Raw genomic sequence first — 248,525 nt, forward strand, 5'->3', positions numbered from 1 at the left:
GATTGTGTGCATGTGATGTCGGCGAAGTTCTCTGAATGTCTGGTTTGGAGTTTCACCATAACATACATATTTCGTCGCAACTCCTCCTGAGGACAGTATTATGTATACGTATATGAATAAGTTGCGGATCAATTCGATATCCGTTCGGCGACTGCACTTTGGTGCATTCTATGCGATTTAGAAGCGTATCGTGTGGAAGTTATAACTCGTTTTGCATATCATAAAGCTCTTTGGCTTTAGCTCTACTGGAAACTTTTTATGCCTACTAAATTTATTTTGGTTTAGCGTGTTAATATTAAATATAGTCGTTTATTTCTCTTTGCCTTATTGAGTTCGCTTATAGCCTTTGGAACTATCAGTTAACGCAAACAGACTCAACTGTTGATCTTGGTATACTGTTTAGGAGTGACTCATATTTCACATATGTGCTGTAGGGTTACCAAAATGCTTGGATTTGTTTTGCGCAATTCTCACTACTTCCAAGATCCAAGTATAATGGTGGCACTTTATTGTTCGCTTGTCCGGAGCATATTGGAGTTTGGGTCTGTAAAAAAAATCTTAGATCCCTTTATATGAAGAAATATAAATATTACCCCTATTTATTTCCCACTGCCTTTTTACAAGGTATGCTAGGCTTTGACTCACTATCTTCGAGAAGAATTATTGCCATTTCCAAATATTTCTTTGGAGTATTAAAGGGAAGAATCGACAACCCCTAGATTTTATTGGAATATAAATTTTCGGCGCCTGAATGCTGTAGAGCTTTGCGTCATCATTTACTTTTCCAACCTATTCCTGCGAAAACGTCTGCTTTCATTAACTCGTCTCTTGTAAAGGCTATCCGGTTCCTTAATGTGATTGATGAAAATTAGGAACTGTTCAATTGTCATGTTGAGCTGGTTAGTTTCTTGAGATTCAACACGAGACTATTTGAATGAGATGAATGATTGTAATTTTTATTGTTTTTACTTTTTTTTTATTTTCTTTCTTTTTTTGTAAGACTGGTTTTACGCTTTGGGGCAACCTCTCGGATCACACTGGTTATTTTATTTTGTATTATTATTATAAAATAATAAATTAAATTAAATAAATATAGTAATGTCATAATCGACTGTTTACATCTACATATGGGCAGAACCGTACCAAGGAATTTGCAAGGGGACATTGCCCAACGGTGGGAAAATCTGAAGGGCGTCCAAATAAAATAAAAACATTGCAAACTAAAGATCCGAGCACTATTTATCATATGAATATTTCGAGTGTTCTAAGCGAGTGAGGTTTACGAGAATCTTATTCAAGTACATATTTCTGACAATGCCAGCAACGATACCCAAGGCCGAAAGAAGTTTCAGAAAATTAAGAATAATCAAAAATTATTTAAGATCTGTAAGATGTCAAAATTGCCCTTCTGATTTAAGTATTTTGTCAATAGAACATAAATTAGTGAGTGATTTAAAATTTGACGGGAGATTTTAAGCGAGAAAAATTAAACCTATACATGCGTTTTTTTATTTAAGTATGAATAAGTAGTTAAATTAGTGCCACGAATAAATATAATCGTTTTGAAAAAGCTTAATTTTGTTTATCGTAATTTTAATACAATAAATAATTATCATAAAAAAATTATTTTTTAATTATGTTTTTGCCATTTAGCTCTTAAAAACGAAACCAGCAGCGTGGACTAGTGGTTAGCATAATATGCTTTTGAACGTAGTGGTCAATGTTTGATTCCCACTAGTAGCTGTTGGCCAGACCTTGGTTTGTGATGAATTTTTCTAAATTTCATTTAAACAGTTCCTGTAAATTGGCATCTTCTTTCCAATTTCTCTTGCAAATCTCAGGTTATTCAGCATCTTGAGGTTCGGCAATTTCCATAGAAAAATGCTGCAAATATTTCTCCATAGATGTCGATGTGGATGATTTTTATTGTATGGATTCGCATTGTATAAAAATGCTTGAATTAATTGTATTATTGTATTGTATCTGTATTAGTACACTCGTCGCTTTGGAGCGATCTGTAAGAGCGAGTGTAGATTTTAGATTGAAATAAATAATATAAAATAAAATATTATATAAAGGGACACTTATTTGATATTTCCCAAGGGCGTCAGAATCATTGGTATACATAAACATACAAACATAGGTACATACAATAAAATATGTATCAAAAAGTATTTTAAATAAGAAAAGCACGTCTAAATATAATTATAAAGCATACGTAATAATATATAATACTAACGAAACAATCCAGCTCTACTTAGGCTTAAATTATAACATAGAACAAATGTATACTTAACTTAACTCATAATTTATCAGTTTATGAGGCAATTTATTTTTTCACACAATAGGATAAGCTTTTACATTTAAACACAATATGAAGATATCTTTCCACCGAACAATATCCTCCCAATTGTATTATTTTCAATGGAATTCGCATTTGTATTAAAATATGCCGTTTAAATATTAGCATAACTGTTCACTTTCGGCATATGCAGTTTCATTCGGTGAACGCCATACGAGTAGCACGTATCAGTCGTTTCTATCCACTTTCGATTTTTATTTTCTTTTTCCGTTTTCGGTTTTGAAAATAGCTGCACGAACCGGAAAGGGTAGTACGATTTTTTCATGCAAAACTTTCGGATATACGAAACGTACAAACGTCATCAATTTCTACCGCATTTTATTTTTGCAAACTACATATGTAGTTCTGCCAGTGTTCGAACACTGTATTTGGATTATTCCGGATATAGATTCAAAGTTTACAGTCAGTATAGTTTCGTACTAAAGTTATGAACGTTCTATGAACTACGTAACTATGGACATATTGTAAACTCCAAATATGTACATATGTATACAGTTTGTGTATTCTTAGAAATGTAAACATTGTCCAGGTATTTCCAGATAAGTTGATAAATCAAGCGGAAAATGTTACACAATCCGATTTCAATCAAATAACTTGATTGAATTGGATTTCTCCCATGCAAAAGCTTTTAGCCAGTATTGAAAGATTTTGAAGGTCTCTTATACTAAAAGACAAATATGAAAGTTGTTATAAACAAATATTCTTCCGGCAACCTAGAAATATGTAAAGTTAATAACATAGAAGATGTTGACTTAATCTGAACCAGTTCTATGAATAAAAACACTTTTTAAATAAAATAATAAAATTCATTTACAGTCTTTCGCCATTCACTTCTGGATGAAAGCCTCTCCAACATGCTGCCTTTCGTATCTGTTTTGGGCAACTCTCATCTATCTCATCCCATACATTTTTCTAATTTCATCCAGCAATTTTTCCTTCCACCCTTTTAAATTCAATCGAGTACCATTCTAGGACATTTTTCGTCCATTTACCGTTCGTTCTTCTAGAAAACTGTTAAAAAATTTAAATTACTGAAAGTAGTAAAACCCTATCAACTCTAAGATAAATATACCGTCAGCAGTTTAGAAATTCAAACTTTGATTTATTTTTCTCATTGATATAACATTGATGCAAGGATCATACTGGAATTTTCTTATAAAAATGAAACATATTAAAAGGGTTGAAAAAAATACTACAAGAAAAAACGATAGGAATATCCGTGCATATTACATATGTATGTATAAGAACACTGTATACTGAGAGAATTCTGTATTCTTATTTTTGAATTTTGAGAATTCTGTAGTCAAGAATTCTGTATTTTAAATTCTGAGAATTGCGAAAATTCTGCTTTGTGTTATCTCCAGTTAAAATTCTAATGTCAAATGCAATTTTCGAATGATATCAAATTGAAATTATTTTAATTAGTGTAATCATAGAGTACATCACTAAATAATATTTCAAGTCCTTGAAAAACAATGATGCACAGATTACATCGTATAGTAAACAAAACCTTTATCTGTTGGCAGAAATGTTGTCGACCTCAGAAAAACCACAAAAGTTACGAGACACCAAAGTTGCGGTCTTTTAAGTTCCATCACACTTGAATTGCTTTCATTGTAAATTATGAACGTTAAAACCACTAAAAAGCCGAGTCTGTGAATTTTCTTAAATTACGGCAAAGTTTCAGAGTGCTAAAGTTGCATGGCACTAAAATTGCACAACATTAAATAACACCCACGAAAGGTTCCTGCACAAAGTTCTGAACCATTCTGTTCCATAAATTGTACACATCGTAAAAACCCCCAGCTATGTTCTTACAATACATATGTACATATAATTTAGCGAAAATCCCAATCGACACAAAGAGACATGCGGAAAATGAAATGGTGGAAAATTCCTCTCGCACCTTCGCTTCGTTATAAATGTGTCGTAATAAGTTTTCGCACTCACTTTGCAAAGCGAACGTATAAAATATTCCTGGATCTTTCCCAAAAGTGCCATTGTACTAGACGGTCATAAATATCGAGCTCTATATCTATATTATTGATATATGTATGTATAAATATATTTTCACGTTCGATCGTCGCCGATAAAAGCCTCTCTTGAAAAATTTCCTTTGTCTTTTTTAAACGTACATATATGAAGCTTTTCAAAGACACCCACGTGGAGGAAGCTTTCATCCGTCGCTGCTTTTTGCCTTTTATTTATAAATTCACTTTCGAATGAATTCGATCCGAATATTACTATTTATATCAAAGTGTATAATATATTGATACGTTTTTTAAGAAAGTATTTTCATTTCCTTAATGCGAAAAAGAAAAGTCGCAGTTTTAAATCGTTACTCTTTAGCTTGCTTTTTTTTTTGTTGTTTTGTTCTCACGGTTATACTTCTGGCGATTTTATCCCTCGGTTATTTTAAACTTTTGCGCAAAGTTTAATTTTGAAAGTTTGCTCTATATACGTATTTGTTCAGCTTAAATTCAATTTAAGTCGTAGTCAAGTTTCTTATCCTTTTATAGTACAAACGTATGAAAAATTGTAGTGAATCTCAAATAAAGCTGCAAATTAAAGTGTAAGCTCAAGTCGTAAGCTTTTATATATGTGCATATGTTTTTTGTGAAACTCTCGTTATTAATTCTGAAATAAACGGTATTTATGACATATAACCAGCATCGTAGACTAGTGGCTAGTATATTATGTTTTTGAGTGGTCAGACCTTGGTTTGTGACTCCAGCTCGATCGTTTCCTTTCAGAGTTTGGCAATTTTTCTTATTTTCATTGAAACAGTTCCTGGAAATTTCCTTTCCAATCTCTCTTGCAAACCTCAAGTTATTCGGCGTCTTGAGGTTAACCAATTTATATTATTATATACTACAAATATATTTTAGAACTTAATTTAGAAATTCACATGTTTATAAAACAATCCCTCACTATTCTTATTCTGTCAAAACTTTTTATTGATTTATAATTTAGAATCTTCAAGAAAAATTACACTATTTTATTGAAAACCGCATTCAAATCCGTTCATCCAACTTTGAATATATGCAAGTCTTCTTAAACACAAGCAACCATTAATATTTTTTAGATAGAAACGTAAAATTGACATCAGAACAATAATCAAAGCCCATTTTTGTCACCTTTTTCCACGCCATTGAATAAATTCAACGATGGTATAAAACTTAAAGCTTGTTTATTATTAAACCAAATGCTCCAAAATATATTTTAATAATAGTATTCAAATTTATTCAACATGAAATTAATTCATATTCTGACTAACTTTTCATTATTATTCCATTAAATATTATATAACAAGAACGTCTAGTTGATTCCACAAATTATGGACGTAATCTTCCAGAGTTGTAATCCTGCAAAGTTATGTACTTATTATGAATATTAATTTAATAAATTATTTTATACACACATTTAACGGTGACTAGAATGTAAACCGGAAAAATTTAATTTTGCCCCGTTTACATAATATTTTTAATAAAAATATTTAAGACACGTCTTTAACACGATCACTCTCGGATATTAAACACTATATTTAATAAATTTCTGAATGCATAGTGAATTTTTGCATAGAGCGCCTTGATTTTGCATACAAATTGCAAGTCGGTCGCGATTCCATTCGAGAGAGAGAGAAAGGCTCCATCAAGGCTTCGTCGAAAATTAATTAATGGACTTAAAACGACTTAATTTCGAATAATTACCCGAGAGAGCGGTGTGGGACCGGCCGCTATCAAATATTTGCGGAAATTTAATAAGTTTTCCGATGCTGCCCTGTATTGTCGTCCAAAATGAGATGTGATCCCGAGAGAACCCGTGGGAACCGCGACTGCTGTCCTCCCCAATTTCTCCCCTTTTGTTCACGACCAAACGAGACGCCAAAACGTCCGGAAAACCGGCAAAATTAATAGAAGTTCCCCCCCCCCCTTCCCTCTCTTCCACCCCAATCCTCCTCCCATTCTTCTCTTCTTCGTAGTCGTCTCCTAAGAATTCCGAGATTTTTTCATCGTCCGTCTGTGAATATTTATTTATTCAGGCATTAAAAGCTCCTTTGGATGGGGAAAATGCGGAACCGGATGTGAAAAACGCGGAAAATCTAGATATGTATGTCGACGAATTTTAAATGCACAAATTGCGCATCGCTTAAATTAATTTATGTACTTATGTATACGTATGGCAAAATATTAAACGATTAGTATTCAAAAACTGGATACAATATAATTCAATTTACGTTACAAGTCTAAACTGTTTATACGATGTTAAAAGTTTAATAAAAAGAAAAATAACTCAGAAAGAGCACTAATTCATTTCAAAACTCGTCTGCAGTCTAGTATAATTAATTCGATGGACTTCTTTTTATTACATAGATACATATGTTTGTTTTTTGTTTTTTTTTTTTCGATGATTAATTTTAATGAAAATTTACGATTGTGATTATGAATTTTTATTTTGATGTATTTATTTTGTCTTTTTGTTTTTTGTTATATATTATATTTTTTTTATTATTTCATAATTTTTATCATATTATTATTCTTATTATTTTGATATTTTTATTATACTGTTATTTCTATTTTTTTTCTTTTTTTGTTTTCTTTAACTATCTTACTCTATTATCATTTTTGTTTCTTATTTTAAATGTTTGAGCTTTTCTTTTTTTTTCCTATATGTGAAAATTATTAATGGTTTACTTAACATAATTATATTTTTTTTACTATCAATCTATGTAACTTAATAAACTGTAAATTTTCCGAATAAATAAATAAATAAATAAATAAATGTATATACCAGGAAGGTTGGTGCTTCATACTTTGGCGCTTTATACATTGGCGCTTCATACTTTGAACCACAATGGCGCTTTATACTTTTGCGTCCGTAAAATCGTAATTACGAATATTATTATTAAGAGGTTTTTTCTCATTTTTTTTCACAGTAAGCTTCCCGGACATGCATACAACAAATCCTGAAAGTTTCATCGTAATCTGTTGAGTGGTTTAGGAGACTATACGAGACAGACAGACAGACAAACAGACTTTAAATTTTATATTTTTATTTATTTTGTTTTATTTTTACATAGATATATACCAGGAAGGTTATACAGGAAGACCCCTATGCATAATCCTGGACAATTGATTACAAACAATGCAGCATTTTTATTATTACATAAATCACTGTATTTCCAGAAGCTGAAGAACACGAAATAACAATTAATTACAGAATTAATCCATTGAGACATCTATGGATTTAGATTTTGTACATAATGTTTACAAATTATACACACAATAAATACAGACGATTTGTGACAACAGGTGATTTTTTTTTGCCAATTTTAAGGAGCCGTTTCAACAATGATCGATTTGGTGTCACAAGTACCCCCAAATCTAACCAGCAGTATGGCGGATCGAACTCACTGATCACTTGGTGCTAAACATACACGCTACCATTAAGCCATACTGCTAGCTTAATGGTAATTATGTATGAATGTTAGTTCAAAACTGGACTAGTCAGACACATATTATATGGACTATAAAAGAGACTAACGAGAATATGCTGTCGCATTCGTGCAATGTGTTGTTACATTGTGAAGACGTAAAATTTTTTTTTTTTTCAATTATTTCTTATTTACCTATATAATATTATTATGATATAATTTATTGCAAGGTCTTTAATAATATTTCTGTAAGTTTTGCTGTCCATAACACGACATTGAAAATTTCCATTTATATAATATATATAAATAAACGTATTCCATAAATAAATTAATAATATCAACAACTTACTTTTATATATTAAAATTCTCTTAATGTAAATATTTCAAAATACGAAAAACGAACTCAAAACTAACAAAAAATATAAGTCAAATTCTACCGACCGCTATACACATGCATAATGTTGTATTTCTTGACCAAAATTAAATGCGAAACTGAAACGAAATGTAATTGGCCATCGTGGGTCGAGTGCGGGGGGGGGGGAGTGAATGCGATAGGATGTACATACATAACATACATACATTCATTTTACGTAAGTCTCGTGTTATATTGGTTTCACTGTAGTTAGATAGAATTACCAGGCATTGTTCAAGTTGTTTAAAGTCGAAAAAAAAGTCTAAGGTCCTATTTACATAGAATACCAAGAGACAGTATGACAAATTTTATGGTTCAAAATTAAAGACTGTAGATTTGTAGACTGTATAGTGGACATACACACAAGCAGAATTCATAATTATATTTTGTTTGTAGAAAAAATATTTTAAAACATATTAATTAAATGTACAATTTATTAATTTTCTTTTTTTTAAATTCGCCTTTTTATATTACAACAGTACCGTTTGTTATAATGAGGTGATTAAATAAGGATTTTCCTTTGCTTTCTGCGAAGTATTATAGGAAAATGTAAAATAAAATTTACTCGAAAAGATTACTTCAAACATCAATGAGCAATTTAAAAATTAAAGACTGTAGATTTTTAGACTGTATAGTAGACACACATACAAGCAACATTCATAATTATATATTGTTTGTAGAAAAAATATTTTAAAACATATTAATTAAATGTACTTTGAATAATTTTCTTTTTCTAAAATTCGCCTTTTTATATTATAAAAGTACCGTTTATTATATATAATGAGGCGATTAAATAAGGATTTTCCTTTGCTTTCTGCGAAGTATTATAGTAAAATGTAAAATTAAATTTATTAAAAAAGATTATTTCAAACATCAATGAGCAATTTCGTTTGATGTCTGAAACTAGGACTTTTTTCGGACACTTTTGGGTTGTATTTATATACCTACATATATATACACATATATTACAGTCACTTCGATTGGTTCATGAACTTACTAGTTTGTTCATACACAAACTATTGGTTTTAAAGAGTTGAAGTGCTAGTCAAAAGCAATAGTCAAATACTCACCAAGGCGCATAAAACTTACAGCTGACAAAATCTTTCAGATATCAAAACGCCAAGTATAGAGGAATTCATACTACATACAACTTTAACTTTGTTAAAAATACTGCAAGCCAGAGTAAGCATACATATGTACATATACATTTATGTACATAGAGGATGGGACAAACGATTGAGAATACTTAAACTTATGCCTGGTAGTTTGCGCATGAACAAACTAGTGCATTTGTCAATTTGTTCTTTTGTGTACACTATAAATACTTTAGACTCAAAATATTTTCAAACAATAGATCATTTATTCCGTTCAATTATATTTATTTATTTATTTACAAATTAGCCACAGTGACATTACAGAATAATCTAATGCGTCACCGTGACAAGACATATAATCAAAATACAAATACTATATATAAGAAAATAATCGAGATATCCATGCTACAGATAATACTTTTTTTTAAATAATATTCAAATCGTGGTGACTTAGTCAGAAGGATGGTTTTTGCCAATTTGATGAGGACCGGCTTCAACAATGAAATCAGAATAATTTGCCAAACTCTGATAGGAAACGATCGACTTGGAGTCATAAATATCCAAGTCTGACCAGCAGCATTAAAGATTATACTCAGAATAAATTATTTTCAATCGCGGTCAGCTCACGGGATCAAACCTGGCGAGCTCTCGGTGCTTAGTATTAACGCAACCACCGAGCCACGCTGCTAGCTAGTAGATGTAAATGGTAGGTACCAAACAAAGCTAAGCGATTAGGCAGTCACCTCTACAACAGACAAATTACTTTATCTGTATGCTCAATAGTAAAAAATACCTCGAATGCTTATACAATTGGTAATTATATATTGAAAAATAAGGGATTCTCCGTCTATATAATATTTATTCATTTTTTTTTTTTTTTTTCAATTAATCATGCACACTTGCTAACAGATTTCTCCAAAGGGGCGAGTGTGCTAAACAGATTAAGACTCGAGAAATTATATATTACATATTTTAAAAACATAATTATTACATACATACACACGTAAATCGAAACAATACCTGACATCTATGGTCATACAAACGATTGACCTCGACAAACCAAGGTCTGGCCAACAACGAGACTCTAGTGGGAATCAAACCCGTGACATTAAGCACGAAATAATTCAATACTCACCACTAAACCACGCTGCTGGTTAACGGATAACTCATATTCTAAGAGCTATCCGACTTCTTAATGTAACCGTTGATATTGTTGCGTAGGGGTGAGTGGAGGATCCTAGTAGCAGTGATCCGTCCAGAATGCCTTGATATGGTCTAAGTATATCCTTATAAAGGACAGGTCATTCAGGGCATCTTCGACGTCCGGTTACTTCCCCATTGTATAGTCACGTACTCGGATGTGCAGTCCCACGCTTTGGCGTTGACAGTTCTAAGAACTCCACGGGAATGCAACCGAGTACCGATATCGCTGCTAAGTGCATTCAGGGGTCTCATTGTTTGCCGACTTGCACTTAAGCCTGGAGATAATCCTCGAAACCAATTATAGCGGCGGCTCCTTTTAGCATACGCTACAATATTCTCCAAATCAGTGAGCTTGAAATCTGAAAAAAAAAACGATCGACCTGGAGTCACAAACCAAGGTCTGGCCAACAGCTACTAGTGGGAATCGAACCCGAGACACCTTGCACGAAAGAATACAACACTCATCACTAGACCACGCTGCTGGTTATGATATATATATTTTTTCCTAGAATACACAAACTTTTATATACAGATATTTATTTATTTATTTATTTATTTAATATACTTGGGGGAGGCGGCAAAGCCGATAGGCCCAAGGGGTTTGAATAAACATATTTTACAAATTATACATATATGCAATAAAAAAATGAGACAAATTAAAATACATTAAAAAAAACAATATTAAAATAAAATAAGAGAAGAAAAAATATATAAAATATATAAACAAAAAAGATAAAAATACAGAAATATGATTATGGGAAAGAAGAATCACAAAAATCCTTTGGTTTTAAAAAAAGTATCAAGTTTATTCTTAAAAATATTAATATTAATAGAGCTTACTAAATCGTTGGGAAGACTATTCCAAACTGATATATTTACATATAAAACACAGACGAGGGAAATCGATTTATTATTTCATAATATTCACACACCATTACATCTTTGTACCTTTTTGATCTTTCCTTTTATAACATCTTTCCGACGTATACATACATTACATAAAGAAACATCCCATATTCGACGCATGTCTACCTTTTCTCATTACGATTTTATTTTACAATACGACCGAAAAAAGTCGTTATATACGTAAACTACTCTCTCGACACGTTTCAAGTTTACACACAGGATGGGTTCTATCTACCATAGTAAATATTGACGTTTCGCTATCACCATGCGAGAGACTCTCTCTCTCTATTGACATTTTTTTCCTCCAACCAACCACCTCTCGTGACCTCTTCACTATCCTTTGAATATGCTTTCGCCAAAAAAATATATATTATATATATATAATACACACGACCATTACTTATATGGGAATTTTTTATTCATGCGCGCGTGCGTTGTATAGTTGTGTGTCGTATTTTCGTATCGCCTTTACCAAAGTAAAATTTATACCCTTTGATCGACCCGTATCGAGGTTTGCCAATAAATTCCGTTCCGATATTTCTCGTGCTCGGTGCCAAAATTAAAAAATAAAACGAATGAAAAAAAAAAAGAGAGAGGTCGCCCCATTTCGATCCCGAGTGGAACCGTACGTACGTATTTTCGAAAATATTCGATTAATTCGACTAATGACGGTTTTGTTTTCGGGTATTGATGGCGAGGGGTGGGAGGTATGGGGTAGGGGTCGTTTTTCGATGCAAATTGCTACGATTGAAATTGCTACTCAAAGGGAAGGGGACGCGAAACGGTGAAAAACAATTCGGTAATTTATTTGACAAATATTTGCTTTGATTTGAATCCGCGAATTCGTTAGTTGAAACGGAATGTCGCCGTGTGAATTATTCATCGAGGGTTTTTTTTTTTTTGTTTTTTCCTTTTTTGTATTTTGAACGGTCGAATATCATTTACTTGATCGTATCGTGTGATATTACTGCTCGTTTGTGATATTAATCTCTTTTACTGCTGTGTTTTAAAAATCAATTTATTGGAGCTTACCGCCTTTATTCAATTTGAAGCGCTACGTTTTGATTACTCAATGTTCAAATTGAAATTGTACACACTTTTGTGGCCTTTTGTCAATATTTAAAAGTATATTGAAAAGCTTCAATACTCATACAATACATATTTACATACATATATAAATATTATGTACTAGTGTTTTTACCCGACTTAGATCGGTATTTGTAATATAAACCGCTTAATCATAGCCAATATAATAGTAAACATTTTATTAAATTTATTTGAATAGTTTTATTTTATTTAAATTTATTTGAATTTTGATTTGTTTTTTTATTAAATTGAACGTCACGGAATCTACGACCCAAACAACAATGCATACATACATACAAAGTCTCTTTCGAAATTATATATTAGATTATACATATACGTTAGAACCCTTACATGAACATGTACATATATTACAAAGAATCTGCTCGGACAACAAACGATCGACCTAGAGTCACAAGGTTTGAACAGCAAAATCCATCGGGATTTGAACCCGTGACCACTTTGTTCAAAGTACTATATGCTAACCACTAACATGACTTGTAGTAAACTCGATAAATTAATAAATAATCGGCGCCGGGATCGATCCCATGAGCTGACCTCGATTGAAAAGAATTTTTCTGAGTATATCTGCAGTGCTGCTAGTCAGACTTCGATATTTGTGACTCCAGGTCAATCGTTTCCTATCAGAGTTTGCCAATTTTTCTAATTTCATTGTTGAAAAGGTTCCCGATTAAAATTGGCTAAAAACGTTCCTACCTACTATGTCACCACTATTTGAGTATGATTAATGTACAATTTATAGATGTCTCGTTAAGTTGCGAGTTTTCATTGTCTCGTAATTCAACGATTTGTGTAATAAAAATGCTGCATTGTTTGTAATTGGCCAGGAAGGCGCATTGGGGTTTACCTGTAAGGCCTTCCTGGTACATATGTAAATAAATAAAAATCTATATATATATATACATATATATATATATATGAAATTGAATTACTGTGTGTGTCTCGAATAGGCTCCTAAACCACTAGACCGATTACGATGGAACTTTCAGGATTTGTTGTATGCATGTCCGGAAAGAAAAAAAATCGCCGTAAAACGGGAACGGAAACGAGAAAAGCGGGAATGAGTGTCATTGCAACGCTATAACGTGTTCGCTGCCTGCGTTTTTCCGACAAATGAGAACGGGAACGAGAACGGGAACGGGAACGAGAACCGGAACGGGAACGGGAATTGCATGCGTTATTGTGGCGTTGCAACGCATGCCGGGTTCATCTAGTAAATAAATATACATTTTAACAAATTAACCAAAAAAACTTTCCCCCGTATGGATTTGGTGCAAACGATCAAAAAGCGCCAGACAGATTGAACCACAGATTAACTGGATGGCTGCTTTAAACGCAATTCTCGACTTCACAAATGAAAAGTTGCACATCAGATGACGAGTAACCTTTCGATGTGCACAGATGCAATTATTAAAATGGTAATTATTAAAATTGAGTTGGATCTTTCTGGCGAGTTTTTAATAATTTAATAAGGAAAAATTCGGAACTAAAGTATCAGAAGCACAGAACGTATACAGGGTAGGTATGTCAGGACTTCGGGTAGATTTCGCTTAGTGTAAGTGCGAGCAGTGCGCACGCATAAGGTACACGTGTCGTTAATCTGTGGTTCAGTCTGTCTGGCGCTTTTCGATCGTTTGCACCGCATCGCCCCTTATACATCAACGCGTATGATAGGTTCCATTTTTTGCATTCCCATGACCCAAAAATCAAATTTAAATTTAACCCACACACCACAATAGAATAGACCTACTTTCATGATAAACTAGAACAGGGGGAGGGGTGGTTTTAGTATAAAAAAAAAGTTCAACCGAAATCATTCACCGCGCATTATCTTTATATATGGCTCGCGTTAGCATAACAAGAATGACACACTATCTCCTATTTATACAGAAAAGGGTTTCACGCTCGGCGTAGAAAAAGGGGATAAAAACACACCGGGCCGAAAAGCACAACCTACGCCTTCAAAGGGCTCGGATAGGACCCACTTTGATCCCGAGACCCACACCAACAATGGGTTCGTTACCCGTAAAAACACACGAGCCCCACCGTGTTAAAAATCATCCGATGCCACGCTCCATCGGCCGCCCATAAAACCCCAAAACTGGGGCCTCGCGAGACCCCTTTTATCCGCCCACGTTTGTTCCCGAATCTGCGGAGAAAAATGGAGCCGGGGGGGGGGTGGGTTTGAGTGTCGATTATTCCGATTTTATTACCTCGTATTGAGGGGTCGTTATCGCACCTCGCCATCAACAAATTGGAACGCGGTCCAAATACCCGGTCTCTGGTTTGACGAATCATAAATATTTATTGGCACGTCGGAAGATGCCATGGCGCTGAGTAAAAACCCATAACTATACGTATGTATGTATATATCATGAGTAATATTTCACGTGTGAAAAATAAACTCGGTTTTGTGAGTCGTTACGGGCAAGTGCCGAGGCGAGTCAATATAGGACGCGTAAAATGTGAATGTTATGTATGTTGTTAGTGTCGATTTTTAGTCAGTGTAATTGGGTCGCCGATAAAGTTGCTAGTCACTAAAAAGCATGGAAAAACACTAAAAATTTCTCTTTTTAACGAAGACAGTCTTGATTGGATGGGAAACGAAACGCTTTCACCTAGTAAGCCAAATTTGCGATTTGCGTCTGTCGGTTGTTTTCAAAGGCTCAACATGTTCCAATTACTTGTCAATTATTTAAGCAAATGTCTCTGAAATGACGCTAGAAGAATTCAGACACCAACACTTATCTTACTGTCCTAAAAAAAACCACCAGCCACTGTGCTAGACAACAAGCATCTAGCTATAAATGTGTGTTGTAAATTAAAATAATACAAAATCTACGAGATTAATTATTTTAATCTATATATCTATCTATATACCTTTATAAAAATTAATGTTTGTCTTTGTGTCTCGAATAGGCTCCTAAACCACTGAACCGAATACTATGGAACTTTCAGGATTTTTTTTATGTATGTCCGGAAAGCTTACTGTGAAAAAAAATCCCCCAAAAACGGGAACGGAAACTGGAAAAACGGGAATGAGTGGCGTTGCATGGCAAATAATTTCAAATCAGTTCGCAACCTACATACGTTGTTAGGGTAAAATAAACAAACAATTTAATAATTGAAAAAGTGTTCTATTGTTTTTTTTAGTCAAGTCAAGGCAAGTTTGCCGCCTGCATTTTTCCGATAAATGGGAACGGGAATGGGAACGGGAACGGGAACGGGAACGGGAATTTGAACGAGAACGCATGCCGGGTTCAGCTAGTCAGCTATAAAACATTTTATCATATTTTATACGTTGATTAATATAAAATAAGTGCAAGAAATGAAAGAAATAATGGCTGAAACAGAGCCGTCATCCTAAGGCGGATATCATTTTCACATTGACCGCTGAGCGCGGTGCGTACTGAATTCCCCCTCTATCTCCCCGCCACGTGGACTAGTAGTTAGCATATTAAGCTTTCAAGCAGATTGGTCACGGGTTCGAGTTCCACTAGAGTCCCGCTGCTGGCCAGATCTTGGTTTATGACTCCAGGTCGATCGTTTCTTTTCAGAGTTTGCCAATTTTTTGTGATTTTCATTGAAACGATTCCCATCTCTCCTTTCCTATATCTCTTGCCAATCTCAAGTTATTCAGCGTCTTGAGGTTCGCCATTTTGATTATAAAACGCTGCTGAAATTTCTCCATAGATGTCACTGTTTGTCAATGTTTGCATGAAAATACTCACTACATAAAACACTCCAAACACTCAAAACACTCGGCTTTTAAAAAAGGCACACACGGTAGACTGGACAGTCTGAAGTGAGCAGCAGATCCATGTGGACCTTCTCAGTCGTAGAATAAATGCTATAAACTGACTTTGGTCCACCATTTGGATCCCTGAAACCTACGAAATAGTAATTTTGTACCTAATACGGTGGAAATTTCACTATTTTGCTATTCTTTATAGCAGACTTTGTCTATAATGCGATAATAAGTATACATATTAGACCATGTCAATAGAAATAGACAAACTTCGTCTAAACATACATACTAGACCCGAATGTACATATGTAATATTATTTCTATGTACATATATGAAAATTTTATGAAGCTCACAATAAAATTAGTATTAAGATTATATTATAATAGTTGTTTTACCCGGCTTCGCTCAGTATTTGTAATATAAACAGCTTAAACATGGCGAATCTAATAGTAAATATTCATTTGTTTTTTTATTAAATTTATTTGAATTGAAAAAAAAAATTACTTGTTTTCGACTTCTAACCAACTATAACTACAAACTTACAAAGTCTCTTTCGAAATTATATATGAGATGTATTATATATTATACCAGAATCCACAGCTCCCTCGGGGGCATTCGCCCCCGGCGCCCTCCGTCCCCCATACTCATGTCGTCATGGAAATTTTGACTTGTTTTCGAAGATCCCAACCATTTTCCAACAAACAATACTTACATACAAAGTCTCTTTTAATTTCTATTATTTTATTGAGTCCTCGAATACAGGGACTTTTACAACTAGGATCACTCGACTGATTTTATTCCGAACTAAAGCTTTAAATGTTATCGAACAAGTTATTGATCTGTGAGAGATTGCTACACATAAATTGCTATAGGTTTGTCTAGTATAATGGCCAGTTATAGGTATTTACAAATTATAATACAGTTGAAAATTATTGCATCAGACAAATTCCCTGTATTCAATACAGGGACTTTTACAACTAGGATCACTCGACTGATTTTATTCCGAAACAAAAAGCTTTAAAGGTTATCAAACAAGTTATTGATCTGTGAGAAAGTGCTACATAAATTGCTATAGGTTTGTCTAGTATATTGTCCAGCTATAGGTATTTACAAATTATAATACAGTTGAAGATTATTGCATCAGACAAATTCCCTGTATTCAATACAGGGACTTTTACAACTAGGATCACTCGACTGATTTTATTCCGAAACAAAAAGCTTTAAAGGTTATCAAACAAGTTATTGATCTGTGAGAAAGTGCTACATAAATTGCTATAGGTTTGTCTAGTATATTGGCCAGCTATAGGTATTTACAAATTATAATACAGTTGAAGATTATTGCATCAGACAAATTCCCTGTATTCAATACAGGGACTTTTACAACTAGGATCACTCAACTGATTTTATTCCGAACTAAATCTTTAAATGTTATCAAACAAGTTATTGATCTGTGAGAAAGTGCTACATATAAATTGCTATAGGTTTGTCTACGTATATATATATGGCCAGCTATATGTGTGTACAAGTTATAATACAGTTTAAGATTATTGCATCAGACAAATTCACATTGTCGTCAAAGTGAAATTGGATAAAATTGAAGAATTTCCTGGGTTGTGTGCAAGTGTGAGGCCTTTTTACGGTTGAATGTTAAACAAGCGATAAAGGGTCGAATGGTGGTGGGTGGGTGGGGCGGGTGGGGTGATCCACTTTCTTTGCAACCAAAAACCCGCTCGAGAAAGTAAAAACTCAAACTTTCCAACAACCCTTTTATGAAGGTTTCAATAAGCAGCCGGAGCACCCAACCCGCCAGGGACGTGAGGATTATCAAAGAAAGTGGAAAACGATCAAAAGTAAGAGAGAAAAGGGCTGTATCGTGTGCACAAGGCACTAATCCCCTCCCGGATAAGTATGTAGATAGTTCAGGCTAGGTGCCCCAAAGTCCCACATTACTTTTTGCGAATGAATTTTCAAGTTTCTATAATCCTCTACAATCCTATGCATTATATAATATTATATAATACACACACACACATATTATACATACATTCATACGTGTCACATGTTCCAAAATGCAGTTTATATATTTTTAAATTACTTGGTTAACAAACCAAGATTTCTTTATTATCATAAAAACGTTAGATTTATGTTATCGGTAGATATATTCGAAAACTACAGATTTAATTGTGGAAATATGATGTATTTAAAATGAGATACGTAGAACTTTGTTTGACTAATTAACTTTGGTTCACTTTGTTCTGCTGCTGTGCTGACTGTCACTTGCGGGGTTGATTTTTAGGACTACCACTCTCGGAGTCTCGATGATGATGACTGACTTATGTGATCGAATCGTGATATATATAAATGATTTTTATCTTTTGGGTTGGGCAAAGTCCGGCACTCCTATCTTATCTGACTATACCTTTACAGGAATTTTAGTGGACTTGTTACTCACGTATATGAATGTGAGAAAGTGAATTTGATTATTGTGGGAACTACATTGATAAGCGAGGTAGATAACAGTGTATTGAAAATAATTTTCTCAATTGAACCAATTTAATATTAACACCCAGCAGCGTGGACTAGTGGTTAGCATATTATGCTTTCAAGTGGAGTGATTACGGTTTGATTCCCACTAGTAGCTGTTGGCCAGACCTTGGTTTGTGACTCCAGGTCGATTGTTTCCGTTCAGAATTTGCCAATTTTTCTGATTTTCATTGAAACGGTTCCTGTAAATTGGCATTTCCTTTACAATCTCTCTTGCAAATCTCAAGTTATTCAGCATCTTGAAGTTCGCTAATTTTTATAATAAAATGCTGCAAAAATTTCTCCATAGATGTCACTGTGGATGATGTTTGTATGAATTCGCATTGTATAACAATGCGTGTATTAATTGTATTATTGTATTGTTTCTGTATTAGTAGTCTCGTCTCTTTGGAGCGATCTGTAAAAGCGAGTGTACATATTCGATTAAAATAAAATAAAATAATAATAGGAATATATTATAACAAACTACATATATGTATCTTTTACGAAATTTTTAAACATTATTTTTAATATTGTACAAAAAATATTTACATATAGTATTCAACTATAAAAACCGTTTAATCTAAAATGAAATTAATTTGGTTTTGGTTTGGTTATGCAAAACTTTATCAATGTTATCTTATCCCATCGTTATATATATGTACATATGTAGGTACCTAAAACCTACATACAAATGTATGTGTCAGATACATATGTGTATCGTCTACATAGTAAATATTTTCATATAAGCCTAAGTTCTTAGCCTGATTTAATTTAGGGGGTTCGCTGATGAATTATTTTTAAAATATAATTTTTTTATAACTTTTCATTTAAACTGAAACTAAAATGGAAGTCTTAAAATCATTCATTATCAATATGGAAGAAAAAAGTTGATGTCAGCACTCTTGCGAATATCTCAATGCTAGATAGAATGCTTGATCAATATTAAGTATGTACATATACAATAAATGCTGCTAATTTTTTTAAAAATAGATATCTGCGACCACCTTGAAACATTACACAGCTCTTTTAAATATTGTTTATACATATTTTGATAAGATAGAAATTGAACCCTGGATTCGCAACCCTTATCTTTCCGACATAAACTGTATCGAAGATCCTGATCTAACTCAAGATAAACTCATTGATTTAAGAGGCTAAAGATTTTAACTCAAAAAGTCTTTGAGAATTCTGATGTACTTTGATAATATCCTACCCTTGTCTAATAAACCGAGCTATACATTTTCAAATTGAGATTTTCAACCCTTGTATGTATATGTATATAAAAACAAAATATCGAAATCGATTAAATGTCCAACATAAGATGCGTATTACTTTGTGAAATATTACATCACAATTTAATGTATTAACTCATGACTAACAAGTGCCATACTATATTTGCTGTTACTTTTATTTTAAATGCATTTAAAAAATAGCATTTTGAGATGGGATCGGTGGCTTTCATCTGACTAGCGAAGAAGTCTATAGAGTAAAAAAAGTCGAGACTAAAGTTTAGTAAAAACATACCTCTTCATAAACATACCTATAATTTGTATATAAAATTATTATTTTGAATAAAAACACCAATAATTTTTTTTACTATCGCCATCTATGTTTAAAACTAACAAACAAACGTCAACCGTAAACGTCAAATAGAATGTCGGTGGGCAAATTACAAACGCGTCTTACACGATATATTTGCACCATCGTAATGGCGGAGGTTCCATTTACTTATATTGATGACCAAAATGAGCAATATGGCAAAGTATGAAAATGATCGGATAAGAGATAAAAATGACCACTAACACGAAAGCCATGTGAAACGTAAAGGAGGTATGTAAAAATGGTACTAACTGCATATAAAATAATCTTATTTCGGTCATACTCCATATATGTATGTACATACATACATACATATGTCAAGATCGTCTTCTGATTCTCTTGAGATAAATATGGTAATTGATTATCTAGTAATTTTCCTACCTACAAATTAAATAAAATAATTCAAGTTACATTACAATATAAATTTATTATTTATTTAAATCAAATTCAAATTCAAGAAAAATTTATTTGAAAACAAATGATTTTTTTTTCACTTCACAACGAAAAACAAATTATAACGTAAGCAAATTATTCCGATATTTTTCTACGTACTTAGATTTAAAACACTAATTTAAGATCATTGTTTATACGTTCGCTCGATGTCAAGATACCATACTCTGAGATGAAGTTATGAGTACCAGAAGCATTATCGCTTTCAAACGGGTAACTCCCCCAATCTTGTTTCCTAAGGTTATGCATATCCAATTAAAATCAATGTATTCATGGCACATACTTTTAGTTTTATTATACAAAATATTATAAACTTCCATAAAAAATCAAGCCTTTTCAGCAAACTCATAACCAGCAGCGTATACTGGTGGTTGGCATATTATGCCTTCGAGCAGAATGGTCACGAGCTCGAACCCTACTAGAGTCCCTTTGCTGGCCAGACCTAGGTTTGTGACTCCAGCTCGATCATTTCTTATCAGAGTTTGCAAATTTTTCTGATTTTCATTGAAGCGATTCCTTTCAAATTGGCATCTCCAAACTGGCATCATCATATTCCAGCAGCATAGCTCGGTCGTTAAACTTCTGCCTATCACCGAGAGGCGCCGGGTTCGATCCCATGAGCTGACCTCGATTGAAAAGAATTGATGATTAGATCGCAAGGAGCAACCTAAGCAATCTTCAATTTACGGAACATACCTTTAGAACATGTACATATATTACAAAGAATCTGCTCGGACGACAAACGATCGACCTAGAGTCACAAGGTTTGAACAGCAAAAACCATTGGGATTTGAACCCGTGACCACCCGTACTATATGCTAACCACTAACATGACTTGTAGTAAACTCGATAAATTAATAAATAATCGGCGCCGGGTTCGATTCCATGAGCTGACCTCGATTGAAAATAATTTTTCTGAGTATATCTGTAGTGCTGCTGGTCAGACTTGGATATTTGTGACTCCAGGTCGATCGTTTCCTATCAGAGTTTGCCAATTTTACTGATTTCATTGTTGAAACGGTTCTCGATTAAAATTGGCTAAAAAACCTTCCTACCTACTATGTCACTATTTGAGTATGATTAATGTACAATAAAATGTATGTACAATTCATAGATGTCTCGTTTATTTGCGAGTTTTCATTGTCTCGTAATTCAACGATTTGTGTAATAAAAGTGCTGCAGTGTTTGTAATTGGCCAGGAAGGCGCATTGGGGTTTACCTGTTAGGCCTTCCTGGTATATATGTAAAAAAATCTCATTTCCTATATTTCTAACTAATCTCAAGTCATTCAGCGTCTTGAGGTTCGCTAATTTGATTATAAAATGCTGCAAAATTCCTCAATAAATATCACTGTGGATGTTTGTATGAATTCGCATTGTATAAAAATGCTTATGTACATATATTGATTGTATTTTATCTGTATAAGTACATTCGTCGCTTTGGAGCAATCTGTAAAGGCGTGTTCGTGTTCGTTCATAAAATAATATTTACGTATACAATATTTCTCCTGCATGACAAGTTTAATGAAAATCTGCAATGTCATGCCTATTGGTATTTTTAAAAAGAGAAACAGCAACTATGTAGGTCATGAGTTTGATGACTTTCTTTACAACAAGTCCTTGTAAAAAAATTCTCATACAATTTAACTCCAATGACTGACGGCTCCTATTCAAGACAGAATAGTCTATACACGCTTTCATTTATACCGGAAGTTTTTCATTTGCCTATTTTCTTTATTATATTATATAATATAACTCACCCGCGAATTTTATGTTTTAAGTGCTACGGCAACCGCTTAGTATACATCTTAATAATAGCTCCCTCGAGCGATGTAAAGATTATACATACGTTATTTACCGTTCTTCGTATACATAAATGTACATGTGTATATGCACGTATGTACATATGTGCACTTCATTCATAAATTTTCATAGCAATATTTAACGCGTTGTAGCGACAGGAGTTTATTCTCATCGTACGAGCCCTCTCGAGCATATAAATTCTCATTGTCGTTAGTGTTGTGCAATCGTAAAATAAATAAAAAGTTATTTTTATGGTTTTCAGTTGCCTTGATTGCCGGAGAACTCCAGGGTCCGATTTTCCTGGTCGAGCCCATACACCGCGTGGACTTTTCCAACACTACTGGAGCCAGGATCGACTGCGCTGGACATGGACATCCGTCTCCCGATGTAAGTCATTATCACAATCATCATCTGTTTAAAAGTTATAAATAAAATCGATCCATGTGTACATATGTATTATGAAAGTGAAAATTATATATGTACACCAGGTAAGAAAGGGATTGAACTTTTTAGGTGGAAAATATGACCTTGCCCCATATCACCCCACTCAATGTTTTTTCGTGCAACGTTTCAAATCAAAGCAATTTCTTCCGTTCGTAAAGAAGTTTAAGTGGTTAAGATATGGGATATACATATATGGGATATATTTTATTTATTTATTTTTAATACACAATTATACCACGGTTCGGTGATTACTGGTCACGAAGTACTCGTCACAAAGTCACTAAAATTTCTATAACGGAACATCTGGCAGCCGAATGGTCCATCATACTAAAGATAACTATCATACTAACGAGAACTTTAGTGCCGAATATTGTGTATTCGCGATTTTCATGTCTTTGTGACCACCGTGATGTGACGCATTGTCCAATTACCGTATACCACAGTGCCTTCACAGGGGGTCTACGTGACAAGCCAGAATGTTAAATTACCGAAAACACAAATATCGGAAGGCAAAGATCGAAAATCGAAAGATCTTAAGTCGAAAGATCAAAAAAAAAGGGTGCATGGTAAACGGTACATACTCACTTAATTTGCGCGAGCAGAGTACAACAGGAACAAGAGGAACAGGCTTTTCCTACCGTTTACCATGCACCCTTTTTTTTTGATCTTTCGACTTAAGATCTTTCGATTTTCGATCTTTGCCTTCCGATATTTGTGTTTTCTGTAATTTAACATTCTGGCTCGTCATGGAGACCGCTTCACAGGTTACCCCAATATGACACATAAGGAAAAAAAATTATAATAATAATAAAAAACCAATAAAAATGAAACATTAAAAAAAATGTACATAAAAATAGAAAATTAAAAATGAAAAAAATTGAACAATTGAGAATTAAAAATTGAAAAATTATAAATTGAAAATAATAAAAAAAATATATAGTTTAAATTGAATTAAAAGTAAAAAACAATAAAAATACGAGTAGATTATCCGGTGAAATATTAAAAATATCGATGTTATTCCTGACCAAATTCAAGCAACGTAAGACTCGAGCAATTGGTGAAAAGGCAAGAACATTAGTTCTTGCTTTAATTGTTTGTAACAATGTTTGGAAATGAAAATAATTGGTATGAGTTACCGTTTTATATAGATTCATCAAGTAACTATTCTATTTTTTAAGTCTTTTTTATGTAATATTTTGACACTTATTATAATAGTTTTTAATTAATTTTACTTTTCTTTCACTTTATAGTTTTGATTAATTTTTACTTTATCTATGTACGTAGTAACAATAGATAAAATTTATATAATATAAGTTTATATATATATGTAAATAACCCAAAAGCACATACATATGCTATATACTTATATGTATGCATATGTATATAGCATATTAAATAAAATATTTGGAACTGTCATTCAACAGCTCGTGATATAATGCTTGGGTACTCAGTATAATATGGTATAAGCTATATTTTAGGTTTGCCTTGTATAGAAGCTTATCGTGAATTTCATATAAACGACTTGATGTTTTACAACAATATCTTTAAACATATACAGAAAAAGTAAATAATGAGGTGCATGTCTTAATTCGCTGCCTCGGCTAATATTCCATTCAGAAAAATGTTTCTTCTCTCAGCGAGTGTGCGTTTAATTTATTAGGTCAAGTCATAAAGATAAGAGGTATACGCCGTTTACGGGGAAGCTAGAACCCATTAACCGAGTTCATTTGCTTTAGATTTCCCAGAGCTTGTTTATATCAAGCGAGACCCTCGGATGAGATGAAGTAAGAGGCAGTTATTTAATATAATGTATGGAAACGTGCGCGGCCACCGTAATGAAAACGAAGTTGGGGTTGAATGAAAAAAAAAAAAGACGACGACGACCGACGGAGAAGGAAAATGGGGTGAGATAGGGCGGAGGGGGATGATGTGGGTGGGAAAACTACGATTGTATGGGGAATTTAGAGCATAGGGAAGCGCCTGTATGCCTTATCGCATTATGGCGAGAGGGAGCCTGTAATTTTCTTACGAAGCGTTTTTCCACTCTCGAGTGGGGAGCTCTTGCCGCCAAGAAAAACAAGCGGTCGTCGTCGTCGTCGTAGTCGGGAAAATTTACATTTTCCGACCGGACGGGAAAAACTGCTCTAAGATAAACGGTCACATTCAACCGGTGAGACGAAATTTCTATCAAAACCATTAGGGCACCGTGTCTCTGTTATTTTTTCAAATTGCGAAAGACGACGTCGAGACACTTTCGTTTAAATGAAATGAAAATTTATTTAAAATACTAAAGAACATATTCACTGCTCGCTAGTAAAACTTTAGAAAGGCCAATTAAATTTTAATTTAAATTGTCGAGCTTTTCCCCAATGGAATTGAGCTATATTTTACGTTTGCAATTGTCTTTCATTCTTTTTCATACACTATAAAGGAAGATTGTAAGAAAAAGCAGTATCATTAAGCCACTGTTGTTTGCCGTCATTTTAATGAATTTGCTTTTATATTGTACGAAAAAGTTGAGAATTTTCCATAGAGTATATACTACTACATAGCGTGATATTTATGTATGTGATACCCAACCTCGTGCACGAACTTTTGGCCTAATAGACTTTTGGCCGACGGACCTTAGGCCGATAGATTTTTGGCCGAACAGAAATTTGGTTGACAGACTTTTGGCCGAACTTTTGACAGACTTTTGGTTGACAGAATTGGGCAGATTGAAATTTTTGATTGCTTTAATTAATTCATCAGTAGATGGAAAATGTCTATAAATGATGCTTATGATGACAAATAAGACATAAATAAAATTAAAAGAAAATATTGTTGAAGATTTTTATTTTAATTATAACGTAATTACTTTATTAAAATAGTAGTAGTAGAAGTATTTAAAAGTATTTTGTATAAAAATAAAATTCAATAATGACGCTCCCATATGTATGTACATACTTTTGTTAGGTGCCGCCAGCCCATTAGTCTTTTAGCATTGTTTAATCTTGCCTTCTATATAAATAATTTTGTATTTTGATCGATTTTGAAAAACAAGCAAATTTTCATATAAAAAAAAATTACATAAAATAATTTTATATCGAGATTATTCAAAAGTCACTAAAACAGATACATTTTTCAGAAATCACTTCGACGTATCATAAAAATGATTTTCGATAAATTTAAACAGTTGAAAATTTCATTCGACCAAATTTCCGTCGACCTAGTGTGTGTTTGGCCAAGTGTCCGTTTGGCCAAACGTCCATCGGTCAAGTGTCCATTCCAGTCCATCAGTCAAGTGGCAAAAAGACCTTCAAGCCCCAACGTAAATAATAATTTTTCATAATTATAATCCAGTTAACTGTCTTTCAATTTAAAATACCGTTATCTAATAGTTTGCCTGATGAAAATTCATGGTATGATTTCGAAAAGGAATGGATACTACATATTTAAATATAAAACGTATAATATAACTACTTTATATTGTATGTACTTTTAAATGAATGGAGATGTCATTTTGAAAAGCTACCAACATGTTTAATAATAATAAAGCTAAAGTAACGATCAAAGTCATGATTTATCATCATGTCTTTAGTCGTGGTACGCTTTTAAATTTAAAGTTTACAACAAAAAAAATACTTTTATCCGAAAGTTTCATTCTATCAATTTCTATCCGTACTTCTATTGATATTTAAACGAGAATGTGATCGACAAGCTGATTGAACGACTTGTTATTGAAATGTAATATTTCAATTTTACTATCCATATTTCTCAGAAATGTTTGTTGTATCTTTTGGCTATCGTGTATCACTGCTGTGTAAACAACACGAATACACGTCATATTTATTAATGTTTTCGAAATCCAAAATAAGCTCAGATAAAATATCATATGAATATTATATATCAAAGAGTGAGGCGAGACATTACATATATTGTTAATCAAATGTACATATATTTAATGGTAAACCTAAGACGCTCTGATTTACACATTTCAGCCGCTTCAGACGCTTCTGTTTACCATATTAACGGCAATCATAAACTTAATTGAATCCAATTATAATATTTTCCACAATTTTACAATTGAGTACAACCTGCGCGTACATATGCACATAATACGACCATACCGTAAAGCACCGATGACATTCTTTAAACTTTGTTTAATGTTTCAATACGGTGAAGTTTCTGTTCGGTATGGAACTTTTGTTCGTGTCGAGCAAATAACCGCAGAGCATTCGGCTGCATTTGCCGAGGCATTAATGAATATTAAATAAACGCCACGGCGTTTGTAATGATGTGCGCTTTTAGATCTCAACCAGCCCCCCCCCCCCTCCACTCCACCCTCCTCTGTGGAAATGTTTGTGCAAACAATTCAATACAACTTTGAGTATGCTTGAAGCGTTTCTGAAATTACTACCTGTCAGTAATCGGCTTATTGCGTGTGTGTGTGTGTGTGTATGTTAGTATATTTTTAAGGGTTTCTCGGAATCACTATCGTTTGATACGCGACGAGGTGTATCGAGGATTCTCGGAATTATTATCCGAAGGCAAAATAAAGGCTTTACTCGAAACTCAAGTACTTATGTATGTAGCAGTTAGACTTATGAAGGTACCAATCAATAATGCATTTTTCTACATTTTCCACATAAGAGGTTTATCTCTTCCATTTGGGCCTCATAGGAATGTTTTGTATTTGCAGTTGGTTCTGATTTATTGGAACTGGCAGTAGATGCAAGACATTCCTTATGTTATATTTTATATTTGATATTTTTACGTTATGTGTTATTATTTAATGCTATTGTTTTTTATGTTTATGTATGGATGTATTTATGTTGATATATAAATGTGTTTATGTTTATGTTTAAATGTATTTTTTATGTATAATTGATTAGTATATTATTTTCGTTATGTATTAATTGTTATTTTGATTTTTTTTTTTTGACCATTAGGAATTAGGAATTCCTGTAATGCCACAATGGTCTGAACTTCAAAATAAATAAAATCTCTCTTCGAGGAAAATAGTATCCTTCTAATAGAAAATAGTATATAATAGTTTCCACTCGTTCATTTTTGTTTACATATGTAGTGTACGAACAATCAAACTTTTGCTGTCAATAATTTGCAATGCCATGTTTAAAATTTTTGATGATGAAAATTTAAGCACGAATGATTCCGTCTTTGTTAATACACACTAGTGGTTTTATCCGGTTTCACTTGGTATTTGTTATACATACATATATAAACTAATAGTAAAATTTTTATTAAATTTAAATTTATTTAATTATTTATTTATTTTTTAATTAAAAACGTAAATACATATGTACATACACAGTCTCTTTCGAAATTATATATTAGATGTATTTGTTAAAGAAATCTCAAAGTTGTTGAAATGTTTAAATGAGATTAAACTGCATCTACATACATATGTATGTAGATGCAGTATTTATGTATTTATGGTAGAATATTTAAAGTATTTACCTGAAATGAAATGCAAAACGCCCGTCTTAATTAAAATTTAATTACGAGTGTGCCTTTTCATTATATTTTATTTTTCACGCTAAAACGGGACGCTTCGATAATTTTCCCGGTAAGCGCTTTTCCATTATTGCGCGCGCTTTTCCTTATTTACGTTCAATTTTTATCGTCACAGCAATTTTTTGCCATTACCCGAGCAAAATTTTCGTAATGCAATTATATGCGAAGCGCACAGACCAGGCCAGACCAGACGTTTTCAACTTTTACTCCATTTTGCATTCTCGAATGTATATGTATGGAGGTACATATATATGTATAGTACACGGTATGTACTCTACGCGAGTGTAAATCCTTTTAGTGTAGCAATTTTCACTTGTATATACGTTGAAATTTATAAAACAATTATTCTCAAAGGGAAACTCGCCTTAAAGTACACATTTATGTAATGAAATATTTATTTTACATTCGCTCGAATTTTCCCCTTTTTTTCGCAAATTTTATTCATGACGCAAATATAACCGAACGAGTCCAACGAAAACAATAAAAGCGCAACAAACAATGTGATATAAAATATATATTTTAAATACGTTTCATTTTTTTTATATATATTTTCACCGTATGAATGTGAATTTGAAAAAATATTTTCAAACACCTTACAATGTGTTTAAAATTTACAAAATAATAATAAAGATGTGATATTTTATTCATAGTTCATAAATAAGAAATAAACAAATATTAATCAAAATAACAAAAATATAGAAGTCAAGACGGGTTTGTTTAATTCTAAGCTCATTTAAAATCATAATTTTTCCCACGATGTCATTACATTGCCTCTGAGTGATATATGTACATATATGGTATTAAACTTGTACATATATAAATTAGTAGATCAAATAGTGGAGACAAATAGTAGGTAGGATGTTTTTGTCAATTTGATGAGGAAACGTTTCGACAATTAAATCAGATAAAATAAAACTCTGATAGGAAATGGTCACAAATATCCATGCCTGACTAGCAACACTACACATAATACTCGGAATAAATTATTTCCATTCGAGGTCAACCCACGGGATCGAACAATTAACATAAGCATTAACGCAATTACCGAAATTTGCTGCTGGCAATATAGATATATTTATATTTATTTATTTATTCAGTTAACGCAATCACCGAGATATTCTGCTGGCTATTTACATTTTTATTTATTTTTCAACATGTAGAATTTGAATAAATTATATTATATACATATTTCAATTCCTTTCCAAAATCACACATTGATAGATAAACAAGAACAATACTAATTTTATGATGAATCCATTAATGCACGAACATTTAAAAATATACATTATTGATTTGTATAAACTATCTCTTTTTTGTTTTCATTTAGTTTGTAAAAAAATAATAGTGATAGTTCTTTTTTTATCATCGGTACAAACAAATTAAGTGAATAATCTAAAACTTGCGCTATTTATTTACATTCGAAGGTAGAATCATTCAAATTAGGACGAATCCAATTTTCTCTGCAACTCTTCGAAGCGAATTGAGTCATCTACAGCCTAAACGTCACGCCAAGATCCGTCTATTTTCCTCGAGCCTCGAATTTTCTTCGCCGAAAGTTTCCCTCGCATAATACACATTGAACGACGAAACTTTCCGGATGTTTGTCTTGTCAGACCGAAGGATCCCACTTTCGCCACTCGACGACACATTTTCCCATATATTTCTCTCTCGCAACATACATACATACATGTGTATTTATGTATGTTTGTACATAGTATATTCGTTTATAAATGTTCAATTCAAGTCCATTTTAAATAGTTTACTGTCTATCACGACGCGTTGACTGATTGACGTTTCAGCATTAGTCAGAAGTCAACTGCTGTCCTCCCTCGTTTCCCTGGCTGTCACTTTGACAAAACGAAGGAATGGTATAATTAAATTAAATTGTGGACACTCTCGTGCTAATCCTTTGTAAAACCCACCTTGAAAACGTGATGCTATCGTTGCTCTTGAGCCCCTTAAAAGTATAAACGACGCATTGACTCCTGTTGTATGCTTGTTTCGGGGTGAAAGCGTTGCCGTGTTTCAGGCGTTGCCTTGTGTTGGAAATTACGATGTTCAATGTGAGTGGAAAAACCATTGATATGTGTGCTTTTGAATTGTGAAATGAGGTTGGAATTGCAACACGTGGTTCTCATGTGTGATATACATAGTTGGTAATAGATGCAGTTGGTAGAACAAGAAGGATGTATTGAATGGTTGCAAAGAGAGTGTAGAAGTTCAATGAAGATAGAATGGGTGTTAGGTCAATGAATTGAATAAATTTCAAGAAATGTAAGAAGTTTGTTGAGCATCCGTCCAGCTGGGCTAGATATACATGTATGTATATACGTATGTACATATATATTTTTCTTATGTGTATCTTCAATAAATGGTTTGTGAAACTCCATTGATGGATGTACTTTTGTAGTAACAAAAAGCTATCTAAAGAATACCTTATATGGTATGTGTCACATGTGCGTACTGTTTTGTACCTCGCATATCAATGTAGTTCCCACAATAATCAAATTCACTTTCTCACATTCATATACGCGAGTAACAAGTCCACTAAAATTCCTGTAAAGAGATAGTCAGATAAGACAGGAGTGCCGGACTTTGCCCAACCCAGGAATTTCCAACACAAAAGATAAAAAATCATTTATATAGATTACGATTTGATCCATTAAGTCGATCACCATCGACACTCCGAGAGTGATAGTCATCACCATCGAGATTCCAAGAGTGATAGTCATTAATATTGATCCCGCAAGTGACGGTCAGCACAGCAGCAGAACAAAATGAACCATAGTTAATTAGTGAAACAAAGTTCTACGTATGTCATTTTAAATTCATCATCGCTCCATCATTAAATCTTTAGTTATCGAATATATCTCCCAATAACATAAATGTAACGTTTTTATTTTAATAAAGAAATCTTTGTCTGTTAACCAAGTAATTTAAAAAAATATATAAACTGCGTTTTGTAACACGACAGTACATATTATGTAAATGGTTTTTGGGATGGAACGAAGCTTAGAGTCAAAGGCCCCCTTACTAATTTTTCTAAAAAACGTTCCGTTTTATACATTTTTCCAACTTTTGGCTAGTGGCTTTTAAAAATTCCAGATTGTGATACTTTTGCACAACACTTCCATATTTATATGACACTTAGAATACATGAGAACGCGGTTTCCGCAAACCGAATAATCCGCTTCGGCTATGGTCTCCGACGAATGCCCCCTTTCGCGTCGTATCGAGACTGATTTTTTTAACAGCCTCCATAATGACGCGTAACACTCGCCATAAACCGGAGGATGATATTGATTTAGTTGCGGTTTAACTGCGAATTCCGGCTATATCATCACCTATAAACCCGCCGTAAACGACCGCCGAAAAAACGTTACAACGCGACGTAACGTTACCCACGCATATCTGACGTTCGCTTTGATGTTTCGCATACGTGTAATACACTCGTTCTGTATATTTGCTTGACCACACTTATAATAAAGGTTAACCCCCCGCCGAATGAAAGAATATAGTGAAAATATATGGCCGGCTACATGGGTCGTACAGCCTCGGCAAGTCGCCATTGAATCATTCAAATGGCTCCTTTGTTGCTCTTTCGGTGTGAGATATGAGTTATAAATTTCAGAGTGTTCCGACAAATCCGCGCGGGACAAGATCACGGGGATAAAATCGCAGTGACAAAATCGCGCAAACCAAAATAACAAAAGAGCGCAAACCAAATGACAGTAATGGAGTCTCGGCGTTTGGCCATAAGATGAATATCGAATTATAATATAAAAATTTTAACATTCATTATATAACCTATTAGTGAAGTAAAAATATATATGAGAGATAATGAGAGCCTATAATACAAATTTTATAAGATATGGTGCGAAAAAAATCAAGTTATAGGCGTTTAAACAATTAAAATCTGACAAAAAGATAGGGTGGCGGAAAGTCTATAAGGTTATTGACCACTAAACTTCAAGATGTCCAAAATGTTTGCATTTTTAAACGTGTCTATTGGGATTGTTTTTCACCGTCGAACCATCAGAATGGATTTAAATTTCCATCGTTGACCAAACCGCACGAAATAGCAAGGTTTCAAAACGATCGGAATAGAAACTGAACCTTTAGCGAAGTGAAACATAGAAACGTGTGGTAAAAATGGGTCTAACTTTAAGAAATATCCGATAGAACACAGTGATGATAAAATAAGAATCGTTTATTTATTTTGAAAGTGCAATTTTAAATTTATTCACACTTTATTGAAATTTGAATAACATGAATAGACATAGATTGATTTTTAACCAATCATATTTATTTATTTTAAGTTTAGATCATATGAAAGTTTCGATCTTAATTGAAACAACCATCTGATGACATATACATATTTCGATTTGGTTGCTCCGTGTTGCCAGTGTACATATTTATCAACTTGAAACAGCCTCGTTTAATACTGAAAATAATCAAAATTTCACGAAACTAACAACCTAATCCACTATACGCCATTTGCATCAATTTTTAATGTAATATTATAAAGTTATATACCTTTATATGCACTTAATTCGAGACAATATTGTTTCCGGTAATTACCAGAATTTACCGGTATTTTCCGATGGCGAAATTCTGATGATTTACCAGTATGTATGTATATCGGTGATGCAATCCCTATACCAGCATTAGCCCGGATAATCGAGAGTACACTGTATATAGTTCTGTAACTTTGTTATCTATTCATCGAATTTGCTCATATTTTTTATTCCACGTATTGAAAGCTTTTATTTGCAATTATTTATGAAAATATTGCAATTCTTCTCAAAAACCACGCCGAAATATCAACACGGACACAGCACTTATCAATAATCTACTATACATAGATGAATATTTATTTGTTTGTTTGCTTTGTATTTTTTCCCACTTTGACAAGCCAAGTAATTGCGGGCAATTCATTGTCTAGTTTAATTATTTTTTTGCTCCGTGTAAGTTGTTGAAATTTGTTCCAGTATGTCTCAAAAAATTCTTCCTACACTATTTGCATTCAAGTTCGTGGTAAAATTTCTGTTTCTGACTAGCCGGTTGACCACCGCTGCGAGGACTATTAATTAATCGGACTCAATGAGTTTCTGGCATAACGATCGTTAAACCAAAACATACATTACGCGAATCCCACAGGGTTAAGCAATCCACTATCTTAATGTTATAGGCGGGCCTAGGAAGAAAATCGTTAAGCGATGAAACACACGAGAGGGCATCTGGGTCCCTCAAGTAATCATTTAGCCATCAGCATCCACTCACACTTCTGTGCCCCTTCCTCGACTAATGATGGATGAACTGAAAAATTGACTAGACTAATCCATCTGCTGGTACCATATCGAGGCTCGAAGACCTTGTTAAAATAGATTTATGTGAGATCGTAATGATATTTTGTCGATCATTCGACGTGTATTTATTATTATTATTAACACATACATATGTACATATGTACGTAGTTTCTGGGGCAATTTGCATCACTCATGCGAATGCATCTTCTGGCTGGTTGACAAATTGTATGCAATCGATACGCATCTGGAGTAATTGCTTATTCAAGGTGAGAAACTGAGCTTTGATTGAAATTTAGGCGATGGTTCAATGATTGTTTAGTTTGTTTATATATATTTTGTTTTGTCTATATATGTATTATACAATTGTTTTTATTTTATATACATATTTATAACTTGGTTATTGTTTAGTATTTTTCATCGGTTTTTAGCTTATTAAACGAAAATATACATCCCATTCATCAAAATCTTTACCTTTTCTTTCATGTCGACTTTTTTCTTTTAGAAACATGACACAGTATAAAAGCTTTTAATGTCAATTTTACATGACACGAGAGTAAATGAGAGTTAAAATGTAACTGTTTAACTGTTTAGCTTGTGAGTTTTGAAAGGGTGGCAGAAAGACGTGTTTGGATCGCTTCAATCTGACACAAGATTCGATGTATTTTTAATGAGTTAATTAATGATTAAACTTCTCTAGTTTGATGTCGAAGATATTAGCTTACTTCAATGTTAGCTAGCTCCCATATTTCGGTAGCCTGAAGACCTGAAGAGTAGAAATACCTAAAGAGTAGACTCACCGACTCCAAAATTTTCTAATTTTTATACATTTTAATTACGATTATATTTCACTATCGACATAGCGGACACAATTGAAATTTCTATCGGTGGCCAAATCTCGCAAAATAGCAAAGTTTCAAAGCGAGCCAAAAAAGTTAAGAAAGTTTTATCATACTAACGGACGAAGTGAAACTAGTAAAAACCTTGGAAAAAGTAAGATCATTCTCATTTTCGGAAAAACAATGAAATCGGGTCACATTTTACCTATTCCTTTTCTATGACCAAAGATTATTACCATATGATTATTAATTGAAATATGAGTAATTGAATAATTTGAAACGGAACTAATGAGTCGACCTATCAAATGATGAATGGTACACGTTCCATCAATTAATCATCGGTCATATGATTTTCGAACTATGTACACATACGAACCACCTACAGGTCACGGGTTCGTGCTCTAATTTGACCTCAATTTAAAATAACTTATTACGAGCATTTCTTGAGCAAGTTTTGCTGGTTAGACTTGAATATGTATGACTCCAAGTCGATCGTTTCCTATCCAGAGTTTGACAATTTAATTATTTGATTTCATAACTGAAGCAGTTCCTCACCAAATTGGCATCCAACCTACCTACTATTTTTTACCACTATTTGAATATATATTTTTCACCACTATTTGAATATACATATGTAGTTTCAAAATTTAAATATGTACAAACTTGAAAATCATTGGTTTCGCTTTGGGGCAACCTGTCATTGCACCATAAGAAAAATATAATATACATAAACTGAGCTATAATATAATATGAGCGTGTGTATGTTTGTATTTATATGCAATCCGGTATGTTATTGTACATATGTAACAGTGAAATTATATGTTAAGTGAAAATATATTTCAACTGACGTTTGAGTGAAATCATAACCAGTTACATTTTCACGGTTGGTTTTATTCATTTAAGATTAGATTGTTAGGGTTAGTATTGTTTAAGGGTTAGGATAGGTTAAGTTAAGTAAGGGTTTTCCCTATTCATTTAAAATTGGGAGTTAAACGTTGTAAATTCATTGTTTGATACATTTTGCTTGAATTGGAGAAAATATATTTTCACTTGAAATATGCTTTTACTGTAATATAAACATGTAATATCATCATCGTGTATATGTAATATCATTGTCTTTATTCACTCAAAGACTAATAAATAAAGTCAACCAAATCTAGCCTATAGTTAATTGCTATTTTCGAAATCGAATCATGGGATAGATTCAACTTATTCGACTCGATGAATACGAGTCATTAAACAAACTGCGGTACATTTCCCACACACACACAAAGCCTATAATCACACTATCAACATCGTCATCGACCGGGTGGGGGGAGGGGGTATCAATCATCGATGAGCTCCATTCGCCGTGGGTGAAACCGCGGAAAATCTCCATGCTTTTCCGAGAGCACTCGGCACACGTGCGATGCCTACATATGTACATACGTACATTATGTACTTGTATAAAAGCCGTCGTATACGTTCGATTTTAATGAACGTCACGGTGTTGCTAATTCGTTAAATGGTGTGGAATGGCGCATAACATACGCCGCTCGCGGATTGATGACGTTTCATTAAACGGCATTTGCATGTATAGCGACTACGCGTCAATCTAAATTCGATCCTACCATTGTGTCAGTCAGATTATGCTTATTGGGTAAGGGTTGACGCACGTGTCATCGTTATAAAATATACATTTTTTATAACGAATATTCAAATATGAATATTTTATAACGATGACACGTGCTATTTACATATATACATATATCGTACATAATATATGTACGTATTGTAGCGTGGACGTATAGAAGAGTTTTCGTGATCACAGTGAAAAACGCAGCAATACAGTTTTTACACTTGGATTTGAAAAAATGTAAATTCTTAAACATTCATATTTAAATTACAACATACGTATGTACATAAATACATACAAAGGGTGTGCTTATCATTTTCTAATATATATATATATATATATCACCGATAACAGACGGGCTGTGAAAGAGATGGCTGCATACGTAATGGCATAGTAAACGAGATCTTGGTGAACAGACGGGGTGAGAAAGAGATGGCCGTATACGTAATGCCTGGAGCGCATCCTCGGTTTACGGAAAATCTGTGAACGAGTTGTCAGGTAACCATTGCAGTTCACCCATGTGACACCTATGGTTTTAAACTTGTACAAAAATATATACATATATGTTCATATGTACATACATATAAAAATGAATGTCTGTTTGTCTGTCTGTCTCCCATAGGCTCCTAAATCACTCAACCGATTACGATGGAACTTTCAGGTGTTGTTGTATGCATGTCCGGGAAGCTTACTGTGGAATAAAATTGCCCAAAAACGGGAATGAGTGGCATTGCAACGCAATTATTTCAAATGTTTTCGCGTCGCGACCTGCGTTGTTAGGGTAAAATAAACAAACAATTGAATAATTTCAAATGTGTTCGCTGCCTGCGTTTTTCCGACAAATGGGAACGGGAACGAGAATGGGAACAGGAACGGGAACGGGAACGTGAATTGGAACAGGAACGGGAACGAGAACGGGAATGGGAACGGGGATTGCATGCGTTCTTGTGGTATTGCAATGCATACCGGGTTCAGCTAGTATGTATATAAATTTTAAATTATATTTAAATAGTGATGACTAATACGTAGTAGGTAGGTTGGTTTACCAATTGTGAACCGTCGCAACAACGAAATAAGATAAATTGTCAAACTCTGATAGGAAACGATTGACTTGGTGTCACAAATATCCAAGTCTCACCAGCAGCACTGAAGAATTACTCGGAATTAATAATTTCCAATCGAGGCCAAACCAGGTTTTGAACTCGAAACTTCTCAGGGGTTGGCATTAACGCAACCACCGAGATATTTGTACTGCTGGCTATATGATAATTGAAGATGAAAACTGCGAATTGTGCCTATATCAGATCACTAACTGGCAGTTTTATTCTAAATTGATTCAGATTTCCATATAAGTGTAAGATCTGGTTTTTAGGAGACAGCTAGGGTGGTAGGGTGAAATGAGACTCGTTCAGTGGTTTACCACATTGTTTTCTATTCAAAGAGCCGCAATGAACTGTCCATCATACGTCATATATACAGGATGAACTTGAACATTCTTATGCAAACTCATACATGCCTATTTTATCATTCATACATGCATTATTCTAGGTTAGAAAACTAAATCTCACATTACTATAATCTAAAATTAGATTTTTTGGTAACTGAGTCATTATTGTATTTCATTTCCGAATATTTTCTTTTATTAGTGATGCTCGCACATTTTCACATTTCAACACTTGAAGCTATCAATTCTGTATCAACTATTATAAATGGGCTAATTGTTTACGTAGACAGCAAAATGTGTATCATTGAACATTTTTACAAATTATTGTATTATTAATCATAGCATTTAGGTCCAATTAGTAGCAGGTAATCGTTTATCATCAACGACACGTTTAGCTCACAAAGTGTCTTCTTCGGCATTGTAGCCGTGTGAGCGACGACAAAGGTCCAATTTATTTAATGTAGACAGTCTCGTTAAAGGTGCGGTCTCAAGTTCTTGTTTGTACCGTCCAATTTATCGTCCCGTGTTCCGGTCTAGATTATGCGGGATTAATTTTGATAGTGTCGACTTCAAGGGCCACGTCCTACGTGTCGATGGCCCTCTCGCTAATTATTATTTCGGTATCGAACTCAACGACACCCTCTCCTTCCAGCCGTCCAATTAAAGTCGAGTGGATTCTGTGTGTGTGTGTGTCGTTTTTTGAACGCGTCGAAAGATAAAATGGCCGTCGGTTACGCAAAATGGCGTCTCTTCTTCGGTGAGTAATTGGCGAAAGTTGTCAACGGTGGCGGCTACAGGACAACGCTCTTTGCGCGCGTTATTTATTTATGTATATGGGCGAGTCGACTGAAAAGTTTCACGGGTCAAATGTAAAAGTTTGTTTCGCGCCATTACCGACCCCGTCTGTTTCCATTTGGCGCGATTAAAAAGTTTGCGAAATGAAAATAATATAAAATAAAACAAATTCCCGGGCCGGTCGGGAAGGGAGCGCGAAGGGCCGGACCCTTCGGTTCGCTTGTGTTTTAAATCCATTCGATGCGTTTCGACTGAGTGCTCGTTCGTTTAATTTAGCAATACGCTTCGATTAGTTTTGTAGGGTTGAATATTTAAAAAAATATATACACAATGTACATAATTAATTTTACTATTTAATTTTTCAATCACTTTTCCAACTAGCTTAGACGGTGCTTTTTTGGAATTTTGAAAGACACGGTTTTTAAAACGAGATCACAGTGTGCTCCTCCTTATTTTTCCCGTTTTGTGATCGATTTTTTATAGAACCACTCCACTATATCCTTTAAGGGGGCTGTACCTTAATTTTGCTACCGTTCCTTTCTTCGATATATATATTGAGTGTTTGTATATATTGAGTGAATGCAACAGTTGCGCTTCGACCGGATAAAACTTATTTTAAATTGACAAAATCGAGGTTTCGTATTCTCCTATTTTCTCCTCCAATACTGGACCAATTTTAAAAAAATTTTATCATCGGTATGAGAAAGATACTTTCTGTGCATCTATCGGCGTATTTTTTTTAAAATCGGCCGTTAAATAAGCACGCTGGACTCGTTTCGTGGGTGTAAAAAAGAGGCGATTTTATAGATGCTTGGCGGCTCCTAGCTCCTATAAAAAATAATTAATCAAAAAAAATAAAACGATAGATGCACCCCAATGGTGAATATCCATAGCATATTTAAAAATAATTTATCTAGTGCCATAATTGAGGAAGGGAGAAGTATAGTACGTTTGTATGGACAAGGCGCTGCTGTCCAGCCCTCTCAAATGTCATTTGAAGAGCAAATCACGATAATTTACATTTATTTATTCATTTTTTTTACAATTTCGCCATAGTGACATTACAGATTAGCTCCAGGTCGTCACTATGGTTAATTTATTACAAGACATTGAAAACTCATAATTAACGAGACATTTAATTACATTATTATTACATACATACACATGTAAATCGAAACAATACCTGACATCTATGGTCAGATATTACAAACATGTATAAATACGATTTTCATGTAACAATAGGATTTTTTACATTCAATAAACAACCACAGATACATCTGTAAGAATTATGGCGAAACCTGAGATATAACAATAACTCAAGGTTTGCAACAGAAAATTGGGAAGGAAAAGCCAATTTTACAGGAACCGTTTCAATGAAAATCAGAAAAATCGGCAAATTCTGATAAGAAACTATCGACCTCGACAAACAAAGGTGTGGCCAATAACTAGACTCTTAGTGGGAATCGAGCCCGTGATATCAAGCACGAAAGAATTCAATACTCACCACTAGACCACGCTGCTGGTTAAATTGTTTTATATAATCTATTGTCAAAAATTTATTGCTTAAATTGTTTTCTATCCTGACCCTTGGAACTATATTGAAATGATCTATGCGTTATTATTTTCATTCGTTTTCTGTGTTTTTGGCATTATTCAATCAAAGAAGATGGACTTCATTAAAAAAAAGAAAAGAAAACATAAACGGAAACGATAAAACAACGTGACTAAATCACTTCTCTCGAAACACTGATTTGTCTAAAATGGACGATATTTTATATTTTTAAATTATAAAGAACCCAAAAGGAAATAAGGGTTAAACAATTGAAAGATTCCTAGTATGATGCGATGCTGGTGACTTTTTCAACTACCCCAGTATTTTCGGTCAAAGTCATTTTTTATAAATGGCCTAATACATTTGTCCACGGCTGTATATGTATGTATGAATGTACATATATAAAAACCCAATTCTGTCTTTTGGTTTATTTGTTTGTGGTAACGATACATAATAAGATACGTACATATATATGTACATACATATATATGTACATATGTATGTACTTAGTTTAAAGCCGATTTCCAAATCCGTGATTACTTAACGGTTAAGAGTTTCGAGACCCACCTAGGGTCATGTTTTTTTGTTTAAAATTTCATATCATATGATTTGATATCACTTGAAATATGATTCCCAATCAATTTGAAAAAAAAGTTCTATTTAAAATTTTTCCTTGGATAATTTATAAAACGTGCCGAGTTTCAAATTGCTTATTTTTCAAATTTCAATCCAAATTTTGAGATGAAATGTGTGGCCTTTAGTTAGATTATAATGTGATGTATATTTAAAAAAAACAACAATGATTAATAAAAATTTTCAATATATTTTCTGTATAATAATATATTTTATTTCTAGTAAATTGGAATTACGAGTTTTAAAAGTTGTTATTTTTAATTCATGTTGTATGTAGAATGATAATTGATGTTGTAGATAATATAATTATATTTTATTTCATGATGAAATATAAATCTGTGAATTTGTATCGCCAAAAGATATATGTATGTATATACTACTTTTCCCTGCTGCAGTTAATTTTAGTGTTTTAAATAGTCAGTCAATTTATATGTATAAATTCAAATGAGAAGGTATAAGAATTCGTCGTCACAGTTCCCAGTTTATTCGCCTAATTGTAATTTCAAATGCACTTTTCCAAGATTTGCATTCTTTCTAAATGGACTTTAAGCTCAAATAAAACATTTATTTTTCGGCTCTACGATTCGTCTACTTTTTACAAACCTCCTTTACGTTTCATTCCAGTTTATTTCTTTTCGCTATTAAGAGAATTTATAAAAGTGGACTTTGCCGTTAACTACATAAATGTATGTATGTATGTATGAATTTTTCGCAAATTGTCAAGCGGGTGCTCTTGGGATTATTTAATTTTGAATTCCAAAAATTTATGATACGAATGCAAATGTAATGCAACTTTTCGGTAAACTTTCCGTATTTTAATGCACGCGACGTCGAGTGCTTAGAAAAATTGAATTTACTCTAGCGAAAGCGGCGAACTTTCGTCGGGAACTTTAAACCGAAAACTAACTTCTAATTGCTTCCTTCCGCGGCCATTTGCATACTGAACGTCTTCTAGAACTTCTCTATTTCACGACTTTAATTTTGTAATTTCTTCCGATGATGAATTCGTCGACAATTGCCCCGTTAAAGTTTACTAACTGAGCACGCAACTGACAACCGTACATTATTCACAATTAATAAACACAACTTCATACATACAAATTACATTATATTATAGCAAAGAGTGAGCCAGAAATAAGCGACTGTATTCTAGCTATTATAGTTTTATCTATTTGTAAAAAATAAGTAATGAAATTTAGAAAAATACCAAGAATAAGTGGAATTCACTCGCAATACTTAAGCCCAGAGTTACAACATATGCATGTATGTAGTACATTTTCTTTGTGAACGTGATCAATAATTTGTTTGTGACCATTTACATGACTTACTAATATATGTATACATGACTTTGAGGCAATTTTGCGGACTGACTTTAAATCAGAAGGCCAACAAGTTGATATTGCTACAAAGATTCAATGATACTCGTATAATCTTAAATTCATAGTATTTTTAAAAGCGAATTATTTTCATGTTACAACTATTGTATATATATATATATATATATATATATATATATATATATATATATATATATATATATATATATATATATATATATATATATATATATATATATATATATATATATATATATATATATATATATATATATATATATATATATATATATATATATATATATATGTATATCCTTACAAATAGATGAAGTTTCACAGTAAAAGTAATTAATAAAATAATGATTTCAGAATGTCAGTGCATTTCTAATACAATTGACAAGATTTGTATCGTTACTAACTTTTGAACTGTTCCAATTACTGTAAAACTTTTATAATTATAAATAATAGGTATTTTCAAGATTCATAAAATTGTATTTTTATTTTTCAATCGCCTTAAAACTATTAAGTTAGCTTATTTTTAATAGCGTGTGCTTGTATGTACTTAAATATATACATATATTTGCTATTTTACTGTATAATAGAACCATTATTTTTAATTAAATTAGCTAAAGGAAAAGGGAAAATAATTCTGTCTGATACTTACGAATCCACTCTGTATTATCCGAAACACTAAAGCGATACAATTCATCCTATTGTTCATTAAAATACTCTTGTATTGCTCAATATTAATTATCCTTCACGTTTTCGCACTCCCTTGGCAACTCTAAATTCGCTAGGTGTAATTTTTAGCCTTTTTTACGCGCCTTTGTGATTAATGACCGAAACTTGAGTTGAATGAAATTAACACGTCAATTAGCGTTAGAACAAAATCCAGCAAAAAAAATAAACACGTCTCGACGGTAAAATATGCGAGAGCAATTACAATTAGACGATGAGTCAATTAGACGATGAATTATCCCATGAAAATAATAATTTTTCAATTATACTTTCACAGGTCGAATGGTTGGGATCGGACGGCTCCACGGCCACCGAAGTGGAAGGACTTCGGATGATGATGACCAACGGATCATTGGTTTTCCCGCCATTTCCGGGTGAGATGCTCCGAAGAGACGTTCACACGGCCACTTATAGATGTCGTCTCAAAAATCAAGTAGGAGCGATACTCTCGAGAGAAGTTCACGTGAGAGCAGGTAAATCTTGGTATATATGTATGTGTGAATATACTCAGTGGTGTAGTGCTAAATAAAAAAGAACCAGGTTGGTGTTTAATTTTTACATCCCCCCCCCCACGCTTTTTTCTTTTCTAAAAAAAAGTTTTAGTAATTGGTAGTCCAAAAATCAAATAATAATAAACAAATATTCTTATTTGTTGAAATAAGAATATTTGTATAATTATAAAAACTTCCATAATGCATCCTCTTCAACATCTTTAATTTTGCAAAACCCGTGTTTGTGTGTCAACAGCAACATTTGCTTTTAGCAATGCTAAAATCATGTACATATGTATGTGAAAAAACTATCAAATTTTAGCATGTGAATAAATTTAGAGATGACTATTCAGTTAGGCTGAGTTTCTTTATTGTATCTATCCTCAAGTGCGTATGGTCAATAGCTCAAATACTGTTTTCTTTCGAAGTTTTGGGTGGTTTCAGATAAAAAAGCCAATAAATTTCATTAAACTTCCTTTGAGTTTTGAATGTGCTCAGATTACTATTTGATTGTGATCATCGAGTGTGACATAGAACGAGAGTCTGCTCACAATATTTGGAATACAAAATTTTAGTAAAAATATTTTTTAATTTTACTCGAAAAACAATGTTTATATCAATCAAAGTGCCAGGGCGGCGACCTGGCTCGACTACACCACTGAATATACTACTTACTAGTGACATGGTGCACATATAATATTTATGCACTTGATGTGTATGCGCATTGTCTCTATGAAGTAAGGGCGTACGCTTAGCATTTAATATATATTTAAATGTGAAATGTGACTTAAAATTACAATTGTGACTAAACTTGCTTGAATAATTTCAGTCGTGAGGCAGAATTACGACGTGAAGGTGTACGACGAGTACATCATCAGTGGCAACACGGCACTTCTGAGGTGTCAAATACCCAATTATGCCACAGATTTTATCGTGGTGTCGTCGTGGGTTCAAGATGGAAACGTCAACATCTATCCGAATGGAAATATAGGTGAATATTGTTAAAAATAGTCTTTAAAAGTTCAATGTTTCATATATTGAATACATCATACCGACATACATATTTACACGAGTAGTGAATGTTGATTTATTGATATGGCAACCAAGTAAATAGAATACATAATATTTTTCAATATGGCTTCATCAAATTTAAATCACCAGCATTGATCAATGATTAGCATGTAATGCTTTCAATTGTGTGGTAACGGGTTCCATCCCGTATGCTGCTGGCTAAATCTTGGATATATGTTACTCCTAGGTCGATCGTTTCCTATTTAGGGTTAGCCAATTTATCTGATTTATCATTGAAACGGTTCCAACTAATTGGCAACGCTGTCTTATCCCTTTCACGAAAATTAGAGTTGTTCATCTTCAGCATCTTGATTTTTACCACTTTTTTTTTAAATGCTGAAAAAATTGTCCATAGATGTCTCTGTGACTGTTAATCATTTGACTATAGATATCGGTGTACACTTGTTTAAATATTTAATTAATAATTCTTAACCACGTTGGAGCAATGTGTTAGACGAATGTACATGATTGATTGAATAAATAAAATAATAACAGTATATGTATCATCAACTGAGGGACCATGGGCTCAAACCCTGGCCCGGTGTCGCTGGCCAGACCTTGGATGTATGTATGTGACTCCAGGTCGATCGTTTCCTATCAGAGTTTGCCAATTTATCTTATTTCATTGTTTATATTTATGTTCATAGAACATGAAAACTCACATTTACAGATCGCTCCAAAGCAACGAGTGCACTTAAACGGATACAATACAATCAATCAATATACATATATAAGCATATACGTACCTAAACAGTCAATATACAAAAGCATTCTTATACAATGCGAATTCATACTCTTTTTTGCAGCATTTTATAATCAAATTAGCGAACCTCAAGACGCAGAGTAACTTGAGATTTGCGTGAGAAATGAAAGGAAGTGCCAATTTTATAGGAACCGTTTCAATGAAAATCAGAAAAATGGGCAAAATCTGATAAGAAACGATCGACCTGGAGTCACAAACAAGGTATGACAGGCAGTGGGACTCTAGTGGGACTCGAACCCGTGACCACTCTGCTCGAAAGCATAATATGCTAACCACTAGTGCACGCCGCTGGTTCGTTGAAACGGTTCCTAATGAATTGATAACCTATCCTCATTTGTCAACATTATTTGAATATAATATCTAATTTATCGTAATAATGTTTTAAATTTATATAAAAATACAAAAAAAAATTGGCCATCGATGTAGAGCAAAACCCGTTATTTGACCATGGTAAATATATAGCCAGCAGCATAGCTCGGACGTTAAGCTTCTGCTTACCGTCAAGAAGGTGCCGGGTTCTATCCCTGAATGAAAATTAATTTTTCAGAGTATGCTGTTGGTCAGACCTGGATTTGTGACTCCAGGTTGATCGTTTCCTATCAGAGTTTGCCAATTTTCTCTGATTTCATTGTTGAAACGGTTCCCGGAAAAAAAAATTGGCTAAAAATCCTTCCTACCTACTATGTCACCACTATTTCAAAAATTTGATTGATGTACAATAAAAATGTATGTACAATTCATAGATGTCTCGTTAATTTGCGAGTTTTTTCAGTGTCTCGCAATTCAACGACTTATAATAAAAATGCTGTATTTGTATTTGTAATTGGCCAGGAAGGCGCATTGGGATTTACCTGTAAGGCCTTCCTGGTATATACATATGTAAAAAAAAAATATATATATATATATATATATATATATATATATATATATAGGTATATAAATGAAAATAATAATAATAATAATGATTTTAATTAAAAATTTAAAAATTCCTGAAATAATAATTTGATATTGTGGTTTGATAATGAGGCATGATAGATACACACATGTGTAATTTCATACCTATGTTTGAATAGCAATATATAAAATACAAAATATTCGTAGTTTGCATTCTGCAGTATTTATTTTTCGCTTACTAGGTGTCGTCTACATACTTATACATATATGTATGTACATATATATGTAGATAAAGATACGTGTATATCGATTGAATCCGAACATCCGCGAAAGCTTCGAAAATCCTTGTGCCGGTAGTTCCTTATTGAGGATTCACAGCGTACGTACGTTTGTTTGCAAAACGCGTCCAAATCATTTATGCCGCGCCAGCAGCCAGGGGTGGCACGTGCCATTTCTCTCACCCTCGGAAAACACACGTGGTCGAGCAAACATCATGTTTGATCAGCATTCGTCATGACATACGTGACAAATTCGCGTTTTTGTCGCACGTACGACCGCCGGTTTTGTACCGAAATGCAAAATCTCGCTTTTTTTATTCTAATATAATATTGTACTATATTTGCGCAGATAGATGCATAGATGAATCCAGTGTAAAATTGCTACGGTGAAAAGGTTGCCTCGCTCGGTTCGTGGACTGAATATTGTAGAGGCGTTATGTACATACATACATGTATATATATTTATTTTTTTTGGAATCTGTGGTATTTTTTAATATGAATTTTTGTGTTTGGTAACATCGAACGCAATATATATGTATTGAACGCTGGAGCTAGTACGAAAGCGAATTGGAAATTTTGCTTTTAGGTTTCACTTTAATTAAACTCCTATATGTACATATATGTATAAAAATTTAAATGATTTATTTTTTTCATGAAACGACTTTTTTATTTTTTGTTAAAAGAATAATATTCGTATTCTGCAAATTTTATCATTTATTTTTCCATACTCACATGCGGTGACCGGAAAAATGCGCTCGAGATAATTGAACTCTCGAGATATCCAAACTTTCAAAGATACTCAAGGAGAACTAACGCAATATAATTCCACAAAAAAATATTAATATAAGGGTTATTTTTATGTTATCCGAGGGTTCTGACCTTTTTTTGTAAAATTCTATTGCGTAGGTTCTTTTTGAGCGCGTTTGAAAATTAGGACTTCTCGAAACTGCGCTACTATTCATTGCAATTTAATGCTTCTTTCCGGGAACCCTCACATATATACATATATGGATGTCCATTAATTAGACCAGAGCGCAAAACAGGAATTTTAAATTTTTCTGAACGGACCTAATGGAAAACTTTCGTTTAGTCGGGAACGTTCAATAAAATCATTGATTTTAAACAATGTCCTGTGCCTCCAATCGATTTATCTCGAGAAAAATTTATCTCTTTTTCATGAATAGTCCATTGATGAAATTCGTGTTGTTCGCGAAAATATATGTATGTATGAACAAGCTCATATTTGAAATATTATAAAAACTAGCCTTCGAAATATTTGACCTCATTGTGTTGAAAATTTCATAGAAAAATGTCAACCTTTTCGTAAAAAGAGTTAAATATCGGAATTCTTAGTTATATATTTTATTGAAGACTATACATATATAGTTGTGTAAAGCTTATAAATTCCAAAAGAATAAAAATGTTATACAAAATATTTTGTGTAATATGTGAACCTAATATGTACCTATGTATATAAAGCTACATATATAACAGTACATATACATACATACATAATATTGTATATCCAAATAGGTCAGTTTACTCCCAAATGAAAACTTAATAAACAATATTTCGTATTACTATGTAAATACATAATATTATTTACCTTTCTATAGATCATAAGACTTCACACGAAATGTATATATAATTCATTTTCAGTAAGATCGAGTTATACGACCTCTAAGCTCTCAGACATAATAGAATATTATATTTTAGTACATTCTATGAAGGATATACATACATATATTTATAATTTATGTATGTCTATATTGGTAACTACATATGTATGTACATATTTGATAAGCTTTATTAAAGCCCAAGTGTGATAAGTCTTCAATCTACATATGTAGTTAAATTCGGTTATCAGTATACGTTGTCCTTGTTTAACGCAATACTAACTTTTCAAAATAATGTACCATTTTTTGTAAATGAAAGTTATGAGTTTTAACTTTAAATATACGATGTATTATCAATTTCTTTTCAAAGCCATGCATTGATGTTTTATTTTTATTCATATTTCATTAGGTAGTAGTATACTGATGTATGGTATGTTTCTATGTATGAAGTTAAAATTGAAAGATAATGAACTGATGGTGAAAAATTGTGATGTTTATATTCAATCCCAAATATTTAATGAAATATTTAAACGCCCTAAGAATTCAGAATTCGGGTATTACATTTTGCACTCTAATGTCAAGATATTTGTATTTCTAACCAGCAGCGTGGACTAGTGTTTAGCATATTATGCTTTGTGCAGAGTGGTCACGGGTTTGAGTCCCACTAGTGACTGCTGACCAGACGTTGGCTTGTGACTCGATCGTTTCCTATCAGAGTTTGACAATTTTTCTTATTTTAATTGAAACGGTTCCTTTAAAATGGCCATCTCCATTCCGATCTCTCTTGCAAATCTCAAGCTATTCAGCGTCTTGAGGTTCGCCGATACGTATAATAAAAACGCTGCAAAATTTCTCCATAGATGTCTCTGTGGATTATCGTACAAAAATATTTGCTTTATGTTTAATTTGGTGTGTTTCTTGATTTGTATAGTATACTCCTCGATTTGGAGTGATCTTTTAGACGAGTATACATGATTAATTGAATAAATAAATAAACATAATGTAAAAAAATATAGTCATAATTATGTATTTATATATATATAACTAGCTGTATTACCCGGCTTCGCTCGGTATTTGTAATATAAACCGCTTAAACATGACTTATCTAATAGTAAACATTTTATTAAATTTATTTGAATAGTTTTATTTTATATAAAATAAAATATTTTTTTTTATTAAATTGACTATCACGTACAAACAAACATATTATATAGTAAGTCTCTTATAAAAAATTATATGTATACGAAATTATATGTACATCAGAATCCGGCGCCTGCTCCCCCTAGGGCTTCGCTCCTGGCGTCTGCGCCCCCTAGGGGGCGGAGCCCTAGGGCTTCACTCTCGGCGCCTTTCCCCTGGGGATTTTGAATCCTTTGAATCTAAAAAATCGAATCATTTGTTCGATGACGTCACGGATTTCTACAACCCAACGAACGAAGGTTGTAACCTTACATACAAAGTCTCTTTCCAAATTATATATTAGATTTAGTGTTTCTTGGTCTTTATTGGTACACTCGTCGCTTCGGAGCGATCTGTAAAGGCGAGTACACATGTTCCATTTTATAAATAAAATATATAATACTAGTGGTTTTAACCGATTTGATTTTGATTTTTAAATGCTTTTTATTATTACGAAATTATTTTCACAATACATCTTATATCTATTTTAATAGCTACTGATCTACTGATCATTTTCTATTTTATAAACCGATTAAACATGTTTATAATCTTATAATAAAAATTAATTTGTTTTTTATTAAATTTATCAAATTAAAGAATCGAAAAATAATAATATTTAATGACAGCCAATCAGAAATGAATGGTTTTTTTATATATAAGTAAACCGAAACTGAAAAAATAATATATAATATGTAACATATAATATTCGGATATATGGATGGAGTATGAGTCCCTTCTAACTTATGATTGGTATTTTATGTAGCACACACATGTATGTATGTAGGTACATATGTATGTATGTATAAATCTTAAAATCCTCTTATCGACTATTTTATTATATACAACATAATATAACCTAATATAATCCATCAATCCATCCTCCAAACTTCAACCGAAAAAAAGAGGAGAAAAAAAACTACATACAAGCACCTAAACAAACTCCACGGCCTCGTTTTGAAAACGCTAACCCATGGAAACGTCGACGGCCAAAACTTACGTAAAATCGACCGACGAGCTTTTGCAGTTAATAAATTTACCGACGAACAAACCGACCTATTAATCACCGGTCGGTGAACAAAACCCACCGACGATTGTATCTATAAATTCACCTGCCGGTAAACCGAAATCCCAGTCACACACTCAACACAGATTTAAAAATATGTACATATATCTATATATGTAAATACGTGCCTATCTAATTCACTTTTTCCTTCCGCAAGACAGTATTTAATTTCAAAAAAAATCTGAAAAATCCCTTGGCCCTTTCAGGTGGCAAATACACGGTGCTGAGCAACGGGGACCTCTACATCAGCGACGCTAATCCTGGAGATGGGTTCAAATCCTATACGTGTCGCACGCTCAACAAACTCACGGGTGACGTGCATGTCAGTGCTTACCCAGGTATATATAGTCTTATTTATTTAAATAGTATATGTATGTATGTGTTAAACATAGATCAGTGGTTATCGTGTAATGCTTTCGGTTATTTTGCTTATTAACGGGTTCTAATCCTGGCTTTGTTGCCGACTAGACGTTGGATATGTGACTCCAAGGTCGATTGTTTCCTATCAGAGTTTACCAATTTATCTGGAAACCGTTTCAACAAATTGCCAATCCTGTCCCTGTTTCCATAATTTGTTGGTATTTAAAAATGATTAAAAAAAATTTTCTACATATAACTAAAGACTCTCTAAAATCGACAATTTAAAGCAGATTGTGTTTATCACAACGGCCATCTGTATGCCTGAAGCGGTTATTTCAGAAAAATGTTAATTTTTTGAAGTTATTGGCTTTAATTTTTAATATAAACGTTGTCGAGAGCTTCCTTGGGTATCTGTTGGGTATTTTATATACAAAAAAATACTTAAAATACATGTGAATTTTATAAAATATTAAGCAGAAAAAATAACATATTTTTATGTTCATGGGAATCCATAATTTGCAATTTTACATAATTTTTTTTCTGTACCCGCAAGTTCTTCCGGTAAAAATCAGTGGCATTTACCAGACATATAATATAAAATTTTACATAATTTTAGAACACTTTCTACTAATTATAAGGATATGCTTAAAGTCTGAACTATCATTCGGGGTTTGGTGCAAACGATCGAAAAGCGCCAGACAGATTGAACCACCGATTAACTGGATGGCTGCTTTAAACGCAATTCTCGACTTCACGAATGAAAAATTACACATCAGATGACGAGTAACCTTTCGATGTGCACAGATGCAATTATTAAAATGGTAATTATTAAAATTGAGTTGGATCTTTCTGGCGAGTTTTTAATAATTTAATAAGGAAAATTTTGGAACTAAAGTATCAGAAGCACAGAACGTATACAGGGTAGGTATGTCGGGACTTCGAGTAGATTTCGCTTAGTGTAAGTGCGAGCAGTGTGCACGCATAAGGTACAGTTAATCTGTGGTTCAGTCTGTCAAGCGCTTTTCGATCGTTTGCACCGCATCTATCATTCGCACTGTTAATCGATGTAATTTTTAATTATATTTTCTACGGAACTGATTTTTCTTCGGAAACTGAAAGTAATAGGGTCTGTGAATTTAAATTTAAAAAAGGAAGAGTGGTTCTATTTGGGGCAATGTTTTTATATACATCTGTATTCTAAATAATATTAGACTTTTTCTCAAAACCCATTCCCATTCAAATAGTTAAATTTTGGAAACAAAGACAAACATACATATGTATATGTGAAATTAGTCATTGTTTATTGCGTACATACATATCTTATTTTATTTACATAATTTTTATAAAAAATTACTTACATGAATGTATAATGGTTTCTCATACATATCTAATGATTCTTAATGACCATTTCACACGCGAAAACTTGCAGATTTGTTTTTATTTTGTGGGGAGCAGTGTCCCCAGACAGCATAATGGGCAATCTGTTGACCCTTAGGTGTGTGTTTTGGTTTTTCTTTCTCCGAGAATAACATCATATTTTACGTGACACACAGGACACATAATCATCACGGAGCCCAAAGGCAACGTTCAACCACGTGTGACGGTGGAGAAGCACAGTGCGAGACACGTGGCCCTCGGGGAGACAGTCACGCTGGCTTGCGTGGCTCAGGGGTGGCCTGTACCAACATACAAGTAAGTCTATTTTTAAGCATTGAGGCTTTCCTTTATACGAATATCGATTTGAGTGTATTTTTAATGTTCGTTTTAGCACGTGTCGCGTCTTTAGAGCACGTGTCGCGTCTTGTTACACCATTTGGCCAAAATTATTTACCTATGTACATATGTTTTTTTGATTTTTAAATGCGTCTTATTATTACTAAATTATGTTTATAATACATCTTATGTCTATTTCAATAGCTACTGATCTACTGATCATTTTCTATTTTACGATTTTAATTTAATTTTGTTAGTTATCATAGTATTATATTATTCTAATGTTAATGTACAGCATAATAGGCAAAAGAGCTCAAAAACCTATTTACAATCCTTATAAATGTTCATAATACATCTAATACATAATATTAATTAAATTCTCTCTAAATTCGATGACCTAAAGCAGATTGTGTTTAGGTAATCTGTGCATATACCTGGAGGGTATAGACATTTTGTTGTAATCACCGAGACTCCTCACAAGTGTGTTAGTATGGTTACCTACATATGTACATATGTGTGTAATGTAGTTTTGTTCCAGTTTTGGTGGTGACTGTTCAAAACTACGACAAGGCTTTTTTTTTATGAATTTGGCGTTTTAGTCAGTTTTAGAATTAATGTTTCGGTTGGGGTAAAAAAAGCAATCTGACTACAAGAAAATTAATGAAAATTCAATTTTTGAAAAAAAATTACTACGCAATTACAGTTTTCCGGCTACGTTTAAATTAAATGTATATATGTGTGTAGTGTACATATATCACATACATATATAATAGCGCTATGTTGTAATATAATACGAATATAATACGAACTTATGTAATAACAGATCAACAACGAGTGCAGAATAAGATTTAAAAACAGCCCAACAACAACCCATTGAAAAAGTTATAGACACTTTGAATGATTTTCTTTGACAAAACTTTCAGAACTGTATATTAAATGACACTTTGACAACATTTTCAGAACTGTATATTATATTGCAAAAAATAATAAGTCTTACTCAAACCATTTTGATTGACTTTTCAAATTAATTAGCATTTGATTTTTTTATAAATATTTGTACTGCCAATATTAAGGATACATATATTGTAAGTAACGAAAAAAGCGGGGGGGGGGATCGTAAAAATAAAACACTGCCCTGATACTTTTTTATTTAGCACTACACCACTGAATATATCCATATGTATGTAAATACATATGTGCATATACATAGGTATATGTACATAATATCCAAAATACAATATTCTTCACAAGAGTCTTATAAAATATTTCAGCTATTTTTATCGGCCCCTCGTCCTCAGTGGATTGACGAAAATAGCTTGGTTTTTTTAAGATCTGAAAGAAAAATGTAAGGCTTAGAATGAACAATAAAACCAAATCTTTGATCGATGAATTTGTACAAATTCAATCATTTTTTACATTTTGCTTCACTTACGATTACAATTCAGGAAAAAATTTGCCTCTTATCCGATCGTTTTCATACTTTGCCATATTGCTCATTTTGGTCATCAATATAAATAAATAGATCCTCCGCCATTACGATAGAGATAAAATATCGTTTAAGACGCGTTTGAAGTTTGCAAATTTTAAATCTGGGTGACGTCTATGTAGTCTTTAGTTTAATACATAGATGGCGGTAGTAGAATAAAATTATTTAACTAATCATTATAATGCGATTTGAATGCTATCGTTGATCATTATGTGTTACACTTATGTAAGCTCGATAAAATAAATTCAGCAATGATAAGTTGGAAAATCTGTCGATGGAAAATATAAACGCTTCTCCCTCCCTCCCCCCCCCCCAACCCCCACACCTCCCTGCCGCTTTCCTTTACAGAACATTCAATGCGAAAAATCCCGGCTGACTTTTATCAAACTCGGTGAGCTTTAAATCTCGTATCGCGATCGAGGACACTCCTGGCTCTCGAGATTGCATCACGCTCGGCAAGATGCTGCGAGATAAAAAGGCGATAAATCCGCGTGGGGCATCCTCCCCTCCCCCTCTCGAGTGGAGGACTTCTGGCCCTCCTCTCCTGGGGATCGTAAAATCCGTTTATAGTTTCTTTCTGACCGTTCGGTCCCCCTTGCAGGGCAGTTTCTTTGATCCCGCAACGTTTTAATAACCACCCACCTACACAAAATGGTCGCGTTTATCGCCGGGTCATCGAGCTTTTTGCATTCACGGCTTTTAAATCAGTGTCCAGGTCGTTTTAATGATGGTCGTGGAGTCCGCTGCTTTGTAATTTGTATTTTTGATTGTAAGTGTGAGACCTTTTCCAGGCTGGGTGTATTTTATTATTCGTTATCTCGGTTCTATTCACAGTCTTGCACAATCGAAGTCAATTTTGAAATACATATGTAGAACTGAAAAACGTACTCACTTTCTTTGTATGGATTGTTTATTATATTTATTTACATTATCTATGTACGTAGTAACAATAGATGAAGTTTTATGATCATGCGAAAATTCGAACTCGAGATTTTGACTGATTCGAACTCGGAATCGAGCACTGATCACATTTTCATTATCTAGAAAAATGTGTTTGTCTGTGTGTCTGTGTCAGTCCTATCGAACTGAAACTTAGTATTGGTTACAAAAATTCTTATCGATACGACGTATATTTTTTTTAAATTCTTAAGTTGACCCAAAATGGTACCTCCCCTTATAGGTGTCCTCTTTTTTTAAGTTTTTGAATTCAGTTATCTCCCAAACCACTAACTGAATTTTTTTACATGTAATAGAAATTATAATCTTTATAACTTTATATGTTGTAAATATTTTTATCTGAACCGGAAGTAGTACTTTTATTCTAGATAATCGAGGTTTTTTATGTTTTTCTCAGAAACCTTTTGGTTTATTGAACTGAAATTTCATATATACAAGTTTAAGCTTAGCACCAAGTTACGTATAAAATTTGGTAAGCATCCGTCAGTTTACTCTTGTTCGATTTTTCTTCCACTATTTTTTTATTTTAGTTATTTATTTATTTATATATATTTTAGCTATCAAGCTAATTTAAAAATACATCTTAATTATTATACTTAACTCTAAAATTTATAATTAACTTATATGTACTGTCCCTCACAGAGGTGTCTCTTCGCACCTCGCAGGAATGCATCCATGTTTTTAGCAGACCTGATGCACTCAGGGAGGGCATTATACATGAGCACACCCCTGTGAAAAACACCCCCAGCCGTCTTATTCTTACTCTACTTACAACTAGTTTGTCCTTATTTCTAGTATAAAAATGTTTATCTCTATTCCTTATTATATAATCATCAAAATACTTAGGTAATAACTTATGATCTAACTTATAAACAAAAGACAATGTACTAATATTTAGACTAATTCTAATACTCATCCATCCTAATTCATCTAACATACTTCCAATACTCTTAAATCTACTCACATTCAAAATACCTCTCATAGCTTTTTTTAGTGGTAGTAAAAAATAATTAATTTTTCACAAATAATAGCCAAATTTTATATTTGCTGTTTGTTTTAGTTTCTCGTTTATTGCGCTGACGTGAGACACGTATTCGCATTTATTTTCAAAAATATTGTAATAAATACAATATTTCAACATCGTCCGTAAGAGCTTTCAAACTTTTTCATCCTCGAAACCTTCTTTTAGATAAAATTTCAAGCGAAACTTTAAGACGTGCCTAATTGAAGTATCCAAAGATCAAAAATGTTTATATTCTTAGTATCAAATTTTGCTTTCGATGTTTAAATTTATTGAAATCGATCATAATTTAATACTGCAATACGTGAATATATTGTATGTCATATATGTACATATGTATGTGCATAGAAGTTCACACGTTTTAGACAGTGCAAAAATCTACCACTAATTTGAGAATTTCGCAGAGGCGTTAATTGCATTAATGAGTGCGTTCGATATCCGATATTGTTGATAAAACTGTGTAGATACATATAATAATGATTTTGGTGTTGAAATTGAATACGCCACCGTTCCACATTCAAAATCTATCGAACTCGCCAAATTGCCAACACGCTCCAATTACATACACGAGTACAATTTGTATGTAGCAAAATTACATATACCTATACATATATACGTAGATAACACTCGATGACAAATTAGGCGTAAATTCAACGACACGAATTATTAATTTTCCAGTTGTTCGTTCGTTCGTTCGGGCCAATTGTCCCACTTTAATGTGCGTATATCTTTATTAATTATGAAATCGCTCGTAAATCTAATTACTGCGGGATCGTAATCGTTACGGATTCGAAGCTTTCCTTTTAATCTGCCATATTAGTTCGGTGTATAATATAATATATATGTATTTGTGTGTATTATATAGTACGTATTAAAGGCGGAAAATTAATCCAAACCGACGGTTTATCGGATAGAATTATTAATGCCGTCGTTACTTTATGTTTTAATGAACCAAACGGTTCGCAGAAGGGAAAGCAATGTTCCGTGATGAAATCTTCAATGAACTGTATGTACATATGTATGTATGTATGTATGTATGCCGTGAAATATGTCAACTAATCGGTCAGAAAGTGTCAGATTTAATTGTGGACATGTGTGTTAGGAGTGTGGAGTCAAAGTCAGAATCGACGTTAGACTTGGATTACTTTTAATCATAAGTATAGTACGATAAATTATTACATTCGTGTAAATTTTTGTCTGTTTTGTATCAAATACTGATTCCTGATTACGTTTTTATTGTTTTTGATTTTTAAATGCTTTATATTGTTAGTAAATGTTCACAAATACATCTTATATTCATTTTTATAGCTACTGATCTACTGATCATTTTCTATTTCACAATTTTATTTTTTTGTTAGTAACCGAGCCGCTATATTTGAAAGTGGTGAAAGTGGTCCAATTTTCAGATCCAAAAACAATATTTCTGATAAACAAAAATTTTCGAATTAATTCTATTGATAACTAACTGGCTTACCTTGATAAAATAAACGAATTTTTGTTATTAATCCACAAGAATAGTCGAAATATGATTTTGTGGAATTTTATTTAATGCTCATATAAAGATAATTTAATATATTATTCCTATTAATTAAATTCAGATTCATGTAAATACGAGTAAATACTAGTACGAGCTTTATGCTCGCAATTTTACAGATTTAAAGTTCAGCACACTTCCAATTAACCCTTTTAAACGAAAACAAAAAATAGTCTGGTCAGAAGAATATTTCAATAAACATGTTTCAATAGAAAAAACTCAATATAAAATAGTATTAACAGTGGAAAAAAATCCCAAGTGAAAATACGTACTTTTGACTTTTGATTTGAACTGGACGACTACTTAGAGAGATTTGAAAGCTGAAAAGTACTACAAATAAAAGATAACCAGCAGTGTGGTCTAGTGGTGAATGTAGAATTATTTCGTACTTGATGTTACGAGTTCGATTCCCCACGAGTCTCGTTGTTGGCCAGACCTTGATTTGTCTAGGTCGATCGTTTCTTATCAGAATCTGCCAATTTTTCTGATTTTCATTGAAACGATTACTGTAAAATTGGCGTTTCCTTCCCAATTTTCTGTTGCGAACCTTTAGTTTTTGTTATATCTTAGGTTTCGTCATATTGCTCACCATAGATGTCTCTGTGGTTGTTTATCGAATATAAAATTCGTATTATTACATGAAATTTATTTATCGTTATTTATCGTATTAATACGATGTTTGTAATATATGTATACTGACCATAGATGTCAGATATTTAGATTTACATGTATCTATGTAATAATTATGTGGACCAGGAAGGCGCATTTGGGGTTTACCTGTTAAGCCTTCCTGGTATATTTGTATATATGTATGTAAAAAATATATGTATGTAAATAAAAAATAAAATAAAATACCCGAATGTAGATTCCAATATTCATTTTGAACAGAAAATTGACAGATTTTGACACATAGACCGAAAAACACCAAGATATAGAAAAATCGCGCGATTTAAAAAATACATATATCTCCGAATCTCGAGCCAATCAACATTTTTTATTACCAGATTCGTGTTAACTGGGCATAGATCTATAAGAAAAATCATATATTGTCTCTTAACCATTTTTCGTGTCGAACAGTGTAATTCTATGAAAGTGAAATTTTAATCGACCGTAAAATGACACCTCCCTCTCGAAAGTGTCGTTTGTTTAATTTCGGTGATTATATTGAGCATCGGTGTATTTTAAATTTGATAAAATAAAATGTAATAAAACAACATTTTGAGTAAAATGTATTGAGCATTCACGTCAGTTATATTGATGTTTTGATTAGGTTTCGCTCGTAATCATCATTAAATTTGATCACAGCATAAATCTACTTGATTATATCAAACCACGGTCAAATTATGATGCATTAAAAGCAAGCCATACTATTATATAATATAATGGGTTTCATCAAGTTCGTTGGCGAATAACTAATACGCGTTAAAATTTTGATCACATTAAAGTTGATGCTGGTTTGTTGCAGTAATAAATGTTAAAATTTCGTCGGTTTTAAGCGTTTAATTTTTTATGCCGTTTTAAAAATATTATGCATAAATGTCAAAGAATCAGAAAATTTCACACGTGAGCGTTTTTCAAGGGTCGAAAAGGCTCCCGAGATAAATCCAGGGATTTAGATGTATTCCTGATAAAGAGTAGTTACGGTCAAGCTTTCGGCTCGTTCGCAATACTTTATCCACTTAAACCGGTCGGACGGATAAAGTAAAATGTTGCGAGTCAAAAATTAATCCAATTAGTCGAATTAAATTTAAATTTTGCTACGGTTGGTATTAGTATATCTCTCTCTCTCTCTATCTCCGTGGATTTCAGGCCCTTACGCTAATGAGAGGACCGATAATCTGGCACTCGAGATTAACGTCCGTCCCTCATCCTCTCTCTACCTCTCCCTTTCTCTCCTTTTCAGCTAGATTTCCTCAGAGATTCGTTTAAAATTCGAAACTTTGAAAAATCTTGACCCTAACAAGTCAATTAGGGCTTATAGGTTCCCGTATCTGGGATGAGTGTTGCCTGGGAAGATTCTTGAAGCCTTGATAAAAATTCCCGTGGTCAAAGTGGATTCGTTAACTGTGTTTAAGCTTAATACTTGATTTAAAGACAGTATCAGAACTACCATTTTTGAATAATTTATTTATTTCATCGTTTTACTATATTGTAGCATATATTAAAAGGAGCCGCCGCTATAATTGGTTTTCGAGGATTATCTCCAGGTTTAAGTGCTGTCGGCTAACAATGGAGATCCCCCAATGGACTAAGCGCTCGGTAACGGCACCCAGCCACTTCCCACTAGAGTTCTCAGAACTGACAGCGCTAAAGTGTGGGACTGCATATCTAGTACGTGACTATAGCAATAGGTAAACAAATGCGTTGAGGAAGATGCAGTGAGCGACCTGCCTTTTATAAGCAGGTACTTAGGCCATATGAAGGCATTCTGAACGGAGCACTGGCAGTGCGTGGATCTCTTTTATCACCCAATTAATGCTGTGAAGCGACTTTGGCTTTTTATTTGGATCCTCCACCCAACCCTACGCAACAATATGTATATTTTCTATATAAGCATAATCGTAAATAGTAATAGTTTCTAGTTACTATCTTTTACAGAACTCACAAATAATTAATATACCTATACATACTTCTGCATCAAAAAATATAAAATTAAGCGGTCTAAAGATTTTAGAAAGTTTATTTCCAACAGATTTGTAACGTTAATGGCTTTTGAATTTAGACCTTACTCAGGTTACTGTATTTAAAGTACTTTTTTTAATTTTCGGGTTTTTTTACATCCTTGAAAAAACGAGACGAAATGACTTTCAGAAAACTAAATCGGAACTATTGCTAATTTTGTATGATAACCGGCGACATAGCTCAGTGGTTAGCGTGTAATGCTTTCAATTTAGGGGTCACGGATTCAATACCTGGCCTGGTGTTGCTAGCCTTACGTTGCACATATGTTTAGATGGCCAGATCTAGGATCGTTTCGTATCAGAGTTTGTCAATTGATCTGATTTAATAGTTAAAACAGTTCCACCAGAATTGGCAACCTATCCCCATTTCTCGCGAATTTGAGTTTCTGTTTGAAAAAAGTTTGTGTGTTAAATTTGTACAAAAAATATAATTGAATTTGTAAAATGTTTGGAATTGTTTACTTAACAACGATAAATCGTTGTTTTGAAATCGGCGAAGATTGCTACGACGATCGTTGTTGTCGTCATTAATTGTCGTATTTCAATACTTTCTTTGCCAGCGCATCAGTGGCACGAAACATTTTTTTTATATACGTATTTATATTTATTTTTCAATCAAGCTTTATAAATATTTATCAATTTTTTAAAAGCCCTTCAATTTCGGGTTCATCATCAAAGTAAATTTCGGGTTCGTTGTCAAAGTCATATAAGGAGTTATTACTTGGGAATTGATTATTGTCGATAAATTCATTTTCAGAATCAGTAGAGCTGCTGATTGGTCGAGTTTCTCGGCGAGGAGCTATTATTTCGCTTTCGTCACTTTCACTGTCCGATATCATTTTGCAGAGTTAAAATAAATGGCAAAAAACAATAGAAATCCGCTTTCAATTATATAGATCACGAGACGTCACGAATTCGTGCAATCAATCAAATGCAACTGAAATGCATACAAAATGTTTATGATACATGTTGAAAAATTATTTGATTATTAGAAACTTCTCATCCTTGTGTGTCTCGCTCACACGTACACAATTAAAACCAAGAAAGAAAGAGAGAAAGACCGCTACCTGTTTCAAATGTATCGCATGTTTTAACAACGACAAATACATCGATGTCTAAAAATAGATTATTGAAAAAAATAATGCGTCGGAAACAATCGTCAAAACTTATTTAGTGTATATACATATGTAGGTATCTCTTTCTCACGCACGCATGTAAAAGCAAGACAGAAAGAGAGAGCGCGAGTCCACAACTGCTTCTTAAAAATGTATATAAAGTATTAAAAAAATTACGCGTGTTCGGCGAAGTAAGTATGTAAAAAAATATATTATATTTATTTTTTTATAAAGTAATTACAAATGTTAGCATTTTTCGCTTGGACATTGAAAAACCTCGTAGCAGCCAAAGGGTTAAAAAAACGGTTTCATAATTCAGAGTTCTTTAATAAAATAAATTAATAAAATAAATAAAATAAATTCATAATTCAGAGTTCTTGCTAACAGTCTTTCGATTTTTCGGTAATGTCAATACACGAAATATCAATACATGATTTGTTATTGAAGATTTACATATTTTATTGCAACCAAAATATAGAACGTTATTTTAAAGAGTTGAAAATGTTAATTACTTAATTCAGCCGAATTTCTACCTATCACCTTTGCGCTCCAAGGATGCGATATGTATGTATGTATGTACATTTGTAGGTATGTTTTTTAATATATAGAAATATATACATATACATATGTATGTATATATATATATATATATATATATATATATATATATATATATATATATATATATATATATATATATATATATATATATATATATTTCAGTCATAAAATAACATGAGTTCACATACATACGTATGCTCACAAATACATACATACATGGAAAATATTCCAACTTTCCTTTACAGTAAATTTTTAAACGTATTGAAACAAAATTTTCACACACACACACACACACACTCATATTAAACATTTCTCGAGTATTTAAAAAAAAAATTTAAAATTTTCGCAAAAGCTTACATATGTACATTGAAAGTCAATCACATCAGAATGTTACGAATAAGTCGAGAAGCTTAAGATTTACTCAGTTTTCCGACAGGAGCTTTTCCACTTTTTTTTTACGTCCATATATATTTTTTTTAACTTTATTTTATCTCGGTCCAATCTCTTCGACTCGGGACGGGCAACTGGGTCCCCAGGCATATGTTTTTTGCCCTCTTTCGAGCCGTGAACGTAAATTATGTCGAAACTGCTGGGGAGCATGGGAGCCCGTCTCATGCCTATCAATGGGGACCCAACCCACCCCCTCGCCCAGTTCCCACAGCCTCCCAATCTGCAACAGCCAAGTGCTGAGGCATTCCAGCCACGTCCAGAAGACTCCATAGAAAGTGAATACAGTGGCCGGCCGGATGATAATGTCTCGTTTACAACCAAATCGTGACAGCAATGACCCGACCTCGTGATGAATTTCACATTCCGACAGACGACGATTCAATCACACGTTTCTCTCTACGTTATCAGTGGACTGACCGATCGATATTGATTGAATTGAACGCTTAAGGTCAATAATTACTAGTTTATAGGGCTATTTATTTATTATATAATCGGCTTAATCTGTCTGTGTATGTTTTTTTTATTTCTTTAATTATACAGGTAAAAACCCATTTAAGTAAATTACATAATAAAAACATAATGAAATCTTATAATATAAAATTAACAATAAAAGAAAATCTAAATATGTCAATGTCCGTCTGATCAGCTAAATGGTTAAAAAGCTCTATGGATGTGCATATAGGAGTGTTGCGTAGGGGTGGGTGGAGGATCGAAGTAAACGGCCAAAGTCGTTTCACAGCATTTATTGGTGATTAAGAAGATACACGTACTGGCAGTGCTCAGTCCAGAATGTCTTGTTATCGCCTAAGTATCGTCTGATAAGGGATAGGTCTCTCAGGACATCTTTGACTTCCGATTTGTTTACCTATTGTTTTGTCTAAAGCCCGGACCCAGAGGGTGCCGCGTATTGTTCAGATGTTGTAAATGCATTGTTAAAGGTTTGCCGAACCTTTTTTACAAAGGATTTACAACAATGGAACAATGAGCGGCACCTTAGCTATCCTACCTCTAATTATGTCACGTACTCGGATATGTATTCCCACGACACTCAGACCCACGGTATGGGTCACTTCTGAGAAACTCCATGGGAATGCGACAGTGCACCGCTATCGCCGCATTCATTGTTTAGCCGACAGGACTTAGTTTGCCGATAATCCCCGAAACCAATTATAACGATCACACAGTCTCTGGGATGCTACTCGGGCTAATCCGTTTGCAACTACTCGGCCGCTCTTTTTAGTATACGTAACAGGAGTATTTAAAAGAATGTTAGTTTTCGCTATAATTATTGGCAAAAACAGAACACGTTTGCGTAGTTGTGTGTATTTCAAAGCATTGTGCAACTTTTAACGATACACTTCCCCATCTTGCGAGTAATATGTACAAACAGAAAAATTCTTATCCGACATATGCACAACTAACACCAAACATCAAACACGACTATGGCGGAAATTAATTACGTCGGTGGACTTCTATTATTATAACACTAGTGTTTTGCCCGTTGATTTCAACAGGTGGCTTCGGAAAGGAATTGATACACGAATTAAAATAAATTTATATATGTATATATATATATATATATATATATATATATATATATATATATATATATATATATATATATATATATATATGTATGTGTAAAAATTTGAGGGCTTATTAAAAGCCCGCCATTAGCCCGCGTCGAAATTATGAATGAATGTGTGTGTGTGTGTATTTATACTTTCCCGCGCAGCGCATCTGACGCTGACTCCACCTGTTCCAACTTACTCGATATCAGGAGCACATGTCAGATGCTCCACACCCCCCCACTTTCCCGCTACGTCGCGTTTCTTTGTCATGATCGGTCGTCACGCCAAATCCCTTTACATAACGTATACTCCTGGTATTCTAAAATTTGTTTTTTTTTAAACCTCCATACTTATCCACGCATCTCCCGCATACCCACACACATACATACATACATCGCGTCCATTTTTATTATAATAACATTTCTCTGCGTTTTCCCCGATCGCGTCTGATCCCTACTACTATCCTTAGGTAAAGTAGGTAAATATTAGGGGGACTGAAGAGTTATCAAAAATATATTCGAAAATTCCCTGGTTGTGCAATTTTCCTATGCGACGGAGATGAACCTGAACTATAGACCATGGACAGCCAATCTTCACCGATAATTCCTTGATGGTTTGACAAGGATTTGATGCCACCATTGACGTCAGGATATCATCATCTAATTTTTGAGCTCTTCTAAGCGAGTTTTTTGTATATTTTTACAATGTCGAATTCTTTGATTTCGGTGATGGTTAGGTTAGGTTGGGTTTGGTTTGGTGAGATAAGCGAGTTTTTTGTATATTTTTGCAATGTCGAATTCTTTGATTTCGGTGATGGTTAGGTAAGGTTGGGTTAGGTTAAGTGAGGGTAGCGAGTTCTTTGTATATTTTTGCAATGTCGAATTCTTTGATTTCGGTAATGGTTAGGTTTGGTTGGGTAAGGTTTGGTGAGGTTTGCAGGTTTTGTGTATTTATTTGCAATGTCGAATTCTTTGATTTCGGTTATAGTTAGTTTAGGTTGGGTTAGATTTGGTGAGGTAACCACCTTTTGTGTATATTTTTGCAGTGTCGAAATCTTTGATTTCTGTGATTGTGAGGTTAGGTCGGGTTAAGTTTGGTGAGATTAGCGAGTTTTTTGTATATTTTTGCAATGTCGAATTCTTTGATTTCGGTGAGGGTTAGGTTAGGTAAAGTTTGGTTTGGTGAGATAAGCGAGTTCTTTGTATATTTTTGCAATGTCGAATTCTTTGATTTCGGTGATGGTTAGGTTAGGTTGGGTAAGGTTTGGTAAGGTTAGCGAGTTTTTTGTATATTTTTGAAATGTCGAATTCTTTGATTTCGGTGATAGTTAGTTTAGGTTGGGTTAGGTTTGGTGAGGTAACCACCTTTTGTGTATATTTTTGCAGTGTCGAAATCTTTGATTTCGGTGATTGTTAGGTTAGGTTGGGTTAAGTTTGGTGAGATTAGCGAGTATTTTGTATATTTTTGCAATGTCGAATTCTTTGATTTCGGTGATGGTTAGGTTAGGTTGGGTTAGGTTTGGTGCGGTGAGCACGTTTAGTGAATAACTTACAATCTCGAATTCTTTGATTTCGGAGATGGTTAGGTTAGGTTGGGTTAGGTTTAGTGAGTTAAGCGAGTTTTTTGTATATTTTTGCAATGTCGAATTCTTTGATTTCGGTGATGGTAAGGTTAGGTTGGGTTAGGTTTGTTGCGGTTATCACGTTTAGTGAATAACTTATAATCTCGAATTCCTTGATTTCGGTGATAGTTAGGTTATGTTGGGTTAGGTTTGGTGAGTTTAGCACCTTTTGTGTATATTTTTGCAATGTAGAATTCTTTGATTTCGGAGATGGTTAGGTTAGGTTGGGTTAGGTTTGGTGAGGTTAGCGAGTTTTTTGTATATTTTTGCAATGTCGAATTTTTTGATTTCGGTGATGGTTAGGTTTGGTTGGGTTAGGTTGGGTGAGGCTTGCGAGTTTTGTATAAATCTTACAAACAGGAATTTTTTGATTCCGGTGTTGGTTAGGTTAGGTTGGGTTAGGTTTGGTGAGGTTTGCAGGTTTTGTGTATATATTTGCAATGTCGAATTCTTTAAATTAGGTGATGGTTAGGTTTGGCTGGGTTTGGTTTGGTGAGATTAGCGAGTTTTTTGTATATTTTTGCAATGTCGAATTCTTTGATTTCGGTGATGGTTTGGTTAGGTTGGGTTTGGTTTGGTGAGATTAGCGAGTTTTTTGTATTTTTTTGCAATGTCGAATTCTTTGATATCGGTGATGGTTAGGTTAGATTGGGTTAGGTTTGGTGCGGTTAGCATGTTTAGTGAATAACTTACAATCTCGAATTCTTTGATTTCGGTGATAGTTAGGTTAGGTTGGGTTAGGTTTGGTGAGATTAGCGAGTTTTTTGTATATTTTTGCAATGTCGAATTCTTTGATTTCGGAGATGGTTAGGTTTGGTGCGGTTAGCATGTTTAGTGAATAACTTACAATCTCGAATTCTTTGATTTCGGTGATAGTTAGGTTAGGTTGGGTTAGGTTTAATGAGATAAGCGAGTTTTTTGTATATTTTTGCAAAGTCGAATTCTTTGATTTCGGTGATGGTTAGGACTAGTTGGGTTAGGTTGGGTGAGATAAGCGACTTTTTTGTATATTTTTGCAATGTCGAATTTTTTGATTTCGGTGATGGTTAGGTTTAGTTGGGTTAGGTTCGGTGAGATAAGCGAGTTTTTTGTATATTTTTGCAATGTCGAATTCTTTGATTTCGGTGATGGTTTGGTTAGGTTGGGTTTGGTTTGGTGAGATTAGCAAAATTTTTGTATATTTTTGCAATGTCGAATTTTTTGATTTCGGTGATGGTTAGGTTTGGTTGGGTAAGGTTGGGTGAGGCTTGCGAGTTTTGTGTAAATCTTACAAACAGGAATTCTTTGATTCCGGTGTTGGTTAGGTTAGGTTGGGTTAGGTTTGGTGAGGTTTGCAGGTTTTGTGTATATATTTGCAATGTCGAATTCTTTAAATTCGGTGATGGTTAGGTTAGGCTGGGTTTGGTTTGGTGAGATTAGCGAGTTTTTTGTATATCTTTGCAATGTCGAACTTTTTGATTTCGGTGATGGTTAGGTTTAGTTGCGTTAGGTTGGGTGAGATAAGCGAGTTTTTTGTATATTTTTGCAATGTCGAATTCTTTGATTTCGGTGATGGTTCGGTTAGGTTGGGTTAGGTTTGGGGCGGTTAGCATGTTTAGTGAATAACTTACAATCTCGAATTCTTTGATTTCGGTGATAGTTAGGTTAGATTGGGTTAGGTTTGGTGTGGTTAGCGAGTTTTTTGTATATTTTTGCAATGTCGAATTCTTTGATATCGGTGATGGTTCGGTTAGGTTGGGTTAGGATTGGTGCGGTTAGCATGTTTAGTGAATAACTTACAATCTCGAATTCTTTGATTTCGGTGATAGTTAGGTTAGGTTGGGTTAGGTTTGGTGTGGTTAGCGAGTTTTTTGTATATTTTTGCAATGTCGAATTCTTTGATTTCGGTGATGGTTAGGTTAGGTTGGGTTAGGTTTGTTGCGGTTAGCACGTTTAGTGAATAACTTATAATCTCGAATTCTTTGATTTCGGTGATAGTTAGGTTATGTTGGGTTAGGTTTGTTGAGTTTAGCACCTTTTGTGTATATTTTTGCAATGTAGAATTCTTTGATTTCGGAGATGGTTAGGTTAGGTTGGGTTAGGTTTGGTGCGGTTAGCATGTTTAGTGAATAACTTACAATCTCGAATTCTTTGATTTCGGTGATAGTTAGGTTAGGTTGGGTTAAGTTTGGTGAGATTAGCGAGTTTTTTGTATATTTTTGCAATGTCGAATTCTTTGATTTCGGTGATGGTAAGGTCTAGTTGGGTTAAGTTGGGTGAGATAAGCGAGTTTTTTGTATATTTTTGCAATGTCGAATTTTTTGATTTCGGTGATGGTTAGGTTTGGTTGGGTTAGGTTGGGTGAGGCTTGCGAGTTTTGTGTAAATCTTACAAACAGGAATTCTTTGATTCCGGTGTTGGTTAGGTTAGGTTGGGTTAGGTTTGGTGAGGTTTGCAGGTTTTGTGTATATATTTGCAATGTCGAATTCTTTAAATTAGGTGATGGTTAGGTTTGGCTGGGTTTGGTTTGGTGAGATTAGCGAGTTTTTTGTATATTTTTGCAATGTCGAATTTTTTGATTTCGGTGATGGTTAGGTTTAGTTGGGTTAGGTTGGGTGAGATAAGCGAGTTTTTTGTATATTTTTGCAATGTCGAATTCTTTGATTTCGGTGATGGTTTGGTTAGGTTGGGTTTGGTTTGGTGAGATAAGCGAGTTTTTTGTATTTTTTTGCAATGTCGAATTCTTTGATTTCGGTGATGGTTAGGTTAGGTTGGGTTAGGTTTGGTGCGGTGAGCACGTTTAGTGAATAACTTACAATCTCGAATTCTTTGATTTCGGAGATGGTTAGGTTAGGTTGGGTTAGGTTTAGTGAGTTAAGCGAGTTTTTTGTATATTTTTGCAATGTCGAATTCTTTGATTTCGGTGATGGTAAGGTTAGGTTGGGTTAGGTTTGTTGCGGTTATCACGTTTAGTGAATAACTTATAATCTCGAATTCCTTGATTTCGGTGATAGTTAGGTTATGTTGGGTTAGGTTCGGTGAGATAAGCGAGTTTTTTGTATATTTTTGCAATGTCGAATTCTTTGATATCGGTGATGGTTCGGTTAGGTTGGGTTAGGATTGGTGCGGTTAGCATGTTTAGTGAATAACTTACAATCTCGAATTCTTTGATTTCGGTGATAGTTAGGTTAGGTTGGGTTAGGTTTGGTGTGGTTAGCGAGTTTTTTGTATATTTTTGCAATGTCGAATTCTTTGATTTCGGTGATGGTTAGGTTAGGTTGGGTTAGGTTTGTTGCAGTTAGCACGTTTAGTGAATAACTTATAATCTCGAATTCTTTGATTTCGGTGATAGTTAGGTTATGTTGGGTTAGGTTTGGTGAGTTTAGCACCTTTTGTGTATATTTTTGCAATGTAGAATTCTTTGATTTCGGAGATGGTTAGGTTAGGTTGGGTTAGGTTTGGTGCGGTTAGCATGTTTAGTGAATAACTTACAATCTCGAATTCTTTGATTTCGGTGATAGTTAGGTTAGGTTGGGTTAAGTTTGGTGAGATTAGCGAGTTTTTTGTATATTTTTGCAATGTCGAATTCTTTGATTTCGGTGATGGTAAGGTCTAGTTGGGTTAAGTTGGGTGAGATAAGCGAGTTTTTTGTATATTTTTGCAATGTCGAATTTTTTGATTTCGGTGATGGTTAGGTTTGGTTGGGTTAGGTTGGGTGAGGCTTGCGAGTTTTGTGTAAATCTTACAAACAGGAATTCTTTGATTCCGGTGTTGGTTAGGTTAGGTTGGGTTAGGTTTGGTGAGGTTTGCAGGTTTTGTGTATATATTTGCAATGTCGAATTCTTTAAATTAGGTGATGGTTAGGTTTGGCTGGGTTTGGTTTGGTGAGATTAGCGAGTTTTTTGTATATTTTTGCAATGTCGAATTTTTTGATTTCGGTGATGGTTAGGTTTAGTTGGGTTAGGTTGGGTGAGATAAGCGAGTTTTTTGTATATTTTTGCAATGTCGAATTCTTTGATTTCGGTGATGGTTTGGTTAGGTTGGGTTTGGTTTGGTGAGATAAGCGAGTTTTTTGTATTTTTTTGCAATGTCGAATTCTTTGATATCGGTGATGGTTAGGTTAGGTTGGGTTAGGTTTGGTGCGGTTACCATGTTTAGTGAATAACTTACAATCTCGAATTCTTTGATTTCGGTGATAGTAAGGTTAGGTTGGGTTAGGTTTGGTGAGATTAGCGAGTTTTTTGTATATTTTTGCAATGTCGAATTCTTTGATTTCGGAGATGGTTAGGTTAGGTTGGGTTAGGTTTGGTGCGGTTAGCATTTGTAGTGAATAACTTACAATCTCGAATTCTTTGATTTCGGTGATAGTTAGGTTAGATTGGGTTAGGTTTGGTGTGGTTAGCGAGTTTTTTGTATATTTTTGCAATGTCGAATTCTTTGATATCGGTGATGGTTCGGTTAGGTTGGGTTAGGATTGGTGCGGTTAGCATGTTTAGTGAATAACTTACAATCTCGAATTCTTTGATTTCGGTGATAGTTAGGTTAGGTTGGGTTAGGTTTGGTGTGGTTAGCGAGTTTTTTGTATATTTTTGCAATGTCGAATTCTTTGATTTCGGTGATGGTTAGGTTAGGTTGGGTTAGGTTTGTTGCGGTTAGCACGTTTAGTGAATAACTTATAATCTCGAATTCTTTGATTTCGGTGATAGTTAGGTTATGTTGGGTTAGGTTTGGTGAGTTTAGCACCTTTTGTGTATATTTTTGCAATGTAGAATTCTTTGATTTCGGAGATGGTTAGGTTAGGTTGGGTTAGGTTTGGTGCGGTTAGCATGTTTAGTGAATAACTTACAATCTCGAATTCTTTGATTTCGGTGATAGTTAGGTTAGGTTGGGTTAGGTTTGGTGAGATAAGCGAGTTTTTTGTATATTTTTGCAATGTCGAATTCTTTGATTTCGGTGATGGTAAGGTCTAGTTGGGTTAGGTTGGGTGAGATAAGCGAGTTTTTTGTATATTTTTGCAATGTCGAATTTTTTGATTTCGGTGATGGTTAGGTTTGGTTGGGTTAGGTTGGGTGAGGCTTGCGAGTTTTGTGTAAATCTTACAAACAGGAATTCTTTGATTCCGGTGTTGGTTAGGTTAGGTTGGGTTAGGTTTGGTGAGGTTTGCAGGTTTTGTGTATATATTTGCAATGTCGAATTCTTTAAATTCGGTAATGGTTAGGTTAGGCTGGGTTTGGTTTGGTGAGATTAGCGAGTTTTTTGTATATTTTTGCAATGTCGAATTCTTTGATTTCGGTGATAGTAAGTTTAGGTTGGGTTAGGTTTGGTGAGGTAACCACCTTTTGTGTATATTTTTGCAGTGTCGAAATCTTTGATTTCGGTGATTGTTAGGTTAGGCTGGGTTTGGTATGGTGAGATTAGCGAGTTTTTTGTATATTTTTGCAATGTCGAATTTTTTGATTTCGGTGATGGTTAGGTTTAGATAGGTTAGGTTGGGTGAGATAAGCGAGTTTTTTGTATATTTTTGCAATGTCGAATTTTTTGATTTCAGTGATTGTTAGGTTTGGTTGGGTTAGGTTGGGTGAGGCTTGCGAGTTTTGTATAAATCTTACAAACAGGAATTCTTTGATTCCGGTGTTGGTTAGGTTAGGTTGGGTTAGGTTTGGTGAGGTTTGCAGGTTTTGTGTATATATTTGCAATGTCGAATTCTTTAAATTCGGTGATGGTTAGGTTAGGCTGGGTTTGGTTTGGTGAGATTAGCGAGTTTTTTGTATATTTTTGCAATGTCGAATTTTTTGAATTCGGTGATGGTTAGGTTTAGTTGGGTTAGGTTAGGTGAGATAAGCGAGTTTTTTTGTATATTTTTGCAATGTCGAATTCTTTGATTTCGGTGATGGTTTGGTTAGGTTGGGTTTGGTTTGGTGAGATTAGCAAAATTTTTGTATATTTTTGCAATGTCGAATTTTTTGATTTCGGTGATGGTTAGGTTTGGTTGGGTAAGGTTGGGTGAGGCTTGCGAGTTTTGTGTAAATCTTACAAACAGGAATTCTTTGATTCCGGTGTTGGTTAGGTTAGGTTGGGTTAGGTTTGGTGAGGTTTGCAGGTTTTGTGTATATATTTGCAATGTCGAATTCTTTAAATTCGGTGATGGTTAGGTTAGGCTGGGTTTGGTTTGGTGAGATTAGCGAGTTTTTTGTATATCTTTGCAATGTCGAACTTTTTGATTTCGGTGATGGTTAGGTTTAGTTGCGTTAGGTTGGGTGAGATAAGCGAGTTTTTTGTATATTTTTGCAATGTCGAATTCTTTGATTTCGGTGATGGTTCGGTTAGGTTGGGTTAGGTTTGGGGCGGTTAGCATGTTTAGTGAATAACTTACAATCTCGAATTCTTTGATTTCGGTGATAGTTAGGTTAGATTGGGTTAGGTTTGGTGTGGTTAGCGAGTTTTTTGTATATTTTTGCAATGTCGAATTCTTTGATATCGGTGATGGTTCGGTTAGGTTGGGTTAGGATTGGTGCGGTTAGCATGTTTAGTGAATAACTTACAATCTCGAATTCTTTGATTTCGGTGATAGTTAGGTTAGGTTGGGTTAGGTTTGGTGTGGTTAGCGAGTTTTTTGTATATTTTTGCAATGTCGAATTCTTTGATTTCGGTGATGGTTAGGTTAGGTTGGGTTAGGTTTGTTGCGGTTAGCACGTTTAGTGAATAACTTATAATCTCGAATTCTTTGATTTCGGTGATAGTTAGGTTATGTTGGGTTAGGTTTGTTGAGTTTAGCACCTTTTGTGTATATTTTTGCAATGTAGAATTCTTTGATTTCGGAGATGGTTAGGTTAGGTTGGGTTAGGTTTGGTGCGGTTAGCATGTTTAGTGAATAACTTACAATCTCGAATTCTTTGATTTCGGTGATAGTTAGGTTAGGTTGGGTTAAGTTTGGTGAGATTAGCGAGTTTTTTGTATATTTTTGCAATGTCGAATTCTTTGATTTCGGTGATGGTAAGGTCTAGTTGGGTTAAGTTGGGTGAGATAAGCGAGTTTTTTGTATATTTTTGCAATGTCGAATTTTTTGATTTCGGTGATGGTTAGGTTTGGTTGGGTTAGGTTGGGTGAGGCTTGCGAGTTTTGTGTAAATCTTACAAACAGGAATTCTTTGATTCCGGTGTTGGTTAGGTTAGGTTGGGTTAGGTTTGGTGAGGTTTGCAGGTTTTGTGTATATATTTGCAATGTCGAATTCTTTAAATTAGGTGATGGTTAGGTTTGGCTGGGTTTGGTTTGGTGAGATTAGCGAGTTTTTTGTATATTTTTGCAATGTCGAATTTTTTGATTTCGGTGATGGTTAGGTTTAGTTGGGTTAGGTTGGGTGAGATAAGCGAGTTTTTTGTATATTTTTGCAATGTCGAATTCTTTGATTTCGGTGATGGTTTGGTTAGGTTGGGTTTGGTTTGGTGAGATAAGCGAGTTTTTTGTATTTTTTTGCAATGTCGAATTCTTTGATTTCGGTGATGGTTAGGTTAGGTTGGGTTAGGTTTGGTGCGGTGAGCACGTTTAGTGAATAACTTACAATCTCGAATTCTTTGATTTCGGAGATGGTTAGGTTAGGTTGGGTTAGGTTTAGTGAGTTAAGCGAGTTTTTTGTATATTTTTGCAATGTCGAATTCTTTGATTTCGGTGATGGTAAGGTTAGGTTGGGTTAGGTTTGTTGCGGTTATCACGTTTAGTGAATAACTTATAATCTCGAATTCCTTGATTTCGGTGATAGTTAGGTTATGTTGGGTTAGGTTCGGTGAGATAAGCGAGTTTTTTGTATATTTTTGCAATGTCGAATTCTTTGATATCGGTGATGGTTCGGTTAGGTTGGGTTAGGATTGGTGCGGTTAGCATGTTTAGTGAATAACTTACAATCTCGAATTCTTTGATTTCGGTGATAGTTAGGTTAGGTTGGGTTAGGTTTGGTGTGGTTAGCGAGTTTTTTGTATATTTTTGCAATGTCGAATTCTTTGATTTCGGTGATGGTTAGGTTAGGTTGGGTTAGGTTTGTTGCAGTTAGCACGTTTAGTGAATAACTTATAATCTCGAATTCTTTGATTTCGGTGATAGTTAGGTTATGTTGGGTTAGGTTTGGTGAGTTTAGCACCTTTTGTGTATATTTTTGCAATGTAGAATTCTTTGATTTCGGAGATGGTTAGGTTAGGTTGGGTTAGGTTTGGTGCGGTTAGCATGTTTAGTGAATAACTTACAATCTCGAATTCTTTGATTTCGGTGATAGTTAGGTTAGGTTGGGTTAAGTTTGGTGAGATTAGCGAGTTTTTTGTATATTTTTGCAATGTCGAATTCTTTGATTTCGGTGATGGTAAGGTCTAGTTGGGTTAAGTTGGGTGAGATAAGCGAGTTTTTTGTATATTTTTGCAATGTCGAATTTTTTGATTTCGGTGATGGTTAGGTTTGGTTGGGTTAGGTTGGGTGAGGCTTGCGAGTTTTGTGTAAATCTTACAAACAGGAATTCTTTGATTCCGGTGTTGGTTAGGTTAGGTTGGGTTAGGTTTGGTGAGGTTTGCAGGTTTTGTGTATATATTTGCAATGTCGAATTCTTTAAATTAGGTGATGGTTAGGTTTGGCTGGGTTTGGTTTGGTGAGATTAGCGAGTTTTTTGTATATTTTTGCAATGTCGAATTTTTTGATTTCGGTGATGGTTAGGTTTAGTTGGGTTAGGTTGGGTGAGATAAGCGAGTTTTTTGTATATTTTTGCAATGTCGAATTCTTTGATTTCGGTGATGGTTTGGTTAGGTTGGGTTTGGTTTGGTGAGATAAGCGAGTTTTTTGTATTTTTTTGCAATGTCGAATTCTTTGATATCGGTGATGGTTAGGTTAGGTTGGGTTAGGTTTGGTGCGGTTACCATGTTTAGTGAATAACTTACAATCTCGAATTCTTTGATTTCGGTGATAGTAAGGTTAGGTTGGGTTAGGTTTGGTGAGATTAGCGAGTTTTTTGTATATTTTTGCAATGTCGAATTCTTTGATTTCGGAGATGGTTAGGTTAGATTGGGTTAGGTTTGGTGTGGTTAGCGAGTTTTTTGTATATTTTTGCAATGTCGAATTCTTTGATATCGGTGATGGTTCGGTTAGGTTGGGTTAGGATTGGTGCGGTTAGCATGTTTAGTGAATAACTTACAATCTCGAATTCTTTGATTTCGGTGATAGTTAGGTTAGGTTGGGTTAGGTTTGGTGTGGTTAGCGAGTTTTTTGTATATTTTTGCAATGTCGAATTCTTTGATTTCGGTGATGGTTAGGTTAGGTTGGGTTAGGTTTGTTGCGGTTAGCACGTTTAGTGAATAACTTATAATCTCGAATTCTTTGATTTCGGTGATAGTTAGGTTATGTTGGGTTAGGTTTGGTGAGTTTAGCACCTTTTGTGTATATTTTTGCAATGTAGAATTCTTTGATTTCGGAGATGGTTAGGTTAGGTTGGGTTAGGTTTGGTGCGGTTAGCATGTTTAGTGAATAACTTACAATCTCGAATTCTTTGATTTCGGTGATAGTTAGGTTAGGTTGGGTTAGGTTTGGTGAGATAAGCGAGTTTTTTGTATATTTTTGCAATGTCGAATTCTTTGATTTCGGTGATGGTAAGGTCTAGTTGGGTTAGGTTGGGTGAGATAAGCGAGTTTTTTGTATATTTTTGCAATGTCGAATTTTTTGATTTCGGTGATGGTTAGGTTTGGTTGGGTTAGGTTGGGTGAGGCTTGCGAGTTTTGTGTAAATCTTACAAACAGGAATTCTTTGATTCCGGTGTTGGTTAGGTTAGGTTGGGTTAGGTTTGGTGAGGTTTGCAGGTTTTGTGTATATATTTGCAATGTCGAATTCTTTAAATTCGGTAATGGTTAGGTTAGGCTGGGTTTGGTTTGGTGAGATTAGCGAGTTTTTTGTATATTTTTGCAATGTCGAATTCTTTGATTTCGGTGATAGTAAGTTTAGGTTGGGTTAGGTTTGGTGAGGTAACCACCTTTTGTGTATATTTTTGCAGTGTCGAAATCTTTGATTTCGGTGATTGTTAGGTTAGGCTGGGTTTGGTATGGTGAGATTAGCGAGTTTTTTGTATATTTTTGCAATGTCGAATTTTTTGATTTCGGTGATGGTTAGGTTTAGATAGGTTAGGTTGGGTGAGATAAGCGAGTTTTTTGTATATTTTTGCAATGTCGAATTTTTTGATTTCAGTGATTGTTAGGTTTGGTTGGGTTAGGTTGGGTGAGGCTTGCGAGTTTTGTATAAATCTTACAAACAGGAATTCTTTGATTCCGGTGTTGGTTAGGTTAGGTTGGGTTAGGTTTGGTGAGGTTTGCAGGTTTTGTGTATATATTTGCAATGTCGAATTCTTTAAATTCGGTGATGGTTAGGTTAGGCTGGGTTTGGTTTGGTGAGATTAGCGAGTTTTTTGTATATTTTTGCAATGTCGAATTTTTTGAATTCGGTGATGGTTAGGTTTAGTTGGGTTAGGTTAGGTGAGATAAGCGAGTTTTTTTGTATATTTTTGCAATGTCGAATTCTTTGATTTCGGTGATGGTTTGGTTAGGTTGGGTTTGGTTTGGTGAGATAAGCGAGTTTTTTGTATATTTTTGCAATGTCGAATTCTTTGATATCGGTGAAGGTTCGGTTAGGTTGGGTTAGGTTTGGTGCGGTTAGCATGTTTAGTGAATAACTTACAATCTCGAATTCTTTGATTTCGGTGATAGTTAGGTTAGGTTGGGTTAGGTTTGGTGTGGTTAGCGAGTTTTTTGTATATTTTTGCAATGTCGAATTCTTTGATTTCGGTGATGGTTAGGTTAGGTTGGGTTAGGTTTGTTGCGGTTAGCACGTTTAGTGAATAACTTATAATCTCGAATTCTTTGATTTCGGTGATAGTTAGGTTATGTTGGGTTAGGTTTGGTGAGTTTAGCACCTTTTGTGTATATTTTTGCAATGTAGAATTCTTTGATTTTGGAGATGGTTAGGTTAGGTTGGGTTAGGTTTGGTGCGGTTAGCATGTTAAGTGAATAACTAACAATCTCGAATTCTTTGATTTCGGTGATAGTTAGGTTAGGTTTGGATAGGTTTGGTGAGATTAGCGAGTTTTTTGTATATTTTTGCAATGTCGAATTCTTTGATATCGGTGATGGTTAGGTTAGGTTGGGTTAGGTTTGGTGCGGTTAGCATGTTTAGTGAATAACTTACAATCTCGAATTCTTTGATTTCGGTGATAGTTAGGTTAGGTTGGGTTAGGTTTGGTGAGATTAGCGAGTTTTTTGTATATTTTTGCAATGTCGAATTCTTTGATTTCGGTGATGGTAAGGTCTAGTTGGGTTAGGTTGGGTGAGATAAGCGAGTTTTTTGTATATTTTTGCAATGTCGAATTTTTTGATTTCGGTGATGGTTAGGTTTGGTTGGGTTAGGTTGGGTGAGGCTTGCGAGTTTTGTGTAAATCTTACAAACAGGAATTCTTTGATTCCGGTGTTGGTTAGGTTAGGTTGGGTTAGGTTTGGTGAGGTTTGCAGGTTTTGTGTATATATTTGCAATGTCGAATTCTTTAAATTCGGTGATGGTTAGGTTAGGCTGGGTTTGGTTTGGTGAGATTAGCGAGTTTTTTGTATATTTTTGCAATGTCGAATTTTTTGAATTCGGTGATGGTTAGGTTTAGTTGGGTTAGGTTAGGTGAGATAAGCGAGTTTTTTTGTATATTTTTGCAATGTCGAATTCTTTGATTTCGGTGATGGTTTGGTTAGGTTGGGTTTGGTTTGGTGAGATAAGCGAGTTTTTTGTATTTTTTTGCAATGTCGAATTCTTTGATATCGGTGAAGGTTCGGTTAGGTTGGGTTAGGTTTGGTGCGGTTAGCATGTTTAGTGAATAACTTACAATCTCGAATTCTTTGATTTCGGTGATAGTTAGGTTAGGTTGGGTTAGGTTTGGTGTGGTTAGCGAGTTTTTTGTATATTTTTGCAATGTCGAATTCTTTGATTTCGGTGATGGTTAGGTTAGGTTGGGTTAGGTTTGTTGCGGTTAGCACGTTTAGTGAATAAATTATAATCTCGAATTCTTTGATTTCGGTGATAGTTAGGTTATGTTGGGTTAGGTTTGGTGAGTTTAGCACCTTTTGTGTATATTTTTGCAATGTAGAATTCTTTGATTTTGGAGATGGTTAGGTTAGGTTGGGTTAGGTTTGGTGCGGTTAGCATGTTAAGTGAATAACTAACAATCTCGAATTCTTTGATTTCGGTGATAGTTAGGTTAGGTTTGGATAGGTTTGGTGAGATTAGCGAGTTTTTTGTATATTTTTGCAATGTCGAATTCTTTGATATCGGTGATGGTTAGGTTAGGTTGGGTTAGGTTTGGTGCGGTTAGCATGTTTAGTGAATAACTTACAATCTCGAATTCTTTGATTTCGGTGATAGTTAGGTTAGGTTGGGTTAGGTTTGGTGAGATTAGCGAGTTTTTTGTATATTTTTGCAATGTCGAATTCTTTGATTTCGGTGATGGTAAGGTCTAGTTGGGTTAGGTTGGGTGAGATAAGCGAGTTTTTTGTATATTTTTGCAATGTCGAATTTTTTGATTTCGGTGATGGTTAGGTTTGGTTGGGTTAGGTTGGGTGAGGCTTGCGAGTTTTGTGTAAATCTTACAAACAGGAATTCTTTGATTCCGGTGTTGGTTAGGTTAGGTTGGGTTAGGTTTGGTGAGGTTTGCAGGTTTTGTGTATATATTTGCAATGTCGAATTCTTTAAATTAGGTGATGGTTAGGTTTGGCTGGGTTTGGTTTGGTGAGATTAGCGAGTTTTTTGTATATTTTTGCAATGTCGAATTTTTTGATTTCGGTGATGGTTAGGTTTAGTTGGGTTAGGTTGGGTGAGATAAGCGAGTTTTTTGTATATTTTTGCAATGTCGAATTCTTTGATTTCGGTGATGGTTTGGTTAGGTTGGGTTTGGTTTGGTGAGATAAGCGAGTTTTTTGTATTTTTTTGCAATGTCGAATTCTTTGATTTCGGAGATGGTTAGGTTAGGTTGGGTTAGGTTTGGTGCGGTAAGCATTTTTAGTGAATAACTTACAATCTCGAATTCTTTGATTTCGGTGATAGTTAGGTTAGATTGGGTTAGGTTTGGTGTGGTTAGCGAGTTTTTTGTATATTTTTGCAATGTCGAATTCTTTGATATCGGTGATGGTTCGGTTAGGTTGGGTTAGGATTGGTGCGGTTAGCATGTTTAGTGAATAACTTACAATCTCGAATTCTTTGATTTCGGTGATAGTTAGGTTAGGTTGGGTTAGGTTTGGTGTGGTTAGCGAGTTTTTTGTATATTTTTGCAATGTCGAATTCTTTGATTTCGGTGATGGTTAGGTTAGGTTGGGTTAGGTTTGTTGCGGTTAGCACGTTTAGTGAATAACTTATAATCTCGAATTCTTTGATTTCGGTGATAGTTAGGTTATGTTGGGTTAGGTTTGGTGAGTTTAGCACCTTTTGTGTATATTTTTGCAATGTAGAATTCTTTGATTTCGGAGATGGTTAGGTTAGGTTGGGTTAGGTTTGGTGCGGTTAGCATGTTTAGTGAATAACTTACAATCTCGAATTCTTTGATTTCGGTGATAGTTAGGTTAGGTTGGGTAAGGTTTGGTGAGATTAGCGAGTTTTTTGTATATTTTTGCAATGTCGAATTCTTTGATTTCGGTGATGGTAAGGTCTAGTTGGGTTAGGTTGGGTGAGATAAGCGAGTTTTTTGTATATTTTTGCAATGTCGAATTTTTTGATTTCGGTGATGGTTAGGTTTGGTTGGGTAAGGTTGGGTGAGGCTTGCGAGTTTTGTGTAAATCTTACAAACAGGAATTCTTTGATTCCGGTGTTGGTTAGGTTAGGTTGGGTTAGGTTTGGTGAGGTTTGCAGGTTTTGTGTATATATTTGCAATGTCGAATTCTTTAAATTCGGTAATGGTTAGGTTAGGCTGGGTTTGGTTTGGTGAGATTAGCGAGTTTTTTGTATATTTTTGCAATGTCGAATTCTTTGATTTCGGTGATAGTAAGTTTAGGTTGGGTTAGGTTTGGTGAGGTAACCACCTTTTGTGTATATTTTTGCAGTGTCGAAATCTTTGATTTCGTTGATTGTTAGGTTAGGCTGGGTTTGGTATGGTGAGATTAGCGAGTTTTTTGTATATTTTTGCAATGTCGAATTTTTTGATTTCGGTGATGGTTAGGTTTAGTTAGGTTAGGTTGGGTGAGATAAGCGAGTTTTTTGTATATTTTTGCAATGTCGAATTTTTTGATTTCAGTGATTGTTAGGTTTGGTTGGGTTAGGTTGGGTGAGGCTTGCGAGTTTTGTATAAATCTTACAAACAGGAATTCTTTGATTCCGGTGTTGGTTAGGTTAGGTTGGGTAAGGTTTGGTGAGGTTTGCAGGTTTTGTGTATATATTTGCAATGTCGAATTCTTTAAATTCGGTGATGGTTAGGTTAGGCTGGGTTTGGTTTGGTGAGATTAGCGAGTTTTTTGTATATTTTTGCAATGTCGAATTTTTTGATTTCGGTGATGGTTAGGTTTAGTTGGGTTAGGTTAGGTGAGATAAGCGAGTTTTTTGTATATTTTTGCAATGTCGAATTCTTTGATTTCGGTGATGGTTTGGTTAGGTTGGGTTTGGTTTGGTGAGATAAGCGAGTTTTTTGTATATTTTTGCAATGTCGAATTCTTTGATATCGGTGAAGGTTCGGTTAGGTTGGGTTAGGTTTGGTGCGGTTAGCATGTTTAGTGAATAACTTACAATCTCGAATTCTTTGATTTCGGTGATAGTTAGGTTAGGTTGGGTTAGGTTTGGTGTGGTTAGCGAGTTTTTTGTATATTTTTGCAATGTCGAATTCTTTGATTTCGGTGATGGTTAGGTTAGGTTGGGTTAGGTTTGTTGCGGTTAGCACGTTTAGTGAATAACTTATAATCTCGAATTCTTTGATTTCGGTGATAGTTAGGTTATGTTGGGTTAGGTTTGGTGAGTTTAGCACCTTTTGTGTATATTTTTGCAATGTAGAATTCTTTGATTTTGGAGATGGTTAGGTTAGGTTGGGTTAGGTTTGGTGCGGTTAGCATGTTAAGTGAATAACTAACAATCTCGAATTCTTTGATTTCGGTGATAGTTAGGTTAGGTTGGGATAGGTTTGGTGAGATTAGCGAGTTTTTTGTATATTTTTGCAATGTCGAATTCTTTGATATCGGTGATGGTTAGGTTAGGTTGGGTTAGGTTTGGTGCGGTTAGCATGTTTAGTGAATAACTTACAATCTCGAATTCTTTGATTTCGGTGATAGTTAGGTTAGGTTGGGTTAGGTTTGGTGAGATTAGCGAGTTTTTTGTATATTTTTGCAATGTCGAATTCTTTGATTTCGGTGATAGTTAGTTTAGGTTGGGTTAGGTTTGGTGAGGTAACCACCTTTTGTGTATATTTTTGCAGTGTCGAAATCTTTGATTTCGGTGATTGTTAGGTTAGGTTAGGTTAAGTTTGGTGAGATTAGCGAGTATTTTGTATATTTTTGCAATGTCGAATTCTTTGATTTCGGTGATGGTTAGGTTTAGTTGGGTTAGGTTGGGTGAGATAAGCGAGTTTTTTGTATATTTTTGCAATGTCGAATTTTTTGATTTCGGTGATGGTTAGGTTTAGTTGGGTTAGGTTGGGTGAGATAAGCGAGTTTTTTGTATATTTTTGCAATCTCGAATTCTTTGATTTCGGTGATAGTTAGATTAGGTTGGGTTAGGTTTGGTGAGGTTAGCGAGTTTTTCGTATATTTTTGCAATGTCGAATTCTTTGATTTCGGTGATGGTTAGGTTTGGTTGGGTTAGGTTTGTTGCGGTTAGCACGTTTAGTAAATAACTTATAATCTCGAATTCTTTGATTTCGGTGATAGTTAGGTTATGTTGGGTTAGGTTTGGTGAGATAAGCGAAATTTTTGTATATTTTTGCAATGTCGAATTCTTTGATTTCGGTGATGGTTTGGTTAGGTTGGGTTTGGTTTGGTGAGATAAGCGAGTTTTTTGTATATTTTTGCAATGTCGAATTCTTTGATATCGGTGATGGTTCGGTTAGGTTGGGTTAGGTTTGGTGCGGTAAGCATGTTTAGTGAATAACTTACAATCTCGAATTCTTTGATTTCGGTGATAGTTAGGTTAGGTTGGGTTAGGTTTGGTGAGATTAGCGAGTTTTTTGTATATTTTTGCAATGTCGAATTCTTTGATTTCGGTGATGGTTTGGTTAGGTTGGGTTTGGTTTGGTGAGATAAGCGAGTTTTTTGTATATTTTTGCAATGTCGAATTCTTTGATATCGGTGAAGGTTCGGTTAGGTTGGGTTAGGTTTGGTGCGGTTAGCATGTTTAGTGAATAACTTACAATCTCGAATTCTTTGATTTCGGTGATAGTTAGGTTAGGTTGGGTTAGGTTTGGTGTGGTTAGCGAGTTTTTTGTATATTTTTGCAATGTCGAATTCTTTGATTTCGGTGATGGTTAGGTTAGGTTGGGTTAGGTTTGTTGCGGTTAGCACGTTTAGTGAATAACTTATAATCTCGAATTCTTTGATTTCGGTGATAGTTAGGTTAGGTTGGGTTAGGTTTGGTGAGATTAGCGAGTTTTTTGTATATTTTTGCAATGTCGAATTCTTTGATTTCGGTGATAGTTAGTTTAGGTTGGGTTAGGTTTGGTGAGGTAACCACCTTTTGTGTATATTTTTGCAGTGTCGAAATCTTTGATTTCGGTGATTGTTAGGTTAGGTTGGGTTAAGTTTGGTGAGATTAGCGAGTTTTTTGTATATTTTTGCAATGTCGAATTCTTTGATTTCGGTGATGGTTAGGTTAGGTTGGGTTAGATTTGGTGCGGTTAGCGAGTTTTTTGTATTTTTTTGCAATGTCGAATTCTTTGATTTCGGTGATAGTTAGTTTAGGTTGGGTTTGGTTTGGTGAGGTAACCACCTTTTTTGTATATTTTTGCAGTGTCGAAATTTTTGATTTCGGTGATTGTTAGTTTAGGTTGGGTTAAGTTTGGTGAGATAAGCGAGTTTTTTGTATATTTTTGCAATGTCGAATTCTTTGATTTCGGTGATGGTTTGGTTAGGTTGGGTTTGGTTTGGTGAGATTAGCGAGTTTTTTGTATATTTTTGCAATGTCGAATTCTTTGATATCGGTGATGGTTCGGTCAGGTTGGGTTAGGTTTGGTGCGGTTAGCATGTTTAGTGAATATCTTACAATCTCGAATTCTTTGATTTCGGTGATGGTTAGGTTAGGTTGGGTTAGGTTTGGTGAGGTAAGCGAGTTTTTTGTTTAATTTTTGCAATGTCGAATTCTTTGATTTCGGTGATGGTTAGGTTAGGTTGGGTTAGGTTTGTTGCGGTTAGCACGTTTAGTGAATAACTTATAATCTCGAATTCTTTGATTTCGGTGATAGTTAGGTTATGTTGGGTTAGGTTTGGTGAGTTTAGCACCTTTTGTGTATATTTTTGCAATGTAGAATTCTTTGATTTCGGAGATGGTTAGGTTAGGTTGGGTTAGGTTTGGTGCGGTTAGCATGTTTAGTGAATAACTTACAATCTCGAATTCTTTGATTTCGGTGATAGTTAGGTTAGGTTGGGTTAGGTTTGGTGAGATTAGCGAGTTTTTTGTATATTTTTGCAATGTCGAATTCTTTGATTTCGGTGATAGTTAGTTTAGGTTGGGTTAGGTTTGGTGAGTTAACCACCTTTTGTGTATATTTTTGCAGTGTCCAAATCTTTGATTTCGGTGATAGTTAGTTTAGGTTGGGTTAGGTTTGGTGAGGTAACCACCTTTTGTGTATATTTTTGCAGTGTCGAAATCTTTGATTTCGGTGATTGTTAGGTTAGGTTGGGTTAGGTTTGGTGAGTTAACCACCTTTTGTGTATATTTTTGCAGTGTCGAAATCTTTGATTTCGGTGATAGTTAGTTTAGGTTGGGTTAGGTTTGGTGAGGTAACCACCTTTTGTGTATATTTTTGCAGTGTCGAAATCTTTGATTTCGGTGATGGTTAGGTCTAGTTGGGTTAGGTTGGGTGAGATAAGCGAGTTTTTTGTATATTTTTGCAATGTCGAATTCTTTGATTTCGGTGATGGTTTGGTTAGGTTGGGTTTGGTTTGGTGAGATAAGCGAGTTTTTTGTATATTTTTGCAATGTCGAATTTTTTGATTTTGGTGATTGTTAGGTTTGGTTGGGTTAGGTTGGGTGAGGCTTGCGAGTTTTGTATAAATCTTACAAACAGGAATTCTTTGATTCCGGTGTTGGTTAGGTTAGGTTGGGTTAGGTTTGGTGAGGTTTGCAGGTTTTGTGTATATATTTGCAATGTCGAATTCCTTAAATTCGGTGATGGTTAGGTTAAGCTGGGTTTGGTTTGGTGAGATTAGCGAGTTTTTTGTATATTTTTGCAATGTCGAATTTTTTGATTTCGGTGATGGTTAGGTTTAGTTGGGTTAGGTTAGGTGAGATAAGCGAGTTTTTTGTATATTTTTGCAATGTCGAATTCTTTGATTTCGGTGATGGTTTGGTTAGGTTGGGTTTGGTTTGGTGAGATAAGCGAGTTTTTTGTATATTTTTGCAATGTCGAATTCTTTAAAATCGGTGATGGTTCGGTTAGGTTGGGTTAGGTTTGGTGCGGTAAGCATGTTTAGTGAATAACTTACAATCTCGAATTCTTTGATTTCGGTGATAGTTAGGTTAGGTTGGGTTAGTTTTGGTGTGGTTAGCGAGTTTTTTGTATATTTTTGCAATGTCGAATTCTTTGATATCGGTGATGGTTAGGTTAGGTTGGGTTAGGTTTGGTGCGGTTAGCATGTTTAGTGAATAACTTACAATCTCGAATTCTTTGATTTCGGTGATAGTTAGGTTAGGTTGGGTTAGGTTTGGTGAGATTAGCGAGTTTTTTGTATATTATTGCAATGTCGAATTCTTTGATATCGGTGATGGTTAGGTTAGGTTGGGTTAGGTTTGGTGCGGTTAGCATGTTTAGTGAATAACTTACAATCTCGAATTCTTTGATTTCGGTGATAGTTAGGTTAGGTTGGGTTAGGTTTGGTGAGATTAGCGAGTTTTTTGTATATTTTTGCAATGTCGAATTCTTTGATTTCGGTGATAGTTAGTTTAGGTTGGGTTAGGTTTGGTGAGGTAACCACCTTTTGTGTATATTTTTGCAGTGTCGAAATCTTTGATTTCGGTGATTGTTAGGTTAGGTTGGGTTAAGTTTGGTGAGATTAGCGAGTTTTTTGTATATTTTTGCAATGTCGAATTCTTTGATTTCGGTGATAGTTAGGTTAGGTTGGGTTAGATTTGGTGAGGTTAGCGAGTTTTTTGTATATTTTTGCAATGTCGAATTCTTTGATTTCGGTGATGGTTAGGTTAGGTTGGGTTAGGTTTGTTGCGGTTAGCACGTTTAGTGAATAACTTACAATCTCGAATTCTTTGATTTCGGTGATAGTTAGGTTAGGTTGGGATAGGTTTGTTGAGATTAGCGAGTTTTTTGTATATTTTTGCAATGTCGAATTCTTTGATATCGGTGATGGTTAGGTTAGGTTGGGTTAGGTTTGGTGAGATTAGCGAGTTTTTTGTATATTTTTGCAATGTCGAATTCTTTGATTTCGGTGATAGTTATTTTAGGTTGGGTTAGGTTTGGTGAGGTAACCACCTTTTGTGTATATTTTTGCAGTGTCGAAATCTTTGATTTCGGTGATTGTTGGGTTAGGTTGGGTTAAGTTTGGTGAGATTAGCGAGTTTTTTGTATATTTTTGCAATGTCGAATTCTTTGATTTCGGTGATAGTTAGGTTAGGTTGGGTTAGATTTGGTGAGGAAAGCGAGTTTTTTGTATATTTTTGCAATGTCGAATTGTTTGATTTCGGTGATGGTTAGGTTTAGTTGGGTTAGGTTGGGTGAGATAAGCGAGTTTTTTGTATATTTTTGCAATCTCGAATTCTTTGATTTCGGTGATAGTTAGATTAGGTTGGGTTAGGTTTGGTGAGGTTAGCGAGTTTTTCGTATATTTTTGCAATGTCGAATTCTTTGATTTCGGTGATGGTTAGGTTTGGTTGGGTTAGGTTTGTTGCGGTTAGCACGTTTAGTTAATAACTTATAATCTCGAATTCTTTGATTTCGGTGATAGTTAGGTTATGTTGGGTTAGGTTTGGTGAGTTTTGCACCTTTTGTGTATATTTTTGCAATGTAGAATTCTTTGATTTCGGAGATGGTTAGGTTAGGTTGGGTTAGGTTTGGTGCGGTTAGCATGTTTAGTGAATAACTTACAATCTCGAATTCTTTGATTTCGGTGATAGTTAGGTTAGGTTGGGTTAGGTTTGGTGAGATTAGCGAGTTTTTTGTATATTTTTGCAATGTCGAATTCTTTGATATCGGTGATGGTTAGGTTAGGTTGGGTTAGGTTTGGTGCGGTTAGCATGTTTAGTGAATAACTTACAATCTCGAATTCTTTGATTTCGGTGATAGTTAGGTTAGGTTGGGTTAGGTTTGGTGAGATTAGCGAGTTTTTTGTATATTTTTGCAATGTCGAATTCTTTGATTTTGGTGATAGTTAGTTTAGGTTGGGTTAGGTTTGGTGAGGTAACCACCTTTTGTGTATATTTTTGCAGTGTCGAAATCTTTGATTTCGGTGATTGTTAGGTTAGGTTGGGTTAAGTTTGGTGAGATTAGCGAGTTTTTTGTATATTTTTGCAATGTCGAATTCTTTGATTTCGGTGATAGTTAGGTTAGGTTGGGTTAGATTTGGTGAGGTTAGCGAGTTTTTTGTATATTCTTGCAATGTCGAATTTTTTGATTTCGGTGATGGTTAGGTTTAGTTGGGTTAGGTTAGGTGAGATAAGCGAGTTTTTTGTATATTTTTGCAATGTCGAATTCTTTGATTTCGGTGATGGTTTGGTTAGGTTGGGTTTGGTTTGGTGAGATAAGCGAGTTTTTTGTATATTTTTGAAATGTCGAATTGTTTGATATCGGTGATGGTTCGGTTAGGTTGGGTTAGGTTTGGTGCGGTTAGCATGTTTAGTGAATAACTTACAATCTCGAATTCTTTAATTTCGGTGATAGTTAGGCTAGGTTGGGTTAGGTTTGGTGTGGTTAGCGAAATTTTTGTATATTTTTGCAATGTCGAATTCTTTGATTTCGGTGATGGTTAGGTTAGGTTGGGTTAGGTTTGTTGCGCTTAGCACGTTTAGTGAATAACTTATAATCTCGAATTCTTTGATTTCGGTGATAGTTAGGTTATGTTGGGTTAGGTTTGGTGAGTTTAGCACCTTTTGTGTATATTTTTGCAATGTAGAATTCTTTGATTTCGGAGATGGTTAGGTTAGGTTGGGTTAGGTTTGGTGCGGTTAACATGTTTAGTGAATAACTTACAATCTCGAATTCTTTGATTTCGGTGATAGTTAGGTTAGGTTGGGATAGGTTTGGTGAGATTAGCGAGTTTTTTGTATATTTTTGCAATGTCGAATTCTTTGATATCGGTGATGGTTAGGTTAGGTTGGGTTAGGTTTGGTGCGGTTAGCATGTTTAGTGAATAACTTACAATCTCGAATTCTTTGATTTCGGTGATAGTTAGGTTAGGTTGGGTTAGGTTTGGTGAGATTAGCGAGTTTTTTGTATATTTTTGCAATGTCGAATTCTTTGATTTCGGTGATAGTTAGTTTAGGTTGGGTTAGGTTTGGTGAGGTAACCACCTTTTGTGTATATTTTTGCAGTGTCGAAATCTTTGATTTCGGTGATTGTTAGGTTAGGTTGGGTTAAGTTTGGTGAGATTAGCGAGTATTTTGTATATTTTTGCAATGTCGAATTCTTTGATTTCGGTGATGGTTAGGTTTAGTTGGGTTAGGTTGGGTGAGATAAGCGAGTTTTTTGTATATTTTTGCAATGTCGAATTTTTTGATTTCGGTGATGGTTAGGTTTAGTTGGGTTAGGTTGGGTGAGATAAGCGAGTTTTTTGTATATTTTTGCAATCTTGAATTCTTTGATTTCGGTGATAGTTAGATTAGGTTGGGTTAGGTTTGGTGAGGTTAGCGAGTTTTTCGTATATTTTTGCAATGTCGAATTCTTTGATTTCGGTGATGGTTAGGTTTGGTTGGGTTAGGTTTGTTGCGGTTAGCACGTTTAGTGAATAACTTATAATCTCGAATTCTTTGATTTCGGTGATAGTAAGGTTAGGTTGGGTTAGGTTTGGTGAGATTAGCGAGTTTTTTGTATATTTTTGCAATGTCGAATTCTTTGATATCGGTGATGGTTAGGTTAGGTTGGGTTAGGTTTGGTGCGGTTAGCATGTTTAGTGAATAACTTACAATCTCGAATTCTTTGATTTCGGTGATAGTTAGGTTAGGTTGGGTTAGGTTTGGTGAGATTAGCGAGTTTTTTGTATATTTTTGCAATGTCGAATTCTTTGATTTCGGTGATGGTTTGGTTAGGTTGGGTTTGGTTTGGTGAGATAAGCGAGTTTTTTGTATATTTTTGCAATGTCGAATTCTTTGATATCGGTGATGGTTCGGTTAGGTTGGGTTAGGTTTGGTGCGGTTAGCATGTTTAGTGAATAAATTACAATCTCGAATTCTTTGATTTCGGTGATAGTAAGGTTAGGTTGGGTTAGGTTTGGTGTGGTTAGCGAAATTTTTGTATATTTTTGCAATGTCGAATTCTTTGATTTCGGTGATGGTTAGGTTAGGTTGGGTTAGGTTTGTTGCAGTTAGCACGTTTAGTGAATAACTTATAATCTCGAATTCTTTGATTTCGGTGATAGTTAGGTTATGTTGGGTTAGGTTTGGTGAGTTTAGCACCTTTTGTGTATATTTTTGCAATGTAGAATTCTTTGATTTCGGAGATGGTTAGGTTAGGTTGGGTTAGGTTTGGTGCGGTAAGCATGTTTAGTGAATAACTTACAATCTCGAATTCTTTGATTTCGGTGATAGTTAGGTTAGGTTGGGATAGGTTTGGTGAGATAAGCGAGTTTTTTGTATATTTTTGCAATGTCGAATTCTTTGATATCGGTGATGGTTAGGTTAGGTTGGGTTAGGTTTGGTGCGGTTAGCATGTTTAGTGAATAACTTACAATCTCGAATTCTTTGATTTCGGTGATAGTTAGGTTAGGTTGGGTTAGGTTTGGTGAGATTAGCGAGTTTTTTGTATATTTTTGCAATGTCGAATTCTTTGATTTCGGTGATAGTTAGTTTAGGTTAGGTAAGGTTTGGTGAGGTAACCACCTTTTGTGTATATTTTTGCAGTGTCGAAATCTTTGATTTCGGTGATTGTTAGGTTAGGTTGGGTTAAGTTTGGTGAGATTAGCGAGTATTTTGTATATTTTTGCAATGTCGAATTCTTTGATTTCGGTGATGGTTAGGTTTGTTGCGGTTAGCACGTTTAGTGAATAACTTATAATCTCGAATTCTTTGATTTCGGTGATAGTTAGGTTATGTTGGGTTAGGTTTGGTGAGTTTTGCACCTTTTGTGTATATTTTTGCAATGTAGAATTCTTTGATTTCGGAGATGGTTAGGTTAGGTTGGGTTAGGTTTGGTGCGGTTAGCATGTTTAGTGAATAACTTACAATCTCGAATTCTTTGATTTTGGTGATAGTTAGGTTAGGTTGGGTTAGGTTTGGTGAGATTAGCGAGTTTTTTGTATATTTTTGCAATGTCGAATTCTTTGATTTCGGTGATGGTTAGGTTTGGTTGGGTTAGGTTTGTTGTGGTTAGCACGTTTAGTGAATAACTTATAATCTCGAATTCTTTGATTTCGGTGATAGTTAGGTTATGTTGGGTTAGGTTTTGTGAGGTAAGCGAGTTTTCTGTATTAGGTTGGGTGAGATAAGCGAGTTTTTTGTATATCTTTGCAATGTCGAATTTTTTGATTTCGGTGATGGTTAGGTTTAGTTGGGTTAGGTTGGGTGAGATAAGCGAGTTTTTTGTATATTTTTGCAATCTCGAATTCTTTGATTTCGGTGATAGTTAGGTTAGGTTGGGTTAGGTTTGGTGAGGTTAGCGAGTTTTTCGTATATTTTTGCAATGTCAAATTCTTTGATTTCGGTGATGGTTAGGTTTGTTGCGGTTAGCACGTTTAGTGAATAACTTATAATCTCGAATTCTTTGATTTCGGTGATAGTTAGGTTATGTTGGGTTAGGTTTGGTGAGTTTTGCACCTTTTGTGTATATTTTTGCAATGTAGAATTCTTTGATTTCGGAGATGGTTAGGTTAGGTTGGGTTAGGTTTGGTGCGGTTAGCATGTTTAGTGAATAACTTACAATCTCGAATTCTTTGATTTTGGTGATAGTTAGGTTAGGTTGGGTTAGGTTTGGTGAGATTAGCGAGTTTTTTGTATATTTTTGCAATGTCGAATTCTTTGATATCGGTGATGGTTAGGTTAGGTTGGGTTAGGTTTGGTGCGGTTAGCATGTTTAGTGAATAACTTACAATCTCGAATTCTTTGATTTCGGTGATAGTTAGGTTAGGTTGGGTTAGGTTTGGTGAGGTAACCACCTTTTGTGTATATTTTTGCAGTGTCGAAATCTTTGATTTCGGTGATTGTTAGGTTAGGTTGGGTTAAGTTTGGTGAGATTAGCGAGTTTTTTGTATATTTTTGCAATGTCGAATTCTTTGATTTCGGTGATAGTTAGGTTAGGTTGGGTTAGATTTGGTGAGGTTAGCGAGTTTTTTGTATATTTTTGCAATGTCGAATTCTTTGATTTCGGTGATGGTTAGGTTAGGTTGGGTTAGGTTTGTTGCGGTTAGCACGTTTAGTGAATAACTTATAATCTCGAATTCTTTGATTTCGGTGATAGTTAGGTTATGTTGGGTTAGGTTTGGTGAAATTAGCACCTTTTGTGTATATTTTTGCAATGTCGAATTCTTTGATTTCGGTAACCACTTTTTGTGTATATTTTTGCAGTGTCGAAATCTTTGATTTCGGTGATTGTTAGTTCAGGTTGGGTTAAGTTTGGTGAGAGTAGCGAGTTTTTTGTATATTTTTGCAATGTCGAATTCTTTGATTTCGGTGACGGTGAGGTTAGGTTGGGTAAGGTTTGGTGAGTTTAGCGAGTTTTTTGTATATTTATGCAATGTCGAATTCTTTGATTTCGGTGATAGTTAGTTTAGGTTGGGTTAGGTTTGGTGAGGTAACCACCTTTTGTGTATATTTTTGCAGTGTCGAAATCTTTGATTTCGGTAAATGTTAGGTTAGGTTGGGTTAAGTTTGGTGAGATTAGCGAGTTTTTTGTATATTTTTGCAATGTCGAATTCTTTGATTTCGGTGATGGTTAGGTTAGGTTGGGTTTGGTTTGGTGAGATGAGCGAGTTTTTTGTATATTTTTGCAATGTCGAATTCTTTGATTTCGGTGATAGTTAGTTTAGGTTGGGTTAGGTTTGGTGAGGTAACCACCTTTTGTGTATATTTTTGCAGTGTCGAAATCTTTGATTTCGGTGATTGTTAGGTTAGGTTGGGTTAAGTTTGGTGAGATTAGCGAGTTTTTTGTATATTTTTGCAATGTCGAATTCTTTGATTTTGGTGATGGTTAGGTTAGGTTGGGTTAGGTTTGGTGCGGTTAGCGCGTTTAGTGAATAACTAACAATCTCGAATTCTTTGATTTCGGAGATGGTTAGGTTAGGTTGGGTTAGGTTTTGTGAGGTAAGCGAGTTTTCTGTATATTTTTGCAATGTAGAATTCTTTGATTTCGGAGATGGTTAGGTTAGGTTGGGTTAGGTTTGGTGAGGTTAGCGAGTTTTTTGTATATTTTTGCAATGTCGAATTCTTTGATTTCGGTGATAGTTAGGTTAGGTTGGGTAAGGTTTAGTGAGGTAATCACATTTTGTATAATTTTGAAATGTCGACTTCTTTGATTTCGGTGATAGTTAGTTTAGGTTGGGTTAGGTTTGGTGAGGTAACCACCTTTTGTGTATATTTTTGCAGTGTCGAAATCTTTGATTTCGGTGATTGTTAGGATAGGTTGGGTTAAGTTTGGTGAGATTAGCGAGTATTTTGTATATTTTTGCAATGTCGAATTCTTTGATTTCGGTGATGGTTAGGTTAGGTTGGGTTAGGTTTGGTGCGGTTAGCACGTTTAGTGAATAACTTACAATCTCAAATTCTTTGATTTCGGAGATGGTTAGGTTAGGTTGGGTTAGGTTTGGTGAGGTAAGCGAGTTTTTTGTATATTTTTGCAATGTCGAATTCTTTGATTTCGGTGATGGTTAGGTTAGGTTGGGTTAGGTTTGTTGCGGTTATCACGTTTAGTGAATAACTTATAATCTCGAATTCTTTGATTTCGGTGATAGTTAGGTTATGTTGGGTTAGGTTTGGTGAGTTTAGCACCTTTTGTGTATATTTTTGCAATGTCGAATTCTTTGATTTCGGTGATGGTTTGGTTAGGTTGGGTTTGGTTTGGTGAGATTAGCGAGTTTTTTGTATATTTTTGCAATGTCGAATTCTTTGATATCGGTGATGGTTCGGTTAGGTTGGGTTAGGTTTGGTGCGGTTAGCTTATTTAGTGAATATCTTACAATCTCGAATTCTTTGATTTCGGTGATAGTTAGGTTAGGTTAGGTTAGGTTTGGTGAGGTAAGCGAGTTTTTTGTATATTTTTGCAATGTCGAATTCTTTGATTTCGGTGATGGTTAGGTTAGGTTGGGTTAGGTTTGTTGCGGTTAGCACGTTTAGTGAATAACTTATAATCTCGAATTCTTTGATTTCGGTAAAAGTTAGGTTATGTTGGGTTAGGTTTGGTGAGTTTAGCACCTTTTGTGTATATTTTTGCAATGTCGAATTCTTTGATTTCGGTGATTGTTAGGTTAGGTTGGGTTAAGTTTGGTGAGATTAGCGAGTTTTTTGTATATTTTTGCAATGTCGAATTCTTTGATTTCGGTGATGGTTAGGTTAGGTTGGGTTTGGTTTGGTGAGATGAGCGAGTTTTTTGTATATTTTTGCAATGTCGAATTCTTTGATTTCGGTGATAGTTAGTTTAGGTTGGGTTAGGTTTGGTGAGGTAACCACCTTTTGTGTATATTTTTGCAGTGTCGAAATCTTTGATTTCGGTGATTGTTAGGTTAGGTTGGGTTAAGTTTGGTGAGATTAGCGAGTTTTTTGTATATTTTTGCAATGTCGAATTCTTTGATTTCGGTGATGGTTAGGTTAGGTTGGGTTAGGTTTGGTGCGGTTAGCGCGTTTAGTGAATAACTAACAATCTCGAATTCTTTGATTTCGGTGATAGTTAGGTTATGTTGGGTTAGGTTTGGTGAGTTAAGCACCTTTTGTGTATGTTTTTGCAATGTAGAATTCTTTGATTTCGGAGATGGTTAGGTTAGGTTGGGTTAGGTTTGGTGAGGTTAGCGAGTTTTTTGTATATTTTTGCAATGTCGAATTCTTTGATTTCGGTGATAGTTAGGTTAGGTTGGGTAAGGTTTAGTGAGGTTATCACATTTTGTATATATTTTTGCAATGTCGAATTCTTTGATTTCGGTGATGGTTAGGTTAGGTTGGGTTAGATTTGGTGCGGTTAGCGAGTTTTTTGTATTTTTTTGCAATGTCGAATTCTTTGATTTCGGTGATGGTTAGGTTAGGTTGGGTTTGGTTTGGTGAGATTAGCGAGTTTTTTGTATATTTTTGCAATGTCGAATTCTTTGATTTCGGTGATGGTTAGGTTAGGTTGGGTTAGGTTTGGTGCGGTTAGCACGTTTAGTGAATAACTTACAATCTCGAATTCTTTGATTTCGGAGATGGTTAGGTTAGGTTGGGTTAGGTTTGGTGAGTTTAGCACCTTTTGTGTATATTTTTGCAATGTAGAATTCTTTGATTTCGGAGATGGTTAGGTTAGGTTGGGTTAGGTTTGGTGAGGTTAGCGAGTTTTTTGTATATTTTTGCAATATCGAATTCTTTGATTTCGGTGATGGTTAGGTTAGGTTGGGTTAGGTTTGGTGCGGTTAGCACGTTTAGTGAATAACTAACAATCTCGAATTCTTTGATTTCGGTGATTGTTAGTTCAGGTTGGGTTAAGTTTGGTGAGAGTAGCGAGTTTTTTGTATATTTTTGCAATGTCGAATTCTTTGATTTCGGTGATGGTTAGGTTAGGTTGGGTTTGGTTTGGTGAGATGAGCGAGTTTTTTGTATATTTTAGCAATGTCGAATTCTTTGATTTCGGTGATAGTTAGTTTAGGTTGGGTTTGGTTTGGTGAGGTAACCACCTTTTTTGTATATTTTTGCAGTGTCGAAATCTTTGATTTCGGTGATTGTTAGTTTAGGTTGGGTTAAGTTTGGTGAGATTAGCGAGTTTTTTGTATATTTTTGCAATGTCGAATTCTTTGATTTCGGTGATGGTTAGGTTAGGTTGGGTTAGGTTTGGTGCGGTTAGCACGTTTAGTGAATAACTAACAATCTCGAATTCTTTGATTTCGGAGATGGTTAGGTTAGGTTGGGTTAGGTTTTGTGAGGTAAGCGAGTTTTCTGTATATTTTTGCAATGTCGAATTCTGTGATTTCGGTGATAGTTAGGTTAGGTTGGGTTAGATTTGGTGCGGTTAGCATGTTTAGTGAATAACTTATAATCTCGAATTCTTTGATTTCGGTGATAGTTAGGTTATGTTGGGTTAGGTTTGGTGAGTTTAGCACCTTTTGTGTATGTTTTTGCAATGTAGAATTCTTTGATTTCGGAGATGGTTAGGTTAGGTTGGGTTAGGTTTGGTGAGGTTAGCGAGTTTTTTGTATATTTTTGCAATGTCGAATTCTTTGATTTCGGTGAAAGTTAGGTTAGGTTGGGTAAGGTTTAGTGAGGTTATCACATTTTGTATAATTTTGAAATGTCGACTTCTTTGATTTCGGTGATAGTTAGTTTAGGTTGGGTTAGGTTTGGTGAGGTAACCACCTTTTGTGTATATTTTTGCAGTGTCGAAATCTTTGATTTCGGTGATTGTTAGGATAGGTTGGGTTAAGTTTGGTGAGATTAGCGAGTATTTTGTATATTTTTGCAATGTCGAATTCTTTGATTTCGGTGATGGTTAGGTTAGGTTGGGTTAGGTTTGGTGCGGTTAGCACGTTTAGTGAATAACTTACAATCTCAAATTCTTTGATTTCGGAGATGGTTAGGTTAGGTTGGGTTAGGTTTGGTGAGGTAAGCGAGTTTTTTGTATATTTTTGCAATGTCGAATTCTTTGATTTCGGTGATGGTTAGGTTAGGTTGGGTTAGGTTTGTTGCGGTTATCACGTTTAGTGAATAACTTATAATCTCGAATTCTTTGATTTCGGTGATAGTTAGGTTATGTTGGGTTAGGTTTGGTGAGTTTAGCACCTTTTGTGTATATTTTTGCAATGTCGAATTCTTTGATTTCGGTGATGGTTTGGTTAGGTTGGGTTTGGTTTGGTGAGATTAGCGAGTTTTTTGTATATTTTTGCAATGTCGAATTCTTTGATATCGGTGATGGTTCGGTTAGGTTGGGTTAGGTTTGGTGCGGTTAGCATATTTAGTGAATATCTTACAATCTCGAATTCTTTGATTTCGGTGATAGTTAGGTTAGGTTAGGTTAGGTTTGGTGAGGTAAGCGAGTTTTTTGTATATTTTTGCAATGTCGAATTCTTTGATTTCGGTGATGGTTAGGTTAGGTTGGGTTAGGTTTGTTGCGGTAAGCGAGTTTTTTGTATTTTTTTGCAATGTCGAATTCTTTGATTTCGGTGATGGTAAGGTTAGGTTGGGTTTGGTTTGGTGAGATTAGCGAGTTTTTTGTATATTTTTGCAATGTCGAATTCTTTGATTTCGGTGATAGTTAGGTTAGGTTGGGTAAGGTTTGGTGAGGTAATCACATTTTGTATATATTTTTGCAATGTCGAATTCTTTGATTTCGGTGATGGTTAGGTTAGGTTGGGTTTGGTTTGGTGAGGTAACCACTTTTTGTGTATATTTTTGCAGTGTCGAAATCTTTGATTTCGGTGATTGTAAGTTTAGGTTGGGTTAAGTTTAGTGAGATTAGCGAGTTTTTTGTATATTTTTGCAATGTCGAATTCTTTGATCTCGGTGATGGTGAGGTTAGGTTGGGTAAGGTTTGGTGAGTTTAGCGATTTTTTTGTATATTTTTGAAATGTCGAATTCTTTGATTTCGGTGATAGTTAGTTTAGGTTGGGTTAGGTTTGGTGAGGTAACCACCTTTTGTGTATATTTTTGCAGTGTCGAAATCTTTGATTTCGGTGATTGTTAGGCTAGGTTGGGTTAAGTTTGGTGAGATTGGCGAGTTTTTTGTATATTTTTGCAATGTCGAATTCTTTGATTTCGGTGATGGTTAGGTTAGGTTGGGTTAGGTTTGGTGCGGTTAGCACGTTTAGTGAATAACTTACAATCTCGAATTCTTTGATTTCGGAGATGGTTAGGTTAGGTTGGGTTAGGTTTGGTGAGTTTAGCACCTTTTGTGTATATTTTTGCAATGTAGAATTCTTTGATTTCGGAGATGGTTAGGTTAGGTTGGGTTAGGTTTGGTGAGGTTAGCGAGTTTTTTTGTATATTTTTGCAATGTCGAATTCTTTGATTTCGGTGATAGTTAGGTTAGGTTGGGTTAGGTTTGGTGAGATTAGCGAGTTTTTTGTATATTTTTGCAATGTCGAATTCTTTGACTTCGGTGATGGTTAGGTTAGGTTGGGTTTGGTTTGGTGAGATTAGCGAGTTTTTTGTATATTTTTGCAATATCGAATTCTTTGATTTCGGTGATGGTTAGGTTAGGTTGGGTTTGGTTTGGTGAGATTAGCGAGTTCTTTGTATATTTTTGCAATGTCGAATTCTTTGATTTCGGTGATGGTTAGGTTGGGTTGGGTTAGGTTTGGTGCGGTAAGCGAGTTTTGTGAATAATTTACAATCTTGCATTCTTTGATTTCGGTGATGGTTAGGTTAGGTTGTGTTAGTTTTGGTGAGGTAAGCAAGTTTTTGTATATTTTTGCAATGTCGAATTCATTGATTTCGGTGATGGTGAGGTTAGGTTGGGTAAGGTTTGGTGAGGTTAGCGAGTTTTTTGTATAATTTTGAAATGTCGAATTCTTTGATTTCGGTGATAGTTAGTTTAGGTTGGGTTAGGTTTGGTGAGGTAACCACCTTTTGTGTATATTTTTGCAGTGTCGAAATCTTTGATTTCGGTGATTGTAAGTTTAGGTTGGGTTAAGTTTGGTGAGATTAGCGAGTTTTTTGTATATTTTTGCAATGTCGAATTCTTTGACCTCGGTGATGGTGAGGTTAGGTTGGGTAAGGTTTGGTGAGTTTAGCGAGTTTTTTGTATAGTTTTGAAATGTCGAATTCTTTGATTTCGGTGATAGTTAGTTTAGGTTGGGTTAGGTTTGGTGAGGTAACCACCTTTTGTGTATATTTTTGCAGTGTCGAAATCTTTGATTTCGGTGATTGTAAGTTTAGGTTGGGTTAAGTTTGGTGAGATTAGCGAGTTTTTTGTATATTTTTGCAATGTCGAATTCTTTGACCTCGGTGATGGTGAGGTTAGGTTGGGTAAGGTTTGGTGAGGTTAGCGAGTTTTTTGTATAATTTTGAAATGTCGAATTCTTTGATTTCGGTGATAGTTAGTTTAGGTTGGGTTAGGTTTGGTGAGGTAACCACCTTTTGTGTATATTTTTGCAGTGTCGAAATCTTTGATTTCGGTGATTGTAAGTTTAGGGTGGGTTAAGTTTGGTGAGATTAGCGAGTTTTTTGTATATTTTTGCAATGTCGAATTCTTTGACCTCGGTGATGGTGAGGTTAGGTTGGGTAAGGTTTGGTGAGTTTAGCGAGTTTTTTGTATATTTTTGAAATGTCGAATTCTTTGATTTCGGTGATAGTTAGTTTAGGTTGGGTTAGGTTTGGTGAGGTAACCACCTTTTGTGTATATTTTTGCAGTGTCGAAATCTTTGATTTCGGTGATTGTAAGTTTAGGTTGGGTTAAGTTTGGTGAGATTAGCGAGTTTTTTGTATATTTTTGCAATGTCGAATTCTTTGACCTCGGTGATGGTGAGGTTAGGTTGGGTAAGGTTTGGTGAGTTTAGCGAGTTTTTTGTATATTTTTGAAATGTCGAATTCTTTGATTTCGGTGATAGTTAGTTTAGGTTGGGTTAGGTTTGGTGAGGTAACCACCTTTTGTGTATATTTTTGCAGTGTCGAAATCTTTGATTTCGGTGATTGTTAGGTTAGGTTGGGTTAAGTTTGGTGAGATTAGCGAGTTTTTTGTATATTTTTGCAATGTCGAATTCTTTGATTTCGGTGATAGTTAGGTTAGGTTGGGTTAGATTTGGTGAGGTTAGCGAGTTTTTTGTATATTTTTGCAATGTCGAATTTTTTGATTTCGGTGATGGTTAGGTTTAGTTGGGTTAGGTTAGGTGAGATAAGCGAGTTTTTTGTATATTTTTGCAATGTCGAATTCTTTGATTTCGGTGATGGTTTGGTTAGGTTGGGTTTGGTTTGGTGAGATAAGCGAGTTTTTTGTATATTTTTGCAATGTCGAATTCTTTGATATCGGTGATGGTTCGGTTAGGTTGGGTTAGGTTTGGTGCGGTTAGCATGTTTAGTGAATAAATTACAATCTCGAATTCTTTGATTTCGGTGATAGTAAGGTTAGGTTGGGTTAGGTTTGGTGTGGTTAGCGAAATTTTTGAATATTTTTGCAATGTCGAATTCTTTGATTTCGGTGATGGTTAGGTTAGGTTGGGTTAGGTTTGTTGCAGTTAGCACGTTTAGTGAATAACTTATAATCTCGAATTCTTTGATTTCGGTGATAGTTAGGTTATGTTGGGTTAGGTTTGGTGAGTTTAGCACCTTTTGTGTATATTTTTGCAATGTAGAATTCTTTGATTTCGGAGATGGTTAGGTTAGGTTGGGTTAGGTTTGGTGCGGTAAGCATGTTTAGTGAATAACTTACAATCTCGAATTCTTTGATTTCGGTGATAGTTAGGTTAGGTTGGGATAGGTTTGGTGAGATTAGCGAGTTTTTTGTATATTTTTGCAATGTCGAATTCTTTGATATCGGTGATGGTTAGGTTAGGTTGGGTTAGGTTTGGTGCGGTTAGCATGTTTAGTGAATAACTTACAATCTCGAATTCTTTGATTTCGGTGATAGTTAGGTTAGGTTGGGTTAGGTTTGGTGAGATTAGCGAGTTTTTTGTATATTTTTGCAATGTCGAATTCTTTGATTTCGGTGATAGTTAGTTTAGGTTAGGTAAGGTTTGGTGAGGTAACCACCTTTTGTGTATATTTTTGCAGTGTCGAAATCTTTGATTTCGGTGATTGTTAGGTTAGGTTGGGTTAAGTTTGGTGAGATTAGCGAGTATTTTGTATATTTTTGCAATGTCGAATTCTTTGATTTCGGTGATGGTTAGGTTTAGTTGGGTTAGGTTGGGTGAGATAAGCGAGTTTTTTGTATATCTTTGCAATGTCGAATTTTTTGATTTCGGTGATGGTTAGGTTTAGTTGGGTTAGGTTGGGTGAGATAAGCGAGTTTTTTGTATATTTTTGCAATCTCGAATTCTTTGATTTCGGTGATAGTTAGGTTAGGTTGGGTTAGGTTTGGTGAGGTTAGCGAGTTTTTCGTATATTTTTGCAATGTCAAATTCTTTGATTTCGGTGATGGTTAGGTTTGTTGCGGTTAGCACGTTTAGTGAATAACTTATAATCTCGAATTCTTTGATTTCGGTGATAGTTAGGTTATGTTGGGTTAGGTTTGGTGAGTTTTGCACCTTTTGTGTATATTTTTGCAATGTAGAATTCTTTGATTTCGGAGATGGTTAGGTTAGGTTGGGTTAGGTTTGGTGCGGTTAGCATGTTTAGTGAATAACTTACAATCTCGAATTCTTTGATTTTGGTGATAGTTAGGTTAGGTTGGGTTAGGTTTGGTGAGATTAGCGAGTTTTTTGTATATTTTTGCAATGTCGAATTCTTTGATATCGGTGATGGTTAGGTTAGGTTGGGTTAGGTTTGGTGCGGTTAGCATGTTTAGTGAATAACTTACAATCTCGAATTCTTTGATTTCGGTGATAGTTAGGTTAGGTTGGGTTAGGTTTGGTGAGGTAACCACCTTTTGTGTATATTTTTGCAGTGTCGAAATCTTTGATTTCGGTGATTGTTAGGTTAGGTTGGGTTAAGTTTGGTGAGATTAGCGAGTTTTTTGTATATTTTTGCAATGTCGAATTCTTTGATTTCGGTGATAGTTAGGTTAGGTTGGGTTAGATTTGGTGAGGTTAGCGAGTTTTTTGTATATTTTTGCAATGTCGAATTCTTTGATTTCGGTGATGGTTAGGTTAGGTTGGGTTAGGTTTGTTGCGGTTAGCACGTTTAGTGAATAACTTATAATCTCGAATTCTTTGATTTCGGTGATAGTTAGGTTATGTTGGGTTAGGTTTGGTGAAATTAGCACCTTTTGTGTATATTTTTGCAATGTCGAATTCTTTGATTTCGGTAACCACTTTTTGTGTATATTTTTGCAGTGTCGAAATCTTTGATTTCGGTGATTGTTAGTTCAGGTTGGGTTAAGTTTGGTGAGAGTAGCGAGTTTTTTGTATATTTTTGCAATGTCGAATTCTTTGATTTCGGTGACGGTGAGGTTAGGTTGGGTAAGGTTTGGTGAGTTTAGCGAGTTTTTTGTATATTTATGCAATGTCGAATTCTTTGATTTCGGTGATAGTTAGTTTAGGTTGGGTTAGGTTTGGTGAGGTAACCACCTTTTGTGTATATTTTTGCAGTGTCGAAATCTTTGATTTCGGTAAATGTTAGGTTAGGTTGGGTTAAGTTTGGTGAGATTAGCGAGTTTTTTGTATATTTTTGCAATGTCGAATTCTTTGATTTCGGTGATGGTTAGGTTAGGTTGGGTTTGGTTTGGTGAGATGAGCGAGTTTTTTGTATATTTTTGCAATGTCGAATTCTTTGATTTCGGTGATAGTTAGTTTAGGTTGGGTTAGGTTTGGTGAGGTTACCACCTTTTGTGTATATTTTTGCAGTGTCGAAATCTTTGATTTCGGTGATTGTTAGGTTAGGTTGGGTTAAGTTTGGTGAGATTAGCGAGTTTTTTGTATATTTTTGCAATGTCGAATTCTTTGATTTTGGTGATGGTTAGGTTAGGTTGGGTTAGGTTTGGTGCGGTTAGCGCGTTTAGTGAATAACTAACAATCTCGAATTCTTTGATTTCGGAGATGGTTAGGTTAGGTTGGGTTAGGTTTTGTGAGGTAAGCGAGTTTTCTGTATATTTTTGCAATGTAGAATTCTTTGATTTCGGAGATGGTTAGGTTAGGTTGGGTTAGGTTTGGTGAGGTTAGCGAGTTTTTTGTATATTTTTGCAATGTCGAATTCTTTGATTTCGGTGATAGTTAGGTTAGGTTGGGTAAGGTTTAGTGAGGTAATCACATTTTGTATAATTTTGAAATGTCGACTTCTTTGATTTCGGTGATAGTTAGTTTAGGTTGGGTTAGGTTTGGTGAGGTAACCACCTTTTGTGTATATTTTTGCAGTGTCGAAATCTTTGATTTCGGTGATTGTTAGGATAGGTTGGGTTAAGTTTGGTGAGATTAGCGAGTATTTTGTATATTTTTGCAATGTCGAATTCTTTGATTTCGGTGATGGTTAGGTTAGGTTGGGTTAGGTTTGGTGCGGTTAGCACGTTTAGTGAATAACTTACAATCTCAAATTCTTTGATTTCGGAGATGGTTAGGTTAGGTTGGGTTAGGTTTGGTGAGGTAAGCGAGTTTTTTGTATATTTTTGCAATGTCGAATTCTTTGATTTCGGTGATGGTTAGGTTAGGTTGGGTTAGGTTTGTTGCGGTTATCACGTTTAGTGAATAACTTATAATCTCGAATTCTTTGATTTCGGTGATAGTTAGGTTATGTTGGGTTAGGTTTGGTGAGTTTAGCACCTTTTGTGTATATTTTTGCAATGTCGAATTCTTTGATTTCGGTGATGGTTTGGTTAGGTTGGGTTTGGTTTGGTGAGATTAGCGAGTTTTTTGTATATTTTTGCAATGTCGAATTCTTTGATATCGGTGATGGTTCGGTTAGGTTGGGTTAGGTTTGGTGCGGTTAGCATATTTAGTGAATATCTTACAATCTCGAATTCTTTGATTTCGGTGATAGTTAGGTTAGGTTAGGTTAGGTTTGGTGAGGTAAGCGAGTTTTTTGTATATTTTTGCAATGTCGAATTCTTTGATTTCGGTGATGGTTAGGTTAGGTTGGGTTAGGTTTGTTGCGGTTAGCACGTTTAGTGAATAACTTATAATCTCGAATTCTTTGATTTCGGTAAAAGTTAGGTTATGTTGGGTTAGGTTTGGTGAGTTTAGCACCTTTTGTGTATATTTTTGCAATGTCGAATTCTTTGATTTCGGTGATTGTTAGGTTAGGTTGGGTTAAGTTTGGTGAGATTAGCGAGTTTTTTGTATATTTTTGCAATGTCGAATTCTTTGATTTCGGTGATGGTTAGGTTAGGTTGGGTTTGGTTTGGTGAGATGAGCGAGTTTTTTGTATATTTTTGCAATGTCGAATTCTTTGATTTCGGTGATAGTTAGTTTAGGTTGGGTTAGGTTTGGTGAGGTAACCACCTTTTGTGTATATTTTTGCAGTGTCGAAATCTTTGATTTCGGTGATTGTTAGGTTAGGTTGGGTTAAGTTTGGTGAGATTAGCGAGTTTTTTGTATATTTTTGCAATGTCGAATTCTTTGATTTCGGTGATGGTTAGGTTAGGTTGGGTTAGGTTTGGTGCGGTTAGCGCGTTTAGTGAATAACTAACAATCTCGAATTCTTTGATTTCGGTGATAGTTAGGTTATGTTGGGTTAGGTTTGGTGAGTTAAGCACCTTTTGTGTATGTTTTTGCAATGTAGAATTCTTTGATTTCGGAGATGGTTAGGTTAGGTTGGGTTAGGTTTGGTGAGGTTAGCGAGTTTTTTGTATATTTTTGCAATGTCGAATTCTTTGATTTCGGTGATAGTTAGGTTAGGTTGGGTAAGGTTTAGTGAGGTTATCACATTTTGTATATATTTTTGCAATGTCGAATTCTTTGATTTCGGTGATGGTTAGGTTAGGTTGGGTTAGATTTGGTGCGGTTAGCGAGTTTTTTGTATTTTTTTGCAATGTCGAATTCTTTGATTTCGGTGATGGTTAGGTTAGGTTGGGTTTGGTTTGGTGAGATTAGCGAGTTTTTTGTATATTTTTGCAATGTCGAATTCTTTGATTTCGGTGATGGTTAGGTTAGGTTGGGTTAGGTTTGGTGCGGTTAGCACGTTTAGTGAATAACTTACAATCTCGAATTCTTTGATTTCGGAGATGGTTAGGTTAGGTTGGGTTAGGTTTGGTGAGTTTAGCACCTTTTGTGTATATTTTTGCAATGTAGAATTCTTTGATTTCGGAGATGGTTAGGTTAGGTTGGGTTAGGTTTGGTGAGGTTAGCGAGTTTTTTGTATATTTTTGCAATATCGAATTCTTTGATTTCGGTGATGGTTAGGTTAGGTTGGGTTAGGTTTGGTGCGGTTAGCACGTTTAGTGAATAACTAACAATCTCGAATTCTTTGATTTCGGTGATTGTTAGTTCAGGTTGGGTTAAGTTTGGTGAGAGTAGCGAGTTTTTTGTATATTTTTGCAATGTCGAATTCTTTGATTTCGGTGATGGTTAGGTTAGGTTGGGTTTGGTTTGGTGAGATGAGCGAGTTTTTTGTATATTTTAGCAATGTCGAATTCTTTGATTTCGGTGATAGTTAGTTTAGGTTGGGTTTGGTTTGGTGAGGTAACCACCTTTTTTGTATATTTTTGCAGTGTCGAAATCTTTGATTTCGGTGATTGTTAGTTTAGGTTGGGTTAAGTTTGGTGAGATTAGCGAGTTTTTTGTATATTTTTGCAATGTCGAATTCTTTGATTTCGGTGATGGTTAGGTTAGGTTGGGTTAGGTTTGGTGCGGTTAGCACGTTTAGTGAATAACTAACAATCTCGAATTCTTTGATTTCGGAGATGGTTAGGTTAGGTTGGGTTAGGTTTTGTGAGGTAAGCGAGTTTTCTGTATATTTTTGCAATGTCGAATTCTGTGATTTCGGTGATAGTTAGGTTAGGTTGGGTTAGATTTGGTGCGGTTAGCATGTTTAGTGAATAACTTATAATCTCGAATTCTTTGATTTCGGTGATAGTTAGGTTATGTTGGGTTAGGTTTGGTGAGTTTAGCACCTTTTGTGTATGTTTTTGCAATGTAGAATTCTTTGATTTCGGAGATGGTTAGGTTAGGTTGGGTTAGGTTTGGTGAGGTTAGCGAGTTTTTTGTATATTTTTGCAATGTCGAATTCTTTGATTTCGGTGAAAGTTAGGTTAGGTTGGGTAAGGTTTAGTGAGGTTATCACATTTTGTATAATTTTGAAATGTCGACTTCTTTGATTTCGGTGATAGTTAGTTTAGGTTGGGTTAGGTTTGGTGAGGTAACCACCTTTTGTGTATATTTTTGCAGTGTCGAAATCTTTGATTTCGGTGATTGTTAGGATAGGTTGGGTTAAGTTTGGTGAGATTAGCGAGTATTTTGTATATTTTTGCAATGTCGAATTCTTTGATTTCGGTGATGGTTAGGTTAGGTTGGGTTAGGTTTGGTGCGGTTAGCACGTTTAGTGAATAACTTACAATCTCAAATTCTTTGATTTCGGAGATGGTTAGGTTAGGTTGGGTTAGGTTTGGTGAGGTAAGCGAGTTTTTTGTATATTTTTGCAATGTCGAATTCTTTGATTTCGGTGATGGTTAGGTTAGGTTGGGTTAGGTTTGTTGCGGTTATCACGTTTAGTGAATAACTTATAATCTCGAATTCTTTGATTTCGGTGATAGTTAGGTTATGTTGGGTTAGGTTTGGTGAGTTTAGCACCTTTTGTGTATATTTTTGCAATGTCGAATTCTTTGATTTCGGTGATGGTTTGGTTAGGTTGGGTTTGGTTTGGTGAGATTAGCGAGTTTTTTGTATATTTTTGCAATGTCGAATTCTTTGATATCGGTGATGGTTCGGTTAGGTTGGGTTAGGTTTGGTGCGGTTAGCATATTTAGTGAATATCTTACAATCTCGAATTCTTTGATTTCGGTGATAGTTAGGTTAGGTTAGGTTAGGTTTGGTGAGGTAAGCGAGTTTTTTGTATATTTTTGCAATGTCGAATTCTTTGATTTCGGTGATGGTTAGGTTAGGTTGGGTTAGGTTTGTTGCGGTAAGCGAGTTTTTTGTATTTTTTTGCAATGTCGAATTCTTTGATTTCGGTGATGGTAAGGTTAGGTTGGGTTTGGTTTGGTGAGATTAGCGAGTTTTTTGTATATTTTTGCAATGTCGAATTCTTTGATTTCGGTGATAGTTAGGTTAGGTTGGGTAAGGTTTGGTGAGGTAATCACATTTTGTATATATTTTTGCAATGTCGAATTCTTTGATTTCGGTGATGGTTAGGTTAGGTTGGGTTTGGTTTGGTGAGGTAACCACTTTTTGTGTATATTTTTGCAGTGTCGAAATCTTTGATTTCGGTGATTGTAAGTTTAGGTTGGGTTAAGTTTAGTGAGATTAGCGAGTTTTTTGTATATTTTTGCAATGTCGAATTCTTTGATCTCGGTGATGGTGAGGTTAGGTTGGGTAAGGTTTGGTGAGTTTAGCGATTTTTTTGTATATTTTTGAAATGTCGAATTCTTTGATTTCGGTGATAGTTAGTTTAGGTTGGGTTAGGTTTGGTGAGGTAACCACCTTTTGTGTATATTTTTGCAGTGTCGAAATCTTTGATTTCGGTGATTGTTAGGCTAGGTTGGGTTAAGTTTGGTGAGATTGGCGAGTTTTTTGTATATTTTTGCAATGTCGAATTCTTTGATTTCGGTGATGGTTAGGTTAGGTTGGGTTAGGTTTGGTGCGGTTAGCACGTTTAGTGAATAACTTACAATCTCGAATTCTTTGATTTCGGAGATGGTTAGGTTAGGTTGGGTTAGGTTTGGTGAGTTTAGCACCTTTTGTGTATATTTTTGCAATGTAGAATTCTTTGATTTCGGAGATGGTTAGGTTAGGTTGGGTTAGGTTTGGTGAGGTTAGCGAGTTTTTTTGTATATTTTTGCAATGTCGAATTCTTTGATTTCGGTGATAGTTAGGTTAGGTTGGGTTAGGTTTGGTGAGATTAGCGAGTTTTTTGTATATTTTTGCAATGTCGAATTCTTTGACTTCGGTGATGGTTAGGTTAGGTTGGGTTTGGTTTGGTGAGATTAGCGAGTTTTTTGTATATTTTTGCAATATCGAATTCTTTGATTTCGGTGATGGTTAGGTTAGGTTGGGTTTGGTTTGGTGAGATTAGCGAGTTCTTTGTATATTTTTGCAATGTCGAATTCTTTGATTTCGGTGATGGTTAGGTTGGGTTGGGTTAGGTTTGGTGCGGTAAGCGAGTTTTGTGAATAATTTACAATCTTGCATTCTTTGATTTCGGTGATGGTTAGGTTAGGTTGTGTTAGTTTTGGTGAGGTAAGCAAGTTTTTTGTATATTTTTGCAATGTCGAATTCATTGATTTCGGTGATGGTGAGGTTAGGTTGGGTAAGGTTTGGTGAGGTTAGCGAGTTTTTTGTATAATTTTGAAATGTCGAATTCTTTGATTTCGGTGATAGTTAGTTTAGGTTGGGTTAGGTTTGGTGAGGTAACCACCTTTTGTGTATATTTTTGCAGTGTCGAAATCTTTGATTTCGGTGATTGTAAGTTTAGGTTGGGTTAAGTTTGGTGAGATTAGCGAGTTTTTTGTATATTTTTGCAATGTCGAATTCTTTGACCTCGGTGATGGTGAGGTTAGGTTGGGTAAGGTTTGGTGAGTTTAGCGAGTTTTTTGTATAGTTTTGAAATGTCGAATTCTTTGATTTCGGTGATAGTTAGTTTAGGTTGGGTTAGGTTTGGTGAGGTAACCACCTTTTGTGTATATTTTTGCAGTGTCGAAATCTTTGATTTCGGTGATTGTAAGTTTAGGTTGGGTTAAGTTTGGTGAGATTAGCGAGTTTTTTGTATATTTTTGCAATGTCGAATTCTTTGACCTCGGTGATGGTGAGGTTAGGTTGGGTAAGGTTTGGTGAGGTTAGCGAGTTTTTTGTATAATTTTGAAATGTCGAATTCTTTGATTTCGGTGATAGTTAGTTTAGGTTGGGTTAGGTTTGGTGAGGTAACCACCTTTTGTGTATATTTTTGCAGTGTCGAAATCTTTGATTTCGGTGATTGTAAGTTTAGGGTGGGTTAAGTTTGGTGAGATTAGCGAGTTTTTTGTATATTTTTGCAATGTCGAATTCTTTGACCTCGGTGATGGTGAGGTTAGGTTGGGTAAGGTTTGGTGAGTTTAGCGAGTTTTTTGTATATTTTTGAAATGTCGAATTCTTTGATTTCGGTGATAGTTAGTTTAGGTTGGGTTAGGTTTGGTGAGGTAACCACCTTTTGTGTATATTTTTGCAGTGTCGAAATCTTTGATTTCGGTGATTGTAAGTTTAGGTTGGGTTAAGTTTGGTGAGATTAGCGAGTTTTTTGTATATTTTTGCAATGTCGAATTCTTTGACCTCGGTGATGGTGAGGTTAGGTTGGGTAAGGTTTGGTGAGTTTAGCGAGTTTTTTGTATATTTTTGAAATGTCGAATTCTTTGATTTCGGTGATAGTTAGTTTAGGTTGGGTTAGGTTTGGTGAGGTAACCACCTTTTGTGTATATTTTTGCAGTGTCGAAATCTTTGATTTCGGTGATTGTTAGGTTAGGTTGGGTTAAGTTTGGTGAGATTAGCAAGTTTTTTGTATATTTTTGCAATGTAGAATTCTTTGATTTCGGAGATGGTTAGGTTAGGTTGGGTTAGGTTTGGTGAGGTTAGCGAGTTTTTTGTATATTTTTGCAATGTCGAATTTTTTGATTTCGGTGATGGTAAGGTTTAGTTGGGTTAGGTTGGGTGAGATAAGCTAGTTTTTTGTATATTTTTGCAATGTCGAATTCTTTGATTTCGGTGATGGTTTGGTTAGGTTGGGTTTGGTTTGGTGAGATTAGCGAGTTTTTTGTATATTTTTGCAATGTCGAATTCTTTGATATCGGTGATGGTTCGGTTAGGTTGGGTTAGGTTTGGTGCGGTTAGCATGTTTAGTGAATATCTTACAATCTCGAATTCTTTGATTTCGGTGATAGTTAGGTTAGGTTAGGTTAGGTTTGGTGAGGTAAGCGAGTTTTTTGTATATTTTTGCAATGTCGAATTCTTTGATTTCGGTGATGGTTAGGTTAGGTTGGGTTAGGTTTGTTGCGGTTAGCACGTTTAGTGAATAACTTATAATCTCGAATTCTTTGATTTCCGTGATAGTTAGGTTATGTTGGGTTAGGTTTTGTGAGTTTAGCACCTTTTGTGTATATTTTTGCAATGTAGAATTCTTTGATTTCGGAGATGGTTAGGTTAGGTTGGGTTAGGTTTGGTGCGGTTAGCATGTTTAGTGAATAACTTACAAACTCGAATTCTTTGATTTCGGTGATAGTTAGGTTAGGTTGGGTTAGGTTTGGTGAGATTAGCGAGTTTTTTGTATATTTTTGCAATGTCGAATTCTTTGATATCGGTGATGGTTAGGTTAGGTTGGGTTAGGTTTGGTGAGTTAACCACCTTTTGTGTATATTTTTGCAGTGTCGAAATCTTTGATTTCGGTGATTGTTAGGTTAGGTTGGGTTAAGTTTGGTGAGATTAGCAAGTTTTTTGTATATTTTTGCAATGTCGAATTCTTTGATTTCGGTGATGGTTAGGTTAGCTTGGGTTAGGTTTGGTGCGGTTAGCACGTTTAGTGAATAACTAACAATCTCGAATTCTTTGATTTCGGAGATGGTTAGGTTAAGTTGGGTTAGGTTTGGTGAGGTAAGCGAGTTTTCTGTATATTTTTGCAATGTCGAATTCTTTGATTTCGGTGATAGATAGGTAAGGTTGGGTTAGATTTGGTGCAGTTAGCATGTTTAGTGAATAACTTACAATCTCGAATTCTTTAATTTCGGTGATAGTTAGGTTAGGTTGGGTTAGGTTTGGTGAGTTTAGCGAGTTTTTTGTATATTTTTGCAATGTCGAATTATTTGATTTCGGTGATGGTTAGGTTAGGTTGGGTTAGGTTTGTTGCGGTTTGCACGTTTAGTGAATAACTTATAATCTCGAATTCTTTGATTTCGGTGATAGTTAGGTTATGTTGGGTTAGGTTTGGTGAGTTTAGCACCTTTTGTGCATATTTTTGCAATGTAGAATTCTTTGATTTCGGAGATGGTTAGGTTAGGTTGGGTTAGATTTGGTGAGGTTAGCGAGTTTTTTGTATATTTTTGCAATGTCGAATTCTTTGATTTCGGTGATAGTTAGGTTAGGTTGGGTTAGGTTTGGTGAGGTTAGCGAGTTTTTTGTATATTTTTGCAATGTCGAATTCTTTGATTTCGGTGATGGTTAGGTTAGGTTGGGTTAGGTTTGTTGCGGTTTGCACGTTTAGTGAATAACTTATTATCTCGAATTCTTTGATTTCGGTGATAGTTAGGTTATGTTGGGTTTGGTTTGGTGAGATTAGCGAGTTTTTTGTATATTTTTGCAATGTCGAATTCTTTGATTTCGGTGATGGTTAGGTTAGGTTGGGTTTGGTTTGGTGAGATTAGCGAGTTTTTTGTATATTTTTGCAATATCGAATTCTTTGATTTCGGTGATGGTTAGGTTAGGTTGGGTTTGGTTTGGTGAGATTAGCGAGTTCTTTGTATATTTTTGCAATGTCGAATTCTTTGATTTCGGTGATGGTTAGGTTGGGTTGGGTTAGGTTTGGTGCGGTAAGCGAGTTTTGTGAATAATTTACAATCTTGCATTCTTTGATTTCGGTGATGGTTAGGTTAGGTTGTGTTAGGTTTGGTGAGGTTAGCAAGTTTTTTGTATATTTTTGCAATGTCGAATTCATTGATTTCGGTGATGGTGAGGTTAGGTTGGGTAAGGTTTGGTGAGGTTAGCGAGTTTTTTGTATAATTTTGAAATGTCGAATTCTTTGATTTCGGTGATAGTTAGTTTAGGTTGGGTTAGGTTTGGTGAGGTAACCACCTTTTGTGTATATTTTTGCAGTGTCGAAATCTTTGATTTCGGTGATTGTTAGGTTAGGTTGGGTTAAGTTTGGTGAGATTAGCAAGTTTTTTGTATATTTTTGCAATGTCGAATTCTTTGATTTCGGTGATGGTTAGGTTAGCTTGGGTTAGGTTTGGTGCGGTTAGCACGTTTAGTGAATAACTAACAATCTCGAATTCTTTGATTTCGGAGATGGTTAGGTTAAGTTGGGTTAGGTTTGGTGAGGTAAGCGAGTTTTCTGTATATTTTTGCAATGTCGAATTCTTTGATTTCGGTGATAGATAGGTAAGGTTGGGTTAGATTTGGTGCAGTTAGCATGTTTAGTGAATAACTTACAATCTCGAATTCTTTAATTTCGGTGATAGTTAGGTTAGGTTGGGTTAGGTTTGGTGAGTTTAGCGAGTTTTTTGTATATTTTTGCAATGTCGAATTATTTGATTTCGGTGATGGTTAGGTTAGGTTGGGTTAGGTTTGTTGCGGTTTGCACGTTTAGTGAATAACTTATAATCTCGAATTCTTTGATTTCGGTGATAGTTAGGTTATGTTGGGTTAGGTTTGGTGAGTTTAGCACCTTTTGTGTATATTTTTGCAATGTAGAATTCTTTGATTTCGGAGATGGTTAGGTTAGGTTGGGTTAGATTTGGTGAGGTTAGCGAGTTTTTTGTATATTTTTGCAATGTCGAATTCTTTGATTTCGGTGATAGTTAGGTTAGGTTGGGTTAGGTTTGGTGAGGTTAGCGAGTTTTTTGTATATTTTTGCAATGTCGAATTCTTTGATTTCGGTGATGGTTAGGTTAGGTTGGGTTAGGTTTGTTGCGGTTTGCACGTTTAGTGAATAACTTATTATCTCGAATTCTTTGATTTCGGTGATAGTTAGGTTATGTTGGGTTTGGTTTGGTGAGATTAGCGAGTTTTTTGTATATTTTTGCAATGTCGAATTCTTTGATTTCGGTGATGGTTAGGTTAGGTTGGGTTTGGTTTGGTGAGATTAGCGAGTTTTTTGTATATTTTTGCAATATCGAATTCTTTGATTTCGGTGATGGTTAGGTTAGGTTGGGTTTGGTTTGGTGAGATTAGCGAGTTCTTTGTATATTTTTGCAATGTCGAATTCTTTGATTTCGGTGATGGTTAGGTTGGGTTGGGTTAGGTTTGGTGCGGTAAGCGAGTTTTGTGAATAATTTACAATCTTGCATTCTTTGATTTCGGTGATGGTTAGGTTAGGTTGTGTTAGGTTTGGTGAGGTTAGCAAGTTTTTTGTATATTTTTGCAATGTCGAATTCATTGATTTCGGTGATGGTGAGGTTAGGTTTGGTAAGGTTTGGTGAGGTTAGCGAGTTTTTTGTATAATTTTGAAATGTCGAATTCTTTGATTTCGGTGATAGTTAGTTTAGGTTGGGTTAGGTTTGGTGAGGTAACCACCTTTTGTGTATATTTTTGCAGTGTCGAAATCTTTGATTTCGGTGATTGTTAGGTTAGGTTGGGTTAAGTTTGGTGAGATTAGCAAGTTTTTTGTATATTTTTGCAATGTCGAATTCTTTGATTTCGGTGATGGTTAGGTTAGCTTGGGTTAGGTTTGGTGCGGTTAGCACGTTTAGTGAATAACTAACAATCTCGAATTCTTTGATTTCGGAGATGGTTAGGTTAAGTTGGGTTAGGTTTGGTGAGGTAAGCGAGTTTTCTGTATATTTTTGCAATGTCGAATTCTTTGATTTCGGTGATAGATAGGTAAGGTTGGGTTAGATTTGGTGCAGTTAGCATGTTTAGTGAATAACTTACAATCTCGAATTCTTTAATTTCGGTGATAGTTAGGTTAGGTTGGGTTAGGTTTGGTGAGTTTAGCGAGTTTTTTGTATATTTTTGCAATGTCGAATTATTTGATTTCGGTGATGGTTAGGTTAGGTTGGGTTAGGTTTGTTGCGGTTTGCACGTTTAGTGAATAACTTATAATCTCGAATTCTTTGATTTCGGTGATAGTTAGGTTATGTTGGGTTAGGTTTGGTGAGTTTAGCACCTTTTGTGTATATTTTTGCAATGTAGAATTCTTTGATTTCGGAGATGGTTAGGTTAGGTTGGGTTAGATTTGGTGAGGTTAGCGAGTTTTTTGTATATTTTTGCAATGTCGAATTCTTTGATTTCGGTGATAGTTAGGTTAGGTTGGGTTAGGTTTGGTGAGGTTAGCGAGTTTTTTGTATATTTTTGCAATGTCGAATTCTTTGATTTCGGTGATGGTTAGGTTAGGTTGGGTTAGGTTTGTTGCGGTTTGCACGTTTAGTGAATAACTTATTATCTCGAATTCTTTGATTTCGGTGATAGTTAGGTTATGTTGGGTTTGGTTTGGTGAGATTAGCGAGTTTTTTGTATATTTTTGCAATGTCGAATTCTTTGATTTCGGTGATGGTTAGGTTAGGTTGGGTTTGGTTTGGTGAGATTAGCGAGTTTTTTGTATATTTTTGCAATATCGAATTCTTTGATTTCGGTGATGGTTAGGTTAGGTTGGGTTTGGTTTGGTGAGATTAGCGAGTTCTTTGTATATTTTTGCAATGTCGAATTCTTTGATTTCGGTGATGGTTAGGTTGGGTTGGGTTAGGTTTGGTGCGGTAAGCGAGTTTTGTGAATAATTTACAATCTTGCATTCTTTGATTTCGGTGATGGTTAGGTTAGGTTGTGTTAGGTTTGGTGAGGTTAGCAAGTTTTTTGTATATTTTTGCAATGTCGAATTCATTGATTTCGGTGATGGTGAGGTTAGGTTGGGTAAGGTTTGGTGAGGTTAGCGAGTTTTTTGTATAATTTTGAAATGTCGAATTCTTTGATTTCGGTGATAGTTAGTTTAGGTTGGGTTAGGTTTGGTGAGGTAACCACCTTTTGTGTATATTTTTGCAGTGTCGAAATCTTTGATTTCGGTGATTGTTAGGTTAGGTTGGGTTAAGTTTGGTGAGATTAGCAAGTTTTTTGTATATTTTTGCAATGTCGAATTCTTTGATTTCGGTGATGGTTAGGTTAGCTTGGGTTAGGTTTGGTGCGGTTAGCACGTTTAGTGAATAACTAACAATCTCGAATTCTTTGATTTCGGAGATGGTTAGGTTAAGTTGGGTTAGGTTTGGTGAGGTAAGCGAGTTTTCTGTATATTTTTGCAATGTCGAATTCTTTGATTTCGGTGATAGATAGGTAAGGTTGGGTTAGATTTGGTGCAGTTAGCATGTTTAGTGAATAACTTACAATCTCGAATTCTTTAATTTCGGTGATAGTTAGGTTAGGTTGGGTTAGGTTTGGTGAGTTTAGCGAGTTTTTTGTATATTTTTGCAATGTCGAATTATTTGATTTCGGTGATGGTTAGGTTAGGTTGGGTTAGGTTTGTTGCGGTTTGCACGTTTAGTGAATAACTTATAATCTCGAATTCTTTGATTTCGGTGATAGTTAGGTTATGTTGGGTTAGGTTTGGTGAGTTTAGCACCTTTTGTGTATATTTTTGCAATGTAGAATTCTTTGATTTCGGAGATGGTTAGGTTAGGTTGGGTTAGATTTGGTGAGGTTAGCGAGTTTTTTGTATATTTTTGCAATGTCGAATTCTTTGATTTCGGTGATAGTTAGGTTAGGTTGGGTTAGGTTTGGTGAGGTTAGCGAGTTTTTTGTATATTTTTGCAATGTCGAATTCTTTGATTTCGGTGATGGTTAGGTTAGGTTGGGTTAGGTTTGTTGCGGTTTGCACGTTTAGTGAATAACTTATTATCTCGAATTCTTTGATTTCGGTGATAGTTAGGTTATGTTGGGTTTGGTTTGGTGAGATTAGCGAGTTTTTTGTATATTTTTGCAATGTCGAATTCTTTGATTTCGGTGATGGTTAGGTTAGGTTGGGTTTGGTTTGGTGAGATTAGCGAGTTTTTTGTATATTTTTGCAATATCGAATTCTTTGATTTCGGTGATGGTTAGGTTAGGTTGGGTTTGGTTTGGTGAGATTAGCGAGTTCTTTGTATATTTTTGCAATGTCGAATTCTTTGATTTCGGTGATGGTTAGGTTGGGTTGGGTTAGGTTTGGTGCGGTAAGCGAGTTTTGTGAATAATTTACAATCTTGCATTCTTTGATTTCGGTGATGGTTAGGTTAGGTTGTGTTAGGTTTGGTGAGGTTAGCAAGTTTTTTGTATATTTTTGCAATGTCGAATTCATTGATTTCGGTGATGGTGAGGTTAGGTTTGGTAAGGTTTGGTGAGGTTAGCGAGTTTTTTGTATAATTTTGAAATGTCGAATTCTTTGATTTCGGTGATAGTTAGTTTAGGTTGGGTTAGGTTTGGTGAGGTAACCACCTTTTGTGTATATTTTTGCAGTGTCGAAATCTTTGATTTCGGTGATTGTTAGGTTAGGTTGGGTTAAGTTTGGTGAGATTAGCAAGTTTTTTGTATATTTTTGCAATGTCGAATTCTTTGATTTCGGTGATGGTTAGGTTAGCTTGGGTTAGGTTTGGTGCGGTTAGCACGTTTAGTGAATAACTAACAATCTCGAATTCTTTGATTTCGGAGATGGTTAGGTTAAGTTGGGTTAGGTTTGGTGAGGTAAGCGAGTTTTCTGTATATTTTTGCAATGTCGAATTCTTTGATTTCGGTGATAGATAGGTAAGGTTGGGTTAGATTTGGTGCAGTTAGCATGTTTAGTGAATAACTTACAATCTCGAATTCTTTAATTTCGGTGATAGTTAGGTTAGGTTGGGTTAGGTTTGGTGAGTTTAGCGAGTTTTTTGTATATTTTTGCAATGTCGAATTATTTGATTTCGGTGATGGTTAGGTTAGGTTGGGTTAGGTTTGTTGCGGTTTGCACGTTTAGTGAATAACTTATAATCTCGAATTCTTTGATTTCGGTGATAGTTAGGTTATGTTGGGTTAGGTTTGGTGAGTTTAGCACCTTTTGTGTATATTTTTGCAATGTAGAATTCTTTGATTTCGGAGATGGTTAGGTTAGGTTGGGTTAGATTTGGTGAGGTTAGCGAGTTTTTTGTATATTTTTGCAATGTCGAATTCTTTGATTTCGGTGATAGTTAGGTTAGGTTGGGTTAGGTTTGGTGAGGTTAGCGAGTTTTTTGTATATTTTTGCAATGTCGAATTCTTTGATTTCGGTGATGGTTAGGTTAGGTTGGGTTAGGTTTGTTGCGGTTTGCACGTTTAGTGAATAACTTATTATCTCGAATTCTTTGATTTCGGTGATAGTTAGGTTATGTTGGGTTTGGTTTGGTGAGATTAGCGAGTTTTTTGTATATTTTTGCAATGTCGAATTCTTTGATTTCGGTGATGGTTAGGTTAGGTTGGGTTTGGTTTGGTGAGATTAGCGAGTTTTTTGTATATTTTTGCAATATCGAATTCTTTGATTTCGGTGATGGTTAGGTTAGGTTGGGTTTGGTTTGGTGAGATTAGCGAGTTCTTTGTATATTTTTGCAATGTCGAATTCTTTGATTTCGGTGATGGTTAGGTTGGGTTGGGTTAGGTTTGGTGCGGTAAGCGAGTTTTGTGAATAATTTACAATCTTGCATTCTTTGATTTCGGTGATGGTTAGGTTAGGTTGTGTTAGGTTTGGTGAGGTTAGCAAGTTTTTTGTATATTTTTGCAATGTCGAATTCATTGATTTCGGTGATGGTGAGGTTAGGTTGGGTAAGGTTTGGTGAGGTTAGCGAGTTTTTTGTATAATTTTGAAATGTCGAATTCTTTGATTTCGGTGATAGTTAGTTTAGGTTGGGTTAGGTTTGGTGAGGTAACCACCTTTTGTGTATATTTTTGCAGTGTCGAAATCTTTGATTTCGGTGATTGTTAGGTTAGGTTGGGTTAAGTTTGGTGAGATTAGCGAGTATTTTGTATATTTTTGCAATGTCGAATTCTTTGATTTCGGTGATGGTTAGGTTAGGTTGGGTTAGGTTTGGTGCGGTTAGCACGTTTAGTGAATAACTTACAATCTCGAATTCTTTGATTTCGGAGATGGTTAGGTTAGGTTGGGTTAGGTTTGGTGAGGTAAGCGAGTTTTTTGTATATTTTTGCAATGTCGAATTCTTTGATTTCGGTGATGGTTAGGTTAGGTTGGGTTAGGTTTGTTGCGGTTATCACGTTTAGTGAATAACTTATAATCTCGAATTCTTTGATTTCGGTGATAGTTAGGTTATGTTGGGTTAGGTTTGGTGAGTTTAGCACCTTTTGTGTATATTTTTGCAATGTAGAATTCTTTGATTTCGGAGATGGTTAGGTTAGGTTGGGTTAGGTTTGGTGAGGTTAGCGAGTTTTTTGTATATTTTTGCAATGTCGAATTTTTTGATTTCGGTGATGGTAAGGTTTAGTTGGGTTAGGTTGGGTGAGATAAGCTAGTTTTTTGTATATTTTTGCAATGTCGAATTCTTTGATTTCGGTGATGGTTTGGTTAGGTTGGGTTTGGTTTGGTGAGATTAGCGAGTTTTTTGTATATTTTTGCAATGTCGAATTCTTTGATATCGGTGATGGTTCGGTTAGGTTGGGTTAGGTTTGGTGCGGTTAGCATGTTTAGTGAATATCTTACAATCTCGAATTCTTTGATTTCGGTGATAGTTAGGTTAGGTTGGGTTAGGTTTGGTGAGGTAAGCGAGTTTTTTGTATATTTTTGCAATGTCGAATTCTTTGATTTCGGTGATGGTTAGGTTAGGTTGGGTTAGGTTGGGTGAGGCTTGCGAGTTTTGTGTAAATCTTACAAACAGGAATTCTTTGATTCCGGTGTTGGTTAGGTTAGGTTGGGTTAGGTTTGGTGAGGTTTGCAGGTTTTGTGTATATATTTGCAATGTCGAATTCTTTAAATTCGGTGATGGTTAGGTTAGGCTGGGTTTGGTTTGGTGAGATTAGCGAGTTTTTTGTATATTTTTGCAATCTCGAATTTTTTGATTTCGGTGATGGTTAGGTATAGTTGGGTTAGGTTGGGTGAGATAAGCTAGTTTTTTGTATATTTTTGCAATGTCGAATTCTTTGATTTCGGTGATGGTTTGGTTAGGTTGGGTTTGGTTTGGTGAGATTAGCGAGTTTTTTGTATATTTTTGCAATGTCGAATTCTTTGATATCGGTGATGGTTCGGTTAGGTTGGGTTAGGTTTGGTGCGGTTAGCATGTTTAGTGAATATCTTACAATCTCGAATTCTTTGATTTCGGTGATAGTTAGGTTAGGTTGGGTTAGGTTTGGTGAGGTAAGCGAGTTTTTTGTATATTTTTGCAATGTCGAATTCTTTGATTTCGGTGATGGTTAGGTTAGGTTGGGTTAGGTTTGTTGCGGTTAGCACGTTTAGTGAATAACTTATAATCTCGAATTCTTTGATTTCGGTGATAGTTAGGTTATGTTGGGTTAGGTTTGGTGAGTTTAGCACCTTTTGTGTATATTTTTGCAATGTAGAATTCTTTGATTTCGGAGATGGTTAGGTTAGGTTGGGTTAGGTTTGGTGCGGTTAGCATGTTTAGTGAATAACTTACAAACTCGAATTCTTTGATTTCGGTGATAGTTAGGTTAGGTTGGGTTAGGTTTGGTGAGATTAGCGAGTTTTTTGTATATTTTTGCAATGTCGAATTCTTTGATATCGGTGATGGTTAGGTTAGGTTGGGTTAGGTTTGGTGCGGTTAGCATGTTTAGTGAATAACTTACAATCTCGAATTCTTTGATTTCGGTGATAGTTAAGTTAGGTTGGGTTAGGTTTGGTGAGATTAGCGAGTTTTTTGTATATTTTTGCAATGTCGAATTCTTTGATTTCGGTGATAGTTAGTTTAGGTTGGGTTAGGTTTGGTGCGGTTAGCACGTTTAGTGAATAACTTACAATCTCGAATTCTTTGATTTCGGAGATGGTTAGGTTAGGTTGGGTTAGGTTTGGTGAGGTAAGCGAGTTTTCTGTATATTTTTGCATTGTCGAATTCTTTGTTTTCGGTGATAGATAGGTTAGGTTGGGTTAGATTTGGTGCGGTTAGCATGTTTAGTGAATAACTTACAATCTCGAATTCTTTAATTTCGGTGATAGTTAGGTTAGGTTGGGTTAGGTTTGGTGAGGTTAGCGAGTTTTTTGTATATTTTTGCAATGTCGAATTCTTTGATTTCGGTGATGGTTAGGTTAGGTTGGGTTAGGTTTGTTGCGGTTTGCACGTTTAGTGAATAACTTATAATCTCGAATTCTTTGATTTCGGTGATAGTTAGGTTATGTTGGGTTAGGTTTGGTGAGTTTAGCACCTTTTGTGAATATTTTTGCAATGTAGAATTCTTTGATTTCGGAGATGGTTAGGTTAGGTTGGGTTAGGTTTGGTGCGGTTAGCATGTTTAGTGAATAACTTACAATCTCGAATTCTTTGATTTCGGTGATAGTTAGGTTAGGTTGGGATAGGTTTGGTGAGATTAGCGAGTTTTTTGTATATTTTTGCAATGTCGAATTCTTTGATTTCGGTGATGGTTAGGTTAGGTTGGGTTAGGTTTGTTGCGGTTAGCACGTTTAGTGAATAACTTATAATCTCGAATTCTTTGATTTCGGTGATAGTTAGGTTATGTTGGGTTAGGTTTGGTGAGTTTAGCACCTTTTGTGTATATTTTTGCAATGTAGAATTTTTTGATTTCGGAGATGGTTAGGTTAGGTTGGGTTAGGTTTGGTGAGGTTAGCGTGTTTTTTGTATATTTTTGCAATATCGAATTCTTTGATTTCGGTGATGGTTAGTTTAGGTTGGGTTTGGTTTGGTGAGATAAGCGAGTTCTTTGTATATTTTTGCAATGTCGAATTCTTTGATTTCGGTGATGGTTAGGTTGGGTTGGGTTAGGTTTGGTGCGGTAAGCGAGTTTTGTGAATAATTTACAATTTTGCATTCTTTGATTTCGGTGATGGTTAGGTTAGGTTGTGTTAGGTTTGGTGAGGTTAGCAAGTTTTTTGTATATTTTTGCAATGTCGAATTCTTTGATTTCGGTGATGGTGAGGTTAGGTTGGGTAAGGTTTGGTGAGGTTAGCGAGTTTTTTGTATATTTTTGCAGTGTCGAAATCTTTGATTTCGGTGATTGTTAGGTTAGGTTGGGTTAAGTTTGGTGAGATTAGCGAGTATTTTGTATATTTTTGCAATGTCGAATTCTTTGATTTCGGTGATGGTTAGGTTAGGTTGGGTTAGGTTTGTTGCGGTTATCACGTTTAGTGAATAACTTATAATCTCGAATTCTTTGATTTCGGTGATAGTTAGGTTATGTTGGGTTAGGTTTGGTGAGTTTAGCACCTTTTGTGTATATTTTTGCAATGTAGAATTCTTTGATTTCGGAGATGGTTAGGTTAGGTTGGGTTAGGTTTCGTGAGGTTAGCGAGTTTTTTGTATATTTTTGCAATGTCGAATTTTTTGATTTCGGTGATGGTTAGGTTTGGTTGGGTTAGGTTGGGTGAGGCTTGCGAGTTTTGTGTAAATCTTACAAACAGGAATTCTTTGATTCCGGTGTTGGTTAGGTTAGGTTGGGTTAGGTTTGGTGAGGTTTGCAGGTTTTGTGTATATATTTGCAATGTCGAATTCTTTAAATTCGGTGATGGTTAGGTTAGGCTGGGTTTGGTTTGGTGAGATTAGCGAGTTTTTTGTATATTTTTGCAATGTCGAATTTTTTGATTTCGGTGATGGTTAGGTATAGTTGGGTTAGGTTGGGTGAGATAAGCTAGTTTTTTGTATATTTTTGCAATGTCGAATTCTTTGATTTCGGTGATGGTTTGTTTAGGTTGGGTTTGGTTTGGTGAGATTAGCGAGTTTTTTTGTATATTTTTGCAATGTCGAATTCTTTGATATCGGTGATGGTTCGGTTAGGTTGGGTTAGGTTTGGTGCCGTTAGCATGTTTAGTGAATATCTTACAATCTCGAATTCTTTGATTTCGGTGATAGTTAGGTTAGGTTGGGTTAGGTTTGGTGAGGTTAGCGAGTTTTTTGTATATTTTTGCAATGTCGAATTCTTTGATTTCGGTGATGGTTAGGTTAGGTTGGGTTAGGTTTGGTGCGGTTAGCATGTTTAGTGAATATCTTACAATCTCGAATTCTTTGATTTCGGTGATAGTTAGGTTAGGTTGGGTTAGGTTTGGTGAGATAAGCGAGTTTTTTGTATATTTTTGCAATGTCGAATTCTTTGATTTCGGTGATGGTTTGGTTAGGTTGGGTTTGGTTTGGTGAGATTAGCGAGTTTTTTGTATATTTTTGCAATGTCGAATTTTTTGATTTCGGTGATGGTTAGGTTTGGTCTGGTTAGGTTGGGTGAGGCTTGCGAGTTTTGTATAAATCTTACAAACAGGAATTCTTTGATTCCGGTGTTGGTTAGGTTAGGTTGGGTTAGGTTTGGTGAGGTTTGCAGGTTTTGTGTATATATTTGCAACGTCGAATTCTTTAAATTCGGTGATGGTTAGGTTAGGCTGGGTTAGGTTTGGTGAGTTTAGCACCTTTTGTGTATATTTTTGCAATGTAGAATTCTTTGATTTCGGAGATGGTTAGGTTAGGTTGGGTTAGGTTTGGTGCGGTTAGCATGTTTAGTGAATAACTTACAAACTCGAATTCTTTGATTTCGGTGATAGTTAGTTTAGGTTGGGTTAGTTTTGGTGAGATTAGCGAGTTTTTTGTATATTTTTGCAATGTCGAATTCTTTGATATCGGTGATGGTTAGGTTAGGTTGGGTTAGGTTTGGTGCGGTTAGCATGTTTAGTGAATAACTTACAATCTCGAATTCTTTGATTTCGGTGATAGTTAGGTTAGGTTGGGTTAGGTTTGGTGAGATTAGCGAGTTTTTTGTATATTTTTGCAATGTCGAATTCTTTGATTTCGGTGATAGTTAGTTTTGGTTGGGTTAGGTTTGGTGAGGTAACCACCTTTTGTGTATATTTTTGCAGTGTCGAAATCTTTGATTTCGGTGATTGTTAGGTTAGGTTGGGTTAAGTTTGGTGAGATTAGCGAGTTTTTTGTATATTTTTGCAATGTCGAATTCTTTGATTTCGGTGATAGTTAGTTTTGGTTAGGTTAGGTTTGGTGAGGTAACCACCTTTTGTGTATATTTTTGCAATGTAGAATTCTTTGATTTCGGAGATGGTTAGGTTAGGTTGGGTTAGGTTTGGTGAGGTTAGCGAGTTTTTTGTATATTTTTGCAATATCGAATTCTTTGATTTCGGTGATGGTTAGGTTAGGTTGGGTTTGGTTTGGTGAGATTAGCGAGTTCTTTGTATATTTTTGCAATGTCGAATTCTTTGATTTCGGTGATGGTTAGGTTGGGTTGGGTTAGGTTTGGTGCGGTAAGCGAGTTTTGTGAATAATTTACAATCTTGCATTCTTTGATTTCGGTGATGGTGAGGTTAGGTTGGGTAAGGTTTGGTGAGGTAATCACATTTTGTATATATTTTTGCAATGTCGAATTCTTTGATTTCGGTGATGGTTAGGTTTGGTTGGTTTAGGTTTGGTGAGGCTTGCGAGTTTTGTGTAAATCTTACAAACAGGAATTCTTTGATTCCGGTGTTGGTTAGGTTAGGTTGGGTTAGGTTTGGTGAGGTTTGCAGGTTTTGTGTATATATTTGCAATGTCGAATTCTTTAAATTTGGTGATGGTTAGGTTAGGTTGGGTTTGGTTTGGTGAGATTAGCGAGTTTTTTGTATATTTTTGCAATGTCGAATTCTTTGATTTCGGTGATGGTTAGGTTAGGTTATGTAAGGTTTGGTGAGGTAACCACATTTTGTATATATTTTTGCAATCTTCTTTTCATGTGATTTCTATTGTCCCTGTCCCTGTCCCTATTCCAATTTTTAAGTTGTTTATACCACCGATGAAAGTTGTTTAGTTTCAGAATATCTCCGTAGTATCGGTGATTTTTTACTGCTTCGTTTGCCTTCATTACTTGGTCTAACATAAACAGCATAAAATGGCGCATTTCCATTCCTCTATTATTGGTCCCAATAAATTTAACTCAACAATGAATTGGCAGCAATAACTTCAACATAATTATTAACCTATGCTTCACCTGTTTAGAATAACGCCTCGAATACTAACCTTTCCAAGCTCCAAATAATACAAAATAAATCTCTAAAAATAATTTATAATACACCCATAGACACTAACTTGAAAAAACTGCATGCCGTATATAATATTCCGTTTGTTACAGACATTACTAACACACTAACCAGTAGATTCTATGACAGAATCACTCAAATCGAAAGCACAACAAAATGTCTATATCCTTTAGGTATAAACACAGATTACCTAAACACAATCTGCTTTAGGTCATCGACTTTAATGAGTCTTTTATTAATATTATGTATGAGATGTATTATGAGCATTTATAAGAATTGTAAATAGTTTTTTGAGCTCTTTTTCCTATTATGCTGTACATTATCATTAGAATAATATAATACTATGATTACTAACAAAATTAAATTAAAATTTGTAAAATATAAAATGATCAGTAGATCAGTAGCTTTTAAAATAGATATACATACATACGATGTATTGTGAACATAATTTCATAATAATAAAAAGCATATATAAAGTAGACGAAATTGTTTTTGACGATGCGAGTATGTTATAATATAAAAATTCAATACAGTACAAATAAACATAAGCTTCACAATTATAAGTTGGTTCGTCGGCGTGTGTAACTATGAAAGGCCTAGCACGTGGAGCGTTCATTAAATCAACTTAATTTCTCGGAGTTAACGGGTGGGTCGCTGTGTCGTCGGTATGTAGCTTTAGCGGACATGGCCAAGTACCATTAGCAGACACGCCGAGCGAAACTTTCCAAAAGCGTGTATTTACCTTTTAAAACTTTCAATTATAAATGTGCCGAGTCGGAAATTTACTTTAATCGCGAGATACGCCGTCACTGTCTCGGCTAATTCATTAATCACGAGCTCGTTTCCTTTTGCCTTTGTCTCTCTCACCCACCCACTTGTTCCACCTCTCTCTACCACCTACAGCCCACCCCCTCCCACCCCCCCCGGAGGCTGTGTTTCTGTGTTTGTGTTTTTGCGATGGGATATTTTGCTGTGCGATAGTTATATGTCTTGTGTTTGAGCGGTGTTTTTCTTCTTTTCCCGGTCGTAGATCGTTCGGTGTGCTCTTGTTGGTAAGATTTATTTGATGGGAATTGTATCAAATACGTACATATGTATATGATCATAATCATTTTCAGAAACGTGTTTATACATATTTTTTCCCTAAATTATTCTATTCATCTTCTTCTTAGTTTTTGTCGAATTGCTTTGATTCTGAGACATTTCATCGCAGACGTTTCATCGCTGACAATTTCATCGTGATGGTATTTCATCGCACGATCATTTCAGAAACGTGTTTATACATATTTTTTTTACAAACCTCCTTTACGTTTCACTTACAATTACAATTCGGGAAAACATTTGCCTCTTATTCGATCGTTTTCATACTTTGCCATATTGCTCATTTTGGTCATCAATATAAGTAAATGGATCTTCCGACATTATGATAGAGATAAAATATCGTTTAAGACGCGTTTGAAGTTTGAAAATTTTAAATCTGGGTGACGTCTATGTAGTCTTTAATTTTATACATAGATGGTGGTAGTAAAAACATAGATGGTGGTAGTAAAATAAAATTATTGGTATTTTTATTCAAAGTAATAATTTATATATATATACAAAACTAATTATATACAAAACTAATTATCCCTAAAGCATTATATTCATAATATTATATATACAAAACTAATTATCCCTAAAGCATTATATTCATCTTCTTCTTAGTTTTAGTCGAATTGCTTTGATTTTGAGACATTTTATCGCAGACTTTTCAACGCTGACAACTTCATCGTGATGGCATTTCATCGCACGATCGTTTCAGAAACGTGTTTATACATATTTTTTCCCTAAAACATTCTATTCATGTTTTTCTTGGTTTTAGTCGAATTGCTTTGATTCTGGTACATTTTATCGCAGGTGTTTCAAAGCTGACAACTTCATCGTGATGGCATTTCATCGCACGATCATTTCATCGCAGGGACCGTTATTCAAATATGTTATGTTGCTTTGAATCATAGTTACTCTTTTATTAAATTCACTTCGCCAATCGGTCTAACAAACTTGCCACATTATTCCGATCGCTTTGAAACTTTGCCATTTTGCAAAATTAAGCCGATTAGAGATTTCAATTGCTTCTGTTAATTCAATAGTGATATATAATCGTAATAAACACGTTTAATAATCCAAAAGTTTTGGATAAGGTCACCTTATCCAAAAATTTTGGATAAGGTGAGCTGTCACCTTATTAAGGTGACAGCTCACCCATTGCCCATAGACTTGTTTGTTTGACTTTCCGTCCCCCCAATCGTTTTGTCAGATTTTAATTTAAAAATAAATGTAAATAAAAAATCTCATATACTAAAATATAAAAAAAATAGTTATAAAATAAAATAAAAAGGCAATTTAAACAATATTTCAATAACAAATGTACGACAATATAAACTATGAATATATAAAATGTGTGGGATTTCATAATTAGGATTTCAATCAAAAAGATTTCAATCAAAATTATGATCCCGGCTTAAAATATTGTAATTAATTATATTACTAAGAGGCTTGGGCCGCGTAAGTAAGTATGTAATGATATAAAGGCGTTCTTGCAATGAAATGCCGCTGTGATAAAGAGTTTGTGCGATGAAATGCCACCGTGATGAAGTTGTCCTGTGATGAAGTGGCATGCGCAATGAAATAATCATGCGATGAAATGTCCGGATACCAAATTAATATTAAAAAAAATATATAATATTGAACGTTTCCAGATAATTTTGTAGTATATGTATGATCTAATACCAAACTCGGTGGTTCTAAATTGAAAACTGTAGATTTATGAATTGAACAAATAAACAAACAGTTACATAACTACAAATCATAGAAAGTACATATGATATGTATGATTGTTTTGTACTTTTGCTTTGTAGGGCTACAGCTACAGGCGCTCGAAATCAGAATATTCGAAATACTTTTAATACGAACTTATTTTTTATTTTCAATCTACAGCAAATTTAGTTCTATTTGATCTACCAGATTACAATTCTCTCAAAATTTTAATAATACATAACTTGACCTTTTTAAGACTTCATCTTAATAATTTAAAGCTACTATTCGATATTGGAATATTTGGAACCCCTCTACAGTTAATACATATGTATGTTGTAAGTGGCCTCATGAATAGATGAATACATGTTCCACGTCAAAAAACAACACATATTAAATTTAATTCCATTATAATAGTATTTTATCTTATAATGGCGTGCTTTATCTTCTCAAGACGTTGGCAATTATTCTCTTGATCTTTTCATTCGCCTTCCTGCATAAGGATGTATTCTGAGCATACTATTTACGTAACTCGGTTTATTTATAGTATTGTATCCTTTCTGTTAATATACATAATTTAGTTGTATTACGATATTCATGCGTCATCATATTTAAATAGATTTGGCTTCTGTTATAAGATAATTGTATTATTATTAAACGTTGTCAAATTCGAAATTTAATACCGTTTGATTTGACGTTGAAGTGTGTGTATTCGAGATAAATTTACATAGGCTATTACTTGTTATTACACATTACATATCATATATGTACGTAAGTCCTCGACATTAAACGAAAACTGAGGCAAAATCGATTTACCTTACATCTGGTTTTTTTTTTTTCCTATTTTTAATTACAAATCTTACTAATCACCATCCGTAATTATACGCTACCTTTAATCAATGGACAGGTCCAAAATTTGGAATATCAAATGAAATATTTCAAAATCATGGATAAAATCAAGTCCTCTTAGTTGAGGATTTGATTTTATCCATGCATGGAGTTAGCATATGCTATAGAGCAGAGTGGTCACCCGTTCAAGTCCCACTAGAGTCCCGTTGTTGGCCAGACATTGGTTTGCGCCTCCAGATCGATATTTGCAGTTTACTAATTTCGCTGATTTTCATTGAAACGGTTGCTGTAAATTGGCATTCCCTTTCCTATCTCTCTCTCTCTTGCTAATCTCAAGTTATTTAACGCCTTGAGGTTCGCCAGTTTTATTATAAAAATGCTGCAAAATTTTCTCCATAGATGTCACTGTGGATGTTTGTATGAATTCGCATTTGTATAAATGCGTATATGTTGTATTGTATCTGTATGAGTACACTCGTCGCTTTGGAGCGACCTGTAAAAGCAAGTGTACATGTTCTATGAAATAAATAAATAAATAAATTAGCAAACTAAATAAACACATTAAATAAATAAATTGGTATGGCTGTATGTCAGTACCCATATTTATTCTTCATCTTTTGATCTTAAACGAATTTTTGTTGTTAATCTGTCATGAATTTTTACACAAATTGTCCGAAAAACACTTTTTTTAAATTATAAAAAAATTTATCTTTTATGATGTCTAGTGTTATTTATTTATTTCCACTCAGAGATGATACAGTTTGACATGGATGGTCGTACTTTTATGTCGGCCTGCTCAAATAAATATTTAAATGGGTCGAGAGTCTTCAAGTGGTTGTTTTTTTTTTCACTTTCATTTTTTGACAAGATACAACATCAAAAACGGTCCTTTAAATTATTCACGTACCTATGTACACACATATTTCAGTATTAATATTAGACGTTCTCTCAGCAAACACGCGGCGTAATCGTTTCTGACGAATTAAAGCATTAAAAATGTCTAGAATGCTAAATCTCGTTGATGCGAAAAATTTTACGAAAATGTAATACGAGGTAGAGAATATGAGATAATGTCGTTCTTCTTCGTCTTTTTTAGTATATGTATATTTATATATATATACATATATATTTTGAGTCTTTTGTCCTTTTTTTTCTCCGCGTCCCTACATATTAGCGTCGGGGTCCCTTTGTCTTGTGAAATCCCCGGGTTTTAAGTACTTTCCATTAAGGACATGAAATAAAATGAAAAGCTCGCAGACTCTTTTGTTTAAATGAACGATCCTCTTAGCCGTGTCCTGGTGGCATTTATACGGCCATATAATACAATATTAAATCATTATACTATTGCTCAAGGCGCGATTTAGCCCAGGACGAAATTGCCCAACTTTAAATTGAATATAAACCGAGATACGCTCGCATACATAGTACATACGTATAGTAATACGTAGAACGGTCAAAAAGTTCTCGGAAAGTGATTATTGTTAGTGAATAGAATAGTATGTATATTGATACGGGGGTAAACCCTTTGCGATTTATTTTATCACATATGTACATATATATATAGTATATCTGAGGTTGTCAGATTTCATGCAAATCAAACCGGGAAAAAAAATTAGATCTTTGACTTTTCTATAGATATATTTTCAATCGAAGTGATAATATTTAGAATATCTGTAATTGATTATTTTCCTTCTATTTTTAATATATGTAAATGAGAAGTGCTAGAAGTACAATGAAGAAACCAAAGATAGACTTCACTGAGAGGATTAGTGAAAAATCTAATAAGGTTTTTATCCATTTTCTTCCGCTTTTTATATTCAATATTAGCAAAATCACAGAAATCTTTCAGTCTTTCTGTTCTGACAGTGTTTATTCCGTGTCTGCGTGTGATGAATCATTCCGAGTGTGAGAAAATTAACGATTCAAGATAAATTGATTGATGCCTGATACACATTTTTTGCCTCCCTTCTACACGTAGTTCTCCAAAAAGTATAAGCCAGAGACAAATAGTTCATTATTGAATATTGCTGCAGTGTTTACCAGATTGTCTGGTCCAGACATCGACTTAGTTTATGTTAATTCTGAGTTAAAAAACTTCTGTGGGAATTTAAAAAGTAGTAAACCGGGACATTTGGGCGTCCCGAGTGGTTTGTTCGGGACACCGGGACACTGGACTTAAAACTAGTGACAATCCCGATTAATCGGGACGCCTGACATCCCTAAGTATACCCAACACAGTGAGATATCTTGGTCTTATGGTTTTCCATCATATTAATAGTGTATCAGATTGCTTGAAATTACAATCCGACATTGATACGATATCCGAATGGTATAATGTATGTCTTATGTATCTTAATATCTCTAAATTCTTCTCACTCACACTTTCCAGAAATCATCATCTAATTATTAGTAACATTAATAACGTAGACCTTATTACGAAAAACTGTGCCAAAGACTTTGGTGTTCTTATAGATCGCAAACAGTCATTTAATGAGCATTTTAACTATATAGTCACTAAATCATACAAACTGTTATCATATAAAGAAAAATGATAATCAAATAACAACTCATACTTTAGGTATATTCTGAAGATAGAGCTTTTAAAGATCCAGCAAAATTTAAGCAAGCTTTTACCGCGATGGCTGCTGAAGTCACAGTGAAACTTTTTGTAGCGCTGTGGCCAGAATCAAAGAAAAAAAAAGAGCTTGAAAGGAAGAAAAAAAATCGCGTGGGAAAAGTGCTTTGGCTTAAACGGTACATATGATATTATAGACATGTTGAAAAAGTAAGCGCGCAATTCAATTAGCTTTCGTGTTGACTTTTCGAGAGCTTTTTGAACACCCCCGCGTATAATATGACCGAATTCGTACAAATCTTGGCAAAAAGCTCCAAATAGTTTGGTGGATACTTAAGAAGCGGATTAAATTTTAAATCGCTTTCATAAAACCTGTATTAATTATGATTGTTAGGCGTCGCGGTTGAATTTAACGGCCGTAATATTGCGCGAAAATGTTTTCGCTTAAAACGGTCGAAATCTGCGCCGAAGAAGCTTTCCTTGGTTCATTTTTCAGAAGTACTTATTTATATGTGGGGGGTCTTATTGGATCGTTTATTATTTATGGAGATTTTCCGGTTTTTCAGAAGTGAAATCCGCCCGTATATCAAACTTGTGAGCTTAATAAAAATGGCAATAATCGTTATTTTGCGTAATCAATTGGAATAAATTGAAAAGATTTGCGAATTTATGAAGCCGACGATTTAGTGGGGCGGTTCGTTTGTCTTTTTAGGTATCTGTTATTTTCGTTTTCTGATTGTATGATTCATTTTTTCAAATGGTTACTTATTTATTTGTATGAATAATCAGTATATTGAAGGCCTTTTTATTATTTTCTCAATTTCTTTAATCGTTTTAATACAATACTATCCATCATTTCCCGTTATTGTAGCTTACAAAACTTGAAAAGGCTCTGGCCCCTACCAACGTATAGTCCAAGTTAGGGTCCCATATGATAGTAAGCCAAATTTTGTGTTTCTTAATTGAAACATGATAGATATTACACGGAGCAAAAGATAGAGTGAGTAGTGGTAGAGCATCCTTAATTGTGAGTAGTGGTAAGTTTAATTAATTGTGAGTGGTCTTAATAGAGTTAGTATTGATAGAGCATAGTTAATCCGTTGACCAGTCAGCTCTGATTGAAACCCAGACCAAAACTGCCGAATATTTAGGGCGAAATCACACAGGGAAGAACGGCACGTCATGTGCTTGGTTCCCCGCTGTGAAGGGTTTCATTTATTTTCTTCATTTCTTCAAATATGGGATACACCGTTATCGATCACTGTCAAGCAAGGATAAGTACAAGCATACAATTTTACCTAAAACACTCCAGGGGCTGATTTTGGGACGGTGTATGCTGGGCATTCCATGAATATTTGCAAGGCATCCCACATTTTTTTTGCATGTTTAAAACTATCTAAAAAACCATCTGCCACGTTCATCACTGTGTGTTTTCGCTCTTATACACAGCATGTATGTACTCTTAACATGGATACGTCATTGGTCAATGGGTCGCGAGACCTCATTGGCTGTTGTATACAGCTTGTTCATACGTTGGTGCGAACTCCCTGTCGGGTGATTGATGATGGTTAAAAAGTAGTCCATGAGCACAAATTACCTAATCTCTACGTTACAATTTTATATTTAAGCGTTGCCTTCATTCTTTTTTGTGGTTACCTTTCGTTATTCAGTTTACTTGATATTGAAACTATGTAGTTGATATATAATTTAATAATATTAATAATTTATTAATCTTTATAATTAAAAATGTAACTATGTATATAAGAAAGGGTACTACCCATATCTCTACCCCACTCCTTTCCTTTTGGGCGTGCTTGGGTATAATTCCCTTGAACTTCGGAGAAACTTCTCATTAATTCGTTCCGTTCTCCAGCTACTGCGTGGTAATACGTCATGCCTATTGTTGCTGGAACAGTTGGGACTTTATGTCCCTAATAACTATGTGCATGGTAGACATTTTCATCATTTTATGGTTGTACCACCTGCTTACACAATTCTTTTTCAAATGGCTCCTATTCCAAGAGCTATTCGACTTCTCAATGAAATCGTTGCTGCCGTGCCTGAATGCGATATTTTCCACTTAAGTGAGCGTAGATTATCGGATATTATTTTAACATATTTATTTGGTAACCTACGCTCATCATTATTGTCTTAATTTGAATGTGATGTATGTGTGGAATCTTAATCTACTGTCTTCCATTTGAGCCTCGCAGGGATGTTTTGTAGCTAGATATTTGTAGCTTGTTCTTATTTATCGGAACAGGCTGCAGGTGACATTCCTTTGTTTGTATTTTTACTTATTTTAATTTTAATTATTACTTTTTTATGATTGTCTTAAATGCTGTATTATTTTTTACTTTTCTTTTTTTTTGTAATTTTTTGTATCTTAATTTTTTGCTTTTGCTTTTTGTTTTATTTTTTTTTTCTCCCTCTCTTATTTTAATATTTTATTATGTAAGCCATTGTGGCGGATTAGGTTCTTCCTGTAATGCCACAATGGTCAAAAACGTTAAATAATTTAACTTATTTCAGTTTCTTACTGATTCAAATGCTTGTTTCCAGATGGTTTAAAGAGCGTCACGAGCAGCTGACAGGTCTCTCAACTTCAGACCGAATAGAAGTGTCCGGAGGACTGTTGCGCATATACCCAGTGATGCTCGAAGACAGAGGCAAATACTTATGCTGGGTCAACAACTCGGCCGGCGAAGAGACAGTTCAGGTCACGCTGACAGTAACATGTAAGTGGAAACTAATAGAAGTCATTAAAAGAGTGTTTGAAGCTTCCGGCTTAACATTGCGGTTTTACTTTCAGCGACTTTGACTGCTTCGATCAGGCCCGCCGTTCAGACTGTGGACGTGGGGGGAGAAGCGTTGCTGGAGTGCGTGGGTGGAGGACATCCCACAGGAAGAGCCAGATGGTTACACGACGGCAGAGCAGTGGCTGCTGGTCCCAGGCTTGTTATCGACCCACCAGATAGACTGGTGATCCGATCGTTGACCAAACCGGACAGAGGGATGTACCAGTGTGTGATCGCTAACGAATGGGAGCAGGTGCAAGCTACGGCTGAGCTCAGACTTGGAGGTTTGCTTTTTATCTCTCTTATGTACAATTTAAATTTTGAGTGTGGCCCATTCATACCTATGTATACATACATACACTATGTACGTACATATGTGCTTACAGTTCTCAACATTGATTTAAAGATCTGCCATTTCTATCAAAAGTTTTTCAATATATGTATATTATTTGACCTAAAAGCTATCCTTGTGGTGTTCCACTTTTGCGACATTATACGATCTTACTAGTTTTGTGCCCGATGAAATATCATCGTATGGGCTATGGCATATAAAGCTATTAATTAAAAAATAAATTTAAAAAAAATGTCAGTCGTGTGTTCGATCCGCACGCGGTCGTCTTTTTTTCGGATGCCTTTTAAATATATTTTATTTCATATTTATGTTTTAATTGTTTAATATGAAAAAAATGATAAAAACCACCTACCTATCTACCTACATATAAACAATATAAAACACTATTAGAAAAAATAATTAATTAAATAAATTTTCAATAGATGGCGCTAAATACTTAGAGACTTATTTCCCTAGCGGAAACATTGATAGCAAACAGTATATATGTATAATATATAAGTTTTTGCTGATATGTTATTATGTTCGTATTATATTCGTACGTTTTGTTGGCAGTATTTTAATAGTGACGTACATATGTCGAACTAAAACGACTATTTTAGTACGGCGAGCGTAATCTCACACAGACACACAGAAAAACGCTATTTTATATACATAGGTACAACATTCATTCAATCATCCGTCATTTTTTTCTTTCAGTAGCATCATCTTAAGTATAATTTTAACACATTTTATACATTTCTTATCAATTCTTCAAACCCATATACATAATTATGAGACCAACACTTTCTATGTCGTATTTTTCACTCACATTTTCTGCTTTAATACCTCCTCTATATTTCAAATCAAAATCTAAGTAATCTTTGTATTTTTTTTATTGGAAATTATTTATAAAATCGTCATATTCATTTTCCGCAGATTTGTTTTTATATCTTTAATTTATCCTACGATGTTGTAGATGTTGATTTTATGCAGTGTATTTTAGGTTGATAGCTGATTAACAACTAAATTAAATAAAAATTTATTCTGAAAATGCTATGTCTACTTTGTAGCAGATTTTGTTATTTTACACCTACATATTATGTACATACATTCAAATATTTTCTCTACAAATATTTTTATTTCTATATAAAAGTATAGAAAGCGCGACGTCTATCTGTCAGTGTTCATGAAACCTCTAAGCTGTAAAGTGTTTGAATTTATTTAAAATTTTTCAAAGGTTTTAAATTAGATATGTACACTTAAACTTCAAGTAAGTAAAAAAAACAAAAACGCACCCATTCTGAAACAAACCTGAACCATTGCTGGATATGTCTTTTTATCGTGTAAATATCCCACTAAAAATAGTCAGACGTGTTTGGAAAAACATATAGAATTAATAAATCGATGAGTGAGTCACTGCTAAAAAAAAAGGTTGACAAACACTGATACCCTCTGTGGAGTGTATCATCTTATCTGACGTTACATTATTATTATTTTATATCTGAGATAGGAGGATAAAAATGGACAGCGATATAGCGGGCAGCAGTGGTTAGTGTCCCGAATGCGGGCTTTCATTTTTCCACTTTTGGATAATTCCTCTCTTTTCAGATAAGAATCTTCCCAGGCTCGCATGTCACATAACTCATGTTGGTAGGACGAGGGGGAGGGAGGGGGGTCGGCGGGTTTCGGCGGTTCTACATTTGAGAACCGCCATACTAACCCCATCACGCCGATAAGGCTTCCTTCATTTCCGTCCCCTTGCAAAGGATTCATCCCTTTCCCCCAAAACCACGACTAGAAATATCAGTTTTTCTAGCATAATAATATTGTACGTGTATTCAGCTCGAATGCCATTTGAATGTGGGTCGATTTAGATTTAAGTTTTATAATATGTTTATACATATGTTCATATATAATATTAACTATACAGTCTTCCCGTATAACTTATGATTACGTAGGTTGACTCGTGTAGACCCTATTCAGATTATTTATATTATTGTTCATTTAAATTATCTACGCTTGCCTGTATGATTTTGTAGTCTTACGGTGAGCATTCATAGAAAAGTTTTTCGCCTATGATCTCCGCGCCGGATTTCTGGCCTATGACATTTTTCATAGTCAAAAAGCTCTTAATTTGGTTTCTGAAAATCTTTTTTTTCTTTTTTCAAATACAATTTTAAGATCTTATTTAAAAAATACACTTACTTCATCGCTATATATGTATGTATATAAAAATCGTAAAGTTCGTTGGTAATAGAGTCAATTTTTAGTTTTCGAAAGACAGCAAGGAACACAACTAGAACCCGACCTATTGTATTGTGCTGTAGAAAGCTTCATCTGTCAACAGACAAGTTTTAGGTTTTTGAGAAACTGCTACGACAGATATAATTCTACAAATTTTTTTGCCTATTCGTATTTTTTTGATTTTTAAATGCTTTTTATTATTACTAAATTGTGTTCACAACAGATCTTATATCTATTTTAAGGGTGCACCTCACGGGATCGAATTAGAAATGCACGAAAAACCAAATATCGGAAGGCAAAGATTGAAAATCGAAAGATCTTAAGTCGAAAGATAAAAAAAAGAGTGCATGGTAAACGGTACATACTATTACCGTTTACCAAAAAAAAGAGTGCATATTAAACGGTACGTATTAATGTGTGTGCGCAGAATACAGGAGGAAAAGCCTGTTCCTATTGTTCCTGTTGTATCCTGCTCGCGCAAATTAAGTGAGGATATACGTGAGTATGTACCGTTTACCATGCACTCTTTTTTTTGATCTTTCGACTTAAGATCTTTCGATTTTCGATCTTTACCTTCCGATATTTGGTTTTTCGTGCATTTTTAATTCGACCCCGTAGGGTAGACCCCTATTTTAATAGCTACTGATCTACTGATCATTTTCTATTTTACAATTTTAATTTCATTTTGTTAGTAATCATAGTATTATATTATTCTAATGTTAATTTACAGCATAATAGGAAAAAGAGCTCAAAAACCTATTTACCAAAAAACAAAAGCCGATTCGTATAAGCTTTCAACTTTCGTACCAAATTTGAGTTTCATGTCATGACGCACTTCCTATCTCAAGTCACTTTACTATCGCTATATGAAGTTTTAATTTTCAATCCATTATTTAATAATTTTCCATGAAATGAGTCAATAAATCAATGAGTCAAATGAGTCAACAGTATAACTCGATAATTTCGTTAATGCTTACCACCAAGAGGCGCCTAGGTTCATGCCATGGGTTGACCTTGATTGAAAATAATTTATTCCGAGTATAATGTAGTTTTACTGGTCAGACTTGAATATCCGTGACTCCAAATCGTTTCATTTCCTATCAGAATTTGCCGATTTATCTGATTTCATTATTGAAGCGGTTCCTCCATTAAATTGGCGAAAATCATCCAACATTATCTAACCGGTGTTGTGTTTTTTTAAGTATTGGCAGTCACAAATTTTTGATCTTTGAGAAGCCATATATAGCCTACATACAGACTATTTATTGAGAGCTTGTCTACCGATTTGTCTGCAGATAAATCCATACATCATTGCACACTTTTACCAGCTTACATTCTAATCGGTATTTACTCGCTGGAAAACTCGTATTTTTCTCCTACATATTGCGTCCGTTTGATTGTTTGAACAATGAAAATGTCAGCAAAAAAGTCCCATCAATATCCAGCATACCTCCTCTTTGTCGTGTAATCTGTACAGTGTGTACATTCTAAGCTTTAAACAATACAATCGGTACATTCAGACATGAACGTACCATCCCTTTGTATACTGACAGCAACACCCCGACCTTATACCTACATAATACCTTATATCACATGATTCGATATGATAGAAACGGATTCATTACGATTTGCTTTTATAAGAAATTCGATATCGCATCATACATACATATGTACATGCGTCAAAGAAATCGTACAAAGGGGAAATCGATTCCAATATAATATTCCTTTGTGGACCTCTCCTTTCATCGTAATAATGGACGCAATACAAAGTATACGTTTCGGGAATCGATATTATGACTGTCTTGCGTTATTATGTGTATAATACAAGTAGGTATGATTTCAATGCCGGAGTCTAATTGCAATTCGATGGTCAACAAGACGAGAGGATCTCGTCTGGAATTCAAATGAATAGAAAATTGTATCGCCGAACTTATGTATCTCGTCCCTTTGTACGATAGGGCTTATACGGTATTGGAATTTATATTAAATTTTCGTAAAACTTCCATACAACGTACCATGTTATAAAATTTTGAATTGACCATAATAGACGTTCAAACAGATTATAAAGATTTCGTATTACCTAATGGAACTAAGATAACAATATACTGTAGTTTTCCATCGTTAAATTGTATAAGTTATATTTCACGTTGTACAAAATAAATATTTATCGAATTTTTAAGTTGACCGAAAATGGTAACCTTACAGGTGTCCTCTTTAAGTTTTTAGATTAAATTATCTCCTAAGCCGCTTAACCGATAAGACTTGAACTTTTTTTATATGTAATATAAATTATTTATTTCATACAATTAACTTTTACTCTAGAGAATTTATATTTTTTTATATTTTTCTCAGAAACCTTTAAGGATAAAATTTCATATCCAGAAGTTTAATTTTAATACAATATTATATAGAAAATGAAGTGAAGTCAGTGAAGATCCTTCAACCTGAAATGGCACTTTACTCTTATTCGATTTTTCTCCTTCTATTGTTTTCGACACTTTAAATGTGTGTGCTTGCTATTCAAGAGAAAATTCAAGAATAATCACTGATGAAAACAAAAAAATCATCAAATCTTATAAACCAGAAGTGGGATTTTTTCCTCTTAGAAAAGTCAAAAATGTTGTGAGCACACGATTTTTTTCACACCACTGAACTTATCAAGCTGAAAATTTATATATTTTTTTTTTATTAGCTTAGAATTAATAAGGCTTTAGCTAGATTTCGTAAACCGGAAGTAGAAATTTTTGTAATTAATATTTCATTAATTTATTTTGAACTTTTAAATTATTTTGATCTTCTCGATATTTTATGTGTATAATATATGTAGTGATTTTAAGTAAATAAAAATTTGAACAAAATCCGACAACTAGAACAAGATCTTCTGCTTTGTGTAATTTTCCCTATATTTGAGCAAAATTTGTATAGAAAATGCTCTCATACCCAGTATGTGTGAACGTTACATTTATCTTATTAGAAGAATTTAATTATGGAACGGTGAATTTAAATGAGATACGTAGAACTGTTTCACTTTAACTTTGTTCTGTAATTGATGTATTGACTGCTATTAAATTAGGTGTGCCACAAATTAATGGTGCTACTTATTAAATTGGGTGTGTCACAAATCAATGGTGTGTCTTATCATTACTTGTTGGTCGACTACATTGATTAGCGAGGTATATACATAACAGTACATACATACATATGTATGTTTCATTATCAAATTTTGTATTTTATACTTTTTATATTCCTCAAATACATAGGTTAAGTCATAGGTTGGTCCCATTCAAATGTTATGGATATCGTGCCTCATACGTGAATGATATAATTATATAGGTTATTATTATTATTTCTCATTTCATATTAATTTAATACCAACTGCAAATTCACAGGTAATATGATAAGCTCGTATGGTCGCATTCGCGCATTTGTCGCTTAATACGATTACCTGGAATTCGCCGGGTCGTATTTTCGTATCTGCCTTCTGACTCGACACGTGTCCTTACGACTCGACCCTTTTTCCGGTCGAAATGTGCTGAAAAATCGCATCCCAAGCACTTCACTCTCCCGTCCGGAGATCTATTCGCGTAACGTCTCGTTCGTTTATTTCATTAGCGATTCCTTTCTCGGATTGATGGTTCCGTTCGGAGCTTTGACAAGTCGTCGCCTCGTCGTCCGGAAGCTGTTATTTGCTCGAGGTTTTCCGGAAAAAAGTCCCGTCCGTCGACGGTGTCCCGGAATATTTAATGTCGGACGACCGGAAGTGGCGTCACGCGGAAAAACCTGGAAAAGCCGGAGACGTGGCACGGCTTAACCGCGAAGATAAATGTTTGCGCAGATTTGAGGCTGTCACGGTTTTTAGCGTGAGTTTTCATGAATGCGAAACGTGTCGAGACGCCTATGACGTACGATGTAAACGACAAGCTTTGAATGTCTCGTTGTACGTGTGATTATATTTGCCGTGGAATGTTATACATATTTGTTTATTGTATTTTTATTTAATTTTTTTTGCATGAATAAGTTGAACTTAATTGTTAGATCCATCAGCTTACAATAACACTGTTCGACAAATGATGACTTTTTTTTGGTTCAGAGACAAGATATGACTTTTCTAATAGATATATACCCAGTGAACACGAATATGGTAATAAAAAATGTTGATAGGCTCGAGATTCGGAGATATATGTGTTTAAATCGCGCGGTTTTTCTATATCTTGCTGTTGTTTGGTCGATGTCTCAAAATCTATCAATTTCCTGTTCAAAATGAATATTGGAATCTATAGTCGGGTATTTTATCTTTTATTTGTAGTACTTTTCAGATTTCAAATCTCTCTAACTAGTCGTCCATTTTAAATCAAAAGTCATAAGTACTTATTTTCACTTAGGATTTTTTCCCACTGTTAATACTATTTTATATTGAGTATTTTCTATTGAAACATGTTTATTGAAATATTCGTCTGACCACACTATTTTTTATTTTCGTTTAAAAGGGTTAATTGGAAGTATGCTGAATTTTAAATCTGTAAAATAACGAGCATAAAGCTCGTACTAGTATTTACTCGTATTTACATGAATCTGAATTTAATTAATAGGAATTATATATTAAATTATCTTTATATTAAATAAAATTCCACAAAATCGTATTTCGACTATTATTGTGGATTAATAACAAAAATTCGTTTATTATATCGAGGTAAGCCAGTTAGCCAAAATTTTTGTTTATCAGAAATATTGTTTTTGGATCTGAAAATTGGACCACTTTCACCACTTTCAAATATAGCGGCTCGGTTACTAACAAAAAAATAAAATTGTGTGTTTCGGGCTAAAAGATCGTACTAGTATTTACTCGTATTTGCACGAATCTGAATTGAATTAATACGGATAATATGTTAAATTGTATTTATATGAAAATTAATTCAATTCACGCCCGTAAGCCAATTCACGCCCGTAAAATGGACGTAGTGCACGATAAGTATTCGATATAAATTTTCACAATTTGCAAGCGTTGTTCTGACGTAAGTCTATTCATGCTAAAATGGCAAACCAAACTAAGCACAAATCAGCTGTCAACTGTCAAATTGGCTTTTGCTGGAAAAAAAAAATGCCCATACGAAAAATAAACCTCTAAAAAAACACCCTTTACTACTTTTCACCACTATTTCCATATGATTTTAAATTTATATATGTACAAGCTTAATATCATAGATGTTGCTGAGGCGTAACCCGTAATTATGAAATATAATATTATAAATCAATACAATTAAAAAGTGAACTCGTTTTATGTACCTATGTATACATAGGTACATATAACGAGCTGAGCGAAAAAGGTTTGAACTACATAAATAGATGAAGTGAGTGGGTTCTAACAGTAGGTCAGCTGCCAATCGGTGACTTGTTTTAATGCAGACTAAAATTGCTAATTTTAATAAGCACACGAATCAAATTCAGATACGTCATCCGAAATTGATGCGTTCCACGCCTTACTTTCCTATTACGTTATATTTTTCTTCTTTGTTATTATTGGCTTATCCGTATTTCCCTCGTAGGTGGGTTTTCACGTAACAATTTGGTCGAGTTGTCGAGCTGTCAGTTCGGCTAACTCCATCGGGTGACAAAAGTGTTCGGTTCGAGACCCACAGGGTTTCAAAGGGCACCCTCATCCCTCTTCACTCTCACCCTCCACCCCTGCCACTGTATCCAGAAAGGAGGGCTTTTCAGTTGAGACGCTTCAGGCGGGACGTGCTAGTCGACATCTGACTCTTGTCGAACACGTCAATGGCGAATCGATTGCTCCATAAACATATGTACGTACATACAAATGCATGTACATATATATATACATGCTAGTTATAATTATACGTCTTATGATCTTGAAGTAAAAGGAAGCAACTCTTAAATTGGAGTACTTTTGACGAAGTTTTGTGCGGTCTGCCGTGAAGTGCGGTTGGGAAGGTCGTCGAAAGTTTTGAAAATGTTCATTTACATACTTCTGAGCTGTTTTTTTTTTTAATTTAAAGTATAAAACAAATTGAAGTCGTAGCTATTTCCATAACAAATGGACACAAATAAATTTCACATGAGAAAGATAAGATGTTAAATAAGAAGAGGCTAGTAATTGTAACTTATTATAAGTTATAAAAAACAGCATTGATATAAAGATTAAAACAAAAGTTTGGTTAAAGTTTAGAAAAGTTAATCAATACTATGTATGAATGACCACATTTTCTAGGTTAGACTTCAGACTTCAGTTAGATATGTCAGTTTCACTCTGAAGAAACTATACGAAACTATACACACCGGTGAGATAAGATGTATCTGAAATAGTTTAAGTCCCATTCATCAATCGGTACAGACCACACAGTAGTTATGTACAATTAGAAACTCACCCACATGCGAAGAGACGTCAAACGCCAAATGTCAAATCTGACACAATTGGCCATAACACAACATTTAGAGTTTATATACGCCAATCTCAATATATATGAGAGATAAATCTAAAAATATATTAGAGATAATGAGAACCTATAAAGGTATGTTCATACTTAACAGCACTGCACGGCTTCAGCACTGCACGGCTTCAGCACTGCACGGCTTCAGCACTGCACGACTCCGTTTCAAATATGTCATTTTATTACATTTCTATTCATATCTACCTACACGTCGTGGTCACGTCACGTTTACAGCAATTTGGCCGAGTGCAAGGCAAAATCGGCTTACTTATACATTAGAGGCCATGACGATACGGCGCAATATTGCTTACGTCGTATTGTCGAGTACTTGCAATATGAATGCATACACGTGCATTCGTAGCTACGCGTCAGAATACAAGTCAGCAAAAATGTTTCGACGTTTATCGAACGAAAAATTATGTATGATCGCGAAGGCGTTTTGATGTGCATCCCATGTTAAAAAATAGAAAAACCGAAGGAGAGTTTTGGACACTGTATAAGGAGCTTATGGATGATATTTACGCCAAAACCATGTCGAAAGATTGAACAGCTGTCAACTGTCACTATCGATAATTGATCCAAAACAGCAAAGCGGCTGACTCATGGCACGTAATTCGCGTGTATATTTCCACGATGGCCAAAAAACGGATACGATACGTTGACGGATGTTGCTGTAAGGTATGTCGGGTACTGCTGTAAGCCTGCCGTGGCGTAAACGTGACGGTTGGTATGAATATACCCATACAAAATGTACCAAAGAATACTTTTCGTACGGCCGGATACCTGCTGAAGTCGGTACGTGCTGACTAGGTATGAACAGACCTTTAAGCAAATTTTATAAAATATAGAGTCAAAAAAGAAAAAGTTATAGGCGTTTTAACAATTAAAATCTGACATAGCGAGATGGTGGCGAAAAGGGATATAAAGTAAGAATAGGCTAGTAACGATCAACGTGGACGATCAATGTGGACGATCGACGTAATCGAGAAATATGATGGAGTATTTTATCTATTACGATTATTTTTCACCATCGTAATGGCAGACGTCATTTCCACATATATTGATGACCAAACCGAGCAAAATGGCAAAGTTCGAAAACGATCGGATAAGAACCCAAACTTCTTCTGACTGGAAATCGTAAGTGAAATTAAGAAGAGACTAGTAAAAACACAAATCAACGAAAACCATGAAAAACTTTGAAATGACAAGCACTTTTATTTTTTTTTAATATACAAGCTTAAATAGTACTTTTCTTGTATGAAATTGTCTTTTGTGTATCATTGTGAAATTGTCTCTTGCTACCATGCTACCATTACTCGCTCTCCATTAGGAAAATTAAAGTCCACTTACTCAAACGCGAAAGCCCAATAAAGATAAGAAATCGTGACTTAAACAGTTCTAAAATACTATTTCCTTATCCATGCTATGTGTGTATTTTAATTTGCAGTATATTCCAATTTTAGTTGAGTGCTTAAAGACCACTAAACTGCCGTACGTTACGTTGAGGGTATCCAGTGTTCCAAAGTCGAAACAAGGAACATATCACATTGAAACAGAACAAGAGCTTAGTAGTTTATGATCAAGCCATGCATGTTGTATATGTATGTATGTATATAGATATACATAAACACGACAATTCAACTAAGTCCTTAACGACATAAAACAGAACCAGTCGTGTGCTTACGATATACGATCTCGAGTGACTTTAGAAGTATATCGTACACAGGGTGAGCTCATAAGATTGAATTTTCCACGGGGAGGGGAAGTTCGCCGAAGTAAGGTCGACTAGATTTCATCTAAACTGGGTCTTTTAAAGAGGTCCCGCTATTTTTCTCTCGCAAATTTCATCATTTCTGCACCCATGTCACCTCCGTCCCGGGCCATTATCTCCGAGAGTGTGGGACTTTGGAATTCTTCCGCGTGCTCGCTATCTCTCTTTCTCTCTCTTTCTCTTTCTCCTCTACTTGGGCGATGTCAATATGGTGGAGGTTCAAAATTTAGTGTGAATTCCTTCTTTTTTTTTTTGAGTACGTGATGGTTTCATTTGGGTGGATGGTCTTTGAAATATGGTTATTGGGTACGTGATGCTCGTCTTTCACCGAGGGGTGGGTGGGATGGTTCTAATATATGGTTGCACTTTGGACTGCGAACTTATGAGAGAAAATTTTCAGTCAGTCATCAATTCTTTATTATTATTTTCTACACACTAAATAATATTTTCCTATACACATTTAATATATTATATTTTTCTGGAAACAAAGTGCGTAAATAATGCTTTTGATATATGATATAGACGTTCAAGTTCGTTATTTACAACCTACTAATTTTTCGGTAGGATAAATTGCCCAACTGATTATACCGACAAATCTTTACGTCTGTACATATATGTAACTACATAACTCTCTGATATTTTGTCTTCCCAAATCAGTGCTATGTTTTACTTTACATTTGTATATTTCAAATAAATATATGACGTTTTGTATTTGTAAGTAAATTCTGTCACGTTTTATTTTTCAAATGTCATTTTTGAATCGCATAATTTGTTTTAGACTTTATTTATTATATGAATATATGTACATATAATAAATAAAGAGTTCTTATATTTACATATGTATGTCTATATAATCTTTCAATATTAATAAAATATGAAAATAAGAGTTCAGCCTACACATAAATTACACTCTAAAAGATGTTTGCTTTGCATCTTAAGAAGCGTTCGAAATAGTTTTGTATGTATACATATATGTAGGTATATTTCAAGGTCAGTAATATATATGTATATACATACATAAATTATTTATTTTAAAATACATGCCGCCGATAGACCCACGGGGTTTGACTTAATAAAATAAAAACAAAAAAATTCATAACAATAATAAGATTATTATATATTATTATTAAATATATATATATATATATATATATATATATATATATATATATATATATATATATATATATATATATATATTCATAAGTAAGCATTAAAATAAATAGAAAATACCAAATGAAGAAAAATAAAATATCTGTACCAGTAACATAATAAATAAAAGAAAACAAAAATAAAGAAAAGATAGCAAAGAACCTTTTCAGGCACAGAATTTTAGAGAGGCAAAGCACTCAAGTTGCTTGGAAAATTTTTTCTTATAAAATTTAGTAAATTAGGTTTATTTTGATTACTCGAGTAAAACTAAATAAAATTAATAAAGTATTAAAAAATATATTTAATTTAAGTGCTTGAACGGTGCCTAAGATAATCTAAGAGGGTGCAATGAAGGCCACAGAGAAGGTGGGTGAATGAAATCAGCAAAATGTGTGGAACGAGATGGGTAAAAGTTGGCCAAAACAGAGACGAATGCAAGCGTGAATGGCTGAAAATGATGATGATAAATGGTAAATGTGCTCAAATGGTATCTGAGACATTTTAAATACAGAAAAATAAATAAATCTTAATTGACGTAGTATGAGGAAATGAGGAAAATGCTTATATAATACATTATGTGAAAACAAAAAGCAAATAGAGTCAAGTCATACCCAAGAATGTATTTATGATAGTGAAATGTTTATCGTTATTTGTTGAAAGCTTTTATTTCTTTTGAACAAAGCAAATTCCAATTAAAAAGTGAACACAAGAAAACTGCTGCAGAATTTTTAGCTTCTGTACATTAATTCAATTAGACGTCGTTTTAAGAAAATCACGTATAGCACGTTCTTAAATAACGTTCTTTACGTGTTGAAAATACTACAAAGATTCTTTGAAACAACTAGAGAATAAACAACAACCATATATTTTCATAAATACGACCAAATTATTAAAAAAATAAAAAAATAATCTTTTGTAGTAAATTTCTTCTTAGATATTATACCTCAACTCCTTGCTTAATTTCGTATGATTGACATTATCTTCAAATAATTACCATCAAATCTCATAAAGCGGTAAATGGTAAATGGTTTTTCTTACAACCGGTATACCGGTATTTACCGGTATATTAAATAATCTAAAATATATAATGGTATTTTATAAAAATTGAACTAAATCTGTAACAAGGCAAGTTATAACTTTTTTTAATATAATTGAATACTTGGAAAATTGCCCGGCGTTCCTCAGACGGGTGATAGTTGGGGGAAAAAGTGAGAAATAGAACTTTTTCAGGAAACTATGTAGTCTCCAGTAGGGATAGATATTACTTGTCAAATTTCATAAACCGGTAAACGGTAAATGGTTTTTCCTACTACCGGTATACCGGTATCTATCGATAAATGTTAAAAAGTTTTTTTTTCATGGATTATATACATAGGTATATGTGGTTGCTTTTCTTAAAAATTTTAACCTAATTTGAATCATAAATAATTGAAAATAAATCTCAGGTGAATAATATCATGTAAATGCATTAAAGTAAATTCATAATATTAAATGAATATATATTTTTTATTATTAACCCATCATATTTATTGATTTAAAGTGTAGATCATTTGAAAGTTTCGATCATAATTGAAACAACCATTTCATCACATTTACTTTGATTTTATTGGTCTGTGTTGCCAGTGTATTTATCAACTTAAAACAGCCACATTTAATATTGAAAATAAACAAATTTCAAACAACCGAATCCACAATACGCCATTTGCATTAATTTTTAATGCTATATTAGGCAATTAAATGCACTTAATTCGAGATAAAATAGCTTCCGGAAATTTTGAAATTTACCGGTATTTACCGATGGCGAAATTTTGGCGATTTACCGGTTAACCGGTATACTGGTATACCGGTATCCCTAATTACTATGTAGCATATGCTATACTATGCATGTATGTTGATTGGTTTAATATTATACCCATTTACATTAATATGTTGTATATTTAGTGAATCTTTTATTAATGTATGTTATGAATACTGTATCTTGTACTATTATATTTCGAAAGACCTACCTGAGCTTCGAGCCACTGAATAAATGTTTATTTATTTGCACAACGCGCCTCCATTCTGTGCTTTTGAATTCGCTAAAATTTCCAATTCATCTGGTACACACGAGATCATCAAACGTCTCTTCGGAAATTGGCTTTCCATGTCCCAGGCATTACGCGGGAAAAATCCCTCTATTTATACGGCCTTTTCTTCCCTTCCCCACCCCCTCCACCTCTCTATCCTCATCCTCATCCTCGTAGAGCTATGCACACAGGAGTTTTGCATGAAAATAAACTGGATGTGTATATTTTGCATTCAGGTCCTGTTTCGCTGAGCGGAAGGGCGCCATCCTCGTCACGCTCGGCTAGTCGTCCATTTTTATACAACCCCCACCTCTCTCCCCCTTTTGCTCTGGTAGGGGTGTTATAAAACCACCCTACCCAGACTGACTGTCCCCCTGTTTCCCTCGAGGCTCTGGGTCTCTCTCGAGACACCTGCGTCTCGCCGCAGTGAAAAGGTTAACCACCGAAAAAGAGGGTTTCCGTCTGGACGGCGCGCGCCGGAAGCAAACACGCCCGGTCGTGTCACTCATTAAGCTCGGTTCGCTTTTCCGCGGAAAACTGCCGTGAAAAACGACTCTAGGATTTTAGGCTGAGATTTATTCGCGTATATGGGAAACGATTAGAGTGCTCTAATGCGGCCGAACCCCGGATGTCTGTGTGATTTGAGTAATAGTGTGCGATTTTTTAACGTCGATTTTCAACCGTGAGCTGTAGACGTGGTGATTATTTATCTGGTTAACTAATGTTTTCAAATTTTGATGAATTATCTTGATAACTATACATATTATCAAAATAATTAACCAGCAGCGTAGACTAAGTGGTTAGAATATATATATATATATATATATATATATATATATATATATATATATATATATATATATATATATATATATATATATATATATATATATATACATATATATATATATATATATATATATATATATATATATATATATATATGCTTCCGAACGTAGTGATCATGGGTTCGAGTCCCACTGGTTGCTGCTGGTCATACCTTGGTTTGTGACTCCAGGTCGATCGTTTCCTATCAAACTTTGCTAATTTATCTGATTTTCATTGATACGGTTCCAACAAATTGGTAATCTTTACCGATTTCTCGCTATTTTTGAGTATTTGAGCTAGTCGAATTTCGATGATTCGTTTTTTTTTATTACATTTTTTATACCAGGAAGGCCTTACAGGTAAACCCCAATGCGCCTTCCTGGCCAATTACAAACACTGAAAATTTTTTTTTTATATCATACAAGTCGCTGAATCATGAGACACTGAAAACTCGCAAATTAACGAGATATCTATGAATTGTACATAAATTTTATTGTACACTAATCATACTCAAATAGTGGTGACATAGTAGGTAGGAAGGTTTTTAGTCAATTTAATTGGGAATCGTTTCAACAATGAAATCAGAAAAATTGGCATATTCTGATAAAAAAAACAATCGACTTGGAGTCACATTTATCCAAGTCTGACCAGCAGCACTACAGATATACTCAAAAAAAAATTTTTTAATCGAAATCAGCTCATGGGATTAATCTCGGTGTTAGACAGCTGCTGGCTTTTTTTGGCAAATTTGTTCATAAATGTGAAATTCGCGTTTTATCAGCATCTCAAAATATGAAGGTTTATAGAAGTATAAAAAATGCTCCAAAAATGTAAATTTATCAAAAACATTATCCACAGATGTCTCTTTGATGCTTTTTTTAAATTATTCTAAGATTGATGTTTTCAATTGGCCAGGCATTGACCTGTCAGGCCTTTCTGTTATGTAAAATAAAATAAAATAATTGTTTTTAAGATTTTTAATCTAATTAGCATGTGTTGCTATTTAGATAAAAAGGCTGAGAGCCTCTTTCCTCTTTCCATAACTCGATGTGTGGTTTTGAATTAAAGTTTCATAGTAAATAAAGAAGTGTTATCCGGGCGTTTTTTTTTTTATGAAAGTCCTTCAATCAAGAGCTCCAAGCCTTTTCATACCAAATCTAAAGTCTAAACGGTACAAATTAGAATATACAGAGACAAGTGGAGACACTTCCACGCAAATCGAGAAACACGTGGGTCCTTTACTCCTGTACTTTCGTTGTAAAGTACAGGAGTAAAGGTCCTGTAAATTTATAATTGCATATTGGGCATACATATTTGCATGGCGTCCGCCCATTCTTTTCTGTATGGGAGCCCTTCAATGCTGGAACTAATATGAAATCGTATAGCTAATTTGGTAATCCTAAGTTGAAATATATATCTACACATATGTATTTTAAATAATTTTTTTGACTATCCAAGCCCTTTAAATCTCATAGTACTGTTTTCAATTCATTTGAAAGAAGTCATCTAAAATTTGTTAGTACTGTTTGGAATCCTTTCAATCGAATATACATACATATGTACGTATGTATAATATATTAATAATTTAGAACGCATAAATAAAAAATGCGATTCATATTCTAGTTCCAGATTTCTTCACAATGATCGTTTTGTTTCTTTAAAATCTAAGAGAAAAATTTATGATTTGTGTTTTTTTTCTAAGTTTTTGAATTATAGAATTGATAGTACCTACTAATTTATTAAGTAAAATCCTTTTCCAATGTTCAATCAGATCCCTCCGTATTTTTTTATTATTTCACATTAATCCCTTTTCTACCAATTATTCATGTAATTCCTTTTAATATAGATCTTGCTCTTCTTTTAGCAATATTCCTCCCATTTGCTGTTCCTTTTCTTGCTTTCAATTTTTATTGTTTCATCATTTTTCTTAGTAATACAAATGTACATGTTTTTTGTTTCTGGCGGTGAAATACCATTCTGAAAAATATGTTTATATGTATGTACATATGTAGAAAAAATACTTCAACTACACGTGCTACGTCTATCTACATATCCTTTGATAAAAAAAAATTGTAGAGCCATAAGAAGACCCATTTAAACTTTAAATTTACGTACGTACATATAATAGTATTATATGTACATTTAGAACAAAGTCTGAATATACATATGTATATAGACCTAAATCTAAACGATTGGTACCCAACTTATAATACATTCATACGAACTCAAATGTTAGCTTACCAACTTATGTATCTAGAATTTATATTAATGACCATAAAAAAATATTAACCTGTATTATATGTATATACTCCAACAGCACTGTGTTTAATTATCAAAAACGTTCAAGTGCATATTTACATGCTAACGTTTAAATTTAATAATTCACACCTCGAATACCGAGCGGGGTATTCTACATCAAATTTAACGACTTATAATTTTATTCTAATATTCCACTCGAGACGTTCGCTTCGCCTCTTCAAAAACGACGCCGTCTTAATTTCACAGCGCACATTATCACTTGATTAATTCGTCCCTTGGCTTAATTCATGCTAAAATATAATGAATTAACATGAATAAATTACCAAATCCACTTTCGGCGCACCCGCAAACCCGCGGGAATCGCGTTCTGTTTAATATCGCGCTAACAAATGTTCAGAGAAAACAGATCGTTTCCGGGAATTTTTGCTAATTCAATTTCACCGCTTTGTCTGACCTCCTGTAAGACTCGAATACATCTGAATTTTAGCTGTTTAATCTAAAAAAAAAGCCGATTTATTGACGCAATTCAATGAATTAAAATTTCTTTTTTTTGTATTTGGAATCCTCAAAACTAAAAGTTGTATCAAATTTCCATCATCTACGTTAGAGGCGGAAAGGATAAAATAATGTTTGATAAAATTATAATTATATCAAATATGAAATGAACGATATAATAAATTTTCAATGAGAATGCTCATCTAAAAGATCACATTGTTGATCTTTAAAAAGAAAAATAAATCAAGAAAATATTCCTTTTTTTGTGGATAAATATTTTACTAAAATCAACAAAAAACTATTCAGCTATTAATTACAGTTGATAAACTACTTTTTAATTGAATGTTTGGTAACTTCAGATACATACATATGTATGTATTTAATTACAAGTTTTATCAAGAAATATTTTTGTTAGAATCATCAAAAGTTCCATTATATGTACGAATTAGCACAATTTGAACTTCATTTGTCAAATTTAGAACCAACCGTCAAATAAATTGACTATATATTACAGTACTGACCGTTTAATATAAAATATTGCATGGCTATATATAACTGACCATTTATTGTAATTACTAGCTATTTGTCTACTGTTTCCCAATTTAACCATTTATTTATTATATAATTTATATTTTAACATAATGCCATTAAGGGTTTTACCTCTGAGCGACACCGATGGTATTAAATTTGTACATATGCAAGTATGTATATAAATTTGAAATTATATTCAAATAGTAGTGACTTAGTGGGTAGGATGGTTTTGTCAATTTGATGAGGAACCGTTTCAACAATTAAATCGGATAAATTGGCAAACTCTCATAGGAAACGATTAATTTGAGGTCACAAATATCCGAACCAGATCAGCAGCACTACAGAAATACTCCGAATAAGTTCTCCTTCAACGAAGTCAACACAGAGCTTGAATTTGGGAGCCTATTGGTGGTTAACACTGACGCAACCACTGGGATATACTTAAAATATTTAAAAACAAACCACTTTTACTTGTAGTAAATTACATTGCTACTTTAATCGATCTAATTTAGGGTGAGACTTACGAGAACCGAGCATGCTATCGCATTCGTGCAATATGTTTTTTTTTTTTAATTATTTATTTTTACAATATAATTCAATGCAATAATATTGCTGTAAGTATTGCATTACATGACGTTGACCATGTTATACTTTTATCGTCTAAAAAATATAAATTTCCATTAATATAAAACTTATACGTATTCCACAAATAAATTAATAATAACTTAAATAAATTAATAATAACTTATACGTATTCCACAAATAAATTAATAATAACCAACAACTTTTTTTAAAAATTTATTTTATATTAAAAATTTATTATTGTAAGTTTTTCAATATACGAAACACAAACTCAAAAATAACAAAAATTAAAAGTGAAATTCTACCGACCACTATACGCCCGAACAATGTTGTATTTCTATACCAAAATGTAATGCGAAACTGAAACGAAATGTAATTGGTCTTCGCGGGTTGAGTGGGGGGGGGGGGTGAATGCGATAGCATGTAAATTTTACGTATCGGTTACAGTGTAACCGTTACACTATAGATATCTATAATAGTTCTGAATTGAATGCTTTAACGTGATATTTTTATGCGTTGAAAATTGGCTGAATTTTTCTTTTGTAAGTCCCATTCTATTCCGATTCCCTCAACAACAACAAAAAAGTACAGTTGTACTAAATGTGATAATATTATAAAACTTACTGTAACAAGCCCCACCTTTCCAACGTCCATAATAAAAAATAACTGCAAACGTTCGAGTCGTTATATTATATACATAAGTATACGTACTATTTATTCTTATTTTTTTCGTACGAATTTTGCTCCCCATTCGGCAAAAGTTTCGGCGGCTTTATGTCTAGCGAGCTGTGTAAAACTTGTACCGTTTTTAAAATAACTTTTGATGGAGTGAACTTCTTTAATGCCGAACGTAGACAATTGTATTAAGACCGTTGAAAAAGCGATAAGGCAAACTGGAGAAACTGGCGAAATTTTATCTGAGTCCTCTGGGACGGATTTAGATCCACATTTACCGGCCAAAAAGTCTTCCCGGACTACCGTCGCGCTCTTTCAAAGTTAGATATAATTTTTATTCCCCGAATAATACCTGCTTTAGGTATTTTATAAAATGAAGTACAAAAGGGTCGTAATTATATCATCATATTATAACTTTTGGACTTATAATTTCGTTACGTAACTATAGCCAATACAAAACTATTCTTCTTGGGAGTTTGAAGTCAGAAGACTTGTATTTATTTAAATGTCTCCATATTTATGTATTTCTAAAATAACTGTAATGAGATATTTTTAAAAGAAAGTAGTCCAGCAGCGTGGAATAGTGATTAGCATATAATGCTTTCAAGCGGAGTCGTCACGGTTTGATTCCCACTAGTAGCTGTTGGTCAGACCTTGGTTTGTGACTCCAAGTCGATGGTTTCTTTTCGGTCTGCCAATATTTCTGATTTTCATTGAAATGGTTCTTGTAAATTTGCGTTTCTTTTCCAATCTCTCTTGCAAATCAAAAGTTATTCAGCATCTTCAGGTTCACCAATTTCTACCTCCCCTCCGCAACTAACAGGTTAAACATTTGAACAGCTTTAACACTTATATTTAATATAACATTGGCATTTTTTTTAATATATGTACATAAGTCATATTTAAAAAAAACGTATAAAGAATATTTTCGTTCCTCGAAAAACAAACTATTAAAATTTTCGCCACATATTCATGTTCTATAAACAAAATATATTTTATAATATGAAAACATATTATGTACATATGAGCCGTTACATAATATTTTAAAGTGGCATAAGTCCACTTTTCTTCATTTCGAGAAATATTTCGCAAAACATTAAATATTATATAATGTTTTGCGTTTAACAATATTAAAAATACTTGTGGCCTGTAATACGTTTATTCTGCTTTTCCAAGATTCTGGGTTTATTGAATAAAATAAATGATAACAATTTGTGAATTGAGTCAAACAGAAATAGCTATAATTTCTTTTAAAATATAATAAACTATCATGAAATTTCTAATCTAATTTGAAATTGAGATATCTCTAGAAAATTATTCACTAGCTCAGTGATATAAAGAGATACTCAGTTAATAAGATTTTAATACGTTTTCAAGGCAATTGAAGATAGGCTGTAAAAAAAAAATGTGAAAAACTGACAGGAAAATCAGATTGCATAATTTTTTCATCTCGATATGCCAAAACCAGGGATTACAGTGCGATCAAGTTTCGTTGGCTACAAAAGATGTTGAAAGAATCTTATCAAGATTGAGCTTTTATTATATAATATTGCATAAAAATAAATTCAAAGAAATTTTCCCGTTTTTGAAAAGCTTCTTAAAGTTTTTCCTACTAATTGGAAATCGTCACTGTGACGTGGAGAGAATTTCTATGCGATCAATTGATCATAATAGTGTGTCTCGAGAAAGTTTCGGGTCGGTCATACGCACTGTGACGTTTTATTTTCGTCCAAAGAATCGTCGTCGTATCAGCCTATTCATCAAAATTTTGCGATAACCCTTTGCCGGCCGTGATGGATGGGTTCGCCGGGGCAAAAGTTTGCGAAAGTGTTACGCACTAAAAAGGATTATTACGGGTCTCTCCCTCTCTCTATAATCAACGTCGACTGGAGCATTCTCAACTTTCTTCTCGTGTCCCGCCCATCCATCAGGGGAGTCGTCTTTGCGGCGCATTCTTCTCATATTTCTATTTTTCGCCAAAAATTTATGTCGAGCGAGTTTTTCGCACGAACGGAAAACACCCCGCCGCGAAACGCGAGGGCAAAAGGACGAGCTGCGGCCGACGAACAAAAGTAATTTTGTATTGTCGCCACGGTGAAACTGCGTAACGTTACTCCTCCCTGTCGAGTATTGAAAACCGACCTTTTGTTATGGTAAACTGAATTTTCATTCTCCGGGGAAAATCCTGGAAAATTTACCGGCCGCGAAAAAAATCTGCATGCAATGTTGAGTGCACCGCTCGCTTGTATCTTCTATCTGTACATGCATACATACATATATCGATTTAACGTGAACATTTTTAGACAGTTTTGATAAATGGACGATATCTATACATTTATATTTAGACTAGTGTTGTCAGAGAAATGTTATAATGTCAACCAGCAGCGTGGTCTAGTGGTGAATGTTGAATAATTTCGTACTTGATGTTACGAGTTCGATTCCCTGCTAAGTCTCGCTGTTGGCCAGACCTTGATTTGTCTAGGTCGATCGTTTCTTATCAAAATTTGCCAATTTTTCTGATTTTCATTGAAACGATTCCTGTAAAATTGGCGTTTCCTTCCCAATTTTCTGTTGCGAACCTTTAGTTATTGTTATATCTTAGGTTTCGCCATATTGCTCACCATATATGTCTCTGTGGTTGTTTATCGAATATAAAATTCGTATTTTTACATGAAAGTTATTCATCGTTATTTATCGTATTAATACGATGTTTGTAATATATGTATACGGACCATTGATGTCAGATATTATTTAGATTTACATGTATCTAGGTATGTAATAATTATGTGGACCAGGAAGGCGCATTTGGGGTTTACCTGTTAAGCCTTCCTGGTATATTTGTAAAATAAATAAATAATAATAGAAGTGGCTTTAGGCGTCATATTGTCGCCCAGTGAGGAATGTCCACAGATCTTTTCAAATAATTTTAGCGTCAGTCGTATTTGATGCTTGGTGTTTGACGTATTTGATTTTGATTTTTAAATGCTTTTTATTATTACTAAATTATGTTCACAATAGATCTTATATCTATTTTAATAGCTACTGATCTCCCGATCATTTTCTATTTTACAATTTTAATTTAATTTTGCTAGTGTTGCTTAGGGGTGGGTGGAGGATCCAAGTAAAAGGCCAAAGTCGATTCACAGCATTTATTGGTGATTCAGGAGATACAAGCACTGGCAGTGCTCCGTCCGGAATGTCTTTATATGGTCGAAGTACCTCATTTTAAAGGACAGGTCGCTCAGGGCATCTTCGACGTCCGGTTACTTCCCCATTGTTTAGTCACGTACTCGGATACAGTCCCACGCTTTGGCGTTGTCATTTCTTAGAACTCCACGGGAATGCAACCGAGTATATTCGCCGCTTAGTATATTCGGGAGTCTCTCATTGTTAGCCAACTTGCACTTAAGCCTGGAGATAATCCTCGAAACCAATTGTAACGGCGGCTCCTTTTAGCATACGCTACACTAGTAAGCATAGTATTATATAATTCTAAACTGTTACTCGCAAGATGGGCAAGTGCATCGTTAAAAATTACACGATGAATTCAAAAACACACAATAAAAACACACAAAAACACACATGGGATACATTTTTATAAGTAAATTGATCATTTAAGTAACATATTATTCAATTAACATCGTAGTTTGACAGTTTTTAAAAGTGTCGTAGCGATCGCCCGCATTCTACATAAAATTCAGGGGTGACATCAGAGAAATGTAAAAATTATTTTTAAATAAATGTAAAAACATTTCTCTTGGTGGCACCGAATACTCAATTATATAAACAACCAATTATTTAAGTTTAATTAATTTATAATTAACTATACATTACACATTAATTTAAGAGTTCCCAAGGGCAGACAAATACAAAAAAAGTGGATAAAAATAATCCGCCAATCGAGAAAAGAAACGGATTGGCCACCAACGCCCATCACCACCATATACACAAATTGTAAATAAATCTATATCAAAATAAAAATTTAATTTCTGTAGTGAATATGTGATGACCCTGATTGTATTCCGTGCGTTGTTCATAGCGTAGTTATGGAAATGTGCTGCGTATTATTGACACAAGCAAAACATTGGTACAGGCACTTCTATTTTTATAACAATTCTCTAGAATTTCATTAAACTAGTGTTGTACCCGCTGACATTTCATCGCATGGGTGTTGGCATATTAAATTTAATATGAAAAAAATGTAAAAATCACCTAGGTACCTATGTACCTACATATAAACAATATAAAATACCGATAAAAAAAGAAATTAATTAATTAATTAAATAAATTTTCAATAGATGGTGGTAAATTCTCTGCCAAGCGGAAACATTAGTTGCGATCTGTATATATATAAGTTTTTTTCTTTTGTTATTGTATTCGTAAAAATGTAAAAATCTTTTAAAACCTTGAAGAAGAAATAAAACCCAAAATGACTAAAACGGAAGTGAGACGAAGATCTCTAGTATGTCTGTACGGTTCAATATTGAATTTTGTTTTGTGACCTTCTTATATTCCTCAAATACATATATAACGTCATGGGTTGGTCACATCTGAATTTTTTATTTTCTTTCATGTGTGATTTTCTACGATCGTATAGTTGAAAATTTATAAAATGTCTATTGAAAAAAATATTATTACGTTTTATTTATGGTAACTGTTTAACTTATTGCTTATTATATACGTAGTTTTAATCTGTAGTTTACTATACATTAATATACGATAATTTTTAATGATGCTATTTAAGCCTGCTGTTTTCCGGATTTAATGGGACCTAATTTCCTTTTGTGGGATCAAATATAGGATTTAACTTGTGCTAGTTAGCTTCAAAATTTATATTTTTGATGGGGTAAAATATAGTCACTTCTCTATTTCCTTATTCTACTCTCTAGCCAAAGTTTATACACCTCATCTGTCTACTCCATAAGGATACGTCCTACATATATTACTTCTGCAAAATCAACTCATAAGATATTCAACCTTACTAATTGACCCCCACAAGGCCTTCTGGGACATCCCACTAGTATTTCCCCTTTGATATGGTTCAAATTTGCTTCGAAAGTCTTCATTCATTCATCCTCAGAGCATGCTCCAGCATAATTGAAACCTCTGAATAATGAACGCCCAAGAAAAGTACTAAGAAAATTCAACATTTAGATTAAATAATTCATGCGAGGCTTTGCCCACTTTTGGTCAGACTCCTTCCGAATATAAAATTATACAGTAAATGTATTTTTAATACTACCGATGCCATAAATTCGAAACGTTCTTTCGACCATTATCTATTAGCTTATTCCGTTGTTTCGCTGACCGCGCACAATACACAAGATAAATCCTCCAACTGGGACGGGGAAAGGGGAGGGGTCATGGGACGGGATAAGGGAAGGGGTGGGGGGACTTCCATATATAACCCATCAGGAAGCTATAAATTTAACGGATGTATTACCGGTCATTTGTAAAACGGGTGGGCGAAAAAAAACCGATTCCGCGAACGTTCTCCTTTGAATGATTGCTCGCATATCTCACAATTTTCACCATACAACGTACTTCCCGTAGGAAAATCGGACTTCCGGTTGCGCGGGTCGATTAGATATCGCGTGATGAATGTAATCTTTCGCGATGGTCGATGGAAAATTCCGATAAGTGTTTCGTGTTTATCATCGTGGAGTATTCGCCGGGAAAGCGGAATGACGACATTCCCTATCCTACTTAGTGCAGGTCGGTGAAATTTTGGCGAGATATCTCCCTCAAAGTACGTATTAAACACAAGAATACCGCTCGTTACGATCGTGGAAGAGGCTGTCTTGCCAAGTTTCGGTTTTGCCGTGTAAAGGCTTGCTAAACCGTAACGCGTGCGGTCGGGGTAAATGATACCCCGGGCTAAACACGCTCCTTTACCTTCGCAACAGACTGTTTAATTAGCGAAAGGTCAAATATTACATGATGACATGTCAAGTAAAATCAATGCTGGGAAAACTTCTTGAATTACTTCCTTCATTTAATGTTGATTTTTAATGGAATGGTTTATTATAAAAACATATCATTCAGTGTCATCACAATAACATACATATGTATGTACATTTATGTATGTATGTGTTTTTACTGTTTATTTAATGTTTGGACCATTGTAGCATTACGAAAATTCCTAATTTTATTACATTTTATGCCAGGAAGGCCTTACAGGCCCCAATGCGTTTTGCTAGCCAATTACAAACAATACAGCATTTTTTTTATTATACAAGTCGCTGAATTACGAGACACTGAAAAGTCGCTAGTTAACGAGACGTCTGTGCCCCTTGTTAGCGTGTATTAATTTTATTAAATATCTTGAGGCAGAACATACATAAACTCCTGGCATTCTAAAATTGTTTTTTTGAAATCTTCATACTTGTCCACACGTCCGCCACATACATCGCGTCCGTTTTTATACATACATATATGTAAGCCAATTTTGCCTTGTGCCCGATCAAAATCCTCTGAACGTTCAGAGGAGTTTTTTTAAAGTGAAATACTCTTAAAAAATTAATCGAAATTAAATTTGCATGATCTTAGACGCCAATTATACTGTCCGTTTTTGAAAATGATAATCAACAAATTCAAATTGATCTACTGTGGATGTGAACTATTTCGCATTCCACATTTTATTTATTTATTTTTAATGTATACCAAGAAGGCATAACAGGTAACCCCAATGCGCCTTCCTAGCCAGAAACATTATACTTTTGATACACGTTTTATTGTTTCGTTGGGGTGGGTGGAGGATCCAAAGAACAGGCCAAAGTCGCTTCACAGCATTTATTGGGTGATTCAGGAGATACACGCACTGCCCGTGCTCCGTCTAGAATGCCTTGATATCGCCTAAATACCTGCTTATGACGGGCAGGTCGCTCACTGCATCTTCGACGTCCGGTTACTTCCCTATTGTTTAGGCACGTACCCGGATATGCATTCCCACGATCCAAGGCACTCAGTCCCACGCTATCGCGCTGTCAGTTCTGATAAGGGACCGGGTGCTTTTACTAAGGCAATTCAGTGGTCGCCATTGTTTAGCCTACTTGCACTTAGCCTGGAGATAATCCTCGAAACCAATTATAACGGCGGCTCCTTTTAGCATATGCTACAGTATTGTACAAATTAAATAAATATAAATTAAAATCAACAGAGACATCTAAGGTCAAATTTGAGCATTTGAAAGATTTTATAAAATTCAGCGAAATTCGAGATTGCTGAAAACTCTAAATTTGCTCGAAAATGGGTAAGGTTGCCAATTTTTTGGAACCGTTTCAATGAAAATCAGATAGATTGGCAAACTTTGATAGGGAACGATTGAGCTGGAGTCACAAATCCAAGGTCTGTTCAGCAGAAACCGGTGCTATTTGAACCCGTGACCACTTTGTTCAAAGCATTATATGCAAACCACTAGTCTGCTGGTTATTTAGGTATTATTGTTCAAAGCTTCAACGCTTTTTTTCAATTTCAACATTGGAGTCACCCGTTATATAATATTTTTATTTATCGGACTTCTAGGAAGATGGTCGCTTAAAAGATTAATAAATCATCGTCTCTATATCTCACTTCGCTTTCAAATTGCATTATCGTCTGAGAAAATTACGAAACGATATATGTATGTATGTATGTATGTACCATCTCTCGCCTCGCTTGATACACTTCTAATAAAATATATCATATGTTTGTTTGTCCGAGTTCACTATTTTCTCGTCGTCCCCTTTTTACATCCCCCCTAGTTGCTGTCGTGAGATAACCTACTTGGAAAGATTGATGATAAGGTGGTATTTTCCGGTGTATTCGTATACAATTTTACCACGGGCAATAATGCCGGTACGTGGACCACATATTTTCCAACAAAGAAACTTGCGAATTGTACACGTGGGACACGTGGGCGCGATGCAATAAAACACTAACCGTTTCGTAAATACTACGCTTCTGGTGAACGTTCAAATGTAATATATACGTACAATATATTCGAAAATTTTAGTATCCGCAATACATATGTATACAATCTATCGGTCGTAAAATTTGTTTCGTGTCATGAAATTTTCCAATTTATATGGATTTGTTTACAGTTGTACGTTTTGATTGATTGCCCGTGGTAATTGCAGGAAATGAATTATTTCGCAGTGCTATATTAAAATCGATGTTGTTTTGAATGTGCGGTTTGGTTAGATTAGTTGGAGGTTTACATTGTGTAGATGATATTTCTGCAACGTCAATTTATTTTAATTATTTCTGAATAGAGCAGGTTGCAATGACAAAATGGTCAATGATTTATTGGACACCATCATCGTTATCATTCACAGCCATTCGCCTTCCACTGCCGAATGAAGGTCTCTCCAACATTTCTTTCATTTGTCTCTGTCTTGAGCAACTCTCATCCATCTTATCCCACGCATTTTCCTTATTTAATCCTCCCATCTCTCGTGTGGCTTTCCTTGCATTCTCTCGGGTACTATTCGAGCACTTCTTTCAATTATCATCTTTCATCAACCAGCAGCGTGAACTAGTGGTTAGCATAATATGCTTTTGAATGGAATGGTCACGGTTCGATTCCCACTAGTAGCTGTTGGTTTTTTTTTATGATTTTCATTGAAACGGTTCATTAAAATTGGCACCTCTTTTCCAATCTCTTTCTTGCGAATCTCGAGTTATTCAGCGTCTTAAGGTTGACCAATTTCTATTAAAAAATATTTCCATAGATGTCACTGTGGACAATGAATGTCTGTCTGTGTGTCTCGAATAGGCTCCTAAACCACTGAATTGATTACGATGGAACTTTCAGGATTTGTTATATGCATCTCCCGGAAGATTACTGTGAAAAAAAATCACCCAAAAACGGGAATGAATTTCATTGTAACGCTATAATTTCAAATGTTTTCGCGTCGCGACCAACGTGTTCGCTGCCTTTGTTTTTCTGACAAACGGGAACGGGAACGGGAACGGGAAATGCATGCGTTATTGTGTCATCAATAAAAACAACACAAAAGTCCTACTTCCAGCTATCGGCTATTGTTAAAAATTTTTTATCACTATAAATATTTCAAACATAAAATATCAAGAAGATATAAATATGTAATGTTGCGATTACAAATTCGAGATTTCAAATTGAACGACTTACTCCATCGACACGATTGTATTATTTCAAGAGTGACATCCGTTTGTACAGTTGTCTGCCTTTCCGTCTGTCAAGCTCTAACAATTTATCTATTATCTCAAATAACGTGTAAAAGTGTACCTAAGTGTCTGCAAATAGGGTCGCATTGAAATTGACCCTTCGAGAGAGAGAGAGAGTGAGTGATCAATGGTTGAGTTTTCCGGCTGGACGCGTCCGCATTTAAACGTCATCTGGAATTGTGCCTAAGAAGAGGGACCCATGATCATGTCAGGTCTCATCATGTCATCGTCACTGCGTCCCGATCGATTGACGTCTTCGTCGATTTATCATCAGACACAATGCGGACTCGGGAACGATTTACCTTTTACCTTTCGTATTTTTCTTTTCCGCTTTTTGTTCTTTTTCTTTTTCTTTTTCTTTATGTCTTTATTTTTCTCGTCTTCTGCTTCTATTCACTTCCTTCGAATTATCGCCGGTTGGATGACGTGGATCTGTAAATAATGGGTCACTGAATCCGGCTCCTGGATCCGTTTGACGTATTAGGGGTATTGACGTGTGTGACGTCTACAATTTTTATTATAATTTACATTCATACAGATGATTTACATATATGCACATTAACCATTGGCGTACTTAAGTTTAATGGAAAAGTCTGAAAAAATGAAAAGCAAAACAGTTTTTGTATATAAAAGCATCCCAAAACCATAACAAAATCATAATCGTGTCACAAATACGAATGTACACATTATTTATTATTAGAAAAATCTACACCTACTTTTTCGTTGACTTTCCAATAGTCTTCTTTATCGCATCGATCCCTGACCGTGTTTATTAAATTTTATTATTTTTTTCAGTCAGAAGCATTTAAAGTTTTGCATATTATCAACAGAATAACAAAAAGAAAAGTTTAAAAGTCAAATGGGAAAGACTTCAGAACGTAATTTGATTTTTTATTCTAAACATTTATGTATGTATGAATATATAATATAATCTAACCTAACCGGCATCAATTCTATCAACTGCGTGGTCATGGGTACTATCCCCGGCCCAGTGTTGCTAGCCAGATCTTGAATATATGTATGCGACTTTAAGTCGATTGTTTACTATCAAAGTTTGCCAATTTATCTGATTTCATTGTTGAAACTAGTGCTTCCAATCCCGGAAGATTACTTCAGCACCGGGATTGCGGTACTAGGAATTTCCATTTCCGGGATCCCGGTGCTAGCACCGGGAAATCAAATGAATAACAAAAAAAAAGGGAAAAAAATGTTCAATTGCATATTTTTATATTTCAAAACCATTCAATTGCATTTTGCAAACTCTACCGATGTTTCACGCAAAAAAATACTCCTCATATTGGCGTACCTGTTTTGAGAGTTTGGCTACATTCTATAAATTTTCGGTTCGCATACATACATTTCTAAGATTTAATAAAAGTAATTTAATGTAATCAAATAAAGTAGAAAACATCATTTTGATTCGTTTTTTACAAATAGTTTGTACCGTCTAGTAATTATTCATCTAAACCAAAGAGTGTGGATAAGAACCCAAATATTGTCAGACGAAAAAATCAAAAGCAAGCTGAAAAGAGGCTAGTAAAAAAGAGAACACCTATAATAGGAGGTACCATTTCCGGTTAACTTGAAAATTCTAAAAAAAATTACGTCGTATCGATAATAATTTCAGTAGCCGATACTAAGTGACAGTTCGATAGGACGAACTGTGTTCAAAAAAAATCCCCAAAATACACTGACGTACAGACACACGTGAAAACGTGATCAGTGATCGATTCTGTGTTCGAATCAGTCAAAATATGCTACAAATATCATTGTAGTTGAGCACGAAATCTGCGACACAATACAAGCCGTTGATACCATTTCGTAGAGACGTCAAGCCGGCATCAAAACGGGTCAGAGAAAACAAATGAACTATGACTGTCATTGCTCATCCCACCATCGTTCATTATATAATGTTGTTTTATGTTTTTTTCTTTATTATTTTTGTAAAAATAATATTTTTAAAGAAATTTTGCTAACACCGTAATCCCGGTATTCAGACTAGTTTCAATATTATATTTAAAAATATTCACGAATCACTGGTTTTTACAAGCATTAATTTGTATTTAATTTACGAATATGTATATCAATTTAAATTTTAATGCTATCAAATTTAGATATTTTGTATGTATGTATTATACATGTATGCATGAATATTAAAATTTCTTTTAAAAACCACCCGTTGAAGTATCAACGGGAAAAGTACTGCTAGATAATAAATTTATTCAAAATTTATGATTCTCTCGTGATATATGACAGACGCTTTGTGCTGAAATATGAAGCATTTTATTTCGAAAATATAAAGTGTATGTACATATATTACATATATATACATATAGTAGTTTTCCTTTTATGGTGTGTTCGCATTTTAGTATTTGGAAACATTCTTCTTTTTTTTATTATATTATATATTATTTTATAAATGAATGTGAGATAATGGAATGAAAAAGTCTGAGACTGAGGTTATACGGTCTGACGAAAGTTGAGTTCGCGACTTCACAATATCTGTGTCGTTTTTCTGGAAGTTTTCGCGTATGTCGACGAGTTTTCGTGCACTTTGTGAGAAAAACTTCTTGATTTAGTTTTTTTTTTTTTGTTTTTCGTTTTTATTTTTCGTCGTCCTTCCGGTAAAATAGCTTTGCGACGTCAAGCTGGTTCCACGGGTGCCACGCAGAGGGGATATGGAAGATGAGAAATGAAAATGAGACGGTGAAATGAAAAATCCCAGCCTCCCCTGCAATACTAGCGGAAACTTCACTTAGCATATAAAAGGAATTTAATGCATACTCCATTACGCAAAAAGTGAATACAAGCTACGCGCATCAGTTGCTTTTGTTTATTATTATCATATCTTTGAAATAGCTCGTATCTTATATAGTACATTCATCTGGCATACAATATCAAGTGCAATTTTTTTTTAAATATATTTTTATTTCAAATTGCAAACTTACTCACTTTCACGACCGCAAAATATTCGTTTAAATCGTTCGCTTTCGAAATATTTGATTAAAATTGGAATCGAAATTGGGCAAACAGTCACTTCCGGTTGTATAATTTCCACAGAAATCAATCAATATAACGACGTAGCAAATATTAAATTTGTTTTTAAATTGGATTTCCACGTTCTAATTGTTTGGTATTTTTATATTAATATTTTATTTTGATTTTGATTTTTAAATGCTTTTTATTATTACTAAATTATATTCACAATACATCTTATATCTATTTTAATAGCTACTGATCTACTGATCATTTTATATTTTACAATTTAAATTTAATTTTGTTAGTAATCGTAGTATTATATTATTCTAATGTTAATGTACAGCATAATAGGTAAAAGAGCTCAAATACCTATTTACAATTCTTATAAATGCTCATAATACATCTAATACATAATATTAATTAAAGACTATCTAAAGTCGATGACCTAAAGCAGATTGTGTTTAGATAATCTGTGTTAATACCTGAAGGGTATAGACATTTTGTTGTAATCACCGAATCTTTACAGGTGTGTTAGTATGGTTATTAGTGATTCTGTCGTAGAATCTACTGGTTAGTTTGTTAGTAATGTCTGTAACAAACGGAATATTATTTATGGCATGCAGTTTTTTCAAGTTATTATACATATATGGGTGTATTATAAATTATTTTTAGGGATTATTATATAATTAATATAAATGTCGTATTGAATATAGAAATAATTTTTATTTGTAAATAAATTTATATTTTCCCATGATGCTATTACGGGTTGCCCCCGAGTGACATATACCTATGGTATTAAACTTGTACATATAAATGTATATATTATTAATTTGAAATCATTTTCAAATAGTAGGTAGGATGTTTTTGCCAATTTTAAGAGGAATCGTTTCAACAATGAAATCAGATGAATTGGCAATTGACAATGATAGGAAACGATTAACTTGCAGAAATACTCGGAAATAAATTATTTTCAATCGGAGTCAACTCAGGGCTCGAGCCCAGCAACCTCTCGGTGGTTAGCATTTACGCAACCATCGAGCTATACTGAGGGCTGTATATATGTGTGTGTTCAAGTAGTGCATAGGCTTGGACTTATTATATAGCATCTTCTTATTATTATTGTTCATATATAATATCTTATTCTTATCATATAATATCTTGATTAGAGTGGTCTTTATTTTTCACATTAATTATTTTTCTGTACAATACTTTTTCATAGTATTTTTATTTTAAGAATATAATATAATAACTAGAAAATTTTATAATGATTTTCCAGCCCTGAAATTTCTTATCTTTTGTCAAATATCTTTATGGAAGAATGAAACGTAAAGGTGGTTAGTAAAACAATAATCATTCTTATTCAAAGTCGACTTCTTAATGCTTTTTATATGCTCAAAAAAGGAAACAAATACATTTTTATGAGATGAATGTTTATCAAAAAACTAAAAAAAAAAGTTTTTTAAAAACATACCTCTTGTATAATTTGTATATAAAATTATTATTTTGAATAAAAACACCAATTTTTTTTTTACTACCGCCATCTATGTATGAAATTAATGACTACCAACTGTCACCGAGATTAAAAATCTTCGGACCTGAAATGCTTCTTATACGATATTTTATCTCTATCGTAATGGCGGAGGCTCCATTTACTTATATTGATGACTAAAATGAGCAATATGGCAAAGTATGAAAACGATCGGATAAGAGGCAACCTTTTTCCTGAATTGTAATCGTAAGTGAAACGTAAAGGAGGTATGTAATAAGGGCCATTTTAATAATATAATCGTATAAGCAATAAATAATTACATTTGATGATATAATATATGTACATACATTGTATGTACATATAAAGAGTTCACAAATACAGGTGAATAATATACTGTAAAATTTCCCAAAATAAATCATATTATTAATTTGAATTTATTTATTTTAGATATTGTTTTATCTGTGCTTGTAAGTCTTGATGACGTACATTTGATAATTTTTAAATTTTAATTTTTAGAAATTTTTCTCCGAAACAATTTATAATTGAAAGAACAAAAACTTCCATTAAACATCAATTAAGAAATTCTATCCTATTATACTTTGTTTCCTTTAAACTTTTCGTTTTCGCTTAGCAAATTCCGGGTATAAGATACCTAATGAAAGTTACACAAAGTAGAATGTAACAGTGTATGGAATTTGCGGTGCCAGTAATTTATTACATTTTCCGCGGTCTACTCGTGCCATCGGGAAAATTCAGTTAAACGAAGAGCGAGAGACGACGAAAAGTGCATTTACAGCCGGTGCAATTTGTTTATTGTTGCTCTGCGTCGTTCGCGAGAACTGCAGTTTCCGGTTCAGATGCGGTAGAACTATATTTACTTACATATGTATATAGCCAGTCTGTTCCACTGTCACGGACAACAAATTAAAGTGTTCAATTTGATTTTCTCATTAAGCTTAAGCACACCAGTGGCTCTCAAACTTTGCCCATTTGGTACACGTAATTGTAAACGGTTCATCGGTTGAATGGGATGGTCGTTAGCACGTCTTGCACTTCTTCGAATTTGCTTTGACCTTTATTTTAGTTAGGCGAAATTCGTACATATATTTTGATAATCAATTAAATTTGTGAATGAATCCTCTAAATATATACTTTATTGAGCAGAAACATATATTATGTAATAAAATTTGATTGAAATCATTTTTTAATAATTTTTTTGATTAGACTATGATTTTTTTTAAATCTACAGTATTCCTTTAAGATTTATTTATTTTATTTTTATTTTTATTTATATTATACCAGGAAGGCCTGACAGGTAAACCCCAATGCGACTTCCTGGCCAATTACATACACATGTAAATGTGTATATATATGTATATGTTACACCGAATCCGTAAAATTCTCTTGCAATTCTCTTGCCGAATGCGTGAAAAATGCAAACATGTTGCCCAGTTCACGGATTCTGTAAATTCTTTGGCGAATGCGTGTATTCGCCAAGAATTTGTCTGCTCAAAGCATGGAGTCGGCAAATAGACAGCAGCTCTCCGGTGTTGTTTTTTAGAACTGGACAGCGTGGACAAGTGTCAAAGTGACAGCTGAATGAGGATGTTTAATTTACATATTATTATGTATAATATGACTACATACATATGTTTCGATCATCTCATATGACTTATACATAAATTAATGTCATTTTTATACATTTTGATCAATATTTTAACAGTGAAACATATGTATGTAGTCATATTATACATAATAATATGTAAATTAAACTAAATTAAACATCCTTATTCAGCTGTCACCTTGACACTTGGTTATATTATAACACGCTGTCCAGTTCACGCATTCGGCAAAGAATTTACGGAATCCGTGAACTGGGCAACGTGCTTGCATTTTTCATGCATTCGGCAAGAGAATTGCAATAGACAATTTCGTGGATTCGGTGTAACATATATATGTATGTCCAATTTTATTATAATAACATTATTTTGGTGTGTCCATTATTCGTACATATGTTATGCATATGAACATGTACGAGAAAGAAAATTCATTATCGAATTTGTTAAAATCCCCTCAGAATCAACTGAACTGTAATGGGTGATTTAATCTCCCAAACACCAAATTAGAATTCAAAACCACGTTCCGAAGACCTACGTCACGTAAATACTTTGTGACATGTTTGGAAAAGCCAAACTAACCTACCTTCGTTCGCAGGTAGACATTTTCGCTCACCTGATACAATTTCCACGCGAAAATCTCCACGAATACATTTTCAATAGACTTTTAAGCCGTCCCTCCGCCATCTATAAGTATACATATGTACGTACATATATATATATATATATATATATATATATATATATATATATATATATATATATATATATATATATATATATATATATATATATATATATATATATATATATATATACATACACGAAGAGCTTCATAAATATGAATATTATAATTTTGCAAATATACTTTCGCCTTTTGATAATTATTTCAAGCCGACTCTGAGAGTGAGTCCCATAATGTAATTCCGTCGGTTCAAAAACCCGAAAAGAGACTCTGAAGCTGGACGGAAGGACGGATGGATGGATGATGAGTGGGGTGTGGAGGGTGGAGAAAGGGAGAGGGATGCTTTTAAAATGCAAAAGTTCTTACGCAAAATTCGGCGAGTTCATTTCTTAATCCGTTTTCAATTAAAAGTTGCCAGGCGCGTCGTATAATAATAGCCGACCGACACGCGAAAATGTTGGTTGTCACTGTCGCCGTAAATTATTCGCGGGAATAATTCGCGCGTAAACGGCAGCCGCCATCTTGGCATATGGCGGATCTCTGAATACATTACGCTAGGATCGAATTAAGGTAATGCGATAAACAAATCGTCTTTGATGTTCGTTCGAACCGGTGTTGCTTAAGGCAGCGGTACACTTGTTATACGCTCGCGAACAAATACACAAAAACATTACATATAAGAAAATGCTCGTGAGCTACTTTAAAAATCCTACTAATTTATTTATTTATTTATTTTTTACAATTTCGCCATAGTGACATTACAGATTAGCTCCAGGTCGTCACTATAGCTAATTTATTACAAGACATTGTAAACTCATAATTAACGAGACATCTAAATACATAATTATCACATACATACACATGTAAATCGAAACAATACCTGACATATATTATGGTCAGATATTACAAACATCGTATAAATGCGATTAATAACATTTTTCATGTAACAATACGAATTTTTAAATTTGATAAACAACCACAAAGACATCTATGGTGACAAATCTGGCGAAACCTGAGATATAACAGTAACTCAAGGTTTGCAACAGAAAATTGGGAAGGAAAAGCCAATTTTACAGGAACCGTTTCAATGAAGATCATAAAAATTGGCAAATTCTGATAAGAAACGATCGACTTCGACAAACCAAGGTCTGGCCAATGAGACTCTTAGTGGGAATCGAACCCGTGACATCAAGCACGAAACGCTGGTTAACGGATAACTCATATTCTAAGAGCTATCCGACTTCTTAATGTAACCGTTGATATTCTCTAAATCAGTGAGCTTAGGTTATCAGAGCTTACTTATCTGTCTGGTAGCCTGCGCTCATCATTATTTTGATAGTTGTATTTTTTTTATTTAACGCCCTAAGAGGCCCTATAATTCTATAGTATGTATATAGTCGAACCGATCTAACATGAGACTTATGTAAAATGTACATGCTATCGCATTCATCCCCTACTCGACCCGCGATGGCCAATTACATTTCGTTTCAGTTTCGCATTGCATTTTGGTCAAGAAAAACAACATTGTTCGTGCGTATAGCGGTCGGTAGAGTTTGACTTTTATTTTTTGTTAGTTTTGAGTTCGTGTGTCGTATTTTGAAATATTTACATTAATAAAATTTGAATATAAAAAAGTAAGATGTTGATATTATTTAGGGAATACGTATATATTTCATATTAATAGAAATTTATATATTTTTAGACGATAAAATAATGGTCCACGTCATGTTATGGACAGCAAAACAAAACAAAACAGAAAATATACTGGTGCACAGCGGCAAATGCATGAATTTGTTAGCCAGTGTATACCTTGTCTAGTAAGAGTGTCTGTGACATCTAGCGTTGTAAATTAAAGCTGGTGTATGCACTTTCTATACAATGTATACAACTCCGAGACTTGACGCTTTTATTGTAACAAATACATATACATACATACGTATATACCAGAAACGCCTATCAACTAGACTCCAATGTGCTTTCTTGGCCAAATATAAACATCGATAACCAATTTATAGAGTAGTTTTACATAGCATCATCCATATATCTATGGATAAATTTGCATTTTATAAATCAGCGTATTCAACATTCAAAATTCGAAATTTGCAAGAAATAAGACAAGGTCGCGGATTCTTTGAAATCGTTTCAAATTAAAATCAAATAAATTGGCATACTCTGATAGGAAGCGATCGACCTGAAGTCACATATCCAAGGTCTGGCCTGCAGCACCGGGCAGAAATTGAACCCTCTCGTCCTCTCAGTTTGAAAGCGTTTCATACTAACCACTAATCTATGCTGTTGGTTATGTGATGTATGAGTGAAATTTAATCTTCTCTCTTTCGTTCGGCTCTCACGGGGATTTTTCGTGTTTGTGGTTAGTTCTTGTTAGGGGTTCCAAATCCGAATACCATAAAAATTTTGCGAGATGTTTATACAAATAATCAAAACTGGTTAGTCACAAATTTATAACAAAAGTTTCGTATTTTTATATATTATATATTTTTTGGCGCGAAACCGTGATTTTATGCTGCGATGTCTCATATATATGTATGTACATAAGATGTTAGGGAGCAAAATTGGAATAAATAAGCACGTTAAGTAAAAACTCGGACTTTTTTCCATATTTCAAAAGCCCGGTCGGAAATTTGAGGCCTCGAAAAGAAGACATGTCAGGGGAAAATAGGACGTGTGGTGATCCAAGTGTTGGTTCACTGTTGTTTGGGCCGATTTGTCGGTGTGTATGCAGTCGTGTAAAAAATGGTTGTAAAAAAATGTTTAGCTTGTTTTTTCAGCAGTCTTGTTTCTTTGACACTCGTTTCAAAGTTTTTCAATGATTTTCTCGTAAAGGAAACTTTTCGAAGTCTCCGCAACGTACTGAAGACTTTATTAGCGTCGTTTCGTCTGAAAAAATTCTAAAGTACGGTTTTTTTTCATGAACACGCTTGTTCGTTTGCGATACGATCTATATTTATAGGAATAAATTTTTCAACACGCCTGAAGATATTTGCCATAAAAAGGCGATCAATACTTTTATATTTTATAACGATGGTGTATTGTAAATTTTCGATGTATTGTTAACTCGTATGGGAGCACAAGATGGGCCATAAATACATAGAGCAATTTATTTCGTCAATACTCTATTTAATTTACATAACCAAAATGTGATATATGAATTAAAATAAATACATACCTTTAGAGAATTATTTTTGCAATCTATTTTTTCAATACGTTTCTCAAACATATGTAATATGAAAACTTATATAAATAATACCTCCAAAAAGTAACACTAATAAATAATAAATTTGAACCATTGAAATCGAATATGACAATAATTTTTGTTTGCTTGCTCTCGTTTAAGAGATATGAATGAAAGTTGCAATTTTTATAGATTTTTGGCTTTCGCCGTCTTTAATTCAAAATCTAGGTATGTTGTGCCAAAAGTGAGTATTGGAATCAATATTCAGATTCAGATGTTTTTTCTATTGATTGTAATTTTTTATTACTTATATTTAATTATCTAGCGAATTTTTAAAGTCAAAAATATGATTTTTTTTTCCGGTAATATGATGAGCTAATTTCTTTAATATTTTATTCTAGCACGAATTATAAGGAATGATTCTTTTTTGTCAATATTTATTGTTTTATCAAAACTCACTATTTCGAGCGTTTTTAAAAATACTGCTGTTTACGACCGCATGGATTTTGCAAAAGGAAAATCAAAAATCAAAAATAGAGAGCGCATCACTCCATTTCACTCGCTCACGTTCGCTTACGAGCGATGAGCCCCCACCTAGAATATTTAACATTACAATTTAAAATCATTTATCGCTTGAATTAGCACGTTCATATATAGTAAAATAAAAATATTTTAATTGAACACGAACTCTTACAAAAATGTTAGCTTATATTACGGAAAAAATGAGTAAAAAATAATTATATATTTAAATTATACGTATTTTAAAGCAATATAAAATCAAAATCAAAGGGAATAAAATCTGACCATTGATTTCAATACAATACTAGTTTTTTTAATATCCCGTAAACGGAAGAAAACCAAAACACCATTGTGTCATATTCGAGTAGATCAAATTCAATAAATATTGATTAGTCTCCGCTCCGGTAAATAAAACATTATCTAACCTAACCTAACCACTTCGATACATCATTATTTATTTATTTATAATATTTAAATTTTGGATTGCTCCACAATGGGTAAAAATACAACAGAAACAAAATATTAACTAAAGAAATTAGACATGAAAAAACAAACATAGGTACATATGTATATGTATATGTATACGCAAACAACACTCATAAAATAAAAAGCTATATAATAGCGGATAATAATAATAATAATTACAAATTATAAAAAAACAACCAAGAAGGGAATGTATTATAAAAGAAAAAAGAGATAAAAATGAAATACATCATAGTTTGAAGTATTTCATTTCATACCCATATTCTGATTCATTACAATTGCTATTTTAAAAACGATCTTTTCTTCCACAGAATTTACATATGTATGTACATTATTATTTAAATGGATAAACACTTTTCTTGAAAATCTCTAACTCATATATAGGCAAATACATATAAAGTAATACAAAAAAATCAGTCGATGTACACATGACCATTAGTATGATTTATATCATGCAGCCCTTACGACGAGTGCTCGTTGCCTGAAAATTTTCAAGCGTTTCCCCACATCTTGAACGTAACTATCTAAGAAGAATTTTTTTTTGTATATTTGCAGACTCAAGTCCAGAACTGGTGTACTGGTTCTCTGAACAGACACTCCAACCAGGACCAACGGTTTCCCTCAAGTGTGTGGCAGTCGGTAGTCCACCGCCGCACTTCACGTGGACCCTCGACGGTTTTCCCATCCCGGAAAATACCAGGTTAGCCTTTTCCCAAATTATTACACCCCCCATTCAAAACCACCGTCTTGTTCTTACGATGCTTGTTTTTTTTCAGATTTTTGGTCGGGCAATACGTGACAGTGCACGATGACGTAGTCAGCCACGTGAACATATCTAGAGTCACCGAAGAAGATGGTGGCGAGTACACGTGTACGGCTCATAACAGTGTTGCCAGGGTGGCTCATAGTGCTAGAGTGAACGTTTATGGTCTTCCTTATATCAGAGAAATGCCTAAAGTGACTGCTGTGGCTGGATCTGATCTCGTCATCAAGTGTCCGGCTGCTGGATATCCCATTGAGACGATCACGTGGGAACGAGGTGGGTTTAATTTTATTTTATTTTATTACATTTTATACCAGGAAGGTCTTACAGGTAAACCCCAATGCGCCTTTCTGGCCAATTACAAACAATACAGCATTTTTATTATAAAATTCGTTGAATTACGTGACACTGAAAACTGGCAAATTAACGAGACATCTATGAATTGTACATAAATTTTATTGTACATTAATCATACTCAAATAGTGGTGATATAGTAGGTAGGAAGGTTTTTAGCCAATTTTTAATCGGGAACCGTTTCAACAATAAAATCAGAGAAAATTGGCAAACTCTGATAGGAAACAATCAACCTGGAGTCACAAATATCCAGGTCTGACCAACAGCACCACAAATATACTCAGAAAAATTATTTTCAATAGAGGTCAGCTCATGGGATCGAACCCGGAGCCTCTCGGTGTTAGGCAGAAGCTTAACGACCGAGCTATGCTGCTGCTGGCTAAGTTTGTATTGATTATAATCTAATATTATTACTTATGCTATATATGAAAATTGACTAAGGTAACAAGCAGATGTTTTTATACACTCAAATTTAGCGTATCGTCAGCACACAATGAAAATCCATCAGTAATGTATATTTTTCAACAAAGCTTTTCATTAAATTTTAATTGATGAAAATATACATGAAAACCTTCAAATTAATAATATTCATAGTTCATTAATGGATTTTAACTATATATGATAAACGTCGTGGTTTGATTGAATTTAAAAATGAATATTACAATATTGATATTCATATATACATAGGTACAATAGATTAAAATTTATTCTATTTTATAACACCTCTTAAATATCAACTTATCCTTAATGAGTCTCGCTTCTCTAATAATTATATTTAACGCACTAGTCAGTTTCTTTGTAACAACTCAAAATGATTATATCCCAGAAAAATATTATATTTCATAATTGGGTAATGGATCAAGAGGTGATGGTCATGTGCAACATATATACTAACTTAATTTCGTGTCCTTTAAACCATGGCCTTTTGTATGAACGTAAGTGTGGCTTGACATAATCTAATTTGCTTGTATACGATCAAGAACTGCGATATTTTACGAACCTTTTATCATACTGGATTTTATAAGCCATTTTCATCCCACAGTTGAAGGTTTCAGCTGTCAAAACTTCGTTGTTGAAATAGTGAAATAGAAAATAAAAAGTGCATTCACACATTTTGTAATAAAACTTGCGAGATATGTACAAAAAAATGGTATCCAAGCCAAGTCCAGATATTAGTATTAGTAATGTGTCATCGATTTCATTTGACAGTCATCGGTGAATACAGACAACCTCAAATCTATTTCTATGGTTTCTGATTACTTTGATCAGTTCCAACTTTCTCCGGCATATTTAAATGCTGCTTTATTACCTATATTTAAATGCTGCTTTTTTACCCCAGAAATTAGTTTTCGTATTAAAGTATTTTTAGTATTAAGCTAAAAAAAATCTAGAACTTATTAACTTGCGTGTGTAATTAGAAATGAATTGATGAATAAACATACATACATGTGTACCTCTCGCTCGTGGGTTAGCTCCACCACCGCACCCAAAGTTAGCTCAAAATGTCTCCATTATACTAACGCCTGAAACTAAAGTTGTGTAAATAGAACGGAAGAGCATTAAAGACGAATAACGAGGTGAATACATAATGGCCGCGCTTCCACACATAAATCTTTGAAACTCAACGAACGTTCGAAACGAACCTGCTAATCTCGAGACCGAGAAAGCTATACACGCACCCCACCCACCAGAGGGGAGAGAAGGCAGTGAAATATTAAAGAGGGCAACCTCTTAGCATTTCTACCCTTATATGGGTGGATCGCTAAGTACGACATTACGTGAGCTTAATAATGCGAGTGTGTGTCCTGCGAGGCTATTACCGACCCGGAACTCTCGGTGTAAACACGGCATAATGTTGTTCTTGAATAAATATAGTAGTTGTTGTCGTTATAGGATCGCGTGCTTGGTAAAAATATTTATAGTTTTCCGGCCAAAGGAAGTTTTAAAATGTTTACTACTAGATACCGCCGGAGAAAAGTTTTATGAAATTGCACGTAATCGGTTTAACAATTTATTTCTATTCGTGCAAGCGTTTTCACGACGTTCATTGAATATTAATTTCGGATTAAGCTCATTTATGTGATGTTTAACTGTGCGATTATTTTAATGCTAGCTTTGTATACCTACATACGTCCATACATTGTGTAAATTATTAAAATTTTCTGAAACATGAAAAGCCGGATACTCGCTTGCAAGCTGTAACTGTAGCCGAGTTTATTTTTTATTTCTATTTTATTTTATTTATTGAAAAATCAACAGATAACAAGATGTAGACATGCATAAGTCCAATTACAGATTTTTACAAAGATAAACAATAGATAAAGATAAATACAAGATAAAAAAATAAAAAGAAAAGAATAAAAGCCATAACATGACTAAATAGCACATTGCATAAAAGTGTTAAAATATTGGAAAAAAGGTTATAAAATAGAATAGAAGAAGAAATGGATCAATCGGTCAAGATTCTCTTGATGTTAGTCCTGAATTTATGTATGGAAATACCGAACAGATCAACCTCATTCAGCTCCCCGTTAAACATACGATAAACACACTGCAGATAAGAATATTTTTGGGATTAAGTGAAAAGAGTGCAACGTGTCTAGAATACCTAACTGGGATCCTGAAATCAACCTTTATCAGTAAATCAGAACAATCAAGGAAACCATTTATGAGCTTAAAGAAGAATGTAGCATCAGTAAGTCATCGCCTGACAGAAAGATTATTAAAAAATAGGATTTTTAAAAGTTGATACAGTAAATGGAGTTGATACAGTAGCCAGTGTGGACGCCCCATTTATTGGCTCGCGAGCGCACCGTGAGCTGCCAAAGTGGGCTCGCAGCAATCTTTCGGTGTGTCAATGAATCAGTCAAATTTTGCGAATGAATCAAAGTAGGCTCGCAGTGGGATCGTGGGACTGTTTAGGGCAGCGAGCCCGCGGCAAGCCTCCAACGGATGTCAAACCGGTTTATTTGCACAATGATGGATTGGATATCTCGTCAGCTCGAGCTTGGAACGAGCTATGTGAAAAGGAGAGCTCACACCATCAGCTTGCATTGATGAAGACGTCACATACTCATCTTCCGGGTGTTACTGTATCCAGTCGGTAGCAGCTACTGTTACAGCTACTGCTCGCAAGTGAGTAACCGGGTTAAGAAATGAATAAAACAATAAACTGAAATTAAATTCCCCCTCTTGATAGAAAGAGTCAAACGTTTCTTAGATGCCTTTATATGAGGAAATATAAATATTACTCCTATTCATTCCCCACTGCCTGATATATTATATGTAGAATTATTCAAGGAATGTACCCAAACGAATGTTCTTATTAATATAGAAATAAATAAGGTAGGCCATACGTATATTGGGCCTCAAATGGATGTATCTATTCGTAAAAATCTTGAATTTGCAATTAAAACAATGACGGAACACGTCACTAAGTGGAAAATTCAAATTAATCAAACCAAAACAGACGCGATATTCTTTAGTGTTTGAAAGCATAAGCCTCAGATAAGTTCAGATCTGAAAATCTCCTCTGGAGAAAGTCTGAAATGGCAATAAGTAATAAAATATTTAGGAGTAACGTTCGATAAAAGAATGAGATGGGCATCTCATATTGAGGCAGCGAAATGCAAGGCGATGCGTGGTATATCCTCAATGTACCTAATATTTAATCGCCATAGTTCTCTATCAACTCAAAATAAAATAAAATTATATCGCACGCTCATATTACCATTATTAATCTATGCTTCACCTGTATGGAATAACGCCTCGGATATTAACCTTTCCACGCTCCAAATAATACAAAATAAATCCCTAAAAATAATTTATAACACACCCATATATACTAATTTGAAAAAACTGCATGCCATAAATAATATTCCGTTAGTTACAGACTAACAAACTAACTAATATATTCTATGTGAGAATCACTAATAACCATATTAATACACTTTTGAAGAGTCTCTGTGATTACAACAAAACGTGTACATATACCTTTAGGTATAAATACAGATTACCTAAACACAATCTGCTTTAGATCGTCTACTTTAGAGTATCTTTAATTAATATTTTGTATTAGATGTATTATGAGCATTTATAGGAATTTTAAATAGGTTTTTGAGCTATTTTTCCTATTATGCTGTACATTAACATTAGAATAATATAATAATATGATTACTAACAAAATTAAATTAAAATTGTATAAAATACTAAATGATCAGTAGATCAGTAACTATTAAAATATATATTAGATGTATTGTGAACATAATTTAGTAATAATATGTATATATGTATGTATGTATGTACATGCATACATATATACACAGTTAGATAAGAGTAGGGAAAAATAGAAGCTCTCGTCAAAGCCAAAACTTTCACTGCTGAAGGACTAGGCAAACTTACAGTTGTAATTAAATTTTGAGAAATTAAATTAAATTAACTCCTCTTACAGGCTCGAAGCAGTTTCGTGTTGCGCATAAATCTTAAGAAATAGGCTCGAGTCTTATTAAATCGACTGAAGCTTGAGCGTTTTCTCATACACCAGTACATTCTCATCACCGGTAAGTACGTGACGAGATCAAAAGCGAAAAAACCGAACATACTATAATAATAATAATGCATAAATAAAAAACGTCGCGAGTAAACGTAATTCAATAACGTTGAAGCTTTTCATCTCGTTCAACCCCCTCCAGGGCATCCCAAAATCATTCCCAAGAGGAGGCATGAAAAGAAAAACGAGAGGGGGGGGATATTTCAGCAATTTTTGTAAATAAAACGAGCCGCATTAAACGACGGAGTACTGTTCCGAGGGGAAAAATGTGGTTTACGTCACCAACGCGACGCAAATGTAATTCGATGAGAGCGCGTGTGTTCCAGAAATTGTTCCCGAGGGACTTTGGTGGGGAACACTGAGCCGCGGCTCAGTTCTAGCATACTAATGAGTTGCTCAAATCCGCGGGTCCTCTACCGATTGGGGATCCTGTTTGCTTTTCTATAGCACCTCGTTCCCAAATTGAATGTGCGGTGGGTATTAAGCCACCCCCCCCCCCCCCCCTTCCATTCCAATCTGGCTCATCTCCCTTGTCTTTTAGGCTTCCTTTTCATATGCAATATCTTGTTGTTAGTATATGTTAAATTTGAGATTGAAATGAATAAAAATAACCCAAGTGGCGAAGCAAGTGGGTGGAGGACTCGAGTTGAAGATGCAGCTGAACTTCTTTGCGCATCCAAGTTGCCAAATTCGTTTGAGTACTTTTTGTTCTGACGAAGTTTGAAAAATTGAATGATGAAGGCTATGCATAGATATTATCCGTCGACTTGCTTTATCTGATATTGTTTATCTGTTATTTTCATTGCGTCAGAGTTTAAATATTCTAATCAGATTTATTTGGGTATACCTAAACCATTGCTACGATCTCTATATGATAAAATTCTTCAACCTTCAACTTGCTTGGCATCGCCCGGACAATTTTGTTTGAGAACCTTTCAAAAGCCTTTGATAGTTTCCAAAATAGCACGAGAATCGATTCTGTAACTACTAATACATATTATAACGGGCAAACATACTTGCCTAACATTTTTTATGGTAGCCCTTCAATCCTGGGCTTCAAGCCGTCAAAGGCCTTAATTCAATAATCGTAATTTGAAAACTGTAGATTTGTCGCGTAGGTCACTGGTTAACCTTTGCAATTCCATACCGGTAGGGAGTTCATAGATAGAAATCGGAAAAATGTTTTATATTACGAGTACATATGTAAGTTACTTATGTAATTTTGCGAAAAATAGAGCAATTTATTGGAACATTTTCAATTAAATTGGAAATTATATGAAAACATCGACCTGGAGTCACATATCCAAGATATGGTCAGCAGCACTGGGCCAGGGAATGAACCTCTGACCTCTCAACCACTGAGCTATGCTGCTGATTATTATACAAAATTTGTAATAGTTTCGATTTAAGGTGACCTATCATGGTACTGCGGCATTATATTTGGCAGTAAGAAGAAAAATACACTATTCCTATTGATCAGATAAGATTAGGGATTGCAATACCGGTATATACCGAGAGACCATAACCTCGATATTTTTGATAATATGCATGAGCAAGCAATTTTTTGAATAATCTTACTAACTGTGAAATTTAATACTCACATTTAATTATTTAATTTCTCTGTTTTTTCTTATGTTCATTTCCAAATTTTATGTATGACTACGTGTATGTTTACCCTTTAGTTTAATACTACCAGCGGAAACCTATAATTGGTCTTGTGTAATGTATTTTATTATTTGTTCTGTTTGATTTAAGATAGTTGGTTTTCCTTTTAAAATGAAATTAAAATAAAATAAAATATCTGTATACCAATTTACTGGCAAATCGTCAAAATTTCGCAATCGGTAAATACCGGTAAATTTAAAAATTTACCGACAACTTATTTTACATACCTATACAAGTACATACATATATTATTACATTAAAAATCGATGCAATTGGCGAATTGTAGATTCGGTTAGCTAGAATTTGTTTATTTTCAATATTAAATTTGGCTATTTCAAATTGGTAAATTCACTGACAACACAGATTAACCAAATCGTAAGAAATGTGATCAGACGACTTTTTCAATTATGAAAGAAACTATCAAATGGGCAAAACTTTAAATTAATAGATATGATTTGTTAAAAATAGAAAATAAAATTTATTTACGAATTTACTTTAATACATTTATATTATTCACCTGAGATTTATGATGCATCTAGGTTAACGTTTTTAGGAAAAGTAACTACATACAGTTATCTAATCCACGAAAAAAACGTTTATTTATTTACCGGTAAATACTGGTATATCGATAATAGGAAAAATCATTTACCACTTACCGATTAATGAAATTTGACGGATAATTGCTATCCCTTGCTAAGATGCTCCGCACATTTTGAACTCGCAATGCTAAAGGTTCATCACGAAGCTCGTCAACTAATATAAATCTAGATCTAGCTTTGAAGTACATATAAATATGTAAATCCACACACACATTTTTCAAGTCTGTGACGTGTCCAATCACAGACTTGTAAGTTTAAATAAAGTGCGGTCCAGAAACAAAGGTTGCGATAATCCATGTTAAATTTAGGACTCCGAGCAGGATAATCCCTCGAAAGTGCGGTTGCGGTTCGTAGATAGTGCGCTTGAAACACAGCCTGCGCAAATATGATCGACGGATATGAACATGTCCCATACTTCATATAATATACGTATGCCTTGAGAGAGAGAAAGAGAGAGAGCCATTACTGGCCACTGGCAAACAGACACGTGTGTGCCGAGGATCGCAAATCGGAGATTAAAACAACGTTACATATTCGCTGTGTACGAAGGTTTCTTTGCAATCGGTGATAGATGATGGATGGACACGATCTCGGTTCATTTAAATTCAAAAGGATGTCAGTGTACGAATGCGTGTATGAAATTGAAAGTGTGTTTGTGTATTCGTTTGGGGCTTTGTTTGTTTTGGGCCAGCATATTATGTATATGTAGATATATCAATTGATGGGTTGTTATTTTGAAAGTTTGTTAAATATATTTGATGGAATATTTTCATATGAATTGTTATTATGATTTTATTATTCAATCCCAAACTATAATATACATATGTACAAGGTGTTATGAAGCTATGTACATAAGTGCAAAGTCTTAAAGGGTTGATAGCTCATATCATTTAGAACAATTTGAGACGCTCAGTATAAAGTCTTGTGGTTTTTACTTTATCTATGTACGTAGTAACAATATATGAAGTTTTGTGATCATGCAAAAATTCGAACTCGAGATTTTCGATCACTTATCACGTTTTCATGAGCTAGAAAAAATGTGTGAATTGAGGATTTTTTGAACAACATTAGTCCTATCGAACTGAAACTTAGCATCGGTTACTAAAATTCTTATCGACATGACATAATTTTTTTTCAAATTTTTAAGTTGACCGGAAATGGTACCTCCCCTTATAGGTATCCCCTTTTTTAATTTCATTTCTAAAGATTTTTAGTAAAAACCCACTGTTAATTGCTAACAATTTCCCAGTTTAAAGTAGTATGTTAATCAATTATTATTTGTTTGATTTTCTAATAATGTTTATTGAATCAAGACATTATTAACTGATTTTGATTTGAAGGACTTTGAGTATATCTGCTGACTGCCAATTACATATATTCAAACTAGTGTTGTGCCCGATGAAATATCATCGCATGGGTCATATTAAGTTATTAAATAAAAAAAATTAAAAGAAATGTGTCGGTCTTATGTTCGATCCGTACGCGGTCGTATTTTCTTCAAATACCTTTTAAATATATTTAATTTAATATTTGTATTCAATGGTTAAAAATGAAAAAAATGGTAAAAGCTACCTACCTACTTACCTACATATAAACAATATAAAAAACCAATAGAAAAATTGATGAATTAATTATTGAGTTAAATAAATTTTCAATACATGGCGATAAATGCTCTGAGACTATTGTCCTAGAGGAAACATTGGTAACAAACAGTATATATATATAGAAGTTTTTTTTTGATCTGTTATTATATTCAAATTATATTCGTATTTTTTTTTTGGCAGTGTTTTAGCTGTAACGTACATATGTACATATGTCCAATCGACTGTCATATTATGGCGAGCTTTATCGCACACAGCCACACACATAGAATAGTGATATTATATATGATATGATAATAACACATCTACCACATTACTAAGAAATACAATGTTGTGGCATAGGGATTAGGTAATTGGTATTCACGGACCACTGGATTACCATCACCAATCGCCTAATTGCGCATTCGCGCCAAAAAGGCCTTGACTAATGAACAAGCCGTATACAACAGCCAATAAGGTCTCACGGCCTATTGACCAATGAGCTCTCTGTACTGAGAGTACACGCTGTGTATAACTATTCGGCGGCTTTGTCCCGAGCTCCATTATCGGAACAAAACTAAACTACTTCTACTACTACTCGCTGCGTATTTCACTTCTCTCTCGGAAACCCCTCTACATGTCCACGCTACAAAGGGATGACCTTAAAATGAAGTATGATAGTTAAAGCCTCAGATTTTTCAAGGCATTGATTTTTTACCTTCTAAAATTTATATTTACAATGGTGCCATTATGGATTTTGCCGCAAGGCGATACTTATGACCAAATTTGTACATATGTACTTTATTTAAATTTATTGCATTCTTATTATTAGTTTTAAATAATGATATCAAATGAGGATAGGTTGCCAACTTCTTTGAAACCATTTCAACAATGAAATCAGATAAATTGGCAAACTCTAATAGGAAATGATGATCCACATATCCAAGGTCTGGCCTGCAGCACCGGGCCAGGGATTAAATCCATTACGCCTCGGTTGATGATAAATATTATTTTTTTATTTATTTAATCAATCATGCACGTATTGTCTAACAAATTGTTCCAACGCGAAGAGTGTGCCTTATATATTTGGAATTATTTATTAATTATTTAAACAGGTATAACACGAATTATACACTAAACACTATCTATGAACTTTCAGCTTTAATCAACAATAGATGAAAACAATTAGATCTAGAATGTTAATTTAGTATAAAATCGCATTAAAAATAACCAGAAAATGCTGTTAGATGCGGTCGTGGTCCTTACAATCAAATAAAATGACTTTCACTTTAAAATTAAGTCACCGACTTTTTGCTTACGATCAAAATCTTACTGATAAGATATTAATGTACTTAGTGCAATCAAAACGCAGTGCGAGAGCAAAAATTTCTTATACGATAGCTTTAAACGAAGATTAAATAAAATGACAGTAATTTTTTTTCATATCATCTGGACCACGCTGATGTACATACAGGCCATTTCATTTTTGTCTAATTTCGCGATAAACGAATGCGTACGATCGTTTTTTCTCTTTTTTTACGCGTCTCGCCATAAAACTCCGTATCCGTAATGAAAATCTCCATTTTCTCGCAAACCGAAAAGTCAAAACCGGGCAACGGTTTTTACGGCCGTAATTTTACGACTCTTTCGCCATTCGTGGGTCTCTTCGACGCTCATTACTCTGTCGGATTTCTTGCCTTGCTTTCCTTGCCTTCGGGTCGGAATCCGATTGCGGAATTATCGGACTACGCGAAGTGGTTTTCGAAATTTCAAACAACGAGGTTTTCCCCCTTTACGGTGTATTTTACTACTAGGCTTGTATAATGTGGCCTACTCTAATTCTCGACGAATATTCGCAGGTTCGATCAATCACTCTAATTGCCCGGATTAGCTTTGTCGCTCGGATCTGGAAAATCTATGAAAATTACTTTAGACTGTCGTTTGCAGAAAACTCAATCATATTTTATGCCTTTAATGTTATATCAATCTCTATCACATTTTTGATACTTTGCATTTTTTTTATTTTCAATTTAAATTCCTTCGTTCTTGATTTTTCTTTCCATTTTCCGCTTTTTTTCGAATAGTCATTATATTGGTATCAAATAAAATGGAGAAATTAAAAAACGTGACTACACAACCTTCGTAACTATTTTTACATACCTATTTCATACTTCACTTACAATTACAATTCAGGAAAAAACGTTTATCCAGTTTTTAGTTTTAAACATAGATGGCGGTAGTAAAATAAAACTATTGGTATTTTTATTCAAAATAAATATTTTATATACAAATTATAGAGAGGTATGTTTTTAAAAAACTTTTTTTACTACCAATTTGTTACAAGCTTTTTATTACCTTCAGTCGTTAGTTCAGTGACATTCCTGTCCGTCAAGAATTACTAAAAAAATCTGATTTTGAACCATTTCCGCACTTCAGGTCACTTTGATATGTTACCGACATATCGACTTACTGACGATATCTTTCTGTATTCGTTGGGGGGGTGGTGGCCTCATGTTGAGGGCTTTAAGGGTCTAATTCCTTGACTTTAAAGTGGGCTTAGAATCTTACCGACAGGGTTAGCTAACATTGAAGTAAGTTAATGTGTCTGACATGAAACTAGGGAGTTAAATCGTCAACGAACTCATTAAAAAATACATCGGAATCTTATATCAGATTGAAGCGATGACAGCTAACTATTCAAACGTGCTTTCTACCGCTCCTTCACAACTCACTTGAACAGTGGCAACAGTTACTTTTTCACTTCATTTATTTTGACTAGAACGGAATTCTTGGTTTACTTTACATAGATTCACATGTAAGTTAGGTACAGCTAGCTATCCAAACCTGTCTTTCTACCGCCCCTTCAAAACTCACAGACTAAACAGTTAAACAATTTCTATCATCCTATATAAATCTAATATTACGAGTGCTTATACTTTCTCGCATACGTTTTCAATTCACTAATGGATTAATTTAATTTACTCACCGCTAAAGCTTGCTTCGTTTATTCTTGCTCTCCTTTACAAGCTTTTAGATACTATTATAGTAAATACTTCATGTATATGTACATCCTCACTGCTTATTTTTTTTTAAATTACAAACAAAAAATCATCATAAATTAAATTCACTAGTCATATTTTTTTTCTTAAAACATTATTCTCAAGGATAATATTTACTTAGCAGCATATTGTGATATGATCTCTACTTTTTGACCAATGGGTGACGAGCACTCATCGCCCAATCAGCGATCAGGACTCAACAGCCTATGAACGAGCAATGCTCAATAGCCAATGAGTTCAAGCGATCAAACAACTAATCACTCTCATTTCGTCGAGTATAAAAGGTTAGCGGATTGCTCCGTTTGTTCATTCGAAACTGACTCTCTGAAATTTAAACAACAAACTATTTCTATCACTGCGTCTTCCACTCAGATCTGTTTACGCCCACGTACATAATAGCATCATATCATATTTGCTTTTAAAACTGCAAGAATATTAAAGTATGTGTACATCGTGCATATTATGAGGTACCTCATACATATACTGTAGTTTAATTCTAAACTAGATAAAATGAAAATATCCTATCGCTACACAACCGTTACGCTCAGCTTGTTTGTCGACGAATGGGAAAAGATAACGCAGTTTGAAAAGCAATAGTGTAGAACAAAGCCTTACAATATATAATATTATATTACATCGTAAAATATACAACGCTACGTTTGAAGTGTATATTCGAAGGTAAGTTTAGTATTATAAGTTAGAATTGGAAAACTTTTCGTGAACGACTTTCACAAGTTAAGCTATGCTTAAAGACGCAATTTGAGGGAAACTTAATTATATAATGTACATATGTATGTACAAATTTACTTGTACTTTCAGCTAATTACAAACTCTTATGTACATAATAGCTTTTATTAATTTACTATTATACTTTACATACATACATTACAGTTAGGGCATGCATTACCGATTTTCGGTAAACCGGTTTACCGGTAATTATGCCCAAATTCCATTACCGAATTACCGTTAAATAATTTTGGAATTCCCGGTAATTTCAGTTATATAATACATAAATAAAATTTTTGAACTATGATATTATATGATGATATTTGCAGTGAACAGGTTTGATACATTTTTGTATAGTTCATTCGTTTCAGTAATGAAAAACGTAGGAACATTGATTGATGGTAGGGATTCCAGTCAACATACCTATCTACATACTATATGTGTATGTGTATGTTTAATTGACTTTCAACAAAACAAAACCAATCCTGTAGATATTTTTCAAATTATTTTAGGAATAACACGTGCATCGTTGGAACAACACGTGCAAGTAATGTAGGTAAATATTTATGTACATATATACCTCTCTTGCAGTATTTTTTTTGTTTTAATTGATATTTATTTATTTAAAGTTTGGACCATTGTAGCATTACAGGAATTCCTAATGCGCCACAATGGTCAAAAATATAACAGAAAAGAAAAGCAACAAAATAATAACTAAAGAAATTAGACATAACGAAAACAAAACATATATGTATATACACAAACAACTAATAATAATAATAATAATAATAATTACAAATTATAAAAAAACAACAAAGAAGGGAATGTCTTATAAAAGAAAAGAGAGAAAGAAAAATAAATATAAACATTTACATACATATATACACAGACAATAATACATTTATACATAATCATAAAAAAACAATAGCAATTATAATAGCAGATACATACGTAAAAATATCAAACATTTTATTATACAAACGGCATAAGATTTTATCGCAAAGATGACATAATCCGCTTTACAATAAATCATTTTTGCAAATGACTTTACCGTTTCCGGAAACTATAGATTAAGTGATTTTCGATTACAATAAAGCAATTGTTTAATGACTTGTATAGAATGTGTCGCCATTTTGTTTGAAATCATATCTGATCTGCATGTGTTTTGTGGCATACAAATTATTAACAAAATAAATGATAGTGTAGCATATGCTAAAAGAAGACGCCGCTAACAATGGAGACCCCCGAATGGACTTAGTGGTCGGTAACGGCATTCGGTCGCTTCCCTCTAGAATTCTCAAAATTGACAGCGCGAGACCGTGGTACTTCATATCTGGTACGTGGCTATAACAATAGGTAAACAAACGCGTCGAAGAAGATGCAGTGAGCAACCTGCCCTTGATAAGACCATATGAGGGCATTCTGGATGAAGCACAGTGCGTGGATCTCCTTAATCACCCAATAAATGCTATAGAGCGGCTTTAGCCTTTTGTTTGGATCCTCCACCCACCCCTACGCAACAATAGCATATTACATTTCACAAATGTATATGTATGTAATCGCCTAAAAACGAGCTTTCAATTGATGCAATCAAGTAAATCAAATATGTGTTGAAAATAGTTGAACAGTAGCCATTGTCAGATAATAATTTTAGTATATACATGCGATAAATCATAGCTCTCAATAAAATATCCCGACTTTACTACGTGCGAACTGTGTCGCGTCGCAGTTGAAAGGTTGACCGAAAGTTTGGCACTGAAGGAGCGTAAGTTACGCCCCGTATGAGGGTAATATCGCTAACATTCGCTGACCGGAAGTTGGGAGTTGGAACTGTGCCGGGAAACTCTGGTGTCATAATTCACGCAATTTAATTTCGGCGATAGCTTTTTAACACTTTCAGTGCGGCCACAATGTGACCCGATATTACGCAAATACGCGCGTCCGGCTGTCGACGCGGCTTCATACGGGACTCGAATGACAAATTCCTTTTCGAGTGACTACGAGGGTGGGGATGTTTAATTTTCGTTTATTGCAAATCACATATGAGCCGTTTTATTTCTAATTTGTAAACTTTGATAAGAAACGGTTGACCTGGAGTCACATATCCAAGATTTGGCCAGCAGCACCGGGTGAGGGATTGAACCTGCAACCACCCAGTTGAAAGCATTACATGCTTACCACTGATCTACATACATATGTGGCTTATCCAATATCATGAGGAATAACTACAATGAATTTTTAATAAAACAATCTATTATACATAGTAGACTATATGTATGTAGATGGATTTCGGAAGGGCTTGGAGCCTGAAATCGGAGAGCTCTCATACAAAACCACCCGGGCAACACCGAGCAAGTGTTTTTATCTATTGTGCAATTCCGCGATTTTCAATTTAGAACTGTCACTTTTTGACATTGCCCTAGTTAGACGATAGTATTGGCTTAAGAAGTGGTCACACCCTTTGAAAGTTTTTTTCTCATACTTTCATTCGCTCAAGTAACGCCAGCTATACAGTATTTACATGTTCAAGCGAAATTTGCAATAAAAAGCTAAATATATAATATAACATTTGTATGTATGTGTGCGTCGGATATAAGTACGGGTTATGATAAGCATATATAAAGCATGTACGCTTTCATAATGTATAATCTGAATATGCTCACTATAACTTTATTTTATCTATGTATGTATGTATGTGAATTTCTTTATGAGCTTAAAATATAAAATTTCATGTAGGAAAACCCTTCTTGTATATTCTAAATCGTAGAACTCTTCAGAATATCCATAGAGTATTATATAAAGGCTGCCATGAAGAGATTATTGAATATGTGTAAAGGATCAAAAAGATTCGCGAGTGCCACCACTTTACATACATAGACGCGTACCTACATGTATAACATATGCATTTTTCCCCATGAAAAAATCTAATCAACGCCCCTCAAACCATCCGTCGATGAGGAAAAGCGATTTTCCTCGAAAGGACCGGAGTCGAGGGATGGAAAAAACGGGTCAAACATTTAGTAAATGGGCCGGCAAAATCGACCGATGTATTCATCGAGTTCGCATCCCTCGTGTAACGACTTTTGTACTTCCCCTTTATAGGGTTTTCAACAACAGATAATCACGACGCACATCCTCTCATTTCTTTTGCCGTTTCGTCGATTTCGAGCTCTCTGGCCTTTCAAAGTGCTTGTAATCACGGCAAAGCTACGGCATTTCTCTCGCATAGCTCGGAGAGTGAGTCAATGGTTATCTCAAATGTAGCTATAAATTCTAATTTACCAAAATACGACTTGCTTAGACGTCTACCAAAACTACAATATAATAGAGTTCGAACTTTTCATTTAATTTTTAATTTATGTATATGTTAAAATGTATTGTGAAGAAAAAATTTAGTTCATTATCAAATGTTTAAACAATTGAATATTTGCACCACTGCGGATGAGGCTGTTCAATCTTGTAATCAGGTTCAGTTTTGATTTAACATTTTTGATTGTTATTGTACAAGTACAACCAGCAGCGTGGACTAGTGTTTAGCAAATTATGCTTTCGAGCGGAGTGGTCGCGGTTCGATTCCCACTAGTAGCTGTTGGCCAGACCTCGGTTTGTGACAGAATTACCAATTTTTCTGATTTTCATTGAAACGGTTCCTGTAAATTGGCATTTCCCTTCCCAATCTATCTTGCAAATCTCAAGCTATTCAGCATCTTGTAGTTTGCCAATTTCTATAATAAAAATTTCTCCATATATGTCACTGTGGATGTATAAAATTGGATGAATTCGCATTGTATAAAAAATACTTGTATTATATTGTATCTGTATTAGTACACTCGTCGCTTTGGAGCAATCTATAAAGGCGAGTGTACATGTTCAATTTAAATAAAATAAATCAAACTACCTACCTGCCTACCTAATAGATACCTATCCATAATTGATTTATTGTTTGACTTATCGAGACGACTTACCGCTCGTACATTTTGTGACATGCTAGTAGGTAATAGGTCTTTCATGAGCTCAAAACATTAAAAAAAATTATGTCGTCTTCTTCAACTTGAATTTTGGACTTTTTCGTATGTTAACGGATTTTCATTGTTTACTGAAGTCGCATGATCATTTAAATTCGAGAAGATTTAATTAAAAGTTTTCAATTTGATTTCCTTCAGATTTTAAATTATTTCAGAGCTAAACATTACGAATAAATATTGACTCTTCCTCGTATAGTAAAATAAAATGTTTCTTCATAGCGGAAAGATTACCATTGCTTTTCTTTTTGATATTATATTATATGTATATAAAGCCTCAATTGAACTCACATGTCGTTCTTAATAACATATAGACCATAAAATTTTACGAGCACAGCTCTAGACGAATGACTAACCACAAGCTGACATCTTTTGTCTTTTATTATATATTTATACACAAATATCCCCTGTTCCTTTAATATGCCCCACACTAATCCCAGTACTTCTCATCATTCTACCCCTCTTCAGGACCCGGTAATCCTTAATTTGAAGGTGTACCACTCTCTCGAGGTCTTCAACCAAGAGATGCGTCTACTTCTCCTTTCTTTTCCCATAATATGTACTTTCATCAAGAGACCCAAATATACTTGTACTTGTACAGACTCGTTATACGTATAGCATATCATAACATTTAATACAAATAACATTTTCGAAAAGGATATAAGCATCCCTACTGCATTTTTTAATGTGACTGATCTGAATTGGTGATTCGCACTACCGTCGTAAATTCCGAATTAAAACCTGGCTGAGATTTCCCGGGATTTCCCGCACGGGAAGATAGCTCGTAAACCCTGGCTTTGATACCTACTATATCACAGGGATTGTTTGTCGTCGACCGTTTCAATTTGGCTAAGTGGTTCGCGACACAATCCGATTGAAACGAGTAGTGCATCCCAGGATCAGCTTGCATGGGATCATCCTGCATTTGCACCAAATGGAATAGAGATCCTTTGATCGTGGCTTTTATTAAAGTACGTTAATGTAAACTCTCAGTTGTGCACAACGCCTTTTTGAATCATAATGGATCGTATAATTTATTTAAAACTTGAAACCACAATTCAAAACCTTATTAAACGTGTAATAAAGTCACTTTGCTCATTACGTATCTCTAGTTTTAGGATAAAGAACTAAACCTCACGAATGGGTACCTACATACATACATATTAGCAGTAGCAAAATAAATTCAAAATTATCTTTTTCACAGTAATAATACTTATATAATTTAATAAAGGAATAATTACGCTTTGTGACATTTAAATAATAAGGTATCGTGTTGAATTACAGTCAACTTACGTAAATTACTATATTGCTAATTCTAATGACTTTGTTATTTTCATTTCTATAAAGTCCAACACTGGACGTCAATATCTCGACACAGCACTGCATGGAAAAGAATACTTATATTCATACTATACAGCACCGTCCGTTTCTGGCACGTTCATACTTGTTGTGGACGAGTGCAAGGCAAAATTGGTTTTCATATGTACATATATGTGAGCCGTAATTTTTGAAAGTAGCGAAAATCTAATTTTCAGTTACAAAAACACTATTTCTGTTTGAATTAATTCACAAATTTCTATCACTTATTTTAATTCGATATTTCCAGAATCTCGAAAAAGCAGAATAAACGTATTAAAGGCCACCATTATTTTTTTATATATTGTTAAACACAAAACATTTTATTTAATGTTTTACGAAATATTTTTCGAAATTAAGAAAAGTATACTTATGCCACTTTCAAATATAAAGGCACATATAATACATTACAGAGAGCGATGATACGTCACGATATGACGTTTCCGAAGATATTCATATGCACATGGCAACACTTTCGTTAGTACGGGTTCACTCACCACTTTGACTCGTATTTCCACAGTGGCCAAATGAAACCGATTCTTCTTAATATATTTCAGTGACATTTACTGCTGTATTATATGAATTGATCGTGTTGAGACACGTACATATTACGGAAGATCTTCATATAGAATGTACTTAAGAATATTTTTTCCTACTACTGTTTACTTGCAGTTAACGTTACTGATATAAAAAACCTTCAAGTGTAGTAGAAACCGGTAGTTTTTTAAAATTCATCTCAAACACTGTCAATTTTTGTGTCGGCTTATTTATGATGAATATTACTTCAAATATTGGTTTTTGAATGAAACTTTTACTTGTAAGATACTTGCATCGTAAAAATAGCACTACAAACACCTGTTGCTTTCCACTACTAAGACAAACTTTTTATAAGAAAAAAGCAATCGAAAATTAAAGCTCGTGTACGCTTTACTGGTTTTAATTTTACACTACATGCTTCGTAGAAGCAGTTCAAAAACTAAACATAAATTATACCACATTAAAATTGTTTCCTATATAAATTCGTTGCAGATGGTCAAATACTTCCACTGAACAGAAGACAACGCGTTTACAGCAATGGGACACTGGTAGTGGAGCAGACACAGAGATTAGAAGACGCCGGAACATACACTTGCCAAGCTACCAACAGACAAAAGCACTCCTCCAGAAGAGATCTAGAAGTTCAAGTCATCGGTAAGTGGTTCTAACGTGTTGAAAATACATTCAATTTTATATGTACATACTAATTTATATTATATTTCTAGTACCACCGAAGATAATGCCTATCCCAGAGATGACCAACATGTTGAGGGAAGGAATGAGAGCGGCCATTGCCTGTCAGATTTTGGAAGGTGATCTTCCTGTGACGTTCAGGTGGGAGCGAAATGGACAACCTGTCGTACAGGCGGCTTACGGGGGCTCAGTCCCCTCGGGAGGGGCTACGGTCACCAGGCTGGACGAGTTTTCCACAAGGCTCGTTATTGATCATATAGCTTCTACACACAGTGGGAATTACACCTGTGTTGCCAGCAACGTTGCTGGAACTGAACGGTTCACTGTTCCTTTGACAGTTAATGGTAAGTGATAGTTACAAAATTTTTTACGCTCGATTTCATTCGCTGTTGCTACTTTTTAATATGGCGTACATTATTGATAGTAGAATTCAAAAATGGCTTTAGTCAATTATGTGCCATTCGAACTAACTCTTTAAACATTTGCCAATATTTTTCAGCTAAAAGCTATTTTTTCTAACATGTAAACCTTTCTTGCCATTCAATTTATAAATGAAGTTTTTCAACTATTTGCCACAAATTTTCGTCAGTTTATTTATTCAGCATCCGATCTGTCTTCTTTGCGTTCTTCATCCATGCCATCTCGATTACGCTACTTAATAATGTATAGCACTTTCTACTTCTCTACGTATTTCTTCATCTAATAATAGTATACTCAATTTTGAGCTGAATTGTTTCATTCGTAATTTATATCTGAAAGAGTATTTCTTTAAGAGTTTTCTGTTGCCTTTTAGAGGTGATAAAGATTAAATGAACAATTATGAAATGCATATTTAAAGACGCCAATTTTATATTTATGTAGAAGTTCCGGCTTTTTTGTTTATCAAACTCGTTGGTCCACCTTCGACACTTCTTGATCCTTTAAAGTCCTTTCCTATAAGATCCTTTCGATCCTTTCTTTTGAATATTTTTTATTAGTTTAAGATTTATTTCTTTAAGATCTATTAAGATCTTTTCGATTTGAGGCGACTTAGAGGAAGACATCCGGACACAGATACTAATACTAAGAAAATAAATAGAGACGATTTTTCAAATGAAAATTGGGCAAACCTGTGGAAATTACTAGAAAATTTCATTAGAATTTTGTATATAATAATAATAATAATAACTTTATTATTTTTTATTAGTATATGATGTTTTTAAATTTTTTATTTTATGTATAGATTTCGGTTGTACATATGTTACATTTTTTATTTAACTTTAGATTTGACATACAATATAAAGTGATCCAATGTATATATATACATATATGTATGTATTATATATATATATATATATATATATATATATATATATATATATATATATATATATATATATATATATATAAAGTGATCCAATGTATATATACATATATGTATGTATTATATATATATATATATATATATATATATATATATATATATATATATATATATATATATATATATATATATAACCATATACGACTATAGATAAAGTCGAAATATTCTATAAATGAAGAGTAATCTGAATACCGGAAATAAAAAATAGTATTTTTAGGACTTTCAGATATGTATCAGTTTTTGTCAAGGCATTGTACAACAATTTTATGAGCAATACAAAATTGATTTTGATATTCACTATTAAAAAATGATTTTGGCACTTACGCTCTTTTTATTATTTCCAGTATTCAATTCTAATAAGCATTTTTAATTGCTCTAATATAACAATCTCAGTTTAAGCATTGTTGTATTGGGTTGCTTATGACAAATCAACTTCAAAATGTTTTGTATATATCAATACATTCATAGCACAAGAAATTGGTGGCAGAAATGGGATGCGTCACGGTATGACAGCACGCCGCGCCGTATTGAGTTTATTAAATTAAACGATGTCAAAAGTTGTCAAATTCCTTCCAACATTCCAACAGCAAACTCACCGCAGTACATAATCACTCGCTTTAAATGTAAACGAAAAGTTCCCCGCGGCTTAAATTTGAAAAGTTTCAACACCTGTCTTTCGCTTCGAATGTTAAACAGTCGTCTTGAAAAGTTTTAATTGTGAATTTTCAGTGGCACCTCGATGGACCTTGGAGCCTTCAGACGGGAGTGCAGCCGCAGGACAAGACGTGATCCTGCACTGTGGTGCTTCAGGACATCCGGAACCGACCATAACCTGGAGGAAAGCTGTCGGTATGTTCTCTTTATATACATAATACCTCTGTCTCTCTCTCTCTCTATCCGTGTCTCCATGGAGGAGAGCTTTTATCTAGAATTCTCTCGACTTTTGTTTTCAAGTCGCGGCTTTTGTGCTTTCAGGCGACACCCCCGGGGAGTTCAAGGAGTTCTTGTTCGAGCCCAACGTGTCCCTGTTTCCCAACGGCTCGCTGCTATTCACCAGGATCAACAAGGAGAGCGAAAGCCACTATTTGTGCGAGGCGAGGAACAATATTGGCAGTGGAGTTAGCAAACTTATTTTTTTGAAAGTTAACGGTGAGCTAACTTTACATTATCGCTATACATTATTAAATTAACGAGTTTCAACACTGAAATTTCGACGTGTAATGTGCCAACTTTTAATATTACACACGTACTATGTAACTCAAGTGACTATGCTGCAAGCACAATAGGTTGAGTCGTAAATGTATAGTACATGTCATAAATATTCAAAATATGAGAAGTCATTTTTGTTTACATAACAATCAATCAATTTTGTTTACATATTCATATACAATTAATGAAAACTGTGCAACGTTTCAATTTAAAGTCGTACAATAAAACTTAAGTCACATTTATACTTCCAAAAATGCATCAGTCAATTTGCCACCATCGTCATTGGAAGCTATAAAAGTTTCACGGAAAACGCATATATTCGTATGTATCTACATATATGTCACAGTGAAAATATATTTTCACTGACGTTTCATTTTCAGAGTTAGTTTTATTCATTTAAGATTAGATTGCTAGGGTTGGTATTATTTAAGGGCAGGATACGTTAGGTTAAGTAAGGATTGGCCCTATTAATTTAAGATTGAGTTGTTAGGGTTAAATTTATATAGTGAAACGTTGTAAATTCATTGTTTGATACATTTTCACTGCTTGAATTGGAGAAAATATTATATATTTTTCACTTGAAATATGCTTTCACTGTAACATATGTATATACTAATTCATGTAGTGTTGTGTCGTTTAGGAAATGAATTCCATTTTTTACTTTATCTATGTACGTAGTAACAATATATGAAGTTTTAAGATCATGCGGAAATTTGAACTCGAGATTTTGACTGATTCGAACTCAGAATCGATCACTGATCACGGTTTCGTGGCCTAGAAAAAATGTGTGTGTATTTTGGCTTTTTTGCTTTTTTAAGACTAACACCGTTAGTCTTATCGAACTGAAACTTAGTACCAATTAGTTAAATGCTTATCGATGTGACGTAACTTTTTTTCAAGCTTTTAAGTTGGCCAGAAGTGGTACCTACCCTTATACATAGGTGTCCTCTTTTTTAAATTTTTGGATTAAATTATCTCCCAAACCGCTTAACAGATCGGATTAAAACTAATATACATACATATGTATGTAGTTCGATTAGTGGTATACATAAGTTTCCTTGAAAGGAAAAACCTGAATTATTAGAGTATCTATAAACTTGAAATTCGATACAAACTTAAAATTAGATACATATTCAAAAATGAACATATAATATCTGTTAAATGAGTGTGGATGATTGGTTGAATAAAATATGTATCTTATGTTAATCGATACGAGAGATGGTCGATCTAGATTTAATAACCATCCAGAGAAATCGACAGATGGTCGATCTAGATTTAATAACCATCCAGAAAATTTACATATTTTGCAGAAACTTGAGTTAAGCCATGAAATTTTCACAAAAAAAGAAAAAATCAAATTTTATTGTATTCACGGGTGACTATTTATATATATAAAAAAATAAATAAAAGTGAAAATTAAACTATTATACATTTATGTATGTATCAATGTGTCTAAATTTTCGTTAATGTACGTATCGTTGTCTAAAAATTGAATATATACATAATTCGAGCCTTCGTCTATTTTGGCTTCATGTTTTTGTTTACACTATAAAAGAAATTCAGGCAACAAGTATTATTTAATTTTTTCAAATTAAATAATACTTGGAAATACGACTTTTCTGAATCGCCCAAGGGCTTTCCAACGTCAAATATGCTATACATTTATATATGTACATACATATGTATATTGTATATTAAAAGAGCATAATATAAAAATGAAATTGTTAAAAGATTCAACGCGATTTTTTCATTACCTACACATTTCGCTCGCCTTTTTATTATGTACATACATACATACATACATTTGTAATAATAACATTTTTACGGTAAAATAAATTTTAAAATAGAAAAAAAAAATTGTAGTCGCGTTTGAATTTTGAAAGGTTTTTCAGTATAAAACGAAATAAGTACATTTTAAATTGATGAATGTATCCAATATCGAAAGCTCGAAAAAATTCGATGAATATCAAATACCAACGCAATTTTCTAAAGTGTCCATTCAATTTTATCTGACATTAAATTATACATACATATATCTACATATATGTATGTATTGAATACAACACACCATCAATAATCACACGATATTTTTACAAGGTTTTTATTATTATTATTTAAAGGTTTTTCTTAGTTTCACTTGTGCAACGATAAGTGTTCCATTGCTAAAACTCTTCTGATCGCTTTGAAACTTGTCATTTTGCATTCGAATTTTTTTCAAAACTTGAAATGGAACACAGCATGAGTAAAAATTAACGGTTGCTTCTTAAATAATCTTCGGTTCGCCGACGATATAGTTTTAATAGCTCGCGACCCAGCTGACCTACTTAACAGACTAACACAGCTGGATAGGGAAAGTAGGAAAGTAGGATTAATAATTAACGTAGATAAGACCAAAATAATGTTCAATAGTTATTGCATGCCTGATAGCATCGCATTAGATAACAAACAGTAGAAGTAGTATACAATTATTTATATTTAGGTCAAATAATTGACATATCCGGTAATAAAGATGAAGAGATAAAGAGACGTATGTAATTAGGATGGAGTGCATTTGGGCGAATTAATGTTGTTTTTAAATCAAAACTGTCTCTATCTGAAGAAAAAGATCTTCGATCAATGCGTTTTGCCAGTCACGACGTATGAATGTAAAACTTGGACACTGAACGCCAAGATGCTACACAAAGTTCAATGCACTCAAAAAAGTAGGGAACGGTGTATGCTCGGCATAGCGAAGAAAGGCAGGAAGCGTAACACGTGGGTGAGAAGCATGACAAGGGTAGTGGACATAGTAGATAGAGTAAAGAGATTAACATGGCAATGGGCGGGCTACGTGGCTAGAAGAATTGACGAAAGGTGTACAAAAGAAGTGCTTGAATGGTACCCGAAAGAATGCAAAAGGGTAAAAGGAAGACCGCGGGGATGATGGGTAGACAAAATTAGGAAAATGTGTGGGGTGAGATGAATGAGAATTGCGCAAAACAGAGACGGGTGGAAGCGTGTTGGAGATGCCTTCATCCAACAGTGGATGGTGAATGGCTGTAGATGATGATAATGATGATGATGATTATATTCATATTTTTTTTACAATGGTTTAGCTGTGACGCACATATGTATGTACATATGTCGAATTGAAACGACTATTATATGTGGTACGGCGAGCGTTATCGCAGATACACAGATACACAGAGAAGCACACACAGACACACAGAATAGCGATATTATACATTTATATATTTTATTTTTACATAGATATACATACATACACCAGGACAATTACTTACAAACAATGCAGCATTTTATTATTACATAAACCGCTGTATTTCCAGAAGCTGAAGAATACGAAATAACAATTAATTAATTACAGAATTACAGAATTAATCCATTGAGACATCTATGGATTTAGATTTTGTACATAATTTTTACAAATTATACACACAATAAATACAGAAAATTTTTGACAATATGAAAGATGATTTTTTGCCGATTTTGAGGAACCGTTTCAACAATGATCAGATAAAATTGGCAAACTCTGATAAGAAACGATCGATTTGGAGTCAAAAATACCCCCAAATATAACCAGCAGTATGGCGGATCGAACCCACTGATCACTTGGTGCTAAACATACACGTTTATATGATTATAATACATTTATTTATTTTATACGTATTTACATATGTATGTATATGGCAATGCAAAATACGAATCGGCGATTACAAATCAATAGACATATTCAAACATAATATCATATATCTTGTTCGGTAATAAGCGTAGTAGAAACAGTGCGAAACTGTCTCCTCGGTTGTAATTAACGACTTCGATAAAGACAAACAAGCGCGTTAACCCGTTGCGTGCCGCCTCGCCTCAAGTTTTGATAAATTTTAAAGCACATTCCGCACGCTTATACATAATATAATATTTTATGTGTGTTTGTATACCTATTTATATTACGTATTATATAATATGTACGCTCGCGACAAAATGTGATGTTACGTTTCGAGTCAGGGGCGGCTCTGGCAATTCCTTCCGACAAATTGCATGTTAAATTATTCAACGAGCAATGTTGCTGTTATTTTAACACTCGGCTGAGTCCCCGTCAACACGTGCCGCATTTACATTCCGGCCTTGGCGTTTCGCATTTGCCACATTATACTGCAACGGATTCAATTTCGGTCTGTGAACTTATCTCGCTTAATCGACGGGGAATTGATCGATTGTCTTAAACGGGAACATGTCAAATCCTGATCTAATTTCATTCGAGTATACGTATGTATGTACCAACATATGTGCATATATGTATTGTACTAGTTGTTTTACCCGGCTTCGCTCAGTGTTTGTAATATAAACAGCGTAAACATGGCGAATCAAATAATAAACTAGTGAATAGCCCGATGAAATATCATCGCATGGGTATAAAATTATTATATACTCGTATAAAACTAAAAAAAAAAATCCGGAACCGTTCTTTTTCGTAGACTCTCATAGATAGTTTTCAATTCCTTATTTGTAATAATTTTCAATTCTTAAAGTTAACGTTAAAAAAATGTTAATTAAAGTTAACAAAATGTAATATTTTCCGATAATACACAAACGGTCATTGACCTCGTAACGTTGAATATTATTATTACACATAACAAGTTACGTGCATATACATATGATGTGTATTTACAACACGTATTCTGGGCGAGGATATGGCGTGCGGCGCGGGCTCGTGAGAACATCACGTTTGGATTGGAGGATCCGAGGTTCGATTCCCGGCGCCCGCGCTGAATGAAATCAATTTTTTTGTCGAATATCGTCAAAATATAAATAATTTAAATTTAAATAAATATATAAAAAAAATGGTTCAAAACCTCGCTAAATTAAATTATTAAAATTACGTATTTTTATATGGTGAGAAGGAATATTTCAATTAATGTTTAAAAAAAAGGCGAAATGAAGAATTGGATTTGGCGTGATTTTCGTGACCATTAGCTCAATTTAGACCAATATTCAGGCTATTTGGGGTGATCGGTTCGAGTCGCGACAAAGTCGTCTCGTCGAAAAATGAATTTATCGATTTTTATCGATTCATTCATTATGTTCGGCGAGAGTTAGGACACACACACAGATTACCGTCTTTATAAATATGATAGATATTCATTTGTTTTTTTATTAAATTTATTTGAATCGAAAAAAAAAATCGACTCGTCGTCATAGAAATTTTGACTTCATTACGAAATTCCCAACCAAAGATACATATATACATCTTCTATATACGTATATAAAATTGAATAAAATTTATTGTTGAATGAAGAAGATATCATATTTATTTACAAAAGCTAGCGCCAGGTGTAAGGACGTCCGATTCCTTTTCGTCCCCTCGCGATTTTGATGCACGTTAGTTTAAGTATGTCACCTGTAGATGTCACCGGGCTCGTGCGATTTATCCAAGGTGTAGCATTTTGGCAAAGCTTATAAGGGGTCACCAATTGCGCAATGATATCGCCGAGAGATCAATCTGATATAGCACGATAGATAGATAGGTCAAGGGAGTGTCACTCACTACCCGAGAAAACTATCGATAAAACGCAGTCACAATCATCAATGTAATCGCTTCTTGGCCTGTTGGCTAAGATCAAAGTATAGTATCTGTTCTTATCAGCTTAATATCTGATAGTTCCCGCATCGCGGGACCACTATATTAAACTGATTTTTGGAAAGTGACGGGATGATCGGGGCTTGCTCCACTCCTGTCGCGAGTTGGCCCGGCATTGCAGTGCCGCCGGGATCGGCCCACATTCACTATTCATATGCCCTCGGAGGTCGGTCTATTTCTCTAATCCTCGGGATCCTTCCTAAGCTGCGCCTTAAATATGCCTGGTAGGTGTTATTTTATTTCTAGGAGGCATTTTTAGGACGCAGCTTTGGCAAGATGTCGAGAATTAGAGAAATGGATTGACCTCTGAGGTTAAACTATTTCTCAAAGGGCCGGGCCGCACCGCTCAACTCGCGAACAACTTGGTTGACGCGACGTGTCGTTCTGAAGTTGCAAAATGACCGATCCTCATAGAATCTATGAGATAATTTTTCAATTAATTGCTCAATATGTGTATGAGGTAATCGAACTAAAATTTGATTCAGATATCATTTATTGCACGTAATAAGTTTGTTAAATCTATCGAGTACAATAAACATATATGTATATATATATATATATATATATATATATATATATATATATATATATATATATATATGTATATATATATATATATATATATATATATATATATATATATATATATGTATATATGTATATATATATATATATATATATATATATATATATATATATATATATATATATATATAAATATATATATATATATATATATATATATATATATATATATATATATATATATATATATATATATACATATATTCATGCTTCTTTTTGATATTCATTTGATTTCATCTTCACATCCAGCATCGTTTGGAATACGATGCTGGATGTGAAGATGATCGCATAAATCCCGGAAGTTATTAAAGGATCTAAATATACAAACATGGATATCCTTCTATAGTTTTTATAGCACCAAATATTTCTCTTGGTGTACGATACATACACATTCGCATTTAAAACAGCATACCACATCAAAGTCCGCGTGTGTTCGATCGCCTTTTGACAAGGAAACAACTTGCTGAAATTACAATGTCAATTCAACGGGAGTTTGACACCACGGCGAGATACCCTGTCACGCGCACGACTATTATTGTACAACATTTCAGGGCGAAATGGAACTGTATTTTCAGTCGACGTCTGCTCGAGTCATATCAAAATATACCCCAACATTATACGTACATATATATGTACATAAGATTGAATTGAAAAGAGGAAATCCATCAAGACCATTGCTGTCACATTGTGGTCGACTTTTAGCATTCGCCCTTCCAAAACCACAATAGTTCGGCGACTAAAAGTTGACCCAACGAAGGGTGGACGTGTCGATAAGAACATAAAGACAAACGAATTTCAGCAAATATATATTTATGTATGTGAAATATCCAATCCCAAAAATCAAAAATTACGTACATAACACTTTCATCACCAGAGGCTGATTCTGCAAGTTAATTCTAAGTTTCCTCAATCGAAAAATTTAATTATAAGACGATAATCTTAAGTAGAGGTGATTGGTGCTCGTCGACCACTAGTTTACTAGTACATATTGATGATCTGATCTCGCGTTCGCGCCAAAAAGGCCTCGACGTATGTACAAGCTGTATACAACAGCCAATAAGGTCTCGCGAACCGTCAGCCAATGATCTCTCTGTGCTGAGAGTACACGCTGTGTATAAATATTCGATGGATTGATTACGCGCATTCATTCGGAGCCGGCTCGTCGACGGAAGAACTATAAACCATCTCTACCACAACCACTGCGTCTTTCACTCCGATCTCGGTAACCTATCTTTACGTCCAGACCAACATATTAAGATAAAAATAAAACGTGTATCAACACACAGGAAAGTTACCCTTTATTATATAGTAAATTTCAAGAAAATTCACTTAGGCGATTCTTATCAAGCCGTCAAAAATTTATTCAAAATTATAAATATACATTCATATGTATAATGTATATATATTTATTTTATTTACAATTTTGCCTTAGTGATACTACAGAATTGCAAGTCATGACAATGGTTAAGCAAAAAAAAGATACAAAAATAAATATGAATGCAAAATCAAAATCAAAATCAGATAAAGATAAAGATAAACAAAAAAATCATTATCATCACTTATAATCTAAAGTTAAACAATCCCTCAGCCAGATCAGCATATTTTAGATTAAACAAATCCAAGCTAGCAAATATCTAGTGAGGAGTTTGATACCCTTTGCAACAGGTGACGAAATCATAAAATTGTTACGTGCCACAGAAGAAGAAAACAAATACATACGTCCTAAAAGAGAAAATGTGACTGCAAAACTTTATCTAAAAGACTTAGAAATGTAATAAGTTTTAAAATTTCGCATATGTAATACTGTAACCGTTAGTTTTGAGTTCATATTTTGTATTTTGAAATATTTACATTAATTAAATTTTAATATAAAATATGTAAGTTGTTGATATTTTTAATTAATTTATGGAATACGTATATATTTATACGTATATACATATATATTAATGGAAATTTACATTTTTAGACGATAAAGGTAATTGTCAACGTCATGTCAGCAAAACTTACAGCAATATTATTAAAGAGCTTTCATTGAATTATATTGTAATAATATTATATGCATAGTTAAATAACACTGTTCGACAAATGACGACTTTTATTTGATTCAGAGACGAGATATGACTTTTCTTATAAATCTATACCCAGTGAACACGAACCTGGTAACAAAAAAATGTTGATTGAATCGAAATATCCCTATTAATTCAATTCAGATTTGTGTAAATGTAAATGTAAAACCGTGCTCCACTGGTACGAGTTTTTAGCTCGAAATTTTACCGATTTAAAATTCAGCACACTTCCAATTAACCCTTTTAAACGAAAAAAAAAATAGTGTGGCCAGAACACTATCCCAATAAATATGTTTCAATAGAAAATACTCAATATAAAATAGTATAAACAATGGGAAAAAAATCCCAAGTGAAAATACGTACCTTTGACTTTTGATTTGAACTGGACGACTACTTAGAGAGATTTGAAAGCTAAAAATTACTACAAATGAAAGATAAAATACCCGACTATAGATTCCGATATTCATTTTGAACAGGAAAATGACAGATTTCAAAATGGTTCAGAGACGTCGACCGAATAACACCAATATATATAAAAATTGCGTGATTTAAAAAATACATATGTATGTACATACATATATCTCCGAATCTCGAGCCAATCAACATTTTTTATTACCAGATCCATGTTTACTGGGTATATATCTATAAGAAAAGACATATCTCGTCTCTGAACCATTTTTCGTGTCGAACAGTGTAATAAGTAATTTAAAAAAAAATGAAGAAATTATTTTTCATTCTTAAGATGTTACAACACATTACATGAATGCGACAACATGCTCAGTTCCCGTAAGTTTCACGCCACATCGGTTCAGCTATAGGCATTTTTTGCCTGTTTTATATATTATACATATGTATGTAATGACTAAACGTTAATTGTACACATATACATTAGGTACATATTTATATATTTATCATAAAATCTTTCAATTTTTGATTTTTTTAGTAAAATCTTATTAAAACGGGTTCAGCTAGAGTGATTCACGATCTACATATGTACATACATAGAAAGATATTCGATTCAACATTAATTTACCTTTTCTACTATTGAAAGTCATATCATCAACTTCTCCCGTAAACATCAATTGAGACTTAAGACAAGTACAACAATTAGACGGCACCGATTAGAATACATAGACAAGTTTTGCTCCCTTCCGTTCCCAGGATATGAATTAGTAATTAAAGAATAAAACGCTGACGAAGTCTAGGGCGAAGTTGGTAGCCTCGAGGGGGTGAGACCAGGACCCCGTAACACAAAGCTCCGAATTAAAATGCTAATTCAGTGTTTATTTGAAGTGCTGGGGTGAGAGGGGTCGGTGCGGAAGAATCTTCCCTGTCACAATGGAGTCTTAAAATACGAAATAAGGAGAAATTTCCACCTTCGTCCCTCGCCAGTACTGTTAATTTGCACGAAAGGGGCGCGAGTCGAGCGTGCCTCTCCCTCGAGGGCTTGTAAAAAGTCGTTGATATCTCGAGGAGAATATTGACAAAGGACTAATTATTTTGAATTATGCCAGTCGAGGACCCTCGCCGAAGAATCACTTTGAGCATCGACGTCTCTGGAGTGTATTGGTGCGTGGAAAGTTCCAGAAATTTCGACGCGACTTGTTCAATTCGTCTGAAATGTGTGCAATTTTCCCTATTATTATTTTTGTTCTAGACTTTTTAAAGACTGTTTTTTTTATTGCTCTTTGAGGATTTTTAAAAACTTTGTAGTAGCTGTCATAAAAGAATTCTGGGGATGTCATGGAATTTATAATCTAAACGATTTTATTTTATTTATTTATTATATTTTATTTTTTATTTTTTACATACATATTTTTACATACATATATACAAATATACCTGGAAGGCTTAACAAGTAAACCCCAAATGCGCCTTCCTGGTTTACATAATTATTACATACATACATGTAAATCTAAACAATATCTGACATCTATGGTCAGATATTACAAACATCGTATTAATACGATAAATAACGATGAATAACTTTCATGTAACAATACGAATTTTTTTATATTCGATAAACAACCACAGAGACATCTATGGTGAGCAATATGGCGAAATCTAAGATATAACAATAACTAAAGGTTCGCAACAGAAAATTGGGAAGGAAACGCCAATTTTACAGGAATCATTTCAATGAAAATCAGAAAAATTGGCAAATTCTGATAAGAAATGATCGACCTTGACAAACCAAGGTCTAGCCAATAGCGAGACTTAGCGGGAATCGAACTCATAACATCAAGTACGAGATAATTCAACATTCATCACTAGACCACGCTACTGGTTATTATATTAACACGGTAGCAATAGGTTTCCCTAGGTTACACATATGGTTTAATTTTTTTATATGCAGGGCCCGAACTACTCGAGGAGCCCCGTATCGGGATTTTCGACTAACCGATATTGATATTGATATTTTCGACTAACCTAATGGTGTTTTCGATTTCCTGCTTGATGGACGATACCGAAAGTGTATATATATATATATATATATATATATATATATATATATATATATATATATATATATATATATATATATATATATATATATATATATATAATTTATTGTCTATTTGTCTGTCTCGTATAGGCTCCTAAGCCACTCAATCGATTACGATGGAGCTTTCAGTATTTTTTGTACGATTTTACCGACGCTAAAGTATGAAGTTGTGTAGTCAAGGAAATGTGTTTGTTGGTAACCACGATACCAGTTGGTTTGAAGATAATTCCGGCTTTGAAGAGACGTTAGTAGAGCTTCAACCATCACTTGAAACGGGAACGAGAATTGCATGCCTTATTCTGGCATTGCAACGCATGCCGGGTTCAGATGCCGGGTTAAATGCTAAATATTTATAATTTTTCGATCCACGCATTCCTTGTGTCCATATGAAGTCGTATCTATTATATCATACTTTCTTATTCAATAATTTAAAAAAAATAGCAACCAACATATGTATGTATTTTGCCAATAGTTCTGATAGATTTTCGCATATTAAAAAAAATCTATAAGATTTTGTTTTTTTAGTTAGTCATAGGGCCCGAAATTAGTTTTCGAGAGTTTCTGACAAAACAACGACTTTGTATTCTCGTTAATCAGTCAAAACTAATCATAATCGATCCAATCAAACTACAACAAGTGATAATTGAGATTTTTTTTAATAGTTGAAAATAGTTTGTTTTGAAAATGTTTTGGACAAGTTCTACTGAATAATTTTGAGGCTTTTAAAATCCCTCCATGTACTTTATTGGTATAATAAATATTTCAAACTAATTTTGTCCAATTAGAAGCAAACTATACATTTAAATGACACCACTTAAGACCTCCATTATCCAGAGGTCTCATTTGCGGTTCTTATCAACTGCCAACGTCCAAACGCATACTTAATCTTTATAAGTGCCTCCAACATTCTCAGTCTAGCGTACATAAGTGATACATTAACACGATTATGGAGAATTATTAACTAATTTTGCACACTATGAACATTTATCATCACAGCTAGCGGGAGACACCAGTGCCAATTTTTACAAGGGAGAGAAGATTTATGGAACGACTAGAAAAGAGGGCAAAATTTGAATGAATTCCAGCTCCAGAAGAAGCGATTTACCATTTTTATGAACTATATTCGCATTATAAAGTCTGCGAGCGAGAACTGATAGAATTTTCTAGCAATTTATTTATACAATGTCAATTCCATTGTTTCTCCAGCGTATTGAATCGAATCACTCTGCAGTTTCAGGTTCAGTTCTCTTTAAGAGCTTTATATTGTACGTATCTTTTAGAGACTTCGTTCATTCGACGCATAATAAAACCGGAAATATGCTTGATTCAATGTCCCAAAGCCCAGAGCAGATTCAGAGTGCCGCTTTGCAAATAATCTTTGCGAATGGGGTGTCAGCTCATCATCGCATTATGTGATATTACCCCGCGTGTAAATATGCTCAGGAATGAGTAATGAGACGTATGCTTTTGAAATTTGTCGCTATATGTACGAGGTGTAGTAAAAAAATACGGTGAATTTGAACATTTACAAATATATCAAGTTAGTAGTGTCTTTGATTGGCTAAAATGTAACTCCAACGGTCGTACAGTTTCCGGAAACTGGTCTTAGATATATGTAAATACTTAGTCTATCTTCCTTAGCTTAAAAGATCATCAAAATTGATTTTTTACTGCATATTCGATATCGAGCGTAATTCTTTAATACAATTATGGAGATTATTAATTCCTATCACTATTCATAGACTAGTGTTGTGCCCGTTGATTTCGAATTAAAATAAAGATACACGAATTAAAATAAAGTTATATGTTATATATAAATACATATAATGTAAGGTAATTTATATGTGCACGCGCACACGTATTAATAGAAAAAGTTGAGTGCTTGCATGCACTGTTCGAAATGATTAATAAACGTGTGTGTGTCTTTGTGGATGTGTGTATGTTGTACGTTTATTCGCAGCCCATTTTAAATCCCCATACTTGTCCATGCATCCGCCACAAACATACGCACATACACCGCGTCCGTTTTTATATATGTTATTATTATTAAAATTATTATTAATTCATTGGCCAGTAGCCCTTCTGAAATAATCAGAATAAATTCTTCTCAAATGAGGTCTGACTAGGGTTTGAACTCGGAACCTATTGGTGGTTAGCATTAACGCAACCACTGAGCTGTGTTGCTGACTAATTTTTATTATTTTTATTTCAATCGAACATGTACACTCGCCTTTACAGATCGCTCTAAAGCAATGAATGTACTTATACAGATCCAAACATCATCCACATTGACATCTATGGAGATTTTTTTGCAGAATTTTATTATATAAATTGGTGAACCTCAAGACGCTGAATAACTTAAAATTTGCAAGTGAGATTGGAAATTAAATGCCAATTTACAGGGACCGTTTCAATGACAATCATAAAAATTGGCAAACTCTGATACGAAACGATCGTTATATGCTAACCACTAGTCCACGCTGCTGGTTGATAATAGATGATAAATGAACGAAATAAGTACTCGAATGGTTCTTATGTTAACCATGGCTTGCAATTTCTCAATATATTTCATAACTACTGTTCCGTTTCTACTGAATACAAATTGGCGATCGATCAGGAGGTAATTGTCTGTACCACGACCACTCCACGACTCTCCCTTCCAGCAGTACCAATCTATTAATAACCTTTTAGTGAAGTAAAAATATATATATGAAAGATAATGAGAGTATATATTGCAAATTTTATAAGATATAGTGTGAAAAAGATAAAGTTATAGGCGTTTAAACAATTAAAATCTGACAATAGGAGTGGGTGGCGAACAGCTAAACATATAACGTCACTGGTTAGCTAAGGTGTCATCGGCTTCAAATTTTTTGCATTTTAAACGTGTTTATTACGATTATTTTCACCATCGTACTGGCGGAAGCGATTTAAATTTCTATCGGCGACCAAACCGCACAAAATGGCAATGTTTCAAACCGATCGGAAGAATATAGGAATATTGCCTGAACTATAAAGCGAAGTTAAATATATAAAAGCCTTGTAATAAAAATGATATGATCATCACTCTGTATGTATTCACTTATTTATACTAGAAATTTGAAAAAAATACAGATAATAATGAAAAATAGTAGGGTTGACATAATCAATTATGTATATCGTTTATTCACTGGATTTTTTGACCATACTCCTACGTACCATACCTAGTTGACGTAAGGCGTTTCAATCCGATACCGCTTTCGAGAATGCTCCTTCCATTTTCGAACTCTCTTTCAAATTTTCTTTCAGCGAAGATCGACTTTCACGTCGCAGTCGATCTTTTTTGCATTGATTGAATCGTGCTTTCCCGTTCCCCAGCCGGTGGAAGAACCCACCCCACGATCCACCATCAATCTTCCTTACGGCTGACAGATGAGGACCAGACCAATAAGATCCACCATAAAGGGAAGATTGATACTGTAACTTTTGCTCGAGGTGTCGGCGCCAATCGAATAAAGAAGTCAAAACAAAGTTTGTTTCCACTACTACTTCACTAGTGAGTGATGTCTAGATATGCCTCTACATACATACATATATACATATCTAGACACAGGTAGTAAAATCGAAAACGTGTCACTTCTAACTTTATTAGCCCGGTGGAAAAAATCAATATGTCCACGTTTGGATGCAAACCTCTAGCCTAATTCTATCCAATATCGCATTCTATAATCGACTGATGTTGTATATATGTACATATGTATGATTATTAATAGGATAGGTGATATAATGATGTTGAGTACACGCATGCTCGTCCGCTTCATGGTTTTGGAACATCCGTATTGTTATTTTGACTATTCAGTATTACGAATATCATCGTTGTTTGAAATACAAGCGAAGAGGAGAAACAATGGTGGTTTGTACTTTTGGGAGTCCCACAAGGATACTTGCTATGTGCATATGTACATTGACTATAGTGTACGTTCATGGCCATATGATATTTAAATTGAGTGCACTTTCAAAGTGAACAGAGTCTTTGGAGATTTATACTGACACAAAATTACTTACCGTGTATTTGAGCCCTTACGATCTCAATTTGCTTGGAAAAAAATAAAAAAAATGCCAACTTACAGGAACCGTTTCAATGACAATCAGAAAAATTGGCAAACTCTGAAAGGAAACGATTGACCTGGAGTCACAAACCACGGTCTGGCCAACAGCTACTAGTGGAAATCCAACGGTGACCACTCCGCTTGAAACTTGGTGACCACTCCGCTCCAAATCATAATATACTAACCACTAGTCCACGCTACTGGTTATATGTAATCATTTCCATGAACAGCAAACTGGTGGCAGCTATAATAGCGAATAAAAAACCTCAATTGATCAGTCAACATCAGCATCAAATTAAACAACATCAATATCAATGCAAAAATAGTGTCAGAAGTGGGATTCGTCCTCAAAAGTTACGACACCAATTAAACAGCACCATTCCGCAGATGGGCCAGCGGTGGACGATCAATAAACAAACGCGACAATATCAATTAATAATATAATTGTACTTTAAAGGGGAATTTTTCGTAAAAACAGCATCTGTTTCATACGCGCCGCGATTATTACGCGGAAACTCTGCGAATAAATTGGCGTTTTAACTGGTTTTTGCCGGTGCGAGGTCGAGTCCCCAGGTGCTCTTGCAGACACTAAAACATGGTTATCTCCATACATTTTTAGGGGTAATTTTTACCCGGAGACAGCGGTAAAACCAGACGCGAGATTCGCACCACCTCCCCCCCCCCCCCCCCACCACCCTCCCTTCCCACCTACCTCGCGAACCGCAACAACCCTTTTATTGCCGCGCTTTTGTATAAATAAAGCGCATAACGACCGGGAGCACCCGTGGCCGCGCATAAATCCGACTATGGGCCAATCACGATACGTGAGCGAGTTTCATTGTGCCAAAATAGTCCACGTACATTGGTCGGCCATTGTCCGTGTAAAAATACTTCTCGTTTAGATTTTCCCAGTCCGCGATTCCTATTGAACTTTATCGTCGTTAAAGTTAAGCTGTAATTGCCGACTATTGAACAAAAGCCTTCGTGACCCACATCCAGTACTTCCTATTGGATGATTTTTGCAAAAAGGATCCAACCTGGTATGGTCAAGCCTGCACGGGTGTAGCATGCAAGCGAAAATGCATGCTGCACCAACGTACAATAAATCACATGTGCCAACGCTACGTACATATAGCCAGCTCAGTGGTTGCCTTTATGTTTAGCACCAAGAGATTATTGGGTTCGATCCCGGGTTAGACTTGGGTATTTGTGACTCCAAGTCAATCGTTTCTTATCAGAGTTTGCCAATTTTGTCTGATCATTGTTAAAACGGTTCCTCAAAATATGCAAAAAAATCATCCTACCTGCTGTCACAGATTTTCTGTATTTAATGTATGTACATATGTACAATTTGTAAAAAAATATTTATAAATCTAACTGCATAGATGTTCCAATGGATTAATTAATTAATTAATCGGTAATTTCGTGTTCTTCTGCCTCTCGAAATACAGTGATTTATGGAATAAAAATGCTGCTTTGTTTGTAATTAATTGTCTAGGAAGGCGCATTGGAGTCTTCCTGTCAAGCCTTCCTGGTATATATATATTTAAAAATAAAATAAATATGTAGGATTATGATTTTTTTTTCCGAATTCCCTTACTTTGTCCATGTGGACATAATAGGACTGTTTCTTGGAATCAAATCCGTAGGACTGAAACATTACAAAAATATATACTGTAAATTGATTCACTAGCACTTAATACTTTAGCAGTGGCCTGGTGCACGCATTCGTACACTTTATAAATATTAAATATCATCTAAAGAGCTGTTTGTTGATGGATCGCGCATGCGCATTGTCATTGTGGGTATTTTCAGTATTACAGGGTATTACAGTTGAAGTGTATTTTCAGTTGTAATATATTTCAACATTGATTCATATTCGAATACCATTCTTAGTCTTTACACATAGTCTTTTATATATACATACATATGTATGTATATGTTAATATATACATAATATAATGGTTTGGCTCCACTTAGTGAGAAAACCCAAAAATATGTATTCTAGTTAACAGGTGCACGCATCCGTGCACTTGTAATCTAATTTGTAAGTATTAAAAAAAAATGTGCATATCCATATGAAAAACTTGAAACTTCTCCAAGTATAGTTTTACTATATGTTTTTAAGTATATATTGTAAGATTTAGTTTTCTAGATAATTGATTAGGTTGGCATGCTTGATTTGAAGAATGGTTGAGTTGTTATCTTGAACAAACATGTAACGCGTCAAACGATGTAGACCGTTGCGGCGCTCCGCCAAATAAGCAATGTTTTAAACCGCTTAATGAGTCATATTTCACTATATCGCCTATGTCTCCTGATAATTAGTACAGTATTTTAAAAAGACAAATTCAGAATCAGATACGTTGTGATTTTAATTTGAATTCCAATTGTGAATAACAGTAAAAGTAAAAGATTCAAGTCGAGACCCAAAAGATCCGAATAAAATCTTCATCGATTATTCAAGTCGACCCATTTCTTCCGTATAGTTGTCTCGCACGAGCGAAGTCCCAGCACGCACTATTGCTGTCCTCCTCGTTGTTTTTTTTTTCCTTTTTTCGTCCTGAAATCCTGATAATAAGACGGGTCGAGATTCTATCGAGCAAAGTGGTGAATTTATCGGCCGCTAAACGAGACCAGTCTCCTTGTGGTCATCGCCAAAAGGGGAATTTTGGCATTTGGCTCACGCTCTGAACCCCAGCTAAAAGGCCGTAATGCGTATTAATGCGGGATCACACGCCCAACGAATATCGCTCATCAATTACAAAGGTTACACATACTTACCCGTATAACTACACAGTATTATATAGGTATATATACATATATGTATATTGCTGAGCTTAAACGTGATATTTTCCATGCCAGTGAACGTAGGTTATCGGAAATTATTTTAGCATATTTGTCTGGTAGCCTGCGCTCATCATTATTATCATAATTGAATGTGTTGTATGAGTAGAGTTTTGATCTTCTCTCCTCATTTTGGGCCTCGCATGGATGTTTTGTATTTGCGGCTGGTTATTATACATATATTGGTGCCGGCTGTAGATGCAAGACAATCCCTACTTTGTATTGTATTATTTGATATTTTTACTATATCTCCTGTTATTATAATGCTTTTGTTTTTTATTAGTATTTATAAATGTATTTTTGTCTGTGTATATATGTATGTATACATATGTATATATCTCTCTGTATTTTTTTGAACATTGTGGCGCATTAGAGACTCCTGTAATGCCAAAATGGTCCAAACTTAAACTTAAATTTGATAGTACTATGCACTACAAAAGTAAAACCACAAACACACAAAACGAATTCAGCTTTTGATTTCAATTGTCAATGAGGGGCGGGATAGAGGGGGAACGATTGAGTGCCTTCCCGAGAGTCTCATTTGGTTTTGTGCAATGTTTCAGCGTTGCAGCGCTCCAGTTATTAGCGTGTAATATTTTAAATTGTGTGATTACGGGTTCAACCCCTGACTTTATGCTGCTGACAGACCTTGGAAATAAAACTCCAAGGTCGATTGTTTCCTGTCAGAGTTTGCCAATTTATCTGATTTCATTAAACCAGTTCCAACAAATTGGCAACTCTGTCTTATTTCTCACGAAATTCGAGTTTACAAAATCTCGAATTTGCTGATTTATGCAATGCTGCCAATTTGTCCATAGAAGTTTGTAGTTAGCCTTGTATACTACTTACAATATTTGATCATTGATGTCGTGTAAAAAATAAATAAATAAATGGGTGTATGCCTGCATTAATAAATAAACTGCATACGACGATCTCGAGCTGTGTCATTTTTTCAGTTGTGAAACATCTTTTTTACAGCTCCAGCATATTTTCCATCGAAAAGCAAACAAGTGCAGGTGGTCGGCGGAGAGCAAGCTCATCTCCAATGCACAGCGCTAGGAGACAATCCCATAGAGATTACCTGGAGGACGCAAAGTCAACACACCATAGCACATCAAATGGATCAAAGGTACACTAAATAAAATCTCTATAAAACCAAATCTACATCATATATTTACCAACATTTTCAAACACCAGGTACTCAATAAGGGAGCAGCTATTGGACGATGGAATGGTGTCCGAGCTGGGTATCTTGCATACTTATCGCCAAGATACTGGAACACTCACTTGCTTTGCTAGTAACGCATTCGGCCAAGATGAAATGACGATACAACTTATTGTGCAAGAGGTATTGATTGGTTGGTCCTGGGTAGTTGTAGATCGTGGAATCCGTTCATTCATATGATGCTTTATCTGCAGGTCCCTGAAATGCCAAAAAACATAAGAATCAACGATCAACAATCGAGATCTATTCAACTGTCGTGGAGTCAACCGTACGCTGGTAACAGTCCCATTACGACGTACATGGTTCAGTACAAGGCTGGTTCAGGTAATTTTCCCGCTTTTCCGTTTGACGATTAGGGTGAAGTGGAAAGTTCTAACCGATATGGTTCTCAACTTACAGACGCTTGGAGTGCCCAACCGCAAAAAGTTGTCGTTCCTGGCGGAGTGACCTCGGCCACAGTCCAGAACCTCAGACCGGCCAAGTCCTATCATTTGAGAATAATTGCTGAGAACAGATTGGGGATGAGCGAGCCGAGTCAGGTCATACAGGTCACGACCCTGGAGGAAGGTATGTTCAACGATATTGAATATTAATTTTCATATACATACATACATACACAGGTTTGATTGATTTAAAGGTCGTGGGTTCAAATCCCAACTGAAATCAAAATAATATATTCGATTTTCTCTATAGTTTTGAGTGTTTTTATAAAATTAGATTCAAGATCAAATTCAAATCGATCATCATATATAATTTGAAAGTATTGTACATAAATCAAGCATTATTTTATCTCCAAAATATAATGGGAAGCAGTTGTAGACCCAAGAAAAGTTTTATATTATAAAAATATTTATCACGATTTTTATAAGGGAAAAAAATATGCTACTATTTATATTCGTCTTAGGGGTGGTTTCATTCACGATGGCCCACCCCCACTCCATGTAAAAGATATTCACATTTAAATTATGTATCGATTATTGCCTTCGTAAATGGAACGATCTATATATACCTATAGTTTTGTGACCAGCTCTGAAATAAACCATTAAATGACTTAACCTCTACCAAATCTCCTTTCCCATACTTCTGTGTATTCGTACAGAAAAAATAACTATAGTAAATTATTATTTAGATTAGAATTATATCAAATCTTTGCTTGTAAAGGGTATATTTTTAGAGGTGTAAAACTTTAAAATGAAATAAAAATCGTGGTATTGGTTTTATTGGAAGATAATGTTATTCCATTAGCGTCCAAATATGATATCGGACATATGAACGCTGTGGCTGGTTCGAATTAAGCGCAATCTGTAAGTTCAATTTTCGAGTAGCTGAGTATATCGGCAATAACGCGGCGAAGGCTTTCAAGTCGTCCATCGTCTCTAGTTTATCGGCTAGCTGGCTACTTCACATATACCCACATAAAATAATGCAAAGGTGTTAAATCACGGTAAGTTTTTCTGGCGTAAGTCTATTCATGGTGAAATGGCAAACCAAATTGAGCACAAATCAACTATCAATCTCTTATTGAAAAAAGTGATGGCCAATTCGAAAAACAAACCTCTAAAAAAACAACCTTTATAACTTCTCAAAAATTATCCATAAGAATTTTACACCTCCATAAAATCCACTTCCTTCGACTTTTGTGCAAGCACCCAAATGAAACTACATATGTATTTCAATAAAGAGAACTGTTGTTATTTAAATTAAAAGCATTGCTTATTTAGAATTGAGCTTCTCTAACCACCTCCTTTTAACACTAAAAGAATAAATAAACGTTACAAACTGTTACATACGCAAAATAAGCGCTGTTAATAATTAATCACAATATATTCCAACATGCATTACTAAACTCATTGGAAACTCCTTCAGCTCCGAGTGGTCCACCCCTGGATATCAGAGCCGAGGCGAAAAGCTCTACAGAGCTTGTGGTTACGTGGGAACCCCCTCAAAGGGAAATGTGGAATGGAAACTTGCTCGGATATTACGTTGGATACCAAGAGGTATGAAATAAATTACATATACGATACCTATAATATTATACAAACTTACATATGTATAAACATTCTTCATATATAATCATACAATCTTGAATTTTATATAATTCTGTATTCTCAGGTGGATTCAAACATGTCCAATTCGGTGTCTTCCAGTCCTCAACCTTCATATAATTTCAAAACGGTTGAAATGGGTCCCCATGGTGGCGGTGAAACCATTCTAGTCGGCCTGGAAAGATACACCACTTATTCTATCATAGTTCAAGCTTACAACACTCGAGGACCTGGTCCATCTTCACATCCAGTGACGGCCACTACTATGGAAGACGGTAAAAGATATTTAAATACTACATGTGTGATCAATATGAATTAGTCCAGCAGACACATTTTTTGCCAGTTTATTTTTTTATTTTATTGTACATAGATATATACCAGGAAGGCCTAACAGTTAGACCCCAATGTGCCTTCCTTAACAATTAATTAGAAACATTGCAGCATTTTTTATTATATATATCGCTATATTTCAAGAGGCTGAAGAACACGAAATTGACAATTAATTAATTAATTAATAAATCCATAGAGACATCTATAGATTTAGACTTTTACATAAACTTTTATAGGTTGAGGCTATTTGCATGTACTATATTTGCGAATTATTGGCTATTTGCAGGTACTATATCTACTACAGGCGCAAAGCCTTCTGCGCATGCGCGTGAACTTATAATCCGATTATAATTTCTTTCATTTAATTTATGCTAGACTTGTTTAATCAATCGTTCATTATACACGAGGCAAATAAATTTCGCACGTTATTATAATAGATTTATATAATTTAGCTAGTTCACGGCTTGTACTTGTATGTATGTAGGTATTATACGTTGTATATGATAATAATTTTCTAACAATTAATAATATTAACTAATTTGGATTATATTTTTTACTCTACGTCACTTTACGAGTTTCGGACTCAATATTAAGAGGTTTAAAACAAAATTTTAACAGCAAACAAGCTGACAGTGACAGTTCACGCGCATGCGCAGAAGGCTTTGCGCCTGTCGCAGATATAGTACCTGCAAATAGCCACAACCATTTTTATATACTGTACATAAATCAAATTCAGATATTTGTGACATGGCGGGTAGGATATTCTTTGCCACTTTGATAGAGGAACCGTTTCAACAATGAAATCAGATAAATTGGCAAACTCTGATAAGAAACGATCGACTTTGAGTCACAAATATCCAAGTCTGACCAGCAGTATTAAAGATTAGCACGAGATCAAACCCGGTAACTTCACAGTGCTAAACCTAAACGCAACCACCGAGCCACACTGCTAATGAAATGGCGAATACATGTCTGAGATAAGGCAATTTTATTTTTTATTGCATTTTTTTAAATCTCATTTTGTTGTCTGACTCAAGTCTGACCAGCAGTATTAAATATTAGCTCAGGATCGAACCCGGAAACTTCTCGGTGTTAAACATAAACCCAACCACCAAGCCATACTGCTGGTTTATATTTACAGAGGGGTTTGGTGCAAGCGATCGACAAGCGCCAGACAGACTGAACCACAGATTAACTGGATGGCAGCTTTAAACGCAATCCTCGACTTCACGAATGATAGATTGCACATCAGATGACGAGTAACCTTTCGATGTGCACAGATGCCATTATTAAAATGGTAATTATTAAAATTGAGTTGGATCTTTCTGGCGAGTTTAATAAGGCAAAATTCGGAAATAAAGTATCAGAAGCACAGAACGTATACAGGGTAGGTATTTCGGAACTTCGGGTAGATTTCGCTTAGTGTAAGTGCGAGCAGTGCGCACGCATAAGGTACACGTGTCGTTAATCTGTGGTTCAGTCTGTCTGGCGCTTGTCGATCGTTTGCACCGCATCGCATATTCATGTTTTTTTACGTAACCTTCTCTAAAATATTCCCATATACATTTAAAATGTTCAAATACCCGTTAAAACACAGGTAAATATGCTGTTAGGAGATAGATCTACTTCTACATGATTAGCCGAGACATTCAATATTTTAACTATCGTTTTTGAATTTCAGTTCCAAATTTACCTCCAGATAGTGTGCATTGTTCAGTAATGGGTTCCCAAAACATTCACGTCTCATGGGAAGCTCCTCCACTCTCCGGACGAAACGGTATCATACAAGGTTATAAGGTGACTCACACTCCAATTCAAGAATGGTACGGTAAGTAGTATAATATTACAGTTTAATATATTTATAAATATACTGCAAGCAAGTGTATTTATTTAAATATACATATCTGCAGACAAAGAAGATTTAATAACAAAGCAAACAGCCCAACTCAAGACTAATCTAGCTGGATTGAAACGATATACTAATTATTCCATTAGTATAGCCGCTTATACTACGGCTGGAGACGGTATCAAGAGTCATCCGGTATTCTGTCACACTGAAGAAGATGGTACATTTTTAATTCAATTTAAAGTGTAAATGAATGGCAGTTATTGTAAAACTATTATTTTTACAGTACCATCAGCTCCAGCCGATATCAAAGCCGTTGTTAGTGCTACAAATAAAATATTAGTATCTTGGCTTCCACCTTCAAATGCCAATGGAATCCTTGTCGGATATACTTTCTATATGAGTATCATTGAAGATGGAAGAGAAGTATGTATTATACCGAATTTTGATTAATTTTGTGATATTTTTTGCTATAGTCAAATTGGTATTTCAGGAGGGTACTCATAAAAGAATACTATCACCCAATACTGAATCTCATGAAACGGTCCGACTTCAAGAAGCTGCCACTCATCAATTTTGGTTGACAGCTTCGACCAAAGTTGGAGAAGGTGAAAGTACTAGAGTTGTGACGATACTGCCAAGTGATACAGGTATTATATAAAATCATAAGATTGTGTATAAGTATGAAAGAAATTTCATTCATTGTTAATCATTGCTTCAGTGCCAGCTCGTATCACATCATTCAGCAGAGATATAATAACCCCGTGGAAGGAAAATATATCACTTCCATGCCACAAAGTCGGTATACCATCAGCTACTACAATTTGGAAACAACAAGGGAACATTTTAGAACCGAGTCCCAGAAAGAATATCACTATAGATGGTACACTAATCATCAGGTAAAATATTTTAACATAAATTTATCGAAAGAACTAGATCCAAAACTGATACAAGGTCTCAGTATCAGTGGCGTGCGGTGACTTTTCAAACAGATGATGCTGTCCAAAACACGATCAGTTTATTTTTTTAAATTTTATTTTATTCATTTTTATATTTATGTTTATTAAGATGTCTTTGATGTTTTCGTTTTTGAATGAATATTCAATTTTGGGCTCATAACAATAATCTCTTTTTCATTATATGGAGAAGCAAATGTCCTTTTTAGTACATTTTTAATTAAACAATTGCAATTATTATTGACAACGGCGATAAATCCACTTGCATTACTTTGGCTATTTATATTTAGGGCCATAATAAATAATAATTTAGGACGTAATAAATTACAATAAAATATTAAAAGTAAATAACTTATCAATCAACGAATCAAGCGAAAGTCCATACATGAAAAGCGAATCAAGTCCATACATACGCAAAAGAAGATTTTGCTTCCAGAGCAAGTGTCGCGCGAGCGAGACGACTGTAGAGTCGTCTCACTCATGCGCATACGCAAGAGTGACAGCTCATTTGTGCGCATGCGCAAAAGATTTGAAGATAACTTCAGCATCCCTGGTAATACAAGCTTAATGGGAAACAAGCACTGGTCGCGCAGACGGCTACGGCCTTTCAACGGGGGTGCTCGTTTATGTCAATTTTGGATCAGACAAAAGATCGTATATATCATAATCCGGTCTCCGTGACGAGACAGAATGTTAAACGACAGAAAACGCAAATATCGGAATGCAAAGATCAAAAATCGAAAGATCTTGTACCGTTAACATGCACCATTTTTTTTGATCTTTCGATTTTCGATCTTTGCCTTCCGATATTTGCGTTTTCTGTCGTTTAACATTCTGTCTCGTCACGTAGACCCATCATAATCACGTAATCAAAAATAAATAAAACTAAGAAATTCAGAAAACGAACGGTATGAAAATATTTTTGACGTAAATTTTAAGGGATGCACAACATCCACAGCATCCATGGACGGCACGCCACTGCTCAGTATGGTCTTCAAATGAACCCTAGCCTTTCACATATTAAGGTCATCTGTGTATACCAGTCTAATATATATATTTTTTTAATTGCAGTGTTGCTCAAAGTGGAGACTCTGGCAATTACACCTGTTATGTTGAAAACGCTAATGGAAAAGATGATATTACCTACAGGGTCAGAGTGAAAGTGCCTCCTCAACCTCCGATACTTCTCGTCATTGATTCTCATGCAGATTCGATCCATCTGCAGTGGACAGATCAGGGTGATGGTGGTAGTCCAATATTAGGTAGTAAGCTTTCCCTTTGAATACAGAAACAACTGTTGAACAAATTAAACGTTTCCTAAAATAATTTTAGGCTATGTGATTAATTATAAACGGGAACAGGGAGATTGGGAAGAGCTTCAAGTCGAAGCTGGAACGACATCTCACATTCTGTCGGGACTATGGTGTGGCACACGATACCAATTGTACATAACAGCTTACAATATCATTGGTACTGGACTTCCATGCGATATTGTAAATGCTTTCACGAAAGGAACCGGTTAGTTTTTGATTGTTTTTTACATATTTTAAGAAAAAATTGAATTCAGAAATAAAGAACAAACTCTTTGCAGTACCCGTCAAGCCAAAGCACTCGCAAATGATAACTGTAAATGCGACAGTAGTCACAGTTTGGCTCGATTCTTGGGGTGATGGAGGATGTGGAATACTTTATTTTATTATTGAATACAGAGAGCATTCATATTCACAGGCAATTAAAATTATTTTTCAATTTTTAAGCGGTTAGCTTAATTCAATCTACAATACATATTTGCTTTGTTTTCTTCAGTGGAGAATGGTCTCAAATTCAGTTCAAGCTACAGAACGTGTATTTAGCGTAACAGGACTATCACCCAGCACACAATATCATCTGAAAATCACCGCTCATAACAATGCCGGGTTTGCCGTAGCCTTGTATAATTTCACTACGAATAGTGCTTTAGGAAGTAATGAAATATTTCGCAATTTTTGTATAATAATCTGTAGTTGAAAGTATGTATAATTTCATCAATGTATTACAGTGAATATGGTGACGGAGCTATCACCACCAGTTTCTCACTCTGGAGACAAACCGTTTTATGCAAACATACGAGTGGTATTACCGGTAACATTGTCGTTATTGGTATTGACAGCTTTAGTTGCATTAGTTTACCTCATTAAAAGAAACAGTGAGTTTAATTTGTTTTTATAATCTTTATGATTTTTTATTGGACACTAAAAAGTACTTGGAAACATTTTAGAAGAACTCAATCCGGGCTCATGTGGATCTCAAGCAGCGATCGGAGACTCTCCGTCTATTGCTCAGTTGCAAAACAAGCAAAATAGAGATCAACAATACTTGGCTGTGAGTGGAAGAGGTCGTCAACCTATACCTCAAGTGCCTGATTCGCCTAATTTTAAAGGTGAAGGCAACGGTGAGCATTTTGAATGACAAACTAACATAGATATAGAATACATAGATACGCCCTGATGCTCTATGCCAATCACCCTGTTGGTGCATGGACACACAAAAGAAAGTACAGTGCATGCACACTCTCTCTCAGTAGCTAGTTAGCTTCTAAGTCATTTTTCGAAAATACCAACGTATTCAGTGAAATTGTGTTACAATTACTCAAGAAAACATAAAAAGGCGGATGGCATCACATATCATAAGTAAGAATTAATATATAATGTCTTCAATTATAGTAGTATTTTAACATATTGTTGCGTAGGGGTGGGTGGAGGATCCAAGTAAAAGGCCAACAGTCGTCTCACAGCATTTATTGATGATTAAGGAGATACACGCACTGGCAGTGCTCAGTCCAGAATGACGTGATATCGCCTACGTACCGCCTTATAAGGGGTAGATCTCTCAGGACGTCTAATCTGTTTACCTACTGTATAGTCACGTATTCGGATATGTATTCCCACGGTATGAGAAGTGCAATCATTGTTTAGCTTGTTTGAACTTAGCCTGTCGCTAATCCTTGAAACCACTTATACCGGTCGCACGGTATGCACTTAGTTAATCCGTTAACAGATAATCCTTGAACGGTCACACAGTCTCTGGGATTCTATTCGCTTAATCCACGGCGTACGTAACAATGTAATGAAATATCGGCGCGATGTATGTAGTGTTATATGTAAAGAGCGGACCCAGAGCGCGCTGTTCATTGTTCACATGTTGTAAATGCATTGTTAAAGGTTTGCCGAACCTTTTTTACAAAGCATTTACAATAATGGAAAAATAAACGGCGCGCTTCCAGTCCTATCTCTAGATATATGCAGTGATGGAACAGCGGTCGACAACCTCTGACACAGATGTCTCTAAATGCACGCGTATATCTTGTTGGCACTGAAGGAAATTCAGAAATCGACATTAAGTTTAAAACTACAAACAATGAACTACATATTAAAGTGTCAGCTTTAAAATTGATCCTTGTGGAAGTTACTAATGTTTAAATATTGTAATAGTTAATGATGGTTTTATTATTATAGTAACATACATTTGTAGTTTAATATAGTGTGTATAGCTAAATATTTTTTTCTTAATATGGCTTTATTAGTTTGGTTTACTGACACGCGGAGTGTCCAATAAAATAAAGTTATAAATAAAATAAAACCTCAGTGCATGTACATATGTACATAAACTGGTTGCTGACCACTGCGTTTTTTGCGTCCCTTCCTTTTTTTCACCACTTCCCCGCTAGTTAAACCCCCCGCACCCCTCAGTTGGTGGCGACAACATCTCCGACCAAAAGTGTACGTAATGGCTTATCTAGGTTATTCTACATCTATGCAAACTAATCACTGATTTGTATAATATATTATTTATTTCCTATAATGTATTCAGATTACATGGAAGACATATGTCCATATGCTACTTTTCAACTGACAAAGCCGGCTTACAGTGAGAGCAGTTACAGTGGAAACGTTTACAGCGGTCCATATCACTCGGTGAGAGGGTCTTTTGTATACCACGACATCAAACCAAATCAAAGCGACAAATTCAAAATGGGACACGTGAGTGTAAATTCTGTTTAATCGTTGATTACATATAATGTTTAATGTATGTTGGTTTTGATTTTTAAGTTTTTGTTTGTAGAATAAAGAACCAGAATATACTAAAGTAAGAAGAAAAGGCAATCGGTTGAGAGATCCGCATTCAGAAAGTCAAGGTATATATTGTACTATATTTTCGCGATATTTAAATGAATTTATAATACGATAAATATTATGGAAGAAACATTAAGCTGCATACAAAGGAATCTTTATAAATTTTCGCTATCGGCAATCTCTTTCATTTACTTGGCTTTTTCCTCACTTTCAATTAAGCTTTCGATGTTCATTGCTTTAACATATACATCTTTTGATCATAATAGAGGCCATTTTCATGCCATCTTATCAAAATTTTCATATATTATAAATATTCCATCAATCATTTGTTTTGAATTATTTATAAATATATTACAATTTATTGCATGTATCAATTCAGATATATTCCATATAGAAATAAGGAATACTGATCTAAGAATACAAGAAAATGGAATTAAATCAAGTAAAATGACAAACTTTCAACAGATCTTTATTTTTATGGTTGTGGCTATTTGCAGGTACTATATCTGCGAATTATTGGCTATTTGCAGGTACTATACCTGTGAACTTCGAATCCGATTATAATTTCTTACATTTAATGTATGCTAGATTTGTTTAATCAATCGTTCATTATACATGAGGCAAATAAATTTCACACGTTATTATAATAGATTTATATAATTTAGCTAGTTCGCGGCTTGTACTTGTATGTATGTAGGTATTATACGTTGTATATGATAATAATTTTCTAACAATTAATAATATTAACTAATTTGGATTATATTTTTTACTCTACGTCACTTAACGAGTTCGAACTAAATTTGAAGAGGTTTAAAACAAAATTTTAACAGTAAACACGCTGACAGTGACAGTTCACGCGCATGCGCAGAAGGCCTTGCGCCTGTCGCAGATATAATACCTGCAAATAGCCAATAATTCGCAGATATAGTACCTGAAAATCGCCAATAATTTGCAGATCTAGTACCTGCAAATAGCCACAACCTATTTTTATTCATTGTGTATTATAAAAATAAAATTTCCAATATCAGAGAGTTTGAAATATATGTAGGTAGTTACCTATCTATATAGTACAAATTAATACAAACCATGCGACTTTTTATCATAGTGAAATATCATCTAAGTGTAGTCTACAATATCTGAATCGATATCATAAACGTTTCGCATTCAAATCCATTAAAAATTTATTAAAATTATAAACGATTATAAATATCTAGAAATGATCTTATAATAAATAGCATCACAACCCAATCCCTCAATCCTCTTCACCTCCAATTCAATATACATATAGATATCATTCATGAAGACATTTTAAAGCATGCGTAGGTGCCGCGCCAGCGCTTGCCGCAACATATTCTTGTTTATTTGTTACAGAGTCCGACAACCTCGGCTCGACCGACTCTGAGGTGAAGAAGATTTTAACTCTCCACCTGCCCATTTCAGAGTACGATACACGAGACGAAGGTGACGACATGTCGGAGGGCAGTGACGTCTCCGGTGCTGGCGCCACCGAAGGGTTCCGTGGCCGTCCGAGACACCCGCCGCACCGGACGAGCGACGCGGCCTCCGCATCCGCATCCTCGCACTGTAAAAGCACCGATCCATCACACACTTACATGCCATTGAATTTTATGACATTATCGAACCATATATCAGGGACTGGAGCGGAAGTCTCCAGCAGCTCCTCAGAAACGTCTCTCAACGGCGTCGGCGGCCGAAGAGGTTTCCCGTCTCGACGTGGGAAAGCCGGAGCTGCAGCCGGCCGTCGTCACGTCCGTTCCAGCTCAGGATACTCCAGTCACAACGATGAAACTACATTCAGGTAAAATCCGCAATATAATATGTATACATTGAAAAATATAAGTTCCAAGTTGACGAATATCTATATATTTAATGCCTTATTGCCGAACATAGCATGCGGAGCCTAGCATTAGATCGATTCGATTTAAATGTACAGTAGAGAATGCTTTTGGAAATCAAAACAGCATGAAACAGACTGTTCGATAGTCAAATGTGAAAGTTTTAAATGAAGTAAGCCGTTGTAATTTTATTATTATATGAATATTATCTGAGAAGATAAGTATATTTGATATCATTTTATATATAGCATGCCATCCGATTTGCATGAAATTCATTTAAAATCCTATTGTTTTTCATATTGTGAAGGTGCGATCGGTCTTGGAGGGGTTTTGAGTACTTTCAAAAAATGGTGAACGTTCATCATCGTCGCTGATCAAAAATCTAAAAAGCCATAGTCGTCTTTATTTATATTTAAAAAACATTTGCATGAATCAATCAGTATTTCAAACGTTCCAACAATGATGTTTTTGTATGTGATCTCAAGACGGTTCACCATTTCTAACCTAACCTAATCTTGTAGTGCTTAGATGTTTAAGAGTTATTGCTGAAGTATTTCAAGTAAATGAGAAAATTAATTGTTTTGATCTCGAAAACTCTACTGTAGTGATTGAAATCGCTTTTAATATGCAATCAAAATTTAAATTATATTATTAAACATGTACATTAGAGTGATTTTCACTTTGATGAATTTATTTTAGTATTCCAATATGTAGTATTCTTTGAAAAGTAATTTTATGAACATCCCTTATTTATTTTAATTTTGAAAATTAAAGATTAAAAAATATGTAGTGTTTAAATTGTTTATCTTCATCTTTAATGACTCTACATATATAATCGATTTTATTTTGAAAAGAAACTGAATTTTAATTAAATAGAATTTTTAGACTAGTTATTTGGTTAAATTTATCAAATATTTATTATCATGAGACTTATATGTACTTATTGGAATTCCAAAAATGAAAGCCACTCTAATATACATACATCAATACATAAGTAGATGTTATAAATAAATCTTAGTCTTATAAAACTCCTCCAAGACACTTTGAATAGCCTAAAATATAAATTAAACTAAATTTTTGTCGCTTACATTTAGATTTTAGCAAAATAATACATAGAACGATTGTGAAGCGTAGTTTTACGGGAATTCTTCGAATATATAAAAGTGTCTCTTTCTCAAATTAAATTCATTTCTGTACCAAACGAAACCGAATAATTAAATTAAAATTGTAGTTTTTATATTAAGCACATAATCAACATTTTCAAAATTGGCCAAGGATTAATGGACTAACTAGACCTGTTTTACGGTGCATACAATATACATAAAATAAACTAGAGATAACGTTCAAACATTTACATACATATATCCTTGACCAATAATGAGATAACGATTTACAGATTGAGACCTTTCCCAACGTATTCAAACAATACCACGCAGAGACAAATCTTTTTTCCGCAAAACTAAATCGGTAGGTACATTGATTGATACTATTATGAGAACCCAAACATTTTCAGTGACAATAAATTGAGTTTGCCAATGTCATTCCAGCATATCGAACTACCCGTCGTTCAACGACCACATCCATCCACCTTCGAGGTTCTCCGACGACACCGAGTGCGAAACAAACGTCGGCCAGTCTCGGCGAAAAAGGACTGTTGCCAATCCGTCGATGGCACAAGCCAACTTACCCAGGGAGACTTTTCAAATCAACGTATAATAAAGTCTCATCAAACGAAAAAAAAAAGGCTTTGAACAGAAAAACGAATTGTGATCCTAGACAATGTGTAGTGGATTTGCATTTATAAAAAAATAGTTAAAATAACATCAGAAATGAAATTCGTTTAACTTTCTATCGTATTTTTGTATTATAAAAGAACATTTTTGTTTAAAATGTAAGTGAAATGTTTTACAGAACTTAATGAAAATGAATATACCTATAAAATAAAAATAACAAATATCTATATAATATAAAAGTGTGGACATATTAATATGTGAGCGCAATTTTTATCCAAAATATTTTACATTGTGCACTAAAATTTTATATACGCATATTTTTAAGTTATTTACTGGATTTGTTTTTAGTGTTTAGGCCCAGAATGTTCAAACACCTGAGCCTAAAAAATTGTACCCTCCTTTGAAATTTAATTTATGAGCTTTGGCTGTCTATATTTTAGTACTTTTAGCCAGTTTTTTACATTTTTGCCTTAAAAATGGCAACAGAGCCCAGTGGCGGCTCGTAAAAATACCCAGTAGGGGGGCTACAGAGATTAATTGGGCTGTAGTAGCTCGTTGATCATACCGGTGATCAAATGCAAACAAAAATAGCATGTATATGTACTAAACTAGTAGGTCTGCAGCCCGTAGACCATATGAATGACAACAATACCATGCATTTTTACTATACTGGGAGGACTGTAGCCCGCAGCCTATATAGACGAGCTGCCACTGCGGAACAGGCACCTTTTTTTGTAAATTATTGTACCGTGGACGTGTAGAGGGGTTTCTTATAGTTAATTGTCCGTCGACCAGCCAGCTCCGAATGAATGCACAGAACAAAACCGCCGAATATTTATACACAGCGTGTACTCTCAGCACAGAGAGGTGATTGGTCGATGGATAGCGAGACCCTATTGGCTGTTATATACAGCTTGTTCATACGTCGAGGCCTTTTTGGCGCAAACATGCGATCAGGCGATTAGCGATGATAAACCAGCGGTCCACGAGCACCTATTACCTAATCTCTACGTTACATAATTTATTAAAAACATAAGTATTGGCAAAAAATAACAATTTTATAAGTAATCCGAATTGATTTGATTTGATTTCCCAAAAAAAAAACATCAAAGCCAAAACATCAATGTCTTCCCTATAGAATTTGTTAAAATAAATATTAAATATATCTACTGTCACAGCGTGATGTTAAAAAATCGCATTGATATTAAACTAAACTTCTATAAAGACTTTTGCAGGGATAATTTATAAGCGAAAATTTATTAAATGATACGTTTAGGTTTTTAAGATTTACGCACAATTTAAGCAAATGTTTTTATGTTAATAAAAAAAAATAGATTTTTTTCAACAGAACAATTCGTAAAAATTATTATAAAACAATCGGAAATTCCTTGCACATTTTATATACAAATCAAGTCTAAAAATAATACGCGACTGAATGTTTTCTACAAAATATATACATATATACAATATAATTAAATAATAGATCATCAATACAAATGCATACTTAATTATATTATACTAGTGTTGTGCCCGATGTAATATCATCGCATGGTTTATGGCATATTATGCTATTTATTTAAAAAAAATTAAAAGAAATGTGTCGGTGCTGTGTTCGATCCGCAAGCGGTCGTATTTGTTTCAAATACAATTTATATATAAATATTTATATTTAATTGTTTAATATGAAAAAAATGGTAAAATCTACCTACATATGTATAAACAATATAAAACACCAATAGAAAAAGTGATAATTTTCAATAGATGGCGCTAAATGCTCAGAGACTTGCCCAGAGGAAAAATTAATAGCAAACAGTATATATAGATGTTTTTTCTTTTGTTATTATATTCGTACATATTGTTGGCAGTATTTTAGCTGTGACGTACATTTGTATGTTGAATCGAAACGACTATTAAGTTGGTTTTGAAACGACTATTGAGTTAGTTTAATTGTTTTATAGTACGGCGAGCGTTATCTTACACAGACACACACACACACACACACAGACACACAGAATAGCGATATTATATATATGTATATGATAATAATATCCAAACATAGATATAATAAGATTGTAAATATTTATGCACAATAAAAGAAATGTAAAAACGTTTTAGATCGTTGTAAATAACAAATAAAAACTCTTTTACATACATACAAGTAATGTAAAAATTGTTGTTATTCAAAACGATGAATGTTTCACTCGCATTTAAACTCATAATTTTAGCATATTTTAATTTACTCCTAATATTTTAAATGCAGCATTTAAAATGGTATAAAACTGTATTTAAATTATTACTGCCATTTACAAAAAAAAAAAAAAAACTTTTGCTTTATATGTTAAGGCTCGTAAAGTAATGTACTGGTATAATTGCATATATTAGTGTGTTTTTAAAATAATAAATCTGAATACCGAAGTGCATACTTTTTAATACCGAGACAATATAACATGTTGAGCAGTAATAAATATATTTTAAAAAATATATATATATATAAACATATAACTATTGACCCTGTTGATGAAGTTGATTTAAAATCACTTTGTAACAAGATATTGGTGTAGATTTTATAAAAATGTTAAAAATTCGTCGATATTTGATTCCACGAATTATATGTATGTATATTTTATTTATGCCACGACATTAATATTATATGACATGTATCGTATTTGGAACGTTTATTTTGCTACCTATATAATTGTCAAATTTTATTCATTTCTATTTTAAATGCACATTCAATGCAAAATAAATAAAATGTAAATAAAATTTAATACACTTAAATACTACATACATATATACAGAACTTCCTAACCGTGATCCGATTTATGTACCATTTTATGAAAAGAACCTATTTAATAAGAATCAATAACATTAAAGGATGAATGAATTGGTGAAGAATAACTATTGTTTATCATTATGATAATAATTTAAGATATTCGTACACATGTATTATGTATAATTACATTTTCTACATTCAACTAATAAACTAATTGTTCGATAATTGATAAGCGTATAATTTTTTACAGCAAACGAACTTTTTATCAAGATTATTTTCAAAGACAACGATGTGATCATATCAGAAGTTGTTTTAATTTTAAACGTGTATGTATTTCTAATTTTTATACGAATAGTTTTTGTAAGTTTTTATATGCAATATTTTAATTTAACTAAACGTTACAACACAATGATAATTTTTTGAAAAAAATCTCAATTTCTAGTCATCGTTATTTAAAAAAAATATATATATATATATTTTTAATCATTTTATCTAATTATTGAAATTTGCATTATTGGAAAATCTAGTCACATTAAATTATATTAAGAATTTATATAAAATAAATTATTATTTTCGTCTGTATAAAATTTTGAATAATTCTTATTAAATGAAATTTGTATTTAAAATATTATGCGTCAAACTTATATTGTATGTATAGTAAAAATAATAATTGTGTTATTTCAACGCAAAACTAGGCAATCACATAAATTTTTTGTGGTATGTATTTTTATACATGAGCGTCATATGTATACAAATTTAAATTTTTTGCAATAAACTTCGATTAAAAATCGGTAGATACTGAAGGAAACACTACAGTTGTCAGCCATGTTAAGATCGTCGGCCATTTGCATTTTTAATTAAGTTTAAAAATAAATAACTACAGTGTATACTCTATAGGTCTGTTGCCGAAAGTTGGCGCGAACAAATGCGCTTGTGTTGTGTCGGTGAATAGGTGTATACCATACTGTCACACTGCATTCAATAATAAAAAGACGCTCTGTACCTTTCACGCGCTTCTGTATGAGTATGAGAGCGCGCCAACTCTCAGTAACAGACCAACTCTCAGTAAAGACGCCCTATCCCTTTAGCGCGCTTCTGTGCGAGTATGAGAGCGCGCCAACTCTCAGTAACAGACCTGTAAGTGTCTTTTGTATCCTCAATTGTGCTCTTGTCCACTACTAATCAATAAAAATGTCAATTTACATACGATCAATTGACAGAACGGTATATTTGATTCCAAATGGCCAACAACTGTAAGGTTCTCCTGTGTTTGTGACATTAATGCTGTATTTACACGAGGCCAATTGTTAAGACATTCCACTAAGCCAATCCAAAATATTGTCCTTGTGTGAATGCAGCACAGGACATTCCACTAAGCCAATTCAATATTGGCCTCGTGTGAATGCAGCATAAGACATTCCACTATCTCGGAATGCCTATTTACACCGATATTGGCTTGACTTAGTGGATCATGTCTTAACAATTGACTTTGGGTAAATGCAGCATAAATGAATACGTTGTATAAAAAAGTGTACATATATAATACATACATACATAAGATAATGTAAATTTATCCCTTTTCATATATTTTTTATCATTGTATTGTAATTGCAACCGTTAAATTTTGTATATTTATTTATTTCAGTGTGTATTTCACTTTCACTTACCTAATTTGGAAATTAGCGTGAACCAATTTCATTGGAATATTTTTGTAAATGTGTGTATCCCATACACGACATGTAAATAAAGTATGTACGTAGATTGCCATGACATTTATGGTATCAAAATTTATCTTTATAGAACCAAAAAAAAAAAACGTATTATCATGTGTCTATCGATAAATTAAATAAACCACAAAAATTTCCTTGATGTCTACATAAAAGTGGTATGCCTAATCTAAATTATAAATATATATATATACATCTGTATTTTAAATGAATTGAAAATAAAAATAGTAAATGAAATGACAATGTTATCATATAATAATTTTATTTGTTACATGACAATAAAATCACAAATACATTTACGACCATCTTTCATTGATTTATTTATTCGTTAATCCTAAAAATATCATTTATTGCACTTTCAGTCTTTGGATGTGAAATCAAACGGCGCAAATTTTTCCCTGAACGACGACACATACTTTACTTCCTCTTCTTTTGACAATTGACAAGCTCGCCAGTCTGATTTTTCTTCACAATCCAAAATAGAAGGACTTGATAGAATATCCCTACAAAAACAATACAAATCAAATTAACAACGCTATAAATAATAATATAATATATATAAAACGGACGCGATGCATGTATTATATGTGGGTATGTGGCGGACGCGTCGACCAACATGGCAATTTCAAAAAAACAAATTTTAGAATGCCAGGAGTATATATTGTGCCTAGAGATATTTAATAAAATAAATACACGCTATAAATAATAATAAATAAAATTAGCAACTAAATAAATACACGCTATAAATAAAATTAACAAAGCTATAAATAATAATAATATATATATATATATATATATATATATATATATATATATATATATATATATATATATAAACGGACGCAATGTATGTATGTATGTATGCATTCGGGTAAGTGGCGGACACGTCGACCAACATGGTGACTTCAAAAAAACAAATTTTAGAATACCAGGAGTATATGTTGTGGCTAGAGATATTTAATAAAATAAATACAGGCGAACGAGGCACACAACCAATCAGCGTGAAGTGGTCCATGTGGACTAAAACGTTTGACCAATTAGAGTAACGACGATACGTTCTGACCAATGGGTGCATTTTAAACATTCGCTATATGTGGCGTGACGATAGATCGTGTCGAGACGCGGGGAAGTGGGGAGGGTGGAGCGTCTGACATGTGCTCCTGATATTGAGCATCTGATTTGAAACGGGTGACGTCAGCGTCAGATGCGCTGCGTTGGAACGTACACACACACACACACACACACACACACACACACACACACACACACACACACACACACACACACATCCACAACAAAAAGGCTCACACACATTCATTCATCATTTTGAACGGGTGAACGGGTCGGATCGGCGAGCGTGTAATGCGCGCACTCAACATTTTACTATTAATACATGCTCGTGCCTATAAATTACCTTACATTATATGTATATATAACATAGGCCAGCAGTATGGCTCGGTGGTTGTGTTTAGCACCGAGATGGTACCGGATTCGATCCTGTGCTAATCTTTAATACTGCTGGCCAGACTTGGATATTTGTGACTCCAAGTCGATCGTTTCCTATCAGAGTTCGCCAATCTGATTTCATTGTTGAAACGGTTCCTCCATCAAATTGGCAAACATCATCCTACCCGCTATGTCACAAATCTGAATTTGATTTATGTACAACATATAAAAATTTATGTACAAGTCTAAATCCATAGATGTCTCTATGGATTAATTAATTGTTGATTTCGTCTTCTTCAGCCTCTCGAAATACAGCGATTTATGTATTTAAAATGCTGCAATGTTTGTAATTAATTGTCTAGTAAGGCGCATTGAGGTCTACCTGTTAGTCCTTCCTGGTATATATTTATGTAAAATAAATAAAATAGTAAATAAATAATTGCAAAAGTAGAACAAACCTTGCTAATTGAAGAGGAAAAGTATGCTTAGTCCTCGTATACAGTTGATGACCATCAGGTAGTTCGACATAAAAATACGGAATTCCGGGAGGCATAATATCACAAAAATCATCTTCTGGAGAGAGAACACTCAATTCAATGCCTTCAGCTTGCGCTTGTCCCTATAAATCAAAAATCAATTCAAAACATTCCCCCGAAACACACTCAAATCGAACGAAACGGAAAATTTTACATCAAATTCTTCAGCCAAGTTGGATTTGAAACTTTTAGGCACCGGCACAGACTGAACTTGAAGATGTGACGTTTTGAAATTCCTCTCGAAAAACACCGGAACATCTTCCATAGTGGCATAAAGCTTATGCAACGACTTTTTGAACTTGTCAATCTCTTCTTTGACTTCACTTGGAACCTAACATATTGATAAAATCAAAATATAATTACAAATACAGTCAATACATTAAAGCCCACTTTAAAGGTCAAAGAATGAGCACCTACATGAGGTATTTACCGAATTGTTTAAAATGCTGCAAATTTACAAATTTGACCATAGATGTCTCTGTGGATATTAATTGATATTTATTTATACAAATAAGGGAATGTCTTGCACCTGCAGCCTGTTCCGATAAATAAGAACAAGCTACAAATACAAAACATCCCTGCGAGGCCCAAATGGAAGAGAGTAGATTAATATTCCACACATACATCACATTCAAATTAAGAAAGTAATGATGAGCGCAGGTTACCAGATAAATATGTTAAAATAATATCCGATAATCTACGCTCACTTAGGCGGAAAATATCGCATTCAGGCACGGCAGCAACGATTTCATCGAGAAGTCGTATAGCTCTTGGAATAGGAGCCATTCGAAAAAGAACTGTGCGAGCAGGAGGTACAACCATCAAATGATGATGTCTACCACGCACATAGTTATTAGGGACATAAAGTCCCAACTGTTCCAGCAACAACGGGCATGACGTATCACCACGCAGTAGCTGGAGAACGAAACGAATTAATGAGAAGTTTCTCCGAAGTTCAAGGGAATTGTACCCAAGCATGCCCAAAAGGTAAGGAGTGGGGTAGAGATATGGGTAGTACCCATACTCTTTCTTATATAGAAAACGAAGAAATGCTTTTTGCATTTGTTCGATCATAAGAGAGTAATTGGCTTCATGCGGATTTAACACAATCGCATTATACTCTAGCTTACTTCTAACAAGCGAGAAGACAAGGGGTTGGAGAATAACCGAGCATATCTCAAGACAAATCCAAGTCGACGAAAGGAAACGTCAGCGACTGTCTTGATGTGGTTGTGAAAGGTGAATTCAGGATCAAAAGTGATACCCAAGTTGACCATAGATTCCACACGCTTCAACAGCACGGATCCAATGGCATATCTGTAGAAATAGAGCGAACATAATGGAACATTTACTAGTGTTCAGTTCAAGCCTTAAACTGGAACTGAACTCTAAGACAGCGTTAATATCCGCTTGAAGGAGAGAGGCTTGTCTCTCATCCTTAACAGCAAAGAATAATTCAACGTCGTTATATGTATTTATGTATAATACTTTGTATAATCGACAGCATGAAAAATGTTTTATGTTGTCGAAGGTTGTCTATGAAATTGCGTTTAAGAGTCCTGCACTCCTATGTTTGGTCGGTGTTGCTTTACGGATGCGAAACGTGGACACTGTTAGTGGCATCCATGAACAGGATAGAGTCCTTTGAAATGTGATGTTACCGGAGGATGCTAAAGATCTCGTGGAAGGAACATGTAAGAAACGAAACAGTCCTCCAGCTTGTTCATAAAAAGAGAGAGCTTCTTGACACGGTGAAGCGCCGTAAGATGGAATACTTTGGCCACATTATTCGCGGCCCCAAATATCGCCTTCTACAAACAATCATAGAAGGGAAAATAGAAGGCAAACGGCGGCTTGGGAGAAAGAAGCTCTCTTGGCTCCGGAACATCAGGTCATGGATGGGACTTGGTCTCGAAAAGCTATTTCGGCTTGCTCATGATAGGGAAAAATTCGCACGGGCCATAAACGATGTCGTCGCCTACGTCTGAATACGGATTTGGCATTAGAAGAAGAAGAAGATAATACTGATAATATGTGTATCGAATGTACAATGCTTCTGGCCAGGAAGGCACATTGAGGTTACCTGTTAGCCCTTCCTGGTATAAATTAAAGATAAAATAAAATATCGACTCGAGCATACTTGTGTTATCGACTGATGATGAGCGACGGGTGTAATCAAACAATGGTACTCATTCAAAGGACCTTTTGCCAATGCAAGATAGCTGTGTTCACCGACGCTGATGATCAGATGACGCTCCACGGTCGGAGACAGCAAACAGAACCAACATTTTTCTACAACACAATCAATTCATAAGATAATTGCAGAACAAAATTAATCTGCAAGTATGTTGAAATATCGAACCGGTATCAAACTCCGGTTTCTTCCGATCCCGTTGATTATCATCGCGGTGTTTCCGCTTCCTTCCGCCGAATTCCCCCTCTGAAGTATTCATATCGTAGAAAAACTGCCCGTTGCCCATATTCTGGAAGAATTCATATTGAAATCATTGAAATAAACAAGTTATATTATAACAACCGTAACTATGCGAAATACCTTAGCAGCTCCGGGAACATGTTGTGCTAAGTATTTAGTATCGTATGGACAAGCCGTCTCATCGACAGTTCCTTGTAACAAATCCATCATACGCATCTTATTAATGGGTTGCAAAATACAAGCGTACAACCACTTTTCTTTCACTTTATTGAGGGCCGGAGCAAGAGCGATGAAACGTGTAGCCAATTCTCTAGTATCGTGTTGTCTGCTATGATTCCTGTAATATAATTAAGTTATTATTATAATTCTATACGATTTAGAGTGTATATCTTCACCGAGAAGAATACCTGTATGGTTGTCTTTCATAAAATAGACTTGGCGATGCTACAAAGTGATACCTCGGCTTAGTATGCATCGCTAACCATGATACGTAGTCGGAACCAGGTGCTATTCCTAAATCTATCTAAAATTGGAAAAATTCAAAAATATATCTTACATATTTTCATAGAAATATAATAAATCTTTAAAAAAAAATATATATATATAAATATACTTTTCTTTCGTCTAAGTTTTGAACTTCTGACGGCCATTCTGCTGTTATTAAAATATCTATTCCTCTGAATTCCGGCTGTCCTCTTAAACATGCATCTCTTATGGCAAGACAATCGCTTCCGGTAAAGAATCCTTTTTCAACTGTGTCATCTTTTGACTGAATACCACTGAGATATGCTATTTTCAATCCATTAGTAGTCGTATAAAGACCTCGCTTTCCTATGTAAATGATGAAGACAGGTTCAAATTACTCGTTTTATATAAATTCGTACTGTATATAAACAAATAATAACAAACACGCTTTATTATAGTAAATAGAAGTATAATAAAAATCAAACCTAGATATGTAACATTAGGAAATAACTCTTCTCCTTCGTTTTCAGGATACAGATCTTCCGTCACATCGTAACTTGGTCCTAGTATATATGTCGGTACAGCGACTGGTGAAAAATCAATAAAATTTTATATACATGCAAATATTTGATAGGTTTTTAAAACTACCTGCAATAGAGGCGTGCTAGTGGAATATTAGAACAAGTCATTATTGTATATTTTATTATGTATGGTTTAAATATAGTATATAGAAAAAAATGAACGAATATAATTTGCTTGAAATATTGTTTTCTTCATTCCTAGTATTGTTTTAAAAATAACGACACGGTATGTAAAATAATGTCAATACCTTTTCTATAGCCTTTTTTGTACGATTCCAGCTCGTCATTGTTTTGACCGAAAAATCGACCGGTTACTAGTAATAGATCGAATGGGCCTGATTTCTGATTGATGCTCTCGACTCGGTCAAATACGCTTCTGAATTTTCCGCCAACGTCGCCACATATTAAACTAAAATGAAACGAAAAATATCGAGCTATATTTATGAAACATTTCTATCCAGTTAATACTTATGTATTTGAAATTTCAGTGAAAATGCTCACAGTTTCGGTTTATCACCCATTCTAGCGCGAAACGTCAAACGAAACTAAACGTCAGCGCGCGTCTTAATCAAGACTCAGACGATTTAATTTTTGGCCATACTCACCTCAAGTAATCACTAAGATTTCAAAATTGAAAAATGTATCATCAGTTTATAACTAAAAAAATATGACCTTGGCTCGCAACAAAGGTGCTCGAAAATAATGACTGAACTGTATCTTGATCCAGTTGTTTTTTTTAATCTTGAGTATTCAGTAACGTTTGTACCCACCTTTACAATATTCATCCAAAATTAATGGGAGGAGTTGCTTTAATTTATTATAATTTGTTTTAGGATAAACTGTGTTCGATCCAGAAAAAATAATACGATTGCGAATTTTTCCATAACCAGTTCCTAAATAGCAACCACAAGTTGCAATATGGGAACTGGATATGGAAAATTCAAGAATATCTGGTGCAGATATCGGTAGTGTGGACGTAGCCATTGACGCCGTCCACACACACGATATCTACTACCAATATTTCCATATCCAGTTCCTAAATAGCAACCACAGGTTGCAATATGGGAACTGGAAATGAAAATATCGGTAGTAGATATCGTGTGTGTGGACAGCGCCATTCGTTCCATCCCCTATCATTCTTTAATAAATACAAAACAAGATATCATACTTTATAAAATGCATTTAAGTTGTCTTGTATACTTGTGGATTGCTGTTAAGTTACAATTTGATACACATCCGAACTATAATTCAGGGAAATAACGGGATAGCAAGTATAGCTTGGAATTGAGTATTCGCATTGAGCTGGGTGCTTTATGTTCTATTATCTGCGCGACTGCCAGATGTATTTCTTCAAGGATGTTGAGTATTGATTTGTCATCGAAAGAATAATGCCCTTGATGTGAGATTGGGGGTAAAAACATTATATTTTCATGACTGAACTTGGAAACGTTCAGTCTCTCTTGTTGTCTGGTCCTGTGCAGAACTAATCGATTTGGTTTTCTGGTTAATTTTTATTTTGATTAAAATTTTCAACACTTTATTTCTCACACAATATTTATCATAAGTTAAGATTTTTGCACTACTTGCATGCATTTAATTTTTTTTTATCGATATGATTTATACAAAGGCTGATAAAATTAAAGAGCGGCTGATTTGTTTGCATACAGATAGATTCAGTGCCGGCCTTACACCCAATTGCGCCCTCGGGCAATTTTTTCTACACACCCTTAGAAAAAACTTTCGCCTTTGGCGCTCTTATCTAAAATTTTGTATGGCTTTTGGCGCTCTAATTTTAAATTTTAAAGCGCCTTTCGCGCATCGTGCGGCGCCCTAACTTATTTGGCGCCCTTGAACGCCGCCCGACCCAGCCCCCCGCCCTAAAACCGGCACTGGGTAGAGTAAGAAAAAGAAAGACAGCTGGGGGTGTCTTTCATAGGGGTGTGCTAAAGTATAACGTCCTCTCTGAGTGCATCAGGTCTTCCAAGACCATGGATGCATTCTTGCGAGGAGCGAAGAGACACCTCTGTGAGGGACAGTACATATACAGTTAAATCGATCTCCGTGACGAGCCAGAATGTTAAATTACAGAAAACACAAATATCGGAAGGCAAAGATCGAAAATCGAAACAGCAGGGTACAACAGGAACAAAAGGAATAGGCTTTTCCTCCCGTATTAATATGCGCGTGCAGAATACGGGAGGAAAAGCTTGTTCCTCTTGTTCCTGTTGTACCCTGCTCGCGCAAATTAAGTGAGTATGTACCCTTTTTTTTATCTTTCGATTTTCGATCTTTGCCTTCCGATATTTGTGTTTTCTGTAATTTAACATTCTGACTCGTCACGTAGACCCAAGTTAAATATAGAATTTTAGATTTAAGCTATTGTGGCGGCTCGCTTATACGACATGGTCGAGTTTGGTTGCCTTCCTGCGAGTGGGAACCAACTCGGCTGGGTTCGGAGAGCTACTACTCACTCTGTCTTCAGCTGTCATATAATAAACACGTGCATTAACATGCCAGTCGTCTCATTCGTTCATCCTCCATACTGGTGACCCCCGACATCGAGCCACGCAGCCTCGATCAATTTCAACATGCCGCTCATCCCTGCCTCGCCGAGTCAGACGGGAGAAGCTACCCGCCGCGCCCCCATCGCCATCAATAGAGCGCGTCGCGGCCCGCGGGTGACAATAAACGAGCAGACACGGCTACCTACCTACCTACCGACGTCCAGCCACAACGTCGATGACAGGTGCTTACAAAAATGGGGGAGCGAATGAGACGACGATCGTGACAGCTGGATGTGGAGTCATGCGCGATCCACTACACATAGAACGGTCATCCAGCACCACAAGATTCATCACACACCACCTCAGCACCATCATCATCATCATCATCATCAAGGCCCCGTCCGTCCCCACGAGCGTCGTCACGCCGAGACGGGCGGTAGCGCTACAACACCTCCACGAGCCACAACGACTCACAGTCCAGCTCGGAGTATCATCAACCACATCGATGCCCCTGCCGCCCCCGCCGCCCCACCAACCGACATCAGCCTCGGAAGAGCGGCGCCGCCGCAGCATCGCATCGCATCGGCGCGACCATCGGACCAGCCACCGTCCTGCTCGCGACGTCACCGCCCTCGAATCTACCGACCATTCAGGGCGGTACACCTATGTACACAGCGGATGACCCACGTCAACAATTTTTTTTTCTCCCCACGTAATAATTTTTTCTCTTTGTGTAACAATAATTTTTTTCTTTTGTAAAATTTGTTTCTTTGTAATTTTGGTATCGCTGATGCTGGGGGGGGAGTGATGTGGCGGCTCGCTTATACGACATGGTCGAGTTTGGTTGCCTTCCTGCGAGTGGGAACCAACTCGGCTGGGTTCGGAGAGCTACTACTCACTCTGTCTTCAGCTGTCATATAATAAACACGTGCATTAACATGCCAGTCGTCTCATTCGTTCATCCTCCATACTATTAAGATGTATTTATTTATTTTTAATTAGCTAATAGCTAAAATTATATATAAATAAATAAAATAAATAACAGGTGGCCGAATTCTTAGACGCAGCCCTCTAAATAAACCACTCGACTCGAAAATAAACGAGCGGTAAAAACATTGGAGATGGGCGTAAAAAGCGGTGTTGGGTCGTGCGCGAGGCGATTGTGTGGCGGCAGACGCTGACAGCCGTCGGGGCGGGACGTTCGTCTCTTGGCGTGCGGTGAAAGCGCGCGAGTTATGAAACCGACATCGACAAGTGTCATCGTGTCGACTAGTAGTGGTATTGCTAGTGGTGTCACTGTCGTGTAGCCCCAGCCATGGCCTCCGGCGCCAAGCTGCCGGGCACTGGCCTCGAGGATGTCGGAGTGCCCGGACAGACGTTCCTGCGAGACGCGCTCACCAGCTGCACCGACCCGCTGAAAGCCATCGAGGAGTTCCAGCTGGCCAACGGCGTGCTGCTGCCCTCGCTGCGGCCGATGCTGCCGCTCCTCGACCTGCACGGCGTCCGTCGCCTCGACTTCCACACCTCCGTCATGGAGGAGCTGCGCGACAAGCTGATCGCCCACATCAACGACATCGGCGCCAAGGAGGGCAAAGACCGCGACAAGAAGCTGAAAGAACTGCTGCTGCGAAGCTTCTCGGTGGTGGGCGTGAAGGCCCTGCGCCCCGTCGTCATGTGCATCCTGCGCAACACCCCCGAAATAGACGACAAGTACCTCAAAGTGCTAGTGAGAGACCGCAACCTCTACGAGGACACCGACACCGAAGTGAAACGCCAGATTTGGGAAGACAACCAATCCCTGTTCGGAGACGAAGTCTCGCCCCTCCTCACCCAATACATCCGAGAAAAGGAAAACATAGTGTTCGACCACTTGAATCTGGCCAATCTGTTCTTCTCCCCGTCTCCTAAAGTGCGTCGGCAGGGTGCCGTCGTGCAGAAGCTGGCTCACATGATCGGCACCAGTATCCGGCTGTACGACATGGTCCTGCAGTTCCTCCGCACTCTGTTCTTGCGCACTAAGAACATTCACTATTGCACGCTCCGTGCCGAGCTGCTCATGGCTCTGCACGACCTCGAAGTTCAAGATATAATATGTGTCGATCCGTGCCACAAGTTCACGTGGTGCCTCGATGCTTGCATCCGAGAGAAAAATGTGGACATTAAGCGGTCGCGGGAGTTGCAAGGGTTCCTCGATAGCATCAAACGGGGACAGGAACAAGTGCTCGGCGATCTGTCGATGACTCTGTGCGACCCGTACGCTATTAACTTTTTAGCTACGTCGGCTATTAAAATACTGCAACACTTGATCAATATGGAATTCTTGCCTAGGGATAATACTGTTTTAATTTTATTGCTACGGATGTTGGCCTTGGGGCTAAGCGCTTGGAGGATGATAGAAAAGCAAGAATTCAAAGAACCAAAATTAGATAGTCAAGTCGTCACTAAATTTATTCCAGCTTTGATGTCGTTGATGGTCGACGATCAAGTGAGACAACTTCACAACAAACTACCTCCGGATGAACGAGAGTCGGCTATAACGACTATCGAACACTCGGGACCTCCTCCGGACGCCTGCGAAGCTTACATGCGGGACAGTTCCGTATCCGGAGTTTTAGCCATGTACTACACGCTCCACGCTGCCAAGTTACGGGATCGGGGTGCGCTTTTGAGGGTGCTCAGCATTCTGGGGAGTTGCAAAGACGGCCGATCCTACGAAGATCCATTCCTGCACGCCCTCGTCTCGCTGTTGATTCAACTCTCGGACGAGTTTCAAGGGGAGGATTTCTGCACCGTTTTGTTCGATGAATTTTTCTACGCCGGATTGAACCGCGATAACGTTACGAGACATTTGTTAAAGTTGCTTTGGTATATTCATCCTAAGTTGCCTGTGAATCGGTTGCAGACTTTGATGAAAGTACTGCAGCCGGGGTCGCAGCACAAGGATCCCGTTCATAAGCTATACGAGTCGCTGCAAGAGAAGGTGGGCTCGCAGCAAGAAGTTCCTCCGGTTCAGATGGACTTGGACTATTTAGATTCACCGCTGATGAGCGTACCGACGCCGGCACCATATCATATGTAGTTCCCTTTCACACCAAGTGCTTTACTAATTGTATTGACAATATATTAAAAGTTTTGACTGAAAATAAATTAGTACATTTTTATATAAATTACTTTTTTTTTCTTTCATTTTACAGTTTTTAGTTTTCATATATGTAATATGAAAATGTGATCGATTTTGTTTTTTTTTTTTTTTTAGCTGTATTTTGTTTCGTGAATTTTAATTAAAAAAAAATTGTTTTAGTTTAGGATAATAATATAATATATTACATTTATTCAATCAATAAATATATTTACAAAAAATATTATTACTATTTAAATTATTATAAAAACACAATACAAATAAAAATTGGTACTGATCAGAGAAGCGAACAATATTGAATCATAACTGAAGCTGTAAAAAAAGTCTAAAAATGTTATTTTTTTTCTACAGTATGTATTTATTATAAACAGGGCTATGGAGTCGTTTCAAAATTTACTGACTCGGACTTTATCTTATGATTCGACTCGGACTCTTGAAACTTGAACGATTTTAGTAAGATCGACTTTTCTTGCAAACGAAACAAATAATAGAAATTATCAAAATATAAAAAATTAAAGGAATTTAAAATTTGACATGTAACCCAATTTATCGAATTATTGATAATGAAATCGGTATCGAATATAATAATAGCCTAATGCTGCGTTTGAATGTCATTAACATACTCCGTCTCCCTTTCTCTTCTTGGAATCATATATCATGGAGAGACGGAGCTTCACAAAGTACTCACTCACCATGCTCCGTCTCTCTTTCATCCCTTGGAATGGTATATCGTGGAAAGAGACGCGGCATATCACTTCGTTCACATGAATGGCCGACAAAAACAAAAGAATTTTTTTTGCAAAAAATATAGCTAAATTTTAAATTATTAATTACTTAGATCTGAATTGCAATATTTTACCAAGTGCACAATTATGTGCACACAGACTACTAATAAATCTAATATATAATTTCGAAAGATACTTTGTATGTATGTCAGATTTGGGTGGTAGAATCCGTGACGTTAAATTAATAAAAACAAATGAATATTCAAATAAATTTAATAAAATGTCTACTATTAGATTAGCCATGTTTAAGCGGTTTGTATTTGCAAATACCAAGTGAAGCTGGGTAAAACCAATAGTAATTAATAAGTATAATACATTCATAGTGCATCTGTATGAATTTCATACACAAACAAATCAATTTAATAAATAAAATGAGAATAAAAAGATAGTATGAGAGAGAGGAAACAATCGCAACAACATGTCAAAATACATGCAATTCGACGATTTTTTTTTTATAATGTAATTTAAATTCTTGATTTTTATAAAAAAATATTAAATTTAAATTTATTAGTGTATTTACTTCAATCAATTGAAGACTAGTTGACACATACCGTAATTCTATTAATTAAAGAAAATAATAACTTTCAAATAAAATAACTTATTCCAGACTATAGGGTGAATAGTGCAATCCCTATCATCCATATAAATAATATATATGTAGATAATAAATACAATAGTATTGAATAATAAAGTAAAAAAGAAATAAATAATAATAAGAATGATTAATTACTAAATCAAATTAATAAATAGGAGTCGGAGTCTGTTAATTTTTTACAACTCTAACTCCGCTTGAAATGCTCCGACTCTACAGCCCTGGTTACAAATACATAAACATTTAACAGAACCAAAATTATGTTTTGGTTTGCAAATGAAAATTGTTTCATGATTCCAAAAACTTTATTACAATAGAATTTCTGATGCTGGAATGGAAGTATCCTCTTTCCTGCAAGTTTGAAGATGTGTACCAGATTCAATAGCAAATTTGCAATACAATTATGTTTCTGACTACAATCATTGGTCATGAATACTTTTCATCCCCCTCCAAAAGATAATGGGAAACATTAGATTGACTTTCCCAAGACTTAATCTAAAAGATTGTAAAAAACATATGCACTGTGAAAAATCGCACAATATGTAGTACACGAAAAGTTAAAAACTTCAGCTCTCCATCTTCTTGTCATAAAAATTCAATTCAGCTTCAAACAGCGCCTTATGAATAATTTCTAATTAGTATCAAAAGTCTATCAAATCCTTGACCTATCAATGAAACACATTTTCACAACCCGGAACGTTTTTAGGGAAGTCGCACGTTCCTGTCTTTTCATTAAACACCAAACCCGGAGGGCAGCGAAATCTCTTAAATGTAAATTCAAGTGTATCATTCCCTCTGGAACACGCATAGAACTCATTGCACCTTTCATCATCCTGGAACATTCCTATTGCTTCGCACTTGGGCTCCGTTCTAAAAGGACACTCCACCATACCATCGCACTCCTTGGTAACGTTGTTGAAGTTGAGACCTTCCGGACACGTGTGTATCACCTTCCGAAAGATTCCATCGCCTTCTAAGATGCACTCCTTGTACTGATCACACATTCCTTTAATAGAGAAGTTCCCGACCGAGTCGCATCTTATATCTGGGTTTGAGTACAGGTCGTAGCATCTCGGCACGTTTTGGGGCAAGTCGCAGTATCCGACCTTCTCATTGAATCTGAGACATTTGGGACACTCTAATACTTCCGGCACCAGCTCATCGTCATCGTTCCAAGTACACTCATAGTACTTGTAGCACGAATCGTTTAAACTGAATGTACCTTCTTCGGTGCATATTAAATCTGAAAGCAAAGTTTTATTTAACAAAATAGCACTAAAATTAGTTTGTTTTTAATATTTTGTTTACTCACTGTATTCAAGAGCAAGATCTGGACCCGTTGGACATTGATTGACGTAAGTTGCTGAAATGAAAATGTTTTGGGTTTATGCATATTTTTATTTAAATACTCGTGTTGTGCCCGATGAAATATCATCGCATGAGCTATGGCATATTAAGTTATTAAATAAAAAAAATTAAAATAGATGTGTCAGTGCTGTGTTCGTATTTATTTTCAAATACCTTTTAAATATATTTATATTTAATTGTTTAATATGATAAAGGCTTTAAGAGGGCTGGACACCAGCGCCTTGTCCATACAAACGTATTAAACGTATTCTCCCTTCCTCAATTATGGCACTAGAGAAATTATTTTTTAATATGCTATGGATGTCCACCATTGCGATGCATCTATCATTTTATTTTTTTGATTATGTATTTTTTATATGAGCTAGGAGCCGCTAAACATCTATAAAATCGCCTCTTTTTTACACCCACGAAAAGAGTCCAGCGTGCTTATTTAACGGTCGATTTTAAAAAAAATACGCGCATAGTTGCACAGAAAATATCTTTCTCATACCGATGATGAATTTTTTTTAAAAATTGGCGCAGTTTTGGAGGAGAAAATAGGAGAATACGAAACCTCGATTTTGTCGATTTAAAATACGTATTATCTGGTCGAAGCGAAACTGTCGCATTCACTCAATATATACATATATATATATATATATATATATATATATATATATATATATATATATATATATATATATATATATATATATATATATATTTATATATATTGATATATATTGTCGCATTCACTCAATATATATATCGAAGAAAGGAACAGCAACAAAATTAAGGTTTCGGGTGTACAGCCCTCTTAAGTAATATATTTATTTACATTAACTTAAGCCGGGATCATAATTTTGATTGAAATCTTAATCATCATTGCATTACATCATTACAAGATATTCCCACAGACATATGATTAAGACACAGACATATATACATATATGATTAAATTAATTTTTTTTAGAAAAAAATATTTTTCAATGTCAAAAATAGGAAAAAATGCATACTTGTTTCAATATCTTCCATGACTGGCTCTGTCGTATAAGATTCCTCAAATTTGTCAACTGTAGTTGTCTCAGTATCTGGTTCGGATGTGGTTGATACAATATCTCTATCATAGCTTTGTGTTATTTCATCTTCAAAAATATCACTATCATCAGTTTCTGATTCTGATGATTCAATTTCATTTTCATCATCCTTAAATAAATCATCCTCATTTCCTTCTGTGACATCTTCAAATATTGTATATGGGATTGTTGTCATTTCTTCATTTTCTATAGTTGTCAATGTAGTAGTATCATCACTATCTACTTCGGTCGTATTCTTCAAATCATCAACATCTTGATGTAGTCCTTGTATAGATGTAGTCCAAACTTCACTGTAATCATCCGTAGAAACGAATATATCATCCTTAGTCAATGCGACATTTGCTGGCGTAGACATGCCATCCTCTGGAATATCATTATACTGATCTTCATAATCAGTATCGGTCGGAATTGTTTTTTCGTCACCTTTCGTCACTTCTTCATCTGCTATAGGATTAACTGTTGAATAATTAAAATCGTCTATGTCATTTAATCTTTCGAGATTTGTTGAAACTTCATCATCTTCTTGAGAAAATTCAGTACCAGACGGTGTACTTCTGTCTACATCATCCAATGTAGTTTTATATTCAACTTCCGATTCCGTCATAGGATATGCAGTGCTTTCTGAATCACCAAATGCTACCGTATAATCCTCTTCACCTACATTTTCATCAGAGCTATCACTAACTATTTCAATTTCTGTTGTTTCATCTTTTTTCTCAGATTCAGTTATGAATTCGTCAAAAAATGAAGATGTATCTTCATTTTCATCATATATAGGTGACGATTGAATGTCTTTTTCAGTTGTCGACTCTAAATCGGTTAGATAAGGTGTACTTAGTTCTTCCGAGCTTTCGTTATCTGTCTCTGTAAAATTTTCTATTTCAAGATCACTTATAGTGCTCCTTTCAATAAATTCAGTCGTAGTTTCTTTGTCATTAATACTTGACATTAATTCTTCTGTCTGCTCTTCAATATCTTTACTTTCCACTTCGCTTTCTGTAAATTCATCATTATCCAATGTAGTGACTTCAGACTCTATCTTGTATGATTCTGTAGTAATTGAGTCAATGTCTCCAGTAGTTACATTTTCATCAATCATTGTAAAATCATCTATAATTCCAACAAATCCTTCAGTTAAGCCATCATCTACAGTGCTTGTGATTTCTACACCATTTGTTATTCCAGCAATTGTGGTTGGTTCAAAATCTTCAGTAGGAATTAGTTTTGAGGTTGTTTTAATAGCAGTTACATCTGAAAAATACAAGACATATTATATTCAAAGTCTACAATATTTTAAAATTATTGACAGTGCAAAACGTAATTAGAATAAGGGTACGATTTAAGGTCTGTTCATACCTATCCAGCTCGACCCGTATCCTGCAGGTGTCATGCAAATGCGGATAGTATTCTTTGGTACATTATATGGACGTATTCATACTCCATTCGCGCATGCGCATTTACACATTCATGCGCGTCCATATAGAATGTACTAAAGAATACTGTCCGTACGTGCAGGATACTTGCAGGATTCGGGTCGTGCTGGATAGGTATGAACAGACCTTTAACGGTGCATTTATAAAAATAGCTTTGCTCCTTAGAACGAATAATTTGCGCATTAGGATAAAAGGAAGTGTGCATTAAATTATTATATTTGTGTTAAATAAAAAATATCACCTAATTAAAACAATGGATTTGTAGTTTTTCAAATAATCAAGTCTTTTTTTCACTTTTTAATTATCTATTAAAGCTTTAGTCTTATTTCTTATTTTATTTTTTAAGTGAACAAATATTATATTAAAGAAACAATCTTTTTGTGTATTTTTTTTTGTTTTATAATCTAATCATATATTTTTTTCTATCATTGTTTTTTCTTATATGAGAAAATATTTCTAAATTTTTTGGTTATATTTTTAACCCTTTGAATGTTGACCAACACCGATCGGCGTTTTGCTGACAAGTCCATGGACCTGCAAAACGCCGTTGGTGTTGTATATTGAGCATGTACAAAATAAACAAGAATACTACCTGCTAAGCCTTTAAAGGTAGCATTGAAAAAAAATGCATTGAACATGGGTCGCGTAATCCGTGTCATTCATTTTTCAACGTTTATAAAGACTCATTTACACCGAAATTTCTGAATTTATTACCATAGCAGAATTACCCGATGGAAATCACTAACTGCTGAGTATTTTAGATTGTAGCTTGGAATTTAGATTGTGAGCATTACATTTTAACAACAACGAAGAAAATGGAACTAGTTTTGGAAAAATACATACATTCATTAATAGACTTTTTGTTTTTATTTTATACTGTTGCATGATATATTAGAGAGTCTAAGCACACCTTTACAAAACTCGAAATCCTCAGTGGTAGTTATCTAGGATTTGTTTGGATTAGCTACAATTGTTATACCTGCATTATATTGGATTTCTAAATAATTCTAGTTGGAAATGTTGGCGAAATTTTCAGCGTGGTGGGCTTTCAACAGAAAAGACGTCAGCACTCAAAGGGTTAAACGCGGCTATGGCGAGATTTTGTACAGGTTTATCACCACAAATTCAATATTTTGCGTTTCAAAGTAAATATTTTTCATTTCAAATTAAATTTTTCAAAAATTGAATCAAACAATTGGATAGTTTTTTAATAAATTTATTTTCATGCTTATATGCAATCATTATTATGACAATTTGTGACTGGAAAATACATAATATATTACACAAATTTTTACCTTTAAAATACATGATTTATATATTTTTTTCATAATTTAATTTGAAATGAAAAATATTGAAATTATCTAAATTTCGAACACGGCAAAACACGGCGAAATTTTCAGCGTGGGGGGTCTTTCAACAGAAAATACGTCTCACTCAAAAGGCTAAATGATATATGTGTAGGAATTAATATAAATGATTATAATTGATGTATAATGAATGAGAGTAATATCGAACAGTTGGTACACATGTGTGTTAGTGTTAAGAGTTGGTACCCCAGACACCGGGCCAATCCGACTGAACGGTGATTGGTCGGCAGTGTCAGGCAGTCTGTGCATCATGCTGGTGCAATGGAGTACTGGAGTGGGATATACATATATTCATATACGGACAATAAAAGACTTGCTATAAAGTCGCCTATCATTTCTCCCTCTTCACGATCTTCCCTTACATGGAATCCCCACATATATAATATATTTTTTAATTTACAAAAAATTTATGAAATACGATAAATGCGCATTTAAATTATAAATAATATAGCCAAATACCTGTTCGATTATATCCTGGTGCATCACAATCGACTTCCAAAGCTGGTCTGCATTTCATCTTCTCCAAGCAGAACAACATTCCGCCAGGACAACTCATCCTAGTCTGATAAAATGTACCGTCAACTTTTGCACTACATACATAGTACAAAGAACAGTCTTTATGACTTCTGAACTTCCCTGGACTCAGACAAGGCGGGTAAGGATCACTACCCAAATACCAGCCCAAAGTAGTAGTCACAGTAGTTACTTCTAGCATCTGCACACAGCTTTGATGAACCGGATCGTATACAGAGCCAGTCTGACACTTGAATACAGACCTATAGTATTTATCACCGTCCAGGGTGCACATGTAGAAATAAATTGGATGACCTGGAATAGAATATCTTCCAGGACCTTCACACGATGGTAGTTCCACATCTCCGTTTGACTCGTCGTAGACTGTAATAGTCGACGGGTCTGCTACGGCCACACAATAATTCTTCTTGCGATCGAAAATTTGCAGTTTTGGACACTTGACAACTAGCACTCCATCATCTTTGCACACATAGTAGAATTGCTTTTGGGTCGGGTGAACCAAAACTCCCTTATAATTATCTTTACAGACTCCATTGTAATCAGCGTATACCACTTCTCCACCGCCGGGAACCGTTAAGCAATCTTTCATTTTGAAGTCAAAGTAATGGACGCAAGGACATCTGAAGGAAACTGGTGTTAGAGTGCCATTCTTTTTCAAACATCTTTCATACGATTTGAAATTCTTTCCAGGTCGCTTCTCGTACTCTTCAGCGCACGGTACCGATGGATATTCAATGCCATATCTTTTGGCACAGCTGGAACGTATTGCGATCTGTAATTAAAACTTCTATGAGCTCACATTCTTACAAAAATTTCATATTAATGTCGAGTTCTGCTCGATAAAGGAGCTCGAAGGCAGGGCAGCGCTAAGGAGTTCGAACGCCTGTGTGCAAACTTAAATCGATTTAATTGCATTTTTATAAATAATATTAATTCGGGGTGTAGAGTTGAAAATTTTAATCGCAATAAAAATCAACCAGAAAAACGGACAGAAAACCAAAGCGTTTAGTTCTAAACATGACCAGACAGCAAGAGAAATTGAACGTTTTCAAATTCATTCATGAAAATGTTATGTTTTTACCCCCCATCCTACATGTAGGACATTATTCTTTCGATGGCCAACGATTACTCAACATCCTTGAAGAAATACATCTGCCAGTCGCAAAGATAATAGAACATAAAAGACCTAGCCCTATGCGGACCGAAGCTATACCTGCTATCCCGTTATTTCCCAGAATTATAGTTCGGTAGTTAACTTGCAACAGCAATCCACAAGTATACAACAATGACAACCTAAAGTATTGTTTCGTATTTTTTAAGGAATATAATTTTTGGACTCTCATTTCTTTCGGCCGCCTGTGTGCGTTGCACACATCTGTACATATGGAAGGCGCAATTAGCAAATCGCTTTATTACTCAAGTTGTTAAATCTTTTTACTCAAGTTGTTAAATCTTTTTACTCAAGTTGAAATTGGACAATATACTAAAATGAAATAAAAGGTTTTCCGATTTAAGAAATGACATGGAAATAATTAAAAAGTGATTAATTAAAAAAATGCAGAAGAAGAAATTTGGGATAGCATTCCAGAAACTTTTGACTTGTTTGGAAAACTAAGGTAAGCAAGGCTAACAATTTTCTCTTCTACGCA

The 248,525-nt window shown here is 34.6% G+C and overlaps 3 protein-coding genes and 1 non-coding gene across 4 annotated transcripts; 3 read left to right on the top strand and 1 right to left on the bottom strand.

The window, feature by feature from the left end:
• Positions 1 to 21,544: 21,544 nt before the first annotated feature.
• On the top strand, positions 21,545 to 224,494 carry Dscam4 (Down syndrome cell adhesion molecule 4). The gene is made up of 37 exons (XM_077438728.1): positions 21,545 to 21,647; positions 22,904 to 23,028; positions 43,139 to 43,334; positions 44,182 to 44,343; positions 50,423 to 50,554; positions 52,130 to 52,268; positions 130,046 to 130,221; positions 130,296 to 130,565; positions 170,367 to 170,511; positions 170,588 to 170,850; positions 189,514 to 189,675; positions 189,747 to 190,058; positions 191,807 to 191,926; positions 192,053 to 192,226; positions 210,992 to 211,142; positions 211,211 to 211,361; positions 211,433 to 211,562; positions 211,638 to 211,805; positions 213,105 to 213,235; positions 213,351 to 213,558; positions 215,295 to 215,441; positions 215,524 to 215,679; positions 215,746 to 215,885; positions 215,953 to 216,109; positions 216,181 to 216,358; positions 217,487 to 217,677; positions 217,748 to 217,933; positions 218,007 to 218,143; positions 218,222 to 218,378; positions 218,454 to 218,600; positions 218,676 to 218,846; positions 220,265 to 220,434; positions 220,517 to 220,589; positions 221,899 to 222,045; positions 222,181 to 222,346; positions 223,931 to 224,093; positions 224,465 to 224,494. The coding sequence occupies exons 1-37, from the start codon at positions 21,545 to 21,547 to the stop codon at positions 224,492 to 224,494; spliced, it is 5,934 nt and encodes a 1,977-aa protein (XP_077294854.1).
• On the top strand, positions 197,875 to 198,067 carry LOC143917508 (U2 spliceosomal RNA). Its single transcript, XR_013261070.1, has one exon. It is a non-coding gene; the product is annotated as a U2 spliceosomal RNA (small nuclear RNA).
• A 4,351-nt stretch (positions 224,495 to 228,845) lies between the features above and the next one.
• Positions 228,846 to 234,690, bottom strand: LOC143916437 (CWF19-like protein 1 homolog). The gene is made up of 11 exons (XM_077437543.1): positions 234,580 to 234,690; positions 234,327 to 234,487; positions 233,983 to 234,084; positions 233,646 to 233,863; positions 233,440 to 233,555; positions 233,153 to 233,369; positions 232,961 to 233,081; positions 232,739 to 232,890; positions 230,753 to 230,929; positions 230,521 to 230,681; positions 228,846 to 229,119 (listed from the first exon to the last, which is right to left on the bottom strand). Exons 1-11 carry the CDS (start codon positions 234,597 to 234,599, stop codon positions 228,975 to 228,977), a joined length of 1,590 nt encoding a protein of 529 aa, XP_077293669.1. The 5' UTR covers positions 234,600 to 234,690; the 3' UTR covers positions 228,846 to 228,974.
• Positions 234,691 to 237,746: 3,056 nt separating this feature from the next.
• Positions 237,747 to 239,930, top strand: NELF-B (negative elongation factor B). Its single transcript, XM_077437606.1, has one exon. The coding sequence runs from the start codon at positions 237,898 to 237,900 to the stop codon at positions 239,659 to 239,661; it is 1,764 nt and encodes a 587-aa protein (XP_077293732.1). The 5' UTR covers positions 237,747 to 237,897; the 3' UTR covers positions 239,662 to 239,930.
• Positions 239,931 to 248,525: the final 8,595 nt, after the last annotated feature.

This window comes from Arctopsyche grandis, chromosome 9 (assembly GCF_051622035.1).
Source record: "Arctopsyche grandis isolate Sample6627 chromosome 9, ASM5162203v2, whole genome shotgun sequence".
NCBI lineage: Eukaryota > Metazoa > Arthropoda > Insecta > Trichoptera > Hydropsychidae > Arctopsyche > Arctopsyche grandis.

Excerpts from the sequence above, each read along its gene's own strand:
- LOC143916437 (XM_077437543.1), bottom strand. The coding sequence starts at position 234,599 with ATGGGTGATAAACCGAAACT. Across the intron at positions 230,930-232,738 it reads ATCATCAGTCGATAACACAA|GTTCCAAGTGAAGTCAAAGA; the intron begins GTATGCTCGAGT and ends TCAATATGTTAG. Across the intron at positions 230,682-230,752 it reads ACTTGGCTGAAGAATTTGAT|GGACAAGCGCAAGCTGAAGG; the intron begins GTAAAATTTTCC and ends TTTGATTTATAG.
- Dscam4 (XM_077438728.1), top strand. The coding sequence starts at position 21,545 with ATGTACATATATTACAAAGAATCTGCTCGGACGACAAACGATCGACCT. Across the intron at positions 211,806-213,104 it reads GGTCACGACCCTGGAGGAAG|CTCCGAGTGGTCCACCCCTG; the intron begins GTATGTTCAACG and ends AAACTCCTTCAG. Across the intron at positions 218,847-220,264 it reads TTTTAAAGGTGAAGGCAACG|ATTACATGGAAGACATATGT; the intron begins GTGAGCATTTTG and ends TAATGTATTCAG.
- NELF-B (XM_077437606.1), top strand. The coding sequence starts at position 237,898 with ATGGCCTCCGGCGCCAAGCTGCCGGGCACTGGCCTCGAGGATGTCGGA.